Raw genomic sequence first — 243793 nt, 5'->3', positions numbered from 1 at the left:
CTCACCACTATGGAATTCTGGGATTCACCCTTTTGTCAGATATCTGGCCTTCTCAGTCAGAGAACTCTGGGAGCCATTCATGAGGTGGCGGCTGTTTTTCTAAGCAGCTCATGGCATCCACAGAATTCTTCCAGCACCAGATTCGCAAATGAAATGATTTTTGTTCTCCCAACTTTCGTCATTCTCCAGCCCTGATATCTGTCCATTGTGGCATCAGAGACTGTGGCTTGGACATTCTGGCTCAGGAGGCCAAAAGTCCCACAAGGATCCTTCTGCATCCTTGGCAGGAAATTGAATAAGGCAACCGGCGTTTTACTGATATGACCCAGTCCAACAATGAAGCCACAGTATGTTTTGTGTTCGGTGCTTCCTTTGGCTTGCGCCGCAATGCATTGTGGGAAACAGCATCACTAATAGCGCTAGCGATGGTGACAGCAGCCCCTCCCTCCCTCCTCCCTTCCCCGCGGGTCCATTGGAGCCTCCGTTGTCACGTGACAAAACACGGCCACGCGCTTCGCCGTTCCTTCCTCCCTGGACCCTTTTTGGTTTTGGCTCAACTGCCTTTCAAAAACACTCCGTCCAATAGCTGTCGGCGTCTCCAGTCCCGCCTTCCTTTCACTTCCAATCGCTATTGGCTTCTTAAAGCATTAGCTCTGCCTCCCCTTACTATCCTATTCACTCTGCAGCCCAATCGCTAACGGTGTCAACCAATGAGGCGCGTGCTCCGCCTTGACTGACAAGCCGGGCTTCTCAACAGAGTCGGCAAAATCTAACAGAGAGAGGAGGAGGGAGAAGAGAGAAGGGGCGGGGACTTTGCTTGAGCGACGTGCCGATTGACGAGTGAGGAACGCGGCCGCCTTACAGCGAAGCCCCGCCCTCGGCCTCGCGAGGGCCAATGGGCGAGCGGCGTGCCCTCCTCTCTTTCTCTCTCAGAAGCAACATGGCTCCTTGAGAGAACGCTAGAGCGGCCTGGGCTCCTCACAGCAACAGCGACGGAGCTTGGGGTGACGTCATCGCTCGGTGCCCGGCGGCGGCGGCGGCGGCGGCTGAGGGAAGGGTCTCAATGCGCACGCGCCACGGCCGCTCCGACGCCGCCGCCCCCGCCACCGTCGCCCGTTTCCCTCCGGCATGAGCCAAGCAGCCGCCGCCGCCGCCGCTGCCTCCTCTTCCTCGCCCCTGCCTCCGCCGGGCGCCACCTCCCGCGCCCTCCATGTGGAGCTCCCCTCGCAGCAGGTGAGGCGGCCATGGTCTGGCGGACCCTGCTGTCAGGCTTAGCGCGCGGGGCATTGTGGGAAAGGAAGGGCAGCGCTCCCAGAATGCCCCGCGGCTGGTGGCCTTTGGACTTTGGGTTGGGATGCTATTATCCATCATGCTATGTATAATCTCATTCTACAGTATATTCATATCTATCATTATGTAGCACGTGATATATGTATAATATTATGTATATTGTTATTATTATATGTTATATACATGTATCATATCATATATAGTCTATATATGTGTGTGTAGCATTATATATCGTATGTTATATATAATGTTATATAAATTTTATATATTATGTTACATATATATAACATATAATACAAATATAATATCTTGTTTTATATATATACCAGTAACTATAGTTGTATAGATTATTGTATATAATATTACATAGATTATTATATCTTTTAACGAAAGTAAATTCATTATAAAGTGACAACATGTGTAACTATATAAAAATATGTGTAAAAATATGTAGAAAACAATGTAAAGTACGGAATTAACATAATGGACAATGAATCAAATAATGTGATTGTATATAGTTATTATTATTATTATTATCTTTTATTTACACAGCGCTGTACATACAGTCTTTTAGTCAGACAGTTCCCTGCTCTAAAAGATTGTATGTACAGTGCTTTGTAAATTTACAGCGCTTTATAAATAAAAGATAATAATAATAATAATAATAATAATAATAACTATATACAATCACATTATTTGATTCATTGTCCATTATGTTAATTCCGTACTTTACATTGTTTTCTACATATTTTTATAAATCTATTAAACCCTCCCTTCCCTGAAATCAAAACACTTAATGCAGTATACTACTTTCATGGAGCATGGTGCGCCTGAAGAAGTGTGAGGGCCCGCGTCGTGTCTGGTGTGAACCTTGGAGCAGGACTCTGGGAGCCAGGGTTTATTCCCAGTTCGGCCATGGGAACCGGCTGGGCCATCTTGGGTGAGCCATACTCTCTCAGCCTCAGGATAGCAGGGGCAAACCCCCTCTGAAGAAATGTGCCAAGAAAGCTCTGATAGGTTTAGGGGTTGCCACAAGCTGGAAACTACTTGAAGGCATGCCAGCAAGAATAATAAAGAGGTACAGGGCTGTTGTAAAGATTGTCACAGGATGAATACTTTAATATGGGGGTACTAGAATCATAGAGTTAGAAGATATCACAAGGGCCATCCAGTCCAACCCCATTCTGCCATGCAGGAACTCTCCATCAAAGCAGCCTCAACTGAAAGACCTCCAAGGAAGGAGACTCCACCGAAATCTGAGAGGGAGTGTGTTCCACTGTCGAACAGCCCTTGCTCTCAGGAAGTTCCTCCTAATGTTTAGGTGGAATTTCTTTTCCTGTAGCTTGCATCCATTGCCCAAGATCCTAGTCTCTGGAGCAGCAGAAAACAAGCTTGCTCCCTCCTCAATATGATATCCCTTCAAGTATTTAAACAGGGCTATCATATCACCTCTTAACGTAAGGGGAACCCTGTTTGCTCAGACCAGGTGGCCAGTCTCCTTCCCTCAGTGTCCAGTTCCCAGAATGGCCACCCAAATGCCCTAATAGAAAGTCCAAAGAGCATAAGTCAAGGAGCCATCTCCCCTATATTACCCCACATCACTTTTGCAAAGGTATTTCCCGCTGATCCTGGAAGCTGTAACTAGTAGCTAATCAGAGATCTCCTCTGTCTAGTCTCCTCTTAAATCTACCTGGATTAGATCTTTATCTTTTGGTAATGAATTCTGCAAATGGTTATTCCCTTTTTATGCATCCGCTGCCCTGCTTCATGCTATGGCACTGAGTTCTGTTATGAGAGAGGGAGAATGAGCTTCATTCCACTTTTTCTGCACTGCATATAATATTGTAAATACAGTCGTCCCTCCGTTTGTGCGGACTTTGAATCCACATCCCTTGGGATGTGCACCCATTTCTGTTTTCACAGGAGGGTCCGAAACAGATCCCCTGCTAAAACGGAGGGGCGATCGTACCTACAAAACACCTTCATAGCAGTTTTTCAAACTAAAAACTGCAGATGTAGCCCATTTTGGAGGCAGTTGCTTCAGCCTCTTGATTATATTGGTTGCCCATTTCTGTACCTCTTCCACCTCTACAGTACGCTTTTTACTATTGGTGACTGCAACTGTATAGTGTTCTAGGCGTGGTTGGATTACATATCTGTGTGGAGACAGTACAAAAGTAGCTGTTTTCTCATGATCGCTAAAATGGAATCCATCTTTTCCAGGATCCCAAGAGTGTATTTATTTATTAAACTTATATCTGACTTTCCTCCAGAATAGAACAGCTGTTGTATATTTGAGTTTATAGCTATATATATATATATATATATATATATATATATATTTGAGGATTTGGAATGTTTTAAACCAAAGTGCATCACATATATGGAGTACATAAGCATACAGTGGAGCCTCCCATGGTTCCTCTGTTCAGTGCTGTGCCTCCAGCTGTAGGAGTACCTACAGCAAGGCACTACTCGGCTACTTCCCCACTCTCCAGGTGCATGAAATTAGCACTGGGGGTGGGATTGGAGGGAGATTTGCTGTTGTCCGGCCTCCACAATGACTAAGAAAGAAAGGAAATAAAAAGGAAATCCTTTTGCAGATGTATGTTGGATTCATGCCTGGGTAAGTTCCTAAGAGGGTGCCAGCCACTGTCTTGTGCCACTGCCTCCAGGCAGCTTCTGTAATAAGCAAAAATACCACTTCCTTGAGCAATGGAGGGACTGACGAATAAAGACGGTATTTAGAAAATACCTGTTATTTCAGTTTCCTCAACTTGTTTGCTGCATGATGAACATGTGGACAAAATAAGATAGTCAGATAATCTGTCTTTGAATGGGGGAAAAGACAGGCTGCCATTATTTTTCTTAGTAAGAAATGAGAAGTTTCCTTGCTCCTTGTTAGGACTCTTCTCCCCTCCTCCTCCTTTTCTGCTGGTTCTCTGGATAATGAATTTATTGGAGGGATTCTTAGTCTTGTGACTGATTGTTTGGAAAGGGACACAGAAGATTAAGCAAAACGATAAATTCTTCTGTTGGTGGGTTATCTAAATATAGTTCCGTGTGTAACTTCACAGACCAGCATCTTTCAACAAAACTCTTTGATGTGATATTCAGCTTGAATCTATGCTGAAGGAACTCCGTGATCAGTGCCAAGTGATTCTCTCAGCACAATCCTCTGACATTCATTAATTGACAGACTAAAGATACTTTTCTTCCCATTCCTCTTTCAAAACATGCTTTGTAAAACAGCAGCTCTTACTGTATGCTGGTGCTTGGCACCAGTAGCCGTGAGACATTGGGAATCCAGAAAAGTACTTAATGTTTGATCCCTTCATCTGCTGAAAAGTCTGAGTTAGATCGAGGTTTTAAAAGGTCTTACAGCCTCAACAGAGGACGCAGTGCCCTGACAGGTATCAGCCATCCTAAATTTGCACATGGTTTTGCCTGCCTCAGTAGTTGTTGTTAACTAATGTATATACTCCTGTATAAGTCTAGAAGTTTTAGTCAGAAAATTGGCCCAAAAAACTGGGTTGACTTATATACAGGTCCATCTGTCCTGGAAGCACTGACCATTGATGCATCCATCCTTCAGGATGAGGATGAACAGTTAAGCCTGTTGGAATTCTGTAGGTTCTTTGGCATTGTTTTCCTTTGCTTCATCATTTAGATCCTTTATTGCACGCCCCTAACTTTATTTATTTATTTGTTTGTTTGTTTATTTATATTTTATTTCTATCCTACCTTTCTCCCAAAAAGGGACCCAAGCCGGCTCACAATATAACTTATATTGACATCCACGGGTCATATCAAAATCCATAATTTTGGCCCCCAAACCTGCCCTCAACTTACACTCATAGTCAAGTATATATGGTACCTTCAACTTGACTTTGACCCTATGAATGAGAGACCTCCAAGTCACCCCCTCTGCTCAGGTCTTATAGGTGCTTTCATAGACGGGCCCTATTGGGTGCCGTCGTTATGCGTGAGGGGTGGCGCTTCCTGATGCACCTTGCCCCTTGCATGTAACAAGGGTGTCAAAATGGCGGCGCACTATACAGATGGGTACCGCCATTTTGACGTGGCGGACGCTTAGCTTCTGCACGTCACAACACAGTTGTGACGCCGCAGGGATGCCATTGGCACCTTGTGGCATCATAACTGCGCCACAAGAAGAACCAGCTTTTTGTGGGTTCTTTTTGCTGCACGGAGGAGCTGTGCAGTTTGTCCGCTGCGGCTCCCTCACACAGCAAACAAGGGTGGCGGCAGACCGCCCTTTTGGGCGGCCTGTAAAATGCCATAGACTCAGGGCCAAGGCTTCCTTGACTGAGTCCATCTGTCTGGAATATGGTCTTCCTCTTTTCTTCCTGCAATCTACCTTGCCAAGCAGGATTGTCTCTTCTAGGGAGTCCTGACTTCCTCTCATATGTCCAAAGTGCAACAGTGTCAGTTTTGTTATCTTGGCTTCTAGGGAGACATCAGGTTTGAATTGCTCTAGGTTCCATTTTGGTCTTCAGCAGCTCATGTTATACATAGAACTCATCTCCAGCACCACACTTCAAATGAGTTGATTTTCTTCCTATCATCTTTCACACTCATTCATTAGAAATGGAAAATACAGTGGCATGGATGCTCCTAACTTTAGTGTTCATTGATATATCTTTACACTTCAGGATCTTGTCCCTTTGTAGCTGAACTTCCAAGTCCTAGTCTTCTGATTTCTTCATTATAGTCCCATTCTGATTAATGACCGAAACAAGGCATGGGAAATCTTAAACTATTTCAGTGGAGGTCTTTAAACAGAGGCTGGCTGGCCATGGTATGCTTTGATTAAGAGTTCCTTCATAGAATCATAGAATTGTAGAGTTGGAAGAGACCACAAGGGCCATCCAGTCCAACCCCCTGCCATGCAGGAAATCCAAATCAAAGCATCCCTGACAGATGGCCATCCAGCCTCTGTTTAAAGACCTCCAAGGAAGGAGACTCTATCACCCTCCGAGGGAGTGCATTCCATTGTCGAACAGCCCTTACTGTCAGGAAGTTCCTCCTAATGTTCAGGTGGAATCTCTTTTCCTGGCAGGGGGTTGGACTGGATGGCCCTTGTGGTATCTTCCATCTCTATGGTTTTATGATTCAGTGTCATCATTTAAAGTTGTGTAAATCATCTTGCTATTTTTGTTTTTTTAATGTTCAGCTGTAGATCTGCCTTTGTGTCTTTGGTCATTTTTGTTTTCTATTGAGGTATAGGGCTTGGATGTTGGACTTGGCCTCTGCAATATCAGTGTCTGAGTCCCTTATTGGGACCATGGAAACCCATTGGGTGACCTTGGGCAAGTTGCACTCTCTCAGTCTTGGAGAAAGGGTAAACCCCCTCTGATCAAATCTTGCCAAGAAAACCCCATGATAGGTTCGGTTCCCCTTAAGGCAGTGGTTCCCAACCTTTAGTCTTCCCGATGATTTCATCTTCAGCTCCCAAATTGTTAGCCAAATTGGCTGAAGCTTCTGGGAGCTGAAGTCCAAAACAAATGGAAGACCAAAGGTTGGAAACCATTGCCTTAGGGTCACCATAAATTGGAATGAACTTGAAGGTGTATACCAAACCTCTGTGATCGAGACCTTCTGTGCTAGATGACACTCTGTAAACAGCAGCGATCACCAGGTCATTCACATGAGGCTTCTGCTTTTGGCCTAGCTTAGCTAGGGCTGTTCATAGGGGTCTAATGCCTGTTCTTATACTGTAAAAGATCATCCTTGTGCAAAGGCTGATAGGTTCAAGCTGCAGGTTAGGAGACAAGAGACAGATGATGGGACAGTGCAAGTGGGGTGACAGAGGGACAATAACTAATAGAAGCTGCTGCCACGAGAGGCTAGAAAGTATTAATGAAAATGTGGTGTATTTCTAAGAGCTAACAATGGACATGTATCTTTTCTTAATGTGCAGATTCTTCCTTATGTCTATAAAGCCACCAGGAAATTTCAGCTAGAATGTTAAAAGCACGGAAACAACTATAATTTTTTTAAAAGGAACGTGTCGTCTACCAGTCTTGTCTAGCCATTTGTCCGAATTCCAGGAAATAAGTTTCTCAATTGTGCAAGATTAAGTGGCAGAACTGGGTGGTATAATCTTGCTGCTTTTACAAAGTTATTGCCAAAGAGTTTGGTATTATTTAAAGGCATGAGAAGGAGCTAGAATCATGAAGTAGAATTGTCTGATTACGGTTATAAATACATGAGACCTCTGGTGACCCTAAGAAGCAGCGTGGAGGAGGGCTTGGAGATATGGATCAGAGCGTGCTACTGAGAGAAGAGGGACCTGTTTTTGCTGGTTCCCGTTTTGTTTCCTCAACACTGCCCTTTTTTAAAGGGAGCGCTGAAACAGGTGGTGCTGGTGGTCAAGCTTACTTGCAAGTTGTAACTTCAAAAGCTGGATGTCAAACACCAGATCTGTGTTTTAAGCTATTTTTGTGTTTAAAGACTCTACAGTTGAAAAACCCAGCAGTGTACTGAAAGGCTGTGCATCTTACAGACGCCAAAACATTGTGTTTTATTGAGGCCGCATGCAAAGCGCTTTGTCCGAATTCTTTGGGCCGTTGTAGCTTGCCAGAGGGTGACTTTGTTATATTTTGTATAATATAGAGGAAATGCTTGGGGGAAACAATTGACCTTTTAAGGCACATATCTCTACAAGAAGAGGATAGTTGACAAGCTTCTGTAAAAGTGCTGCTTTTTGTAAGCTTGCGTTGTTCCTGGAAGCCTATTCATGGAATTACAAGGTTTTTTAATTGAATCTCTAGGAATCAAGCAGTGATTTAGCACCACTGCTGCTACTCTTGAAAACTTATTTGACATAAGAAGGTTCAAAGATAGGCCAGGATTATTCAGGAAGTGGCTTGAGGAAGTATGGTCTCTTGAGGAGAGGCTAGAAGTATTTGGGCATGAAGGGTGGGAAGAAAGCAGGAAAGGAGACTAGCCTTTCAGTGTCAGCACTGTAATAGATAAGAAATGGGGTTCCCATCATTTGTAGGTCACCAGTTGAGTGCATCCAGGTTTGGGCCAATGAGTGCCAGGCAAATAAGCAAGAGGGACATCACAGTTCCTCTCCATGTTTTGCTCCTCAGTTTATATGGCAGCTTTCAGGTGATAGCTCTGACTTCAGGTATGTATGTGGTCCATTAGTACTTTTCCTCCCTCTGGAAAAGAACAAAATAATTGAGGGCAAGGAAGGACTTTAGAAAGTACTGGTGATAAAAGGGATTAACGGCTCCTTCTTGCTCTGTAATACCCCAGGCAGCAGAGGTCTTGTATCCAAAGAGAATGGATATATTGGCTCTATCAGTGATTCTACTCCTGAGTTTGCTCCATTTTTACTGCTGACATATAAGATGTGCCAGTGGCCATGTATTCGGTGAGTGACGCAGGTTGAGTGCCTTGGGTCTGAGAGTACCACCCCAATAATTGGCATGTTGTTGTTTTGGTACTAACATGGCAAGTAATAATGATTTGTGTGCAGCGTGTGTATATATGCATGAGCATCAGTCCCAATGAAGTGTGTGACTGCAAAATAAGAGCAGGATGTCACAGCATGATGTCACTGTTTAGTGTGTGTTTGCCATGAACAATCTTGATTCACATTCTCAGGTTCAGCAGTTTCTGATTAATTGCCTTGTGTTGCAGTGCTAGATGCATATCTTACAGGATTGGTAACTGTCCAGTGGTAGAACTCCTTTTTCTATATTGATTGTAGATTCTCTGGGAGTACTGCCCTTATTAAAAACCATTACATGAGGCCTGATGCTTAATGCTTGGCCTTCCTTGCAATTCTGTTAATTAAATGATTCCTGCCTATTTTTGTAAATTGCTATTTTAACTAGGAATCTTGCTAATCAGTGTTAGACTATGGCACTTCTGTATTCACAGATACAGAGGATTTAGGGCAATCCCCCCCCCCCCACCCAAGTTAATATCTTCTAGGAATTTAGTGTCTGTTAAACTGGATGAACCACTCTCTGAACTTATTTAAGAGTTCATATTCCTATTACAGAGCCAGTGTGGTTTAGTGGTTTGAGTGCTGGGCTGTGATTTGAGAGGCCGTGGGTTGAATCCCTGCTCAGCTGTGGAAAGGCAATATCACACACTCTCAGCCTCAGAGGAAGGCAAAGGGACTTCTCTCTCTCCTCCCCAACAAATCTTGCCCCCAAAAATCCCTGTGATAGGTTCACTTTAGGATGGCATAAGTCAGAAACATCTTGAAATCACACAACAACAACAAATCAATCATAAAAGTACCCAGTTCTTATTTGTTTTTATTGAATCGGGAAAGCACTGAAGAAAATATACAGTTGTCCCTCCATATTCGCTAGAGTTAGGGGAACAAGACCCCCGTGAATATGGAAAAACTGCAAATAACAAAAACACTGTTTTTACCTGAGAGGACACCTCTCTAGGAATCTCTAGGTCCTCCAGTGCAGCTCTGTGGTCAATGTCCAACATACACTGACCATAGAATGGCACTAGAGTAGCTACAAATGGTCTTTCAGTGCAACTTTTAGTTAAAGTTGACCACAGAGTTGCACTGGAGAACATATTAATGAAATCTGTGAATAATCAAATCCGCAAATATCAAAGCCGCAAATATGGAGGGATGACTGTATACTCTTTCCTATGGAAGTTATATCAGTAAAGGCGTATAGTCTATGAGTTTGGAATGGATGTAGAAACAAACTGGTAGACCAGAAATTAATGTGATAAAGATAGGTCAAATGTCAGCTAGAGACTGGCAGAAAAAAAATAACAAGTATTTCCCCAGAGTATCTGTACTGATGAGAAGAAAGTTAATTTATATGGTTGTTTGAAGAATACTTAGTAGATTACCATCTTATGGGAAAAGAAAGAAATTGGTAAATATCAAGAAACATATTTACATCATTAAACATGTATGGTATGTGAACTAGTAGAAGAGAAAAGCGTAGGTAAGGTAGCCTCCTTATTTCCAAATCGGTTTTATTTTTACAAAGAGAAAAGTACGACAAGTTGGAAAATGAACAAAACAGGCAAATGGGGTGAGAAATACTGGATATGTACCCTGAAAGCACCAGATCCAGTCTGATCTTGGAAGCTAAGCAGTGTCAGGGGTGGTTAATGTTTGAAAGAGGGACCACTAAGGAATAATAAAGTGCTATATTTCATAGGAAGTTAATGGCAAACCACCTCTGAGTATTCCTTGCCTGAGAATGTCCTGTGATTTGTTGGCTCAGCATAAGTCAAAAGGTGATTTGAAGGTACGCATACGTGCACACACACACGCAGGAACAGGAGATGATGATTCTTCACTTGTGGATATGTAAAAAGTGAATTAAGTATTACAGGATGATGGTTCAGCTAATAAATTAAATTTTTCAGCGTAACCTATTGGAGCAGCCTGCACAACATATGTCCCGGGGGTTGCATTTGGTCCACCAAAGGATTTCAGGTGGCCCATGAGGATGTAGAACAACTTCAAGGGTCCTCCACTGCCTGGATTTCTCCCTAGGAGAAGGACAGGCAGGGGAGTAGGAGGACAGGCAAATGCTTGCCTTGCAAGGCTCCTCCACTGCCCAACTTTTTCTTGAGGAGAAAGCTGGGCGGTGGAGGAGAATGGGTGAACGCTGCCCTGCAAAGCTCCTCTGCTGCTCGGCTTTCTCCCAAGGAGAAGGATGGATGGAGGAGGAGGACAGGCAAACACTTGCCCCACCAAGCTCCTCCTCCCCCTGGCTTTCTCCTGAGAAGTCCAGATGGTGGAGGAGGAAGAGGGGCAAGCATTTGCCCCTCAAGGCTTGGCCTTCTCCCAAGGAGAGGTCTGGGCTGAGGAGGACAACAAGGATCTTTCACTGCTTGGCTTTCTCCTGAGGAGAGGGCTGGGCAGAGGAGGAGGATGGAATTAATATTAATTAATTCTCATTAATATTATTAATTAATAAATATTTAATTTAAATCTATCTGTGGCACATAGAATGATAAATTTGGAAGAGACCCCAAGGGCCATTGAGTCCAAACCCACTAAGAGTTTAGCCTATTTTAATTTTGGTCCCTACCTATGGCCAAGTTGTGCAGGCCTGTATTAGAGTCTTTAGTTCCTTTATTCTGTTTTGTCACATAATATTGGAGTACTCTAAGCAAACAGGAATAAGTTTCATAGACTTATAATAGTTAGAATAAGATTAGTTTGGCTGGATTTGTTCTTGAGAAATCCATCTTGGCTCCTCCTGAGCACCGACTGCATTTTCATCAAGATAGAGATTCCTGTATAAACCATTCTAGTATTTTTCAGGGCTAGCCTGAAGGAAGAGGCTCCTCCCTCCTTAACTGTCATCTTCCGGCCTGAGGGAGTGATCAAGCAGGCCCAGCTCCACCAGGAATAGCCTGAAGGAAGAGACTCCTCCTTCCTTAACTGTCATCTTCTGGCCTGAGAGGGAGTGATCAGGCAGGCCCAGCTCCACCAGGAATAGCTTGAAGAAAGAGGCTCCTCCCTCCTTAACTGTCATCTTCCGACCTCCTATTCCCCTCCAGCTATGCTCTGACTGTGTGGGGGAGAGGCTTGCGTACCCTAATGATGTCGTGAGCTATGCTGGCGGTGGTATAATAGCCACCGGCAGGGCCTCCCATGCCAGACAGTTCACAACCGAAGGGTCTGACCAAGAGCGCCAAAGGGCAGGATGGGCTCTCTAGCCTTATGGCAACTATCCTAGGAGAAGGAAAACTCTAATCGCAACCCCGGGCAGATGGTGCTCGTCTAACCCTGTAAGGTCAACCATCTAAGAGAAGGAAACTAATCAAACCTACGACCCGAGGACCTCGCTGCCACCATCCATGCTTGTCAAGGCCTCAGCAGACAAACCTCTGATTTAAAGGGTGAGGCCAGTTCTGTGCATGCTGCGCTGCACCAGAAAAATCCATTGCACAAGCTCAAAGGATACATCCAACATCATCAACGCTCTTGTAGAAAGCATGGATGGGTCCTTCCTGAATCTTCATTCACGAAGTAAAGCCAAGAAGAAGAAGAATTTTTCCAAGTATTGAGGTCAGGCTGACTTGGTCTGTAGTTTCTTGGATGATCTTTGTTGTTTTTTTCTCAAGAGAAAACACTGTTTGACCTTCTCCAGTCCTTTGGCACCTCACCTGTTCTCCAAGATTTCTCAGAAATGATGGCAAAGGGTTCAGAAAGTACATAAGCAAGTTCCCTCAATACTCTAGAATCCATTTCATCTGGCCCTGCAGATCTGAACTCTTTTAGATTAGCTAGTTGATTCTTGATAAAGTCCCTATCAATTAAGAGAATGCTATGTACTGTACTAAGGGAATACTAGCTTTTAAAAGGTAAGTAATGATGAAATGAGTTTGTGAATGAATCATGTCAAGGCTGAAGCTTGGATGATGAAAGTATGGTTTGATGAAAATACAGTTTTCAACATATTGTAGTAATTATGTAAGAAAGTCCTGTTACGTAGTTCTGCAAAGTTGTCATTATCACAGAAAGAGGTTACTGTGGTTAGTTCTGTCCTTTTAAAATTCTTTGACTTTTGGTTTTCTTTGCAGCGGCGTCTTCGTCACCTGCGGAACATTGCAGCACGGAACATTGTCAATAGGAATGGTTTTTGTCTCTTGGATACCTACTTCACCCTTCATTTATGTGATGATGCAAAGATATGTAAAGGTACACAGAGCCTTATTGCCACTTTTCCCCCTCCCCCCCTTTCTGATCCCTTAAGGTTCATCTTGGCTGCATCCACACTACAGAAATAATCCAGGTTGACACCATGGCTCAATGCTATGGAATTCTGGGAACTGTAGTGTTGTGAGACATTTAACCGTCTCTGTCAGAGAGTTTTGGTGCCACAACAAACTACAATTCCCAGAATTCCATCGTATTGAGCCATGGCCTTTAAAGCAGTGTCAACTTGGATTATTTCTGCAGTGCGGATGCAGCCCTTGTCTTAACAGGATTTACATGTAATTTTCTGTTCTGCTGTATGATACTTCGTGAGATAATAGCTTTATCTCTCCAATACAGGTGGTGACAAAATTTTAACTTGAAAGCAGATATTACTGGTTTTATTATTTGTGGCAGCTGTAGTGTCCAATTCTGATGGAATAATTTCTGGCCGTTGGATACTTTGTGGCAGAAGTGATGTATAAATTTACATCTTAAACAGTCTAGTCTGGGGCAGGAGGAGGAAGACTATTCTGCCCATATGTAGTATTGCTTTTCTTACATGCGTATAGTTTGGGATGCTTGACTGTGCATTATAAGAAGAAATACACTATTTTTAATGTTGCTTGGAAGAGAGCCATTGAATCAATTGGAATCAGCTGAATGTGTTTGTCTCGCCATTCAGCTATTGATTGAATGGGTCTACTATAGTTGGGACTAACCAACAAGATTCCAGCCATATGTTTTTAAAATAAGGTCTACTACTACCACAAAACCACATTTAAATTGTGCCAGTAAATCAGATTTCTGAAAGGATCTTCATTTGTGTTATTTGAAAGAGCTACAATCTGAGCTTGGCATTTTTGGTGTAAATTAGGTACTGCTACCTGAGAGTAGGCAGGCTTACTGTTGAACATAAAGAAAAAAAATGACCATGGAGGTTCTTCACAAGTTCAACCCAGACAATGAAGATATAGAAATAGTAAAGGAGTTCCTATACCTTGGATCAAACATTGATCAGAACAGGGACTACAGTCCAGAAATGGGAAGAAGACTGAGAATGGGGAGGGCAACTATGGAAGAACTAGAAAAGCTCCTAAAGAGCAAAGATATATAACTAAGGCCCGTTACAGACGGGCCTTTGCTCCGCCCCCAGTATGTACTAGGGGTCAGCCGAGGACACAGGGTCCAATCAGGCCTCACCCCCAGTACGTACTGGGGACGTCAAAATGGCGGCACCCTATACACATGGGCACCACCATTTTGACGTGATGGATGCTTAGTGTCCGTATGTTGTGGCACGGTTGTGATGCCACACGTGCGCCATTGGCGCCTTGCAGCATTACAACTGCACTGCACGAAGAACCCCCTTTTTGCGGGTTCTTTTTGCTGCGCGGGGGAGCCATGCGGTTTGTCTGCTGCGGCTCCCTCTCACAGCAAACACGGGCGCCGGCAGAGTGCCCTTTTTGGGCGCTCTGTAAAGTGCCTAAGCATGAAAGTTAGAATCCTAGAAGCAATTTTATTCCCCATTACCATGTATGGATGCGAGAGCTGGACAGTTATGAAAATGGACAAAAAGAGAATAAATTCATTTGAGATGTAGTGCCAAAGGATACCGTGAACAGCAAAAAGAACAAATAAATGGGTCTTAGAACAGGTCAAGCCTAAATTTTCTCTGGAGGCAAAGGTGACTAAACTGAGACTGTCATACTTGGTCCACATCATGAGAAGGCGTGAATCATTAGAAAAGACAATAATGCTAGGAAAGGTGGAGGGAAGTAGAAAGAAAAGAAGACCACATGCGAGATGGATAGATTCAGTTAAGGAGGTCACAAGTATGAATCTGCAAGAACTTAGAAGGATAATGGGGATAGGGAGTCTTGAAGGTGTCTCATCCACAGGCTCGCCATGAGTCGAGATCTGCTCGAGGGTAGTTAACAACAACAAACCTGATCCTGCAAATGTGAAAGCATGAGTAGCAGTTAAGATTGTAGTTGGGGATTGGCAAAACATGTCCCTCCTCAAAGCTGTTTGTGTGGCCCTTGACCTCTTCAGACTCCCTGGACTGCCCTTCTTCTGACAAACAAAAAAGGTGACTTATTCCTCCTGCAAATCTCCAACAGCACCCTTCCATTCACTTCTGGATTTATTTGTTTTCTGTTGTTGTGGAGGATTTTCTTGACAGTCTGTGTGGCCTCTAGAAAATCTCGGGGCAGTAAATTGGCCTCAGAGTCACCTTTGTTGCTGTTCCAGCTGTAGGAGGAGATAATTCTTGTAGTTCTACAGAATGAAGAAGAGTGGCACCAGATAATATCAATGTCTTCACCATACCATAAGGATCCTTTTTTGGTTTTACTCTTATTAGTGAATTTTAATAGGTTTACTATGCTTTAAATTCTTTTTTTAGATAAAATTTGGAACAGTTTTAAATTACAGTTGGCCCTCCATTTTCATGGGGGATCCGTTCTGGACCCCCCCCCCCAGTGAAAACAGAGGCTCGTGCTTATTCAAGCCCCATAGGCTTGAATGGAGCACGCCCCTCTGCGCGTGGCATGGGCACGTGCGCCATTGCAAATAGTGAAGGTTGCCCCTCTGTGTATTTTCAAGGGTGCGGATCTCAGATCCGTGCATTAGGAGGGGTGAATGTACTTAAATTGTTTAAGAATATATATCCTGACTTTCTTCTGAGATGGGAAGATTGTATACTGCCTTGAAATTTCATGATAGCATGTGGGATTGTTTTGTTGTTGTGTACCTTCAAACTGTTTCTGACTTACGACAGGGTTTTCCTGGGAAGATTTGTTCAAAGGGAGTTTCCTTTAGCCTTCCCCTGAGGCTGAGAGAGTGTGACTCGCCCAAGGTCACCCAGTGGGTTTCTATGGCTGAGTTGGAACCATGACACCATGCCATGTTGTAATAATTTTTTATATGTTCCTCTATAACCAAAGCTCAGAAACCTCCATTTTTCAATCTAACATTTCAAAGATTTTGCTCTGATTACTGAATTCTGTAATCTGCAATGCATTTTACTGATCCAGAGCACTCTTACGCCTTGATCTTCCTTGAACTCTCACAGTGTCACCTTCTGTCTGGTTTTGTATTCTCTTAAGTGGATGAAAGTTCATCCCTTTTTTGTAGACTCCAGTAACAGGCTTTTCCTGATGTTGCAAATGCCAGGAATTTATGCCTTACCGCCCCTCTGCCCTCGACCTATCGCCAGACTCTGCACAAAAGACTCTGCACAATCTATCTTAATATTTTTCTAAGATGCTTATCTCCATAGTAATTAAGCTTTGGACAACAGTTAAGGACATGGAATATGACCCCAGTGCCTGCATTCTTGGCCATTCCTAGATATGTTCAGAATTGTGGACACTAGATGTTGTTTTTCCACCAGGTCTCAAACTGAATAATCAAAAGATCAGAGTTTAAAACTGTATGCATAGGTAATGTAGGTATCCAAGCTGTTTGTCTGGATGTGCAGCGAGTACTTCTTGGACAATCTTTGTTTAGGATGAGAGAAATGGCTTTTTTCCCACAGCACCTCAGAAATGCAGCTTTATCAAAGTTAGTTGATCCTTGTTGGAGGTTTGTGCTGCACTGGCATCCACTCCTCTTGAAAGGGTCACATAACCATGTTGTTGACTGAATGAGTTACAACACCTTCTTCTGTTGCCGTCATTCGGATCATTTATCCTTTGTCTCCTTGGCAAAGTGTGTCATGCCCTCATTTGGTACTGAGCATGACACACTTTTATATCAACACAAAAACAGTATTTTTGCAGCCCCTAAGGGTCCCATGCCTTCCCAAACCCTGATATTAGGTGTCGGGGGGGGGGTGGATGATCCCAAAAGTGGCCCCAAAAATGGTCTCGAAATGGTTCCATGGTTATAAGCTATTCTGCCTTTTATTCTTGCATTTGACTTCCCTCATCATTCAGCGTGGTGTAGTGGTTTTGAGTCTTGGACCATGATTCTGGAGACCAGGGTTCAATTCCCAGCTCAGCCAGGAAACCCACTGGGTGACCTTGGGCAAGTCACATGCTCTCAGGAAACCCTCTAGGAAGGCCATGGCAAACCACCTCTGAAGTGGTTTGGATTGCCTGAAGGCACACAACACACACTCGCACACACAATTTTTAGGCTTCTGGGCTCATATAGATCTTTATTTAAAACAGGAAGCGACTAGAACAGGAAGGTAAATTGATTGCTGGTTTGAAAAAAGTTCAGTATAAACTGATGGAGACCTTTATAGAAGTGAAAGAGTTGAAGAGGTCCCAAACATTTTAAAATATGGCAAAATAGACAGTAGTGTCCCGTCCCCCCCCCAAAAGGCTTAGGAAATACTCTTGGCCATATAGGACAGTGGGATCAAATTAATCTATAGCAATAGCAATAGCAAGTACATTTCTATACTGCTTATCAGTGCACTTAAGCACTCCATAAACGGTTTACAAAGTGTAAGCTAATTGCCCCCAACAATCTGGGTACTCGTTTTAGCAACCTCAGAAGGATGCAAGCCTGATTCAGACTTGAGCCCTTCGTTGGTATTGAAATCGCAACCTTATGGTTTGTGAATGAGTGGCTGCAGTACAGGCATTTAACCACTGTTCCATCAGGGCTCTTAATTGTTTTGCTTCTGGGCCTGTGCATATAACATTTTTGGATTTAATCATCAGGATACCAATATTACTCAAATCTATCTCTCTTCTGAAACTAATGTCAGTTTTGAAATCGTGAATTGTTCCTCGGATGCAGTGTAGAATTGCATCTGGGTGAGGAAAGTTGAGGCCTAACGCAGACAAGACAGAAGTTCTGTTATTTGCTGTGAAATCTGACCAGGCATTGGATTTACAACTTGTTCTGCGTGGAATTCTGTACCCTGTAAAAAATCAGGTTCACAACTTGGATGTGGGTGTCTGGCTGGACCTGACATAGTGCTATAAGACCAGGTGAATGTGGCGGCAAGAATGTCTTCCCTGTTTCAGTTGGTTTGCCAACTGCACACTTTCTTGGGGAGGACAGGTCTGGCCACCATCGTTCACATCTTCATTACATTCCAGACAGACTTCTGCCATGCACTCTGTGGACTCTCAGGGGCAAATGTTTGGAAATTACAGCTAGTGCAAAATTTGGTAACCAGACAGTTGTTGTATCAATGCTTTATAGACCTTGCATCTTGCACCAACTGCATCAGCTTTCAGTTTGCTCACAAACTCGATACAAGGCATTGCTTCTGACTTTCAGAGCCCTGAATGGCTTGGTGGTGAGATATCTGATAGACTGTCTCTTACCCTTTGACCCTGGCCCAAATCTTGAAATCTCTAGATTTTACCACCCCGCAAGGCTAGGTTGGTAGTACGTGTGACATGGCTTTCTTTGTAGTGGCACCGATGCTGTGGAACACAATCCCAACGGAAGTCAGGTTAGCTTCATCCCTCTTGAATTTCTGATAACTAAGACTGTAATAATAATAATAATAATAATAATAATAGGATTTATTTATATACTGCCCAATCACTGGGAATCTGAGCGGTTTACAACAGAGGGGATAATAGACGGTTCCCTGCCCTCAGGCTTACAATCTGAAAGACACGACACAAAAGGAGAAGGGAATGGTGAGGGCGGGAAGAGATCAGGTCCAGCAGTTCTTCTCTCCCTCTGAGGCCTGGACCAAGGCAGATGGACCGGAGGGAGGGCTTGTCTTCTTCCAGGCAGGCCTGGTGGAGCTAGCCTGCCTCTCTCTCCCTCAAGATAGAGGATGAAGGGAGGCCTTGTCTTCTTCCAGGCAGGCCTGGTGGAGCTAGCCTGCTTCTCTCTCCCTCAAGATGGTGGATGAAGGGAGGGCTTACAGTATTTTGTATGCCTTTGGGCCTTAAACTAGGGGTGGTTCGTTTGGATGGTCCAATAGTGGAGTTTAAATTTTTTTAAAATAGTTTTAATTCATGTTCTAGCCAGTATTTAAATGATGTTTTTATCTGTTGGGCATTGTGGTCCCTGGTAGGCTGAAGCTTGATACATGAAATAATTATTACATTCCAAGAGATGTGAGTTGACATTCACCAGATCGAAAACTTAGTGAAATCCCATGCATGTCTAATCAAAAGTATGTCCTGTGGATTTCCTTGGGGCTTACTTCCAGGTAAATGGTCTTTGTCTCCTTAACTTCCTTTTTTGTAATTGGAGAAACAAGAAATGTTAAGGCTTAAATTCAGGAGCAGTACACCTGAGGTGTGTTTGTGGGGCCTCTTTCCATTCCTGTAATCTTCCAGTTTCTGCATAGATGGCCAAAAATTGGGAGAAGAGGTGTAGATAAAATAAAATAAAATAATACAGTATAAAAATAAAATTGTAATTTATATCCCGCTTTTTGTTACCACAATCAAAGCGGCATACAACCTTTAAAAAATACAATACAGTCCGCCCTTGCCTTACGCGGGGAATCCGTTCTGGACCCCGCCGCGTAAAGCAATTTCTGCCTATGCTCGAGCCCCATTGGAAACGGGCGCCCCTTGCATACACATATGCTCAAGACCACGTAAAGCACGCCCGCGTATAATGCGGGCACGCTGTATATACAATTTCCACATACACCCCTTAAAAAAGGATTAGACAATTCTATCCATTAAAATTACAGACAGTAAAATCTAAAAACAATAATACAATAATAGAATAACGGTGGGCAGAGTCTTCACTTATATATGTCTGTGGGGGGATCTTTACATGGCTGGGTTCTCTTCCGGGAAGGCCTGCTGGAAGAGATCCGTCTTGATAGCTTTCTTGAAGCTCTCTAGGTTGGTAATTTGACGGATCTCGTCCAGCAGGCCATTCCATAAAGTGGGAGCGATCGCGGAAAAAGTCCTCTGGGAGGTCACTGTCAAACTGTTCCCAGGGGATCTGAGGGTACGGGGCAGATTATATGGAAAGAGGCGATCCTTTAAGTAGGTTGGGCACAAGCCATGGAGGGCTTTAAAGGTAATGACAAGCACCTTGTACTGTGCCCGGAAACTAATAGGCAGCCAGTGGACTGATTTCAATATTGGTGTAATATGGTCATTCCTAGTTGTTCCTGTTATCAGTCTGGCTGCCATGTTCTGTACCAGTTGAAGTTTCCGGACTAGGCACAAGGGTAGCCCCATGTAGAGCGCATTGCGAAAATCAAGTCTTGAGGTTACCAGTGCATGTACTACCATTTCAAGGTCACCCCGTTCCAGGACCTTGATAACAGGCACTCTTGACCGTTGCATTCACCTGATTTCTCCTGTAGACTGGAACTGGCCAGAACCCCACTTTTGTTTTTGAAAAACAGGACTTTTCTGTTTCTTTTCTTAAATAAGTGCAGGGTTTATCTTATTTTAAAGGCGAACTGCTATTCCTGCAGGAATACAGGACAAGCAATTCATTCTTTTTGGGCCTCCCATGAAGGGACAGTTCAAGGAGTCTGAAAGGGTAGAGAGCCACAAAAAAGCCTCGAGTCAGATGTGGCCCCAGCACCTCACTTTTCCCACCTTTGCTTTTGGTTCCTTGTGGCTGAGGAAGTTTAGTTGTTAACTGAAAGCCAGCTGAACTGGTTCAACTTTGTTTGGAGCACCACCCTCCTTTTCGATCTAAAGCCAAGCAATTGTTCAGTAGTGGCTTTAAAGCTTGCAATTCAGTAGATTTAAAATAAACATAATACTGCTGTTTTAATACACACTGTGTGTCTGTGTGTGTGTGTGTGTGTGTGAGAGAGAGAGAGAGAGAGAGAGAGAGAGAGAGAGAGAGAGAGAATGAGAATGTGTGTTTTGTGTATAAGCCTTGCCTTTATTGCCCTGTCATATCACAGAACTGAGTAGATAGGTAGATAGGTCTTGATGTCTTAAGAAGAACACTAAATATTTTACTAGATTAATAAACAAAAAGACTCTAAATCGTTTTGAGTCCACATAGTAAGTTGTGAAAACCTTATTTTCTTCTCCAGCACCACACAATTTCTTTCACGCATACCGTGTTCCTAAAATTTTAATCTATTCTTGCAAAAGTGAGCTTCAATTTATGGATGAGAAAGGATGTGTGAGATACTTATTAAAAGCAGTGAGGCTATGGCTGATTGTGGGAACTTGGAAGCATGCACTTGGATATTGTAGTATAGCCTTCCTCAGTCTGGTATGCTCCAGATGTGCTTAATTACAGTTCCCATCATCCTCATGGAAATTGGCATATGGAGGACACAAAATTGGGGGATGCTGTGGTAGGGTATAATCATTGCTTGCTTTAAAGGCATACTACTTTCCATAGAGGTTATTTGTAATTGTCTTGAGCTGAGCTTTATTCAGTTTCTGCTGTCATGAAATGAACATTTTTGTATCAAATTGATCTTCAGTTAAAAATGCAGCAATCTTTTTTCTGTAGCAAAAAACACTAGTTTATGGTACTAACTTTATATGTCAGATGTGTGTTTTGAAGCCCCCAATATTTCTTTAAATTTATTTCTTTTCCTAGAATTCTATAAAAGTGAAGTGATCAAGAATTCTCTGGTAAGTTGTCTCCTTTTTTCTTCATCTTTCCCCTATTTTATCTAGATAATTTACTGGAACGTTGTTCTCTCTAAATTCTAAGAGATTTTACGGTTTCCATTTGTACTCATATAGAAGTTGGCAAGCTGTTAAATGGGAGATGGACAGTAGGTTTTTTAAAGGGAATTTGCTTCCCCTTATTATACCATTGGCCTAAAGACTGAAACAGACCGCTACACACTCCGACGATGCCCCAAAGCTGGCGTCACACAACACGCCTGGCCACATGGGGGATGGCTTTGTGGTACTTCAACAGCACGGTGGCGTTTATATGCCACAGGAGAGCTACAAAGCTGGTGTGGCACTGGAAAAACCAGCTTTTTACTAACTCAAAAAGCAGCTGCAATTTACCACTTCTTTTTGTGCCGGCAGAAAGTTGGGTTGGGGCTGCAGCATGCACTTTCATGGCCTCAACCTAGCATTCAAAGGGGTGGCATCAAGCCGCCCCTTCAGAGCCATCTGTTTCAGCCCTAAATCTGCTGTAATATCAGCAGAGGAAAACTGAAATAGTTGGCATACCATAGGATGTGGAAGCGTTGTACAAACAATAGTGCACAGTTGCATTCTTGCTGTCCCTAGGCATGCAACCAGTTGCACATTTGGAAACTGCCACGGATTTCTCTCCTGTGCATAGTTCAGAACTAGGTGCCCACAAATGCAATATTATTTGCAGTAGGGGAATTGCACCTTTGGATTCTGACCATTATCTTCCTCTGACCAAACAGATTCTGAAACACTGTTCCAATCTTCTGATAAAAGGTAGCAGTTAAGATAGAGAGAGGGCTTTTCATCTGCCTCTGGGGCTAGGCATGGTGGAGGTGTGCCTACTCTCATTCTCTCCCTCCGAGGCCAGAGTGGCGGCGGTTAAGATGGAAGGAAGGCCTTTCATCAGCCTCTGGGAGTAGGCAGGGGTAGAGCCTTCTATCTTCACATCTACACATCTTAGATAGATATACATAATTGCGCTCTGTACTGACTACTGACATAACTTAGGCTGCCTATGCACTGCAGAAATAATCCAGTTTAATACCACTTTGACTGCCATGACTCAGTGCTATGGAAGCCTGAGAATTGTAGTTTTTTGAGACATTTAGCCTTCTCTGTTTCCACAACAAACTACAATTCCTAGAATTCAGTAGCATTGAGTCATGGCAGTTAAAATGGTGTCAGCCTGGGTTATTTCTGCAGTGCGGATGCAGCCTTAGAAGTACTTAATTATAAATTGACTATAGGAATCCACCCACCCATCCATTTCTTTGTTTACACCTCCACCTTTTCTTCAAACCTGGGGCTCAAGGAAGCATCGGTAAATCTACGGCGCTATATAAATAAAGCATAATAATAATATTAATAATAGTTAAATTTGGGTCAACACAGTGCACAGCTAGGTAAAATATTCCTGAACATTTTCACGCTACTGGAACTGTCCCTCTTATTTCATATCCACAGAATCCAACATGGCGAAGTCTGGACTTTGGCCTAATGCCTGATCGTCTTGATACGTCAGTGTCCTGTTTTGTGGTGAGGATATGGGGTGGCAAGAATGACACCTATCAGCTACTGATCGAGTGGAAGGTTAATCTAGATGGACTGAAATATGTGGGCCAGCAGGTAAATTTTTTTTAAAAAAAAGTTGTTTCAGCTAGGTAACAGAAATTTTGAACAGCTGACTCTTTTGAACTATTTAAGCAGAATTCCTCATAAGGAATCGAAGATTGTGAGTCAGCAAATCTTGTGTAGAATTTGATGGTATGGTTAGAATTAGCTACTGATTTTGACAATTGAACTTTTTACTTGCTTACCAGTGAATAGTTGTCCTAGTTGTTTAGTAGCTTTGTAGCATCTTGAAAGAGTAACACATTTATTATGACATCAGTTTTATGGGATGATTTGGTTAGTTTTGCACATTGTGAAATTTGCCCTGAAAGTGATTCTGCCTGGGATCACCATACAAATGGTGATGGACTTTGAATAATCAAGGGCTTTTAGTAAATGCACTACTGCTATGATGACTGCTACCTTAAGTGGTAGAAGAACTAAATAACTGAAGGACTGGAAGAAGTAAATAACTGAGTTAGAAACAAATAGACTGAATGTGTGACACTGTTTTTAATCGACAGATACATGCTCGCAGTCCAAATGAAATTATTTTTGGGCTAAATGATGGTTATTATGGAGCATCCTATGAACAGAAGGTAAGAATATGCATCGTATATGCCTCTGTTTTGTATAGAGTAGAATTCCTAGACTTGGAACAGATTGCACGCTTTTGCTTGTATGTTCTGGGGAAAACCACTGCAGTCATTGTTACGCCAATTAGGTACAGGTCCATAGTGGTTTTGCATAGATAATGTGTCTTGTTCTCTTTGGAGTCTGTTTTATAGTACAAAGTGACTTTTAGTTATGAATACACATAGCTTTGCAGTAATTTGGGGTGATTGCTTTATGAAAGCTAAATATTTGTTCTAGTTGAACACTTGAAGCACTTTAAAATGTACACTACAGCACCATAAAATGTGCATAAAAATTCTCTCCTTTTTCCTCCAAGGTAGAAATCTTGTCATAGTTGCCACATCTAGTGATTACGAGGTCAGAGTCTAATAATGTACTGTAATCACAGCTTCCTGAGCAATGAAATCAACAGCTTTTGGTTTATGTGCTTAAACAGTTCAGCACTGAGCTTTCCTCAGTCCAAAAGGGAATTTTGAGGCCCTTTAATGCTAGTAACAAATTAAGTGAATAGCTGCTCTGTATGTCCATTTGCTCATTGGAATTGGGGCCAAAAAGATAACAGGAGGACATGTGTTTGTGTTAAGATCTTTGAAAGATGTACAGATAAATATAGCAAGCCTATTAATCACATTCATGCAAATCTATTTGGCTTGTGGAGCATCCAGTTTCAGGTTAATGGAAAATTAGATCCATCTGGGGCAGGTTGCTCTCCCCTCATTTCTTTCCGTCCGTCCGTCCGTCCTTCCTTCTTTTCTTTTTTCTTTTTTTTCTTAGTTGTGGGAACAAAAAAAACAAAAAAAAGAGAGAGAGAAGTATTATTGCCATGAGATTCACTTGTAGGAGTGCATTATGAATACTACTGATAAATAGTTGTACAATAAAGCTTGGTGTTGTCTTATTTTGTTCTTAAATGTGTGTTATTCCTTAGTGATCCCTAGCTTGCATTCTGTATGAAGCATCATGTCTCCCCTCTGCCAAGCTGTCACCATAAGGTTTTTGAGTTGTTGGGGCCATTATACATGCAAGGAACTGCTCAACCCTCTTCAGTTATGTTTCGGGCACCTGCTTCAAAACTAAGGAAATGTTTTTGGGCTGCCGGAGACCATTGTATTTATTGACTAGTTAAGTAGATTAGAAAGGAACATTCATTCCATGCATTCCTGCATGGGGCAGCAGGGAGCTTATTTTCAAAAGTGTAGATTGTTGCATCCTCCCTCAGCACCCTCAGAGTGCCTTGATAATTGTAAAGTATTAATAAAACCTTGTTTGCCTTCTAAGGGCCACTCAGGAACCCAGAAGAATAACCTCCTCCAGGTGGATCAGAACAGTGTTCGTAATTCATATGATGTCTTCTCTTTGCTTAGGTAATCCTTTTTTTTCTAAATCCTGAATCAGAATCTTTGACACAGATAATGTTATAAAAAGTAACACTTGTCATTAGGTAGAACATACACACTGCTCCAAGAGGTTTTCACATCATGTCTGATATTCTGCCTGTAGCACTGTTGTAAATAAGCTTGTTCCATCTTTGATGCCTGACTTCAAGACCTCCTTAAGATTATGTTAGGCCTTTCCTGAGAGCCAGTATTGGACTAGACTCTCAGTGAGCCAGTGCTGGACTAGGACTCCAGAGCTGAAATCCCCATTTAGCCATCGAAACCTTTTGGGTGATCTTGGGCAAGTTGCTTGCCTTAGGGTTGCCATCAGAGTCAATGTGAAGACACATAACAAAAATGCATTAAATTTACTAGGGAGTTTAGCTTACCACATAGGGCACTAACTGGTGATGAGTTTCCTAGCATTAGTGAGTACACATGTAAAGGCACCCTTATTAGTATGAACAGTAGCGAGCGTGGATGCTCTTATAGCTGTACTGCTGCAGATGAATGGTAGCTTTATCCTTAATACAAGACTGGCTGCATTGTGGCTCCTCACATGGCTTTGAACAAAAATTCTCATCGGCTCTAGCTACAGCCGGTGGCCAGGGATGGCAGAACTTGCAGCCTAGCACCACAATTACCTCAGATTACCTACTGCTGTTCTAGTGGTTGCAGTATGTTTTAATGTCACTGATTAGGAGCAGAATATTTCATTCTTTGTTGCCCTTTCTTTCTTCTGCTATCTTAATGTTCACTGATACTAAGTTCTATCTGATTTCTTGAAACAGGAATAAATTGTAGAGAATATGACAGTATTATTGGCCATAACCAGTGTTAATGCAAATTAGTTGTGCTGTCTGTGGAGATAAAATCTTCTCTGAAATCTAAACAGCACCCCAAAACTTGAGAGCACACATATGAGTTTTCTAAACGTGTTAAGAACAAGCCTCACAGGATCAAATAATTAGCCTGTGTAACCAGCAGTTATCTGCTATATGCCAACTGTAACAGAAGTTCACCAAGGCCTTGGTTCTTTCTCAGCCTTGCTTGTTTCACTTTGAAACGGAAATTAAAAAGGAGCAAATGCCAAGTTCTGCATTGAGGCAACAATAATAATAACCAAATGTACAGGTATGGAATGGAGCAATAGGTGGCTTCACAATAATACATGAACAAAGGTTCTCATGGTTTTATTAAGTTGAACATGCATCAGCACCATGATGCAACTACAATAGGAAAAGGTCTGTTGGAGTTCTAATTTGCATAAACTGCACTATTGCTTACAAGTCATGGGATGCCATTGTTTCACTGTATTCTGCACTAGTCCCACCTCTAGAGTATGGCATCTAGTACTGAATGCCTCTTCATAATTGGTGCCCTGTCAAGGTGCTCTTATCATTGCTAGTGAAATCAGTTATCCTAGATGAGTGATGCTGGGCTTTTGGAACTCCTATAAAAGAAGGAGAACAGTTATCTGATATTAATGCTAATGGTGTAGCTTTCAATTTTCTTCCCTGATCACAGGCTTATGGGCCCTGTTCTAACTGGTCCTATCCAAGTTCTTTAAATGGTAATAGTAACAATGAGATGTCAGTCCATTTGCCTGCAGATCTTGTACTATAAGTATTTCAGTATTATTCACTGAGCCCTGGCTATCTAAAGTTTAAATAGCTATTTTATCCAGTTAATTTGCAGTTCTAAGGCGTGTCGTATGTACATCCACTTGTATATTCCTTTGCTTAAACTAAAGGACTCAGTCCTCAGGTTGTCTGCTTATGAAATTTTAGTGTTTTTCGAGCTTACTTATTTATTTTATTTATTTTAAGTATTTATACCCTACTCTTCAGCCACAAAGGCTCTCAGAGCGTCTTATAATTTTTTTTTAATTAGACAGTTACATTAAATTAAAGGGCTTAATCATGGATCTGCAATTAGTTTGGTTTTCTGATAGTATATCCTTTGTCATCCTTATGTCATGGATAAATTGCTTTTCTCATGGGATGTTTATAGTAGTGGGTTTTTGTAAGACCCAGACTAAACCTACCTCTTTGCAGATTATCTATATGTGAATGAGACAAAACAATATATCCCTGTACTTTAGAGGCTGCCAGGTTTAGCTTGTTGTTGTTCTGTGCCTTCAGATTGTTTTCAACTTATGGCAACTCTAAGGTGAACCTGTCACAGGGTTTTCTTGGCAAGATCTTGGCTGCACAGCTGCATCATACTCTGCACTAACACTCCAGAGACAAATCTACCTGGTTGCCTCTCCACTCAGTATCCTTCCCCAATCCAGATGCCTCTCTTGATCTGACATAGGCTCAATAAAAACGGGCAAAAAGTGCCGCCTGGGGCCGATTTTAGGACTCGGGAGAGCAGAGCAACCGCATTCTCCCGAGCCCCATCGTGCCATAATGGCTCGTCCCCATCTACACGGGACCGCCATGATGATGTAAGCATGGTGCAGTGCCACGTGGATGTCATCAATGCATGCGAAGGTGTCAATGGTGCCACAAGCGTGCCCTAAGGAGAACCCACCAGGAGCGGGTTCTTTTTAGGTCTTCCAAAGGCCACAGTGTTTGGTTGCTGTGGCTTCTGTATGGGGCAGAAAGAGGTGGTGTCTCAGCGCTCCTTTCTGCCCATCTGTATCAGGCCATCGTTACGAGGGGCATTGTTGTCCTTACCATTCAATTGTATAGATTCGTTTTTCTTGTCATGTTTATCATATTCTGGTCCATCTTTCATCCTGTTTCTGGATTAACTAACTACTGCTAATTTATAGAGTCATTGTACCAATTAGATTGGGGGAGACTCAAATCCCAGCTGAGCCATGAGACTCACTAGCTGACCTCAGGCCTATCAGATATATATTCACAGCCTAACCTCTGCGCTGTGGAGTCGTAAGCATAAAATTGGCAGGAGGAGTTGTATATACTACTCTTTGCTCTTATGGAGGAAGAGCAGAATAATATATTTATGTATGTAATAATAATAAACAAAAATAATGGATTGAGGCAGGGAACATCAACAAATAAAAACTGCACAATGTCAATTAAAACACATTAATCAAAACATGCAACAGTTTCAAAGGACAAATAAGATCATTTAAAAATCATCTGGATAAGCTTGCTGGAAGAGACTGGTCTTCAATGCTGATTTAAATTCAGGCGGTGTATTCAGCTGTTGAATCTCTTCTAGCAGGTCATTTCATAGTCTAGGAGCGGCTGAAGAAAAAGTCCTCTGCCTGACAGTTGCCAGTGTAGTCCTAGCTGATTGGAGTAAATGTCTGCCAGAGGACCTGAATGTACAGGGCAGTTTATATGGGAAGAGGCAATCTCGTAGGTAATCTGGACCTAAACCATGTAGGGCTTTAAAGGTAATAACTAACATGTATGTATGTTGTATGTATGTATTGAGAGTGCAGGCAGCAGTATAGTTGTATCATATTTAACATGTATCCAGTTTTCAATATTTAGGATAGTTATTTTAAAATAAGATAGACTTGCTATCTCTGAGATGCTGAGAGAGGAAGAACAGTTATGAAAACAGCAGAGAATAACCACTAAATTTACAAATAGCCTTTTACAGACAGATGTATACTTACTTGCCTTGTAGCCACTCCTGAGTGAAAATTATTGTAGACTTGAGTCATGGTAGGATGGCCTTCAGATGGTTTGTGAGCACCAAATGAACACAGCTTTGATGACCATAAAGCCAACGAACACTCAGTTGATTCTGCTCTCCATCCCATCTGGAAGATATTTTGGCTTGCAGCTTGGGAAGAAAATTTAAGACCTATGGATTGATTATCAGTCGCTTTTCTTTAGGTTTCTACTGATTTGTAGATTGAACAGATATGACATACATATGAGAGAATTTTATACAAAACCAAAGACAGCTTTACAGGTGGATGCTCCTCATGCATTTCAAAAACATATCTTTTTCAGGGGAAAAATAAATAGTATTTTAAGCAGAAAACAATATACCATGAAAATTCTTTCCAGCAGTCTCAAGTGGAGCATAAACATCCCTTTCATAAAGTTGAATTTTCAAAGCATGTTTGGAACACAGATTTGTGCAGTTCATTGTTTGGTTCTCTATACAGCTACAGTGGACTCCATGTTTTTAATAACTTGATTTCTTGGTGATCTGATGCATATATCTCCAGCATTCCTAGCAAACAGTTCCCCTCATTTTTTTATTGTTCTGTGATTCCATTCTCTTATCCTTTTAACCCAGAGAACTTACAAAATTAAGTTTAGAATTGGCACATAAGCAGTTTGTTGCATTAGGATTTCTTTTTGCAGTGTGAATTAATCCATGCACATACGTTCTTATCAGTAACCTGTAAAGAGAGAGAAAGATGCAGTTGAACACACTGTGTGTGTATGTAAAGAGGTGTGAGCCAAGACCAGGAACAGAAAGAAAGGGGTCTCAGTTGAATGCTCTAGAACAAGGATGGGCAACTGTGGGAGGCTAGGGGCTACATTGGTCCTTCAGGAGACCTTGAATGGCCACACAAACTCCCTGCACTGTGGTGATTGTGTGTCTTCAAGTCATTTCTGACTTATGGTGGCACTATCAGAGGGTTTTCTTGGTAAAATTTGTTCAGAATGGGTATGCTCTTGCCTTCCTCTGAGGCAGGGAGAGTGTGCCTTGCCCAAGGTGCCTTACGCAGTGGGTGTCTATAGCCGATCAAAAATTTGAACCGTGGCCTCAGGCTGCATCTGCACTGCAGAAATAATCTGGTTTGACACCACTTTAACTGCCATAGCTCAATGATATGGAATTCCTGGAATTATAGTTTTATGAGACATTTAGCCTTCTTTGTCAGAGAGCTCTGGTGCCACAACAAACTACAATTCCCAGGATTCTATAGCATTGAGCCATGACAGTTAAAAGTGGTGTCAAACTGGATTTTCTGCAGCCCCAGTGTCCTGGCCCAACACTTAAACCATGGCATGATGTTGGTTCTCCCCCTGCACTGACCACTGAAAAATTAAAAAATAAATCAAGAATTATTTTTTTGTCCCCCAAACAGCCTCCAGGATGCATAGAGGGCATTTTCACCATGTTTTGGGGCCTTCCTGGGTCATTTTAGGCCTGGGAAAGGCACTTTTTCACAGCGGGGGGGGGGGGGGAGTTACTTCTTGTTTCAAAAAGACTTATTGAGACCTTACTGGTCCAACTCTCCTTCCCCCATTTGGCAGAAATGTCTCCCACCCACATGAGGGCATTTGGGGGCAAAAACAATTTAAAAACCTAAACAAAAATCTTTTTTAAAAAAAAACAACACCTGACAGGCCCAGGGGACCTCCAGACGGGGTGGAAATGCCTTCCCGATCATCTAGAGAGAATTTGGGAGAAAACAAAAATGCCTGGTGGGTGACATGTGGCCCCCAGACTGCACTTTGCCCACCCCTACAGTAAAAACAAGGTCAGGTAATTTTAGCCCTGGGATAGAGAGAATGTCTTAATCGTTGATTGTAAGGCTCTCTTGTTGCTGTTGCTGTTGTTGTTGTGTGTGCCTTCAAGTCGTTTCAGACTTACAGTGACCCTAAGGCAACCCTATCACAGGACTTTCTTGGCACGTCTCTTTGGAGGGGCTTTCCATTGCCATCCTCTGAGGCTGAGAGAGTGTGACCTGCCCAGGGTCACCCAATGGGTTTACATGGCCAAGCAGGGATTTGAACCCTGGTCTCCAGAGTCATAGTCCAGCGCTGAAACTACTATGCTACACTGGCACACAAAGCTCTCTACCAATGTTACTATTAGCTGACAAAGAGCAGTCAGAAGCCCATGAGAGAAGATGCTAATACGAGGCCAAAGTCACCATCCTGCTGTCTTGCTTGTTTCACTTATTGAAGTCATTTTTATCATGCTGTTCATCTGAAAGGGCTCCCAGAGAAGCCTACAAAGAATCAATACAAACATGATCATTCTTCCTTCCCAGAACTGTTACCTGAAATCTGTTTGGAAGGAGAAGTTTCCTGACGGGTTTATAACTGAGCATTACTACTAGAATGGGCACTACTTCCCATCTCCTCCTGCTTTGTGAAGTCAAAGGCTTTCATGGTCGGCATCCATAGTTTTTTTTGTGGGTTTTTCAGGCTATGTGGCCATGTTCTAGGAGAAACAAACTCTTCTAGAACATGACCGCATCCTCCTGCTTTGTTGCTTGGGAGGCCCAATTGGTGAGCCAAGGGAATTACAGTTACTGTAAGCGGACCAATATCAAGTTCAGCGCTGGGAATTTTGGATCTATGAATGGACTGGCTTCACTAAATCTCTGTGTTGGGGGACCAAGTGAAGACTCCTAATGGATGTTCAACCTAGCTATAAAAATGCTTTGGACTCTAAACTATCTTTGCTGAGCTTGCTTCTGTCTCCCACCAACACCTTCAATCTTGTTGGATTAGTTGCTTGGAGTTAGAAAACTAAAATTCAGTGTAGCTGGTCTACCAGGAGGTGACACTGTTGCCTTGCAAGAAAAAGAATAGTGATAGTGGGATGGCTATTTTAATGAAAATACATGTGGTGAGGCTGAGCTACACACACTTGGACTGTCTTATTTTTGAACTTGATTCAGCAAGTACAGTTTTGTTCCATGTTCCTGCAAAAACATTAAAAAATAAATTCTCAAATGTCTGAGTTCTCTAATTGCGCTTACAAGAAGGTGGAATGCTGAGACTACCACCTGTGTGTGAAACCAACTTGGTTTCCGCTTACTTCTCCGACAGGCTAACCCTAACAAAGTGGGATAGCTTTTATTAATGTAATGTCCTCATAAACCAAACAAAGGGAATGTCTGGTATAGCATTCTCATTTTAACTGTGGCAAGCTAGAGGACTGCCTTTGGGAAGCCCACAAAGGAGGTTCAGAGGCAGCAACCTTCCCCCAACATTTGCTTTCTGTATACTTCAGCATTAATATTCAGATATGTTTCTGGTGAGCATGAAGTTATGTTTAACTTGCAGTTTTTTTATTTATTTTTAAATAAAATAAAGTATTTATGGATGCTGTATTAATGGATGCTGATAGAACTGACCCCCACCAATTTTCTGAATCCCCTTTTAAAGCCATTATAGCTAGTGACTAGCTTCACATCTTGTTACATAAAGAAAAACATCTTCTTGCCTCTGTCATTCTATGACTGAAAAAAAAAAAGAATTTTTGGACAAGAAAAGTGTACATCAGTGAGTGCATAATCATGTTAACAAAACTGTATTACACACATTTAGTTATATTTTGCATAGAATAGCTATTTAGCTTTTGATCATTGAACAAAGGAAAATCTTTTTCTGGCCACTTGAAGTCTATGACTACTGTCAACTTTGCTTAGCGCCCTCTTGGCTTTGGAAACCTTGTTTTGCATTACACACAATTTAGACTCATCTTTTCAAGCTAAAAGGATGAGAAACGCTATCATTACAAGCTGAGATTCTTTAGATGCTGGCGTCTGTTTCCATTATAGAACAACCCCTGAGGTACTGTTTCTCCTTATTAGCCTTGACTTCTCTTTGAATGCACAGCAAGTAGAAACAGTATCTTATGTCTGTAAGATTTGTCTGCCTAAATAAGAGGAGCGCACATACAGAATGGATCGCTAATGGTGGCATTGCAGAAAAGCCCGCACCCTGGTCATCAGCACAAGTTGAGCCACACATCTGCATGTTCTCCTCTTTGCTGGTTCAGGAAGTTAACAGCAGATAGAAATGCACAGGTGGAGGCCCTCAGGGACCTGTGGACTGGAAATTGGGACGAAGGCAAGCAAGACCTTAAAGAGGAGGTGGGAAATGAGCTCTGTCAGTGGGTCTAAGATTATGTGTTCCCTGAGATCAGTTTCACTCTCTGCCCAACCCAGCCCCTTATAATCTTTTAACACATGAATGGGGAGTGCCTCTATCCAACTCTTGGGGCCTCTAGAGTTCAAATGAATGCAAATGTTTTTCAAAAATTAAAAGGAATCTGCTCTTCTTGTTCAGTGACCACTGAGCATGCTGGGAATCCTAAATTCTACATGCTCAGTCTCGAGAGAAATAGCCTTGCCTATGTTATAGTGACCAGCTTTGTAATGGGCCTGAAGAGAGCAGACTCCAAGCTGTTTCCGTCATTCTCCTTCGTTCTCACTAATAACTCCTGACAGTGCAGCTTTCTGTGGAGCTTGTTGAAGGGTGACCAGGCCCTGGACATTTTGTTCAGGATTAAATCAGGAATTTTAACAGCTGGCAAGTGAGTGTTGAATTCTAGCCTGGGGCCATAGGAAAACCTATATAGAAAAAACAGGCGGCTTATGAAGGGAGGGAGGATTGAAAACTTCAGGAAGATGGCTTAATTTTCCATAGAGTCGTAATGAGAACAATATTTACAAGTAATACATAGAATACTGAACTCTGACATTTAAAAATAAGCCCCCTTTTCAACCTGTTCAATTTCTGAACATGTCTTTAATTTTCTCATTCATCTTGAATGCTGTAGAATTTATCATGTAGTATTTGTTTGAACGAGCCTTAAGCTGAAAAGTAACGTGCCGTGTAACTGGCGTGATCTCAATTTGAGCATGGTAGATTGGTGTAGTGGTTATCTAGACTCCTAAAAACTATCTGCATAGTTTTCTTTTAAGGGCATATTTGCACATGATAAAAATGGAATAACAAGCAACAGTGGCAATCTTGTGTTCATCTGCTTCCCCTCTGTGCTACCTGTAACCTGAAGTGCAATTTGTCCATGCCCTGATACTATTGCATAGTCAGTGTCATTCTTAACCACACCCATGACATTTTGCTTCCATTCTGGTTTGGGTACCATATTTTGAATGGAATCAGAGATCATGTGGTTATCTTTAAATTTGTTATCAACAAAGTCATAGGCACACTGGTCAACAGAGGCGGGCCAATTGCTTGTGTGATTGATCTTTGCCCTTCTCAATTTTTGAGGTGTTTTCCTCAGGGTCATGGAACTGGTCAGTTCCACGTTGAGATAGTTTGTGATTCCAACATTTCTGTATGATGTTGTGATCAGATTCCTTCTAAAAATATCTGAGTAACTATTTACCCATATCAAATTAGCCAGATATTTGAATACATTATGGTAACTCAGATAGATGAAGCATTCTTTAGATCTGTTCCATTGTGGTCTCAAGCCAGGGTTTGTACAGAAAGTTGCCTATATTTATTTGTTTATTTATTTAGAGTATTTAGACCCCAGTCTTCAGCCAGAAAGCAGCTTACACATTGTTAATTAGACAGTTCCTTGCTCTTACAAGAAGGAAATGGCAGTGGGGAAGTCCAGCGGTTCTTCTCTCCCTCTGAGGCCAAGGCAGTGGCAGATGGAGAGGAAGGAGGGCTCTTCTTCTGTCTCATTTCTTTTTTCTTTTTTGTAACACTGAATCAGTTTCTTAAACTGGTTGCTTGTCTTGGTAGGTAACCAGCAGTAGACAATGAATGGGGTGATGGTGCTGCCACTGATTCTCTTATGCTTTTTGGTTGCTTTTGGCTTTTTGTTTTTTAATTGCCATCAATGGATGGGGTGACCTGTGGCTTTGACCTATGGCAACCCTATGAATGAGAGACTTTTAAGACATCTGGTTATTACCAGCCCTACTAAGGTCTTTCATATTCTGGGCTATTGACATGTTTGAGTTGATCCACCGGTACTGTGTACTGTGCTACCAAGCATTATTATCTTTTCATTTTATCCCATTAGATGTCCAAACAGTTTCACTTTGGTCATTTTGGCTTCTATTGAGAGTTCAGGCTTGATTTGCTCTTAGAAGCCATATATTTGTGTTTTTGGCTGTCCGTGGGATCTGTAGAACCAAGTTGATGAGGTTCATGGGGATTTAAAGCCATAAGTGCTCTGGGTCCAGATAGCTTAATGAATTGGGACCAGATTATCTACTCTGATATAGCATGCCTGACTAACGAAGAACATGTTGGGAAGTTTTGCTCTTTGTTCCATACAAATGTGAAAGAACAGTGGATACATCAAAAGGGCATTTGTGCTAGTTGTGTCGGTGGCGATGACATAGTTGTGGAATAAATACATAAATATATAAACATTTAGACGTTGTCCATGAATGATGTTTGCTTGCATTTCAGTTGTGGTAAAGTTACAATGCTTTTCACACAGCTCTAAAAAGAAAAGGGTTGTGACAGAGTACTTTTTTGTGGGCATTAAGTCATGTTACTGCTGTTTGACTTTTCCGAATGCATACTGGCCAGTTCTGTGCTGGGCCTTACTATTGAAAACTTTGGATCAACATTTCATCCTTTTACATTTCTGTGCCTTGGGAGTGCAGTTCATCCAAGGGTCTCTGTGCTTGGACCTTTTTCTGTTTGTCCTCTTTCCTTTCCACATCCTGAGCTATAAAGGCGATTGCCTCTTGTCACACAGGAAGCTAGTGGTGAGTTGAGAAAACACTCGGCCCCTCCATTTCTGTGTTTCTCCTTCATGTCTGACCATGGTATTGGCAATTAGTTACAATATTTGAAGAATAGACTGAGGGTGAGGTTGCATATCACATATATGAAGAAGAAGAAAGGTCTGTTGGAGGTATTGGTGAGAAAGAAAACTCCAAAAACAAAAAGTCAGATTACATGTACTTGTGAAGAGATGGGGATGGGAGGCATTTTTTCATGGCTAATGTAGCAGCACCTCTTCAGAATCTAGTCTCTAGGCAAGCATAAAGACTTGTTTGTTCAGGTTTCATATTCTTATTTTAAAATCTGTTTAATAGAAGTCCTTTTAATAACAGTACTGGGTGTTTGCAGTTGGGGTATCCCATATCTCTCGCATTGCCAAAAAGCTCTTGTTTTATTTTCTAAATCCCCAATGGCCATTACTTTGTTTAAATAAATCTAGTGTAAACTAAGGTTGTTTTAGCAAATCTGACCTTCCCTGTATTTATTTCTCTTGTGAGAAATTGCTATAGGATGTGTGACTGTTGTATTTAGTCTGTACATTCATGGCTTATGACCAAGAATGAAACAAATGCTGTTACCAAGGGGGGGAAAGACGAAAAAGGGAGAGGGCAAGCCTCATTCAGCCATTCACTTCAGGCAATTGACCATGGCACATAGCAAAAAGACATGGACCTGTACATTTTTTAAAAAGTCACCTAAAATACTACATGGTTTTCTAACTGATGTGGGCTTGCTTTGTTGAGGTTAGGGAGTTCTCATTGAGGTGTCTAAATTTGCCTGCACTAGATATCAAGCTAAACAGCAGCTCTGTTGATATATTTTCTGGTCCCTGGTTTTTAGTAATGGAAATGTGATTTTGTGTTATATCTGAATGTACTTACTCTCCATTGTTGTACATTAAAAACTCCCTGGGGAGATTGGACTCCAAGAATGTCATTTTCTAATTGAAAATATTTCTGGACTTCATGGCTTTTGAGCTATACATGGTCTTTGTAGAAGGTGCTAATACCCAAGTGATTTCCAGTCGTGGTTTGCATCCATATTTCTCTTCTGTAGTTCCACTGCTTCCATGCATGTGTGTAAAAAAAAATGATATATTTGGGTCCAGGTGTTGTTTGAACTGAAGCATGAAGAAGAATTTACAATTGCAATTTAAATATCAAGTAGTGTGGCAGTGGGAGCTACCTTGCCCCCTTGGGACCTCAGAGGGTCACTGCCATGCCCCCCTCCCCTGTTTTTAATTTAATTTAATTTAATTTAATTTAATGTTTTTATTTCTCAGGAAACCTTGATTTTACTAAAATGTCCCACCCTCACCCCTTTGGAAGCATTGAGAGCAATTCCACCTTATTTTTATCCCCTTTGAAACAAAAGAGGCTTTTTTTTCAACCAGGAAGAAAATCAAAATTTTATTTGATTGGGAAAAAAGGCATCCCCTTTTGACATTCTCACTTCCAACTTTCCAGGATACTTTTTGTTCTTGAAAAAAGAATATTTTCCCTGTAAAGGCCATTGAGGGCCTCAAAATCAGTCTTGGGGAGTTGCACTTTGCCTATTCTTGCAATAAGGGTACCATGTTGTTCCCTACGGCTACTACAACACCTCACACATTTTCTTTGTGTGCTCCCCTAGTTTTCTACTTGCATAGTTAAAAAAGAAACATATGAGAGCATTACAAAATTTGATTCCTTATTGGTAGCCTCAATTGTTTTAGTTTATTTTACAAGTTTATTTTACAGTTATTTCATTTGATTTCATTTCCACCCTGTTTTGCCATACATATGGACAAACTTTTGATAGGCTTTAGTGTAATGTGTCTATTTTTCCACATGGTGGATGTTATTTACTGGTTGTTTGTGCCAACACAACAGCCCTTCCTGGTATGTTTAGGCTCATGTGCAATATCTACACAAGACTGGGATGTATTAATAGAAGTGCCTAGGGAAACAGGTGTAATTCCCCACCCATATCTCTTTAGACTGGGGGACTGAGTGTCTTTTGTCATTTTTCAGCTAATACTTATTCTGTCTCATGTCCCTTTATCACCTTCTGGCCACCTGGGCATCCAGTTTGTGATGGCTAATGAAATCCAAAGAGGCAGAATTAACATCAACTCTCCACTTGTGTACCCTTAAGTATTATAATCACAGTATATTTACAATATATAGGAGCATGAGCAGGCTCTTTGGTAATCAAAAGTCAAAGAGGCATCTACAAGTGTAGATACCTTTAAACATTCGTCTTGTTTGCATATTGTCATAAACTCTGGCTTAGTGTTAACTGAATAGTTTTTGGAATTGTGTAATCTCTATCCCTTCCAGTGTTTGTGTGAGATTCAAAGTTTTTGCTTCTGTACTTGACTAATAGCAATTGAGCACTGTATGCAAATTCAGACAGATTTTCATCTTTACTATGACTTCTTGAATGAAACATTCATTCCATTCTCAGTTTATAAAGCTAGCTTGTTTCAGTAAGCCACAGTGAAAGCTGCCCACAGTTTAAGGCTTGGATGTCCAGCCCTCCCCTGTCTGATATCCTCCCTATATTTTGGACTACAATTCCCAACTTCCCTCATGATTGACCATGATGGCTTGGGCTTGTTGGAAGAGTAATCCAAAACTTTGGAGGGGACCCAGGGTTGGGGAGGTTACGGCTAATTTGTGGCTCATCAGAAACAAGGCTTCGACTCTGTTTGCCAGGAGAGGGAATGGGGATGAGCCTGAGGATTGTGCATGCTAACAGTCTGATCCAAGCCAACTGGCAGAGCAAACCGTAGCTGTTGAAAACGCATCAGCTACTTTTGAGAATGTGGAAGTCACACATGATTTCAGGAGAGATCACTGATATGGCAATGTTTGTTAAATCAGAGTTACACTCTTGAAAATGTCTCTCTAGCAGCAAACTAGTTGCTTCTTGGTCTTGGTTGTTTTAGGAGAAAATGTTGCCAATAGTGCCAACGCAAATGCCTGCACAAATACACAAAAAAGTTTCAGTTTTCTTTACATTTTAAAAAGAGGCTTACCCATTTCTCTGTTATATTTAATAAAAGTCCTCTTTTTCTTGCTACACCTCAGAATCTAAAACAAAGAATATAGTCTTGACCTAAATGTAGTAACTGGCAAATGAAATAAGATAGCACTTTGTAGTTAATTCATAACGTTTGTCTGGGCAGCTGTCTTTTGCAGTATATATTCCAATTATGAACATAAACTACTTATTGTAAGACCTCAATAGATGTGTCTCACTTAGTTCCCATACTTTTTTATCAGACCTTTTTGATAGCTTCGTTTTGGAAAAACCATCTTGACATTTTGCCAACAGATGTGAACTTACTAGACCTTTTTACGTGAAAACAAAGACAGCTCATGACAACCTTTCATATACTTAATCCATGCAATTAGTATTAAATCTTGCTGTGATATCTTCCTTAAATTGAGTTGGGTCACAGTTGGGCTGGGATCCAAGCCATCATTGTTTATCAGGGAAATTATTTTTTGTCAGGAAAGGGCTGGTGGAGTCTGACTGTGATTGGTGTTTTGTTAAGAGTAGAACCTATTTCTTTAACATAAGCAGAATTGATTGTGGAACAAAATCATATGTAATTATTCTGTGAAATAATCTGGACTGGATTGAAAAGGCTGCTTACTTAAGAGTGTAATCATCTTGGGTTGAGGGCTGGGTGGGGACTCTTCTCCAAAAATGCTGTATATATTCATTATTCATCAATCTGTTTCTCAGATTACTTTTAGTTAAACTTATCTGATGATGATTGGAACAAGTAATGCTAGAATTATAGGTACTCCAGTTTGAGTAAAACACCCTATAGCAGATGTCTACTCTATTTGAGAAACAGCCTCAGCACAAGATTGCAGTTTGGGGGGATATATACCTAATGAAAGGCTGCTATATTTGCTCCCTTGGACAGTCCTGAGTTAGAAGCAGCTTTGTGCAAAATGCAGCCCTTTCCACAATATCACACCTGTAGTCCACATCCATACAGATGAACAGAGGACACAGTGTGTCTTGAGCTTCCTCTCTACTCTTGCACGTGTGGACAGAACATTGAATGAGTAAATCTAAAACACAGAAACAAGGCCTAAGTAAAAATCTGGAGTATCACAATAATTAATAATAATAATAATAATAATAATAATAATCTTTATTTTTACCCTGCCTCTCTATCAGAATGACAATCGAGGCAATTTTAGTCTTCCACTGGTGATATTCCCTAGTACAGTGGACCCTTCCACATTTGCTGGGTTGGGGTGAAGGACACAAATTAAAAAAAGTATTCATTTTACCTGCGAAAACACTTCTCTAGGAATCGCCAGGTCTTACAGTGCAACTCTGTGGTCAACATCTGCCAAAGGTTGATCATACAATCATGCTGGAGGACCCACAAATTCCTAGTGAAGTGTTTTCTCTCGGAATTTCTAGGTTCTCCAACACAACTCTGGTCAATTTCTAACAGAGTTGCACTGGCGGACCTAGAGATTACTAGAGAGGACATATTAATCAAAACCACAAATAATCAAATCTGCAAAAGTCAAAGCTGCAAATGTGGAGGGACTACTGTATTGTGACATTTCTTGTTATTGTTGTGTTGCCTTCAAGTCGGTTCTAACTTATGACAACCCTATGACGAACCTATCATGGGGTTTTCTTGGCAAGTTTTTTCAGAGGGGATTTGCTATTGCCATCCTCTGAGGCTGAGACAGTGTGGTTTGCCCAATATCACTCAGTGGCTTTACATAGCAGAGGTGGTATTTGAATCCTGGTCTCCTACCACTCAGTTATTCTACCTTGAGGCCCAGGTGATATTCAGTATGTTTCTATCTCTCAAAAGCAATGCTTGTTTCTTTTTACAGGTCTAGTAAGAGCCAGAAAATTACAAATGGTTTGCTTTACATCTATTTTATGAATAGGAAAGCACTATTATGAAACATATAGAAGAAGTCTTGCTGAGGAACAATGTGGTTGTTCATAAAAACTATAAATGATGGGAAGAAAGTGGATAGGGAGAAAAGTTTCTTCCTCCTCCTAATACTAAAACATAGGAACAGGGAGGGCTTTTCAAAGAAATTGTTCTGGCCTTAATACTGCCAGAGAAATGACCACTCCATGCATTTAATTTATGGGATTGCATACTGTTTGGTTGCCACTAGCTTAGAAACCTTTTTTGAAAAGGATCAGAAAATTTTATGGAGTGTACTTCTGTGAAGTGCTATTAAGCCATAATGGCTATATTTGGATTTATTTATTAGGAAATTTATGTCCCTCTCCTCCACAAGCTGAGCAGCTAACAGAGCAAAGCACGCACACACACCCCAACAGTACAAATGAATAAAAATGAATCATCAGACACAGAAAAGTGGCAATAGATGCATCTATACAACACAGTTATAGCAGTTTGATACTGCTTTCACTATCATAGCTCCTTCCTGTGGAATCCTGGGGTTTATACTTTGGTGAGGGACTTAAAGCTGGCTATCAGAGAGTTTTCTTACTACAACATGAGAGTAATCTAGAAGTCCCTCACCAAACTAGAAATCCTTGGATTCTGTAGGATGGAGCAGTTAAAGTCGTGCCAAAATTGTGCAGCATGGATACACCCAATATAGCATTACATGTAACCAGAAAGAGTCAGGGAAAAAATCATATAAAAGAGCAAAGGTATTAGAGTTTTCACCGGAAATGAGCTATCTTCCTTTGACAGTAAGGAACTGGTAGAATGGGAGACTACTAAACGTCCTGCGCATGGACTTTCACAGCCTGCATGCCACAGTGAGAAGCCCATCTGTGTTCCTCAGCTTGGAGGGATGCTTCTTCACATCTCCACAAACTGAATTTTGTGTATATTCATCCCATGCATCACCTCCAAATTTGGTGGAAATCCAGTTGTTTAAGTATGTTGCAGGTGTGTTGTGGTGACTTAATTTTATTTATATAATGATGGCAAAATTCTTTCTTTCAAGGTTTTTAAACCTTCAAAATTCCAAAAAAAGTTTTTACTCATTGAAATCTTTTAAATGATGTGCTGCATTGCTCTGTATGAATGGAGAAAATAACTAGCCCCCCCCCCCCCAAATGAATTTTGTGCATGCCACATAACCTGTGTTTTACGTCAGACCGTCCCAAACATTCTCTCCAAATTTGGTGAAAATCCATTGTGTCCGTTCTGTGTGATGCAGTAACAAGCAGGCAAAGCCTTAATTTTATTTAGTTTTATTTGTTTATTAGATTTACAGTCCGCCCTTCAAATTCACAGATTCTTTATCCATGCATTTCAAGCATCCGCGGCTTGAAAATATTCAAAAAATTAAATTCCAAAAAGCAAACCTTGATTTTGCCATTTTACATGAGAGTCACCATTTTACAATTCATTGTATTTAATGGGACTTGAACATCCATGGATTTTGGTATTCATGGGGTTGGTGTCCTGGAATGAAACCCCAGCGGATACCAAGGGTCCACTGTATATCCCACCTTTCTTCCACAAATAGGATTCAAGGTGGCTTCCAACATAATTAAAAACAAAAACAAAGTAGCAATAAAACACAATACACATTAAAATATAGTTAAGCTAGTTACTGTAGTAACACAAAATAAATTCAAAACTGTCTCAGTAGTAATAAAGTTTAAAAGTTTAAAATATCCAGTTGAACATACCAGGCTGTTAGTTGTTGAAAGACTGTTGACAGACGCAACAGAGTGTCATAGAGTGGGAGCAGCCACCAAGAAGGCCCACTCTCACATACTCACCAGACAGGCCTGTGCAAATGGCAGAACCGACAGAAAGCCCTCTCCTGCAGATTTCTCACCCTTTGCAGGCTTGTTTGGGAGAACTCAGTCTTTCCGATAACCTCATCTGAAACCTTTCCCAAACTCTGGTTCTATAGGTGTTTTGGACTTCAGCTCCCAGAAGCCTCAGCCATCTTGGCCAAAATCCAAAACACCTGGAAGGCAAGATTTTGGGAATCAGCTCGAATTCATAAACATTGGGTGAGTCAGTCTCAGAAAACCTGTGATATGTTTGCTTTAAGGTCGCAGTAAGTTGGAAACAATGTGAAGGCATGCAACAACAACAGCCACAATGAATCACAGCATACCAAAACTATATCTGTCCCATAACCAAACATGAATCCAGATTGAAATGAATCCATATCACCCATCCCTTCCTAAACAGTGGAGGTGACAAGCCACCACATCTTCCAGGACCTCACAAACAGTTAGCCCTGTGTATCCACGGATTCAGTCATTCACAGCTTGCAAATATTCAAAAAAAGCAAACTTTGATTTTGCTGTTTTATACAAGTGCGCCCTTTTTTTACGCAGGGGATCCTTTCTGCCCCCCCACGCATAAAAAAACCGCGTATGCTTAGCCCCATTGAAAATAATGGGGCTCATGCATGGTGCAGCGTTGTGGTATGTGCGCGCCATGGGTGCGCGCCCTATTATTCTTAATGGGACGCGCTGCCCCTTGCGCCCTGCAACTTTAAGTGTATGATGTGTCTGCGTATGACGTGGGTGCACTGTACTATGCCACTGTATTTAATGGGACTTGAGTATCCACAGATTTTGGTATCTAAGCAGGATCCTGGAACTAAACCCCAGGGGATACTAAGGGTCTACTGTACATTTGTTTCTTGCTCATTGGAAGAAGGGCAGTATATACATTATGAATAAAAATAAGATTCAGTGTCCAGTTTGTGTCATTTAACTAACCATGTCGATGAGATGATAAAGGATTACAGAAATGAAGTTGTTAGATATGTGGAAGTTAAAGAAAGAAAATGTGCTGGGCCACTCCTTGGAGTATGGATTTAGCCACTCAGAAGTGATGAGTATATCATGACAGAAGTCTTACAGATGGTGAATTCCTTGAGCATACTAAAAGAACCGGAACTCTTGATAAACAAAATTGATACTGGCATTGAGAGAGCGCATGATACTTCTGGTTGCAAACTGTAACATTATGATATAACTTCTTAATGGGCCTCTTAGCTGCATCTGGAACAGGGCTTTTTATTTTTAGCCTTCCTGTTGGAAACATTCTGGCAAGTCACATGGAAACTTTGCCAAACACGACAGGATGTGAGTGTTTTACTAAAAGTTGGGTAAATGCATTGAACTCTGAAATGGCCAGCTGACCACCAGTGGGCCTCAAAGTCGCATCTACCGTAGGAAACCCAAAGATTTTGAAGCAAGCTGAACCTGCTTTCTACATCTTAACAAGTGTTCATCCTGTTTTTGGAGCTTGAAATGCGAAAGAGTTTCTGGAAAAGCACTTTAGAAGCTAAAAATTAAATTTGAGGGAGTGTCCTCAAATCCTTTAACACCAAAATCTTAAATGGTTGAAATTAAATACAGAGCGGAATGCAAGAAAACAATTGTTCAGGTTTCTAGCAATGTGTGATGAGGGGATCCGTTATGCAATTCTCCAGTGAAATAACCATAGTAAAAGGCCAGCACACAACAGTCTCCTCTCGATGCCAGCAAGGATCAGTTTCACAGCTTTCAGCCATGCAACATGTTGGGAGTGTCCATCACACAGGAAATCTGCTTTTTGGAAGACTTGTTGAGTTTTATTTTGAGCAAGGTGATGGTATAGTGCCAGAATGAGTTGAGGTTGTTGTGTCTCTTAACACATTTTTTTCTGCTTCCATGGGGAAATCTGTGTGATCTGCCTGGATGTCTGTTGGTTTGTGGAAGCAATTTGTGAAGTTTAGCTTGTGATCAGGCTTCATCCATTTTTCAGACACATCCAGCAGTAGTTGGGCAGTCCACAGAATGCCTTTGTTCAAACACTTTGCCCTGCTCTAGGGATATCTTTATGGCATACCTGTACAGTCAATAATATCTGCGTTTTTGTGGAATTGTACCAAAACAGTCACACTTCTTTGATGTAGAAGCAGCTGTTCAGACTATTTTAGGACTCCCCTATTCCTGTCGTCTTTCTGTCTTATACTTGTATGCTTGAGTACTCTCACAGCAAAGGTATTTCCCAAATTTCCCCATATTTCTAGCACTTCAGAAAGTAAGACACTGAAAGCCATTCACTCGTAGAATTTTTATATTCAGTGTTTGCATTCCCTTGGTAACTTTACCTGCTCCCTTTTGTGAATGCCTACATTATTTTTCTAAATGCAAACAAAAATCCATTAATGATATCTTTATTGGCCAACTGAAATGCACGGTATACTTGTTGCAAGCTTTTGAAGCTCCATGGGCCTCTTCATCAGGCAGGATGGAAGGGGGGGGGGGGAACAATTGGAGATGTTAGTCAGATGCCTGCATGATGTTTCAGTCCTTAATAAAAATGGTATACTGAGAAGGATATATTTTGTGCAGGCAGGCTCCTCTTCCTCTTAGCCATGCAGCAATAGGGAGATTTTCAAAGTCCAGGAAATTTAAAGTCCATTTGCATCTCAACAGCAATTTTCTAAATGCTGAAATTAACCTTTAAGTTACTGCAGCGCTAGAGGCTTGGGGACGAAAGGAAAATTTCATGGGGCAGCAGAATTCCAATGGGGGGGGGGGATGGCCTCATCTCATCCCTTGTAATTACACTCTTGTCCCAGGGGATTTTAAATTCTGTTCTGCAGAACACACTTGAGACATAATATAACTTGTCGATTTCTCCAGAGACATTCATTTTGGCATGAGAACAAGTTGAGACAAGGCTCTCACTAATATTTTTCTTATTTTTAGCCCACTTCAGCTTGGTGTTCATTCTTGGTTGGAAATCTGCTACCTGAGCAAAATAAGTTTAGTTTCAGTGCTTTGTAGAACAAAGGTGTTGGATTATGGACTTTGTTTGCAAAGATAGTCCTTCTAACATGCAAGGACATCTTGGGTGAGTTGCAAGTGGCATCACTAGGTTGGAACTGGCAGCCTAGCTTCAAACTGCACACAGATACCTTTCAGGGAAAATGGGCGTCAAAAATGCTAGGTGAATTCAACGTGTATAGGGAAGTGGAGAATAATATTGCAGTGACTGACAGCTAAATGTAAGGAAGACTGATTGAAAAATGCAACTGCAGACCTGTAGGGACTTCTAAAAAATCTCATTGAAAGCAAAGCCTTTCAGTTGAGTACCTTGACCTGGGAGAATGATCTGCAGATAATTTTCAGGCAATCTGCAGAAAATATGTTCTACAGGCTTTAAGTATACTAATGTAGCACATTTGCCCACTCTCATCTCTTATGTTTCATGACAACACTGTTAGGGAACTTGCAGGAGAAGGAGGGAGACAAGAGGAAAAGAAGCATCGTCCACAGAGTTCTTATAGTGAGAAGAAAATGCTTCTCCTTGTGGATCGCTGATTTTCCGTGCTAACAGTAGCCCTTCATGCTGCCCCAAAGCTTCTCTTGTGGTCACCCTCCAAGCTCCACAAGCAGCTTTTTGGAAGATAGCTGGTGGTGTAGCAGCAAAGAAGGCACTAGGCCACAAAACTTCTTGGATTCCAGGCTTTTGTCTTTAAAAAAAGACCAGGCAGAATGAATCTAATGACAGTTGGTCTCACGGATGCAGGGAGAAGATTTAGCTGTTTGTCACTTACCTTCTGAAAACTGTCAAGTAAAATGGCTACTAATTGACTACAGTAATTGCTTTTAGCTTTCCTAAGAAAAACATGGACAATATCTCATTTGAATAGAGAGCCAATGTGGTGTCATGTTTTGAATTTTGGATTAGGACTTTGGGAGACCAGAATTCAATGACCTGTTCAGCCATGGAAACTCAATGTGTGATCTTGGGCTAGTCACACTCAGCTGTGAGGGAAGGCAATGGCAAATCCCCTCTAAACAAGGCTTGCCAAGAAAAATACAATACAACCATACGTTGGTGTCAGCTTGAAGGCACATAACATTATTTTGTTAGACCTGCCTCTTAACTATAAAGCAACATCACTACAGCTGTCAGGGTCTCCTGTTCTACAGCTGTTGGGTCTGGAAGTCTACTGAGCAATTAAAATAGTAGGGCTGCTGGAATACTGTGGTTCAAGGGACCTCATCCCACTATGCATTTGAAAAGATATACAGTGGACCCTTGTTATACGCTGGGGTTTGGTTCCAAGATCCCCCGTGTATAACAAAATCCGTGTATGCTCAAGTCCTATTAAATGTAATGACATAAAAAAATGGTGTCCCTTATGAAAATGGAAAATCAAGGTTTGATATTTGAAATTTATACATTTTGGATCATTTTCAAACCATGTATGCTTGAATTCGTGTATAAAAAATCCGTGTATAAGAAGGGCCGACTGTACTCTGCAAGGAGTTGTTCAGTGTGTCTTGAATGAGATCTTACAGAATCTCAGGCAGCAAATGGAGTGGCTCCTTACCATGATGGCTTGCAATCTAAGACAACTATAAGACAATCAGTCTATCTCCTCTTATTATAGATTTTAAGTCACTACATAAAAGGGAAGATGATTAGGAGAGGGGAGGGGGGAAACTCAATCGTATGTAGCTGCAACCACTCCTTTTTAGATAATATAATAATAATTAAAAAAATATTTGTGTTTCCCCGCCTCTCCCAAAGGATCGAAGCGGGGTTACAGACTACTAAAATCAATACATACAGTGCAATACAATACACTATAAAAACACAAAATTGTACATCTATACAAACATCAGTAAAATACAACAATCCAGCAGCATCCAACATCCAGGGGTAAGACAGAATATCATTGTTGGCAGGAATATCAGTCATGTAGACATCACTCCTCGGCGGGGGGGGGGGGGGGGGACACTTGGCAAAGGAGTACGGTTTTCAATCTCTTTTTAAATGTTTCCAAAGAGGTCATGAGACGGAGCTCCTCCGGAAGGCTGTTCCAGATCCGCCGGGCTGTTATTGTAAAGGCCCTTTGGGAAGAGGAGACATATTTGGACGATGGAGTTTCCAATAAGTTCTTCCCGGATGTTCTGAGTGTGTGGGGCGGCTGATAGGGGGAGATGCGGTCCCTCAAGTAACTTGGGCCCAAGCCATGTAGGGCTTTATAGGTGATAACCAACACCTTGTATTGTGCCCGGAAGCGAATAGGCAGCCAGTGCAGAGCTTTCAGCTTAGGTGTTATATGATCAAACCTAGATGCACCGGTGACCAGTCTGGCTGCCATATTTTGTACTAACTGAAGCTTCCAGACTTGGTACAAGGGTAGCCCCATGTAGAGCTCATTACAGAAATCTAGGCGAGAGGTTACCAGAGTGTGTACCACAGTTTCAAGGTCCCTTTGGCCCAGGTATGGTTGCAGTTGGCGTATCAACTGAAGCTGATAGCAAGCCCTTCTGGATGGAAGGGGCAGTCATGATATCCCCCATACCATCTAAATGAATGCAGGAACAGCCTCCCAGTGGGCATTGGTCCTCTGTTTGATGCTCTTTTGCTCTGCAATCCCAGGGTTTCTTGGTGTGAGGTTGATAGATTCTACAGTGGAGCCCTGGTGGCGCAGTGGGTAAATGCCTGTACTGCAGCCATTCACTCAAAACCACAAGGTTGCGAGTTCAAGACCAGCAAAAGGGCCCAAGCTCGACTCAGGCTTGCATCCTTCCGAGGTCGCTAAAATGAGTACCCAGACTGTTGGGGGCAAATTAGCTTACTTGCTAATTAGCTTACTTGCTGTTCACCGCTATGATCTTTGGAATAGCGGTATATAAATAAAACAAATTATTAAATTAATTATTACAGTGGTGAGCTAGAAAGAATTGGTTCCTAGATCTTACTCTAGTTGATCCATGCAAGAAGTACCATGATCAGCTCCATTTCCAGAACAGTTCACATCTGGATTTCCCTAGACTGACAAGGAAAGAGCAGGAGGGGAAGTTTAACCATGCCACGGCTGTATGTTAGTATTGATGGAAATACCAAGGTTGTCCAGTGCTTTAGAGCTTTGGGACCTGGCCAAGGAGGCTTGGGTTCAGATTTCAGCTCTGTTCTGAAGTCTCAGTTACCTCAGGGTAAATCTCAGCCTCTTGTCAGTTTCCCATATGTAAAATGGGAACGATGTTGACTTGCCTCCCAGGTTGCTGAGGATTAATGAAATGAGGTTTCTAAAGCATTTTGAATAATTAAAGCCCTATTGTATATGACAAATAGTAACATGCCTCAATAGATCATACAAATGAACTGTGCTACAGAGGAAAGCCAAAAAGCGCCCTGCAGGGTCACCTGTCAGACTGACCTCAGGGGTGGGGAAATGCCTTTCCAACCTCAAATCTGTCAGTCAGCCATGTACTCCTAATGCTTTAAAAATGCTACTTTTTTGGATTGATTTGATAAAATCCCATTTCCTTAAAGGACCAAAATGTCTTCAGGAAACAGTGAGAAGATGTATGTCCTACGCAGACATTGTAAATAATCCTGTGTTAATTTACACCTGGTTCTGTGCTAACTGCAGGGAACAATTCCTTGGTGTGGTGGAAAGAACAGGGGTTGAATTACTGCCACAAGATTATGCATCCCAGATTTGGCACCTATATGTGTTCTCACCCATGGGGGATATCTGTCCAGCCGATGGATTGAGATTTGAGGTTCAGGCTTGGGCAAAACTTCCTGTAGTGCTTTCTCTTGTGAAAATAGATTGCATGTTAAACAACTTAGTAGCCATTGCTATGCCCATGATAGGGAGGACATGGTCATGAGAGGAGAGTTTAGCTTAGCTTACCTATCTGCTAAAGAAATTATTTGTGCCATCAAGCCTGTGGTCCATCTAACTGTACTCTTAGCAACCTTGTGGCTTTGTGGATAGCGTGCTCTGATTTTGGTACCTGAGAAATCACAATGGTTTGCCATATACCACTGAATTGTCCTGCTGTCAAGTGATTATAATTATATCATATTTATACCTCTGGAATTTGGGGATAGGTGTTGTTGTTGTGTGCCTTCAAGTTGTTTCCAACTTATGACGACCCTAAGACAGTTTTCATGGCAAGATTTGTTCAGAGGGGTGAACGTGTGTGTAGTGGCCACATATCATTCTACTGATGGTGCAGAAATATTCATTTATTTATTTTACTATGCACCAACGTTCTCTGGGTGGCTCTGCTAAATACACCATGAGAACTTCCTGTTTGATAACTTCTTAGTGTCTATTTAAAATTGAGCTTGAAACCCTGTTGGGAGATTATGTCAGTTTTGGAGAAACAGACTGCTTTAGAATAGCAGCCTTCTATTCCTGGTTTGCCTGCCTGCCTTTGCTTCTGCTTTGCCTTTGGCCTTTTTCCTTCTGCCTGCTGTCCACATAGCACTGATGTTGTTATTGCCCAACTCGATCTGTTTTCCTTCCTTAATGATTCAACTAAGTAAACTTCATGTTACTGATATGAATTAACTTCACATAATAATGCTTTAAGTAAATTACGATGTACAACACAGTCTGTGTCAAAAACATCAAATCCAAAATCTGTTTGTTTCTATTCATTGTAGAGGTGGTTGTCCTGCTTTCCAAGGTGCAATGTTGTCCGACTTTAAGCAGCTGCACCTTCACGCTATGAAAAGTAAAAACCCTCAAAACTCCATAGAGGCCTTTATTCCTTGGGAGATGGCATGCCATAAGCTTAGAGCCTCAACAGAGAAAATCTCCCCATCCCTCCTGCTCCACTGACCACAGATGTGATGGTGGAAGGACAGTGAGTGGGGCCATCAGAGTTGACTTCATTGTGCAGATACCTTCACATGGGAGAAGATGTTTGGTACCAGGTTGCACAAACTAAGTTTCTATGAATGCTTCTGGAGAAAGCTAACAGTGGAGAAAGCTAACAGGAAGAAATCAAGTCATTTGAAATGTGGTACAGGAGGAGCGATCTGTAGATATTGGAGAAGCAAAATTACTACAGCGAGGCTTTCCTGTTTGGACATATCAAGAGACAGTGAGACTCACTGAGAAAGATGCTAATGCTCGGTAAAGTGGAAGACGCAGTTCTGAGTTTGCAAGACCTGAGCAAGGCAACTGATGACCAGGAGCCTTGAGCATCTCTCATTAATAAGGTCGCCATAAGTTAATAGTAACTTTAAAACGACAAGTTGTTGTGTGCCTTCAAGTTGTTTCCAGCATATGACAACCCTAAGGTTTGCTTGGTAGGATGTGTCCATGGGGTTTTCTGGGCAAGGTTTGCCCAGAGTAGGTTTGTCATTGCCTTCGCTTGAGGCTGAGAAGCATATACCACAGTTTTTAAGGGTCAATGCCAGAACCTTTGAATTGGATCTGGAATCAAATTGATAATCAGCAAAATAACATAACAATAGAGCTGCATGTTCTGGCTTGAAAGTCCTCAGCGAGAAAACTCTTAATGCATTTTATAATTGGCACAATTATGCCAGTGTAGGTGGCATTGGCAGGAAGAAAAAAGTTGTGGGTGTAGCAGCTGTGCAGAAAGCAAAGCATTGAAAGAATGGGCTACATGGAACTAGTAGATTTTGGTGTGCCTTTCCTCAGCATTACTGCAGGACAGTAGGGAAAAATGCAAATACTACTGTAGTGTGCAAACAGAATTTCGGACTAAGAGATCGATCACCCAGAGAACAGCATTATTTCAGTTTCTGGACTTTTTTGAACTGAGTTTTCTGAGCTCAACCTGCATGTGAGATGGATGCTGACTGAACTAGTCTAGTCCAGGATCCTGTGACATTAAGCTTTTTAAAGAAAGCATATTTGCTTTTCTTGAATTAAAGCCTTTGAAGATGAGCATGGTTTAGGAGTCACAACTACCAAATGGTTCAAAATGAATATTTTTAAATTTAGTCATGAATCATCTTTTTGTTGAAGCTTTCTTCCTGACCAGATTGTTTACACTCCAAGAATGCAAATGGTGACTTTTTTCTCTTCCCCCCCTCTTTTTTTTTAAAAAAAATCTTTTTAAGAGTCTCAAAGTATTTACTGCTGGAGAATCCTGCCTGAAATGTAATTAAATCCTCTCTCTGAAATTTTCTTATTTGGGAAGTATGTCTTTTAGGCATGTCATGTCATGTCCAGTCACAAAGGAATAATTTCATGTTATTCTTTGTGTAGTCACTTTAGCTGTTCTTGGTTCTGAAGAAAATGGTGCACCGTTTTTCAGAAGTGTCTTTGTTTAGCCTATAAATTTAAATGGTTACATCTGTGTTTGTACCAGAGAACTGGGTATAGTGGTGGTTGCTTTTTAGTTAGTTGTGCCTTTTGTCAGAATGCAGAATCTGGCATGTTTTGTGGTTCGTTTTAATAGAATTTGAGAGTAAACCTAATTATGGATCATGGGAGCAAGTCAGAAGAAAAGCTATGAAGGAAAATTGAGCTCAGAAATGAGATATTTGAGATGTTCAGTTTGATTCTGAGAGTAACTGGATGCCATTGTCTGCAGATGGCACCTTTTATCATGAGGTTCGTAGAGTCTGGGAATTGTCTCAGTAATATACAGACTTAACTGATTTATGATACATAGGTCTGAGTAGTTTACTGTAAAATGCACATCTATCTCAAACAGATACGTAATTTGGAAACTGTATAATAGCATTATTCTATAATTCTATACATTTGGAATTTTTTAGGGATAGTTTTCTATTCCTATATCAGCTTTTAGTTTGTCTTCATGTAACAGAGAAGGGACTTGTTTAATGAGCAACAGTGTGGCGGGATAATCCTGCTCTTTCCAAGTTCCTAACACTTACACAGCACTGGTGCAGACAGATCCATGGCAAGGCTCATGTACATTGAAGATGCATTATCAGTATGTTATGTGATTTCTCACTTGGACCTGTTCACATCTGATAGTGCCAAGATAGCCCTAGCCAAAGAAGGTAGGAGTAGAGTCATACTCAGGCTTTCTGTTATTAGATCTGGTAATCCCCTTAGTAATTAGACACCCAGTAGAGTAAGCATGGGGAGCAATGTTTTCTCAAACATAGTCCAACTAACTTACATTATTGATAATAGACTGCAGATGAACAAGAGTATGAAAAATACAACATTTGTTTAATCTAAAGAACGCTTTGCTACAGCATGTTGCTATTGTGTCCCCAAAGATAAATAGCTTTAAACAAGAAGTGGGCATTTACAGATTGAGGGCCACCTTTATGCTCTAGGACCATCTGGGGCTACATAGACAACTGAAGAATCATAAAAATAAAAAACCCCAAAGTGCCTTGGAATCCACTTCTGGCCCTCAAAAATGAGTATTTTTTGATGTTAAAGAGTACAGAGAGGCAATCTGTTTAAAAATTAACTTGTTGAACCTGGAGTCCTTCAGGAGTAGCAAGTCCCCTTCTATTTTGGCTAGGAAAGGGTGGCTCTGAGGATTCTGGCAATGTCAAGGGCCATAAAACATCCTGGGGGGAAGTTGCTTGAAGCCCCAAGGTTGCATTTTTAATGTTTTTAATTGTACTGTTTTCAATGCTGAGAAGCTACTCTGTGAGTCCCAGACCTGGGAAAAGAGCGGGCTATAAATAATGATGATGATGATGATGATGATGATGATGATGATGATGATGATGATGTCCAGCCTTGCTTGAATAGATAGAACTGTCACTCTCACTCGCTAAGAGTTGTGATAGTTAGGTATGGAAGGCTCTCCCCAAAATGTCTCAATAGAAGTAGTAATACTAGGCATTATTACAGCACTGTTGAAAGCGCTTTCATCTATTACATTCAGTTCTCATATTAAGAATCACATGCTGTGGGAGTTTAGTATTAATATCCTAGCACTGCAGGTTGGGTGGGTTGGAGTTACTGAGAGTAAATGGCTCCCTGAAGGCTACATTATGAGTTAATAGTGGAAGTGAGATACAAACCTGGGCTTTTTTGATTCATAGCTCATTCTGATGTCCACTCTGCTTCATCAGTTCTTGGTGAAACATAGCTGTTCAGTGCTGTGGAATTATTTGTGAAGGATGTTTAATTTATCATCTGTGCATTTGTTTGCAGGCTCCATCGGGCCCAGTGTGCAATCAAACAGACTCAGGTAACTGTTCAGAAAATAGGAAGAGAGATTGAAGAGAAACTGAGGCTTACATCTACAAGCAAGGAGCTGGTAGGTTTGAGGGTTCTTGTGCTTTAGTCTCACTTTGGCAAATATCAGAAGTAAAGTTATGGGTTGTGTAAAGGCTCCTTCAGAAAACAAGCTCATACAAATGGGAAACTTTCAAAGCATGAATTGGATCTCATTTTAGAAATATGAGAAGATGTGAGGCTGCAAATTCAGTGCAGGCTCTACTTTCTACATGCCTTACTCCAGTACTGGTGAGAGAGACTTATTCAATGTTGTGATCTTTCAGCCATATGTCCTCTGTTAAACATCTGCTGTCAATCCAGGGTTTCTATATTTCTTTTTGTGGTCTCAATTAATACTTGAGGATGAAGTTCCTCTCTTGAATAATGTCCAAAGTTACAAACTGGTAACCAGTAACAGTTCAGGAATATCTATCGGAGTTTGGAAATATGAACAGGGAAAGAGATGGACTATGTTATGTTTGTAAAACAAAGATACTGAAACAACAGGTTTCCAAAAACTGGTCCCAGACACATTTTTTTTTTAAAAAAATAATAACACCTGATTTTTTTGAGGGGATAGACTTTGTTTTCTTCAGTGGTCCCCTCACTGCTGGGAATGATTGATCTGTAACGACACATTTCACAAGCAGAAGAAATCATTGGGCATCTTTATGCAATAATTGTGGTTATGTGGGCTTCCTCAAAATGTATCATTTTTGCATGTAACTCAAGCTCCTTTTCATTATTAAATGGAAATATTTATCTGGAAAGCCCAACATCTTGATGTATTCAATTAAATCTAAATTGCTGAGAAGGAGGAAAAGGGGCAAATTAATAGGCCTCCTAATGCTCCTGCCGTTATAAAGCATCAGCATTGGCTCTGTGGCAAAGGAGCAAAAAGTGGCTGCCAGGAAAAACAAACTCTAACAGATTGGGATTAATGAGCTACCAGTGGAAAGTGTAGTGAACCTTGTAATTGTTTGGGCTGAGTGTAATAGCTGAGCTCGCTGACACTCCAAGCTTTTGAGGATGAGCAAAATGCATGTAATGACTTCTTGGGCATAGAGACAAACATTTTAATTGTCAGTTTAGGCTTAGATTTTTATAGGTTTGGAATGAAGTAATGTATTGGCACCAAGTAGTGCTAAAAGCCAGACTTGGATTGCTTTAAAATGGGGACCAGTGTAACTGACTTAACTTGGAAACTTACACAGTATTGGCACATCCTGGCAGGTACCTAGAGCCTCGTATCGATCATTTAAAAAGTCAATCTTGATGGGTCATATTCTCTTTGTGCAATTGTTAGTGGCCCAGAGTGAGGATTCCTACATTTTATTTTGATGAGGTTCTCCAAGTTTTGAAAGGCTTGACATAAAGTGGAAAATTCAGGTCCTCCATAAAGTTGGCTGTAAATTGTGAGAAGCACCAGGAGTTGTTCTGCTGTCTCTGTGGCCAGCAGATTATTATATCATTGTGTGCCTGTTTCAGCACAGAACTAATTTTCTGCCTTTAGCATCAATATCTTGTGTTGAGGCAATAGCCAAGTTTTCTGTCTGGGGTTTGCATACAAGTTAGGAAAAGAGCGGAGATACTCAAATTCTCCCTTAAGTTCATTAATCACATATACAGTTTTTTAAACAAAACCTATATTATATTTTTATTTTAAAAAAACTCTTTCACAATGTTCACTTGAAGCAGAGTCTGTCATCTTAGTTGAGCTTATGAAGAACTTGGAATGGGAATATGACAAGCACTTACTTCTTAAAGATAGAAAATTTCGAAGCTGTGGGGAAAATGTCTTTCTTTGTGGGTTTTGAGGAGGAAAAAGGGGAAAATAAAAAAAATGGAGGGGGGAATTGATTGATTGATTGTTTGGATTTATATCCTGCCTTTCTCTCAAAATGCGATTTGTGGAAATGCAATCAGTACCCTTTACTAATTGAAAGGCCCCTTTTAAACTTTAGGAACATTGGTTTGACATAAAATGATCATGTTTAGTGTATTAAATATATAATTTATTCTGACAGTAATTTCAAATTGATTTAACTTTTTAAAGTAGTAATGTTTTGTTATACATGGAGTTACTAGGACCTGAATGGTACAAAACACTTGGAACTATGAGGAACCTCTTTTGGTTTTACCAGCTTATGAGGAACAGACAAAAATGCTATAAAAAGAGAAGATATCATCAACATTATTAAAACAAAGGACATTATTTTGTGTTATCTAGTCCTCCATAGGACTAGACATAAACAGATATAAAGGTCTCAGTCCCATAAGAACTGTGAAAAGGAAGGCAAGGCGAGGAATCACTATGATTTGATTTGCTGTATAGTCTTACAAAAATTCTTCCTGTTATGTAGTTTTTAGAGATAATTATAGGGAGGAAATATAAATATACATATAAATTATATAATAAATTATTTTATTTATTCTGAAAGAAATTTTTCCCTAACCCAATTGTTTTTTCAGTTTTTCCCAGGGGGAAAAGTGGGCTTCAGGAAAAAAAAGAAGGGAAACTGTTATTTTTATATGTATGTCTATTGGTTCTACAAGCAGAGAGAAAATCAACAGCTTTATTTCGAAAGAGATTGATGTACTGAAAAAGCCCTGCATGAGTTTAGAATGTAGGTGCAGTTGAAAACAAAACACCAGTGAAGCAAGGGATCTCATCTTGCTCTTGAATGCCTTGCCATTTGAAGTATGGATTGAGTAGCATTTTTTGCTTTTGGTGCTTCGAGTGCTGTTTGGTAGATGTCCTGGGATCTGCTGTATCCCATGGAGGGTTCTCGGCACAACCCTTTCAGTGACTTCATTACTATTTAAACACACACACACACACAGACTCCATTTAAAATATTTTATTATTATTATTTTAAGTACTTCTGTATCATCTCTCAGACCACAAGGATTCCCAAGGAGATGAACAGATACAAATATATTTTAAAAACTCATTTAAATACTCTTTAAAAACTCCTAAAAGCAATTTAAAAACAATCCTAGGACTAGCAGTTTCAAACACTGAATGCTATGTTTTGGCAGGCCACTGGAAGCATAAAAGAGATGGGTCCAGCCATCTTCTCTGGGGATCTCAAATTTCTGCCTAGTACATATGAGAGGGGGCAGTTTTCAGATATCTTGCCATTCCATCTCCTCGCCCGTCATATCTTACCTGCTATTGCACCCAGAAACCTGGTGGACATAACTGAGTCAGTGAATGAACATACTAAACCTCTGAAACAAGAGCAATATAACAGTATGAACTACAAGTTAGAATACTAGTAAGATACATATTAAAATATAGTTTAAAATGTAGAGCAACAGAACCTGTTAGAATAAAAAAAAATTTTAACTGCTGGAGAAAAATGTGGGCAACATATGGTCCTCCTTATGCTGTTCGGACTGCAGATCCCCTCACCTTACCTTTGACCATGCTAGCTAAGCTTGATGGAAATTGTAATCCAACAGTATCTGGAGTGCCTACGCTTCAACTACCCTTGAATTTGGGGCTAGACAAGCCTCAGTTATTGCCTCTGGGTACAGCCACCAACAGGGTATGCTCTTGAATTCCTGCCAAAGACACATCACATTGACAGGACAGACAGGAGAATTAAGCTGAGAACTTCCCAGGATGTTTCAGTAATGTGATTATTGAAAATACCCCTGATAGCTGCTCTGCTGCAGGAGTCTACAGTTCCCAGGCCATGATTTATTGCAGTTTAAATATGTTGGGGTTTTTTTCCATGGTACCATTGCATGAGAGGTTGTCTGCTTATAATGGATTGGCTATGATCTTTCAGTGAATCATGTTTTCTGAGGCTATCTGATTGTGCTCAGGCCTTTACGTGAATCAGAAGCATCAACATATTTACTGAACAGTTCTTTTTACACTTTTTGTATAGAAAAAGGAGAGTGAGTGTTTACAGTTGAAGATCTTGGTGCTACGAAATGAGCTAGAGAGGCAGAAAAAAGCCCTGGGCCGAGAGGTGGCCTTATTACATAAGGAACAAAGTACACTATTTGACAGAGGTAAGTGTCAATGACAGCAGTCTACCCATAACAGACAAGCAGGCGGTCATTGAGGGTTGAGAGATACAAGAGTAGCCCAGTCTGTTCTTGAGTGGTGAGATACTCCCACTCTGACCTTAGATCAGTAGATCCCTTACATCGGTCCTTTAAAGCATCCAGATCCTCTCTTCTAAGGTCTTCTAGTGTTTTATGAGCTCTGAAGAGGGAAGAGGTCCAGAAGCACAAGAACTTCGTAATTCAAATTACAAGAAAAGAGTTTCCACCCAAACATTAGGAAAAACTGTTTTACTATAACAGTTGTTCAAGAGTGGAATAGATTGCCCTGGTAGGTGGCATATGCTTTATTTTTGGAGGTCTTTGAACTGAGGCTGGATGGGCATCTTTCAGGAGTGCTATAGAGGGTGAGCAGATGGGCCAGGATAGCACGGGCTGAGCCTGTGCTATCCTGGCCCCAGTGCTCACCTGGGTTGTTCCCTGGGACCCCTGTTTACACACCGACACAGGACCAGGGCAGGCACACACTCCTTACCTTACTATGTATCACTCTGCCTAAGAAGACCCCACCCCCATCATCATGTCTGATGCTGAAATGTAGTACCTGACTGCACCCACATGGCCAGGCACCCCATTTCTGCATCAGATGCAGCAATGAGGAGTCTTCTCAGTCATAGTGATGCATGGGAAAGTAAGGAGCGCAGTGTGTGTGTGTGTGTGTGTGTGTGAGAGAGAGAGAGAGAGAGAACAGTCAGAGTTTGTCACAGTTTGCAGGAAACTGTGGCAAACCAAGGGCAAATTACCCTGGGGTATCAGCTGTTTATTCTGGGATCAGGCTGGATCCTCTAGATCTGTGTCTGGTCAGACAGGATCATGCCCAATTCTGCTCCCTGGATTTTGGCCTGCATCATCTTAATTAGATGATATGAAGCTGGGGGAACCTAGGCCTTTTGTCCTATGCAGACAACCCCTTAGTTGTGTATTCCTGCATGGTAGGAGGTTGGGTTAGAAGCCTTTGAGGTCTCTTCCAGATCTGTGATTTTAACGTTTGCAATGGTAGTGCAGTGATGAAAGATGCTCCATTGTGGAATATACCTTGGAGTCCTAAGTCCTTCCTTGATCGTGTTTCACAATATCCCATGTTGGTTTCCTATTTGAAACCCTCTATTGCTTGTAGAATAGAAACTGGCTTTCTAAAGACTGGTGTAAAAGTATCCTGTAGTGCCACATCTTTAGTGGTTACACCAACAGTAGTGTTGTGATGGCTGCCAGTATTTATAACCCAAGAAGAAAGGACAAGCACAAAATACATTCTCCTAAAATGTCTTTGATAGGAAATGTGTTTGAAGAGGAATATCAGCAGCTTGTGCTGGACAAAGAACCCCTGCAAGAGTTGAGGAAAGAATGCACTGCTAAGAGGTAAAAGAAGTCTCAGTCTTTCATTGATCTATTTGTAGCCACTGTCAGCTTGATTGGAATGACAAGTAACTTCTTCTCCCTTCAAATATACCAGAGCTATTTTGGGGGGAGGGATTTAAGACTGGTGGCATCCTTGGGCATCTGCCAGCACCCTTTGGTGATGCCAGTGCCAAGCAGTTTGATCTAGCTCACTTTTTAAATTTTCCACAATAGTAAGACCTGGTGCACTGTGGAAGAGTTAAGTTTGCTAGATACCCCTGTCACCCAGTTTCAACAGAACCCATTTACAAAGAAGGGAGCCAAACAGAGTATATTCTTCCAAGATTTCCAGAAAGCCAGTCCTAGAGGGTTCTGATTGCAACTCAGAACTGAGTATTATTATACAAAGGAAAAATGATATAGATTAAGAAGATGAAATCCATGATTAATGGTAATTTGGGGAGTGGGGCTGGTGAGTCTGCAGAGTCATAATTTCTTTTTCTGTTAGTTTTTTTCTTACACCCGAGCTATATATTGCTGGAAGGCTCCCATGTGAGTGACTGACAGGACTCCCATCAGTTGCTGCTACCTGTGACCTACACTGTCTTGTCAGGGATCTTCTCTAGCTTACTTGGTTCATGTTTGTTGTTCCTTATGCTGAGTCATCTCCCTGAAGACAATTTGTGGAGGGATTCAGAGATGTCTATTCCCCCTGGTCAGTCAAAAATCCCCCCAGGGATTGACACATTGGTTATGGTGTGAGCCACCACTATAAGCAGGTTCATCCTCCTGGATCAGTGTATTTTAAGCTAGCCTATGTGGAGGACCAACAGGGTTTTCTCCTCTAATGTGCCAGGGACCAGCACCATCTTTGTGCTTATTGGCTATAACTATTCCTTTCATGGAAATTCACCCCAGGCCAACAGCCAATAACTCACAGATCTGCACTGGTCCTCAGATCATCACTGAGCAGCACTGTCTTAATCGACTTCCAACAAGCATTGTATCTTGGATCTTCTAGGGTAACAGCTGTCATGAAGTTTTCATGTTACTTTTTTTCTATTCATCATGCCCAGTGTATTATATGGAGGAGGTGTGCTTCTTTTATTGAAGTTGGCTATCATTTTTCTCATGTTTTTAGTGCATTATATTCTACCACTATTGCTCTTAACTGCTACTTTCATAGGGAAGGAGTAATTTCTGGGAATAATAGGCAGTAAGGGTTCTTCATGAAGCCATCATTGAGTAATTAACTGTTTCAGTTTGTCTTTCTTTTCCAGAGAGCAGTTCTTGAAGACAAATGCACAGCTGACCATCAGATGTAGGCAATTACTTTCAGAGCTTTCCTATATTTACCCTATTGATATGGTAAGTTTCCAGTTTTTTAGCCACACCAGTTCCAGGAGCATTACTCAGGATGCTGCTGTCGTTTAAGGCAACATATTAAATGTTTGTTCTGAATGTCAAGTTAACCATTAAAAAGCAAAAAGGCAGGTGTCCATAGTTTAGTGTTAGGGTATACATTTTTGCATGTGTGATACTCCAGGTTCAGCTCCTGGCATTTCCACTTAAAAGATCTTGGATAACAGGGCTGGGAAGGTGCACTGCTTGAGGTGATGAGAAGCTGCTGCCAGTCCAAGTAGGCAGGAGTTCATTTTGATGATCATAGATTGAAACATGGGTCTATCTAGCCCATCACATTGTCAGGGACAAGGCACACTGGAATCACCCTTTGTTTAGTTCTATCATACATCAGTCGGTTTATAGTGGTAGTGTCCTTTTAAAGATTGGACTCTATACTTTTTATTTTGTTGAAACAATAGAGGTTGGCCAGGCATTCCTTCACTGCTGTTGATCCTCAAGAGCAGAGGTATTAACCCTTTAGGCAAGGGAAAAGTTTGCAGCTCGATCTCTAAAGCAGTGAACAGAGCAGGCGAATTGCAGAGCAGCAATTTGCTGTCAAAATGGAACATGACTTTTGATTTCTTCTGGCTAACTTTGCCATTAAACATTTAGGACATATGCTCAAAGACCTGTCTGCTTCCATTATATGTTAATTTTTGATCCTGTTGTTTATGACTTTATTTTTTATTCTGAAATGGGCTGTGATCCAACCTCCCTTTCTGCTTTTAAATCCACAGAATGATCAAAAGGATTATTTTATTTGTGGAGTCAAGTTGCCCAATTCTGAAGACTTTCAAGGTAATTGGGCCTTTAACCTGCTCATTTTTAGTATCTAATTGCAGCATGTAGACATCCTAACATAGTAACCCAAACACCAGAATCAGTTGAAAGAGTGCTGATGTTTTTCATGAAGAATTTTTTCATGAAGAATTTGAAAGAGAAAGCAAACAACTTTACAATGAAATACTTTATGTTTCATTGCTATAATTGGTTTATTTTTTGCACATCTACTGGTGCTACTAGGTTGCAGTATTTCCTACAGATCCATGTGTACATATGTGAAGTCGAAGATGCCAGCCACAGATGCTGGTGAAACGTCAGGAAGAAAATTTTCTAGAACATGGCCACATAGGCCGAAAAATCCACAAAAAACCATGTGTACATACCTTGTTAATAATGACCTCAAAGGAAAAGATAAAGCACTATTCAGAAACTTCCTGGTCACCAACAAATCATTTTTGTTCCACATGTAATAGAGATTGTTTCTGTCTGGTTAAATTCTTAGTTGGCAATGGGCCTTGCCATATCCACATTATCATTTTGGAACTAAATATTGCTTCAAGTAGGCAAAGAATTTATATGTCTTTAATTTCTAATTACTAATTACCCCATGTATACGTCGAGGACGTGTTTTGGGGCCAGCATTATAGATTTTAATATGGACCGTGGATAGGTTGAGGGTAAAACCTAGGGGCATATTACAAAGGATGTGAAAGATAAAGCAAAGGAAAACAATGCCAAATAATTTACAAAATTCCCACAGGAATAACTATTTATGTTTATGCTAAAAGCTAGATGGATGAGAGAATAGAGGGGATTGGTGCTTTCACGACAGATTATACTCTTGCTTTTCACCAGGGGATGGTTTCTTTTTTCTTTATAAGAGTTCAAATACAGGACTTACATTGATACATGGATAAGTCGACTCAGTTTTTTTGGGTCAGTTTTTTCAATAAAATGTCTAGACTTATACATGAGTATATAAATTATTATTTTTTTATATGTGGGCACAGGGTGTGGGGGATGGTTTGTTCCTTCACTCTTCCTAGAATGACCAGTCTTGGTAGGTATCAGCCTCTCAGTTTCAAGACGACTGAAGGAGCAATCCACAACTACTGGGACATACCCAAGCTGCACACCATAAGAATGAGAGTGGCTACTTGTGTTATGAAATACTGTTTGTAAGATAGTGCAGCCAAAAGCCGCTTTCCCTGACTTAAACTTATCTGCTGAACATTGCTTCAAGTAGGCAAAGAATGTATATGTCTTTAAGTCTTCTTTACACCTTTGCAACTGTGAGAGAGAACAGGATTACAGTTTCATTAAACAAAGACCTGAGAGTCAGGAAAATGTAGTCCATAGGTTAGAGAATAGAAAAGTTTCCTTTCTGTATTACTGCTCCCAGAATCATCCATTGCTATGGCCATTGTCTAGATGGCGGATTCTTAGAATTCTAGTCCAAAAATATTCGTTCCAGTCTCTGCCTCAGATATTCAAAATCCCATTTCTTTTTTTATTAACAATTCAATAAAACATGTATCATACAAACACAAACACAAAACAATTATACAAACCACATCTAAACTTCCTGAGCTACAAAATGATTCTCAGAAAACCCTATTTTCTAATCATAAACTCTCAACATTGTCTAACTCTTTTCTCATTTCTATCAACCACTGGAGCACCCTTGAACCCTTTGCAGTCCTTTTTGCAGGCATAACTAACTGCTTTCTCTTGGGCCAGTCCCAGTGCCAGATGTATGTTTGTTTTTGAGGGGAAGTCCTTGGCAGTCCACACCATTTGCCCATTCTGTGCTCCACTAGTCAAAACCAGCCACCAAACTACCATGTGATGTTCCTTTTTTCAGATAGCTGGCTTTTTAAAATGTTCTGACTGCTAAGAGAGTGAGATGCTAAAATACAAGAAGGTGTACTGTAGCTATTTAAATAGGCTTCTTAGGTATAAATCATAGAATCATAGAGTTGGAAGAGACCCCAAGGGCCATCCAGTCCAACCCCCTGTCATGCAGGAACTCACAATCAAAGCATACCTGACAGATGGCCATCCAGCCACCTTTTAAAGACCTCCAAAGAAGGAGACTCCACCACACTCGGAGGGAGTGTGTTCTACTGTCGAACAGCCCTTACTGTCAAGAAGTTCCTCCTAATGTTGAGGTGGAATCTTTTTTCCTGCACTTTGCATCCATTGTTCTGTGCCCTGTTCTCTGGAGCAGCGGAAAGCAAGCTTGTTCCCTCCTCAATATGACATCCCTTTAAATATTTGAACAGGGCTATCATCTTTGTGAATAAGGGCCCAAACAGACAGGCCAAAATAAAGCTGTTTCAGGTCACGCTTTTAAATGATACACACCTTAAGAGGTCTGAAGCTGCAGCAAAGCTGTGCTCCAGGCCTTAGGACTGGAGCATGGCTTTGACATGGCTTCCGGACTCTTAGGGTGCATGCATCGTTTAAAAGCATACCTCCAAAGTGACCTGAAGCAGCTTTATTTTAGCCTGTCTGTTTGGGCCGTTAGTTACTATTCTTTGTCTAAAAGTCCTGACACACCACTCCCTTTGTGTCAGCTAGATCTGACCTACTTCAGCAACCTGCTGTTGCTGTTCTGAGAATGCCAATAAAGTGAAGGCTGTTTTTGGTAGACGTCTCCCAGAATTAGCTAGCTGCTCCTCAGTACACCTGAAAACCAAATGAAGAAAACACCAGATTGGGCTCCAAGAGTGGCTTTCATCTTATTTTCTTAGAAGTTAAAGCAGACAAGTTGTGGAAAATTAGATTTGAGCAGGGGAAGATGGAGTTAATTCATAACAGCAGAATACTTTGCTGTAATGAAATACATATTTTTGCTTCCCGACCCACCTCCGCCCTGCCCCCCTTCTTACAGCAAGATATTTTTTTAAAAAAAAATAGTTTTCCAGTTACAGTGTCTTGTCTCCTGTTACCAAAAACTTGGCACAAATTCATGGAAGTCGGGTGTGACGGGCTCTGCTTTTCCATGATTGAAAGCTTTCTCCAGAATCGTACTTATTTTTTTCCTTACACAAAATCCCAAATATATCAAAGATGAGAACATCTGTTAGTCAAACTCGTTAGCTCATGTGCCCTAATGGGAAAGAGCAGGAGAAAAGAGTGATAGCAGGAGAGATATGATCAAAGGGAGATGGACCGGGAAAAGTGTGTGTTAAAGGAAGCAGTTCCCCCAGAGGAATTCAGATGCATAAGATCGGGCAAGAGTGAAGGGCTGTTAGAACCCATTGGTTAGGCTGAGATATCAGTGAATTTTCCACTTGGCCAGAGATGTGTTGCAAAGCATGGTATAGGACTGTGATGGCAAACCTATGGCAAGCGTGCTGGAGATGGCATGCCATGCCATTTCTCCCAGCACACGATGGGGAGAAGAGGAGGAAGAGGGCCTGGAGTGCCTGTTCCTCCTCTTTCCCAACCTTCCCCGGCCTCCAGTTGCCTCTCCAGAGGCAGCTGGAGCCAGGGAATGACACGGAAGGAGGAAGAGGCATGCACCTTTTCCTCCTCTTTTCCAACCCTTTCCAGTCTCCAGTTCCCTCTCCAGAGGCAGCTGGAGCCCAGGGATGGCACGGGGGGGGGGGGGGGGAGGAGAAAAAAATGTGCACCTGTTCCTCATCTTCCTCCCCCCCCATCCCCAGGCAGGCAGGGAAGAAGTCCCACTCAGGAAGTCCCACCCATGGAGAGCAGAGGTCCCACCGCCAGGTAACACCTGGTGCCAGAACACATTTTAATTTGGACACTTTACCCCTAAATTCGCCATACCTGATATAGAAAAAGGCTAGATTTTGTGGTCCCTGATGTAGAATCAATAGAAAAAATCAAAGGCTCAGATATAGGATGGGGACACCTGGCATGATAACAGGACATGCAAAAGCGATCTGGGAATCTTAGTAGACCACAAGCTGAACATGAATCAACAATATGATGCATCAGTTTAAAAAGCCAATATAATCCAAGGCTGCATAAATAAGACTGTAGTGTCTAGACTGAGGAAAGTAATAGTGCCGCTCTATTCTGCATGGTCAGACCACACCTGGAATACCGTGTACAGTTCAGGGCACCATAATTCAAGACGGATATTGAGAAGCTGGAATGGCTCCAAAGGAAGGTGACCAAAATGGTGAAAGGTTTGGAAACAATAAAGCTCTAAGAGGAATGGTTTAGGGAGCTGGGTATGTTAAGCCCTGAGAAGAGAAGGTTAAGAGGTGATATGATATCCCTGTTTAAATATTTGGAGGGATGTCACATTGGGGATGGAGCAGGCTTGTTTTGTGCTGCTCCAGAGAACAGGACCCAGAACAATGGCTGCAAGCTGCAGGAAAAGATATTCCATCTCAATATTAGGAAGAACTTCTTGACAGTAAGAGCTGTTCAACAGTGGAAGGCACTCCCTTGGAGAATGCTAGTGTCTCCTTCTTTGGAGGTTTGTAAGCAGAGGCTGGATGGCCATCTGTTGTGTTTTGATTGTATATTCATGCATGACTGAAAGAAGTTGGATGGCCTTTGAGTTCTCTTCCAACCCTATGATTAAGTATGGAAAGGGACACCATCCCAAATCTTTCAGCTTAGTTTTATCCTGCAGGTGAATTCTTCTGTGCTGTTAATTGATGCAATCCATGTTGTTGTTGTTGTTGTTGTTGTTGTTGTTTTTAAAAAAGTCAAATGAAGTGAAGAATATTAAAACTAGCTGATCCAGGGCACAGTAGTGAACTCCTTTTAGGACTTTAATTGGGTGATGTAACTCTGAATGGTGTCTTTGTTCTTCCTTGTAGCAAAAGATGATGGCAGCACTGCAGTCGCTCTGGGTTATACTGCTCACTTGGTCTCCATGATTTCCTTCTTCCTGCAAGTGCCACTCAGGTATCCCATTAATCACAAGGGCTCCAGGTCTGCAATCAAAGATAACATTAATGACAAACTGACAGAGAAAGAGAGAGAGTAAGTGTGTGTTTCTATCTCTTAGGTGTGGGGAGACTGTAAATTCTCCACTAAAGACTGAGAAATTTCTTTTTTACATGTCATCCAATGTATACTTCATAATTTCTGTCAGAGGTTCCTGCTAGAGTATCACTTTTGCTCTTGTCTCCTTTGAGGTATGGAGATTAAATATTTGCATTAATGTTTGGTGCAGCTGGATGCATCATGCTGAAAACATATTTGAAGTAGATTTTTGAAAATTGTAAAATTGATGTTTACAAAATATGTTCAGTTTGGATGTCTGAATTATTTTGGTTGCATTCAAGCAATGTCTGACTTGCCCTAGGATCCCTAAATTTAAAAAACAAAACTGTAATCCTCTGGGTTCCAGTCCCAGAATTCGAGTAGAGAGAAAATACTTCAGTGTAGTTATTTAATGGAAGAAGGGCAGGGTGCAAATTAGATGTTAACCATAACCCATGCTGACTTTTTAGTCAATCCAGTGCAAAATACTATCATATGAAACTGACTAATATATAGCCTTAAAAGTGAGGATGGTTGCAAATTGCATAATGCTTCTAATCCTGTTTCCAAAATTGCCTGACTATCTGAAATTAAGGTACTTTATCTGAAGCTATAGAATATTAAGCATTCAGTCGGTGGCAGATCATACATACCCAGAGCAAGGAGAGAAACTTAAATGAAAAATTCTTGAGATAAGATTATGGGGTAAAACAGACCGACACAATACGCTGGCTTGGGGGTTGTGTGGAGGCGGGCCTCTAATAATAATAATAAATAAAATTTTTATTTCTATCCCGCTTTTTGCCAGGCAATCAAAGCGGCGTACAACAGGTTAAAATACATCCATATATACATAATACCCCCCCTTAAAACTAGATTAAACAATGTAAGATTAAACATTTTAGACGATGCACACCCCGACACCATCCCAGCAGGCCACATTTTGGTGCTCCTGCGGCGTAGCGTTCATATGCAGCACGCAGGAAGAGCACTTAAGAGCTGCTGCCATAGCCGAAAAATCGCCCTTTTGCCACTTCTTGGTTGTGCCGAAAAAATGCTGTCTTGGGGCTGCAGCGTGCAGCTGCTGCAGCCCCCATCTAGTGCTCAAAGGGATGGGAGCAAGCCACCCCTATACGACCATCTGTTTCAGCCCTAAATATCTTTACAAATCATCCAAATGTCTTTCCAAATCATCTAACTTGGGATCTTAACCGGACACTATACTGTTATGACTAGCTATTGTTCATATCAAACCCAGTCTGTTAAAAGTGCCACAAGACTACTTTTTCTTCACTGTTTTTGTATTGAATGGTGAAGAGGCAGCTATAATTGGGTTCTGAATAATCATTCTAAGTGGCATGGTGTGCCATTTCCTAAAGATAAAATACCTACAGTTTGACAGATATCTTGGGCAGTTTAGCAAGCTTGGTTATTAAAGTAGCATAGAGTCTGCAGTGTAGGTCTTTCACTTACAAAGCTCCCTAACTTTATTGACAGAATATGGTATAAATTACTGTGTGCTACTGGTCTCCATGCAACTCACTTGGATCTTAAGCAGAAGTTTAAGATTCCTTAATGGGTAATTCATGATAAAGTTAACCGCAAGCCTAACTTCATTTTTATATTGTATTAAAAATATATTGTTGATGTAATATTACAAGGCTAATTTATTTCATAAATTTCTAAACCTCTTTTTGTTCTTGGGAATGTTTGTCTCAAGGGGAAAAATAGTTTTCAGCAAATGTGTGTGCGGATGTATTTCTGCCATATTTTCTTCTAATAGCTCCTATAAAATATATAAAGTTTAGGGACATGCCTTGGCTATGAATTGATTGTGGCCAACCAGAACGCACAAAAAACATCATGCAAACCTTTATTGGCTAAAACTTCACTGGCTTCTTCATCAGGCAAAATATGTTTAAAAATCTTACAAAAGAAAATTGATAATGTATTTTGTGCATTTTGGTTGGCCAATAAAAATATCGCCCTTTTGTGGATTGTGGGTTTTATTTTTTATTTTTTTCTGCATAGCCAACACGGCTCCCCTGAATATGTTTTCTGGATTTGAAGATACCAAATTTTGCTGCAACAGGGAAATCCCAAATAAGTGGGAGCTAAGGTCTGAGACTTGACTCTTGGAGGTTTCTGCCTCCAACAAACGTAAAAAAAATTATTTGGACTATGATTAGCAGGGTTTACCTATACAGCATCCAAAAGTTTCCCTGGATGTAATAGTTCAGAGACTTATTGGGAAATGTAGTGTTCTCTGCCTAAGAAAGGGGCTGTGGCTGAAACACTCTGGAGCCCACAAAGGGCTAATTTACTGCTATTAATGGAGTTTAAATTCTCCTGGCAAAGAGGGGAGTGCCCCCTGCCTGCATTGAGATCTCTCCAAACTATCTGAATACAACGGGGGGGGGGGGGATCTGATACAAAATGTTAGCCTGTGACAGTTACCAAGTTTTCTTTTCCTGTATGATTTTTAAACATCTTTTCCCTGATGAAGAATCCAGTGGAGCTTTGAAAGCTTACATAATATATTTTGTGCATTTTGGTTGGCCAATAAAGATATAGTTCTTTTGTGAGGCATTAGTGACATCTTTCTTTATCACTTAAAAGTACAATAGGCCAGGATGACACAGGAAGGAAATTCCAACACATCCCTTGCCCAGGAACAAGACATGTTTCACTGAAGATAATGGTAATTCATTCCCTTGCAAATCATGGAATTAAGGCTTTTTTTTAGCAGTAGGGGAAGTCTAAATTTCTAAAAATGATTTCCAGAGCCCTTTCTTTGCAGCAGTGATTTTGGGAATTGGTCGTTACTTTTCAATGTGTCAAGGACTGGCACCATATTTGTACCCGTTGGCTACAGTTGTTGCTTTCTTTTCTGGAAATGCTAAAGGAAACAGTGGCCAATGGCACCAAGCCAGGGACCATCACTTCAAATACCATTGCTTTAGAGCAGTGATTCCCAAAGTGGGTAGTACACTCTCCCTGGGGGCGGTGGAAAGATCCAGGGGCCAGTGAAGGAAAAGGTGGCAACAGGTGGGACTTTTCAGTCAAAGCATTCGTGAGCAAGAAAAACTGAATCAGTGGCTTTTAGGACTATGGTGGGCATGAGGGCTGCATGAAACATCTTTTCAGGGTCCCTTAAAACCACCACGAAGCCTTGCTGATTGCTTCGTGTGTTGATGTTGCCTGTTCATTGCCTGCCCATACCAGCTCGTTCCCTTAGCCACATATTTTGCTAGTAGTGGTGGTGGTAGTTGAGAAACTCTTGCAAGGCTTGGGCACAGGATATCACTTCTGTGGTCCAGAGCAGCTCTATTTGGGGACTGACAGACTGAAGCAATGAGTTAGAGCACGTGGTGGCAGCGGAGAAGCAGCGGCAAAAAATGCGCTTTCGGATTTGGGACCATGCCTAAGCTTTGTGAGGTTTGCAGGGACTTTGCTAGCAGGGTGGATCTGTGCTGCTGCTCCTGCTTTCTTTCATTGGACAGGCTGAGAGAGAAGGTAGCAGAAAAAACAATTTTTGTCTTGGGGCTGGGACACTTGATGCTGTGTGGAAGGCATGTCTCTGGAGAAGGAGGGTAAGAGTATTTGGGGTCAATTTTTGGAAAGTGTCCTTTGACTTGGAGCAACTCTTGTAGTTAAAATATCTCCCTTTCCTCATCCATACCAGTCTCCAGTCCAGAGGATGTGACCTCTGTAAACCCACTCTGTAACCATCTGCAGCTCGATGAGGAAGGATTGAGAGTCCTTCCTTATTGGGAAGAAGCTTTTCCCTTCTGCACCTGGTCACTTTGGGAGCAGCAGCTGGGTAGCTGGCTGAGCAGTGACTGAGAGGCCTCTTGGTTGAAAGGCCAGCATAAGTGTGAGGCTTCTCAATCACTGCTCAGCCAGCTCCTGAGTTGCTGCTCCCAACGTGACTGGATGCAAAGGAAGCAGCGACAGAGATGGGTTGTTTTGAATTTTCAGTAGAATAATAGAGCTAACATCAAGAAGTATGCATTGCCAGGGGGGATTACTACTTTAGAGAATATGCCTAGCACCCAAACTGCCATCTGAGGTGCTGATGAGTTGAATGATCAAGGCTACTAACTTTGGAGGTTTTTGGGACACCTGTATATCCTAGCCTACATAAAAAGATCTCAGGTTACTGACATACATGTCAAATCTATACAAAAAATTAAAACAATTTCAAACAGTAAAATACTTTAAATATACAGTTGGCCCTCTGATTTGTGGGGGATCCGTTCCTCCACCCTCTGTGAAATGGAGATATTCAAGCCCCATAGTCTTGAATGGGGCATGTGCCTGCAAGCATGTGCAGGGCGTGCGCCGCAGGGGCGCACCCCATTGAAATTAACGGATGTCAACTCTCTGTTGTTGTTGTTATTATTATTATTTATTCAAGACCTTGGATCTCAAGTCAGCGAGAACATAGGGTCAACTGTACTCAAGCTTGTAAAGTATGATTAACATATTAAACTAGGTTTAAAATACAGTGTGTCTGTGCCATACGTGACCTTCAGTTTACACTGAAGCCATGCAACAAAAGGATGAATGGCGCGTGCACTCTGCTGCACTGCAAGCACAAGCCCCATTATATTGAATGGGGCTTGAGCATACGTGCTTTTCGCCTTATGTGGGGAGGAGGTCTGGAATGGATCCCCCACATAAAGTACTGTAAGGGACCACTGTACTAAAACAGTTGTTAACACTGTATACATTACCATTTTGAGATAAATCAATGAGGCCCAATATTTTGATGATCTGCCATGTTTTTACTTGGCACCCAAATGAAACCAGCATTGGTGTCAATCGGACTTCCAAGGCCTCCTTTTCACTTTGAGACAAAGTGGTGTCTCCCCACCACTTGTATCTTTTGGGAATTTTTGAAATAAAATAGCACATTTTAAATGCTGGGAAAGGCAGTGCTTAAATTAACAGGAGCATAATGCTGTTTCCCCTCCCTTGTTCAGTTGGGATTCAATCCACAAAGCTTTCATAAGTCACACAGTCTTCCATTCAATAATGTTATTACTCTGGATTTGAAATCAATAGCAGATAACATCCAAGAGCCATACTTCTTCCTACATGTTCTCTGTTTTTATGTGTCACACATTTTCCTCTTTTTACAGCACTACTAGAACTAGACTTTGTCTGAAATTCTTCTTCCACTCACTGTCCATACTGTCTAAATAGCTCATAATTACCACAATTCTTCCTTTGTGGGATGGAGGAAAGATCCCTTGGGTTCTTAGCAGATTCCAGTTGCTACTACCGGTATATAGCTTACTGTGGCTGGTTTGCCAGTGTGGGTGATACATGCAGTACTAATGACTAGCCGTGCCAACCCCAGATTAGACACTGCAGTGCTAATGTTAGTTAGAGGACATGAACCTATCTTTGAATATTAAGCCTGGTTGCTGCTTCCACCTGTTCCCTCCCAGAGTCATTGGCCAGGGGCAGTGGGAAATGAAAAATGAATACTGACAGCCATAGAGTAGAAGTAATTTGGGTTTTAGAATAGTGACTGTTCTGTTCTCCATGTTCAGTGCTGTCTAGTGGACATCTGAATTATTTTCATACCTGAAACTGAGAAAGTTTGTCCGTCCATAGATTGGATGTAAATTTGATCTCTTTGAAGCTGCCTGGAATAACCAGCTGCTAAGTAAAAAGGGAATATTGTCTGTGCAGGAGTTGTTTTATAATGGATTAAGGCATGTGAAATAACTAACATTTCAGCAACTGAGATTATGCTCTATTGTGTTTCTAGAGCTATTCAAAGTTTCATGGTTTTAAGAAGTGAAGCTTTATATAGCAAATAATCTTTGTCGTGTTACCTTTTATGCAGTATTTCTCAATCTGGGATGTATTTTGTCAGCTTTGAGGATCTCAGCTAGGCTTGCCATATCCCGCCTGGGGGCGGGACTTTCCCGGTTTGGGGCGGGTCCGCACGGTCCCGCCCCGGTTTGCCCCCGCCCCCGGGCAGGATGTGGCAAGCTGAGGGAGGTTTTCAGTCGCCGCTTGGGCCTCCGCTCCCCGCCGCAATCGCGGCGAGGCCGGAGGCCCAGGCGGCGACTGAAAGCCTCCTTAAGGCGGAGGCTTTCCCGCGCCGCTTGGGCCTCCGCTCCCCGCCGCGATCGCGGCGAGGCCGGGGGCCCAGGCGGCGACTGAAAGCCTCCTTAAGGCGGAGGCTTTCCCACGCTGCTTGGGCCTCCACTCCCCGCCGCGATCGCGGCGAGGCCGGGGGCCCAGGCGGCGACTGAAAGCCTCCTTAAGGCGGAGGCTTTCCCACGCCGCTTGGGCCTCCGCTCCCCGCCGCGATTGCGGCGAGGCCGGGGCCCAGGCCCTGAGGGAATCCTTCACTCAGGGAGGCTTTGCCTCCCTGCCTGGGCCCTGGGCCTTGCTGCGATCGCGGCGGGGGCGGAGCCCACGCGGCGAGGGAAAATGTAGGACAAAAATTTCAAATGTAGGACACATGTTTGTGTGTCCTACATTTGAAATTTTTGTCCTACATTTTTCCCGGTTTCGAGGTCCGGAGGTATGGCAACCCTAATCTCAGCTGCACTTCCAAGTCATACGTTGCATCATCTCTTCAATGCATCTGAATATTTTAACATGGCTGTTCTGTATCACATGCTGTCTCTATTTCTGTGATCCTCATAACACCTTTTTCTTCATATACCACTCAGGTCTTAGCATTTTTTAACAACAAATACTCAATCTGTAGGGAGAGGCGGTATACACACACGCACATACATATATCATTATTATTATTATTATTGTTATTATATTTTGAGAAAATGGGGAGGCTAAACTTTGTAAAACGTGTGTGGTGGCATTTATATAATCTAAAAGCAGTGGCCAAGCGGTTCTTTTTTATCTGTGAGCTGCCTTTGGCTCCTCTGGGAGAAAGGCCGTCTACAAATGGAATAAATAAATAAACTAAATAAATAATGAACAGGGCTCTGACTATCTTTCTTTCTTACCAGGTGATTTGATGTAGCATAAAAGTATCACGGAGCACAACTTTGTAGAAAAGGGGTTTTGAAACTGTGGAGTTTCCTGTCAGTACAAGCTGCTTCAAGTTACTCTGAGTTCATTCTGGGAGAAGTTTTGGAAACCCAACTCTTCTATTTAATTAAGGAAACTGTAAAATAACAATACACTTGGCGATGGTAATGGAAGTGTTCTTTCAGTAGTTCTGAAATCCCTTGAGAGCAAAATACTATACCTCAGCAAAACCACGCTGAAGGGCACATATAATATATCAAACCAAAAATAATGTGTCTGTGGCCTACTTAACCCCAGTTTGTAAAATTCTTCTGTAATCTAAGCAATCACTCACAGTATCAGTACTACTAATCAGGAATTATAGCCATTTTCAAGTGAGTCCAAATTTGGTACTTAAGTAGTTTTAACCCTCATGACCTTCCAAGGATTAGGTATTTCAGTTATATCCGGTCTCTTGTAGACTTGAAATGAGCCCCAGCTTTCCCAGGCTTCGTGGGTAATTAGGTCAATTGGCTGAGGCCCCAGAATTGGACCACTCTGTAATTGGTATAATTCAAGTGTGTGCAAGTGTATATTCTTTTTAAATATTGGCTTTTCATTTATTGCTGAAGTGTTGGCTCCCCTTATTAGAAGAGTCTAACTAGTGCTGCACTTAAGAATCATAAAAATAACTTGTGAAAAATAGTTTTAAGTTATATATGCAGCCCAATTTCTCTTCATTCAAGAGCAGATGAAAAGGTCTACTTTGTTGGTGGCAGTGACTCACCTCCAAGGTTTGATTGTGGACCACATCTTCGTACAACACACTGGTTTTGTTTGCGGGGGGGGGGGGTGAGGCACAATTAAGGTCCAAAACACACAGCAGAAATAATCCAGTTTGAGACTGCTTTAACTGCCTTGGTTCAGTTCTAGGAAATCTTGGGATTTGTAGTTTATTGTGACATGGGGGCTCTCTGACAGAGAAGGCTAAATTTCTTACAAAACTACAGTTCCCAGATCCCTAGGTTTGGGCCAAGGCAGTTAAAGCGGTCTCAAACTGGTTTATTTCTGCAGTGTGTTTTGGACCTAAGTTGCCTTTCCATACCAGCAGCAACATCACCAAGGAGGCCCTATTAGGACTTTTGGCAGTGCAGGCCCTATTAGATGATGGTATAACTTAAACATTTCCCTTGAAAGATTTGAAGTCACAGACGCGATGATACAAGAGAGATGCTTCTTTACATCACACGGCCGTATGCTGTTTAAAGACTTCATATGACAAACCCACTGTTCTGAACTGTGCTTCATTACAAATAGACAAATCTTGTCCAATAGTACAAATTGGGGTTCTTTTCTCCTACAAGGCAGGACTGTTATCGCTTGCCCAGTTTGAATGTGCCCAAGCTGTAATTTGTGGACTGTTTCTCCAGGGCAGCTCCATATAGAGTGCTTTAGCCCACCTAGGTCCATTTGAATGCTTTTGTCTTCAGCTTTTTCACCTCTCACCTGTTAGGAAGAGGAATTGAACGATATTAGGAAGGGAAAGGAATATAAAGTCAGCCTGACCTGGGGCACTGAGAGCCAGTTGGACACCAATAAGCAAAATACTTCTTTTCTCAACAGGATAGGTAATAAGGAACTATTGAGGCTGCGGATGTGGCAGGAGTGTGCTGTCAACTAGCACCTTTGAATTACTGGCAGTTATTTACTGGCCAAGAAACAGCCCAGTCTTTGCACTAGAACAAATGCTTCAGGTGGAGAAAGCATCCTAGAAAAACTGTGACATTTTCACCTGGCATCTCTTGCTGTGAATTGGAATTTTATCCTTTCATTGAATGCACCACCGTTTCAGCTGGTGAGAAAATTTCTTTTCAGAACGCGACTGGAAGCATTCCATTTTCAGTGATCTTTTATCCAACATTATTTTTGTGTGTATGTTGTTGGGGCAAGGGGATTTGCAACTCCTTACTTGGGTTTCTTCAATTCAGTTTGAAATGTAAGCAAAAAGAAAGAAAGAAAGAAAATCAGGATCTAAACCACATGCTTTTAATGTTAGATTAGAACCAGGTGAGGGGAGGGCACTTAAAAATCAATCAATTGCTTAAACTTCAAGAATAGTTTGGATTAAAGGCAGGTGGCCATACATGGACATATGAAAAACCAATTGCCAGCATATTGGTACATATGAGATTGATCTCTTGGAATGCAAAAAGAAGCCCATAAATTACAGAACTTAGCAATAAAAGATGCTTAGACCTGAGCACCCGGAAGAGCAAATTTTTGTATCTGTGGGGGAAATATTTATTTTTTTAAAAAGCATCTAGATCCTTTTAGCTTGCTTTAACAGTTAACATGTGACTGACCTTAAGAGGCCTGCGGAGACTCATTACAGCCTTTTCAAATATTGTAGCTGTCCCGTGATGCTGAACAGGTCGAGATTAGCCCAATAACAGCATGAGGCTGTGAAATGAAATGAGAGTGTGATTGGGAAGTACTTATCTAAGGTCAGGGAGAAAAAAGACTAGGAATGAGCTTAGTAGTTTTATGGGAGATGGATTGTTCCAAAAGGTATTCTATTAGTGTTGTGATAATGGTGGCCCTCAAGAATTCGAAGGCTTTCATGGCCGGCTTCCATAGTTTTTTGTGGGTTTTTCGGGCTGTATGGCCTTGTTCTAGAAGAGTTTCTTCTCTGAAGATGCCAGCCACAGATGCTGGCAAAACGTCAGGAAGAAACTCTTCTAGAACATGGCCACACAGCCCGAAAAACCAACAAAAAACTACAAAAGCTCTCAAGAATGATTGCACGATGGCCTTAGTTCATCATAGCAGCAAACATTAAGGGAAATTCTTTGTACTTTTGTTAACTCTCAGCTAAGAAATACTGAGCTATAATAATAAACTGCAGCTTTGCTAGGACAGTGATACTATCTGTAAAGTAATAATCCAGCACAAAAAAATAAATATGTAGGCAGACTAGTCTTCTTGACTTCTATACATGTTTCTCAGGTGAAGTAAGCTTTTAGTTCTTCTGTTTTTAATATTTGAGCCTTTGTCCTCCTGGAGAAAAAATGCTTCACTTCTAAGGGGAGGCAGAATGCTAAGAACCAGGCTCAACACTTTTGCTTTACATGTAATTCCAGTTATGCCCCTTAGCAGAGATGTTGCTAAAGACTTGAAAACATGTCAAGAGTTTTATGTAATGCTAATAATAATATATTTGGTATTATCATTATAGAATAGGGTTGGGAGAATGAGATGGATGCCTATAGAGGTTGATTTGAAGACATTATGCTAGAGGAAAAATCAGTAATACTGTGGATTTATGTATTTATATATTTTTGAGCTTCCTTTACAAAATTCACTTCTAACTACTATGTAATAGTACAAATTAATGTAGCTTGAGGGTGGTCTATAAAAAAATTAAAATTTAAACTATTCAATTAAATTATTGCCAATAAATAACAGCCTTTTTGACTAAGAGGTTACCCCAGTAGTTTGCGGTAAGTGCAAATAAAAAGTCAAAAATAACTCATAATTAAAACCATTAATTCTATAACAGCAAAAATAATTTAAAAGGCTAAGTTAAAGAAATGCATTATAACTTTTTTTTCCAGAATGACATTTTACTGAGGAACAGTCACAAGTCTGATCAGAGAATATTCCCCAGTTCAGCAATGATACAGCAGAAAGCTCTCACCCATCAAACAAATAGTCTTCTGGTGTTAGTGGTGTCCATGTGTTGGGGGGTCTCCTGCAGATCTTATTAACCTGATAGTACTGATGACCTGTGTCAGGGATGATATGAACCTCTGCACCTACCCCTCAGGCTCAGATTGCGTGTCACTTTCAGTCACATTGATTGGATACCTCACTGTCAACTTCATAGTACTGTACAGTGGACCCTTGGTATCTGCTGCGGTTTGGTTCCAGGACCCCCTGTGGATAGCAAAATGCATGGATGCTCAAGTACCATTATATACAGTGGTGTATTAAAATGGCATCCCTTATAAAAAATGGCAAACGCAAGGCTTACTTTTTGGAATTCATTTTTGGGGAAATATTTTCAAGCTTTAATTGGAGCTTACCAATTAAAATAAGGCCTTGCAGGGGGAAGATTTTAAAGAACACTTTGCAAATATCTTTAGGGCGGAGGCACACATAATGAGCATATGTTTGCTTGGGATCAAATGTTAGGTGTAATCCAACTGGAATCCCTCTATCACCACCCAATGGAATAGGTAGGATGTGATTTCTCAAACTACTACAAAAGGTCACCAGACTTTCAGAGTAGATTTGAGAGAGTTTTGGAGCTTAAGGAAGCATCCCGTTTTAAAAGAACTCTAATCAGATTTTACACATTTTCTATCATTACATTTCACAGTCTACCAGGTGTTACCAACTAGAGTTTTGGGCCATCAGTGATACAGATTCTGTCCAAGAAGCTAGAAATCAGTGAGGTGTTGTTGGATAATGTCGCATATTCCAAGCAGTGTCACTTTTTGTTTTGTGCTGTGTTGATCCTAAACATAATTGTTTCATTCAGATGAGACTGTTTGAAATTGTTCCAAGAGCACCTCTCACTGTTGGTATCACTGTTGTTTTCTTTTCCCAAAAGAACTAATTTCTTTGTAGGTTTTGAATCTTGATATTCCATAATTTCCCCTCTCTTTATTTCTGCCATCTCCTGGGAGCTATAATCCAAGCTTTCTTTTTCTCAACTACAGTTATGTTTGGCATATTATAATTGTCAGTTTGAATCTTACTCAAAGGGTTTTTATATTACCGTTTTGACAACTTTTTCGTGCTTATATTCTCAATTCTTTGTAGATGACAAATCATATTTTTTTGTATAGATTTCAATGTAGTCACTTTATCATGGCGTTTATTATGTTCAGCTTGTGCGATCTTGCTGTGTGAACTGATAAGATGGTCAACAGTTTCATCTTTTTCTTTACATAAACAACATTTACTGTCATAGATCATAGAATCGGAGAGTTGGAAGAGACCACAAGGGCCATCCAGTCCAATCCCGTTCTGCCATGCAAGAACCCACAAAGCATCCTCAACAGATGGCCATCCAGCCTCTGCTTAAAGACCTCCAAGGAAGGAGACTTCACTACACTCCTAGGGCCCTTAGTTACTGTTTTAATATTTGGCTTGATGATGCTGTTTGTTTGATGCCTGTTCTTGAGCCACAGATATAAGTCCTTCAGCAATGGTTCCCAAACTTTGGTCTTCCAGATGTTTTGAACTTTTCACCTCCCAGATTCCCTGACTCTTGGCTAATCTGGCTAGATTTTTTGGGAGTGCAAGTCCAAAACACCTGGAAGACCGAAGTTTGGGTACCATTGTCCTTCAGTTTCTTTTTTCAGTCCCCCGTTCTGGTAGGGTCTCCCAAGCCAGATAGCTTTCATCTAAGGGGCCAAGCTTGTTCTTGTTATTAACTGCCCTTAAATCAGCTTTGACTCATGGCAACCCTGTGAATAAGACACCTCCAAGCCCCCCTGTCCTTAGATATCCTTCAGGCTCATTACTGTGACCTCTTGATTGTATCTATCCATCTGGTATGTGGTCTTCCCCTCTTTCTACTTCCTTCCACCTTTCCTAGCATTATTGTCTTTCTAGTGAGTCATGGTTTCTCCTGTTGTTGTCAAAGTACAACAGCCTCAGTTTTGTCATTTTGTAAAGTCAAAGGCTTTCATGGCCAGCATCCATAGTTTTTTGTGGGTTTTTCAGGCTATGTGGCCATGTTCTAGCAGAGTTTCTTTCTGACGTTTCACCAGCATCTGTGTCTGGCATCTTCATGAAGATGCCAGCCACAGATGCTGACGAAACGTCAGAAAGAAACTCTGCTAGAACATGGCCACATAGCCTGAAAAACCCACAAAAACTTTGTCATTTTGACTTCCAGGGAGATTTCAGGGTCCATTTGTTTGTCTTTTTGGTAGTCCGCAGTACCCTTAGCACTCTTCTCCAACACCACATCTTAAATGAATTGCAGTGTCCAGCTCTCATAGCCATACATAATGATAGGAAATATGATGACTTGGACAATCCTAACTTTGGTATTCAGCTTGATAGCTTTGCACTTAAAGGTGCCAAAATCCATTAAATATGGTGCAGGAACAAACAGAAAAACAAATCTCATACCAGATCAGTCATCCAGGTCAACAAGGACCATGTTAGGTACTGGAGTCCCTAGGCATCAGATGAAAAACTGGCTAGGCAAATGGGCCTGCTATCTTTTGCTAAGCAACCAGAGAAGGTACTGTAAAGTTACTGGAAGACCATCCCTAGCCAAAAAAATATGAAAATATCATCAGTGGGTAAGACCTTTCCCCCTAATGGCACTGCATCATGTTCGAAGGCTGGATAAATGCAGTTCTTTAAGTATGCTTTTTAGTTTACATTCCCAGTGAGCTGTCCACTTCAATTTCAGCTCAGGATATACAACAGGTTGCACTCAGTAGAAACGCTGTTCCACCACTGTGTTCCACCACTATGCTGTTAAAAAATTACATGAATGCAGGCGCATGCGTAACAGTCTTTATTATTTTAAACAGCACCATGTACAATCATACTCTTCTCCCTCTCTTATATTACTTAAGCCTGAGGACACCCAATGTACTTTTCTCACACAGTACATACTTAAACTGTAGGACTCAATGCTACAAAATGTAGCTATGGTTCCCAACTTGGATGGCCTTAAAAGTGGATTGGTTAAATTCAAGGAGGGTGGGACCATCCATGGCTAATACCCAAGATACCTGTTATGTGCCTTATAGAGTAGAAAGCAGTGTGCCTTATAGAGTAGAAAGCAGTATTAGCCATGGAGGGTGGGACCATCCATGGCTAATACCTAAGATACCTGTTATGTGCCTTATAGAGTAGAACGCAGTGTGTACTGGTTATTAGGGAGCATCCAGAGGACAGTACAGTTGCATTGATATCCTGTTTATGGACTTTATAGAGGCATCTGATTGAACAGCATGCCAACAGTATGTTGAACAAACTAGCCCACTGGACTGATCCTTTATGGCTTTTCTTATATTCTTATTGTCTTATAACAAGCTGACCTGCTTACTTTCAGAACACACTCCCTCTGTAATCCCTTACACCCCAAGATATGAAAGGAAGAAGTGGGAAAAGAGAAGAAGATGTAACGATGGAGTAATAATGGTCAGGGTTGAATGAACTAAATCCTAAATTTGGAGGTTTGATAAGGAAACAAAAATATTTAAATATCAAAGCCAAACCTATTAGGATCTAGCTTTATATCAGCAGAGTAGCAGAAATGTGTCCTTGTCTAACTGCTTCTCTAAGAACTGAGAGTAACTCAAAAGCAACAACACAAGTAGCTTGCAGTTTAAACAAAAGTTTACTAATGGCTTTGATCTACATATACAGTGGGCCCTTCCTTTATATGTTCCGGAACCCCCCATGTAAGGGAAATACCATGTATGGTGGCACCCCATTAAAAACAATGGGGCTTGTGCTTGTGGTGTGATGTGCATGCCATTGCTTCTTCTGGCACAGCATATGCTGAAAGCCGCGTATGATGTGGGCACACTGTACATATATCATAATCTAGCTAATGAATAGTACAGGTAAAGAAGAAATCTTTATCTTACATCTTTCCAAAGAAATTTGAGAGAGGAGGAAGATGGAAAACCCAACAGTTCAGGAAAAAAATCTTTGCATGTGAGATAGAGAACTTAAAAGGGGCAGTGACCTGAATCACATGGTTTATTTACCCATTTGCAAAGTTATTGCCCTGAGATTCAGTAGGAGCAAATGGGATGTTTCCAAGAGGGCAGACAGACGGATTTGCATGCAGGAAAATTTATCTATTTAAGAGAATGCAAAAACAAACAAACAAAAAATCTTCCAACAAAAACTAGATTTTTATTTTCTGGAAAATGTTTGCTGTAAATGATTTTCTACAATTATAGCATGTGATTAAAGCTGGGATATTCACATTTATGGTGCAAGTTTCCGCCCCCCCCCCCCCCATTAGAATTGAGTTAGGAGGAAGCGGACTGTTACTAAAAACTGAATCTGTATTTTCTGGCGTATAAGACTACTTTTTAACCCAGGAAAATCTTCTCAAAAGTCAGGGGTCGTCTTATATGCTGGGGGTCGTCTTATAGGGTGGGTGCTGAAACTTCCGAGCTGGACTGGAGAATCTGCAGTTGCCACATATGGTGGGGGGAACTCAAAATGGCCACGGCCGCATCCCCTCTGTATGTGGCGACCATATGAAAGCAGGAAGGGAGAATAAAATCTTGGAGACAGGGAGGGCTGGGCAGGCAGGGAGAGCTGACCAATCCAAGCAGGCTTTGCATACAACAAGTTTTCCTGTATGTCATAAGCATTTGAATTAAAATTACCATATTGAAATCAAATCTGATTTTTTAAATTTTTAATTGGTGTGTGTTGGAAGAGGGGTAGTCTTATACGGTGGGTATATCCCAAACTCTGTATTTTAACTGGAAAAGTTGGGGGTCGTCTTATACGCCCAGTCGTCTTATACGCCGGAAAATACGGTAAATGGAACTAAAAAGGAACACTACTTTCTTATAAATTTCTATTATATTTGATAATATAAAAAAACCTTTAAAACAAACTATGAAGAAGCCATGAACTCTGTTTAGCCCTATTTTTATAGCCTTTCTTTCTAATTGTAGCAAATCCCACTCTTTTTCTAACAACATAATGAAATACTATATTGTAACAAATTTGTACTTTTTGGTTTTAAAGAGCATATTTATTGTCCAACCTGAATGAGTTTTGTGTTATTAATTGTAATTTTATCCTTTTATAATCTAAATCCTGCTACAATGGGATAAAATAACTCAGTAGATACTGAAATTGATTCCCTGTGATTCATAGAACAGCAGTGAGCAGTGGAGTTTTGCTCCTCATGCATACATTCATTTTAGAGCGTGTTTTATTTTCCTGTACTGCAGTTAGAATTTATAGATCTATTAAGCAGAGTGATCTTAGATATATAGTGGTTAGAGTGATTTTATATTTCTCAACTTGAAGTCACCCATTGTAAAACTGACAGCCTGACAATTTGGGATGCTGCAATGACATTTTGTTAAACCTTTCATTTTAATGACTCTTGTTAGAAATAATACAGTTTTTGTCTTGGTTGCTTTAAAGAAACCATTTTAATAACACAGAATATCTGTCATCTGCATTATGATCTCATTGCAGAACTAAATTTCTGTTCAAATGTTAATCTTTCCCTGTCCTGAGGATTTGGAGGTGAATTACGGGTTTAGAGCCATCCAAGTATATGATCCTACAGATATTACAGAATATTGGAATGAAACAAAACCAAAACAATAGCTTAGCAAGATTAAAATACCCAAACTGAGCCAACCCAGTCAGTTTCAGGAAACTTAACTGTACCATATCACAATCAACCTGAATAGGATGATGCATATCTTTTCTACATACACACTGATAAAAAAAGACTTCTGAACTGTTGAAAAGGGTCTCTCCTTCCTATGTCCTCACAACAGCATTGTAAGGTTGATATTTCATTATTATCAGAATACATTTTTGATTAAATTCTTAGGCCAGTTCATGGGATGTGATTTAGGAAGTACCTCTTACATTTATTTATTTATTTGCCACTTAGTAACCAAAACCTAGAATGTACGCCATGTTAATTTTCCGTCCTCTAGAAATGCCACAAACATTCCCCCATTAACCCACAGTCTTCCATCTGAAATATTTGTAGGTACTGAGAGATCAATATTTATTAAAACAAAGCACATTCAGACTGCAGTTCCATCTACATTTACTTGGGAGTAGGTGCCTTTGAGTTTAGTGAATTTATCTTGGAAGAAAAAGTGAATGATAACAACTTGAAATTGTCTAGTTTGATTGGGTTCACATCCATTAATTTTGGTATCAATTACTGTATATACTCATATATAAGTATAGGTGTGTGTGTGTTAGTCAAAAAATTGACCCAAGAAACCTGGGTGGTCTTAACCAAGGGTCAACTATCCCCTTTCTCTGAACAGAGTGCTAAACGGTGAATGCTTACTCCATCCTAAGAGCACCCAAAAGAAGCATGGATCCCCTCTACTCTCATCTATTCAGCCTTTAGGATGAGCACAAACAGTTATACCTGCCAGAATTTTCTTCAGCATTATTTTCCTTTGCATCATCCTTTACATCCATTGTTACATGCCCCTGTGTCTTGCCCTCAACCTATAGATGAAGTCGACTTATAGTCGAGTGTATACAGTGATCTTGTGAAACAATACAATTTTAGATTTTTTTTTTCAACAGGAAAACTATAGCAGTAGAAAACTTTCAACTCTTCATCACAGGCTATTGCTAATAGAGGGATAAAGGCAAAGTATGGCTTATCTCAGACTGTGTTCAGCTCAGGACTGAAGTGACATTCAAACTCAGGATGTAAAGTTTTGCAGATCCTTTTTATCAAATAGAAGAATGGTATAAAGACGTTTGGGATATTGCTATTAATGATAAATTAACATGTAGACTTAAATTTTAAAAAGGATTATGGAAAAGTAAAGACTTTGAAGATGTATGAAAGAAATCTATAGAGCATGTTTTTTTTAAAGGGGATATATACCTCCAGGAATGTCATTGCAATTTTGGAAAATAGATTAATTAAATGGTATATGGGTGTAGGGTACACTTTGTAGTGGTGTTGAAAAGATTTATATATGTACATAGTTTGATTTTTAAGCTTACTTATTTATATTTTTTTAATTTGCAGCTCCATTTCTTCGCTGCTACATTACACTATCTGTAGGTTGTCTTGAGCAAATATATGTAGATTAAGTACCAGTTGGGTCACCTATACCTCTGGGGTCAGTAATATAATCCCTTATTATTGAAATTCCAGTAATCTAATTTATCTGCTGTATTGAAAGATCTTTTTGAGAACAGTTTAATAGTGACACTGGGGAATCACATAAAGCTCCTAAATGGTTGCTGGAGAATAAAGCTGTAACCATTTGGTAGATTTCTATATCCTCTAGGTTAGTGAGAGACCTAATCATACCATTACAGATTTTTTTAGAATTTGACACTTTTTAATTATTATTACTAAAACAAGGCATGTATTCTAAAGTTCTTTGTTTTAATGGTTATCTTTGTCATATTTAATTTTTCTTAATTTAATTACTTTTCCAACATTTAATTTACCTAGTTTTACAGAAAAACTCCCAAATATGATGGGAAATTGATCACTCCTTTGCTACCTACTTTTCTTCCTAGCTCATCCCCTCTGTAATGGCCCCTTGTTTTATCAGCTTTACAGTGCAGACCTTTACATCTCTACACACAAGTAAATCCTACTGAACTCAGTAGGTTTTCTCACAAGTACTTGGGTTTAGCTTTATTCAGTTGATGTTCCTTGACTGATAGAAAGCTCTTCAAGTCCATGGAGTTTTTGTCAGTGATAAGGAGAGAGATGATTTTCGGTGATGCCTCTTCGTAATTTTGCTCTGCAGAGAAGTAGGAGTTAGTGAAAATCACCTCTCTCCTCTTTTGTTGACATCCTACAATGAATGAATGAGCCCTCTGTCAGCTGAAGGATCCCAGCCAATTGTAATAGTCGTCCAACTCCCTTGACACTGACATCCACCTTGTTTAACATTAAACAGTTTTCTGTCTTCATCAGGATTTGAAAGCAGTGGCTTGACTGGTTCAGAAATATTGATTAAGAGAAAACCTAGGTTTGCATTAACTATACAATAATACTGTTGGGGGTGGGGCACACATTAAACTGCAGTGCTGGGCTGTGTTGGCTAAACCTTTTCCCCTTTCTAAATTTGCAAAAACAGTTTGTTATGTAATGGTTTCTTTGTTGGAGAAGCAAGGCTCTGTGTCTTGTATCACAAAAAACTTGTGACAGGAGAAATGGCTGTCAGGAATTGCTTGCGTAAACAAGTGAATTCACATTTTCCCCTTTCTCTTTTAGATTCCCATTATATCCAAAAGGAGGAGAGAAACTACAGTTTGATTATGGCGTCTATCTTCTCAACAAAAACATTGCACAGGTATGTTAGCTGTGAGAAAGTTACTTTTCCACAACTGAACAATATAGATTCTTCTTTGGGGAGAAAGTAAGCAGTTGTTTTCATTTCATACACACTGAATTTCTATGTAAGAGACAGGCAGAGAGAATCTCTGTTCACACACACACAGATTCTTCCACATCTTGGATACTTTGCATACCAGGTCAACTGAATTAGAATCACCTACATTGCCATTGGAGTGAGGACAAACTGTAGCTAGTGGTAGAGCACATGTTTTACATGCAAAGGGTCCTATGTTTTGTTCCCCAACATTTTCCAGTATGGTTAGGAGGGAATCTAGTCTGGTGCCCCTAGAGAACTGTAGCCATTCAGGACTGACAACAGAAACATAAGAAGCTTCCTTTGATTGAGCCAGACCATTGGCCCATCTAGCCCAGTATTATCAACTCTTGAATGGCAGGCTTTCAGGCAGGACTCCTTCTTAACCTTACTTGGAGACTCAGCCTGGAACCTTCTGCATGCAAAGCATATTCTCTAGTGCTAAGCTGTGGTCCCTCCCCAATACGGCTACTGGTATTCTCTGGTGTCACCCAATGCAGGGTGGGAAGGTGGAAGCAGCCAAATGGGCATGCTTTCTCTTCTCCTTTGCCACCGCTGCAGCCTTCTCAGGAGGAAGCCGCCACCTCAGCGAAGGTGTATTGAAATATTTGTTATTAAATTAAAAACATACATGTTAAGCATACATACAAAATAACATATATTTATACATACATCCATACAAAGTAACAAATCAGACATATAGTGATCAAACATTCCCCAAAGAATCTTTCAACCTTCAATGCTAATAATAATAATAATAATAATAATAATAATATAATAATAAAATTTATTTATATCCCGCCTCTCTACAAAATGCAATCGGGGACGGCTTACAAGGTTAAAATATACAATCCGAAGCCTCAACCCACCCACCCAACCCCCTTTGCCTTTGTTTCTGTCTATTACTCTTTTCTAACCTTCTCTAACTCCAACAACTTCTTTCCTCTTCCTTCTCCTACTTAATTCCTCTTATTCTCCCCCCTCTCCCCCTCTTCGAACATTTACGAACCCTTTTTTCTTCTAACACTTACCCTTAACCTTCTCTTCTCTAACCTTCATTCCAACACTCAAACTATCTTCCTCATCCTTAACCTTCCATCACTTACTCTAATTTTCTACCACATACTTTAGCTTTCTAACAGCCATTCTATCTTCTTCCAGTTCATCTAGGTTTGACCATATAACACTTATTTTAAAATCTCTTCACTGGCTCCCAATCAGCTTCCGGGCGCAGTACAAGGTGTTGGTTATTACCTTTAAAGCCCTACATGGCTTGGGCCCGGGTTACCTGCGGGAATGCCTCTCCCTACACAGTCCGCCCCGCACACTTAGAATAACAGGGAAGAACGAATTAGAGCATATTCCTACTTACAGAAAAAGAAAAAAAAAGCCAATTTAACTTCTATATACAGTGCGCCCACGTTATATGCAATTTGAGCGTATGTGCTCAAACCGCGTGCGGGGCGGCGCATCCCATTCAGATGAATGGGTGCACGCCCATGGCGCCCCCCACACTCCTGCTCCGCCGCTTGCATGAGCCCCATTCAAATGATTGGGGTTCCAGCATAGGCGGAATTCGCCTTACGCGGGGGGGGGTCTTTAATTGATCCCCCGCGTAAGGTGAGATTCCACTGTACCTACAAATTCAACCATATCTTCCTATCTATCTTCCTAGCCATAAACATCCTACAAACATATAATACTGCTCTTCTGAGGTGTCACCCAGCATGGTCTGCACTCCCTGCATTCCCCTAGTGATGCCACTGTCTGGTGGTCTCTCATATAAATAGTAACCAGGCCCAGCTGTTCTTAGCTTCTTAAATCAGATGAGAATTGGCACATTCAGTGTAGTGTGGAATATGTGAGCTAGAAGGGCCAGCGGTCTGACTTTGTATCAGAGAGCTTCCTAGGTTCCTGCAGCTTAAACTTAAGTCCTCTGACAATTTCAGTTGTTAGACTGCCATTGATCTTTTAAGGTAAGTTTACAAGGAGCAATAGTGTTGTGCGATAGGCTCAGATTATCTGTGGAGAGTCAGGCTGGCAGTGCAAATTATTCTTACAATCAAGTGGGAAATTCTTTAAGTTGGATCTTTGTGATATGTGTCTTACCCAGATTCCTCTGTGGGAGGCAGAGGACTGGGGCATACAAAGCAAACAAAAACAAAAATCATTGGAAAATCAAAACGTATCCCAAGAGGGAGGATGGAATCTCTGTGAAATTGTAAAGGAAGAACAATGAAAACCATGCCTAACTCCTTCGAGATTGTAAGGTGGAATTATAAGCAGGTCAATACAATTTTCTGCAGATCATTATGGGCATTGTTTTGAACTGGAAATGGTATATCAGTGTGTTCTATTTCAGCTAGTTGATAATGGCTTCCATCTGTTTCATCTGGGTTTTTAAACCCCCCTTTTCCCTCATCTTTTTTTTAAAGTCATCACTAATCACACATGCACAGATTCTTTTCCTATTTGGAACTGAAGACTTGGCATATTTTTGTAGATTCAGACAGGCTCATGAGAGAAGTGCAAGGAATGACTTTAGGAATTGAAAATTGATTGAGATTAAAACCAAGGACCATAAAACAGGAATCTTCCCGCACACAGAAAACATCCTTGAAACATACATGATACTGTGCACATTGTATACCTTAATCTTTTTTCAAGCCCAGAAACTACTACTAATCCCTCACTGCCACCCTTGGAACAGAATAAGGGGATCAGTCTCTCTTATTGGTGGGTGAGATAAACAGAAGGGACAAAGCAATGTAGATTCGTGTTGCCAATGTCAGGCTAAGTTTGCTTTTTACTGCAGCATAGGTGAAAGTTGTTTGGTAGCAAAGCCTTTTGTCTCGGGTGTCCACCTAACACCATTTTCTAGTAGCTGTATTTGGTCTGCTCTCACATGCCTGTGGGCTTAATTCTATATACTCATGTATAAAAAACCAGGAACAGATGATATTCCGATTGAACTACTAAAATGCACGCAGACAGAAACACCTATAGTGCTAACTGACATATGTCAACAAATATGGAAAACAAAACGATGTCCAACAGACTGGAAATGATCAATATGCATACATCCAAATCCACAAAAATGAGACACAAAAGGATTACAGCAGCTATAGGACCAAAGCATTAATCTCTCACGCAAGCAAAATTATGCCCAAAATTCTGCAATACAGACTCCAACCATACATGGAGAAAGAAATCCCAGAGATGCAAGCAGAGTTCAGGAAAGGAAGAAGTACTAGGGATCACTTCACAGACATACAGTGGTTAATGGAGTGTACAAAGGAATTCCAGGGTGGGGGGGGGGGGGGGAATCAGCATGTGCTTTATACTTTTGGAACGGGTCGTGTGATTGCCACAGTCCTGGCATGATTGCAGCCAGAACAGCCAGAGGCTGCTCTTTATCTGCCATCTGCTTCGCCCCTACATTAGTTATGCAAAGGCTTCTTTTTCTACAGTGCATTACTGTAATAGTAACATGTTAATTTGGGAACTATGGAACAGTGTATGTAATTCATTTATGATCCTGAAAAACTGATTCTCTTGTACAGCAGTAAGGGTGACAAGAGTGTATTGTCCACATGGAAAGACATACAGATACTGCATGCAGCTCCAGTTGGTCTGAAACAGAGGACAGGTGAATAAAAAAGCAGTCTTTCCATGATGTACTAGAAAATTATAGATTATAACTTGAAGTTTTCCTGGCTGAAACTGTGGGAAATTAAGAGGGATCTACACTTTTGTTGGAAAGGAGTGGCTGGCTGGCTATCTGTCTTAGTTCCACCTAGATGACTTTGATTTTGCCAGCTGGAAAGATCTCAGCCTTCTATATCAGAACTTGTATTAAAATGGCAAGTGACTTTAAACTCCACAATGCTAAGAACAAACAAGTACCTGACTGTTTTCTCTGGCTGCCGGGTAAACATTTTAGTGAAGGGCTGTATTATGGAATGTGGAAAGAACGCTCGAGCCCTTCAGGCCTAAACACTTGGATTGCATTTTGACATTACAACAATCCTTGTGTCTGTGAGCCAGCCTGCTATTGCACACTCATTAACCATTCCTGCTTGCAGTGTGAGTGGCTAATGAAACCACAGACCTTAGAGGGTTATTTATCTATACACTCAGCAGGGATCCAGTTCTTTCTTTTTGGGGAAGAAAACTCAGAGGGCCAGCTCTTTGGAGAGTTTGCACATCCTATTAAACAGAAAATCAACCCAAAATCTGTGGTGTGTTCATTCACTCCTGTTCCAAGCAGGAGTGATTGGACAGCATATACCAGTAAGCTGCCAATGTTCAAGAAAGTCAGATTTCCCTGGTTTTATCATGAAGGTGTCCATTGTCTGTTCTGCTGCTCAGCTGGTCCACAATTCTGTTACTCAATAGTTGCAAAAATACAGTTCAGCCTTACAAGGGTCATTCCCAGAATGCCATCCCCAGGAGCCCAAGTGGCGCAGTGGTTAAATGCAGCCACTCACTCACAAACAATCCCAGCCAGGGGCTCTGGGTCAACTCAGCCTGACATCCTTCTGAGGTTGCTAAAATGAGTACCCAGCTTGTTGGGGGCAGTTGCCTTACAGTTCTAAACTGCTTAGAGACAGGCTAGGCAGTATGAAGCAGTATATAAAAGAAGCTGCTATTGCTATGGCTAATACCAGAGCTTGAAAAGGTAACTTTTCCAAGCTTTGAACATCTGTTAGCTTTTTTAAAAAACCACTATCATTTTGTATAACCCATCTGGTATGAGCTACAGATAAAACCTTCCATATTTTTGTAGAAACCCAGAGGTACCTGTGTAATTGGTCTCATCAGTCCATAGGAGTCCTTTGTGTTTAGCTTTGCTTCATGAAGTAAGAAATTACACCCTAGCAATGGTATTTTGAAACTCTGGAGCATGTCACTTTTTCGTTCTTAACACTCTCTTGATGCGAATTTCTGTGCCTGAAAATTAATAATATGTTGAGTGAACCTCAGATTTTGACTAGCACATTGTTTTCATGCTTTAACATTTGTGCCCATTTTTATTTTCAGTAATCAGGGAATACTGTAACAACTTCAGTTACACCACATCAGTCTTATGCTTTAATGCTGTCTGTATAAAACTTCTGTTTCCCTTTACTACCACAGATACATCAAAGCAATTTGCAGGGACAGGCACAGAAAGGAGTGCCATTGTGGTTTCTGGTGCTTGAGAAACTTGTAAAACAAAACCAGGCTGTCTTGTTGTGTATCCTCTGTTCTTCAGCACTAAGAACTCAAACAAATTGTAATGACTTAAGACCCTCCCTTCCCAGATGAGTTGCTCACTGTAAGGAAAGCAGTTCTGCTGATTTTATTTGTTTGTTTCTTCTGGCTTTTCTTCAAATTAAATTGTTTTGCAGATGGAAGCCAAACTTATAAACACACTGTATAAGTGAATTAAGATACTAAATAACCAGCTGAAAGGTTATCCAGAAAGGCTTATCAGAATATTTTGTATTATTGTGAGAAACCAAGTGATGCCCACTTGTAGGCGGAGGTGATAAGCGAAGGCCCTGCTGACCCATGGAGATGGTTGGCAGAGAATAGGAATCCTGAGTAGCCCCTCTTTTTCACCTCTTCCTCATGTGGAAAACTGGTCAGATACTTACCAGGAGATTCCCTCCCTGAGTATTGAAGTTTAGACCATTTAAAGTTTTGTGAGGCTTTTAACATCATATTATCTCAGACAAACATCCCGACTATCTAGAACCCTCTTGAAAACAAAACAGTGAGACACTGGTATGTATTTTAACATAGATAATATTTGTGCTGTAGTCCCAAGGGTACAAAGCTTAAAGAAAAAGTTATGGTATATTGCAATGACCAGTTTTGCCCTATTGTGTTGTAATATCTGATACTTCTAGGCAGAGATGCACAGGATAGTTGGCCATGTGTGAATTCAGTACATTCAGTTTTGCAGCCATTTCATTAGAAAGCCTTTGGATCAAACACAAGTTTGGCAGTGGATCCACTTCCCGAACACTAGAAAGCTTGTCAAAATCAGTAGTCTGAATTGTTTTTGCTGTATGTTGACTCATAGTGGCCCTGAGCTAGCTGAATTGGTCTCAATTAACTCAGTGTTTATCAGTAAATTAATTACATCACCAGATACCCCAAGCTTGGGCGAGGGGATAGTTGGTGCTGGATGATCCTGCAAAACTTGACTGGAGGCAGGAATGAATAAATCTCATGGAATCGTAGAGTTGGAAGGGACCCCAAGGGTCATCCACTCCATCCTCATTCTGCCATGCAGGAATACACAATCAAAGCACTCCTGACGGATGGCCATCCAGTCTCTGTTTAAAAACTTCCAAAGAAGGAGACTTCACCATTCTCTGAGGCAATGTCTTCCACTGTGAACAGCTCTTACCGTCATGAGGTTTTTCCTAATAATAATAATAATAATAATAATAATAATAATACCTCCCCCCTTAGCCAAAAGACTATCAGAGCAGCTTACAGATTGTTAATTAGACATTTCCCTGCCCTCAGGCTTACAATCTAAAGAGACAAGACACAAAAGGAGAAGGGAATGGCTGTGGGGAAGGGGAAAAGTCCAGCAGATCTTCTCTCCCTCTGATGCCTGGACCAGGGCAGATGGACTGGAGGGAGGGCCCTTCTTCTTACCTAAAGTTTAGGTGGAATCTCTTTTCCTGGAGTTTGAACCCATTGCTCCGTTTTCTAGTCTCTGGAGCAGCAGAAAAAAAGCTTGCTCCATCCTCAGTATGACACCCCTTTAACTATTTAAACATGGTTATCATGTCCCCTCTTAACCTTGTCTTCTCCAGGCTAAACATACCTAATTGCCTAATCTGAAGGTCATTACTGGTGTTGCCTTGTTTGCCTGTGTTTGAAGTCTGAATCAGTTAATGAATGACATCAAGAACCATCAAGATATGCCTATCCTGTCCCACCAAGATCCACTGGCTCACTGAATTCATTAGCTCATTGGAGCACCTCAGGAATAACACTGTATCATGGTTTGGCATTGCCTCTCAGCCACCTGGTTCTTGTTTGAGTTCTGTAAGCATTTTGAATTATAGTGCTAAATCTGAATTTTAAACTGAAAGATTTTTGGAAATTTTATTTGGTTTTGGATTGAATATTAAAATCTTCTGCCCTTTGTGGAAACAAATGTCCTTTTGCTTCAAAGCTGCTTACTGGGTTTGTGAACTTGTAACCCTTGAAAGAAAGAAAAAACCCTCAATGTAAAAGTCAGATTAATGTGTAAGTTCCCTCCGAGTGAGGTCATACAAAGGGAATACACCCATGTCTTGAAATCTGATCAACATCGCTTCATGGTACTGAAGAGTTTAAATAAATACGAAAGCATAAACTTTGCAAAGTTTCAGGTTATAATGCAAGACTGTGGTCTGGCTGTAAAAAGAGTTAAACATTGATAATGTGCCTTGGTGTGTTTGGGTTTGAAGTCTTTAATGACTGCACTGTCATCTAAATTGCTCTCTTCCAAAAGAATATTGTATAAAATGATATATTGTGCAGAATGAGGCAACTTTTTATGAGTCTCCCAGCAGCTCTTTTTAAAATCAGAATTCAGTCTAGAAAGTATTCTAAGTATTAAGTTTGCTTGGGGAAATAGTTCCCACATCTTCATTATAATTCCAAATAAAATCAAAGTGTGACAGACCTTGTTCAAGAAGGGAGTTATTTTATGAACACACTAAATTTGCCATATGCTGATACCTTTGGTTCACCTAAACCCAGGAATGTACAAATGCCAGCTTTTGGGGGAAGCAACATCACACTGGGGATGAAGCCCACCCCTTTCTCAAACACTCAAATCATGAAGGTCCAAAAATATTTTTGCCCTAAAATGTCTTGTCATGGCATTTGGTTCTTAAAACTAGGACTGGCTACTCTGGCTGTTTTCAGAGCTGTATTAAAGAGGAGTTTTTAGCTTTTAAAGCTAAAAGGTGCATTCACCATTTTAAATGTTTTAATCCATTGTACATTTTACCCATTGTACAATGGTGGGCCTAAAAGTGATAAATGAATGCCTTAAATGAATTAAATGTTTAGGCATATCCCCACCACTGTGTTTTTAGGCATAAAAATGCCTTTTAAAAAAGGATAATAATAATTTGACTTGCTAGTTCTATCACTTCCAGTTTTGAGAAGAGCTCTGTATAGGTGAGCAAAAAAAATGACTAGAAAAGGCAACAGGAGGAGAGCTTGAAAATGTGGTGAAGTGGCCAACAGTAGCGAACCTACCCTTGGCTCCAGGTTAGTATTCCATTCTCTGACAGCAGTTCTCTGCTCTCTTTGAAAGGAGACTTTTCCAGCTAGATCCACTTTATTTCTCCTCCACAAAATGGATGTATTCAGTGGTGTACCAAGGGTAGGGTAGTGGGAGCAGTCCACCACTTGGTGCAGGATATAAGAGGGTGCTCTACAGCTAGTCCTTGGGCACCATTGATAAGTACCTTGTCCAGTGGAAATTCCCAATGTGGGGTCTTTCACAAGCAATACACTCGCAACCCTTCCATCCCAGGAGAATCAGGAAGTGGCCAAAGCCCCCAGCCTGCTATCACTCAGGTCAGCAGCTGGATTGAAAACCAACAGCAGCGCAGCCAAGCCACAGAGTCAAAGGAGGGGATGGCTTTTACCACCATGGATTTACAGGTGAAATCCTGTGTATCATGGGGCTTAGAAAAGTTATTTTGTTTTGGACAACTCCCAGAATCTCTGATAGAAAAGTAACTTGGGGGGGGGGGGGGGGGAGAGGTTCCATGGAAGTTCCCTGAACTTTGTGAGACTTTTCAGTAAACTGCCATAGGGCTGTGCACTATGGTCTTCCCTATTATATAGGACTGTAATTGTTTACACTTGTCACTAACCAATTAACATGGGGCAAGGAATCCAGCAATAGGCTTTACTTCTCCAGTTTTCCTTTGGAGAGTAAATGTTTGCTGTGCTATTACTTCCTCCTTCCCCCCCCCCCCCAAACTCGGGATATTAAAAATGATCTGCTCCAGCTTTCAAGTAACTGCGTGACAGTCATACAAACATAGAGTTGGAATAATCTATTCCAACCCTTGCTCAATGTAGTATCTCCAGCTAAAGCTGAATTCTGCATTTGTCTCTACTGAATTTTATTTCACTAATTTCTAGTTTATCTAGATGCTTTTGAATTCTGTTCCTGTCTCCCAATATGTTACCCATCTGCAAAACTGTTCAAACCATAGCTTGTCTAGACTGAAAGAGGCATCCCTCTTGAAGGCAAAAGCCAAAGCCTTCAGTGCTGCAAATATGGCAGGTTGCTAGCAGCTTGAACACTAAATCAGGTCTGCCTTAGCAAAGTCACAGATTTGATTCTTTTCTTTTAAGGATCTCCTCCACCTTCCACTCTTTAATATGATTCCAAAGGCACTTTAAAACTGTAGCAAGGCAAATGAAAACAAAAAGGTTACACCACATTATATAAGGGTAATATAAGAGTATCCAAAATAAAACTGCCAAATTCTAATGCCAAGTCATAGCTTGAGGTGCAGTTCTGCCATTTGAAGAGGTGATTTAACAAGACGTGATTTTGCAACTCCAGCACTCTATATTTTTAGCCTGACTTGGCAAGTTGAATAAAACATCTTTATACTGTTCAAGAATCTTAAGCTGTTACCCCAAGATGCCACCCTTTGTGTTCTTCTATGATTTCAAGTTTTATGTGTGTGTATTAGAGACAGCATCACAAAACATCATATGTTTGGGGAGTTCCTTTTTCTGAGTCTCCCCTCATACTCATATTTTTGTTGAGCCATGTATTTCTCCTGATCATTTACTCTGAAATGCTCCTGGAATGCTTCTTCTGTCAGGACACAGACATTAGCAAGCAAACTGGTTTTAAATTATGCATATTGTGACCTGCCATGGGTAAACATACACTAGCCATATGCAAACAGTTGTTGATCATCTTTGCATACCAAAGCATTTTTGAAAGCTTAGAAACATAGAATCATAGAGTTGGAAGGGGCAATTGGTTCCTCTGCTAAACCACTCTTGCTTTCCAGAAATTTCTTCTAATGCTCAATCAAAGTCTTCTTTCTTGTCATTTAAAACCACTGGATGTGGTCATATCCTCCAGGGTAGCATGTGTAAGATATCTGTATCTTCCCACATTGGACCTGGAAAACCAGTTGTGAGCTGCATTTTTATGAAGAGACAGAGCCAGCATGGTGTAGTGGTTTCACTGTTGGACTATGACTCTGGAAACCAAGGTTCAGTTCCTTGGCCATGAAACCCACTGGGTGACCTTGGGCAAGTTGCATGCTCTCAGCTCCAGGGGAAGGCAATGGCAAGCCTCCTTTGAACATACATTGCCAAGAAATGTTGCCATGATAGGGTCGCTGTAAATCGGAAGTTATTTTCAGGCACACCATAACAACAGCTACCACAACGCCCTTATTAACAGACTAGTTTTATTTCAGATGCTGAGCATTGTTGGATCTGGTTATTTTTTAGGTGGGATACTACCAAAGAGAGCTGTTTCAAAACTGGGCTAGATGAACTAGTGTTCTTAATCCTGTCATCTTCGTCTTGTGACTACTGCAAGTCACTGCCTTCCAATTATGTTTATTACATTAGCTTTGCTAGCTTCACTGATTGCAATGAAGAGGTTGTGCTGGTCTGAAGTCACCCTCCCACAATTCTAAAGTCAACATAGTCAATCTGGCTGGCTTTATGCTTCATGCTTCCCTCGCTCTCCAGTATATTTTTCCATTGCTTTCTTGGATACTCAGAGAGACTTTAGCAGTTCTTCAGCATTGACTACTAACACTGAGTCCCTTCTGATGAGGCACTTGATGAGGCATTTGGAGATCTGTTTCACAGCATTGACCCATTCCACCTTAATGGCCAGCATGCAGTTGGCCAACACAGTCATGACCCTTTTGGAACCATACATGCTGTACCTTCACAAGCACCTGAAGTATGCATATGATGAGCTAACCACTCCTTACTGTTATCCTTTAAAAGGTTGCTGCTTCTATTCTATGCCTGTTAAGGAACTACACTTAAAAGAAGAAATTTAAATCTTAAGTACAGTCACTGATTACATGGTGATACCTCAGAGAAAGCTAAATCGATAGCAGATAGGGAGCCAATAATAATAATAATAATAATAATAATAATAATAATAATAATATAGTTTATTTGTAACCCGCTTTTCCAAAATTTTGATCAAAGCGGCGAACAATTATTTATAAAAACATTCCAATAAAATCAATTAAAAACAGCATTAAAAGCAACATAGTAATACTAACGACAAAAGGGCCAAATGGAAGGAGAAATCGATATATACAGTCCGGGGTCATCAATGAAAAGGGGTAAGAGAAGATTTTTCACGGTGGGAAGGCTTGGGAAAAGAAATACGTCTTCAGGTTCTTTTTAAAAAGAGCTAAAGATGTGGTGGAGCGAAGCTCATCTGGGAGACTATTCCAAGATCTTTGGGCCACGATAGAGAATGCCCTCTGTGAGGTCCTCACATAGCGTGTCGCTGGGACCTCCAACAATTTCATCTCTGTTGATTTGAGTGTGCGGGGCGGATTATGTGGGGAGAGGCGGTCCTCCAAGTACTCTGGGCCCAAGCCATTTAGGGCTTTATAGGTCATTACCAACACCTTGTATTGAGCCCGGAAGCGAATAGGCAGCCAATGAAGATCTTTCAAGATGGGCATTATATGGCCAGACCTGGAACAACCAGCGACCAGTCTCGCTGCCATATTCTGCACTAACTGTAGCTTCCGGGTTTGGTACAAGGGTTGCCCCATGTAGAGCGCATTACAGAAATCCAATCGAGAGGTTACCAGAGCATGTACTACAGTTTCAAGGTTCCTCCGGTCCAGGTAGGGATGCAGCTGGCGTATCAGCCGAAGCTGATAACAAGCGCTCCTGACCGTCGTATCCACCTGAGATGTCAGCTGGAGCAACGAGTCCAGGAGCACTCCCAAGCTGCGGACCGAGTCCTTCAAGGGGAGCGTGACCCTGTTCAGGACTGGATGGCAGATCTCACCACCCAGACCCGGGGAACCTATCGCCAGTACTTCCGTTTTCTCTGGATTCAGACTGAGTTTGTTTTCCCTCATCCAGCCCATTACCAACTCCAAGCAGGCATTTAGAGGAGAGATGCCATCCCTAGTTACTGCATCAGTTGGGGACACAGAGAAACATATTTGGGTGTCATCAGCGTACTGATAACACCGCGCCCCGTGTCTCCAGATGATCTCTCCCAGCAATTTCATGTAAATGTTAAATAGCATGGGGGACAGAATCGCTCCTTGAGGGACGCCAGATGTAAGCGCCCTCTTATCGGAGCAAACGTCCCCCAGCTGCACCATCTGGAATCTACCCAAGAGGTAGGAACGGAACCACTGGAGCTCAGTGCCCCCAATACCTAACTCCCTCAGGCGTTCCAGAAGGATACCATGGTCAATGGTATCGAAAGCTGCTGAGATGTCCAAAAGCACTAACAGGGACACGCTTCCCCTGTCCATGCCCAGACGGAGATTATCAACTAAGGTGACCATGGCAGTATCAACTCCATAGCCCGCCCGGAAGCCGGTTTGAAATGGGTCCAGTAAAGAAAGCTTTTATCTGACTTGAAATGCTGTTGAATTCCCTTGACAACTTCAGAATTAAAATGATTAAGTGAAAATAGTGTGTAGTTGTTACTTTTACATGAAGAACCACCTCTTTCTTGTTTCATTGTTTCCCAGCCTGACCATATTTGGAATTGATGCATGTCTTCCTTAAGTCCTTTAATCCTATATACAATGTGTGTACATACACACACACACTAACAAATCTCTAGAAATTGAAGATGGGCTTTTAAAAAAGATGTATGCATTAGTAATTCCCATATGTAATGGCCGTTCTATTAACAGGAAAGTCAAAAACCATAAAGGCATCATATGAAAAGCATTTTGAAAAAGTCATTTATGAAATTTTCAGACGTCATAAGGAACGGTAAAGAAATAGCTAAGGTTTTTTGTTAAGTTTGCTTGACTCTATCAGATTTTGCTCTGCAATGAGTGATGGTCTGACTCAGAAAATGAGTTTTATCCATCTTTAAGGATTTGGGTGAGGCTATGGGAGATAATGTACTAATTCTGTACTTTGCAATGAGCTCAGTATGTCCCCCAAGGGGGTGGGGTGGATACATTCTTAAGCAGGTGTGCAATATATTTGCTTGTAACACATATTCCCCTCCCAATTCCACCCTCGATGTTAACTCTGAAGTCGAAGGCTTTCATGGCTGGCATCCATAGTTTTTTGTGGGTTTTTCGGGCTATGTGGCCATGTTCTAGAAGATGCTGGTGAAACATCAGGAAGAAAATCTTCTAGAACATGGCCACGTAGCCCGAAAAACCCACAAAAAACGATGTTAATTGTGTTAGCACCTCATGACTGTCCAGACAGCAAGGCCAAAGAAGTTTTGTCATTTCTTACCATGGGTGCTCCTGATGAGGCAGTAGTTTAGGGTCTCTTTTTGAATTTCCCTGCATGGACATTAGTTCAGGATTTATTCTGTTCCTGTTGAAAGTTCATGCATTTGCTGCACATTTTCCTATCTATGGCATGGCCAAGAATACAAGAAGGGTGGACAGATTGATGGAGGCTAAGCAGTAAATCACTAGTAGTTGTCCTGTCTGTAGGCAAACTCCCATATCAGAAACAACATGCTGTGCGTATTAAATTGTAATTTAAAGGTATAGTTTTAATTTTGTTAGTTGTTTACGCCACAATTATTGCCATTGCATTCAGTGGTATATGGGAATTATGATCAGAAACATTAGTACAGAAAATATTACTAAGGATTCTGTATGGGAGAGATCCACACACAGGGTGGCACCAGCCCTAGTGATGCCACTGCGTATAGGTGGTAGGCTAAAACATGGAAGCATGAAATAAATATAGTGGGCTGAGAGAGAGAGAGCTTGATGTAGAAGTGGAAGAGAGGAGGCCTGGGACTAAAAAAGTTGATAAGGAAGGGTCTAGATTAAAATTTCATAGAATCATAGAGTTAGAAGAGACCACAAGAGCCATCCAGTCCAACCCCCTGCCATGCAAGAAATCTCAGTCAAAGCATCCCTGACAGATGGCCATCCAATCTCTGCTTAAAGATCTCCAAGGAAGGAGATTCCACTACACTCTGGGGAAGAGTGCCCCACTGTTGAACAGCCCTTACTGTCAGGAAGTTCCTCCTAGTGTTGAGATGGAATCTTTTCTCCTGTAGCTTGCATCCATTGCTCTGGGTCCTAGGCTCTGGAGCAGCAGGAAAAAAAGCTTGCTCCCTCCTCAATATGACATCCCTTCAAATATTTAAACAGGACTATCATATCACCTCTTATCCTTCTCTTCTCCAGGCTAAATATCCCCACCTCCCTGAGTCTTTCCTCATAGGGCATGGTTTCCAGACCCTTCACCATTTTAGTCGCCCTCCTTTGGACACACTCTAGTTTCTCAATGTCCTTTTTTGAATTGTGATGCCCAGAACTAGACACAGTATTCCAGGTGGGATCTGACCAAAGCAGAATAGAATGGCACTATTATTTCTAAAATATATAAGGATCCCTGATTAGACAAGAGCTATGCTGTTTGCAGGAAGGAATGGAAAGGCAGGTAGAGAGCTGAGGGGCTGTGGGCCAGGCACATGTTTAGCTGCAGACTGCTAGTCTGTACCAAATCTTAAAAAGCTTTTCCTGATGGAGACCATGTGTAGATAGCAATTTAATAAAGATACATTTCCATCTTGCCTCTCACTATATTTCTCTTCATATGTTTCCTTCCCGGCTCCTTATGGTGCAAGAGGCCACTCACCTCCAAATGTTCAAGTCTGGAAAACAGCCCCACGTGAAATCCGTGCTATATTATTTTAATCTCCATCAACGCCTAGAACAGGATTATATATTCATTTGTGTACTGCTTTTTCTTTTTTTTAAAGGAAAAGGAAATACAAACCATTTTACAATCAACCCTGTATAAAACTGCAAACATAAAGATTTCTTTAATAAAAAAATACCATCCTAAGTTAAAATTTAACTCCAGTTTACTATGATTGCTTCTCATTGTATTTTTATTATGTCAAAGCTTAGTTCACTGCATTCTGAAAGTTGGTGTTAAGTCATAAAAATTGAAAACATGCAGTGGCACCTTAAAATTTGATTAAAATGAATTTAAGTAGCTTAAATTTTCATGGTAACAAATTTGTTTTCACAAATCCAAGCAGAAAGGTGGTGCTTCTTATAATGCAGAATTAATTTAATTTCTAGAGCTGTCTGCCAGAACACACATGATGCCCACAGGTATTTAAGGTTTTAAATTTTAATTAGAGGATTGTGTAAAAGACATCTCTGCCAACCGATATTAGCTCTTATAGAAGAATGTGGCCTCCAAATGCATGTTGCTTAGCCAGGAGAAAACAGCAGGGAAGAGCTGTTGCTTTTGTATCTGGCTTTTCTTGTTTCTTGAAGTCACCTGATTAGCCACTATGATCAGGAGTGGGTAATTTCTCTGCTGGCAAGGAGCCACATATGAAGGACCTTCTGTCCAACTGATTTTGGGTGGGGGCTATACCATGCTTACCAAAAGATGAAGTGACTTTTGAAAACAATATGCAGGAGCATGCCCCCTGTTTTAAATCAGAATTGTATTTGTGTCAGGATCCTGGCATCTCCTGCCATAAAATAGTGTTGCTGGTTTCCTTTTCTGTAATTGCCATTGCATAAAGTTATATTCTTACTCATAGTTATGGTATGGATTATGGATAAATTCAAATAGCATCCTAATGACAGTCTTATAATATATTGATGGGATATGTATTACTGTATGATGGGACATGTTGTATTCATACATGGTGGGGAGAGAAATAGAATGCTGGCTGGTTAATGAACAGATGTGTGACATTGATACTAGCAAGCACCAAGGTCGGTCTTAGGGGAAGGAATGCCATGGGTCTGAGAGCTGAAGGGTGTGGGTAAATCAGAGCAGATATGTGGATGTTTGGAAAAACAGGGGGAAAGCCCACAGAATCCTGGGGAATGTAATGCTTTCTATATGCTTTGCAACTGAGGTCTATAGTAGCTCTGTCTGCAGAAGTCAAGCTGTTAACTTTAGTTGCTGCAATAAAGTTTTGCTGTTGTCTGACAGAAGACAGATTCCACTAAACGTTAGGAGGAACTTACTGATGGTGATAGCTGTTCAACTGTGAAATATGATGCCTTGGAGTGTGGTGAAGTAACCTTTCGAGATTTTTAAACAGAGGTTGGACAGAATGGGTTGGACTGCAGACCACAAGTTGAACATGAGTCAACAGTGCGATGCGGTAGTAACAGCAGTTTGAGAGTGGGAAAGGTTACCTTTGAAAATGGTAGACTCCCTTTCTTTGGAGTTTTTGAAACAAGTTGGAAGGACAGGGATGCTTCAACTCAAGGTTCCTGCACTGGCAATGGCTTGGCCTAGTTCATGGGTTCCATTCAAGCTTCATGAGTCTCTGACCTTGTCTTAGAATCATCCATATGTCACAGTCTTTTTAATCCATGAGAATTTCTGAGATCCAGCTTGAAATTTTTACAGGAGATTCCTGCAGATCCGCACAAGAGAGGACTAGCTTGTAAGAATCAATGTCTGTGAAATGTAAGCAAACAGCAGTGCTTGATTAGTCATGTTGAAAGGTAATCACTCTGCAGGCACAGTTGTTTAAATCATACTAAATCTTCCTTGATCTAAACTCCCTAAAAGCATTGACTTCTGGGTTGTGGGCCCAACAGAAAGTTTGCTAGCATGGATTTATTTGCACTTTTGGAAGTCCCCTTTCAGATCTCTCTCTCCACTGAGTTAGCCTTGTTATTGCTTTTTCACCTGGCTGGCAAAGATGTATGTTCTTCTTCTGACTATCTTTCATCTGTAGAGTGTGGGTAGGTGTGTCATGGTTGGTGGTAGGGAAACGTTTTGGAAATGTGAGAGGCAGCACAGACCCTAAGGAATAGTTTGTTTAATGGCTCCATAATATATTGTGTATTTATTAGAAGACTCAGTCCTGTACCCTGCCAAAATGTAGCTTTTGCTCATAGCCCAAATACCCAGGTGTGAAGAACAATCTCTCATGCTTTTCCTCTGCTGCTGGTAGGAATGAGGCTTCTAAAGGTGTCAAGTTCAGGAGGCTTTGTTCTTTCTAAAAACAGAGGAGAGTGGGCAGAGGTCATCCGGTGAAGGGGATAGGAAAGAGGAATCATAGAGTTGGAAGGGACCCCATTGAATCTATTCCCATACTCAGTGCAAGAACTCCAGCTAGAGTATCCCCAGCAGGTAGATGTCCAGCATCTTTCTGAAGACATCCAGAGAAAGAGTCTCTGCCAGTTCTCTAGAGAATTGGCACCATCGCCAAGCTACTCTTACCATCAAAAGGGTCTTTCTAATGCTCAGCCAAAACTTGCCTCCTGTAACTTAAAACCATGAGTCTGTTAAAATAAGTGAGCGGTTGATTGTCAGATGTGTTGGATTGCTCTAAAATATAAAAATATTACTAGATCAAGTCACATACATTATGCAAAAAAGGGCATTCTTCTTTTTTTCTGCTGCATTTGTTGTTGTTGTGTGCCTTCAAGTTGTGACTTACGATGACCCTAAAGCAGTGGTTCCCAACCTGTGGGTCGGGACCCCTTTGGGGGTCGAATGACCTTTTCGTGGGGGTCGCCTAAGACCATTGGAAAACACCTATTTAATTACAGTTATGAAGTAGCAACAAAAATAATTTCATGGGTTTGGGTCACCACAACATGAGGAACTGTATTAAAGGGTTGCGGCATTAGGAAGGTTGGGAACCACTGCCCTAAAGCAAGCCTATCACAGGGTTTTCTTGGCAAGTTTCTTCAGAGGGGGTTGCCATTGCCTCTCTCTGAGGCTGAGAGAGTGTGACTTGCTCAAGGTCACCCAGTGGGTTTAGATGGCCGAGACAGAATTTGAACTCTGACCTCCAGAGTCCTAGTCCAGCGCTCAAACTTCTATACCACATTGGCTCACATTTGTGATGTAGCTGGCACTATCTTAGAGGCAGAAGAAGACCTGCCTTTTAAGATGGTACCTGTGTTCTTTTACTTTTTGAAAAAAAAAACTCTTGTACTGGAATTTTATTTTAATTTTTTTAAAAAAAATAGGTAAAGCCCAGTTAATTATGGCACACTTTAAATCAATAACAAAGTATTGATCAGTTAATCAAGGGGTGGGAATTGTGCATTTCAGGGCCACATGCTGCAAGAGGTTCTTTCGTGTTCCTGAATACAAATTCAGGAAAAAAAAGTTTGGGGATTAGAAATAGACTCTAGAAGGGCTGCTTTAGTCTGAACACTCCCCCCCCACACACACACACACCTTGTCTTGAAACAGCAAAAAGACAGCACAGAGACTCACACCAAAAAGTGACTGGAAGTGAATGCTTGTTGCTGCAAACATCATTTCTGGTCCCTGCCAGGACCACCAACAAGTATAGCCAACTGAGAGATTAGAGGAATAAAAAATTACACTCTAACCCTCAAAGCATGCCCTTCCCTGACTTAGGTGCGAAACAGACTAGCATAAAATGCTGGTTTCCAGGCATGGCACACAGACACTTCCAAGACACTCAGAAGCTGGCTTCAAGCTGCCCGGCTGCCAAGACGTGAACCAGCTACTGGGCATTCTGGCAACATAGCATTTATCCGCCGCAGGCCGCCAGAGCACCTTAAAGCTGGCTTCCTGCCATGGCAGGGTGGAAAAGCCAGCTTTTTGCCAGCACAAAAAGGAGTGGATGTTTGCTGCTCCTTTTTTGGCCAGCCAAAAGGCAGATTGGGGCTGTGACATGTGGTTCCTGCGGCCCCAATCCGGATTTGTCAGGGGTGGCTTGAAGCTGCCCCTTGGGGCAGTCTATTTCACCCCTCAGTCTAATCAATATCATTCATATCTATTGTCAGAGGTCAGCATGGAGTGACAGTATTGGTAGCAAAAGGAAGTGGCTTTGGAGGACCATGAAGACAATAAGTGAGGGAGATGTACATACCCAGAATTTATGGATTCACTGGGAAATTGTCCTGCATATGTCCAATGAAAGTCAAAGCCAGTTTGTTTTGCACAGTGAGGTTCTAGGTAGCTCTTGCTCACTTCTGTAGCAGTAGTACAGGAGAACATCTTGTTAGCTAGTGGCCACAGGCTATCTATATTGGTGAAACATCAAGGCCAGGTGGCATATTTGGAGTCTTGCATTTGCTTTGTTTTGTTTTTAGGGTTTGGGTGTTTTGTTTTGTCAGTTACCCAAATATTTGAGGCTAGTTGACATTGTTGTGGCAGCAAAATTGGAAATAAAGATTGTCTTAATTCATATATTTCTTGACAGAAGCTACCCTGATCTGATACGTTTTGTCAGAAGCTGAATGAGTTGTCAAAAGAAATAATAAGAAAACAGGGACCAGAGAGGATGTGAAAACCCTTTTTGGGTGGGGAAGACCCACATGCTAGGTACAGGGACTGTGAGTTGTGTATATTGTTAAATGTTGTGTTCTGTGCCTTCAGCTTGTTTCCAACTTAAGGCATTCCTCAGGCAAACCTATTGAAGGGTGCTCTCAGCAAGATGTCTTCAAAAGAGGTTTGCTATTTCAAGCTTGCCTACCTTTGAGGCTGAGAAAGTGGAATGGCCAAGTGGGGTTTTGAACATGAGTCTTCAGGGATCCTAGTCCAGTGCTGAAACCACTACACCACACTGTGTCCTACTGTGAAACAGAGAAGTTTAATTAAATTAGCAGAGTAAAAGGAACATCCAGCGGTAAAGAAAGATGAGGGATAGGGAGTCTGGAGGCTTGTTATTTTCAAGCATTTATCTGTTTTACAACTTTAGCCAGTTTCCAGAGAAATAGCTTTTTAAAAATGAATAACAGCCTTCAGTCTCTGGATATTATTGAGACAACCCCACTTCCGACAATACAGCCATAAAAACTAAACTGTGAAAGATCACCCAAAGGCCATCACAACAATTAGCAGTTTGTTTTTTACACTAAATAACAATTGAGTCTTCTGAGTGCTATGCCTAGAGTTGGAATGAGAGCAGGACTTGAGAAAACAAAAGTCTGAAGTCGGTGTAAATGTCTGAGGAGTGTGATTATTCTCAGAATAAAATTCTTGTGCAATGCAGAACTCTCAACCTGGTATGAAGGAGCTTGGCTTCAGGAGAATTGTTTTGGCTTTTCTTCTCCCAAGTGCTTCAGTTTCAACACAGCTCAGGCACAGTTGCTCAGGAGCTTCTTTGGGTCTGCTTTCTATCCATTTTCTTTTTCAGTCTCAGGCTGCACTCCAATGCATAATGGAACTTGCTCCTGAATAAACATTGCAGGATATCAAGGAGTATTTCTGTTGTTGCTCAGTGAAACAAGTGTCTGAAGCAGAACAGTTCGATACATTTTGATTTTCCATGTATGTAGGAGAGACGTGGTTGAGCATCCTTTTTCAAAAATCTGTTCCCCTAATGCCATAATTTGTATCATATCTGTCCCTTTAGGTGGCTTTACTCTAGACAGATGAGCCAAGGAGTAGACTCAGTGTAAAGAGGCAAGCAAACATTTTGGGCTTCTTATGTGCAGGGCCACTTCTGTGAGAGCCCATCTAGATGTGCCACAGACTATTGCTTTCCTCAGGTTGGTCACCTATTATATAAGAGTAACCCTACAAGATTTCAGTTTAGACCATGTATCTATCTGATAGTCTACAAAATAATAGTTGCTGTAGCAGTATAGGTACCCTAACAGTCTTTATTAGTGTCCTGCTATTAAATCCAATTTCAAAACTTAGAGCTTAGTTCACTTCATGTACCTGAGGAAGTAGACCAAGTCTGTGAAAGCTTTTGCTACAACTTCTTTCTCTCGGTTAATTAATTAGTCTCAAAGGTGCTAAAAGATTCCCTTGCTTACAGCACAGTAGTGTACATATTTACTCAGAAAATAGTCTTGCAATATCCAGTCCCTTCCAAGTGTATTTAGAACTTTGAAGAATAAAGCTCTTCTCTATCAGGAACTTTGTTGTTCTTGAGTATGGCAGAATTACTCAACACCTTCTTTGCCTGAGTGTTCTCAGAAAAGGAAAAGGGTGCTCAACCTGAGGATAATGGAGCAGAAGACAGAATAGGGGAATTTCAGCACAGAATAAGTAAAGAGATAGTAGAAGAATACCTTGTTAATCTAAATGAATTTAAGTCTCCAGGACCAGATGAACTACATCCAAGGGTACTAAAAGAACTGGCAAATGTAACATCGGAGCCATTGGCAATAATCTTTGAAAACTCCTGGAAAACAGGAGAGATCCCAGCAGACTGGAGGAGGGCAAACATTGTCCCCATCTTCAAAAAGGGAAAAAAAGGATCCCAACAATTATCGTCCAGTTAGTCTGACATCAATACCAGGAAAGATTCTAGAGCAGATCATTAAAAAGAGAGTCTGTGAACATCTAGAAAGCAATGCCATAATCACAAAAATTCAACATGGGTTTCAGAGAAAGAAGTCATGCCAGACAAATCTAATCTCTTTCTTTGATAAAATTACTAGCTTGGTAGATGAAGGGAATGCTGTGGATATAGTATATCTTGATTTCAGTAAGACAAGGTTTCCCATGACATTCTTGCAAACAAGCTTGTAAAATGTGGGCTAGACATAGTAACTGTTACACGGATTTGTAATTGGTTCACCAGCTCAACCCAAAAGGTGCTCAACAATGGCTCTTTTTCAGCCTGGAGAGAAGTGACCAGTGGGGTCCCACAGGGCTCTGTCCTGGGCGCAGTGTTATTCAACATCTTTATTAATGACTTGGAGGACAAAATTGGGGGCATATTTATCAAACTTGCAGATGACACCAAATTAGGAGGAGTAGCTAATACTCCAGAGGACAGGATAAAAATTCAAGATGACCCAAATAGACTAGAAAGCTGGCCCAAAGCTAACAAACTGAAATTTAACACAGAGAAATGTAAGGTACTGCACTTAGGGCAGAAAAACGAAATGCACAGATATAAGATGGGGGACACCTGGCTGAATGAAACTACATGTGAAAGGGATCTGGGAGTCCAAGTAGACCACAAATCGAACATGAGTCAACAGTGTGATGCGGCAGCTAAAAAGGCCAATGCCATTTTAGCTGCATCAATAAAAGTATAGTGTCTAGATCAAGGGAAGTAATAGTGCCATTATATTCTGCTCTGGTCAGGCCCCACCTGGAATATTGTGTCCAGTTCTGGGCACCACAATTTAAAAAGGATGTGGAGAAACGAGCGTGTCCAAAGGAGAGCGACTAAAATGGTGAAGGGTCTGGAAGCCATGTCCTATGAGTAACGACTCAGGGAGCTGGGGATGTTTAGCCTGGAGAAGAGAAGGTTAAGAGGTGATATGATGTTTAAATATTTGAAGGGATGTCATATTGAGGAGGGAGCAAGCTTGTTTTCTGCTGCTCCAGAGACTAGGATCTTGAGCAATGGATGCAAACTACAGGAAAAGAGATTGCACCTCAACATTAGGAAGAACTTCCTGACAGTAAGGGCTGTTCGACAGTGGAGTGTAGTGGAATCTCCCTCCTTGGAGGTCTTTAAGCAGAGGCTGGATGTCCCCTTCCCCTTCCTTTTTTGACCCCGGACCATTGTAAATTGATTTTTCCCTTTCTTGCCTTGATATATGTAATTTATTGATTCCTGTTCTTATCTCTTGTAGCTATGTTTTTAACTTCATATTATCTTGTTTTATTTTGTATTGTAATGTTTTTAACTTTTGTAAGCCGCCTTGATCATTTTTTATGGAAAGGCGGGGTAGAAATAAAATTATTATTATTATTATTATTATTATTATTATTATTATTATTATTATTATTATGGCCATCTCTTGGGGATGCTTTGATTTGGATTTCCTGCATGGCAGAATGGAGTTGGACTGGTTGGCCTTTGCGATCTCTTCCAACTCTATGATTCTATGCAAAGGAGCTGTCCATCTTAAAAAGCTTTGAGACATGTCTAGATGCTCAGAAGGACACCTTGCTAATTTTCATACCTTTCTCTCCTTAGCTTAGATACCAACATGGGCTGGGAACTCCAGATCTAAGGCAAACATTGCCCAACCTGAAAAACTTCCTCGAGCATGGTCTCATGGTCAGATGGTAAGTAATACTGATTTCATCCAAGGTGAATAGAAATAAAATTGTTTTAAAAGAAAAATTAAAAATGGTCAATTTTTTATTTATTTAAATCTTTTTTGTAAAAAAAAGTCATGATCTCTGCACTCTTAAAAATCACAGTTAAAACTAAGTTTCGTTACAGACATTGGCCAGAATCTTTTGTATGGTCTATGTTATGTAACTTTACGTCTACTTAACTACATAGCAGAGGCACTAAGAAGGCCTGTTAGTAAATTGCAAAAATGTGTAATGGAACACCAGCAAGAGTGTCCCAATGCGCATTGGGCTCTACCAATGTGCATCAACACTGCCTAGCTGGTATCCCAATGCATATTGGGACCAATACACATTGGTCACATTGTGTTTTAATCCTGTTGTGGTTAGTCTCAGTGCATATGGGTCACATTACTAGCTCCCCTACGTAGCAAAATCACAACAGTCCCTTGCCAAATACAGATGTTACAGAACTGCTCAGTTCTAATTCTCGCAGATTTAAGTCCACTTATGAAGATGTAAGTCCCCTACAGAATTCCAGCCATCTTTGCTATACTTACAGTCTCATACAAACAAGCTAATGGTTTTGTCACACTCACACACACTGAGTTGTCAAAAATCAAACATGATAAAACTGGTAAACCTGTATTTGTGTTTCAGCCGGTCAAAAAAAAATGACAGAGGGAGTGTATAAGATGATATATAGGTATAGATGTTGTAAGGATTATATATCCATCTGTATTTATATCCATCTGCACTTAAACTTGATCTTGAAATTATTATACTCATACTCACATTGTCTGTATGATTTCTTAACTGGGTCTGTGGTCTGTTTAATTCCTGTTTCGACAGAGTGAGTGGGCTATGTTTGGAATGATTTATTTATTTATTTGGGCTGAAATATTCTTTAACCTTTGCAAAAAAAAAAAAAGCAAGCATGTTGCTTAGAAGGAGGTGGGGAGGCTTTGAAGTTGGGTATATCTGCAATTATAATTTTATTAATATACAAATCTCTATATTCTGAACCAAAATATAATTGATTAAAAACCCCTCCCACCTCATCTGCAGTATAAATAATATTTTATTACACTACCTGTTTCTGGCCCCAAATACACTACTGGGCTTTTCCACTACTTTCTCCTGCCTTTCCCTTCTCTTACTGCTCACCTCTTTCAAAGTTTTCCTCTTCTCACATATTTTTGCCACATCTGTTTTACCATTCTTACTGTCTATCTCTGAAGTCCTCTTCTGTCCATCTGTCTCCTCTATATTCCTACTGGTATGAAGCCCTACCAGCTCTGTGACTGCATGTCATGGTTATGCAAACCTCTTCTTTCCTATATTATTCTGGAACTTCTTTCCAAATTTCATTGCAAGAAACTTAGCTTCAACTTCCCCTTGTCCTGAGCCATATCTCAGCCCTATCCATCAGCCAGAGGGCTAGGGATACTGGGATGTGTTAGCAGATGGTGTAGGCTGTTTGTCCCAAGGAGGTAGAGTTACCTGTAGCTTGTAAGTAGATTTGAGAATCATTTGATTGAAAGGCAAAATAACATAAATACACAGGGCATGGCTGTCCATATTGTAGAATTCTGGTCTCTGACTTGTGGTAGACCGTTGTCCCTGGGTGCTTCCTTAGAATGGCATGTTCTCATTATCAAGACAAAACACATTCTTTGCCTGGTTAATATTTCAAAACATGTGTGGATATTAGCCCTTCTTCTCAGGGACTATCACATTCTCCCCCCAGTGCATATCTATGCCTCATTTCTTTCTCACCTCCAAGCCTCAGATAGGTCTGATGATTCTGAACAGTACCTCTTGGTACTTCCTTACAGTATAAATGGTAATGAGGCTTTTCATAGATCCATCCTCAAGGGAAAAATTAGGAGGCCGTATTTCCAGCTAGGGCAGCCGGGTGCAAGCATGCCTGACTGAAAGAGCCCCGTTCAGATGTGCATGTGTGGAATGTGCGCATGTAAGCCTCTGTGCACAGATGGTTAAATTGATATCCATAGGGCCCCAGCGATTACAATTAAGATTTATGGCAGTATATATGCAGCAGGTAGGCCATGCTTTTGACTGACCAAACTCTCTTGATCCACATGAGTGACAAAGCATTGCCAGATGTACCCAGCCCCAGGGTAAGGTTGGGGAAGATTTTGTCCCTCTATGAGCGTTCTCATTCACAATTCTTCTGTGACTTGATTTCTTCTACTTGACAGTATCTCTGTTTTTGTGTTAAATCGGTGTCTTTAGGAACCACTAGAATGAAGTGGGCAAATGGTAAGAAGACTTCACTTACGCATTCCTACCTTATCCCAAAATTTCAGGGCAGGTTACAATGAGCCATCTTACTTTATTGGCCTCCCACACACATGCACACACATACATACACACACACACACACAAAAGAGAACATCCTGGCCCACAAAAACTCACACCAAAATAGGGCTGAAGGGCGGGATATAAATACCTAAATAATAAATAAATAAATAAATAAATAAATAAATAAATAAATAACTGCTGTTTCTATCTTTTTTTCCTTAACTCTCTCTTCCCTCGCCCCAGATGTTTAGGTGTGAAAGACGCAGTAGGCCGCATCTACACGGCAGCAATAATCCAGTTTGACACCACTTTAACCGCCATGGCTCAGTCCTATGGAATTCTGGGAACTGTAGTTTGTAGTGGTACCAGAGCTCTCTGACAGAGAAGGCTAAAGGTCTCACAAAACTATAATTCCCAGAATTCCCTAGCAGTGAGCCATGGCAGTTAAAGTGGTATTGAACTGGATTATTGCTGCAGTGTGGATGCAGCTGTAGTTACATGTTTCTTTAGCACTAATGGGGAGCCCTCTGTGTGAGAATGAGTATTCTCATTCCTCATGGTGATCTAAGACTTTTAAGTTTAGGTGGGCCCAGTCATTCACCTTCTTTTATATACATAAAAATCTATGTTTGCATGGTTTTAAGCTGTAAGGAATGCATGCAGGCATTCGAAGAAATACAGTCGATGCTTTATATTCGCGGGGGATTTGTTCTAAACTCCTCCTCCCCACGGATAAGAAAAAATGTGGGACCCCAAGTCCCATTGTCTCCGATGGTGGTGTGATGTGCATGCGGCCCCTAGTACGGCCGCATGCACATAGCCCCATTGAGAGCAACAGGGTTTGTTGTCCGTGGATGCTCAGTTCTTCAGTTGGGGAGAAACCACTGTATTCTTCTAGGAAAGCAATGCAGTTGTCTTTTGTAATAAAGCGCTGAGAAGGAATCAGTTTGAGAAGGGAAACAGATGAAACCACAGTTTCCTCACTTTCTTTTGCACTGTGAGGTATGCATGTCCCTTTAAATCACTCCTGCACAGAGCAGAACCAAAGGTTTAATCTATTTAGCTCAAAGTGTGGCAACTATTTTCACACATACACAGTTTGCCCTTTTTGAAATGTCTTTAGAGCACATCCATCCATCCCTTTATTTATATCCCACCTTCCTGCCAGACTGAGCCTCAGGATGACTCACAAAAGGCTATGTTATGTCCATGGCAGTATGGACAGCAGTTCTTGCTTCCACTTGACATCACCTTTCTTCCAGAAGACACTAGAATGACAAAAAGAAGCATTGCCCCAGTCATCTCTGTCACCTTTTCATGAATCGGAGTGAAGGCAGTGCTTATGTTCTCACTTTCTTACCTTCCAGATGCCATGTTGTATCCGAACAGCAACTGCAAGCATGGTTTATTTGCCAGGTACCTGGCCCACAGGGCAGAATGAATTTTGGAGTGTTCTGCTAATATTCTGTAGCTTTTGGTCTCTGGCTTGAAATTATTTGGAGAACGAGCTGGTGCTTCCTTGAGAATCTTATTTATACAAGAGCTTGATTTATGCAGTACATAACCATCAAGATGGTCCGTATCAACCCATTGCTCATAGGGGCTTCAGCATGACTTTCTGAATCACCTGGTACATTATGGGTAAGGGTATGCCCTACCACACCAACCAAGTAACTGAGCATTTGTGATTTCTCATTGTATCAGTGACTTCTGAATTGTCTCTAAGGTGCCTTCGTGGAAAGCCAACTTTTCCTGCTCAGGGAGGGGAGAGAGTAAAACTGGCATTTTGAGCTTGGCGAACAGCTTGATGGTTTCTCTCTTTTAAATAGAAAATATACATCTTTTCCCCCCCAGCTTGCCACAACACACAGTTTCCACTTGCTTTCTTTACTAGCCATCTCCTCCTGGCACCTTTTGATGGCCCACCACTATTTTGCATTATTTAAGCTATAATCTTTAAAGAGGTGTGAGAGGGTTTTTCACCACCCTTCCTTTCATTAGAGGTGACATGATATCGGCAGGCCAAAGGTTTGCTCGGAAGTGTCAAAAGTTTCAAATGGCTATAAACCAACTTAAACACCTTCATTTCTTGCTGCCATGAGGTCATATTTACAACCAAAAAAAGATTGGTGGTGGTGTGGGTGAGCAAATCAAAGGTTTCAGTTACACACACCCCCTTTTTTTAAAAACATTTACATACTTTTGGTCTATAACTGCATTTTGGCTGATAGCCAGGCAATCCCAATTTAGTATTTTAACCAGGTGCTATCAAGTAATGTGCCTTGGAGGAAATACATTGTACGGAATCTATATTTGAGACTGTGAATTGTGTTCTATCTTTTCGAAGGTTTTTGTAGGCCTTTCACAAACACATTAATAACAGGGCAATCTATTTGGATATTATAAAACTTTTTTTTAAAAAAATGAGGAGTGGTTCTTTTGACCAGCAATGACATCTGGGAAATAACAACTCTTAAAATATCATGACAAAAATACTGTAGGAAAAAGCAGTCTGCCGTTTTTGTGCAATTCATTTTTAATACATCTTAAAATAGATTCTGCTTACAGATAGCATTTACTTCAAATAAATGTTCATTATGTTGGCTTCTCGGTGTAGACATTGCTTCATTTCTTGTTGCACGGGACCAACCCCTTTGTGACACACATAGGGCTGCCCTTTTTGCTGTCAAAGGTAGCTGCCCTGAAGAAGCAAGAAGTAGAAAAAGGATTAGCCTAGGTTTTTTTCCTTGCACAGAGGAGTCAAATGACCTTTTATGATTATTTGTTTTAATTGTATATAATTCCTGGTATTTTATTATTTTAACGTGTTGCTTTTGCCATTTTGAAATTGTTGGAGATTTATTCAATAAAGAATACTTCGACATTGCTTCATGTAGGCTATAGAAATCATATGGTCATTTTAAGAAGAATGCAGTCATTTCCCAAATTTGGAACCTCTCAGACATTGTCCAGATTGAAGTATTCAGTAGAAATACAATGGGCCTCTTTTCTGCCAAGGTTGTATCTCAGAAGAAATTGGGAACAGACTGTGGGCTTGAAAACTCTCTACGCCTGCTCTGTGGCAGCATGTCAGAAGCTTTATTCAGTCATTCGTAGTGGGAGTGTAGGTGGTACAAGCCTCCTCCCCACATTTCCAGACACTTGGATATAACTCAGAACTTTGCATGTCCAGTGCAGAGGTCTGAAAGGGGCACTGTAATGTGCTGAGCTACATATAGCTACTAATCAATTTCTGGCACAGTTCAAAGTGCTGGTTATGACCTATAAAGCCATGTGCAACTCAGGCCCAGGCTGTCTGAGAGATCATTGTCATGGAACCATAGAGTTGGAAGAGGCCTCATGGACCATCGACCTCAAGCCCATGGCAGAACCACTCTTGCCATGAATAAGTTCCTTCTTGTGTTCAATCGAAATCTCTTTCTCTCTCTCTCTGGCTTTGCTTCACGAACGAAGATTTAGGAAGGATTCATCCCGCACTTTATACAAGCGCGTTGGTGACTAAAAAGGCCAATCTGGGACAAACAGGTTCGGTTGCAGAAAGCACAGCGGAAAGTCTCCTTGTTTACGGGTTGTGATTCTTTCTGCGTTGTTGTTTCTCTTCGAGATTCGTTCGCCGTGAGCTTTCGAAAAAGGCTGCAGCATCGTGGATAGTGCATCTCCATGCCTCCCGATGTGAGGCCAGGGCGGACCATTGTTGGTGATCAATTTGGCCAAGCCTGAGATATTGTTTCAGGGAGTCCTTGTATCTCTTCTTTGGGGCACCCCTCTTGCGCTGACCCATGGCTAGTTCACCATAGAATACTATTTTTGGGAGGTGATGGTCCTTCATCCTAGAAACGTGTCCTGCCCAGCGCAGCTGCGTCCTCAATGCTGGTGATCCCTGCTTGCTCAAGGACAGCAATATTTGTCACATAGTCAGTCCAGCGTATATTTAGAATCGAAATCTACTTGCCTGTAATTTCAAACCATTAGACTTGGTCCTACCTTCTGGGGCTGCAGAGAACAAGTCTGTACCTTCCTCTCTGTGACAGTCCTTGACATATTTAAAGAATGCAGTCATGTCACCACTTGTTCTTCTCTTTCATGGTTGAACAGGCCAACTGCCTCAACCCTTCCTCATATGTTATGTTCTCCATTTTGTTCCCCAGAAGATCCTGCGTGAATTTTACAACCTTTGGGGATTTACTTTTTCTCAGTCCCTCCACCACCATAGGAAAGGGAGCCTTCTTGGTGGCTGCTCCCAGTCTTTGGCCCTCAGCTTATAACTGCTTGGAGCAGAAGGATTTTTTAAAAAGTGTGCTGCATGTTGTTGTTGTTATGCCCTTAATGTGTTTTAGCTCTTTTAAATTAATGTTTTCATTGGATTGTTCATCAAATTGTTTGTTTTAATTTTGAATATATTTTTTTCAGCAATTATAGTGTGTAGGGAGTTTGAGGAGTAAGTTTTAGGATGTGTTGTTGTTGTTGTTTGTAAGCCCCCTTGGCTCCATATTGGGAGAAAGGCAAAATATAAATTAAATAAATAATAAGCAAGGTTACAAAGCCCCACCACTGAGTTCTTGCTCATGGGAGATCTGAATCCATATACAACCCAGTGTGGTTAAAAAGCCTCCTTACAACCTTTGCAGTCAATTTGTGTAGGGCGATTGGAGGGTAGGTCTCACATGCTGTGTCCTGTCCCTTCCTCTTGTTTTAGGCCAATAAGCAGGTTGTTTCCTAGGGTCAAGGGAGAGACAAATTCTTGCATTAGACTTTTCAGATATATGAAATAAAAGTGTCAAAGCCTGAGAATCACTGCCCACCTCTCCATTAGTGCAGTTTGGCATGGCCATGCAGGTTTTTTGTGCCTTCAATGGCAACCCTATTCCAGGGCTTTCTTGGCAAGGTTTGTTCAGAGGGGGTTTGCCATTGTCTCTTTCTGGGGCTGAGAGAGCATGGCTTGCCCAAAATCACCCAGTAGGGGGTTGTTCCCACTAGGTGAAACCCCGCGTTCTGAATCGAATCCAAGGAGTGGCGTTCCTATTAGGATCCGATTTAAACCTAGAACGGTTCTAGAGCAACCCGCAATCGTCCCCACTACAAATCAAATCGTAGAGCGGGATAAAAATTTAAATCGAGTTTTCCTCATTTAACGCGTGTTAAAAAAACACTAGGGTCCGACCTACGTTTTCCCCTTGATTCGAGTTAGGAACCGGAGCATTTAAATAGGAACGACAACCTTTGAAATCGGGTTAGATGGATGGGAGGAGCCGAGTGCGATGGGGCTGGCCTTGGGGGAGTTGCCCTTTCTGTCCCCATCCGTCATGGCTGTGGCCATTTTTGCTTCCCTCACCCCTTTGTCCGCTGTGGTCTTTCAATAAGAGATAAGGATTATTTTTATTTTTTATTTTAATGGTTTACAGGCGCTTAATCTCTTCAGCGCTTTAAGCGCCTGAAGTCCCGGCTGCTCAAGCGCCTGCATCTGCCGGTGGATTGCAACCTCCCCTCTGTGTGGGGAGAGCCCATTTCTAACGGAGGAGAGGCAGGAAGGGAAGGCTCCTCTCGAAGAGGCATTCCCTGCCCGCTTGGGCTCTGATCTCGCCCAGACAGGGAAGGGAAGGCTCCTCGCGTGGAGGCATCTGATCTCGCCCAGGCAAGGAAGGGCTCTGATCAATGGGGGGGGGGGGGGATAGAGCCTTTCTCCCTCCATTTCTCAAATGGAATCTGCCTTCTCCTCCAACCCAGGAAAGAGAATCTTTGGGAAGAGTGCTCCCTCCCTGCTTTTCCAGCAGCCTCCTTCATTGATCTCTGGGCTCTCTGAAGGGATTCTCCCTGGCTGTCTTGGGAGACAGGATGCTGCCCTCCAAAACCTATCCCATAGTTCCTCTGGAAAGAGCTTGGGTTTCCTAAATTCGCTTTTCCAGCAGCCTCCCCCATTGATCTCTGGGCTCTCTGAAGGGATTCTCCCTGGTTGTCTTGGGAGACATGAAGAGGGGATGCTGTCATGCAAAACCTATCCCATAGTTCCTCTGGAAAGAGCTTGGGTTTCCTAAATTCGCTTTCCTAAATTCGCTAAATTCACAAACAGTCAATGAAATGGAAACGATGCCAAAAGATAAATCGCTTCCAAATATTCCGGATTAACGTTACGTCATTCTGATGTACTATTGATTGACAGCTCCAAATAAGGTATGGAGGAGAAGAATCGCTTTATTTAAACACCGATTTCATGCCAAGTAGGAACGCTTGCAGGTAAAAACTTCGATTTAAATAACCAGATGGGAACGATGAACAAAGCGATTCGGATAGCGGGATAAGAACAGTGTTATTTTGAATCGATTTTATTAAAAACATATTTTAAATCGTTTCAAATCTTAAGTGGGAACAACTCTAGAGTGTCTATAGCTGAGCTGGGATTCAAACTGATCTCCAGTCGTAGGCCAGTGCTCAAAACACTGCACCACACTGGCTCTTAGAGTGGACTGGGAGGTAGTCTAAACAGGACTTTAGAGCCAACACTGGAATTTTTCTGGAAGTGAGAACGCAGAAATGACTGACAGACATATTCACACTTATTTCTGCTAATGTTGGAATGTGTGAATACCTGGAACTTGGATGAAGTGCTTGGCTGTGGTGCAGAATTTTAAAATATGGCAGGCATGGCATGAAGCTTTGGACCAGAGGAATTGCAAAAGACTGTGATTTTTCCTCTCTCCTTGTGCGATATCATTTTGTGGGGGGCTGTATGGTTTGTGAGAGTAAATTATGGAGACGCTTCTGTGAATCAGAGGCCATCTCATCAAAAACATGGAGTGGGTTGTTCAGATACATCAGCACGTGGGCATAACAGAACAGGGTATGAAGGTTGGAGTGAAATGGTGGTGTTTGACAAAAAGCACAATCTCTGGAAATTCAGTTAGACTTGAAATGTATGCAAAATGACCCTACACAGCAGCAGCAATAGGTGTTAATTCAGTCACCTCAGTTTTGCTGAGTACATTAATACCTGTAGTGAGTGGGTAGGTGGGGAAGCTTATAGACTAACAGATTTATTGTGGCACAAACTTAAACGGTTTCCAGCTCACCTCATCAAACCCAAATGAATAGAACTGAGTTTTCTGATGTATTTCCTCTTCTCTTCTCTAGCAAACTGACATGTAATCAGGGGCAGTTTATTCTTCCATAGCCATAAATCCTATTGTGGTGGAGGGCAGCAGCACAGAAGTGAATTTGGCACCCTGGAAGGCTTGGGAGATGCACAGGCTTTAGATGTATTCAGTTCATGAGGCATATCGAGTACATACGTCCAAGCTGGAGCATAATTTTTTGTTGTTGTTAATCCTGACCCTTTAAACATGCAAAATACTGTAATAATTTTAAAGAAAGGGTCAGATACAGTGGGTAGACAAATAAACCCTTTGTTTATAGGAAACCTGAATTCAGACCTCACCGAATCACAAAGCTCAGCAACTGCCACAGTAGCCACCGTTTCTCTATGGATACCTTTTTTTTCATGGTGTTGTAGAAAACACAAGGAGCAAATATAAAGTACATATGACTTCAGACAAGGATATTGGGCCATAGTATTAACTACAGCAATCTGTTTTTTTAAAAAAGAATGATCACAAATGGAAGAGAGCTGAAGCTATGTTGGAAGTCGTCAGGTTTGTTAACTTTATTTGGGCATATTATGCTATGACCTTAAAAAAAAATCCCCAAATTGATGTACAGATGGTACTTGGCACCACCTAAAATAGCTTAAATGTTTAAACAGGCAAAGAAAAAAAATCTTACTTCAAAATGTGGGGTGCATATTGGAGCCTTTTATCACTCATGGTGGACCTGTGATTAAAAAAAAAACTAAGAAATTCTGGAAGCAAAGACAAAATTTGTTGCAGAATATATCTAAAATATTTAAAAGAGAACTAGCATGGTATAGTGATTTGATTTTTAGACTGTGACTCTGGAGTTCAGGATTTGAATCCCTACTAAGCCATGTAAACACACTGGGTGACCTTGGGCAATTCACACTCTCTCAGCCTCAGACGATGGCCAATGGGAAAGCCCCTCTGAGGAAACTTGCCAAGAAAACCCCATGATAGGGTTGTCTTAGGATCACAAGTCAGAAACAACGTGATGTGACACAAGAACATCAACAGATGTTTAAAATGAATGCAGATGTGCATCCAGGGCTTTTTTTATTTAGGAATGTCTAATGACCAGATTAGAGCTGTATGGTGATACATTATATGATACTGGCACCTCAATTACTATATGCAAGTAAATAGAAGAGCTCAGAAATTCCATCTAAAGAATTATGGCCATTAAAAAATGCTAGAGCTGGTAGAAATGGATAAATTATCCACTATTATTAAAGAAAAATCACCTGATAGTTTTGTTAATGATTGGAAACCATTTTATACTCATAAACATATGGAAAGTGTGGGTGTTAATGTACAAATATTAATAAAGAAGTACATAAAAGATATATAATTATGTCTCAGGAGTATGGGAAGTCATATATACCCTGCTCTTTAGAAATGCTCTCAGAGCAGTTTATTGGGGGGAGGAAGCTGTGGTTTTGTGTTGTGGGTTTTTTGTTGTTTTGTTTCGTGTGTGTGTGTGTGAAAAAAATAAAATGGGGGAGTTTGATAATTGTTCTGATTTTACTGATTATCATGTATTCTGCTAAAGCCATCTGTTTTAACCATTCTTCATCTTTTCTAGTGATCGACACCACATTTCCAGCGCCATTCCAGTTCCAAAGAGACAAAGTTCTACATTTGGGGGGCTGGATGTGGGCTTCTCCAGCAGCCATCCTTCTCCGGACAAAGGGCTCCGAAAACGGGCCAACTCAGAGAACGAAAGATTGCAATACAAGACTCCCCCACCAAGTTACAACTCTGCTTTAACCCAGCCTATTGCCATCGCAGGAGAGCGTGAGAAAAAGGCTGAGTCCTTATCCTCTTCGTTGGATACCTCCATTGACTTCTCGAAGGAAAACAAAAAAGGAGATGATTTGTGCAACAGTTTAAATGGTGGAAATAGGAGCCCAAACCTTTCTCGAGTTCAGCAGGAGTCTCTCCTGAGAGCCTCTCTTGCAATAAACGGAGCAACGCTGCCTAGCGAGGATCATCACAGTGCAGCCAGTGAGCAGCAGTGCACCTTCCGCGGTCCCCTTGGGGCTGATCTCCTCTGCACAGTTGAGCAAGCAGAAGAGATCATGGGCATGGAAGCCACAGGGTTTGGCACCGGAGACCAGCTGGAAGCCTTTAACTATATCCCAGTGGACCACGCTGTGGCCGTGGAGTGTGATGACCAAGTCCTGGGGGAATTTGAGGAGTTCTCCCGAAGGATCTGTGCACTGAACAAGGATGCCCCCACTTTCCGCAGGCCACGGAAGGGTTCGGACAAATGAGCTTTGGACACCATGGTGGTGGTGGCACATTGCAAAGGTGAAACTATGTATCTGGAAGGAAGATTAAAACTTGCACTCATAAGCCCTGGTCAGTTTTGGGGTGGAATTGGGAGTGGATGGTGAAGGAGAGAACTGTTGGTATAATTTTGGGGTGTCAATTTTGATTAAATGCAATCATGATATATCCACACTGCAGGTAAACAGTTACTGCTTTCTACCCTGGTTTTATTTACCAATTGCTCTGGCAGTTGGATCAGGCCATTTTGTGTATTGTCTGCTTCAGTTTTATTATTTAGATTTCTTTCAGCCTTTTCAAGGGGTGAGAGGGAGTTATCTAGTCCAACATTTGCCCTAAGACAAGCAGGTGAGTGTGTGTCTTTGCGTGCAGGCATGCCTCCCATGCACATTATCTTAACCTTCTCAACAGCCTGTTGCATTTGGCCGGGTCTTTCAGCTCTTCCTGGCTCAGGAGCATGTGCAAGCAGTTTTCTTCACTTAGGAAACAGGTGGTAAACTTAGCAATGAGATTTGTTGTTCAGAAAGGTCTGGCAAAACCTTGAAAGAACTCCTCTCTCTCCATAGTTATTTTTTCTTCATCCATACGCCACTGTTGTTGCCAGCAGTTACCCCAATGGAATGAATGGGGCTTCCAGGAAAGAATTCTTGAAGAAATATCCCATGCATTTCAAACGGTTGTGTAGACAGATGTCCCTTTTGGTTTGTTCCCATTGCTTCCAGTTATAAAATTTCTGTCAGGGGAGGGAGGGTTAATTGGGGAAAGGATCATCCGATTCTTACCAATGAGTAACTGACTCCTCTCCAGTCCAGACATGCTACGCACACTTCAGACCAGACCTATAAATGGAGGATTCTGCTTTTCAGATTATGGTAGCTTTCTCTCACCATTGGGACATGCCCCAAGTATACAAGAGGTGTGTCACCTGGGAACTTAATACCCTAAAAAATAGCCCCTAGGCACATTGTGATTATGTTGACTCTTATTACTATTTTATACCCTATCAAGCTATGACACGGTTTACAGACATGCAAGCTAGACTTCATGAATATGGTGCAATAGACTTGAGTCCAATTGAGTTCTTGACCATGCTCGACCTGACACTTGTTTTGGTTATCTCTTTTTTTTTAATCAGCCAAACCATCCATATTTTTAAACTGCAGTTGTCTTCAACCATTGATCCATGGGGCAAGTTTGGCTCTAGATAAGGTAGTTTACCACTGGAGCACGAGTTTCCAACTGCACTAACAAGTGGATTTTGTGGTCTGCTTGAGGTTCCTGACGATATGCATTTTGGAGTTCAGATCTGTCTGGCTCTGGCTCTTGCTTTCTACATTGTATACCGAAGTCTGGGCTCAATGGTGAGCTCATAATTATAAATATAAATATATATATATAAAAATATATAAATATGTATTACAGAATAAAACATTGAATTTACTTCATGGTGTCTGATAGCTTCTTTCCCTCCTGTTTGGCTCCTTTTTTCAACCTTTGTTGAAAACTGAACAAACTTTATAATAAATTGGAAAGATAAGAAATAAAATGGTTAAAGAAACTATATGTTCAATGAAAGCCTGGAGCATGGAGAAGAAGGCAGGAATCCTGTGTCACAGTCTATGTTCTGTAACTTCACACATAGAGTATTTTGTTCCTGGATCCCCCCGTGGCTACCAATATCTGTGAATCTGTGGATGCTCGAGTCCCATTGTATATAATGGAGTAGTAAAATGGTGTCCCTTATAAAATAGTAAAATCAGGGTTTGCTTTCTGGAATTTATATCTTTTTTGAATATTTGCAAGCCGTGGATGGTTAAATCCTTGGATAAAGAACCTGTGATATGAAGGGCCAACTGTTCTTAACTACGTAGAGGATGTGCTAAGAAACTCCATTAATGAATTGCAAAGATGCATAAGAAGACACTGAAGAGCCAGCATGGTGTAGTAGTTTGGATGTTGGACTGGGACACTGGGAGACCAGGATTCAAATCCCTGCTCAGCCATGGAAGCCCACTGGGTGACTTTGGGCAAGTATCATTCTCTCAGCTTCAGAGGAAGGCAAAAGCAAACCTCCTCTGAACAAATCTTACTAAGAAAACCCCATGACAGGGTCATCTTAGAGTCATGTAAGTCAGAAACAACTTGAAAAAACACAAGAACTGCCGAGGATACCAGCAAGAGCATTTCCATATGCATTGGTGCTCCTTAGTCAGTGTCCCCGATGCACAGTCTTCTCCAAGCTAAACATACCCAGCCCCCTAAGTCTTTCCTCAGAAGGGATAGTTTCCAGACCCTTCACCATTTTGGTGGCCCTCCTTTGGACACACTCCAACTTGTCAACATCCTTTTTCAATTTTGATTCCCAGAACTGGACACAGTATTCCAGGTGAGGCCTGACCAAAGCAGAATAGAATGGCACTATTAGTTCCCTTGATCTAGACACTATACAGTGGTCCCTCCACATTTACTGGGGTTAGAGGGTGTAGGACCCCGTGAATGTTAAACAAAAGCAAACAAACAAACCCACCTCTCTAGGAATCTCCACATTCTCCAGTGCAACTCTGTGGTCAACAACTGCCAGATGTTGATTATAGAATCCTGCTGGAGGACCTACAAATGTCTAGAGAAGTGGTTTTTTTTTTTTAGAAACTTCTAGCTTCTCCAGCACAGCTCTGTGGTCAACTTCTGGCAGAGTTGCACTGAAAGACCAAGATATTCCTAGAGAGAACATATTAATCAAAACTGCAAATAATCAAAGCCGCAAAGGTGGAGGGCCAACTGTACTTCTATTGATGCAGCCAAGAATTGCATTGGCTTTTTTAGCTGCCGCATCACACTGTTGACTCATGTACAACTTGTGGTCCACTAGGACTCCCAGATTTCTTTTGCATGTACTGTTGTCAAGACAGGTGTCCCCCATTAGCCTTTCATTTTTTCTGCCCAAGTGTAGTACCTTAAGCTTCTGTTGATCTTGCTTTTATTAGTTTTTGCTCAATTCCCTTAGTCTGTTACAGTCATGCCATCTATTCCTTCATCCAAGTCGTTGATAAAGATGTTGAATAGCAATCTGGGCCCAGGACAGAACCCAGTGGGACCCCACTGGACACTTCTCTCCAGGAAGAAGAAGAGGAGCCATTGCTGAGCACCCTCATCCTGAAATTTTAGCCATTTGGGGACTATTTTTTTTGCCAGGAATTCAATCAGTTTGTACAGCAGAAGAAAAACTACCATGAAGGCCATATATCAATATCCCAAGGGCCATATATCAATATCCCATTTCGCCCTTTACTGCCCTAAGGAGAGGTCTTGCAGAAGGTGTGCTAGAGCTAGGTTCAGGTCCTGCCAATGTAGGTCCAGTCTCATGAATCTTTGATGCAATTGAGTTCATTCCTGGTTAATACTAGACTCCCCAAGTCCTGATAACTCTTGGTTTTTCTGCCATTGTCATTAAGCGACAGTGGGGCCATGCTGAAACTCTCCCAAGATTTCTGGATGTACAGTGCACCCGCGTCATACGTGGGCACACCATACGCGGCTTTCAGCTTACACTGAAAGCTGCACACTGGAAGAAGTAATGGTTCAAGCGTCCATGGCACACTCACAGCACCGTGCCACAGTCATGAGTGGTATCCACCATAAGCAGTATTTCCTTTACACGGAGGGGGTGGGAGGTCTAGAACGCATCCCCTGCATAAGGGAAGGGCGCACTGTGTATCAAACACCTAGGCACTGTCAAATGTATCTGTTTCTTTTTCTTCCTACAGAGTAGTTAGCCTGCAACTGAGATTATACAGTATGGGATGCATAGTGTCAGTCTAAACTCACATCACTGTTGTGCTGTCCTTCTGCTGAATATTGACATTGTGCAACCGAAGGCCAATATTGCTAGTTATTGTCTCACCATGTAGCGCGGAGTGCGCAGTGGCTGTTTCTGCAATGCAAGGGAAATCAGATGGTTCATTGAAGGCACTGATGAACAACTGAAGCATAACTACACACCATCCAAGAATGCACAACAACTGCATGGCTGGAATCTTGTAAATTAGCCCTAAGTACTGTTAGACCCATGATATAATTTAGGCCCATGAGAAAGGGTTATATCTGGGGAATTCCAGTTATGTAATCATGATCTGAACGTATTTGTTGCACAGAGGGCGAAGAAATACTACCAAACTCATGTGTGAGGTTATACATTGGTTTGACACCAATAAGATTCCATCTGGCCTCTCTTCTAAAACCTGCTTTTGTGAGAATCCAGATAACAGAAAATGGAGATGAAATTGAACTTAACCACAACACCAGAAACAAGGTCCCTCTTGATCTCTGCATTGCTGGGCAAGGTCTTTATTTTCACTAGAAGGAAGATTCTGCATTTGTTGGGACAAAATAAAGGAAGGCCAGAGCCACGTGTACCCCTTGGATTCAATGGAGAGAAGCCATAAAATAGCAAAATGTCTTTAATGATTATATTTATAACAATTTCACCTGTGGAAGATGGCAGGGAAATTCACAAGAGCACCATGGAGATTTATACTGGAAGATTCCTCAATACTATTCCAAATGAGACATGTGCTGGTATTTTTATCACCGGCTTAAAGATACTGGCTTCTCCCGGTCTAGCCTGGTAATGGAAAAATGCATCTGCTTTTAGATTCAAATGCCTAAAAATCAGGAAAGAGACAGATGCTTGAATTTCTTAAGGAAACCACTGGTATTTATCTTGACTTTTCAAAAGGAAGATAGGAATGTTGACAGTTGACTCTTCATGGCAAGCTGGCAGCTTTTTTTTTTTAACATAGCAAATTGTTATAACAGTATGCATCAAAACCTATGGAGTTAAGTTATTAAAACCAAAACTTGTAAATAATATTGGTCAAGACATTTTGTTATTATTGGTCTTTTTTTAAACCTCCCCCTATGCCTTTGTTACAAGATCAACACATTTATGTAACTTGTTCTACTACATATGTAACATAAGAATAAGTACAGTGGAACCTCGCCATACGCGGGGGATCCGTTACGGATCCCGCCACGTATGGCGATTTCCGCCTATGCTCGAGCCCCATTGTAAACAATGGGGCTCGTGCACGGCAGCGCGGAGGTGCGCGGGGCGCAACGGGCGCACGCAGGGCGCAACGGGCGCACGCAGGGCGCAATCGGCGCATGCGCCCATTCAACTGAATGGGACATGCCACCCCTTCCGCCCCGCGCGCGCCCAGCAGCTTGAGCGTGTACGCTCAAAGCCGCTTATAAAAAGTCCGCGTATGCGGAGGCCCCACTGTACAGGTTGAGTCTCCCTTATCCAGAATTCTGAAATCTAAAATACTCCAAAACCCAAAGTTGTCCACATGGGTGGCTGAAATAGTGTTATCTTTGCTTTCAGATGGCTCAGTGTGCACAAACTTTGTTTCATGCACACATTTATTGTGAAGAGCAAAGTCATTAAGGAGCCCTGTGGTGCAGTGGTTAAATGCTGGTACTGCAGCCGTTCATTCACACTTGTGAGTTGTGAGTTCGATTCCAGACAAGGACTCCAGGGTCGACTCAGCCTGGCATCCTTCCGAGGCCACTAAAATGAGCTTGTTGGGGCAAATTAGCTTACAGTTGTAAACTGCTTAGAGACTGCTTTGTGCAGTATGAAGTGCTATAGAAATGTAGTTGCTATTGCTATTGCTATTAAAAATATTGTATGAAATTACCTTCAAGATGTGTTTATATAATTCAAATTAGAGAGGAAGATATTCCACCTAAATGCTAGGAAGAATTTATCGATGGTGAGGGCTGTTTGACAGTGGAATATGCTGCCTTTAAAAGTGGCGGAGTCACCCTTTGAGGTTTTTAAACAGAGGCTGGACAGAATGGGTTGCACTGGATGGACCTTTGGGTCTCTTCCAATTCTAGGATTCTATGTTTCTATGAAGAGGAAAAGGAGATGTATCTCAAGATGCTGAAATGATGGTCTTTGGGGGCTTTTTAGCTCATCAAAGACCATCATTTCAGCATCTTGAGATGAATCTTCTTTTTCTCTTGAGACTTAACTTGGATGCCCACCAATCTTGTCTCTTCATTCATGTTCTGTATCACCGGCTGGGCTGGTGACCAAGTCTCTCAGAGGTTGTACATTTCCTCTCGGAATTCAGTCTATGCATGGTTTCTGGATGTTCATGTGCCAGAGGTGCTGCACAGCTGGAATAACAAGACAGGCAAAGCATTTCGGCACTGATTGAGGTTTATGGAGTGTGCAAATGGCTTGTTCACACATGGAAGCAGGATTAGCTAATCTTGCAGTACTTCCCGTGATGAACTGTATGTCTCCTTTCATTTCCCCCAAGAAGTTTGCGGTTCAGTTTGAGATGGTGAAAATACTATAGCAACTCTGTTTCTGGGAAGAGTTTCCCTATTTTGTCCTTCTTTTAAAGTACTCAGAATAGCACTCCTAAGACATTTATCAGAATCACAGAACTGGGCAGAAGGGTCATTTAGTCTCTCCCCTGCCTCTTCTGAAAGACACAGCAAAAGCACCCTTCAAAGGTGCCATCCAACTTCTGTTTAAAAACCTCCTATGAAAAAGAGTCCACCAGCTTTAGAAGAAGTCTATCCCAATGTCAAATAACTGTTACTAACAGTATGTTCTTCCTAATATTTAATCAGGTTCACCTTTTACTTGGTTGCAATTCTATAACTGGACACAGTTTTGAAATGATGCAGCTCTTTAAAAATCTCCTGCATTACACATCTCCAGATTCTACTGTAATAGTCAAATCTGTACTGTGTATTCTATTTATTGGCTACAGGTATTTGTGAAGTTCTGTATGTGTATCCCACTTAAAAATTGATGGCTGACATAATTGAAGATTTCCTATATCTTGGCTCAGTCATTAAAACAGAGTCTGTAGACAAGACACCAGAAAACCCAGACTTGTAAGTGCAGCTATGAAGGAACTAGATAAGATTCTCAAGTGTAAAGACAAATGATTAAACACAAATGTCAGAATCATCCATGCCACAGTGTTTCTGATTTCTGTGTATGGTTGTGAAAGCTGAAGAAAGTGGATAGGAAGAAAATCAAATCCAGTTCTGGGCACTGCAATTCTGAAAGAATGTGGAGAAGCTGGAGTGTGTCCAGAGGATGGTGACCAAATGGTGAAAGGTCTGGATTGGAAACCATGCCCTATGAGGAGCAGCTTAGGGAGCTGGGTATGTTTAACCCTGGGAAGAGAAGGTTGAGAAGTGATATGATAGCCATGTTTAAATACCTTAAAGGGATGTCATATTGAGGATGGAGACATCTTGCTTTCTGTTGCTCCAGAGAACAGGACCTGGAACAATGGATGCAAACTATAGGAAAAGAGATCCTACCTCAACATTAGGAAGAACTTCCTGATGGTAAGAACTGTTTAACAGTAGAATATGTTGCCTCAGAGGGTGGTGGAGTCTCCATATTTGGAGGTTTTCAAGCAAAGGCTGGATGACAACCTGTCGGGTATGCTTTGATTGTGAGTTCCTGCATGGCAGGGGGTTGGACTGGATGGCCCTTGTGGTCTCTCCCAACTTCCTAGATTCTATCCTAGGATATGCAGTGTTACTCAAAGTGGTGGTCACTGAACTGATGCTGGTCTCAGAGCCGTTGGCTGCCTTTGTCTGGAGAAGTTCCAGGAAGGAAAGAAACAACTGTAGACAATGAGCACAAATATGGTCCTGGTCCCTGGCACATTGGAAAACAATAATTACTGGTCCCCCATATCAGATAGCCTGAGAAGCACTGTCCTAGGGGATCATAGAGTGGCCATTCAGAATGAAACCATCCTTGCAATCTCTTCCAACCGCATGATTCTATGTATTACTGTGCAATATCCCATCAAGCTGTGAGTTTTATGCTTCCCAAGTGCAGATGTGTGGGTGAGTTAAGCAAAGCAAGTTCAGAGTAGCCCCTGAAATCATTGAAGGCCTCTGCTAGAGTTGGAACGCAACAAAATAAATATAGACCTTGGAATGAAAGCTTTCCCCGTGCCTCTGTAAATAATCAAGGAGTCCTTTTTGGCTCGCCCTCCCTGCTTGGTGCCGCTGAGCCATAATTATGGCAGTTTGAGATGTACCATCAGCGCAAGTTGCAACATGGGGACACAGCCAGCCAAGACACTGGAGGTCTCAGCGGAGATGGCAGAGAGTGAGGAATTATAATCACTCCAGCCGTAGCATTTATTATTGTGGCGTAAATTGCTTTCAAACCAGGAGGAAAATGGAAGGCCATCAAGAAGGCTTTTCCCCCCAAAACTGCAGTCTATTATTCTCCGGCTGGGCACTGAGCCCCTGAAATAGAATCCATATATTCTCCTTTCTGGATGGGAGATCTGGTGTGGTGGAATGATTTGAGTATTGGACAAGAAATCTGGGGAACCAGGCTTTGAATCCTTGTTTGGCCACGGAAACACACTGAGGTGACTTTGGACAAGTCCCACTCTCAGCATCACAAGAAGGCAATGGTAAACCACCATTGAATTCAATTGTGCAAGAAACCCCTGAGATAGTATAGTCATAAATCAGGAAAGCACATAAGGGGGGGGGGGGGCATTATGTATATATGGATGCATTTTAACTTGTTGTACGCCGCTTTGATTGCCTGGCAAAAAGAGGGATAGAAATTTTAAATTTATTTATTTATTTTTACATAGCAACAACAACAATCCACCCTGAGTTTTTGGGACAGGATAGAACATACTAGCAGAAAAGAACAAAGACTTGGAAAGGTGGCTAAAGAAAGTCAAAGAAGAAAGTGTTAAGCCAGGCTTACTGATGATCAAACATTGATCAGAATGGAGATTATAATCAAGAAATCAGAAGATTGGGAACAGGAAGGGTAGCTATGAAAGAACTAGACAAGATCCTTAAGTGCAAAGATATACAACTAAACCCTAAAGTTAGGATCATATTTCCCTTCACCATGTACAGATAGAGCTGGACAGTGAAGAAAGGTGATAGAAAGAAAATCAACTCATTTGAGATGTGGTGCTGGAGAAGAGTGCTGAGGATACCTTTGATGGCCAAAAAGACAAACAGGTGGGAAGCCATGATGACCGAATGGAGGCTGTCATACTTTGGGCCCATCATCCAAGGGGCATGACTCACTAAAAAAATACAATAATGCTAGGAAAGGTAGAAGGCAGTAGAAAGAGAGGATGATCACATATTAGAGGGATACACTCATTCAAAGAGGCCACAGCCCTGAGCCTTGCAGGATCTGAGAAGAGTGGTTCAGGACAGGGGCTCTTGGAGATGTCTTATTCATGGGGTTGCCATGAGTCGAGGTTGGCTCAAGGGCAGTTAATAATAATAGAACATACCAAGGACCAACGTAGTGGATCAGGCCTCTGGGAGACCAGGTTCTGAATCCTGCTCAGCCATGGAAAATCACTGGGTGACTTTGGGCAAGTTGCATTCTCTCAGCCTTAGAGGAAGGCAGTACAAACATTGAAGAAATCTTGAGAAGAAAGCTCTGTGTTATGGTTGCCATGAGGTCATTGAAAGGAAGATAACCAGACCCAATGTGCTGCAGTGATTTGCGCTTTAATAATAATAATAATATGTTTTATTTATAGACCGCTATTCCGCGATGATCATAGCGGTGTACAGTAAAATCGTTAATACAATAAAAATACAGTTAAAGGAGGGAGAAGTCTCATCCTTCAGGCAGTCCAAGATGTTGCTGGTCTGCCTGATGGCTCCCTCTGAGGCCGAGATGACAGTTGAGGAGGGAGGGGCCTCTTCCTTCAGGCAGTCCAAGATGTTGCTGGGTCTGCCTGATGGCTCCCTCTGAGGCCGAGATGACAGTTGAGGAGGGAGGGGCCTCTTCCTTCAGGCAGTCCCTGATGTTGCTGGTCTGCCTGATGGCTCCCTCTGAGGCCGAGATGACAGTTGAGGAGGGAGGGGCCTCTTCCTTCAGGCAGTCCAAGATGTTGCTGGGTCTGCCTGATGGCTCCCTCTGAGGCCGAGATGACAGTTGAGGAGGGAGGGGCCTCTTCCTTCAGGCAGTCCCTGATGTTGCTGGGTCTGCCTGATGGCTCCCTCTGAGGCCAAGATGACAGTTGAGGAGGGAGGGGCCTCTTCCTTCAGGCAGTCCCTGATGTTGCTGGTCTGCCTGATGGTTCCCTCTGAGGCCGAGATGACAGTTGAGGAGGGAGGGGCCTCTTCCTTCAGGCAGTCCAAGATGTTGTAGGGCAGATTACTACCACCTCAAGAGCACCTTGGTGAGATGGGATACCAGACTTTCCAACATGGAATCCGGAAATGCTGTACTCATGATATCAAATGCGACAGAAGGGAGTACATGTGTCTGTCCCTTATATGAAGACTCTGTGACACTGTGGTACTTTTTTTTGGCGTGTCTCTATGCCACAGCAATTGCTTGGCTATTCAGCAGACACAGAAAAGCATCTGAAAAGCCAGCAACGCCCAGAGCTTACCAGGACGCCCTGCAGCAGGCAATGCTATGATTCCCAGAGAGACGAGACCTGAGCCTCGCCAGACGGAGACCATCCCTGCCGTCCATGTGACTCCCTATGGCAGTTGAGGAGGGAGGGGCCTCTTCCTTCAGGCAGTCCCTGATGTTGCTGGGTCTGCCTGATGGCTCCCTCTAAGGCCGAGATGACAGTTGAGGAGGGAGGGGCCTCTTCCTTCAGGCAGTCCCTGATGTTGCTGGGTCTGCCTGATGGCTCCCTCTGAGGCCGAGATGACAGTTGAGGAGGGAGGGGCCTCTTCCTTCAGGCAGTCCAAGATGTTGCTGGGTCTGCCTGATGGCTCCCTCTGAGGCCGAGATGACAGTTGAGGAGGGAGGGGCCTCTTCCTTCAGGCAGTCCCTGATGTTGCTGGGTCTGCCTGATGGCTCCCTCTGAGGCCGAGATGACAGTTGAGGAGGGAGGGGCCTCTTCCTTCAGGCAGTCCAAGATGTTGCTGGGTCTGCCTGATGGCTCCCTCTGAGGCCGAGATGACAGTTGAGGAGGGAGGGGCCTCTTCCTTCAGGCAGTCCCTGATGTTGCTGGGTCTGCCTGATGGCTCCCTCTAAGGCCGAGATGACAGTTGAGGAGGGAGGGGCCTCTTCCTTCAGGCAGTCCCTGATGTTGCTGGGTCTGCCTGATGGCTCCCTCTAAGGCCGAGATGACAGTTGAGGAGGGAGGGGCCTCTTCCTTCAGGCAGTCCCTGATGTTGCTGGGTCTGCCTGATGGCTCCCTCTGAGGCCGAGATGACAGTTGAGGAGGGAGGGGCCTCTTCCTTCAGGCAGTCCAAGATGTTGCTGGGTCTGCCTGATGGCTCCCTCTGAGGCCGAGATGACAGTTGAGGAGGGAGGGGCCTCTTCCTTCAGGCAGTCCCTGATGTTGCTGGGTCTGCCTGATGGCTCCCTCTGAGGCCGAGATGACAGTTGAGGAGGGAGGGGCCTCTTCCTTCAGGCAGTCCAAGATGTTGCTGGGTCTGCCTGATGGCTCCCTCTGAGGCCGAGATGACAGTTGAGGAGGGAGGGGCCTCTTCCTTCAGGCATTCCAAGATGTTGCTGGGTCTGCCTGATGGCTCCCTCTGAGGCCGAGATGACAGTTGAGGAGGGAGGGGCCTCTTCCTTCAGGCAGTCCTCGATGTTGCTGGTCTGCCTGATGGCTCCCTCTGAGGCCGAGATGACAGTTGAGGAGGGAGGGGCCTCTTCCTTCAGGCAGTCCAAGATGTTGCTGGGTCTGCCTGATGGCTCCCTCTGAGGCCGAGATGACAGTTGAGGAGGGAGGGGCCTCTTCCTTCAGGCAGTCCCTGATGTTGCTGGGTCTGCCTGATGGCTCCCTCTGAGGCCGAGATGACAGTTGAGGAGGGAGGGGCCTCTTCCTTCAGGCAGTCCCTGATGTTGCTGGTCTGCCTGATGGCTCCCTCTGAGGCCGAGATGACAGTTGAGGAGGGAGGGGCCTCTTCCTTCAGGCAGTCCCTGATGTTGCTGGGTCTGCCTGATGGCTCCCTCTGAGGCCAAGATGACAGTTGAGGAGGGAGGGGCCTCTTCCTTCAGGCAGTGCCTGATGTTGCTGTGTCTGCCTGATGGCTCCCTCTGAGGCCGAGATGACAGTTGAGGAGGGAGGGGCCTCTTCCTTCAGGCAGTCCTCGATGTTGCTGGGTCTGCCTGATGGCTCCCTCTGAGGCCGAGATGACAGTTGAGGAGGGAGGGGCCTCTTCCTTCAGGCAGTCCAAGATGTTGCTGGGTCTGCCTGATGGCTCCCTCTGAGGCCGAGATGACAGTTGAGGAGGGAGGGGCCTCTTCCTTCAGGCAGTCCCTGATGTTGCTGGGTCTGCCTGATGGCTCCCTCTGAGGCCAAGATGACAGTTGAGGAGGGAGGGGCCTCTTCCTTCAGGCAGTCCTCGATGTTGCTGGGTCTGCCTGATGGCTCCCTCTGAGGCCAAGATGACAGTTGAGGAGGGAGGGGCCTCTTCCTTCAGGCAGTCCAAGATGTTGCTGGGTCTGCCTGATGGCTCCCTCTGAGGCCGAGATGACAGTTGAGGAGGGAGGGGCCTCTTCCTTCAGGCAGTCCCCGATGTTGCTGGGACTGCCTGATGGCTCCCTCTGAGGCCGAGATGACAGTTGAGGAGGGAGGGGCCTCTTCCTTCAGGCAGTCCAAGATGTTGCTGGGTCTGCCTGATGGCTCCCTCTGAGGCCGAGATGACAGTTGAGGAGGGAGGGGCCTCTTCCTTCAGGCAGTCCAAGATGTTGCTGGGTCTGCCTGATGGCTCCCTCTGAGGCCGAGATGACAGTTGAGGAGGGAGGGGCCTCTTCCTTCAGGCAGTCCCTGATGTTGCTGGGTCTGCCTGATGGCTCCCTCTGAGGCCGAGTACTAGCTTTGGGCTAGTACTGTGGAAGACCAGGGTTCAAATCCCCACTTGGCCATGGAAACCCACTGGTCATTCTCCCTCAGTCTTAGAAGATGGCCAATGGCAAACTTCTTCTGAATAAATATTACCAGGAAAACCCTATGATTTGAAATCTTGCCAAGAATATGATTTTATTCTGTGGTAAATTATGAGTGTTTTAATATAATAGCTAATTTAATTGTGTGTTTTTAATTTTATTGAATATCACTTTTGTTGCCCTTCTGGGAGAAACATGGGCTATAAATTCAATCAATCAATCAATCAATCAATCAATCAAGTATTCATAAGTCAGAGTTGACTTGAAGGCACATAACGACAAAGGGAATTAAGCCTTGCACATTTTGCAGCAAGCTGCTGCTTTAATAGCTGAGATGGTCATTTGCACCCATCCTTTTCTCTTGCCTGGAGCTGAATCCTCCAAACTGAAAGAAATTGTCCCTTGTCTGCTCCCTGGAGATGATATACAAAACCTGAAGACAGCAACCCTCCTCCAGGTGATGTTGGAGTGCAACGTCCACCATCCCTAGGTAGTGTAGCCAATGGTGATTGAAGATAGTAGTTACAGCCCTAAAACATGTGACGTGACACATATTGCCTATCTGTAACAATGGCACAAGAGTGGAAAACTGGACAGTGGCATCACTAGGGTTGGTGTCACCCCAGTTCAACAACTCATGCTCTCACATACAGGCTTGGAGCTGCAGGGCCAATGGGTTTTCTGGGTTTTCTGAAAGCATGTTGAAACCCTGCTATCTGCATGGCTGCTCCCAAGGCAGGCCGAACACTCACGGTCTGTCCTCACCACATGGCATCAAGCAGCGCTGTGCAATTATTTATTTATTTTTGTTGCCTCCCCACCATGCATGTACACCATCACACAAACATACTGCCTGTGACCCAATTACCTCTCTCTCCCTGTCCAGAGACCATTCCACTGGACACCCATCCATATGACCAGACACACAGTCGTACGTGTTATGCACCACCTGTACATGACTTCATTTCACTTTCCACCCACCTTTGCCTCATGCATTGTCTAAACATCCCACATTCAAAGTGGTTAGAAGCTACTTTATTTGGCCAGTGTGGACTAACCCTCTGTCTATATTTCACCTGACTCCTCGGCAACCACTGGCCACCCCAAATCCAGAGGCAACTTGCTGAGCCACTTCCATCTCACAGAAATCCCCAACTCGAACCTCTGCATCTGGAACAGGTACAGCATTACTCTCTGCAGCATCTAAAGTTGCTATCTGCTATCACTTTTTATATCATTAGTTCTTGTGAGTGTGTGTGAGCATTCTTTTGTGTGCATGGTGATTCCCCACTATTTACAAATAAAACTACATTTGGCCCTTGCACTCTGGAGTTCTGTTTCTCAGAACCAATATGAGTAGGCTTGATCCCAGCTTTTAGTTGCCAAGGCCGTCTCAGCATTGAGCTAATAAAATTCCCCTATTAAATGTTGCTTGTGGGTGCCCTCCTGGGACCCTTGCAATTTGGGTAACAAGGCATGGGAATACACACCAGAAGGTAGTCCTTTCTCACAAGCACACCAAGTGACAGCCCCCTCTGAGGTGTCACCCAGTGCAGTCCACACCCCTTGCACCCCCAAGAAACATTCAAACTGGGAGAGGGATGGAAAAAGAGGAGTGAATGGCCGAAGCGAAGGTGTAGGTGCTAGTTCTTAACACTACAGAAATCTTAGAACAAACCATCTGGAATGGAAAACAGTTCAAGAAGGAAAGTCACCATACGTTCCTGGCCTCTGCTACAGCCTGATGGAAACGATTGAGTGCATTATAACATAGCAATGTGTGTTTGTGTGTCAGCATTACAGGTTTTACAGTTGGCGATGTGTGTTGTCCTCTTATTGTCTGGAGCTGAGCCATGACCAAAAAAAGAAAGGGGGGAAGGAGAAGGAGAAGGAAAAGGAAAAGAATTCAGAAATGTAGAGTCTGGGACAATAGGCTAACAGCCAGGACATGAGAGTGCAAAGTGCAATTAAACATATGGAAAAAATCACCAGGCAAACATCTGAAGCAGTGAGGATGAATGGCTTGATGAGTCTCCCTTTCTTGCTTTCAAGGCTGATTTTAGAAGGAGGAGAAGGGATTAAGGAGCGTGGAAAGCCTACAGGAAGACTGGATTAAAATAAACCCTGGATGGCCATTTTCCTGCTCTGAAAATTAATGGCCTTTTCCTTCCAGACATTGAAACTTCTGAACAAATTCTCCAGCTCTCTTGTCCGGCCTTTTCATGTACCGGTGCTGAGATTTTTAGCATTTCAAGGGCATTTAAGGGCTGTTCTTGTCCAGTGTGTGTCTGTGTTAACATTTGGGGTCTTTGTGATTGTTGTTGTTAACTGCCCTCGAGTCGATCTCAACCCATGGGACCCTGCTGATGAGACATCTCCAAGGTCCTCTGTCCTCCACTGCTCTGCCAACTCCTGCAAACCCATACTCATGATCTCTCTAATAAGAATCCATCCATCTTGCATGCGGCCATCTTCTCTTTCTACTTCCCTCTACCTTTCCCAGCATTACTGTTTTTTCCAATGATTCACGCCTTGTCATGATGTGTCCAATGCATGACAACCTGAGTTTTGTCATCTCGGCTTCTAAGGAGATTTGTTGGTCTTTTTGGCTGTCCATGGAATCCTTATCACTCTTCTCCAGCACTGCATTTTGAACGAGCTGATTTTCCTCCCATCCTCCTTCTTAACTGTCTCACATCCATACACAGCAAGAAGGAATACAATGGCTTGTATGATTCTAACTTTTGTGCTGAGTTGTATATCCTTGCATTTTAGAATCTTCTCTAGTTCTTTCATACCTGTCCTTCTCATTCTTAATCTTGTTCTGGCTTCCTGGCTGCAGTCTTCATTTCTACCAGTGTTTGATACCAGCAGGTTTGAGAATTCTTTTACTATTTCAATTTCTTCATTGTCTAATTCAAATTTGTATAGGTTCTCTGTGGTTATTATTTTTGTTTTCTTTATGTTCAACAATGGGCTGCCTTTGCACTTTCTTCCTTGAACTTTCTTAGTAGTTGTTCCAGGTCTTTGCTATTATTGCTAAGCTTCTTGTAGCACCAGAAGGAGGTGGAGTCTCATTCATTGAAGGTTCTTAAAGAGAGGTTGGATAGTCACTTCTCAAGGATGCTTCAGCTGTGAATTCCTGCACTGACAGGGGACTGGATTAGATGACTCTCAGGGATCCCTTCTGCCTCTAAAAGTGCTATGATTCTAAGATGTCCAACAAGATGCTCATTCCTGTTAAAACAGGTGTATGCAGCTTTAGCACTTCAGTTGCTATTGGCCTACAACGAGGCTGGTTTAACTGGTAAGAGTGTGCAATGTTCAGGCGTATCTCAGTTAACACTGCCTCTGATAAAGATGCGCTTTTTTACAAAGTCTTTTTATGGAAGCCCAGTCCAGTTTTCCATTTCTTGTCTTCTGTCTAGTTGGAACTTTTATGCAGCATCAGGACTGAAAAGATGCTGGAGGAGAGCTGGAGAAAGACAGACTTTCAGCGTTCGGCTGTAGCAACATGTCAGCAGTAAATACTGCAATACAACTAGACTTGGGAAAGAATGGGAGCGTAAGGCTGCCTCTGCACTGCAGAAATAATCCAGTTTGACACCACTTTAACTGCCATGGGTCAATGCTATGGCATTCTGGGAATTGTAATTTATTGTGGCACCAGAACCTTCCAACAGAGAAGGCTAAATGTCTAATAAAACCACAGTTCCTAGAATTCTTTAGCATTGAACCAGAGCAGTTAAAGTGGTGTCAAACTGGATTATTTCTGCAGTGTAGATGCAGCCTCCATCTTCCTCTTTTTCTGCTGCCTTGCACTTTTCCTGGCATTATCATCTTTTCTTTCATGACATACAGTACCCAGATTACAACAATCTCCATTTGGTCATCCTACCTTAGTGAAAGTTCAGGATTTATTTCTCCTGGATCCAGAATACCGGCCTATCATCCCCTCCAACACTTCACAGATGAGAAATGTGAGATGTGTGACCAAACAACATCAAAATGTGGTCAAAGTGGCAAAAGTTATTAAAAAGGAAGAATGCACAAGTGAAGAGTGGCTACAGAAGCTTGCTTTTTCCTAAAGCTCCTGGGAAGGGCAAGATTCCTCTCCTCTCTCTGCTGTGGATTTTATGGAGTTCAAACTACTTTTGCACTTTGAACTCAGTTTGCAATAATTGAAGTAAGTAGAGAAAAGAGAGGAATGTGAGAGGAGGAAAGAGACACCAGGACATTTTAAAAGCAGCTGGAAAAGTGGGATGACAGAGGATGAATTCACTCTGTTCCCACCAAATTGGGACAGTTGGAGACTTTGTGAGTACCGTGGCAATAGTTACAAAATAATATATGAAATATTGTGGAGGTGGAGAAACAGATGCATCTGATAAGAGGGAAATAAATGGTTTGTTGAAAGAATGGCAATGATTTGTAGTGATCGTAGGCTTTAATAGTTTTTGTTAACATAGTTAAAGGTAAGAATTGTGGGTTGGTTGAAAACTAAGATCACATTTTGTGGATTAGAAAAGTTAAGAGCATGGTGAATGCCATGGTTTGGATGATCCCCACTTTAGTGTTCAGTGTTATATCTTTGCACTTAAGAATCGTGTCCAGTTTCATAGCTGCCCTTCCCAGTCCTAGTATTCTTCTGATTTCTTGACTGCAGTCTCTGTCTGTATGGGAAATCTATTTCAATGTCTATAGTGAATTGTATGTTAGTACATGTTAGTGGTTTGAGCATTGGACTGTGACTCTGGAGAGCAGGGTTTGAATTCCCACTTTGTCATGAAAATGTACTGGATGTCTTTGGGCAAGTCACACTCTCTCAGCCTCAGAGGATGGCAATGGCAAACCTCTGTGAAGAAACATGCCAAGAAAATCCTATGATATGTTCCCCTTAGGGTTGCCGTAAGTCGGAAACAATACACACAAATGTAGGTACAAGTAGTAATTGGATGGATCCCCCCTCCTTTTTGTGTTGGTTTTAATAATAAAGTTTCATTAAAAATAATAAATGAAAATATTATAAATGCTTTAAGTATAAAATTAATATCTCAAGGATACACACATACATATGAATGAATGAAAAGGCAGTTGGAGGGATAATAAAAGTTGCAGGAGCCCTCTCTATTTTGCATTCTGGCAATCTGATGCACATCTGCATGTTCAAAGTCACCGTATGCGCAACTCTGCCTCCACAACCTTGAACTGAATGCTGACATTCTGCACCTGGCCAAAAAGACAACAGCTGTATTTTATTCGTTTAATGAGTGATCCGTTTTGATATAGCAATAGCGTTGATCTGAGAGCCACCTTGAGTCCCTCCTAGGAGAAAGGCAGCATACGAATGAAATGAAATACAGAAAGAAAGAAAGCGTTCAATTCAGTTTTAATGCTCATTTTCTATGTTTTTAATTGTACTGTTCTTTTAAATTGTCAGCTGCTCTGAGTCCCAATGGTGGGGGGAAAGTGGGATATAATAATAATAATAATAATAATGACAACGACAACGACAACGACAATGCAGCATCAATGGGAATCCAGCCTCAGAGCTTTGTCATTGACTCTTTTGAACTTCAACTCCCAGAATCCTGTCTGAGGGACACTGGGAGTTGGAGTCCCCCAAAACATCTTTTCCAAACTCTCCTATGCAAACAGTCATTCCAAAGCCCAGCTTTCACAAGTCCCGAGAGATCTGGAGCTCGAATTGTGGGCCTAAATGGGCCATCTCATCTTTGCAGAGCCATCTGTTTGCCTCTTTGTGCATGTCTCCCAGTGGTTCAAATAGCCCTGCTCTTCACCCAGCTCCGATGCTGAGACTTGGCAATGGTTTGCATACCTGTCCATGCTCCTCATGCCAAGCCGGCTGAGAAACGGTTGTGACGCACTGGATATGACCTGATTGCTCAAATATCCATCCCTGGTATTAATCAGCCTGGCAGAAGAGAAAGAGTGGAAATTCCTCATGGGAAAGCGGTAATCGTTCCTGGCTGTAGTTGCACCATGGAAAGAAAACCGGGCAAGGAGTGCTGATGCCAAAGCCCTGTCCATGGACTCTCGTCTCAGGAGCATTTAAATGAAAAAAGAAAAGAAAAGAAATTGTGTTGTCTAAAGCCCAGCCAGAGATGATGAGGGAATGTCATGTGCATCTAATTCCCTTCCCATTTTGCTCATAGGCCAAGGCTCCCGCAACACAAATGGGATCGGCGATAGACGTAGCTTTCCAGACAATTTGAGGAGCCGATATCTGATGTTTTCCATGTCAATGAGGCAATGAATCAGCTCCAGATTGTAGTCTGAACCTTGTGTCCCTCGTGGCAGGCCGAGCACTGGACTCTTCTGAAGGAAAACAGGCTGCAAAACATTCATACATATTATATAATTAAATGTAATTACTGACTCTGGGCTATCTGTTACACTCAACCAAAATCTTGGGATCCTTTCTGTCCCTTTCTTGCAATGATATATAGGGTTTCCAGATGTCAGAATCATAGAGTTGGAAGAGAGCCATCCAGTAAAACCCCATTCTGCCATGCAGGAACTCTCAATCAAAGCATTCCTGACAGATAGCCATCCAGCATCTGCTTAAAGACCTCCAAAGAAGAAGACCCCACCGCTTTCCAAGGGAGTGTCTTCCACTGTCGAACAGCCCTTACTGTGCAGAAATTCCTCCTAATGTTGAGCTGGAATCTCTTTTGCTGTAGTTTGCATCTATTGCTCCGGGTCCTGTTCTCTGGAGCAGCAGAAAACAAGGTTGCTCCATTCTCAATATGACACCCCTTCAAATACTTAAAGAGGGCTATCATATCACCTCTTAAAATTCTCTTCCCCAGGCTCAGCATACCCACCTCCCTAAGCTGCTCCTCATAGGAGTTCATAGTTTCCTTGCATCCTTCCAAGGTTGCTAAAATGAGTACCCAGGTTAGCTTACAGTTGTAAACTGCTTAGAGACTGCTTAGTGCAGTATGAAGCAGTATATAAATGAAGCTGCTATTGCTATGGCAGTTAAAGCGGTGTCAAACTGCATTATTTTGGCAGTGCAGATGCATCCTATGTTATTCACTAAGCTTAGAGACAATATAGACTAGGCATGGGAATCATCTGGCCCTCCAGATATTACTGTGCCACAGCTCCCAGCATTCTTCACCACTGGCAATGTCTGGCTGAGACTGCTGGGATCTGCAGTCCAACATCATCTACAAGGATGCATGTAACCCATCCCAGGATGTGGGTACATTTTCACTTTTAAGTTTTTTGCCTAAGATATTTTTCAGCGGAACCCAGAAAACAGACTAAGGGGCTGTGCAGAACACTAAGGGAAAGGCTGGCATAGGGGCAGAGTTGGGGAGTAGTGTCCTCATGATGCATGCCTGACTTTACCCCCTCCAGGGTTCCCTGACACTGCACGCCGCACCACATGCTGTGATGGAGTGCCTCTGGCACTGCGTCCATACAACGCAGCACCGAAGGAGCTCCAAGGAGCCGCTTTTTGCATCTCATTTTTGCGCCCTTGAAAGGCCAGATCAGGGCCGTGGTGTGAGACTAGGGAAGGGGTGGCTGGAGGCTGCCACTTATGGGCCATATGTACAGCTCCTAAGAGCCTCTACAGACTGGTAGTATTCATCAGCATGGGGGTGGCGTGGGGGAATGGTGTACACATGCCAGTTGCCCCCACATTGCCCCTGCACCACCTCCACACAGGGCATCACGCTGCGTGCCCAACCACACGATGAGGGTCATCACAGCACTTCATTGGTGCAGTGTTTAAACGCACTGAGCCAAAGGAGCTCTGAAAAGCAGCTGCTACATGGCCATGGAAAGGCTAGATCAGGGCCACAGCGTGCGGTTGCTGAGGTCCCGATCTGGCAGGGAAAGGGGTTGCACGGAGCTGCCTCTTAGGGGCAGTCTGTTGAGACCCTTAGTCCCTATTTAAATTCCAAGTCAAATAGATCCCTTGAGTTACTGAGATTTACTTAAGTGTTCGTTCACCATTGAATAATTGATTAAATAGGTCTACTTGAATTGGGAGAACCAAGAGCATTTAGGCCTGCCTGTGAAAAATAGGAACTAATGATTGAGTCCCAGCCCTGGGATGCTACAAGAAAGATAGGATACAAATAAAACAAAAACAGATTACTGTACAAACAATGGCCTACTTGTGATTAATTCTCTCCTTCTTGTTTAGGTGCATTGGCTCTGGCGCTACAACAAACTACAATCCCCAAATTTCCATAGCACTGAGCCATGGCCGTTAAAGCGGTATTCCTGAACTGAGCCACCTCCCTGGCTCAGTTCAGGAAAGAGTTAAAAACCTTCCCGTTCCGGCGAGCGTTCCCTGAATAAAGTTCCAGTTAGTCTTCCCCCCAACCTTCGACAGCGATGGTAGCTGGTTGATGGGGTTTTAATATTGGTTTTAATATTGTTGTTGTTATTTGTATATGTATTATGTTATATTGTAATATGTTGTTCACCGCCCTGATCACTGGAAGGGTGGTATACAAATAAAATTTTTATTTTATTATTTATTATTATTTCTGCAGTGTGGGTGCAACCCTGGAGGCTTAATTCAGGACGGTGGGTTTACAAGCCCTGAGCTAAAATATCCTGGAGCCTGTTGAGAATGGAGGGAGGTTTTCTCTGAAAACTGAGTAAACAGAGACTTTTTTGCGGGGAGATTATTCTTGGCAGGAAAATGAGATATGTCACATTTGCGACAGGGAGAGATTCAAGCTGCACCCTCCTCACTGGAGAGAGTGACAACCTAGGAAGGCCGTGGGGTGGGTGGGTGGGTGGTGGATGATGGGCAGCATAAGGGAGGATTTTGTGGAGGGTGTTTGTACTGTGCATCATAACTCAAGCTGAGAGGGGCTCCCCACTAAATCTCTGTCTGTGTCTCGGCTGTGAACTTTTGCCCTATCTTGGCTGGCTTCAGGCTTGACTTGGTTGATTTTTAGGCTACCTGCCTTATTCCGCTTTAGCTGTTAAACATAGTGGGGCAGGATTGTCCCTGTAGAAGAATCTGCCTTGGACCCCAAGCTCAGTAAAGGTCAAGCAAAAAAATGAAGTTTTTGCATGACATTTCCCAGAATCCCCCAGACAGCCTGGGTTGTTCATAAAAAATGTCATCCGTGCATAAAAGGAACTTTCCCAAGCATTGCCTACAATGGATCAGATTTTGTCTGGTTTGGTATTGTATTGTTGTCGTGGTGTGTATTAAAGTTGTTTCTGACTTATGATGACCCCCAAAAAGGAACTTTCCCAAGCTTTGGGGTCTGATTTTCTGCAGGGACAATCCTACCCTACTATGTCAGACACTTTGTCTACCTTTATATTGTTTTGTTGTTGTTGTGTGCATTAAAGTTGTTTCTCATTTATGGCAGCCCAAAAAAGGAACATTAATGGTTTGGGCATTGGACCAGGACACTGGGAGACCAGAGTTTGAATCCTGGCTCAGCCATGGAGACCCACTGGGTGACCTTGGGCATGTCACACACTCTCAGCCTCAGAGGATGGCAACATGGCAAACCTTTCCTGAACAAATCTTGCCAAGAAAATGCCTTGATAGGTTTGCCTTAGGGTCTCCATAAGTCCAAGACAACTTGCAGGCACACAACATAAATCATGGATCCAAATGCCAAGTAGCCGATTGAGGTCTCTTCACTGCAAAATAATCCAGGTTGATACCGCTTTAACTGCCACAACTCAAGGCTATGGGATTCTGGGATCTCCAGTTTCATGGGAAGTTTAGCCCCAATGCTGCACCAAACTACATATTGCAGGATTCCATAGGATGGAGCCATGACAGTTAAAATGGTACCAAATTGGTTTATTGCTGCAGTGCAGATGCCATCCTCATGATGTGGGTTTGGAGAAATTGCTTTCTTAGAACAAATTTTTGTCTTTCTCCATCCTCTTTTCCCTCCCATCCTGGAAAAAACCAGGCTGACAATGATCCATTATTGTAAAATATATAGGCAAGCAGGGGATCTTTAATAATTGCTACCATTTGCCTTGAGGAGGAAGGCAAGGTAGAAATAAATACAACAATAAAATAAGAATAAGAATACTATTTGAGCCTCATTTCTTCCCTTGAGCTGGGAGGCTCTTCCGACCTGCATTTAGAGATCCTTTCCCACTGGGATTGTTGTGCTACACCATTAAATTGTCCTCAACACTTTTCCTGGTCTTGCTAAGGGCATCTCTGGAACAAAAAAAGAAAGTCAGGTCAGGGTCAATAGCAAGTTCGGGGCAGCCTGCGACATCTCTGGAGATGTTTCGACAACATGGCTGCCCAAGGTGACGTGTCAAATAAATCAGCAAACAAGAGTTTCTCTCCTGGGGACAATAGCCTGCAAAATATTTCATCACAAGGCCCAGACGCTGTTGTGATTGTAATTAATCTTCCCACTAATAGTGCTGATGGTATGTCTTTTTTTTGGTCCAGGAAAAAGAGTTGGGAGAGTACCCAAAGTGGCCACTAGATGGCACAGGTAGTGCTTCCCAAATTATCTGGTTTTGGGGTGGATTTTTACATTTCCTCTCTCAACTTGCCAGGGACTGGTACCATGTTTGTGCTGTGGGATATGTATCCAGGGGTAGCCATAATATATAACCAACATCCAAAAAAACACACTGTAGTGATACTTTTATTTGTTTGCAAAGGGATCTTTTAACACCTTTGAGACTAAGTGTCTTAAATCATAGGAGTTTATCACACGGGGGAAATCCCGTGCAAAAATAGGTTGATTTTCATACAACGTCATTGTTAAACTCGTGTTAACCCAAATTGAAAGTGGAGGGAAAGTAAAGAAAATTCCAAAAGTAAAAAGGAGTGCCTTTTTTTTTGGCTTTTGTTTATTTTCTGTTTGGGTTAACACAAGTTTAACAAAAACATATGTGACAATCAACCTGCTTTGAGGTTTTTTTCTACCTTTTAAATCCCGTTTTTGCACAGGATTTCCCCCATGTGATAAACTCCATAGAATCCTAGACTTGGAAGAGACCTCAAGGGCCATAAGGTCCAACCTTCTGCAGTGTAGGATTACACAATCAAAGCACTCCTGACAGATGGCCATCCAGACTCTCCCTTTTTCCCAGACTACACCCCTCTCCGAGGGAACATATTCCACTGTCAAACAGATCTTACTATCAGGAAGTTCCTCCTAATGTTGAGCTGGAATCCCTTTTCATGTAGTTTGCCTCCATTGCTCCCTGTCCTAGGAGACTCTCAGATGGGAGGGATTCAGGGAAGAAAAAGGCATACTCCCAGCAAAGTCGTGCGATTGCGTTGAAGATTTTTAGACGATATTGCGCTTATCCAGGACTTAACCTATGAAGATCCAGGAATGTTCCAGCAACAAACCATTCCCAGGACTTCCTGTATCTACATGGGTTAAGTCCTGGATAAGCATGACATTGTCTGAAAATCTTCAGCATGATCATTCAGCTCTGCTGAGAGTATGTCTTTTATTCCAAGCTCCCCCCCCCCCCCGCTCCATCTGATAATCTTTCTCGTCTGTGGAGCAGCAGAAAACAAGCTGGCTCCCTCCTCAATATGACATCCTTTCAAATATTTAAATAGGGCTATCATATCACCTCTTAACTTCTCTTCTCCAGGCTAAACATCCCCAGCTCCATAAGCCTTAGGGCTTGGTGATATCCAGACCCTTCACTATTTTGGTCACCCTCTTTGGACAGGCTCCAGCTTTTCAAATCCTTTTTGAACTGTGGTGCCAGAACTTGACACAATATTACTCCAGGACCTATTATGTACACTTGGTCTGTTTCCTTAAATGCCAAGTCTATTAGAGCTTATGTTACAACTTCTTTTGCACAGTTAGTCTCTAAGGTGCTACAAGATTGCTTTACATCCTGATATTCTAAATTCACATGGTTATATCTCTGATTTCTCCCTTTATCTGTTGTTGTGTGCTTTCAAGTCATTTCTGAGTTATGGCAACCCTAAGGTGAACATTATCACAGTGTTTTCATGGAGAAATTGTTTAGAAGGAGCTTGTCCTTGCCTTCTTCTGAGGCTGAGGGAGTGTGACCCAAGGTAACCCAGAGGGTTTCTATGGCCAAACGCAGGATTCAAACCCTGGCCTCCAGAGTCGTAGTCCAATGCTCAAACCAGCACACCATGCTGGCTCTCTTGATATATTTATCAGACCAAACAAAAGGCTCAAAATACATAATGGAAGCTTTCGAAGTGCACAGGCTTCTTCATCAGGCAGGGATATTAAAAGGCATCTTAGGAGATGATGATGGAGGGTCACCAAGCTGCATCTTTCTTGTGATGTTAAATCCATTTGGTTTCCTTGGTTTAGCAGGGATTCAAATCCTGGTTTGAATTCATATCCTGCTTTCTTTCCAGTGTGGGATCCAGTGTTCTGTATTGAGCATCGGACTATGATTCTGGAGACTAGGGTTTCTTGAGAGGTTGACCATAGAGTTGTGCTGGAGGACCTAAAAATTCCTAAAGAGGTGTTCTTTCAGGTTAAAAAAAATAGTGTTTTTGTTATTTGCAGTTTTTCTACTTTCACGGGGGTCCTGTGCCACTAAGCCCAGTGAATGTGGAGGGCCCACCGTACTTTTGTAATATGAACTCAGTTTGCAGCAATAGAAATAAGCTGAGGACAAAGTGGAGGAAATGGGAGGAGAAGAGAGTGAAACTGGGATATTTTAAAGCAGCAGAAAGATTGGAATGTTCCTGGCCAAATTGGGAACATTGGACAAACACATCCTTCACGCTTGACGTAAAGCAAGGGGAGAATAATGTAGTTTGCAGAGATTGTTGGCCTGCAAGTCCCATCAACCCCAGCCAACATAGCCAATGGTGAAGAATGATGGGAGGTGTAGTCCAACAAGATTTGGAGGGCTGTATGATTCCAACCTCTGGAAGAAAAGGAGCCAGAGAAAAGAAAACAGTTAAGCAGACATTAGATCTCTCTCTTTCTTCCATATGCGAAGGTGAAGCTGGTTGGGGTTGACAGAGATTGTAGTCCAGCACATCTGGAAGGCACTGGGTTTGGGAAAGCTTGACTAGGTGGATAAAAATGCACCTGCCCTTTTCTAAGATAATCAGTTTTGTCACATGGGAAACATAAAGGGAAACAGCCATGGATATGGAACTTATTACGTTGTGAAGTGATTGTGGAGAAAATGTTATTTGCATAATATAAAACAGTCTTCCTCCTCAACCCATCCCTTCAGATGTTTTATACCCTAACTCCCACCATTGCTAACCATTGGCAATGGTGGCTGGAGATGATAGAAGCTGTAGTGACAACATCTGAAAGGACCCAAGGCTGGGAAGGCTGACATGTATTGTATTAATCCAATTTATTAAGACTTTGACAGGTTTTTAAAGCAGCAATCCTCCATCCACTTACCTGGGAGTAAGCCTTGCTGGCCTCAAACGGGATTTACATCTAACTAGCATCTATAAGAGAGCATTGTTATCACTTTGTCCTACATGAAAGCAAGATGTTACCCCAGGATCCAACCTTCAGTCACCCCTCTTTATTTATTTCAAAGACTTATATTGCACCTTCCTCCCACAATGAGATTCAAGGTGGGTTACAATAATTTAAAAAGATAAAGCTAAAACATTGATTACAAAAGTTAAAAATAGTTAAATATTACTAATATTAAATATTAAAACGTAAGTTAAAACTTGTGATATCAAATTCATATTAAGAGGATGTTTAGGCAGGTGGTCAAAGGGGGGCAGCCCAGCTGAGAAAACCAGCCATACCTTGTTAGGAAATCCGGATGGCTCAGCATGGGAGAAGCCCAAGGCACTTAGCCGAAATGAGATCGCTTAAGATTGGAATCAGCATAATCCCTTCACTAAAAAGTGTGGCAATGGGTGCTGGACCTGGTGACTGCCTATATACTACAGACAAATGAATCCCATTGTGGGAGAAAGGCAGGATATAAATCCTGGCAATAAAATAAAGGGAGTTTCATTCAGGGAACAAAACTCTTTTTCTTTGAGGACATTCATACCAATTGTCCTGTCATTGTCACATATCTCGTTCCTTTCTTCCCTCCTGGGAAAGTCATTTAACTCTTGAAACACTGCCCCAGGACCCATTTCTTGCTATAGATGCACATGCCTGAATAACAGCAATTCTAAAACCAGACAGAACCTCTGTTCGATTTCAACTGGAAACATCAGGAGCCAGCCTCCCCATGTATTGCAGGTGGCCATTGATTCACCCTCAATGCGGTGCTGCTATGCAACAATGAGAGGCAGCTCCTGGCCGCCTCTTCCTGGCTCTCTGTACAGCGCCTTAGTTTATGTGTGTGCATGAGAGAATGTGCTTAGCATGTGTGTTGATTCCCCTTTTATAAATAAAGTAAACTAATTTAGAACTTGCTTCTGGAATTCTCTGGGTTTGGAACTGGTATAGAAAGGCTTAAAATCTCAGCTTTACATTACTGCAGCCCACTTGCTGCTTCCCATCAAGCTAAATAATTTCCCCATTGAATACAATTTGTGGGTGCCCTCTTGGGACTCTCTGCAATTTAGATAACAAAGGGACTGATTTAAATGCTTTCTCCATTTAAAATGTGATGTCCCAACCAATTTAAAGGAGTTCCTAATCGCACTCACACATTAGATGTGCATAGTATGGATGCAGAGAGCCAGAATGCTGCTGTGGTTTGCCTAATGTTGGATTAGGATTCCAGAAGACCAGAGTTTAAATCATTGCTCGGCCATGGAAAGAAATTGGGGGGCCTTGGACAAGTCACGCTCTCACAGCCTCAGAAGAAGCGTCTAGAGGAGGGTGACTGAAATGGTGAAAGATCTGGAAGCCATGCCCTATGAGGAGCGATTTAGGGAGCTGGGTATGTTTAGCCTGGAGAAGAGAAGGTTAGGTGATATGATCATACTGTTATTAAATAGTGGGATAGAAATGGGATTTTCTCTACAATGGTGGGATCCTACTGCACAGCCTCATGGCAGAGCAGTAGCCATTCTGCAGCCAATTCATGCTTCTCCCGCATCTTTTAATGAATGGGAAAATTGCATTAATAGCTGTCATTCCCACATTTAAGGCATTTAGTGTGATAAGGTCCTGAGTCTCAGTTCTAAGAAAAGAGCGGGATACAAATAAATATCATCATCATCATCATCATCATCATCATCATCATCATCATCGTCATCATCATCCCACTGGTTGAAGCACCACTAAATTGGGAAAGGAGAGAGAGAAAGAGAGAGAGAATGGTTTTATTTTTGTAAAGAGCAAGGTTCAAACGCTCTGGCTATCTGGGCAGATTTAATACAAATCATTTGATAAAACCAAACTCTTCCTTGTGTTATTGTTCAGTTTGTTCTCATGGCTGTGATTTAGCAGCTGCCCGCTAAATGCCTATTAATCAGCCGACAAGAACAGCCCAGAGCTATTGTCCTGTTCCAGTTTCTACAAGAGTCGCAGCTGGAAAAGGGAACTTTGGAAAAGTTGACATTAAAAAAAGAAAAGCCATTTCATTCAACACAGCTTTTCTCTGACATAGATTAATCAAGATGTGTTGGACTAAAGCTCCCACAATTACTAGGGGGGTGCGGGGGGTGCAGGGAGTGTGGACCGCACCAAGTGCCACCCAGTGCACTGGTGGAACTGGGCTATTTTCTATGTTTGGTGGCTTTGCTGGCCTTATGGGAAAGAAAGTCACATCCCACTCCCACTCGGTCACCAACTCCAACAGACCTGGGAAAGGCTGTTTAAGTGGGGATGGGTGTTAAAACAATGATCCACACCAAGTGTCAAATATACTAGGTACAACACCGCAAGCCAAGATACCACAGGGCTAAGCTGTTTTTATTTCTTCATAAGATTTCTACAGAAGAGGCTTGGTGTCTTCCCAGGCTGAGCGGATGATGACATCTTTCCATTCTGTGGCTCTGTCAAAAATGCAGACTGTAGTCAAGAAATGGAGAGCCACCATGATGTAGTGGTTTGAATGTTGGACTAGGACATTGGGAGACCAAGGTTCAAATCCCTGCTTAACCATGGAAACTGGGTGATCTTGGGCAAGTCACATTCTCTCAGCCTCAGAGGAAGGCAATACAAACCCCTTCTGAACAAATTTTGCCAAGAAAACCTCATCATAGGGTCACCTTAGGCTTGCCATAAGTCAGAAATGATGTGAAGGCACACAACAAGAAGTCAAGAAATGAGAAGAAGACCAGGGCCCTGTACAGACCAACACTTTGTGCCGGCCTTTGTACAAAGTCAGGGTGGAGCATCCACACGCTTGACACTGTGATTCCGCCCACAGGGCACCATTTTGGGGTGCACCCATTTACACAGTGTGTGCCATCATGGCACAACTCTGGTGCTGCATCTAGATGATGCAGCACCAAAGGGCATCGTAATGCCATGCCGTGGCACTTACGATGCCCCTTCTAGGGCGCAAAAAGAAGCTGCTAATGGCCATTGTCATGCTGCAGTGAATAAGCATATAGTTGATTCTAAACCTTCTGAGCTCAGCATATCCTTAAAATAATCTTTAAAAAATACAATTTGGGGAGTTGGACTGACTCCATCTTTTAGAATCTTTTAGAATCCCCCAGACTTTGCTTCCCCAAATTATGTACTTTAGAAAACAAGCAAAGAAATCACCTGCATGCAAATCTTTTCTAAATGTGCAGCTGTCAAGGACTGTCTGTCTGTTACGTCAGTGAGATGAATGAATAAATGAATGAAAATCAATTCAATTACAAATTAAGCTGGAAATGTGCCAAGGAACAGGAGTGGCTAAATTGTATTCACGGAAAGTATCTGACTTAAGTTGGAATGCTGGTATTCACCTTTTCCAAGAAGTAGGTTATTAATTACCTTATTGATTCATGAAATGAACCATGGTGCTAAAGAGCCAATGGTTTTTGCATGTTGTTGTTGAGGTCCATGAGTTCCAAAGGGTTTTGTTCATTCCTCCCCAGGAATAATTTTCTCTGCTGCTATTATTCATTGTCATCAAGTCAACTTTTAGTTAAGGCACGATCCTATGAATGAAAGGCCTCCAAGAGCCCAAGCCCTCAACTACCCGACTCAGATCTTGTAAACCCAAGACCGTGGCTTCCTTGATGGATTCAATTCATCTGCAGTATGGCCTTTCACTTTTCCTATTGCTTTCCACTTTATCGATCACTATTGTATTTTCTGTTGAGTCATATCATCCCCAGATCTGTCCAAAGTACACGGCAAGGTCTGATTTCCTTCAGATATATATATATATATATATATATATATAGAGAGAGAGAGAGAGAGAGAGAGAGAGTTAATAACTAGAAAGATGTCTACTCCCAGCTCAGCCATCGAAACCCACTGGGTGATCTTGGACAAGTCACACTCTCTCAGCCTCAGAGGATGGAAATGGCAAATCCCCTCCAAAGAAACCTGCCCAGAACACTGCATGATAGATTCACTTTAGGGTTGCCATAAGCTGGAAACGACTGACTTGAAGGCACACAGCAACAACAAGAATCCAAAACACACTGCAGAAATAATCCAGTTTGAGACCACTTTAACTGCCCTGGCTCAATGCTAGGGGATTCTGGGAACTGTAGCTTTGTGAGCCTTTTAAACAAACTACAGTTCCCAATATTCCCTAGCACTGAGCCAGGGCACTTAAAGCAGTCTCAAACTGGATTATTTCTGCAGTGTGTTTTGGATCCAAGTCAATTTTAACTGTCTTTCACATATTTGACTTTTCATCAAAATGTATTTGATAAGCAGTTCATCTATGTGTTCTCTCGCAATTATGGATGGTTAATGCTTGTTAAGGTAATGAGGAACATTTGTACTTTTTCCATTTGCAGTTTCCCTCACCACAATAATTACATCCTTCCACCCAAAACATGAGAATCAATATATGTCAACTGAAGAACACTGTGTGCAGCTGATACTTATGTAAAATAAATCTTGTTAGTCTGTAAGGATAGATACTGATGGGTAGATAAGAGTAGATACTAGATCTTGTTGTTCTTGCTGCAAACAACTAACACAATTACTTCCATGAGAACTTTGAAAGATATTCCTTGGAATAATAAGCTATATTTCAAAGCCAATGCCAATCCAAAGTGGCGGATGTGTTGCCCTCCACTTAATACCATTCTTATACTTTTCCTTAACAGAAGTCCTTTCAACATCCTCGCCTTTGGAGTTTCTGTTTCCTTTCCTTGATAACATTTGCATTGTACAGTTAAATGATATTCTTCTCTTATCCACATTTAATTTGGTAGGAAAGCTATGTGAGTAAACAGTTGAAATGCCCATGCCACAATCCCAAAACAAATCAATGTGAAGTTAATCCAGGCATTGATTCTAAATCAATTGCTTAGTTAACTAAATCTGGACAATTCAAAGGTATAGCTGTGTTAGAATCAGAGATGTAGAGAGATGTTGTAGCACCTTTGAGACTAACTGAAAGAAAGAAGTTGGCAGTATGAGCTTTCGTAGACTTCAGTCCACTTCCTCGAATGCATTTAGTGAATGAATCTAGACGCATCTGTGGAAGTTGACTGAAGTTTAGCAAAGCTCATGCTGCCAACTTCTTTCTTTCAGTTAGTCTCAAAAGTGCTCCAAGATCTCTCTATGTACTAAATCTGGGCAAGTCACACACTCTCAGCCTCAGATAACCCCATGATAGGTTCACCTTAGGGTTGCCATAAATTGAAAATGACTTGAAGGCACACAATAAGAACAACATGTAGAGAGATCTTAAGAACATATGCATCTGAGGAAGTAGACTTAAGTCCACGAAAACTCATGCTGCCAACTTCTTTATTTCAGTTGGTCTCAAAGGTGCTACAAGATCTTTCTACCCACTGATTCTACAGACTAACATGGCTATATCTTTGAACAAGAACAACAGCACAAGATAGTAGATGCTTGCTGACCTCTGACATAGGAGTTTATGACACGGGGACTGATTTCGACATTAAAGAGAGAAAGTGCATTTAAAGCATCCTATAAATGAAGCGGAAATGGCAAGTAATTGCATGAATGAGTATCACACACAATTGCACAAATAAAGTGAGATCGGAAATGCATTGTCACTGAGATCCCAAAAGTAAAAAGATGTGCATTAATTCTTCTTTGTGACCATTTTAATGGTGGGTTTAGTGCAATGTCGTGGGAAATCATTATGCGTTTATTCATGGGATAAACTCCCAATCTCCTTCGTGTGATAAACGCCTTAAAAGACTTCTCCCCTTTTTTGGTTGAAGTAACATCTTTGACTTGAGAAAGAAGCATTAAAGAAAGGGATTTCCTTATATCCCAGAGGATATAGCACACACCAAATATCCCCCAAAGGGAAATATACCTTTGCCTCAAAACAAAAAGCACATCACTTTTCAAGATGTGAAAGGCTCTTCCACTGAAATTTCTTTTCTTGGTGGTAGAGTTTAAAGCATCTCTGCTGGACGTTGGCTCCTCCATGGGATTTCTGGATCCAGATAAATCTCTCTCAGTGCTGGTTATCCTTCCTGCCACCTCACTCCCTTCGCTCCCACGGTGCGAAATTGATTCACCCGCCTGCAAGAGATCAGAGGGCTGCATTGAGAACTGCTGGGGTTCATTGTAAGGAACAGATGTTGCCGTGCATCTGTTGACCAGGAGCACAGAGAGATGTCACGGAGCGCAACCATCCATCCACTGAATTAATTAACAAGGGGCCTGCAAAGAATGGACTTGCATCCTTTTTAAAAACCATTTTGGTGACATTCAATCCAACATCACCAGCACTGGCCCAGCAAGATAATCTTAGGGCCTGGATTTTAAACAGTTTTACAGGGACTCCCACTTCAGTTACAAAGTGCGCAACTAACGTTTTTCTTCTCCAGCAGCCCACCCTGGTCAAAAAATCCTTCCCAATGTGTTGCGATGATTTTACACTGTTTTAAAGTACTATTATGTTTTAATATAGCAATTTATTTAACTGCATCGCCTCCAACTGTCCCAGTTAATCATCTATCCTTCGGTTTAAGTCTAGACTATAAATCTTGCCAAGAAAACCCCATGATAGTTCTGTTTTAGGGCCACCATAAATCAGAAATGACTTGAAGTCACACAACAACAACAACAACAACAACAACACAGTTTTAATCCAGACTATTTGAAGATTATTTGAAAGACTGCATCTCATAACCTTTAACTGTCTCTGTTAGGGACAGTCCTGGTTAGTCCTCTGCCATCCCACTTTTCCAGATACTTTTAAAATGTCCTACACTGCATCTGTACTGACACTGTTTAAACTTATGGAATCCTGGGATTTGTAGTTTGTTGTGGCACCAGAGCTCTGTGACAGAGAAGGTTACATACATATCTCACAAATCTACAGATCCCAGAATTCCATACCTTTGAGCCATGACAATTAAAGCAGTGTCAAACTGTATTAATTCTGCAAATCAGATGCAGCCTAGGATGTTGTCAGTCTGGTGAGTCAACAAATAGATACAACCAATGGATTCAGCGTCTCTACTGTAATTGATACTAATAATAGGGTTTAGGCCTATGTGAAAAGGGTTACACTTGTGTAACTCTCCCTATACAACCAGAAACCAAAGGCATCACTTGGGGTGTGCAGGATGTTTAGGCCACACCAGGTGACACCCCAAGTGGAGGGTTGTGTGTGACATGACTGCTCCCCAAACTTTAGTCTGCTTTTTGGCAGAAACAGGCTGTAGCATTCATTTGCCCACATTCCTTTAAGATGCTTGAGCTCATGGTCAAGCTGTGCATATGATACTGTAAAGTTAATCCTTTATATCCATGGATTCTTTATCCATGGATTCAACCATCCACAGTTTGAAAATATTCCCCCCCAAACAATATAAATTCCAAAAAGCAAAAAGTGAGCTTATCATTTTATGTAAAGGACACAATTTTACTACCCCGTGGTATAAAATGGGATGTAAACATCCACAGATTATGGTATGCACCGGGATTCTGGAACCAAACTCCAGCAAATACCAAGGGCCCACTGTACTTCTGTTTCATAATTGCCAAAAAAAAATACAATTGCATGTCTAAGGGATCTTGCACAAGTATGGGACACTAACTGGATTCTGCACACTGAATCATAGACTTGGAGGGACACCAAAGGCTATATAGTCCAACTTCCTGCCAGTGCTGGAATCCATAGCAAAAATAACCCTGAGATTTTTTGTGGGTCTTTCAGGCTATGTGGCCATGTTCTAGAAGAGTTTATTCCTGACGTTTCGCCAGCATCTGTGGATGGCATCTTCAGAGAATGCTTGCCTGGAAAGGAGTTGGGTATGAAGATGCCAGCCACAGATGCTGGCAAAACGTCAGGAATAAACTCTTCATAGCCCAAAAAAACCCACAAAAAACTATGGATGCTGGCCATGAAAGCCTTCGACTTCACATAACCCTGAGAGTCGGCATCCAAGCTGTGTTTGCAAACCTCTCATGAAGGAGACTGAACCTGTTGCTGTTCTAAATTTGCCAAGGGAGGAAAAGACCTAACAGGTTCAGATGAGGTCCAGATGCATTCCATTTTTTTAAAAAAGAAACAACCCTGATTTTATGTGAGGCATAATGGGCCATTGCATACCTCAGGATGAAACCTGTTTGTGGTTCATGCCCAGCCATGCCTTCATCATCTCAAAAGGCCTCCTGATACCCTGGGAATGCTCTGGCATGTGCAGAATCGATCGTCTGAGGCTGCGGAGAGGGAAAGCGGCAGAGATGTCTTGCAGCACTGGGGGGTTGGCAAGTGAGTTTGATGGCCGCTCCATATATCACTCCACATGGGCTACGACATGACAGGCCCATCATAATATTTGTGAGGGATCGCTTCCTTGTCAACTGAAACGTGGGCCAAAATCAACGTTTTACGGTTGCAATGGGAGCGTCGGGGCTGTGCCGTGCGAACTCGAGGTCACAAAACATAACAATCTGATTTTTCTTTTTTCCATTAAAAATAACAACTTGGGGCTAACAGACTGTTTCATTGCAGTTGGAGGAGCAAGAGGGGAAAGGGAGAGGGTTCAAGGGAAGGAGACGGCCGAAAGAGATGGAGTGGGATTCAGAGGGCTACGCCAATGTGGCTCCCACAACCGCAAAGGATTATCACTCAAAGAAGGGCCCTCATGAAGAGTAAGCCAATTTGAGGCTTTGAAGTGCTGATAGAACATATCCGAGGACCCATTTTTCATCTCCACAAACAGTGTGGCATCTGAAAGCATCGCTCATGCGTACGTGGGCATGTGAGGATTCCAAAATGTGCCACAGCTCCAGGAATGTGAAAAATTTCTTTTACTTATGTATATCCAACATTGGGGGAATGTGGAAGATTGAAGGAGACTGGCTAGACATAAAGCATATCCCTTTCAACACGGCTTAATATCCATCTCTTTATCTTGTTTACCAAGTCTTGTCAACCTTGACTTGCACACTGGTTTCCCTTCCCAGTGTGTAAGACATCTCAGTGTTGATTCAGAATGTCTGGTCAATCCTTTTTTCCTCCCTGTTGGCTTTCTACGCTCTTGTCCCCTTTAGTTACACTATGTTTCTGCACAGGCTCTGCTCTGCTCTCTGTACTGTATTATTTAGAGCTGTATCCTTGAAATGGTTTCATAGGTAAGCCAAGGGATAAAAACATTGTTTGACAACCCATAGATGCCATAGTGGTTTGGGTCTTGGACTAGGGAGGCCAGGGTTCGATTTCCTACTTGGCCATGAAACCAATTTGGGTAAGTCACTGTCTCTCAGCCTCAAGGGAAGGCAATGGCAAACCTCTGAACAAATCTTGCAAAGAAACCAGCATGATCGGGTTGGCTTAGTGTTGCCATAACTCAGTAGAAAGTTGTTTTATATTTGAAGACAGTGACTGTCATTCTGCCAGTGTCTTCTGCAGAATGTGGTTTTGTGTGTATGTGTGTGTGAATTGGCTAGTGCCTAACATCTGTATTCATTGGAAGGATGCAAAAATAGATACATATGTAGTGCCATTGTACACCATTCCATATTGCATGTTGTGCATTGAACATTGCACATCATTGTGTATTCATGATATGGTTGCATAGGATGGTGAACTGCACATGGTGCATCCTGGCATGATGTGCATATGTGCAACATCAGAGTTGTGCAATGGGGTGGCATAGCACTACCAAGGTATAACATATCGTATAAAGTTATGCCGGATCTCTTCAGTGCAGGGTCTTGGCCAATACTTCAGTCTGAGGATGGGCATACTCTTCCATCAGAAGGTTCCAGGGTGTTCATTCCTTGGCATCCCCAGCAAAGGACAAAAAAGACATCTGTCTGACAGCTGCTCATTTATGGACCAATCATCTGACTTGATTTAAAATAGTTGTGGCCCAGGATGGTGTGGGTAGATGGATGTGGTTGTATTTCCAAAGTTGTTTTAAAAAGTTTCAAAGGTTGAAAAATCTCACTGCATTTGACCAATTTCTCAAAGACAAGCAATGTTGAGAGTGTGCTTCACCTCCCTGCTCTGCGTTGCCTCCCTCCTTCAGCCACACACCTCTCCTCTCTTACAAAATGACAACAACCAACAACACACAAACCACCCCTGCTCACATTCTTGTGTAAAGCTTCGCTGTTATATTCTCACCCTGAAGTATGGCATCCTTCCCTCTCTGCCACTTTGACAGCACCTGGAACGTGTTTTTATTGCATTAATCTCAACTTTGAAGCTTCAATGTTCCCCCGAAGGACTACAAATCACTTGCCGAGGGCGGCTGAAGTGGCAGAGCATTAGGCCTCCCTTTTGAAAGACAACCACCTGCCTCTTCCTTCTTTCCCCGTCTTCCTTCCTCTTCCATTCCTCCCCATTTGCTTGAGGGATGGGAGGGCAAGGAGGTCACCATCCATGGAATGAGCTGTTCATATGACAAGTAACATGTCCATTCTGACTTATTGCCTCATCAGCCATCGGAAGGGTAGGGATGGAAATAATATTAGAAAATATTTGCAATATGGGTTTAAAACACATGTTTTTGGGTTGCCAGGAAGCCCAAAACAGAATTGTCTCGACATTTTTCTCTATAAAAAATAATGCTTCCGTGCAGAAATACTATTTTCTCTGCAAAAACTACTGTTTCCTGCAGACAATGCTGCACAAATATCACATGTGAAATTTTACTGATTATTATTTCCTATCTCTCTTTAAGGTTTGAGGTGGGATACAACATGTTAAAATACAAGACACAATTTAAAAGGAAATTTAAATTTAAAATTTAAAAAGAAAATGCATAAAATCCCAACAGTTAAAGTACAATACTATTAAACAGTTAAAATACACTTATTCTTTAAAATATACAGTTAAAAATCATAATTTCAAATTGACTGGATAAGGCTGCTGGAAGAGATGTGTCTCGGGCTGCATCCATACTGCAGAAATAATCCAGTTTGACACCACTTTAACTGCCATGGCTCAGTGCTATGGAATTCTGAGATGTGTAGTTTGGAGATAGCATGTATTTGAGAGATTGATGACCTTTAGGGAACACTACATTAAGTTCCCAGGGGGGAAAGAGTAATTTCCCCAAGGCATACATATATCCAAGTAAATAAAACCATCAAATCTAACATGCTTCATCCTTCTCACAAGTAAATCTGCATTTTCTCTCAAAACCTGAGTCAAGATCTCTTTGTACCCAAAGCAGTAAGTCAAACCCTCTCTGCCTATCCTGTGTTGACTTTCCCAGCCAAACGTTTCCATTCACCCATTTCAGGGATATCCCAATCCAGTCACTACTTTTGTTAAACACCATTAACCAGTCTGGAATCCCATTGTTGATTCCTAGGACAAGTCACTCAGTTACTTGGCCAATAGCCCATCGCCTAGGATAGTTTTAAGGTATAAATATAGTTTTGAAACCTAACCTATGCGTACATAGCCCAGCTCACATATATTCCTACTCTCTGTGTATGTTCTGTGTCACCCTCACACCTCCCAGTCTAAACCTCTCCAACTTTCCATAGTTTTTTCTTCAGACAGGTAATGATAAACCCACTCCAACCTCTAAAAACTCCACAATCCCCTTTCCATTATTTGATTCCCACTACCTTATAAACAGAATCGCAAATCAGTTTGAACCTGTTCAAATGACCCTGGTTCCCACTTAAACTGAATTGCTGAAGCAATTCGGAGAGGGGTGCCATGCGCTAGACCCATTTAACCCACGTCTTTTGGATGCTCATATTTTCTGCATCTTTTTCGATAAATCGATTCCACACAAATGTGAACCAGATACGGATCAGAATCGATTTCAAATTGCCGTTTGGCCGGCTGGAGTGAGTCCATTTTGAATCAATTCATGCATGAATGTGAATCACAAGTGGATTATTTTAGAGAGAAAAAATGTGATTGGGACAAATGTAGTAGAAACCATGCTCCACTGTCAAATCGATCCATCGATTTGGATTGCACACTGATTTATCTGTCAGTGGGAATGAGGCCCTTATTTCCATTTTGGTTAGCTCGGTATGCTGTGTTTCTTTGCAGTCTGTGATTGAACTCTGCATATTTTTCTAAATAAAAACTTCTAGAACCTGGAGTCCTCCCAGTAGTACTGGTATATATTGGTGCCCAAGGTTACCCAAACCTCTTGCAAAGCTAATTTCCCCAACATGTGAAGCATCACTGACAACTGGCAAGGACCTCCATTCCCCTCACCTGTTTTTTGAGCAATGCTTTGCCTGACACATTTCTTTGGGTGCTTAAACTGTATTTCTAAATGCTCAACTGATGTTTTAAGTTACTGTGAGGCTAGAAAATTGGAGATTGAAGGCAAAATACATTTGGCAAGGAAGAGTTGTTATAGGTGGGGCAATGCCCCCCATTTTGTTGTCTTTTTAGTTACACTCTGGACAACAGAACAGTCACAATTTTCTGAAAGATCTTTCTGAAAGCTGACAAAGAAAGGGCCCCAGGATTCTCCTAAGAAAAGGAATTCAGGGGTTCTGGTGCCACCACAGAGAAGGCTCTGTCCTACTTTCCCATCAAAGGGTGACATCAGAAGATGTTTCAGAGCAAAGCAGTAATGCCTCCCCCAAAAGATCTCCAGCAGAATCATGTGGGATCTGCTTCACCATCACATATGGGATCAGCTACTTTCTTCTCCCTTGACCGTGAACTTTGTTCCTACCAGGGGCAGAAGGAAGCATCAACAAAATTAGTTTCTGCGGGTTTTCTGGGTTTTTAAGCTGAAATTGTATGGCAATTATTCACTGAAAAAACACACAGCCTGTATTACTGAATCATGCACCACAAAGGATGTTTATCTGTGACAGGGTTAGCAAGGCTTCAGTAGGCTTTGAATCAATCTCTGTTCCAGTAAAAGTTATGAAGTTGCTCTTAATCAGAATGCTACCCGCGTTTGCCCACATCTGTCACTCCGAAGCCTCCTGCCAAGAAAGTCGGCTTGATTCCCGGATTCACTTAGATCATAGCCTTTCTTTTTTGGGTCATGGCAGGGGATCCTTGTCTCTGCCCCCAACTGTGCTAAGGAATAAAACTTCAAACGATGTCACAGAAAAGGTTCCCAGAGCTTGGACGAGTTCATAAAAGCATAGAATTTTAGAGTTGGAAGGGACCACAAGAGTCATTTGGAGAAGAGACATGAGGTGATATGATAGCCCTGTTTAAGTATTTGAAGGGGTGTCATATTGAGGATGGAGCAAGCTTGTTTTCTGCTGCTCCAGAGAGTAAGACACAGAACAATGGATGCAAGCTCCAGGAAAAGATATTCCACCTCAACGTTAGGAAGAACCTCCTGAGAGTAAGGGCTCAGTAGAAGTAGAACACACTCCCTTGGAGTGTGTTGATGGAGTCTCCTTCCTTGGAGGTCTTTAAGCAGAGGCTAGATGGCCATTAGTCAGGGATGTTTTGATTATGAGTTCCTGCATGGCAAAATGGGGTTGGACTTGATGGCCCTTGTGGTCTCTTCCAACTCTATGATCCTATTATTGTAACCCCCTGCCATGCAGGCATACACAGCTATAGCACTCCTGAGAGATGCTCAGCCAACAGATTAAGAATCCACTGCCCTCTGAATCAGTCTGTTCCGCTGTGGAACAGCTCTTTCTAATGTATAGATGGAACCCCTTTTCTTGTAATTGGACCCCATTGCTTCGTGTTCCAGTCTCTGGATCAGCAGAAACCAAGCTGGCTCCATCTTCTACACAATATCCCTTCAGATATTTAAAAATGGCTGTCATGTCACCTCTCTGTCTTCTTTTCTCCAGTCAAGTTCAAACAACAACAAAAGATTATATGACTGCTTGAACAAGTTGCTGTTTTAGACTGCATCTGAGATCCTCGACTGTGCTTGTGTAGTGTCAATCCACACTCATGGAGTTACACAGTGGTTGCACGACACAACCATCCTGTTGAATACCAATGGCATGTAAGTAATGGTGTATCTGCAAATGTGCCTGCTTAGGCAATGTGGAATGCACAGTGGCTGCTTCTGCAATCCCAGTGGACAGAGGAGAATGTTGAAGGCATTAACAAATACTTACGTACTATTTAGAAATGCACAGCTTCATGGCTGGATCCTTTGTGCGACTCCCAACTAGACTAGACTCACTGAATCAACTGCTGAATAGAGAGTCAACATGAAGATTGTAGAACTCTGTTTACATAATCACAAACTGAATTGGGCTGTTGTACAATGGCCAAAAAAACACAACTTTATATGTAGGGGAACTTATAGAGGGTTGTAGTGGTTTGAGTGTTGGACTATAACTCTGGGGATTAGAGTTTGAATCCCTACTTGGCCATGGAAATCCATTGGGTGACCTTGTGCAAGCCACACTCTCTCAGCCTCAGAGGATGGAAATCACAAAAGCCCCTCTGAAGAGATTTGCCGAGAAAACCCTTAGGGTCACCTTAAGTCGGAAACTACTTGAAGGCACCCAGCAACAGCAAATGTCACCAATAGGATTCCAGCCTAGAATTCTCACCTGTCCCTAGTCAGGCAATTTTGGGATTTGTAGTCTAATAAAAAGTAGCATGTCCAAACGCAGACATAAGTGTTGTCCTTCACCCTGCACATTTTTGGCATATTTGAAGTTCCCAGAGGAAGGCCACATTAACTATTTGGAACTACACTTGTCCATCCACATTTACAACTTTGACTTTTGCGTATTTGATCATTCATGGATTTTTATTAATAGGCTCTTTCTAGGAATATCTAGGTCCTCTAGCGCAACTCTATGGTCAACTTGAAACAAAAGTTGCACTGAAGGACCTAGATATTCCTAGAGAGAACACTGAACTAGGCATTTGTAGTTCCTCCAGTGCAGTTCTGTGGTTAATGTCTGGCAGATGTTGACCATGGCGTTGCCCTGGAGGACCTAGAGATTCCTAGAGAGGTGTTCTCTCAGGTAAAAACGTAGTGTTTTTGTCATTTGCGGTTTTGTCACATTCCTGGGGGTCCCGTGCCCCTAACCCCAGCCAATGTGGAGGGACAAATGTACTGCTCCCAGAATCCAGCAGCAATCTATAAAAACATCTTACTCCAGCTTGGACAGTTTGTTCTTTCGGTGGCATCCTTTGCCCTCTACTGACATCATACATATTGTTATTTTTCATTTTTTGGCGTCTATCCCACTTTTGGCAGACCACTTCTGGGAAGGCTGGAAACTTCTTTTAATTTATATCTGTATAAGTTAAACAACACAAAGCTTGCCAGCCTTCCTGGCCGTGTGACACAGTGGCTTGTGGGTTGTTAATATCATCTTATTACACACAAATGTTTACACGGTTACTGGGAGCATATTATATTACTCCCAAGCTTTATAGATTTTAATTCTTTTCTTTCTCCCTTATGAGTCTCATGCCTTCGGAGGCACTTGGGGGGTCGATTTCTGTGTCAACCCACAGGAGGCACGGAGCGGAGAATGTGGTCCGGGTAGAAGCAGGAAGGGGCATATTTCCCTAGCCCTTTCACCAAATTTTGGGAATCTTAGGTGAATTACATCAGAGCTTCTTGGGAGACTGTCCATATGCCACCTTGCCCTTCCTTCTGTAAAGCTCTTGGCAGAGACATTGATTTCTCCTTCTGGGGGGAAAACTGGGGCTGACTTGACTGCCTCTATGCTGTTTCTGCTTTCAGACAAAGGCATATCCTTCAACATTTCATAGATAAAAACCAGGAACATCAGAATGTAGTCAAAGGGGCAAAAGGTATTAAAGAGGACAAACACCCAAGCTAGGGGAGACTGCAGCATGTTGCTTTTTCCTGAGCTGACCGGGAAGTCAAGACTCTGCCATCCCTTTGTCTCTTCTCCCCACTACTAAAGTAATTGATTTATTCCATGGCCATTGCCTTCCTCTGAGGCCGAGAGAATGGGCCCTGCCCAGAGTCCAAGTCTAACACTCAAACCACTGCATCATGCTGTTAAATTTACACTCAGATAATTACACAATGTTGTCAAATTTAGCAGGATACTAAGTTCAGAAACTCAGGTTCAGCAGTAAAACTCAGAAAACTTTATTAAGAAATGATAGATCCAGGCCAGTGACCTTCATTGTCAGAAGTGACCAATAACCATTTACATTGCGTAGTGGTTTGAGTGTTGAACTACATGTCTGGAAACCAGGGTTCAATTCCCAGCTCGGCTATGAAACCCATTGGGTAACCTTGGGCAAGTCAGATGCTCTCAGCCTCAAGGGAAGGCAAACCTCCTCTAAAATCTTGTCAAAAAAACCCCACGGCAGCCTTAGCGTTGCTATAAGTTGGAAACAAATTGAAGGCACACGACAATAAAAATAACAATGAAACATTACACAATTTCAAACTCACAATGGGACTACTTCTTTTCATTCTAATTAATAAACAGTTTTGTTCCTTTCATTCCAACACTGCCCCTTGTATTCTTGTAACAATTTCATCCTCTCAGCAGAACAACACTGAGTCTTCTTGCCTCCTTTCCGTTGTTATCTCAACCTCTGCATATGAGCTCACCATTGTACTACAATGCTCTACTATTGTATAATTCATCACCCCAATTTCCCAACCCATATTATGGTAGGTAAGTTGTATTGCTGCCACTATTCTACACCACCTTTCTGCTGAACACTGGCAGCAGACAACAGGTTGTATATCTCCAAATCTGCCTCCTTGTTAACCACACGAGGCCTGTTTCTGCAATCCTGGTGAATCAAAGGGTACACCAAAGCACTGATAAATAGTTACACACTATGCAAGAATGAGCAAATGCATGGCTGGAATCCTGTTGGTTACTTCCATTTAGATGAGAGCCATTGAATCAATTGTTGAACATGAGTCAACATGTAGATAAATCCAATTGATTTACAGACTACTTTATTTGGGACTAACAAAAGGACCAAGGCCAATGTGAAATGGTTAAACTTGAAGAATTATTATTATTATTATTATTAAACTTTATTTCTAAAGTGCTGTAATTATACACAGCGCTGTACAAAGTCTGGTTATGCAACCATGAACTTAATATAGCCATTATTTGTTGCTGTTGTGTGCCTTCAAGTCATTTCCAGTTTATGAAGACCCTAAAATAAACCTATCATGGGGTTCTCTTGGCAAGTTTTGTTCAGAGGGGACCTGCCTTTACTTTTCTCCAAAATGATATCTGTTATACAAAGGCCAGAAATACACAACCGCATGTGTAAGGGAATTTTCATATGTGTATGACACCAACAGGATTCCAATTGTAGTCTTAAAAGCAATTTTTCTAAGTTGTGCTTTTTCAGTTGGCCCTCTATATTTGCAGCCTTCACTTTTCTGGATTTGATTGAACTCTATTATTCTATTCTATAGAATTGAATTCTATTATTTGTAGTTTTGTCAGATATTTCGCCTTCCCTATCAGAGAGCTCAGGGGTCACAACAAATCACAAATTCCATGGGATTGAGCCACGGCATTTAAAGCAGTGTCCAACTGCATTAATTCTGCAGTGAAGTCTTGGACAGTTAAAGTTTGGATTAAAACCCAGAATTGATAGAGAAGCCAGCAGCTGCTGCTTTTCCCCAGCAGTGATGCTCAGTCAGTGACAAAGAATCAAAGGTTTTCTCTGCTTTGTGATTCTAAGAAAACATTGGAACAAGGCAGGTTCTTGCTCTCAAATCTCAGTATGGCTTCATGCGAAGGTCAGAGGGTCAGCTGCCGGATCATGCAGCGCATCAGGACATTGGCTCCTTCTTCTGGAATAAATGTCAGCCGTACGCAATGTACACCACAGAAAACTTCTTGAAAGGACAGGGGGGCATGGACGGATGTTGCACACAGGAACCCTGCATGACCAGGACACATCAGATGGTGACATTTATTGCCTCCCTGACCTTGTGTCCTCTTTGGAAGGTGGGTTGTTTAACAGCAGGCGAGGAGGATGGCTTGGAACAGGAGGCAAATTCAAAGTGTTTGGTTATGAATCATAATATCCCTGTCCAGGCTGTGTGCGTGTTTGTGTTGTGTGCGTTGTGTAAAATTGCAAATCCCAGGATTCCATAGGATGGAGCCGCAGCACTTAACATGGTGTCATTATTTCTACACTGTAGATGCACCTTGAGAATCACAATGAAACATGTAATATCAACATTAGGTTTTGCTTTCCATATCTAAAGTTGCCTATCTAAACTGTAATTGCTGACTGCTAAAATGTGTTTGACCTGTGGCCATTTTATCAGAAGTTGTATCAAGTTTTTTCTGAGATTAAACTAATTTCCAAATACTCTTGCATCCTCCCCTCCAGAAAATAAACTGCCAGAGGCAAATTCAAACAACAGGTCTTGTGGTCCTTTAAAGACTGAACAGTTTTATTGTTTGTAAGTGTTTATGGGCCACAGTCATCTGATACAGTCTGCAAAAATTATTGCCATCATAAATCTGCTAGGCCTCAGGATTCTGCTGCAACAGGCTAAAATGTTTAACTCTTCGGCACTTAGAAGGCTTCCTTTTGGGGGCTACAACTCCCAGAATCCCCTGTTCATGATGGCCAGCAGGCCACTGAGGATTCTGGGAACCCTGGTCTGGTTACCATGGTCATGCATCATGTTCATCAGTGAAATGTTGGAGGATATCATGTGGTGGCTTCTATGGCAGTGGGGTGGTGGTGGTGATGGTAAATCTGGTTTTCAGTATGAACTTCCTGACAGTAAGGGCTGTTCGACAGTGGAACAAACTCATTCCTCGGAGTGTAGTGGAGTCTCCTTCCTTAGAGATCTTTAAACAGACGCTAGATGGCCATCTGCCAGGGATGATTTGATTGAGATTTTCTGCATGGCAGGGGGTTGGACTGGATGGCCCTTGTGGTCTCTTCCAACTCTATGACTGTATTATTCTATTAGCACACCTTGTATATCCCATGCTGTATTTTGTGGTCCCAATATTTCATATTTCATATTTGGAGATAACATGTTTTTGAGAGATCAGTGACCTTTCAGGATCGCTAGTTCAGGGTCCCAGGAGAAAAGGACTCCCAAGACATGTACACATCTAGGTAAACAAGACCATCAAATCCAGATGGGTGTTATCAATTGCTCCTTCCTTCTGCCAAATCATCTGCATTTCCTCTTGTAACTTGAGACAAAGGACCTTGATGCAAAGCAGTAATCCAAAGGAGTAATCCAATCTCTCTGCCTACCCCTTGTTGTGTTCCATCCCAGTCAAACTTCCCTGTCCATCCATCTCGGGAATATCCTGATCCAATCACTGTTTTCTGTCATATTAAAATTAAAAACATCAACCAGTCTGGAATCCCATTGTCAATTCCTGGGAAAAGATATCCAGCCTTTGTTACTTGGTGAGATAGGAGATTATCGCACTGTCAAAAATGCCAACTGATCCCTAACAGGATACAGTCAGGTTGCTGGTTGCTGGCAGGTTCTATAATACTTAATTTGCCACTGACGCCACCGGGTGATTGCAACCTGGCTGCATCCTGAGTCACAGGGCACGCTTCAAAGGCCATTTTTCGAAGCTCCCATCTTGGAAAAGCAGCCTCCGAAGCACGCCTGGGACCCAGGATGCAGCTGGGTTGCAATCGCTTGGTGGCATTGGCAGCAAATTAAGTATGATAGTACCTGCCAGCAACCTGCAACCCAACTGTATCCCATTGGGGAGCAGCCGAGTTTTTTGTCAGTGCAATAATCCCCATAGTCTACCATTTGAGGCTATATTTAAGATACAAATATGGTTCCAAAACCTAACCTATACACACTCATCCAACATACACCCTTGTGCTCTGTGTATGTTCTGTGTCACCATCAGATCTCCCAGTCTGAGCCACTCCTGCTTTCCATGGTCTACTCATCATACAGGTAATTGTCACTCTCCTGCAAAGCCCTCAGACTCCAATATCTCGTTTCCATATTTCCATACAGTCAGCTCTGTATGCTGTGTCTTTGTGAGTTGCTATTGTGTGTGTATGACTGCACTCTGCATTTTTCTAAATAAAAACCTTCTTAATTCACCCAAAACCTGAAGTCTTCCTTAGCTAGTTGTAGTGAGGCCATAGCTACTGGGAGGGATGAAGGGGCTAAGGAGGACCAGGTGGGGAGAGGAGACAGCAGGAGAATGGAGAAGGTGGAGCTTGAGTCGGGAGGGGAGGCAGAGTTAGCCCTTGGGGAAATAAAAGAGGCAGGGCCAGAATGGGCGGGGAAGCTGGGACGCGGAAGAACTGGACGGGAAGTTGCGGCCGAGAGAGGGAAAGGGCAGATACGACGGAGCCCGGGAAGAAGCGGGACCCCAGGTTTCCCTGAGGCGACGAGGGAGCCGCCAGCGTCAGGGCCCATACGAAGAGGTACAGCTGCGGGACCCAAGGGAAGAGGGAGACTTCCCTTTCCCTGACGACAAGGCTTGGGCTACTCGCAAGTTACCGGACTTAGAGGACAAGTGGTGGGACCCTAGAGGTGAACGTTGGGAGGCTGGGCCCTTGCCTCCTTGTAAGGAAAAGGCAGAGACGGAACCCCTCGAGAAGCATCACAGGGGTCTTGTTCCTCCAGGGGAGGGTTCTTCCCTGTGAGTTGGCCAAAACAGTGGACTTGTGAAAAAGGGCTTAGGCCTTAGTTGCTTTTGGTTGGGGTTTTTTACGTTGACTGTTATTGGGAAAAGGAAGAGTTGGTTCAATTAAAGTTAAGTTTGTTGCATTGCAAACCTGTGTCCTCCTTTTTGAGCTCACGTGTTCCTGATTTAAGGGAAAGACGCTCTGCACTGATGCAGCCAGGAACGCCAGCCCCGCCCACACTAGTACTGGTGTAAACAGGTGCAAATGGTCCAAAGGTTACCCAAGGCTCTTGCAAAGCTATTTTCCCTGACATTTGAAATAATACTGATAGTTGATAGTGGGGACCCCCTAACTCCCTCCCATTTGGGTAAGTAATGTGATGCATCCTGTCCTCAAACTAGGTTCAGCACCATGGCTAGCTTGTTTAAAGCTCAGTTTTGTACTGAGTTTTTAAATGCATTTTAATTTTTAATGCGTAATGTTTTTAACTTTTTAAAATTCTTTAATTTTTTAAAATTGTGTCTGCATTTTAATGTTTTTGCATGGTTTTAAACTTGTACTGTTTTAAATTTGTTGATAGTCAGCTTGAGTCCCTATATCAAGGGGAAGGTGGGATCAATAAATAATAATAATCACCATCATCATCATAATCAACAACAACAGCATCTTGGAATGGATTCACTCACAGCCAGCCTGGTGTAGTGCTTTGAGTGTTGGACTATGACTCTGGGAGACCAGTGTTCAATTTCCTGCTCAGCCATGAAACGCACTGGGTGATCTTGGACAAGTCACATGGGCTACCATTATATCATCATCAGCATCAAATATACTTCACTTCATCCTCATTACTAGTAATTTTGTCTCCTTCTGTCTATATATATCCTATATCAATGGTCGTAAACCAGAGTTCGCTACTAGAAATCCAGAGGGACATGACAGTTTGCAATAAATAAGTTGGTTTAGGCGCTCAGTTTAGGCACTCAGAGGCAGCATCCAGCCACCCCTTTTACAACTAGATCGGGGCTGTGGCAACTGTATGCCATGGCCCTGATCTGGCTTTTCCAGGGTGTGATAGCCATGGTGGCAGGGCCTTTGGCGCTGCGTTGTGCGGATGCAGCACCAGAGGAGCACTGGGACGCTGCGCGCTGTGCGATGTGGAACGTGGCATCATGCTGCCCTGGGGGTGGAACTGGGATATGTGTCATATGGACACTACAGCTCGACTCTGCCACCAACCCGGCCTTTAAGGCCGGTCTACACAGGGCCCCAGTCTCTAAAAGGTTTGCCATCACTGCTATCTCTTTTGAACTTTCCCACCATGTTTAGACCAATACTCTTGATCAAAACCAGGCAACATATCAAGGGAACAAAATCGAAAACAAACCTCTGATTTGTATTGTAAAACAGAGGTGTGCTCTTCAGCAACAATGGGAGGAAAACTGAAACTAAATATATTATTTTGGCTAAGCTGTAAAGGTAAGGAAGAATCCATCTTAAAACACAGACCTTGGCCTAACATCCCTTTCCTCTATGCAGTTGTTTAAAAAAGTGTAATATTAAGACACCTGATTAAACAAGGTCAGGATTCCCATAATCCAAGCCATTCCCCAAACAGTCCTTATGGTGTGTAAAATGAGTGGGCTGGGCCAAGGATGATGAAGGGGTCAAGGGTAGCAATGCGGCTTTGCCTTATACATTCCCTGGACATCTTCCAAGGTATCATAAGCATATTTTCTCGGTGTGCCTGATCTGACAGCAGGAATTTTTAATCTACAATTGGCTTTAGTAAATTAGAATATAGACATTTGGCATTTGTCTTCAGATTCTGCCAAGGTGGTTTTTGCAAAGAGGATGTACAAAGGGATCTTGTAGCACCTTTGAGACTAACTGTGCAAAAGACGTTGTAGCATAAGCTTTCGTAGACTTGACCTATTTATTTCAATGCATGGAGTGAACTGGTGTCCAGGAAGGACCTTTATCATCAGACTGTATGGATAGCCATGGAAATGCAAAACGTGGGGTGGTAATAAGATGACAATTTCAGTTTTATCAATGGTCACTTGGGGACAAAGGAAAGAGAGAAGATGTTAGCCAAGGCCAGGATGGGTGGATCATATGAATGGTAAAGGGATGTGGTGGGTGCAGACTGGGAACCAGAAAGAGGATATGATAAACTGGCCAAGAGCATCCTCATGAGACTGTGGTGTTAACCACCGTTATAGTATGCATAGTGTGCCAGGCAGTCATCGTCTCTGCTTAACCCACTGTCAATAGAATGGAATTTGTGGATATACAGTATTCTAATTCAGCTGTTTCTCTTTCCAATCTTCCTTTGTAATTTTTTCTTTGTTCAAGAACTGCTGTCCTGAGGTCTGAGATGGAATGCCCAGGATGACTGGAGGGTTCTACAACAGATTTTCATGTATTCCCCATTCCTAATATCTGACTTATGTCCATTTATCCTCTGGCCCAGAGCCTGGCCTGTTTGCCCAGTGTAGAGTGCCGAAGGGCACTGTTGACATCTAAGCAAGTAAGTCTATGAATGTTTATGCTACAACTTCTTTTGCACGGTTAGTCTCAAAGGTACTAGAAGATCCCTTTGCACAGTGATATTCTAGACTAACCTGGCTATAACTCTGCACTGATAATATATGTATTAGTGGCTGTGTGTATCATGGCCTCAATCTTTCAAATATTTGTGCTATAGTTTGTCTCTTAATTACTCAGAAGCATTTTAGGACACACTTCTTGAGATCTGTTGCTGTTGTGTGCCATCAAATCATTTCTAACTTTGGGCAACTCTAATGTAAACCTGTCAAGGAGTTTTCTTGGCAAGACCTGTTCAGAGGGGTTTTTGCTACTGCCTTCCTTTGTGGCTGAGAAAGTGGAACCTGCCCAAGGTTACCCAATGGGTGTTAAGACCTGAATGGGGATTCAAACCCTGGTTTCCCTGATGCCTAGTCCAACACACCAGCAACTACACCATGCAAACTCTCCTCTTCAAGTTGACTCTGACTTATAGTGACCCTATCATTTTTGGCTAGACCTCTTCAGAGATTCTTTGGCATTGCCTTCATCTGAGGCTGAGAGTGTGTGGTTTACCTAAGGTGAACCAGGGGTTTCCATTTGAAACCTGGTCTCTTGGAGCCCTAGCCCAATATTTAAACCACTACATCATGCTGGCTCTCCCTGTTTCAACTACTTTGGAGAGAGTGTGAGACCCAAAATATTTGTGAGCAGGGACAGATTATTGGAGACCATTCATTTCCCCCACATATGAAGTTATTTATTTCTTGTTTAGTTATTAAAGCTCTTCTATCCCACCCTTTATCATGGGATTTCAGGGTGGTGTGCAAGATGAACAATTCGATACACTTCCAAAGTCAAATCATAAATAATTTAAGGAAGATAAAAACATGATGCCTGGAATTCTATATCAGTTCCCAACCTTCCAAATGTGATGGAAATGTCATTCATCTATGCTCCAGTCACTGGCGTAACGCAAGTGATGCCAAGTTATGTAGGTTGTGGGAAGGAGACGAGGAGTTAAAATGATAGCAATAGTGTCAAAATCATGACTAAGATGGTGTTCGCGTGGAGTAAAAGAAACATTCTCATCCTATTTCTACACTGACCTGTTCAGATGATGCACAGGGCCAAACCAAGAGGAACATGGGACTAATCCATGCTCCAGGGAATTATCTGGAGTAAAAAGAGTCCCCCTTTCCAAAAGATCAGGTTTGGAGGGTTGGAGAATCCCTTGGGCATGCAGAGAAGGTGCACTGGTGGAGGACAGAGGGACATATTGGTGGGCGGGTGAGCCGCTGACTTCTTCCCACCTGGAATTTCCAAGCAATAGCACATTTTCTTTTGAGTTTGTGGTGGTTCTTCCAGTACCATTCCTTTTGCAGACATACTCACACAAATTCACATCAGCACAACATCAATACAATGCAACAATGGTCAATAATAATAATAATAATAATAATAATAATAATAATAGTTTTATTTTTATACCGCCCTTCTTGTAATCAAGGCGGTGTACAGCATAATAAACAGATACACAATACAATACAATATGCAATAAGAAAAAATACATTAAAATTTACATTAAAAGTACATTCTGGCCAGCTCGCCATTGCCGTCAGAGGGGGGGAGACTAACTGGAGCTTATATCGGGGAATGCTAACTTGAACAGGAAGGTTTTTAGTTCCTTCCTGAACTGTGCCAGGGAGGTGGCCGAGCGGAGCTCTATGGGCAGCGTATTCCAGAGGGTCGGGGCCGAGATGGTAAATGTCCTCCTCGCTGTAGAGGCTAATCTTGCCCCGGGGACCCTCAGTAGCTGCTGCCCAGATGTTCTGAGTGTGCGGGGTGGATTGTATGGGATGGCCCTTGAGTGTGCAGACAGTGCTGCTGGTGTCGGCCCGTTATGGGTGCTGATTGTGCAGACAGCTTGTCTCCCCTGCCGATCTGGAAGCCTCGATAATAAGCTGGGTTTTCCTGTCCATGCAGACACAGCCTTCATAGCAATTGTGAATATGAAACAGTTATAGATGAGTCAGTCTAGGTAACCATTTTGTAGTTGTGAACTTTAAACTTCATTTGTTGCAATTGAAATAAGCTGAGGACAAAGGAGGAAAATGTGTGGAGGAAGAGAGGAACTGGGACATTTTGAAAGCAGCTGAAAAAGTGGGACAGCAGATGATTAATTGGAACTTGTCCCTGCCAGATCAGGACAGTTGGAAGGCATGCAGCTTCCTTCTGCTATAATGTCCTTGTTCCCTTTTCTGCTTCTAGCAATAGAAGATGCAGAAGAGCAAAATAAAGAGTAGCAGAAAGGACTTTTAAGGCTGATGTCAGCTCTCTGTATGGCGAAGGCTGCTACAAGAATTGAGAGGCTTCTGGACGCATTGCGGCTAGTTCACAGTCCACCATGTGTGCGAACCAGGCCTATAATTTTGCACATTGTCCCAAGTTTACAAGGTGATGCTGGGTTTCAGGCCAAGGCTTCTACCAATGCTACTCTTTGTCCAACAGACATGCCAGGTGGTGAGGAGTAGCCATAAAATGTCTGTAGTCCATAAAAATTCCAGGAGTATTACTTTAATAATAAGCCTGGTCATCAAACCTTAGTCCATAACAGACTCCCTGCTAGGTGCTGGTTCTCTCTCTTTCAATATCCTTAGTTCATTTGTTCTGTTTTTTGGAAATAAAAAAGCAATGTTCAGATCTGAGGGAGATGGCTGCAAGGTCTCCAGCCCACAGACCTGGTTTCTTTGGGAGAAAGGAAAATTAATAAGACAATCCAGAGAGGATGGGATAGAATCCAACAGGCGAGGCAAAGGGATGGGGAAGAAATTACAGCAAAAATGCTGGAAAGCGGCCAGAAAGTGAGGGAGGGGGAAGAGGAGGGGGCTGGGAATTTGGTGGGGAGGTCTGTTGAAAAAGCACATTTTTTGGTGCTAGTTCTGTTTACTGTCTTGTGGTACCACAGCATGTAGCATTAAAAGTCTTCAACACCTTATAAACCTAGCAAAACTAATTTTGTAACACACTTAGAAGTACTTTCCCAGAAGGTTTTTCTGCTTTCCCTCCCGCCTTCGCAGACATGCACACGGTTTCTTACGTATGACAAATGGGTTTGGGGGGGTGAATGTGGGCACTGCCCCCATAATAATGCTTCCCCCTCCCATGAAATTTTCCTTTGTGAGGGTTGCAGTAACTTAAACCTTCATGTAAGCCTTTAGAAATACAGGTTGGGCAAAGCTAAGGGGGCAGGCAAGGTAACCTAAGGAATGCAAAGACAGCAAAGAGAAGAGTTCAAAGTGGGAACTGTTTTCACTGGGTGCATTTACACTGTAAAAATATTGCAGTTTGACACCACTTTAAGTGCTGCAGCTCCATCCTACGGAATCCTGGGATTTGCAGTTTCATAAGGTCTTTAGACTTCTCTGCCAAAGAGGGCTCACCAAACTACAGGATTGTGCCATAGCACTTAAAGTGGTATCAAATTGCATTATTTCTACAGAGTAGATGCACCCAGGCTATATCTGCATTACAGAAATACAGTCCTTCCTCTGTTCTTGTGGACTTGGGATCCACATCCCTTGACTATCTGTGGGAGGCAAACAGAGGGGGTTAAAATGGGATGTGTGTCCATGCCACGTGTCCACATGCCTCCATGAGGGCGCACCTCCATTCAAGCCAATAGGGCTTGAATATTGCGATTTTCCATTTTGTGTGTTTGGGGGGGGGGGGGTCCAGAATGGATCCCTGCAAAAACAGAGGAAGGACTGTAATCCATTTTGACAGCACTTTGACTGCCATGACTGAATGCTATGGAATTCTAGGAATTGTACTTTTGTGAGACAATTAGCCTTCTCTGCCAGAAAGATCTGGTGCCATGACAAACTGCAGTTCCCAACCTGCTGTCCCACTGCAATCTCACTAGAATCAAAGCACACTCATTTAGCATCATTTCTTATTACACTCTTCCCCACAATAGTGCATTGATGATCCATGGTTGCGTGATCTGTTTTCCACACTGCCAAATGCCATGCTTCCCCCTGATGTGCTACTGTGTGAATGCACTTGGGGAGTGGGGTACAAGCAGTAGTAGCAGAAAACCACCTCCCAAAGCCAGCCAGGGCCACTCCTTCTCTCTCTCGAAGCTTATTCACACATCAACCCCACACTTCTGGAAGAAGAGGGGGGCAAATGATCCAGGTTGCCAAGTGCGGGTGCACACAGCAGCCTGTGTCGGGATTTGTGTGGCAGCTGCAATTACTATGAGAAGGAGGGATGAGAGGGAAAGAGAAGCAGAATTCCAGCCACTCACACCATGCGACTGCATGAGAAGTGGAACTGCAGCAGGAGGAACCTATCACACAAAGGCAGTAATGGATTAGCAGAGAGATTTGAGAGCCTATTGATGGGTTTTCCCTGTCAATGAAAAGGTGCACTACAGTCACAAATGGAACGCAAGGTAGCATCAGGACAAACATGACCTCATATGATATGTACCATCCCAAAACACTTTTATCTGTTAAAATTCCAGTTTTTAGCATCATGTGAGCTTTTTCTTACAAAGGAAATAGTATAGTTGGTGGTGAAAGCTTTCTTGTTGTTTTTGTTGTGTGCTTTCAAGCCATTTCCAGTTTATGGCGACCCTATCATGGGGTTTTCTTGACAAGATTTGTTCAGAGGGGGGTTGACATTGCCATCCTCTGAGGCTGAGAGAGTGTGACTTGCAAAAGGCCAGCCAATGGGTTTCCATGGCCAAGCCAAGATTTGATTCCTGTTCTCCAGAGTCATAGTCCATTGCTCAAACCACTACACTATACTTGCTTTTGGAAAAAGCTTTACTAAGGGAATTTTGACCTTGCAGGTGTACATGTGTCATGCCAGCCAGAAGGTTGCAGCTGTGAATCAGCACTGGACAAAATGTGGGCCTCCAGATGTTGTTGGACTGCAGCACCTGGTCTTCTTCATTGGTTGTGCTTATGAAAGCTGTTAGGGGTTGCACTGCAATGACACCTGCAATCCAATGACATCTGCAAGGCTATGCTTTGTCCTCTCTCTGCTCTAGATAAAAACATCTAAACCTTAATTTTGCGAAGGAGCCTGTCTGATGAGGCTTTTTGCCCCCCCCCCCCTATAATGCTTAAGTTCAGAGGTGGGAATTGTATATGTTGTTAGATTGAAGCTTCCATCACCCCTAACCAATGGCAAGGAATGCTGGGAGCTGCAGTTCAAAAACAGGTGGAGGATTCCACAACTCCTAATCCTGGTTTAGCTGTTGTTGCCCTCAAGTCAGCCTTGACTCATGGCAACCCTATGAATGAGACACATTCAAGCCCCCCTATCCCCAACAGCTCTGTTCAGGTTCTGCAAGGCTCAGGTCTCCTGACTGAGTCTATTGATCAGGCATGTGTCATCTCCTGCTACCAGGACATGGGCATGGACAAAAAGATGGTGGGAGGGCAGGAGGGAGGGAGGAAGAAAAGATAAATGGAAAAAGTAAGAGGGAAGGGAAGGGGATTGTGGTGTAGTGGTTAGGGTCGAGGCAGGAGAGAACCAGATTCTAGGCTCTTCTGAGCCTGGGAACTCCTGGGTCACCTTAAGCCATCACTTTCTCTCCTGGCCTACCTCACAGGGTTGTTGTAAGTATAAAGAAGGAAGTAGGAGCGTCATATTGTAGATTGCCGTATGACCATTAGAGAAAGGCAAGGATATACAGTTCCAACTATAACTGAGCAAGTAAAGTTTCTAATCTCTAAAGCTAGAAATAAGAGAGTGGTGTCCCTCCCTGCAACCCAAGACCTAGTGATGTGAAGGAGGCACCCCACATTGCCCTTTGGTTTATAGCTTGCTTCCAAAACCTTCAAAAACTAATTATCCCAAGACAGTGAAGTTAAAGAAGCCAAGGGGTACACCCTAAAAAAAGAGAGGGAGGGAGGGAGGGAGGGAACAGTTAACCCCCCCCCCCAACTATTTTCAGCTCTCTTTACAAATGCCTGTCGCCAGCCTTTGATGGAGCCATTGATCGATGGCTATCATATTCCAAGGCAAGCCTCTGGGATCAGGGGAAAACAAAACACACGTCGCCCTTGCAGAAGATGAAATCACTTAAGGAGACACATTTTTGTGCAGACTCCTCCATGGATAATCAGCAACAGCTGAGAGCATCCCAGGGCCCACAGACTGAAATCCAGCCTCATGCGTGATTCATCCATGTCTCCTGTCGCCTCTTGCATCTGTATGATGCATGTTTTGCTCTGTCGCAGGCACATATTTCTTCCTTGACTGTGAGGTTCCAGCTTCCAGTCTGAGAAGGAGGCCAGAGAAAGTGAGGAAGAGCTGACTTTGAAGGCTTTCCCTTGGATTGCACAACTCCACCGCAAAGCATATTTTTTTAAGGAAAAGGCAGAGAGACGTGTCCCTTCTTGTCTCTTTCTTGATGGAATATATGGCTTGGTAGCATGCCGAGATAACTGAAAGTGACAAGACAGAGCTGCAAAGCACTATTTCAGGCCTTCCGAAGATCAGGGCCTCTGTGAGAGCAACCACGCATAATGTATAAGATGGCTGTGGAGAGATATGACTATCAGCCAAAGCCAACTTGACAGCCTGGATCTTTTGCCTAAGCCCATCGGGTGGGAAAAAGGAGTTGAGATGTTTTCGTGTGTCTGGAAAAATCCATGTCCCATATTTTCTCAAGATAACCAGCAATTGCACCGCAGTCCTTTCAAATGAGTAAAAAAGCCTTCATTGGAGAAAGAACGAATATGGGGAGGGAGAGGAAACCAATGGGGATAAAAATGCATTTCCCCCCATTTCATGGAATACAAGATCAGAGAGTTCAAAGGGACCACAAAGGGCATCTTGTCCAACTATGCAGGAATACTCAACTATAGAACTCCTGAAAGAGGCGCATGCAACTTCTGGTTGTTGTTGTTGCTGTGTTCCTTGAAGTCATTTCCAACCTACGGAGATCCTAAGGAGATCCAGTCACAGAGTTTTCTTGGCAAGATTTGGTCAGAGGAGGTTTGCCATTGCCTTCTCCTGAGGCTGAGAGTATGTGACTTGCACAAGGTCACCCAGTGGGCTTCATGGCAAAGCTAGGAATCAGTTAAAGACCTCCAAAGACGGAGAGCCCATCACCCTCCGAGGCAGTTTATTCCACTGTCAAAAAAGAAGTTTTTCCTAATGTTTACTTGGAATCTCTTTCCTTCTTCATGGTTCATGTTCTAGTCTCTGGAGCAGCAGAAAACAAGCTTGCTCCATGTCTACATGACATCCCTTCAAAAATTTTGAGAGGGCTGTTGTGTCTCCTCTCAGTCTTCTCCAAGCTAAACACAGCGAGCTCCCTAAGTCAACACACAATTAAGTTTAATTGTGTGTTACAGTCCAAGATGTGTGTGTTTTTTTCCCTGGGGAAGCATCATTAAAAACCGCTAAATAAGCAATTCTATTAAAAACACTGAATCAAAAAGAGATTCAAAACACATGCAAACATAATACAAAGGATTAAAAAATAACATATCCCATTAAGTGTATTCTTGGTAGACATCAGGCAAAGTTCTTAAAAACCATATAGGAGGGGAGGAAAAAATAATGGCTATGTTAGTCACAGGGCTGCATTTTCTCAAAGTGTTATTGTGTTGTTCTGCATTGAGATAGTATGGAGGGATATCTATGCAAGAAAGCCTTCCGAAGTCCAGGAGATAAAATTCCACTAGCAATACAAAAAGGCACTTCCTCTGAGATCCAATATGTCTCCATCCCTTGTAAGGTCACAGTCCCTTTTGTTAGACAGAGAATATTGAATCTCTCAAGAGAAGCCTCCATGCTTTTGCATTAGCAAAATTTTAGTTGCTGTTTTGGTAAAACATACCAAATGTAGTCCCAATTTGTTTTAAAAAGAAAATGCTTTACACACACACACACACACACACACACACACATATATATATGTTGTACACTGTCACTACTACCATTTTACTGTGCCATTGTATTTAATGGGACTTGAGCATCCATGGATTTTGGTATTCATGGGGAGTCCTGGAACCAATACCTGGCAGATAATGAAGACTCACTGAGTATATTGTATTTTAATCTATGTTTTCCCCACCACAAGCCTTGTTTTTTAATATATGTATATAAATTCCAAAAAGCAAACCTTGATTTTGCCATTTTATATAAGGGACATACTGTATAAATACTTTGCCACTGCATTTAATGGGACTTGAATATCCATGGAATTTTGTATCCACAGGGAGTCTTGGATCCAAACCCCGGAGGATACCAAGGGCCCACTGTATAAGGAGCATTATGAACAGATAGCGATATGAATTATACTGCTCCAGAATGTGAGCATTCTTTGAGACTCAACTAACTTTGGAAAGGCCTTGAGTATTTTAAGCAGGTGTAAACCCCTCTTCATTTTTATGCCCCTGATAGCCAGTTCTTTGATCAAGAAACTACCTCTTATCTGAGGCTGTAGTGTTTTGGCTGGAGACCCTGGATCTTATGGGGGTGAACAGTGATCGATTAGGTCTAAACAAGATGTCCCACTGAAACGACACATGTTTTCTCAGTTCCAGTTCTCCTCATCCTTCACCATGATCTGGAAATCTGTAATCATATCCGAGTCTTTCTCTTTTCTTGGTCACACTAGGGCTTTGTGTCTTATGGAGCGTCTGTTATTATATCACCCAATGGGGTCTCTTTCAAATCGGAGGATGTGGCATGTGAGTTTGCTGGTTGGGATTAGATCTCGTCCCCGCTCAGCCACAGAAACCCACTGGGTGACCTTGGGTAGGTCACACTCTCTCAGCCTCAGAGGAAGGCAATGGCAAACACCTGAATCAATCTGCCAAGAAAACCCCATGATGGGATCACCTTAGGATCTCCATAAGTTTGGAAATGACTTGCCATCACACAACAACCAACAGCTATCAACCAGGCAGCCTAAATGGATCCTCCATATCAAGAAACAAGTGGGCTACATTAAATGTTTGTTATTTATGATAAGTAATATGATAAATAATTATTTAATAAACCATAAATAAATATGATAAATATATAAATATGTATATAAATATGATATATAATTATTTATGATAAATAAATGTTCATTATGCATTTAAAAAGTGGGTGAGAAGGAGTATTTCTGTCAATTTAATCTACTTTTATCTTAATTTCCAAACAGGAAAAAATAAATCCTCAGTCTCTCTCTCTTTCTGTTTGAATGTGCAAATGTGGTTGGTACTTCATGCACAGACAACAACAACAACAACAACAACGAATTTTATTTCATACTCACCTTTCCCCAAGGCTAGAGGCAGTGAAAACAGAGATTAAAATACAACTGACCACAGTGAGCCAGCATGAAGTAGTGGTTTGGCTAAATCCACACTGCTGAAATAATCCAGTTTGACACTACTTTAGTTGTCATGGCTCTATGCTATGGACCTCTGGGGATTGCAGTTTTGGAGACATTTAGAATTATCTGTCAGAGAGCTCAGGTGCCACTGCAAACTACAGTTTCCAGAATTTCATAGCATTGAGCCATGGCAGTCAAAGTGGTATCAACCTGGTTTATTTCTGCAGTGGGGATGCAGCCATTTGAGTGTTGGACTATGATTCCAGAGACCAGAGTTTGAATCCTGGCTCAGCCATGGATAGCCACTGGGTGACCTTGGGCAAGTCACAGCCTCAGGAGAAGGCAATGGCAAACCTCCTCTGAATGACTCTTGCCAAGAAAAACCCATGATAGGTTTACCTTTGGGTTGTCATAAACAGGAAACAACTTCAAGGCACACAACCACAGCAACTACAACAATAAAAACAATAACAAATAATTGATGGTTAAATACATAAATTAAAACGCATAAACATGGGATTAAAAATGACCATTGTATTCCATATTATAATCACACAGATTATGACCACATCATAATCATACAGTTCAAAATATATCAATTTAAAATTAATAGTTTAAAATTAACTGGGGCTATCCCCAGGTCTCAGGTTTTGGTCCTGGAAACCTGAAGGTCCTGGGATGATCCTGAACTAGTAATCCTATGCACAATACTGCTTCCATGACCTTAAACTAAATGCGGATGTTGCGCAGCAGACAAAAATGTCCAATTGCTTTCGCAGGGGCGCTTCTGTATGTGTAAATCAACCACAGGGTCCTGGCCACCTTTGCCCTGACTCACTACAATGCAGCTTTCATATGTTCATAATCTATGAGCGATTAGGAGAATTGAGAGCATGTGCTCCCTGCTCATTTCCCAGTCCCAAATATCTCCTTCACCCATGTACATATGCATCTATGAGCCTGCCAGGATGTGCACCCAACCCATTAGCAAGCCAAGCCAAAGTGAAATTGACAAGCTGCAGCATTCTTGCGCGCCCATGCGCATTGTTGCAAAGTGTGCTCATAAAAGCTTTAAGCCAAAGGCTCCATCTCTCCACTTTCTCTCTGGAATGTTTTCCGGATTGGGCGGCAGCAATTCCCCCCCCCCTTTTCTTTAACGCATCTGGTGAACAGAGCTTTCAAGCATGAGATCTGACTTCGGAGGGAAATTGAAAACAGGCCTTCCCACACAAATCTGTATACATGTGGCATATGATTTATGTATTATCTTGTGCTGTGCTGGGCAGAGATAAAAACCAGTTAAGCAGGAGGAGGGATCTAGCTAAGGTTTGGCACGATTTTGAGCCCCTGAGGAATTAAAAAAAAAAAAGGGGGGGGGCAAAAACATTCAAGTTTTTACATTTCAGGCTTTGCTGTTGTCATGTGCCTTCAAGTCATTTTCAACCGATGGGGTACATCTGTTGTTGTTGTTGTTGTTGTGTGTCTTCAAGTCATTTCTGACTTATGGCAACCCTAAAGCTAGCCTATCCTGGGGTTTTCCTGGCAAGTTTCTTCAGAAGGGGTTTGCCCTTGCTTTCCTCTGACACTGAGAGAGTGTGACTTGCCCAAGGTCACAACGTGGGTTTACATGGCCGAACCAGGATTCAAATCCTGGTCTCCAGAGTCTAGTCCAATGCTTAAACCACTATACCATGCTCACTTTAGGTTGCCTCTGTACTGTAGAAATAATGCAGTTTGATACTACTTTAACTGCCATGGCGCCATCCAATAGAATCCTGGTATCTGTAGTTCTTAGTCATCAACGCACTTATAGAAAGCGTGGGATGAGTCCTTCCTGAATCTTCGTTTGCGAAGAAAAGCCAGAGAGAGACAGAGAGAGATTAAAATTAGTTATAAAATAATCAATGGTTGTGTGCGTTTGTGTCATTTCCAACTGATAGTATACATCTGTTGTTGTTGTTGTTGTGTGTCTTCAAGTCATTTCCAACTTATGGCAACCTTAAGGTGAATCTATCATGGGATTTTATGGGCAAGATTTCTTCAGAGAAGGTTTGCCATTGCCTTCCCTTGATGCTGAGCGACTGTGACTTGCCCAAGGACACTCAGTGGGTTTCATGGCCATGCTGGGAATCAAACCCTGGTCTCCAGTGTCATAGTCCAAGGCTCAAAGCACTTTGCTGCACCGGATCTCTAGTAGCCACCAACAAATATGGACCATGGAAGAAATAACTTAGAGCCATTAGTGCCCCTTGGAGAGCCACCACTTGATCTTCACTGACCATTAATAAGCAAGCAAAAATATTAAAGCCCTGTCTCTGCAACATCTATCACAATAATCTTTTAATGTTCTTTTTTTAAAAAAAGAAAATAGCCGTCAGAGAAGTGTTTTCGACATGATTCGGTTGTCATCACTTTACTTCCTCTCTGTGCGATGTTGGAAGCCCGGAATGCTAATGTAAAGCTCCGCTCGTCTAATGATTTAGGAAAAAATGTAAACCGGCATTAACAATAAAAAGAAACCAGAATTGTTGTAAATTCCCAAGCAAACAAGCTCGGGGCTTAGGGAATATAAACAGACTTTAGATGATGATTTACATATGCAGTTTTAGAAATAGATCCCTTCATCCTCTCTGTAAGCCATATTTAGAATGCAGAATTAGAGATGGAGAAAGAAACCAAATCAGTGTAATATGAGTGGCTTTAATTTCGTGATCTCTCCCTGTTTTGGAGGATCTATGTTGTCTGTCAGCTCCAATGCATCATGGCATATATTTATTCCTAGGACCACTTTTATATGACCCTGTCCCCACAGATGTTTGCTCAGATAGGTTGGCCCTGGAGACTATTCACTTGACCATGGCCTCACATCTTGGTCAAAATATCTGCTTCTGAGGCAGGGGAATAATGAATATGAGAGTTAATCTTGAATCTCACAAACAGAGTCAAGGATTGTTAAGGCAGAAGCTGAACAACCAGTCCCATACTCATCCAACCATGGCTTCCATGGCAGTGGAGCAATAAATAGGATCCAGTTGTTAATCTGGTATTTAAAGGAGAATAAATTATTTTGGAGGCAGGTATTGTTGAGATGTGTGAGAGTTAAACTCGAATCTCACAAGCATAGTCATGAATTGTCAAGGCAGAAGCTGAACAGTAACCAGCTCCACATTCACTCACCTTGGGATCTAGCATTTGGGGCCATTCATGGATCAAGAGAGGTGAAAATGAAATGACCTTGAACAGTAATTCCCAAACTTTGATCTTCCAGATGTTTTGGACTTCAGCTCCTAGAATTCCTGGCTGTTGGCTGAGTCGGCTGGGGCTTTTGGGAGCTGAAATCCAAAACACTCAGAGGGATAAAATTTGGGTATCACTGACCTAGAAGATTTGAAAGGCTGATGGAATTTCCCTGCTGTTTTCAGGGATTATCCTAAGACATCGGGCAAGTCTACGTATGAACACATACGACCCCAACAGTATTCCAGCAAATATCTGTTCTTTAACTAGTGTTATGTGTCCAATTGGTTATTGTTGTTCCCCACCTCAATGCATAGAGAGAGACAGGGTAAGAATCAATAGTAATAGTAATAATAATAATAACAACAACAACAATATGGACTTCACTTGTGAACTTACATCTTCATAAGTGAACTTATGTGGGAAATAGAACTGAATAGTTTTGCAATGTTCATATTCAGTAAGGAGCTGCTGTTATGTTACTATATAGAGGATCCAGCAAAGTGACTGTTGTGCATTGGGACTGATGCACAATTTTTTGTGTGCCTTGAAGTTGTTTCCAACTTATGGTGACCCTAAGCCAGGGGTAGGCAACCTTTTTGAGCCAGGGGGCGGGTTGCTGTCCCTCAAACAACTGGGGAGGCCAAAGCCGGGGGGGTAGAGCTTCCACCCTCTGGGGGCGGGGCCGTGTGCCGGGGGTGGAACTTCCACTCTCTGGGGGCGGAGCCGAATGCCAGGGGCGGAGCTTCCACCCTCCGGGGGCCAGGCCTCCACCTCTTTGCCAGCCCATGACGGGCCCCCAGGCCCTGTCAGAGGCCGGCAAAAAAGCCGGCGGGGGCCGCCAGTGCTGGAGGCCTCCTCTGGCAAAAGAGCCGGTGGGGGCCGCCAGCGCTGGAGGCCTCCCCCTCTTTGCCAGCCCCTGACGGGGCCCCAGGCCCCATCACAGGCCGGCAAAAAAGCTGGCGGGGGCCGCCAGCGCTGGAGGCCTCCTCCTCTTTGCCGGCCCCTAACGGGGCCCCAGGCCCTGTCAGAGGCTGGCAAAAAAGTCCTAGAGGCCCACTGCCGCTGGCGGAGCCCTCTTGGAGAGCCCCGGCGACGTCAACGGGCCTCCCAGAGGCCCGCTGCTGCTGTTGGAGCCCTGTAGCAGGGCCCCGGCGACTGCAATGGGCCTCCTAGAGGCCCGCTGCGGCCGCCGGAGCCCTGTTCGAGGGCTCCGGCGGCCGCAGCAGGCCTGCTAGAGGCTGCCGCCAATGGCAGCGAAGTCTCGCATGACCTTTCCTGTGGTCGCGCGAGACTTCGCCTCTAGGCCGCCGCCATTTTTTATCAAAATGGCGGCAAAGTCTCTCGTGATCACGGAAAAGGTCGCGCGAGACTTCGCCGCCATTTTGAGAAATAAAATGGTGGTGCCCGGAGCAGCAAAAAGCTGCAATTGGCGGCGGCGGCGGCAGGAGTTAGCAGGGGCCAGCCGAAAGGCCTCTGCGGGCCGCATCCGGTCCGCGGGCCGGAGGTTGCCGACCCCTGCCCTAAGCCAAACCTATTATGGGGTTTTCTTGGCATGTTTCTTCAGAAGGGGTTTACCATTGTTGCCCTCTGAGCCTGAGAGAGTGTGACCTGCCCAGGGTCACCCAGTGGGTTTCATGGCTGAAACAGGGATTTGGGGCCTGTTTCCAGAGTCATAGTACAACGGTCAAACCAGACCTTATTATTGTTGTTGTGGTGGTTGTTGTCAATATTACACCAATTCTTTATCCATAGATTCAATCATAGATAGCTTGAAAATAGTTTTTTTTAAAAAAATATAAGTTCCAAAAAACTTTATTTTACCATTTTATATAAAAGACACTATTTTACTGTGCCATTGTATTTAATGGGACTTGAGCATCCAAGGATTTTGAATAGTTTTGCAATGTTGGTATCCATGGGAGATTCTGGAACCCCAGCCAATACTAAGGGCCCACTGTATCATCATCATCATCATCATCATCATCATCATCATCATCATCACCACCACCACCACCAGATGAACCCTCTGCCCAAATGACCTCCATGATAAAGATAAGTAAGGAGAAAACTCAATAAGATGCTTTATTTCCACCACGCGGATACCTTTGAAATCCTAACATACATCCAAGTGCTGTTCCTCATACACTGTTATGTTCAGATACCTGACTACCCAATAGTGAGGTTGCTAGGTTTGGAAGAAAAGCTGGTTTTCTCTGTCCTTCTTTCTAGGCCAGCTGTAGAATTCCCAGATTTTGCTCTCAGATCTGGAATCGCTTGCCATTTCAGGCTCCGGAAAAAGAGCACAGATGGGCCAACATTTTGCCGAGTGTTTCCCTCCAATGTGTATTTTGACTAGTCATCTGAACGTACAACGGTACAGCTGTTTTTTATTAGCAGCATTTCTTCATGGTCTTATAAACACAAAGAGATTTTTTCCATTCATTTTTTTTTCCATTTTGGAAAACAAATACAAAACTAGAGAGACAAGGAGGGGCTGGTGAATTCCTTGTGAGCACCATGGGGAATTCACGCCAGGTTCTAGTGTGAGTTTTCAAGGCACTATTCAACATGGTGAATTTATTTCAGGACAGGGTTCGGTACCTTGGACAGTTCCTTTAGAACCCAAACTAATTCCCAAGGCAGATTCAGCACCAACACACTGGCATGGAACCATTAGCTATCACTGAAGGGAAGTTGCTTGTGATATTCTGGACTCATGTCAAAAATACTGTTGTCTTTATTAGATAAATTTAACCATCTTGGCTTCCAGGGAGAGTTCAAGCTTGATTTGTTTAAGGACCCATTTGTTTGTCTTTTTGGCCATCCACAGTATCCTCAGCACTCTTCTCCAGCACCACATCCCAAATGAGTTAATTTTCTTTTTATCTGCTTTTTTTCACTGTCCTGCTCTCACAGCCATACATAGTGATTGGGAATACCATATCTTGGGTGATTCTAACTTTAATGCTCTGTTGTATATCTTTACTCTTTAGGATCCTATCTAGTTCTTTCATGGCTGCCTTTCCCATTCTTAATCTTCTTACGTATTTCCTGAATGCAGTCTCCCTTCAGTGTTTGATCCAAGGTATGGAAAACCTTTAACTGTTTTGATTTCATCGTTGTCTAGGTTGAATTTATGTAGTTCCTCAATGGTCATTATTTTTGGTTTCTTTATGCTCAGCCTTAAGCCTGCCTTTTCACTTTCTTCTTTCACTTTCCTTAGTAATTGTTCCAAGCCTATGATATCTTCCACTAGTAATATGGTGTCATCCACATATCTTAGAGCAGTGGTCCCCAAACTGTGCCCTTTAAGAGATTTTGGACTTCATCTCCTGGACTCCCAGACTATTGACCAACATGGCTGAAGCTTCTGGGAGATGAAGTCCAAAATCTCTTAAAGGGCACAGTTTGGGGACCACTGTCTTAGACAGTTGATGTTCCTTCTTCCTATCTTCACTTCTCCTTCTGAGTCAAAACCTCATATAATATTTTCTGCACACAAGTTGAACAAGTAAGGTGATAATATGCAGCCTTGGCTGACCCCTTGCCAATTGGGAACCATTCTATTTCTCCATGTTCTGTTCTAACAGTTGCCTCTTATCCTAAGTCCAGATTTCTAATGAAAACTATGAGATGTATTGGTACTCCTCTATCTTTAAGAGTGTTCAATAGCTTTTCGTGATCTTTGCAGTCTGAACTCTCCCTGGAAGCCAAGATGATCTAACTGAGGCTGCTGTAGGCGGGATACAGACCGCCCAAAAGGGCGGTCTCCCGCTGCCCTAGTTTGCTGTGCGAGGGAGCCGCAGTGGGCAAACTGTGCAGCTCCCTCATGCAGCAAAAAGAAGCCACAAAAAGTGGCTTCTTTTTCCGGTGCGGTTGTGACGCCGCAAGGCTCCAATGGCGCCCTTGCAGCGTCACAAGGGCGCCGAGACATGCGGACGCTAGGCATCCATCACGTCAAAATGGCGGCACCCATATGCACTGGGCACTGCCATTTTGACGCCCTCGTTACGTGTGAGGGGCAAGGGGTGTCTGAAAGCACCGCCCCTCACACGTGACACCGCCGCCCCATAGGGCCCATCTAGAGAGCGCCATACTTTGGCCACTTCATGAGAAGGCATGAATCACTGGAAAAGCCAATGATGCTAGGAAAGGTTGAGGGTACTAGAAAGAGAGGAAGACCAGATGGCTGGACTCAACCAGGAAGGTCATGGTTCTGAGTTTGTAGGACCTAAGCAGAACAGTGGAGGATAGTAGAGCTTGAGGATGTCTGATCTATAGAGTTGCCATGAGTCAAGATCCAGACTCTGTTTAAAATGTCCCAGAGACTCTGCACTCTCCAAGGCACTCCACTCTCCACCACTGAACAGCTCTTACCACCAGAAAGTTCTTCCTAATATTTAGGTGGAATCTCTTTTCTTGTAATTTGAATCCATTGCTCTGTGTCCTAGTCTGGAGCAGCAGAAAATAAGTTTGCTCCATCCTCTTCAAATATTTAAACAGGGCTATCATATCACCTCTAAACCTTCTCTTCTCCAGGCTAAACATACACAGTTCCCTAAGCCACTCCTAGGGCTTCAGGGTTTCCAGACCTTTCAACATCTTGGTTGCCTTCCTCTGGACACACTCCAGTTTCTCAATATCCTTCTTGATTCCGGGTCCAGTCTGGCTCAAGGAACAAAGATAAGATAGAAAATATTTGTTCAGGTACCATCTTTCTCTTTTTCTCTCCCAAAAAAGTTAACTATTGACATTGTCTTTTAAAGTGAATAATAGCTTATCCAAACAAGAAACCTTATTCAAAAGACATGAAGGGAGGTTATGGCACAGAAGGTTTAGTTGAGGGTAAAAACAAACAAATCGGAGTAAGTTGCAATTTGACATCCCTCGTGAAATGGTCTTATTTTAGAAAGAAAGTCCAAGGGATTGTAAACACCCCCAAAGGAAGATGGAATGAGTCACCCTTGAGGTTTGGCAAAATGGCAAAAGGGTCATGGAATCTGGAAAAGATCCAGTACCTGGTTTCATTCCAATAGTGCACAACAAGGGCTGCTGCTACACTGCAGAAATAAAGCAGTTTGAAACCACTTTAACTTCCATAGCGCAATGCTATGTACATCTGGGATTTGTAGAGAGAAACTACAGATAGAGGCTGGATCTGCACTGAAGAAATAATGCAGGTTGACAGTACTTTAACAGTAATGGCTCCATCCTATGGAATCCTGGGATTTGTAGCTTGGTGGGGCACCTGAGCTCTCTGAAAGGGAAGGCTAATATCTCACAAAACTACACATCCCAGGATTCCATAGCACTGAGCCATGGCAGTTGAAGCAGTGTGAAATTGCATTGCTTCTGTAGTGTGGCAACATCCCCAGAGTCTTATTCCAACACTCAAATACAATAGATAGCATAGCTTTGCTCTAACTGGAACCAACTGTAGGATTTGGGCCCTTGTGAAATAAACACACTTATTAAACTCACCTTCAGCAACTATGCATTTAATATGTCTGTTGCACAAGAGTAAAAAAATAAAATAAAATACACCTGCCTGTAGAAGGGAACTTAGACTGGAATAGGACTCCATCAGAAAGCCAGGCTGCATTTGTGTCTAATGGTTTCTAGTCTCTGCCCTTGCTCTTGAAAAGCTTCTCCTCAAGGTACCCATTTATGAAAAGAAACCGGAGAAGGTACATCTTTGGACTACAACTCTGGGATGTTATGATGCAAAAACATTACTTCCCCCATGTTTTCTTTACTAAACATTTCACTTCCTACTTTCACATCTCCTTACTACAAAAAAAATAATATCGATCCATCTCTGCATCTCATCCATTTGCCTCTTGGTGTCATCCGAGGCAGATCTACATCCAGATCCTTCTGTGAAGTCTCCTAGTACTTTGAACAGTGTAATGTTTTCTGACCTGGGACTTTGCCACATCAGTGTCTGATGGAGGTATATTTCCTCATGCAGTTGTTCCATCCATCAGTTTGGGACATTTATTGCTCTGCAGATCACTTCTGCTTTTTCTTCTAGACAGCTGCCTGGTGTCCAGAAGATTTAGTGGTTTTAAATGCCTTTTGAGTTAAGAGAAATAGCCTGGGTATTTTATTTCTGCCATGCCAAACGTGCTGTCCTTTTATTTGGTTTCAGTTTCTTGTTTTCAACACCTGTCTGAAGTATCCTTCAACCTACAACAAGGTCCTTCTCCAGCCTTTCTCATGTGACACCATTAAGACTGTCAAATGTGTTTGGTGCAATCTTACAAAGCTTGCAGGAGGGACCTTTTCCTTTCCTTTTTAAACAGGTGACCTTGTTAAAATATCTTCCAGGGATCAAGGTCTGTAAACCATTTATTGGTAATCCCTTCTACAGTAATTTAACTTGGTGACAGCTGGTGACTCCAGTATTAGAAGAGGAGCAAATCTAGCCCAGGATCCCTACCATAGCTGCCACTAGAATCAAAGAGTTGGAAGAGACAAAAGGGGCTATCCAGTCCGACCTCTGCCATGCAGGAATACACCATCAAAGCATTCCCAACAGATGGCCAGTTCAATTGAAAATATTATTGTAGAATTGTTTTGTTCCTATCTCCTTTTCCTCTATATGGCTGGGTCCAGAATATTTGAAGGACAGTACAGTGTCTTCCTTCAGGGGAAGGCAATGACAAAGCTCCTCTGAACAAATCTTGCCAAGAAAACCACATGATAAGTTTGCCTTAGGGTTGCCATAAGTCAGAAATGACTTGAAGGTGCACAACAACAAAACAACAGCGATAGCAAAAACAACATCAACAGAATCTCCCTTTATGTGCCCACTGGAGTTTTAAGATCATCCACAGAAGCCAACCTCTCTGTCCCACCACCTTCTCAGGCTTGTTTGGTGGAACCAAGGAAGAGGGTCTTCTTGGTGGCTGCTCCCAGGCACTGGAACTCCCTTCCTAAAGAGGACAAGATGGCCCCATCCTTGCCCTCCTTTCATAGAACCATAGAAGCATAGAGTTGGAAGAGACCACAAGGGCCATGCAGTCCAACCCCATGCCATGCAGGGACTCTCAATCAAAGCATCCTCCTGACAGGTAAAACCTTTTTGTGCCATCAGACTTTTTAAACTAACAAAAGTTGTCTTTCAAATGCTTTCCAATATCAGCTTTGTGTGTGTGCATCATGTTTAAGGTTTTTTAATTTTATAAACTGCTTACTTGTTTTTTTTCAAACTTCATTTTTATACTTTTAAAAATGCCTTTGTATTGTATTTAATTTGTTGCCATATTGGAGATATACTGGGCTGCATCACTAGATCAAGGGAAGTAATAGTACCACTCTGTTCTGCTTTTGTCAGACATCACCTGGAATATTCAGCATCCAGTTCTGGCCACCACAATTTAAAAAGAATGTGGACAAGTTGGACTGAGTCCTGAGGAGAATGACCTAAATGATGAAAGGTCTAGAAACCACCAAGCTCTATGAGGAAAAACTTAGAGAGCTGGGTATGTTTAGCCTGGGGAAGAGAAGGTTAAGAGGTGACATGATAGCCATGTTTAAACATTTGAAGGGGTGTCATATTGAGGGGGAAGCAAGCTTGTTTTCTGCTGCTCCAGAGAACAAGATCCAGAACAATGGATTCAAGCTCCATGAAAAGAGATTCCACCTAAACATTAGGAAGAAATTCCTGATGGTAAGAGCTGTTTAACAGAGGAAGATGCCGCTTCGGAGGGTGGTAGAGTCTCTTTATTTGGAGGTTTTTAAATGGAGGCTAGATGACCGTCTGCCAGGGGTGCTTTGATGGTGTCTTCCCACATGGCAGCAGGTTGGAATGGGTGACCCTGGTGGTCTCTTCCAACTCTGTGATTCTATGAAGCCACAGAATGGTGCTGGAGGACCTAGAAAATGCCTAGAGGGGACACTTTTTCATTCATTTCAGATAAGAGAAATAGCATGCCAGATCATGTGCAGAATTCATTATACATGAAGGGTCCTGGAACAGATTGGAATAGATTGTGGTTTTTATCTATGCATTTTAATATAGTGTATCCTGTTTGAAAAGACTGATTACTGTTTGTTTATCAATAATAACATCATTTCTTTACAATAAAAATACACCTTTGGAAGTGTAGTGATAAATTTTGAAGTGCAGAAAGCCTTTCTAATGGTTCCTATAGCAACATCCCAGGAAGACCCCCAAATGCAGATGAATGTGTTGATCTACAACAATATTTGATCTAATACACACACACACACACACAAATTATATATCTGAGTTATAGCAATAAATTTATTACTGTTTATGTACAAGTAGTGAAACAAACTTTTGGGGTGGTGTGGTCTTGCATGAACAAGATCCAGTAGCCATACAAAATACTTTTAGCCCTCCATGTTCAAACTCCATTATCAACAATGAATTATGCTTCTTTAAAATTGTAAGCTGCTTTGCATATCACCTTTTTTGGAGGAAACATGTTACAAATAACAACAAGGCTCACATGAGAGTTTCCCTGATCTCATAAGGAGAGGATGGGTATATGGATGAATGGTCACCATTAAGGACTTTTCCTTTAAAGAGCTGTTCAACAGTCCTGTTTGGTTCCTCAGACTGCTATGTCTTCACCCCTGTTAATGTAATATTCAGCACTTTCCACGCCAAAGTAAAGTCATATTTTGGCTTGCTAGTAATATGTTTCTCTGGTCAAAACAGTGTGTGAGAAAGCAACTTTCCATAACACTGCCCTGCTCCTCTTTCACACTGCATATATTTGCCTTGGATGCTCTCTGTTGATACAGTAAGCTAGAAGTGAGATTCTGCTGGATTATTAGGAAAGGATGTTAAGTAACTGTGGGACTTTCAAACAATCCAGAACTTCAGGGTGGCTTAAAACCAACCTTTTCCAAATGGTGGAGTGGATTTCCTTGGAGACCTCCAGGTAAAAGATACCGAGAAGGGAAGTATGGCCTTCCAAGGAGGTTTGTCACTCTTCCTGAAGTAAGCAACAGAAATATAGCAATAGCAAGTACGTTTCTATTCTATTCAGTGCACTTAATCACTCCTTAAGCAGTTTACAGTGTGTAAGCTAATTGCCCCCAACAAGCTGGTACTCATTTTAGCAACTTCAGAAGGATGCCAGGCTGAGTTGATCCTGGAGCCCTGCAGGATCGAACTCACATCCTTGTGGCTGTGAAAGGCTGCAGTACTGGCATTTAACCACAGCGCTACCAGGTCTCCTAGTAAGGGGACCTTTCTCCTCCTTTGACCCATAGCAGGGGCATCAGTAGGGGCTGCAGGGGCGCGAAATGCATGGGGTGACACCTTGGTGGGATGTCACCCAGTGTGCTCATGAAAAGGGCCTGGAGGCTCTGGTGGCTGGGTCCCTCCCTTCAGCCACCATCTGGGAGAGAGAGGCAGGTAAACTCCAACTGCCTTCCTCGAAGAGGACCAGCCCTCCCTTCAGCCACCATCTGGGAGAGAGAGGCAGGCGAGCTCCAGCAGGCCTGCCTGGAAGAAGCAGAGCCCTCCCTCTGGTCCATCTGCCTTGGTCCAGGCCTCAGAGGGAGAGAAGAATGCTGGACCTGATCCCCTCCCCCCTCACCATTCCCTTCTCCTTTTGTGTCATGTCTTTTAGATTGTAAGCCTGCGGGCAGGGAACTGTCTAGTTAAAAATAATAATAAATGTAAGCCGCCCTGATAGCCATTAGGGCTGAAGGGCGGGATATAAATAACTAAATAAATAAAATAAATAAATAAATAAAGAGAGTCTGTCACCCAACCAGCAGCTCCACCAGATCTGGAAAGGCTATGGAGTGACAGGAGCAATACACCTCCACCAGCAGGGAGGACTGGGCTGTCTTCTGGGTTTGGGGATCTGTTAACCAGGCACTAAAGAGAGTCACCTCCTCTCTGTTACCCAAAAAGGTGGGATGCATTTGTGATTCCCACCAACAATGATGGCATCTCTTTATTATTTAGGAGGCACATGAGAGGTTGGGTAACTTTGAGGATCTTTTTGCCTATGTATATCAGTACTCATGGCAGAGAGACTCTGGTTTTAATGAATAAAAGACTTTTATTTAGAAATGTGCAAACATGCAGACAAACATACAAAAACCAATGCAACTTTATGAACTTTATAAGTCTAAGAAAAGTGTGAAAGGTTGGATAGCAAGTAGTGGGGAATAGAGAGAGTGATAGTCAGCAGTCCTGATGATGGGGGTTCTTTGGAAAGTGGACACTGGCTCAGATGGAGCATGAGGGTGGCACAGTGAGTGAAAGGGACCTTGGGTTCACACAGGGTCCAGGGGGAAACTGTGAACATACAGTGGGCAGCTCTGCACAGACTTTGTGCAAAGTGGCTATGTTAGGGGCTGAGATTTATATCCTCTTTGCAACCTCAAGGGATACTGACATATAATTCTGACATATACTTCATTCCTCCCTTCTGATTATTCCTATGCCTCTTGGCTCATCTCTTGCCTGTGGCCCAGTGCTGGCACACAGAGTGAGTAACATTTCCAAAAAAATACAACCAGCACATTGTTAAGATCAGAGAAGGTGTGGGCCAAAGCTGGAAAACAGCAGTTACCTTTCTTTGGAGTACATCCCCCAGAATCCTCCAAACAGGACAGCAATTTTCTTCCCAAGCTCTGAGCACAGTCTCCTCGGCAGACATGTGTCTACTAATATTGGTCTTTTTAAGTAACCCCCAAAAAAGTATCCAAAGTGCTCTAGGTTTTTCCTGGAATACTGTTTGAACACTGCTTTTTTCAAGCCACTGTTTCCAGTCTGCTTCAAACCTCTGGCTGTTTTCTGTCCAGAATCACAACACCATTCCTTCCAGGAAGGTGGAAGAGGATACATATCCCAGTGGCTTGGAACACCCATCAGTTACCTAAGGCATCTAATGGTGCCACCTCCAACGGGAATTAGTGAAGGATAAATTGTCCCCTCTCAGCATCAGTTTTGGACTACAGCTTCAAGAAGTTAAACCCACCACCCCAGCTAGGAAAACGAGGATGGTGAGAAAACTCTTTTGGAAAATGACCAAATGCTAAGGCTGTTTCTGACCCAATCATAACCCTGTGATGACAATGGGAATACAATCCCTTTTTCGCCTGCCAAGGAAAGTCCTACATCCCACTCACTAACCAACCTTCCTTAAAGCCTTTCTCTGAGCCAGAGAACAACTGGCAGAGAATGCAATGCTTGCCTTGCACCGAGGTGAGCATTATTGGCATGTCAGGTTTTATTTCTGAGCTGTGCCTGCATGATGCTAAGCAGCATTGTTAATAAGAACTGCATTGTCAAGTGCCAGACTGTAAGGAGAGAAGGTACAGGGATTGTACTTGGTGATGGAGAAGAATTAGGAGCTGTGGAAATTCATAACACAAAGGCTCCTTTTGGATTTCCTAGAGCCCTTTCACACTATGGAATTATAGCACTGAGATTTCACGTTCACTGCCAACATCCTATGGAATCCTGAGGTTTTGTAGTTTAGGGAAGCATTATAACTCTCCCGCTGAGATTACTATATGTTGTTGTTGTTGTTGTTGTTGTTGTTGTGTGCCTTCAAGTTGTTTCCAATTTATGGTGATCCCAAGGCAATCCATGGTCTCCTGGACTGTAGTCCAGTGCTCAAACCCATACTGGCCTAAAGGTCACTATAAGTTGAAGTCAACTTGGAGGCCAATGCTCCTCAGGCCCACAACTCACTTGTAATGGTTTTCTCCAAGTAGAATAGGAAGTTTTGAAGAGCTTTCATTGCCCAAATCATGTAGGGATAAAGATAGTTAAGGTGAGAAGAGTAAGGCTGCATCTGCACTGCAGAATACTCCCGTTTGACACCATTTTAATTGCCATGGCTCAATGTTATGGAATTCTGGGAACTGTTTTGTTGTGGCACCAGAGCTCTTTGACAGAGAAGGCGCAATGTCTCACAAAACATTGCTGGAGAAAAGTGCTGCGGATACTGTGGACTGCTAAATCATTGCCACAATGATTAATGCCCCCAAAGCCCACCTTATAATCCAGCCAGTTACACCAAGGGGTGGATTTGTGTGTTGCTGGCAAGCAGGTTGCTGCAGGATAACACATCCAGCCCACTTCCACATCCAACTGCAGGGTGAGGAGGAAAAGTAGGGAACCCTGTGGGGTCCTTGGCACATCACAGATTACTGGTGAGAGAGGACTGGAAGTATTCTTCAGTACCCCATTTGTCACTGTCACAGCATGTCATCCCTTGGTGTGGCTGGCTGAATTTCAGGTGGGTTTAGGGAGTCAGATTGGGAGATGAAGTATAACCATAACATTGTATGCCAAAAATTGTGTTCTTTTTTCTGTGCAGCAAAATTGTCTTATGCATAGGAAAGCCCTGTACCGTTTCCACAGAATAGTTTCCAAATAGTCAACAGTCTTTAAATCATAGAATCCCAGAGTTGGAAGAGACCCCAAGGGCCACCCAATCCAGCCCCCTGCCATGCAGGAATACACAACCAAAGGGTCCCAAACAGATGGACACTGTTCCAAAGAAGGAGACTCCATCATACTCCAAGGGAGTGTGTTCCACTGTCGAAGAGCTCTTACTATTGAGAAGTTCTTCCTAATGTTGACCTGGAATCTCTTTTCCTGTAGTTTGAATCCATTGCTCATGTCCTGTTCTCTGGAGCAGCAGAAAACAAGCTCGCTTCATCCTCAATATGACACCCCTTCAAATATTTAAACATGGCTATCATATCACTTCTTAACCTTCTCTTCTCCAGTCTAAACATCCCCAGCTTCCTAAGTCTCTCCTCATAGGGCTTGGTGGTTTCCAGACGTCACCATTTTGGTTGCCCTCCCAACACACTCCAGCTTCTCAACATCCTTTTTTAAAACTGCTCAATGTTCAATCTCTTTCAGAAAGTGTGAATAAAAATGATGAAGATTTGCACCCCTACCACTGAATGGAGAAAGAACAGGCCCATCTCTGCCTTTAACACAATTTCTTTTCCAGACTGATTTCCTGGTCTGCTGTGACAATTGTGGACTCTTTGTCAACTTGTTAGGAGTAAAAGGAATCTTGTACATGAAGCACAGTCTGGATCGGAAGATATGGGGGGGGGGGGGGAGATGAAAATGAGATGGGGAAAATAACATTTGCCAGAACAGTTTCTATGGTAATGTTGTCCCTGGAAATGTTTACACTGAAGACTGTTTGGGGATGTTAGTTCTGTGGGAATGAAGAAACACAGCAAACCTCAAAGCCAACGCCAGCTCCAAAGGAAAAAACGCACAGTGTAAACATGAGCCCAGATTCTGCAAGGCTTTATTTTGTTGTCATTGGCTCAGCCAGTCTACGATAGCAAACTATCAACCAGTTCTTCTGTACAGTTAGCCCTCTACATTTGCGGCTTTGACTTTTGCGGATTTGATTATTTGCGGAATTGGTTAATAATGTTCTCTCTAGGTCCTCTAGCACAGGTCTGCCAGAAGCTGACCATAGAGTTGTGCTGGAAAACCTAGAAGGGAAAACACTTCTCCATGCATTTGTAGGTCCTCAAGCATGATTCTATGATCAACATCTGGCAGATGTCACCCATAGAGTTGCACTGGAGGACCAGGAGATTCCTAGAGAGGTGTTCCCTTACGTAAAAAGAATAACATTTTTTTATTTGCGGTTTTCCCACATTCATGGGGTCCTTCACCCCTAGCCCCAGTGAATGTAGAGGAACCACTATACTGTGTACCAAGTATCCCAGTCCAGCAGGGACAGTCCCAATTAATCGTCTGTCCTCAGTCACACCATGTGCAAACAAGCTTGTAAAATGTGGGTTAGACAAAGTAACTGTAACATGGATGTGTAATTGGTTGACCGGCCGAACCCAAAGGGTGCTCAACAATGGCTCTTTTTCAGCCTGGAGAGAAGTGACCAGTGGGGTCCCACAGGGCTCTGTCCTGGGCCCAGTGCTGTTCAACATCTTTATCAATGACTTGGAGGACAAAATTGGGGGCATACTTATCAAATTTGCAGATGACACCAAATTAGGAGGAATAGCTAATACCCCAGAGGACAGGATCAAGATTCAAAATGACCTGAACAGACTAGAAAACTGGGCCAAAGATTACAAAATGAAATTCAACATGGAGAAATGTAAGGTACTGCACTTAGGGAGGAAAAATGAAATGCACAGATATAGGATGGGGGACACCTGGCTGAATGAAACTACGTGTGAAAGGGATCTAGGAGTCCAAGTAGACCATAAGTTGAATATGAGTCAACAGTGCGATGCGGCAGCTAACAAGGCCAATGCGATTTTAGGCTGCATCAATAGAAGTATAGTGTCTAGATCAAGAGAAGTAATAGTGCCACTGTATTCTGTTCTGGTCAGGCCCCACCTGGAATAATGTGTCCAGTTCTGGGCACCACAATTCAAAAAGGACATTGAGAAACTGGAGCGTGTCCAAAGGAGGGCTACTAAAATGGTGAAAGGTCTGGAAACCATGCCCTATGAGGAACGACTTAGGGAGCTGGGGATGTTTAGCCTGGAGAAGAGAAGGCTAAGAGATGATATGGTAGCCCTGTTTAAATACTTTAAGGGATGTCATACTGAGGAGGGAGCAAGCTTGTTTTCTGCTGCTCCAGAGACTAGAACTCGGAATAATGGATGCAAGCTCCAGGAAAAGAGATTCCACCTAAACATTAGGAGGAACATCCTGACAGTAAGGGCTGTTCGACAGTGGAACACACTCCCTCGGAGTGTAGTGGAGTCTCTTTCCTTGGAGGTCTTTAAACAGAGGCTGGATGGCCATCTGTTGGGGATGCTTTGATTGTGATTTCCTGCATGGCAGGAGGTTGGACTGGATGGCCCTTGCGGTCTCTTCCAACTCTATGATTCTATGATTCTATGTTTTCCATTGCTTTAAAAATGTCCCAGTTTCTCCCTGTTTTCTCCTCTCCTCTTGCTTCAGTTGCTGCAAACTAAGTTTAAAGGGCAAAAGTAGTTTGCAATCACTGTGAAGCTAAAGGCTTTCATAGCCGGCACACACACACACACACACACACACACACACACACACACACATTTGTGTGGCCTCACACATCTCCATGCCATCACCGTTTGAAGATGCCAGCCACAAATGCTGGTGAAACTTCAGGAATAAATTTTTCGAGAATGGTGGTCGCATAGCCCAACAGACAATGGATCATTAATTAAATAGATATCCTGAGACTTTGCCATTCAACAACAGAACAATACACAGATTAACATGTAAATCTCTTCTTCTCAATCAACAGTACATATAGTCACCCCTCCATTTTTGAGGAGGATCTGTTCCGGACCCCCCTCCGTGAAAAAAAAAATCACTAATATTTAATCTCCATTGGCTTGAATGGTGGCGTGTGCCTGGGGGCACCAACCATTTTGTCCCCCTATGTTTGCCATCTGCAAATGGCTGAGGGACGCAGATTCCAAGTCTGCAAAAATGGAGGGGCAACTGTATACACCACTCTCTTCCATGCCAGCATTTTCTGAAGATGCCAGCCACAGCTGCTGGTGAAACGTCATGAATAAATTCTTCTAGAACACAGTCTCATAGCCCCCAAAAAACCCCACCAAAAACTATTTGAGAGATACTTTTCTTTTTTAAAAACAAAGTGTTGAGAAACCCTGACAAGAAAAATCCTTTGCCATTCAGGGCTTAGTCTGTGCAAAATTTGCTCGTAGTTGTTTCGCATTTTCTGTGCAGGAAACAGTATTTTCTGTCTGGAAAATAATATTTCAACACAGGAATACTAATTCTTGTGCAGAAAAATGCTGGAATAGGGGATTTATTCTCTGTAAAATTTGCACACATATTTAAAGCCGTACATGGCCTGGGTCCTGACTTCTTGTGGGAGTGCCTTCTCCCATATCATCCTCCCTGCACTCTCTGGCACTATACAGACCGCCCAAAAAGGGTGGTCTGCCGGTGTCTTGCTTTACTGCGCAAGGAAACTGCAGCGGACAAACCGCGTGGCTTCCACGTGTGGCAAAAAGAACCCTCAAAAAGCAGGTTCTTTCTGCAGCACCCTTGTGACATCACAGTGCGTCAATGGCACACTCGCAACATCACAAGGGCAGCACGACGTGTGGACGCTATGTGTCCGTCATGTCATAATGGCGGCGCCCATGTAGACAGGGCACTGCCATTTTGCTGCCACCAGTATGTACTAGGCTAACCCTAGCACGTACTAGGGTTAAGGAGCATCTGGATGGTACACACTCCCTAACCCTACTGCTGCCGCCGCCATGCTACATTTTGCCGGTATGTATCCTGCTTCTGTTCTACTGGGAAGAATCTGCTCCAACCAAAGAGGACTAGACTCTCGGCAGTGACCCAGCGTATTTTTTCAGCACCTGCTCCTAGACTCTGGAACGACCTGCTGGATGAGATTTGTCAAATTACTACCTTGGAGTCCTTTAAGAAGGCCATTAAGATGGATCTCTTCCGGCAGGCCTTTCCAGATTAGAACATCTTTCTGCCTCTCCCCCCGCCCCCTTTTCGTGGAACTCTCATTGATATCTCATTGTATTTTAATTCTGATTGTATATTAATGGTTTTATACTCTTTCTAGGTTTAATTTCTTTTTAGTGTTAACTGCTTTTAAGATTGGGATGAGGAATGGGGTTTTGCATTTTTAAGCATCTTTCTTTTAACTGTATTTTGCTATTTTTTACTGTAATAATCTGCTTGGATTCTTTGAGATTAAGTACAATATAAATAAATTATTATTATTATTATTACATGGTTGATTTGCAGAGAAAACAGCATTTTCTGCACAGGAATTAATATTTCTACCTTGAAATATTATTTTCTACACAGAAAACACTGTTTCCTGTGTAGAAAATGCTGCTTTCTTCACAAAGCAACCATATGTAAATTTTGTGCAGAATAAGTCCCAAATTACGAATAGCCTTTGTTAACTGCACTTCTCAAAGACTTTCTTCCAGCAGGAAGAAAATTGCTGAAATTGCTCATTGCTACCTTTGAGAAGAAACATAGGCCTTTTACAGACTGGCCTGAAAGGCCAGCCTGGGGGTGGAGTCGGGGCATCATGCCCAGAAGACACATGCCCTGACTCTGCCCCCAGGGCGCCATGATGGTGCACTGTGTCATGGCACTCCTTCGGTACAGCCTCCTTATGCTGCTGTGGCTATGGCGCCCTTTCAAGGGCGCAAAAAGAAGCCACCTTTTGCGACTCCTATTTGCACCCTTGAAAGGCCGGATCAGGGCCGTGGTGTGAGGTTGCCGTGGCCCCGATCCGTCATGAAAGGGGGCACTCTGTAGAGCCCCATAGGGAAGAATTACATCCCTAGGCCCTACCATTAGTCAGAGTGAGGCAGCCACCTCAGCAGATTTTGAGAGGCTCAAGAGAGCAGTAGATTATGAACTATTTATTATATTCTGCTTATATTTTTATTGCCATAGAGAGAGAGAGAGAGAAGTGCTGGAGACATCATTATCATCATTATTTTGTTTCCTGTGCCAAAATAATTTGGTGGTCTTCAGGTACTATGCCCCTTAACCCAGATGGGCGGGCGATGGCCCTGGGCAGGAATTCTCTTGGGGCTTTATGGTAATGTAACTGAGGTTGTTCAGTATGAGTTGGCTGGAGTTCCAGAAAGCTCAGTACCACTGGGAGCCTGAATAGAAGGCTGGAGGATGCTAGGATCTCTAGCTTACTGATGTGGCCAATGAGGGATGTGACAAAACTAATTGCTGTTCATTAAATATATGGGATTTTCAGCTTTCTTGATGGACAGCTCAAGTATTTATGAGGTCTGAAATTTGGCATCTGCTCGACAAAAGTGTGAGAATTTCATAGAATCATAGAATCGTAGAATCATAGAGTTGGAAGAGACCGCAAGGGCCATCCAGTCCAACCTCCTGCCATGCAGGAAATCCAAATCAAAGCATCCCCGACAGTTGGCCATCCAGCCTCTGTTTAAAGACCTCCAAGGAAAGAGACTCCACTACACTCCAAGGGAGTGTGTTCCACTGTCGAACAGTCCTTACTGTCAGGAGGTTCTTCCTAATGTTGAGGTGGAATCTCTTTTCCTGTAGCTTGCATCCATTGTTCCGGGTCCTGTTCTCTGGAGCAGCAGAAAACAAGCTTGCTCCCTCCTCAATATGACATCCTTTCAAATATTTTAGCAGGGATATCATATCACTCCTTAACCTTCTCTTCTCCAGGCTAAACATCCCCAGCTCCCTAAGTCATTCCTCATAGGGCATGGTTTCCAGACCCTTCACCATTTTAGGTGCCCTCCTTTGGACATGCTCCAGTTTCTCCACATCCTTTTAAAATTGTGGTGCCCAGAACTGGACACAATATTCTAGGTGGGGCCTGACCAGAGCAGAATAGAGTGGCACTATTACTTCTCTTGATCTAGACACTATACTTTTATTGATGCAGCTAAAATTGCATTGGCCTTTTTAGCTGCCGCATCTCATTGTTGACTCATGTTCAACTTATGGTCTACTTGGACTCCTAGATCCCTTTCACGTGTACTTTCATTCAGCCAGGTGTCCCCCATCCTATATTTGTGCATTTTATTTTTCCGCCTTAAGTGCAGTACCTTACATTTCTCTGTGTTGAATTTCATTTTGTTAGCTTTGGCCCAGTTTTCTAATCTGTTCAGGTCATTTTGAATTTTGATCCTGTCCTCTGGAGTATTAGCTATTCCTCCTAATTTGGTGTCATCTGCAAATTTGATAAATATACCCCCAATTTTGTCCTCCAAGTCATTAATAAAGATGTTGAATAACACTGGGCCCAGGACAGAGCCCTGTGGGACCCCACTGGTCACTTCCCTCCAGCATGAAAAGGAGCCATTGTTGAGCACCCTTTGGGTTCGGCTGGTCAACCAATTACAGATCTATTTAACAGTTCCTTTGTCTAGCCCACATTTTACAAGCTTGTTTGCAAGAATGTCATGGGAAACCTTGTCAAAGGCCTTACTGAAATCAAGATATACTATATCCACAGCATTCCCTTCCTCTAACAAGCTGGTAATTTTATCAAAGAGAGAGATTAGATTTGTCTGGCATGACTTGTTTCTCTGAAAACCATGTTGACTCTTTGTGATTATGACATTGCCTTCTAGATGTTCACAGACTCTCTGTTTAATGATCTGCTCTAGTACATCTTTCAGGGAAGGGCAATTTCCATCGAAATTAAAATTGGCCATTGTAAGACCTTTACTAAAAAAGCCCTCCCTGGACCCCCTGATGCACAATAATTATCGGCCTGTATCGCTGTTGCCATTTTTGGGTAAGGTGATCGAGAGGGCGGTTGCGATCCAGCTCCAATCGATCCTGGATGATACGGATTATCTAGACCCATTTCAAACCGGCTTTCGGGCGGGTTACGGGGTTGAGACTGCCATGGTCGCCTTGGTCGATTACCTCTGTCTGAGCATCGACAGGGGAAGCATGTCCCTGTTGGTGCTCTTGGACATCTCAGCGGCTTTCAATACCATAGACCATGGTATCCTTCTGGAGCGCCTGGAGGAGGTGGGGATCGGGGGCACTGTGCTTCAGTGGTTCCGGTCCTACCTCACTGGGAGGTTCCAGATGGTGCAGCTGGGAGATGTGTGCTCCGACAAGAGACCCCTAACATCTGGGGTCCCTCAAGGGGCCATTCTGTCTCCCATGCTTTTCAACATCTACATGAAACCGCTGGGAGAGATCATCCGGAGACATGGGGCGCGGGGTTATCAGTACGCTGATGACACCCAAATAATTTTCTCTATGTCTCCGACTGATGCAGTGACCGGGGATGGCATCTCTCCTCTCGTGGCCTGTCTGGAGTCGGTAATGGGCTGGATGAGGGAAAACAGGCTCAGCTTGAATCCAGAGAAAACGGAAGTACTTGCGATAGGTTCTCCTGGCCCAGGGATGGCGGTGGTTCCACCTGTCCTGAACGGGATCACGCTCCCCGTGAAGGACTCTGTACGCAGTCTGGGGGTGCTCCTTGACTCGTCGCTCCACCTTACATCTCAGGTGGATGCGGCGGTCAGGAGCACCTGTTATCAGCTTCGGCTGATACGCCAGCTGCGTCCCTACCTGAGCCGGGGGGACCTAGAAACAGTAGTACACGCTCTGGTAACCTCTCGGTTGGATTTCTGCAATGCGCTCTACATGGGGCAACCCTTGTACCATACCCGGAAGCTGCAATTAGTGCAGAATATGGCAGCGAGACTGGTCACTAATACACCTAGGACCAGTCATATAACACCGGTCTTAAAGGACCTACATTGGCTGCCTATTCGCTTCCGGGCGCAATACAAGGTGTTGATTATAACCTATAAAGCCCTAAATGGCTTGGGCCCAGAGTACTTGAAGGACCGCCTCTCTCCGTACAATCCGCCCCGCATGCTCAGATCCAGCAGGCAGCAGTTACTAAAAGTTCCAGAGGCTAGATTGAACAACACCACCAGAAAGGCCTTTTCGACCTCGGCCCCCATCCTCTGGAACGCGCTGCCTACCGAGCTCCGTTCAGCAACCTCCCTGGCCCAATTCAAGAAGGAGCTAAAGACGCTTCTCTTTAGGCAGGCTTATCCCTAAGCCTCTGCCTTGTGAGCCCTTCCCCCCTCTGTTAAGTCCCTGTTAAGTCCCTTTGTTAGTTCCCCTGTTAGCCATTGGTGAGTCATCTGTGATTTGGCACAGACTATTTTTACTGTATTGATGGTTTTAATATGTTGTTTTAATAATTGTATGGATGTCTGCTGTGAACCGCCCTGATGTTTTGAAGGGCGGTATACAAATAAAGTTTATTTATTTATTTTATTTATCTTTCCTGGTATTGATGTCAGATTAACTGGACGATAATTGTTGGGATCCTCTTTTTTCCCCTTTTTGAAGATGGGGACAACGTTTGCCCTCCTCCAGTCTGCAGGGATTTCTCCTGTTTTCCAGGAGTTTTCAAAGATTATTGCCAATGGCTCCGATATTACATTTCCCAGTTCTTATAATACCCTTGGATGTAGCTCATCTGGTCCTGGAGACTTATAGTCATTTAGATTAACAAGGTATTCCTCTACTATCTCTTTACTTATGCTGTGCTGAAATTCCCCTGTTCTGTCCTCTGCTCCATTATCTTCAGGTTGAGCACCCTTTGCCTTTTCTGAGAAGACTGAGCCAAAGAAGGTGTTGAGTAATTCTGCCTTTTCTCTGTCTTCTGTTAGCATTTTGCCATCTTCTCCATGCAGTGGCCCTGCCGTTTCCTTCTTCTTCCTTTTGCTGTGGACATATCCAAAAAGCCCCTTTTATTGTTTTTAATCTCTCTAGCAAGCCTGATTTCTTTCTGCAAATTCATTTGCAAAAGAAGTAACTGGGCAGGCATTTCAGTGGAAAGTTCAATTTTCAAGTTTTTGGTTATTTGTTTGCTTGGTTAATTAATAAAAGTAACATCAGGCTCAGCCATTCATTTTAATTGTGTGAGTCTCAGTCAAGGTAATCTGAATTACTCTGTTCAACTGTAGGAGGGGAAGGGAAGGGAAGGGAAGAGGGAGGATTTCAGTTCTAAAGATAAACATAGGCCATGCTTCCTACGTAAACACTGTGAAAGGGAAAGATAGCTGAGTGTTTTATGGTACTCTTCAGTCACCAACAAAAGATCCATTATAGCATCAAATCATAAAAGTATATGTTATGCATGTGTGTCTCACATGCATTGAAATTGTACACAAGTATACACCGCTACACTTAGATAACTTGATATAATTGTGCTAGTCTCAGTCAAGACAATTTTGAATCACTCCATTGGGCTGCAGGAAGGAAGGAGGAGAGATAATTCAATTGTACAGATAAACACAGACCATCCTCCCTTGTTAGACACTGCAAATGGAGTTTTGTGGTTTTTTGCCATTGTTGGACATTTTGGAAGAGGGGGTTCAGGAGCTCTTTGAAGAAAGTGATTGAATAAAACTAGTTACTTGGAGCTGGGGCCATTTGGGGGTGAAAAATGGTCCCCAAATTGCTCTGGACTACTTTTTAGTGGTGTTAGTGAAGCTTTTGAGGATCTCGAGAGAAAACTCAAAGACCACAAAAGTGAGGTTTGGAGCCACAGGAGGTTCACAGGCTGCATTGCCACCACTCCTATTGCATAATCACAGCAGTTGTTATAGGAGGTGTAGACCAGAAAACCTACTTTTCCATGCTCTGGCTGTTGGAAAACAGTGGTGAGCAAGGACTTCCAAGCAACTTACCCTCCAATGGTTCCTAGCTGGCATTGGAAGCCCAGATTAATTGTCTTCCCTCCTACTTTTTCAGCTGCTTGTTAAATGTCCCATTTTTTTAAATCCACCTCCCACTTTCCCCCTTTATCCTCAGCTTACTTCACTTGTTGCAAAATGAGTTGCTCCAATCCCTGCACTTAACTCAGCTAGGGAAAGAAAGGAGTAAGCGGAGTCTTGCTCTTCCCAGTGAGGCAAAAGCAATGTTCTGCAGCCTTTCCTACCTTAAGTGTTCTTCCTCATTAATAACTTTTGCCATTTTGATCACATTCCAGTGTCGCTCAGCCACATGTGTCCCAGTTTTCACCAGTGAAATGCTGAAGGGCATGCAATAAGGGTGATCAAGGAGGAGCCGGTCCTAATAGATGATATCATCATTGTGAGGCAAACACTGTGGCACACAAATGATGTGTGCAGCAAGGATTTACAACATTTGAATGAATTTCTGTCCTAGCTTTCCCTGCCATTTTCTGTGGAATTTATCTGGAAAAGCAAAAATAGCAAAGAAATTCCAGTCGTCAATCCAATTTTTAAAGAAAGCTAAGATCGGAGGGTAGAGGCCACGGAACGCCTGGATCTGGGCAGGACAGGAAGGAATATAACACTTAGTTTTAGGTAAGTGATGTGATGTGTGGGCAGAGAGACAAAAGGAAACAGATGAAGATAGTTTCTAAAAATACTCTGAGTGAAAGAGGCTCCAGAGGGATGCATGATGGACATTTTATTGCTAAGAACAACATATGCCTTGGCATGTGTGCTCCACATGGCCAGCCACCTTGGATCCCGTACTTTGTTTTGATGTTTTTAAAGGAGGAGGAGAATAAGTATCAGTTATAATGTTTGGGACAAGAGGGAGAAATGAAATGTACACACTGATGGGGTATGTGCATGTAAGCATGACAGCTGGCTGCAGAGGTCCAGAAAGTCTAGTTGCTGTCTTAACACTCAGTACCTTAAATCATGATTTTTAATCTGTATACGAACTCTTATGAGTGTATTTTAATGATTTGATAGTTTTGCAGTTTAACTGTGGGTTTATGTGTTTTTAATTGTGGTTGTTGTATGTTAACATGCTTGTACCATTCCCAAGCCTTGGGGAGAAGAGGGAAATAAATAAAATTAATTATTAATATTATTATTATTCCTCTTTAGAATGTGCTGCTGTTAACGGGTGTCAACTTAGCTTTGTCTTAGGGCAATCCTAAGAATGAGTGATCTCAAGAAATCTTGTCATTCCCACCCCTGTTAAAGTCTTGCAGACTCAGGGCTGTGGTTTCTTTGACTACGGCTGCATCCGCACTGCAGAAATAATCCAGTTTGACCCCACTTCAACTGCCATGGCTCAGTGCTATAGAATTCTGGGAACTGTAGTTTGTTATGGCACCAGAGCTCTCTGACAGAGAAGGCTCAAAAGTACAATTACCAGGATTCCATAGAATTGGCCCATGGTAGTTAAAGTGGTGTCAAACTGGATTATAATAATAATAATAATATGTTTTATTTATAGACCGCTATTCCGCAATGATCATAGCGGTGTACAGTAAAAATCTTAATGCAATACAATTATTTCTGCCGTGTGGATGCAGCCTTTGTTGTTGTTTGTTGTGTGCCTTCAAGTTGTTTCCAGTTTATGGCACTCCTAAGGCGAATCTATCATAGGGCTTTCTTGGCAAGTTTCTTTGGAAAAGGGTGCCACTGCCATCCTCTGAGGCTGGGAAAGTGACTTGCCAAGGTCATCCAGAGGGTTTTTACATGGCTGAGCCAGGATTCGAACCCTGGTCTCTAGAGTCGTAGTCCACTCTATCCATTTATAATGCAGTGTTCCTGCTGCCCCCCACTTTACCAAGCATTATTGTCTTTTGTAATGAGTCTTGTCATCCCATGATAGAGTCAAAAAGATGACTGCAGTGCGGATGCAGTCATCTTGGATGCTAGGGACAGTTCAGGCTTGATTTCCTCTAGGATCCATTTGTTTGTCTTTTTAGCAGTCCACAGTATCCACAGAATTTTTCTCCAGAACCACACTGAGTTAATTTTCTTCCTATCTTCACCACAAGCTTTTACAACCATACATAGAAACTGGAAATATGATTTCTTGACAGCAGTCTCCATTCTGATTAATGATTGTGCCAAGGAAAGGAAAATCTTGAGCTGTTTCAATGTCCTCATTGTCTACTTTAAAGTTATTTAAATCATCGGTGGTTATTATATTTGTCATCTAATGTTCCACTGTAAACCTGCCTTTGCACTTTCTTCTTTGACTTTCTCCAGTAATCCTTCCAAGTCTTTGCTGTTTTCTGCTAGTAGTACGGTGTCACCTACATATTTTAAATTGATGTACTGTACCTTTTTCTTTTAGCACCGTGGCCTCTAATCTCTGAGGGGCCCTGGAGCAATTGCTGCAATTGATCCATTGATAATCTGGCCCTGATATCATTGTCACAGAGGCAAACTTTAGTTTTCTATATAGTTCTTCTCAGAACATACTGCTTCATCCAAGTATGTATTATGATGTAAGTGTGCTGTAGTGGTTTGAGTGCTGGACTATGACTCTGGGGAGCAGGGTTTGAATCCCTGCTCAACCACATAAACCCACTGGGTAACCTTGGGCAAGTTACACTCTCTCAGCCTCATAGGATAGTAATGGCAAACCCACTCTGAAGAAATCTGCCAAGAAGACTCCATATGTTCACCTTGGTTCACCATAAGTAGGAAGCAACTTGAAGGTATACAACAACAAACCTCCTCTGAAGAAACCTGCCAAGAAACCCCAGGATAGGGTTGCCTTAGGGTCACCAGAAGTTGGAAATGACTGGAAGGCACACAACAACAAGGACTAATGTTGATCTGTCCCTGCATTTTTCAAAAGGTTCCCTCTCTCATCCTGGCTGTAATCCAGCATCCTTTCAGCACAGCTGTGTGCAAAGATATGGTACGCAAGCACTACGCAAGCCCCATGGACAATAGTAACATCAGCCTGTCTGCGCAAAGCGGAAAGCACGAGGGAGTGAGGGAGGGAAGGGGGCCTCCCTCATGCTTTTCCCTTTGTGTGGCTGGGCTGAGTGAAGCAGCAGCCATGGAGCCTACATAACTCTTGGTGGTGGCAGCGGCAACATACTAAGCAGTTCTTTGCTTGTCTGCAAGATAAAATCACATTTGATTAAACAAATCACAGCTTAACTTTAACGTGATAAGAATTTAGCCATACTCACCATGGAGGGTGGGAGCAACCTAACCTAACCATTGTCAGCCTCACCTTGCAGGCCGGAATAAAGAGAAAGTAGAATCATAGAATCATAGAATCATAGAATCATAGAATCATAGAATCATAGAATCGTAGAGTTGGAAGAGACCACTAGGGCCATCCAGTCCAACCCCCTGCAATGCAGGAAATCCAATTCAAAGCATCCCTGACAGATGGCCATCCAGCCTCTGTTTAAAGACCTCCAAGGAAGGAGACTCTATCACCTTCCGAGGGAGTGCATTCCACTGTCGAACAGCCCTTACTGTCAGGAAGTTCCTCCTAATGTTGAGGTGGAATCTCTTTTCCTGTAGCTTGCATCCATTGTTCCGGGTCCTGTTCTCTGGAGCAGCAGAAAACAAGCTTGCTCCCTCTTCAATATGACATCCTTTCAAATATTTAAACAGGGCTATCATATCACCTCTTAACCTTCTTTTCTCCAGGCTAAACATCCCCAGCTCCCTAAGTCGTTCCTCATAGGGCATGGTTTCCAGACCCTTCACCATTTTTGTCGCCCTCCTTTGGACACGCTCCAGTTTCTCAATGTCCTTTCTGAATTGTGGTGCCCAGAACTGGACACAATATTCTAGGTGGGGCCTGACCAGAGCAGAATACAGTGGCACTATTACTTCTCTTGATCTAGACACTATACTTCTATTGATGCAGCCTAAAATTGCATTGGCCTTTTTAGCTGCCGCATCACACTGTTCACTCATATTCAACTTGTGGTCTACTTGGACTCCTAGATCCCTTTCACACGTAGTTTCATTCAGCCAGGTGTCACCCATCCTATATCTGTGCATTTTATTTTTCCGCCCTAAGTGCAATACCTTACATTTCTCTGTGTTGAATTTCATTTTGTTAGCTTTGGCCCAGCTTTCTAGTCTATTCAGGTCATTTTGAATCTTGATCCTGTCCTCTGGGGTATTAGCTATTCCCCCTAATTTGGTGTCATCTGCAAATTTGATAAGTATGCTCCCAATTCTGTCATCCAGGTCATTGATAAAGATGTTGAATAGCACTGGGCCCAGGACAGAGCCCTGTGGGACCCCACTGGTCACTTCTCTCCAGGATGAAAAGGAGCCATTGTTGAGCACCCTTTGGGTTCGGCCGGTTAACCAATTACAGATCCATTTAACAGTTTCTTTGTCTAGCCCACATTTTACAAGCTTGTTTGCAAGAATGTCATGGGAAACCTTGTCAAAGGCCTTACTGAAATCAAGATATACTATATCCACAGCATTCCCTTCATCTACCAAGCTGGTAATTTTATCAAAGAAAGAGATTAGGTTTGTCTGGCATGACTTGTTTCTCTGAAACCCATGTTGACTTTTTGTGATTATGGCATTGCCTTCTAGATGTTCACAGACTCTCTGTTTAATGATCTGCTCCAGAATCTTTCCTGGTATTGATGTCAGACTAACTGGACGATAATTGTTGGGATCCTCTTTTTTCCCCTTTTTGAAGATGGGGACAACGTTTGCCCTTCGCCAGTCTGCTGGGATCTCCCCTGTTCTCCAGGAGTTTTCAAATATGATTGCCAATGGCTCCGATATTACATTTGCCAGTTCTTTTAATACCCTTGGATGGAGTTCATCTGGTCCCGGAGACTTAAATTCATTTAGATTAATAAGGTGTTCCTCTACTATCTCTTTACTTATTCTGTGCTGAAATTCCCCTATTCTGTCCTCTGCTCCATTATCCTCAAGTTGAGCACCCTTTGCCTTTTCTGAGAAGACTGAGGCAAAGAAGGTGTTGAGTAATTCTGCCTTTTCTCTGTCTCCTGTTAGCATTTTGCCATCTTCTCCACGCAGTGACCCTACCGTTTCCTTCTTCTTCCTTTTGCTGCGGACATATCCAAAAAAGCCCTTTTTATTGTTCTTAACCTCTCTAGCAAGCCTGAGTTCATTCTGCGCTTTAGCTTTTCTGACTTTACCCCTACACATGCCTGCTATTTCTTTGAATTCCTTTTTCGTGATTTCCCCCTTTTTCCATTTCTTATACATGTTCCGTTTCAAACTTAGCTCAGTTGAAAGTTCCTTAGTCATCCATCCTGGTTTCTTGAGACACCTCCCGTTTTTCTTTCTCACTGGAACTGTTCGAAATTGTGCCTTCAGTATCTCTCTTTTGAGAATCTCCCATCCATCCTGAACTCCTTTATCTTTTAGTATTTCTGACCATGGAATCACCCTCAATACTTCTCTAAGTTTACTGAAATTCGCTCTCCTAAAGTCTAGGATGCGTGTCTGACTATGCCTGGCTTCTCCTTTCCACTGTATTACAAACTCCAGGAGAACATGGTCACTTCCACCTAATGATCCCACCACTTGCACCCCATTAACCAAGTCATCCTTGTTGGTTAGGATCAGATCTAAAATAGCTGACCCCCTTGTTGCCTCTTCCACCTTTTGGACCATGAAATTGTCTTCCAGGCAAGTGAGGAATTTGCTAGGCCTTGAGGAATTTGCTGAGTTTGACTTCCAGCAAATATCAGGATAGTTGAAGTCGCCCATCACTACTACATCTCTCTTTTCTGACTGTGTGGTCATCTGTTCTAGAAAGATATCATCCAGTTCCTCAGTCTGACTTGGGGGTCTGTAGTAGACTCCCACCGTAACATCCTTGTTGTTTCCCTCCCCTTTGATTTTTATCCAGATGCTCTCCACCTGGCTTCCATGATTGATGTCCAGGATCTCTTCACTGGTGTAAATATCTCTGACATATAGTGCTATTCCTCCTCCTTTCCTGTTTGGCCTATTTCTCTTAATAAGGTTATACCCCTCTATTTCCACATTCCAATCATGAGACTCATCCCACCAGGTTTCAGTGATGCCTATTATATCATATTTGCTTTGTTGTACTAGGAGTTCGAGTTCATCTTGCTTATTTCCCATGCTCTGTGCATTAGTGTAGAGACATCGCAGACCATGGTTCCCTTTTACTTGCTGCCTGTGCAAGTTTTTTTGCCTCCCACTGCTGGGTCCTTGCACTGTTTGCCTTATTTCCTCTATGTCAGTTTGACTATTTTCGCCATCCCTTTCGCCTTCCTTAATATTGTCTCCCTTCCCCTCGGAACTCAGTTTAAAGCTCTCCTGATCAAGTTCTTGAGACTGTTGGCAAAAACATTTCTTCCAACTGGCGTGAGATGCAACCCGTCTGTTGCAAGAAGTCCCTCCTCATGGAACCGCAGCCCATGATCGAAGAATCCAAATCCTTCTCGGCGGCACCATCTGCGAAGCCAGTTGTTCACATCTGCTATTTTCCTCTCCCTTCCTGGACCATGCCCTTCAACTGGCAGAAGAGACGAGATGACAACCTGTACATCCATTCCTTTCAGCTTCCTACCAAGCGCCTCGTAATCCCTTTTGATGTTCTGAATGCTGTGTCTTGCAGTATCATTAGTTCCCACGTGGACCAAAAGGAAGGGGTATTGGTCAGTAGGCTTGACCAGTCTTGTCAGCCTCTCTGTCACATCACGGATCTTTGCACCTGGAAGACAACACACCTCTCGAGACATCTTGTCAGGCCTACAAATCACTGCTTCTGTACCCCTCAGCAAGGAGTCCCCCACTACGACCACACGCCTCCTCCGAGGCTTAGCAGCGACTGTTCCCTCGGGTGGGACTCTCAGGCTCCCCTGCTCTGTCCCTGAAGTCTGTCCATGCTGCTTTTCTTCATCCTCCTTGATAAGGGAAAGAGCTTGGAATCGATTCTCTAGCTGCAAGCTCCCCGAACAATTCCTTCTTGGCTTACTTCTCTTTGTGACATTCCTCCAGCTGTCTGCCTCCTCTGTTTGGCAAGTGACCTCTTCCACCGTAGCATCTTCCTCTGCGTGGTACTCATCCAAGATGGTTAGTTCTATTGTGTCCAGGAAATCCTCTTGTTCCCTAATATGCTGAAGTGTAGCTACTCTGGACTCCAGCTGCTGCACTTTCTCCTCCAAGAGTGCTACCAACTTGCACTTGGTGCATGTGAAGTTCTCCACTTCTGTAGGCAAGAAGAGAAACATCCCACAAGAGTTGCAGGTGACTGCAGCAGATCCCTCGTTGTCCATACTGCAAAGTCTTTAGTAATGAGTATAACAGTCAATCTACTGGGAATACTTCTTTAAAGGAATTTACTGGCTGCTATCTTACACTTAAAGGGAAGGTTCTGTTTCAATATCTGATTCAAAGCTGATGCCACTTGAGCAGAGTTGTTGAATTAAAGAAAACTAAAATTGGAAGTTGGTATATAAAGCTAGTCTGCTAGCTCCGCCCCCTTGTGACTCACAGATGTGACTCACAGAAGCTCCTCCCCTTCAGCAACGAGCACACGGTCTCAAGCACACGGTCTCAAAATGGCTGCCAAGCAGCTCCTCTCCTTCTCCTCTCTCTGGCCGGACTGCTCTGGAAGGCTCTGGAAGTTGGTATATAAAGCTAGTCTGCTAGCTCCGCCCCCTTGTGACTCACAGATGTGACTCACAGAAGCTCCTCCCCTTCAGCAACGAGCACACGGTCTCAAGCACACGGTCTCAAAATGGCTGCCAAGCAGCTCCTCTCCTTCTCCTCTCTCTGGCCGGACTGCTCTGGAAGGCTCTGGAAGTTGGTATATAAAGCTAGTCTGCTAGCTCCGCCCCCTTGTGACTCACAGATGTGACTCACAGAAGCTCCTCCCCTTCAGCAACGAGCACACAGTCTCAAGCACACGGTCTCAAAATGGCTGCCAAGCAGCTCCTCTCCTTCTCCTCTCTCTGGCCGGACTGCTCTGGAAGGCTCTGGAAGTTGGTATATAAAGCTAGTCTGCTAGCTCCGCCCCCTTGTGACTCACAGATGTGACTCACAGAAGCTCCTCCCCTTCAGCAACGAGCACACGGTCTCAAGCACACGGTCTCAAAATGGCTGCCAAGCAGCTCCTCTCCTTCTCCTCTCTTTGGCCGGACTGCTCTGGAAGGCTCTGGAAGTTGGTATATAAAGCTAGTCTGCTAGCTCCGCCCCCTTGTGACTCACAGATGTGACTCACAGAAGCTCCTCCCCTTCAGCAACGAGCACACGGTCTCAAGCACACGGTCTCAAAATGGCTGCCAAGCAGCTCCTCTCCTTCTCCTCCCTCTGGCCGGACTGTTCTGGAAGGCTCTGGAAGTTGGTATATAAAGCTAGTCTGCTAGCTCCGCCCCCTTGTGACTCACAGATGTGACTCACAGAAGCTCCTCCCCTTCAGCAACGAGCACACGGTCTCAAGCACACGGTCTCAAAATGGCTGCCAAGCAGCTCCTCTCCTTCTCCTCCCTCTGGCCGGACTGTTCTGGAAGGCTCTGGAAGTTGGTATATAAAGCTAGTCTGCTAGCTCCGCCCCCTTGTGACTCACAGATGTGACTCACAGAAGCTCCTCCCCTTCAGCAACGAGCACACGGTCTCAAGCACACGGTCTCAAAATGGCTGCCAAGCAGCTCCTCTCCTTCTCCTCCCTCTGGCCGGACTGTTCTGGAAGGCTCTGGAAGTTGGTATATAAAGCTAGTCTGCTAGCTCCGCCCCCTTGTGACTCACAGATGTGACTCACAGAAGCTCCTCCCCTTCCGCAACGAGCACACGGTCTCAAGCACACGGTCTCAAAATGGCTGCCAAGCAGCTCCTCTCCTTCTCCTCCCTCTGGCCTTTACCTTGTCACACATGTGGCAGAGACCCACCAAAATGGTGCTGGTCCTTCTTTCTCCCAGAGAGGCTGGGCAGGCACAAGTCTGAATACACTGATTTCCATTTCCATTTGAATACACTGATTTCGATCCGTTCATCTGGTTTCCATTTGCATGGGAAGCAAATCATTTACAACCAAATTATGAAACCGATTCTGATTGGGTTATGATTCCCACTTATGATCATTCAGTTTTGAGGAAAAGGAGCGAAAAATATCAGCGTCTTTTTGACGCGTGTTAAACGAGCAAAAGTCAGGAAAAATTCCTGCCCTCCCTTTCTGAATTCGGATCCAGTGGGAACCATGTCTGTTTAACCTGAATTGCAATCCAGTTTAAACGGTAGTTTGAATTAGGCCATGGTATGACTAGGGGCACAATACATGATACATGACTACAATGCTCAATATAGGTTGCACAACCACAAAGCACAATGGGCAATTGCGATGCAAACTACAGGATGTACAACTTGCGAAGCCAAGACAAAAATGGACATGCTGTCTCCACAGCTCTGCTTCTGTTCCATCAGCAGAATACATCCATTGTGCTAGGTGACTTTTTGGCTTTTTATGGTGGCTACAAGCATAGGCAGCATGGTGTTGTGGTTTGAGAGTTGGACTATGATCCTGAAGAACAGGGTTTGGATCCCTCCTCAGCCATGAAACCCACTGGGTGACCTTGGGCAAGTCACTCTTACTCTCAGCCTCAGAGGATGGCAATGACAACCCCCCTCTGAAGAAACTTGCCAAGAAAACCCTATGGGCCCAAACAGACAAGCCAAAATAAAGCTGCTTTGGGTCACTTTGGAGGTATGCTGTTTAAATGATGCATGAGTCCAAAGCCATGCTTCCAGCCACTTTGGAGGCAAAACCACCTCTGAGTATTCCTTGCCTAAGAAAACTCTAGGAAATTCATGGGGTTCCTATAAGTCAACAGGTGACTTGAAGGCACATACACATGCATTTGCATGCATGCCATGACTTACACATGTGTATGTGCCTATAGGATGCCAGCCCCTGAGTATTTTATGGAATTATCCCTATTTCTTCTTTTTCAGAATATTTTGAACAGTATGGCCTCAGTCTTTGCTTGCCTCCCCCAGTCCACCCACCAACATCTCTTCAAGGAAAGCTTGAGGCCAAAGCCCTGAAAACCCCTGGAAGGGATCCCAATTATTCTCCCTCTCCACAAATGGAAACCACATGTCAAATATTTGTAGAAAGGGAAGCATTCTCGGGTGTAACAAAAGACTCAATCGATCCGCTCCTTATCTCCTAGCCAGTAAAAGACTAACTGTTTCTATCATTTGGGGAAGCCAGTCGCATCTCTGAGAAAAGAGAGATGGCTACAGAATGAGTTGTGAAACAGATGAGTCATGACCAAGAAAAATCCCTGCCCCTCTATAGTAAACAGCTTTCTTAATTAACTTTATTTAAAAGTCAATTTTCAGCAGGATTAAAGGGCCTCTCCCGTTGTGGTAGCTGGGAATATTGGGTGAGTTATAGCGCGGTCATGGAGCCCGCATGATGTCAACTTGCTACCTTTTAATGGATCCACTGAGCCTCGTTGGTTCACGCTTGGCGTTATTATAGAAATGGGGAAATGGGAAAGACAGTCTTTATGGCTACTCGGGGGAGAAAGAAAGGGGTGAAAAAAACACCATATATATATCCAAATAATTTCCTTTTTTCACTGAGAGAAGAAGTGGGATTTCCCATCTGCTTGTCGCTCTCATAATCCTTTGGTGATGAGGAAAGAGAAAGAAAGAGGTTCATGAAATATGGGCATGTTGGAAACAGGACGTGAAACAAAAATTATTGAAAAACTATTATTAGTATTATTAGTATCCTGCCTTTCCCCCAAAATTGGAACTCAAGGCAGCTTACAATTTACAACAAAGCTAAAAACATACAAAAAAAGTGAGTATTAAGATAGGATCAAAATGTTAACAATATTAAAATGATTTAAAATTACACTTTAAAAGAGAAGCAGTTGGCCCTCCTTATCCATAGATTCTTTATCCACAGATTCAGGAATTCTAGGCTTGAAAATATTCACAAGAAAAAAGAAAAGAAAGAAAGAAAATTACAAACAGCAAACCCTGATTTTGCTATTTTACGTAAGGGACACAATTTGTATTGTATTGAATGGGACATGAACATCCACAGATTTTGTCATCCGTGGGGGGTCCTGGAACTAAACCCCAGCAGATACCTGGAGTCCACTGTAAAATACTTCAGTCTAAAACAATAGTGCCCTCAGCCCACTCTTTAAAAAATGTTATGTTCTAAAACCCTGCCTGAATAAAGAGGTTTTAGCATGTCACTGGAAAGACAACAAGACAACATAACATTTTGAAGACCTTTCTGAGGGTAAGAGTTGTTGGGCAATGGAAGATGCTGCTTCGGAGGGTGATAGACTCTTCCTTGGAGGCCTTTAAACAGAGGCTGAATAGCCATCTTTTGGGGTGCTTTGATTATGTATTCCTGCATGACAGAATGGGGTTGGACTGGATGGCCCTTGGGATCTCTTCCAACTCTTCTATGATGCTACAATTCTATGACAGTGGCACAATTGGGAGCTTAGAGACAGGTTTTCCCTGTCAATGAAAAGAGATAATCTAACAATTCACGAAAGTCAAAGCAGCAGTGAGAAAGAGACAATGTTGTGTGATAAATATTGTAAAAGGTGCTATTCTCTAGTTTTAAATATTGGTTTTAAAGCCTCCTGTGATAATCTCCCCAGTCTAAATGGGCCTAAAGTTTGGATTTAAAGACTGCATACAAAAATGCATCCGCAGAAGAAACTACATGGTTTACAAAAGTGAGGTGGTACAGTGGACATTAGAGGGAAGGCTTGCAAAATGCACATAGGTGTGGAAACAATGTATAAAAAAGCTTACGGAAATGCATATAAAAGACATCTTGTGTGCAAACTACGGTGCAAATGGGATGCCATGTCTCTTCCAGCTCTATGATTCTACGACCTTCGGCTTGACTCTAATTCCTCCAATAGCCAAAACTTCCGTCTTGGCTCAGAACTGTTTCATTTGTTTGATTTTGGATTATTTGGATTAAGCTTTTGCCTCTATGGACATTAATATTACATTGGGACTGATGTGGCATTTCCCTGGGCAACCTATGTGGACCGGAGGTGCTTGCTCCAGGTGCCTGCCCACTTTAAAACAGCACAGAGTACTGCACTGGGAATCTCATATTTGCCACTGAGTGTTTTATTCTCTCCCAAGTGAATAGTGTGTGGTGTAAGATAGTCTTGTTTGTTCTGTTGCCTTTTGCTTTGCTGTGCCTCTCGTTGCAGTTGTGCTTTGCATAACTTTCCTTTCAGGTTTTCCCATCACATCTTTAGAGTTCAGCACAGGTGAAGAGGCCTGGTATAAATGCATAGAAGAAAAGAAACTTGTTTGAGGGATCTGTTTTTGCATAAATATCTGGAGAGAAAAGCCTCTGTGTGGGAACCACACAGTTAGAGGCTGTTAGCCAAACTGAACAGCTGCAATGAGCTCCATGTATATGTTGTTCTCATTAACAGCTATCAAGTCAGCTTCAACCTATGGCAACCCTATGATATGAACTCTTGCAAACCCAGGGCAGCCATGGCTTCCTTAATGGAGTTGATCCTTTGCCATTGTGACCTTCCTCCGGCCTTCCAAAATGAATCCCATTTTGGGAGAAAGGCGAGATATAGATTCCTTAAATAAAATAAAATAAATAAATCCCACCTCCTGGCTTCCATTTTACCAAACATCAGCACCTTTTTCGATGGAAATAGACGTGGTTCCCCACACCTATCTCTTATATTGAAAAATTAAGGGTCCTTGCCACTTGCCAACTAATCCTGCATTTTTTCTGGGTTTACCTTTAACAATATGTCACCCAACAGATGATGTTAGTTAAACCTGGCTTGCCACCAACTCTCCACTTAATTTTTTCTTAAATTCTAAGACAGAAAACCTGCAGACTCTGTCACTTGATCTTATGTTCTATATTCTACAGTCCATAGGTTTTACCAGGTTATCTATGCCCCTGCTTTTGATGTTATAAAAACTGGCCAAGGAGTTGCCAGCTGACATTTGTCCAGCCTATGACACAATGTTCCATGTTGTCTGATAATATGGCCAAAGTATGATAGCGTCAGTTTAGTCCTTTTGGCTCCTATTGAGAGATCAGACTTGATTTGTTGTACTCATTCCGTTGTCTTTTTCTTGTAGCCCATGCTATCTGCAGAATTCTTTTAGTCTGTAAAGTACCAGCTTTCTACAAATTATAGTCCTGTTTCCAAATGCATGTTCACCCCTTGCTGTGTTCATGAACATGGGAAGAGATTGTAAAACTGGAGAATCTATTCAGCTTCCCAGCTCTTCCTGGTTAAAATGAAAAGCCCATCTTTTCTAGCATCCTGTTTCCCATACCTGCTCTCCAGATGTTTTCTAAAAGTCCATGCAGAAGGCACTAAAGCAACAGCCTTCCTTCTTACTTCTTAACTCTTGCAATGGTGCTCCAAAGTAAAGTGACAGTGATGAGCTCTTAATGGTGTCCTGTGCCGATTTTTACATGGTCTTTTGATGCATTTTAAATAGTTTTAACTCTACAGACTGTTTAATTGGGGTTTGGTTCCAGGACTTTTCATGGATACCCGAATCCATGGATGCTCCATAGATGCTAAAGTCCCATTAAATACAATTGGATAGTAAAATGATGTCTGTTACATCAAATGGCAAAATCAAGGTTTGCTTCTTGGAATGTATATATTTATAAAATATTTTCAAGACGTGTCTGGTTGAATCCGTGGATAAAGAATCCGTGGATATGGAGGGCCAACTGTAACACACACACACACACACACACACACACACACACATGAGATTTTGTATGGTTTTCAATCTACATCATTTTTGATATGTTGTAAGCTGCATCACAAGTTGAGACCAAGCTGGGATATAAATGAATAAAATTGTAATGATCATAACCATAAACACACTTAATGTTTTCTTTTGAGGTTTGATGGGTCCTGCACCTCATTTTCATTCAAAAGTCCTCTTCTCAGAGGCTTGTTGGAAAAGGACACCACATTCTGGGGCTGACGTTTTTTGGAGGGTGCATTATGCTAGTTGTAGAAATGGCCTATGGACACTTCATCTGATGATGTGGACTGTGGGAAGTTGCAATCCAGCACTATCTGAAAAGCCACAACATTCCCACACTTGTCTATGCAGACCACAGCTTGGATATGGCTCTGTTTATCAGGGGATTTGGGTTTTATAGTCCAAACAAAGTTGGAATTCCTAGCTGGGGTATAAATCGGTCAGAATCCTTTTGGTGTCTTATACCTTCCTTCATGTAAGAGCTGTTTGACAGTGGAAGATCTGCCTTGGAGAGTGGTGGAGTCTCCAACTTTGGAGGTTTTTAAACAGAGGCAGGATGGCAATCTGCCATAGGGAGTGCTTAGATTGTGCTTTCCTGCATGGCAGGATGGGGTTGGATTGGATGGCCCTTGAGGTCTCTTCCAACTCTATGAGTCTATAATATAATATAATTGCTGTTGATGTCAGTGGGTGGGTTTGTGTTACAGACAGACTGCCCCCCCCCCCCGGGCCATATTCATATGCAATCCCTTCAGCTCCAAATAGGAATCACATCTGTGTAATGGGAGAAACATATGGGACTTCCTGTAATGTTTAATGCACACCATCTCCCTCCACTTTGCATCAGCCTTGTATATTTTCTTTCTTTCTTTGATTCTTCTTTCCCCTTTCCATCCCATCATCTCTGGTTTGGGTTTATGTTCTCTCTCTCTCTCTCTCTCAAATATTCATTTTTTAAAATAAATGTTTCATCTTGGGGGAGGCGGGAAAGGTAATGGTGTCAAGGGCTCTGCGTAGGTTCCAATTGCTCTAATACTAAACAGATTTCCCTCCCTAATAATCATCTTTTTAAAAAATACATGTATTCTATTTGAGTTCATTGGGCTCATATTCACACACTGCTATAAAAAGTTGGATTTATTTTTAAAAAATGTATTTTTGGGGAAAATGCTGCAATGGCTCTACCTGGTAAAAAATTAACTGCAGTCAATTAAGTCTATAAGGCACTCCTGGGTGTGGGTGCGTAATGTGATAAGTGTCCACATAGGAGTCCTTGTGTGAGCGAAAGCATGGAGAGGGCCGCAGAGGCTGGAGCTGACTGGTTATTGCATTATGATAAAAGGCCATAATATATTTCCTTAACACGAAAACAAATCATTTTTCCCCTTGAATTTATGGGGCTGCTTATTAGCGGTGCGATAAGTAGCCAAAGTGCAACTCAGCAGCTGTAGACGGAATACGGGGTCACATCTATTCTGTTTTCTGCCTCATGTTGTGAAAGCTTCCTGTTCCTGTAGCAACAACGGCCATTTTGCTGCCAACTTTTGAACTTGAACATCAAATCCTGACTTGACTATGGACCATTTTCATGAATATTGCGCCTTATTTGGAATAGTCTGTACAACTACAGTATATTTCTAATAAGACACAATATTCATGGTAATGTTCATTCGTGCAGAATTGGAGATAATTGTCCCCCTTTTACCAAAAAGGAGGGGGAAAGGAAACCAAATAGGGTTGCCAGATTGAAAACTGGAGATGGCTCCTATACCTTTAAGCATTGTGTAGATAAGGAGGAATTTATTAAGGTATTTCATGTTACCTGGCTTCATGCGAAAGAACACCTGCTGAAATTCTTTCTTTTGCACAACCACTAAAGGCACAGGAGCTTCTCCGGTTTTCTCTCTGGCAACCCTAGAAAATGTTCACTTCTTTGAGAGATCCAGCTCCTTCCCAAGAGAGGCCCCATTGGCTCCGTCTCTGCTCTCATTTTTAAAGCAAGCAAAGGCCTTTTTATTTGAACAGGCCTTCAGCCTTGAGTTGGTTAGGATAGAAAAATTTGCGACGAGTGTGCTTTTTTAAAAATGACAACAGCAATATTTTAAATGTGTTTTAATTGTTGTTAAATGAAGGTTTTAATTTGATTGTTTAATGCTTTAAAAAACCCTTTTATACAGTGGGCTGTTGGTATCCATTGAGGTTTCGTTCGAAGTTTCTCCATGGATTCCAAAATCCGTGGATGTTGAAGTCCCATTAAATATAATGGCATGGCAAAATGCTGTCCTTTATATAAAATGGCAAAATAAAACTTTGCTTTTGGGGATTCTAAAAATACTTTCAAGACGTTGATAAGGAATCTGTGAATAAGGAGGGCTGACTGTTCTATGTACTGTTTTAGCTATTTTGTTTTAACCTACACCAGAAGCCACTTTGGTTCCCATATTGGGGGTCAAATAGGGTATCAATCAATCAATCAAAAAATAAATATTATCATTATTTAACTAGGCTTTCCCATAGACAATTGTGCAGTGTAGTGTTTCTCCAGCTTTGATCCTCCAGATATTTTGGACCTTAGCTCCCAAAAGTCACAGTCAGCACAATCAATGGTCAGGAATCATGGGACTTGAAGTCCAAAAGACAATAGAGCACATCCACACTGCAGAATTATAGTGCTATGATTCCACCTTAACTACTCTGGTACCATCCTATAGAATCCTAGCATTGGCAGTTTAAGGAAGGGAATGTAGATTTCTCATCCAAAGAGTTCTTGTGCCTCCCCAAACTACAAATCCCAGGATTCCATGGGATGGAACCGTGACAATTAAAATAGAATAATATTATTCTGCTGCTCACAAATCATTTTAATGCTCTTCATTTGCTTTCAGTAATATCTGCCTAAAAATACATTATCTGTGGGCTGCAATTGTCAGATGCCAAGGAAATTATTAAATTAAATTCTGGTCTAACTTCTCAGGTTGAACATGTTGAGTGAACACCTAATTTCTTTTAGACTGTGTTCCCCACAATGTCTTAAGAAGTTACTTTTTTTGGATTGCAACTTCCAGTGGCCATGTTGGCTGGAGAATTCAGAGAGCTGTAGTCCAAAAGTAACTTTTTCAAGCCCTGTCCCACATATTCATTTACTTGCTTCACTCCAAACCAATTCTATCCCATGCTCACACAAATGAGCATTATCTATCTTCGTGTCATATCGATCCTTGCATTATGTCAATCTTTTCCTAAAATAACATTAGAATTAGTCAGGTGGGGCATGTTTTTGCCATATTTTATTATATCTTATTGCACTATGCCATCTGTTTTGTCCTTATATCTTAACCCTTTTACTCCAGATCAGCTTCATTCCTCCAAGCAAAGCAATGCATTGGCCAGATTCAAACCATCTGTATTCCTGTCGTATTTGATTTTTGAGCCAAAACATCTGTGCTCTTGTGATCACTTCTTAACCCATCCATACCAAACTATTTTCATTTCCGTGGGTGATTTTTTTATATATATAAAAAGAAACTTGAGTGAAAATGCCAAGCTGCCTATGAATCCCAAACATTACAAAACCTATAATGTGGTATGTATACAGCTGAATCACGCACTTGGTCAGGCCATTGTGGGGCGAGAAGGGGCAAGTGTACCCTTCTTGGCTTTGCCATGGTGTTACCCCAGGGTCAGGCCCCCAATCACCCCTCTCATATTTGATATCAGTTTAATATTAAAAGGGATGCTGGGGTGGGTGACCTGAAAAGACAACTCCAATCTGGAGATAGGGCCATTCTGTATTTGGAAATCTGGTTGGCTCTAACAAGGGAGAAAACAAGGACACCCCCTCCCTCCCATAAGGAGATCACCCAAAGACATCAGCATAACCCCTTTGTCTATGGAGGGCAATGATGGGATCCCGGCCAAAGAAATGGCTGTGCATACATGAACAAAGGGCACTTCTCTAGAAATAGACATTTCCCTTTGTTTGAGATATTCATGCAAATTGTCTGAACATTTCGTCAATCTCTCAATTATTCTCTCCCAGGGAAAACAAAAAGTAGCAGTGAGTTAATTCATTCATTCCGAGATTATTGACCTGGGATTTGATTTTGAGTCTATATACCACACCCTAGAAAATAGCAATCTGGTCTAGTTTAGGACTGGGCAGACACTCTGTTCATTCTACTAGACTCCTCAATAAGTTGGCCACCCCGCTTGCCAAGGCAGCTATTGAGCCATCTCCATTCCAGACGCCCATTGATTGGAACCACACAACAGGATCGGTACTGTATTACCATTAGTAAAGCCTCTGCTTTCCCATTCTCCCATTTTTTGCTTCTTTAGTTCTTCCGAGTGTGCTTGTGTGCGTGTCACTTATTTTCTTAATAAAACTACTACATCTATTTGGAATTGCCTCTGGGGTTCTGTGTGATTTGGAACTGGTATAAAAGGGGTTAAGATCCCAAAGCTGAATGCTGCCCCAGGACAGTTATTTTATTTGAGCTATTAATATTTCCCTAAAACATATTAATTTGTGGGTGCCCTCCCAGGACCCCCAGCTTTTGGGGTAACAATGGCAGTGTCTTCCACCTCAAAAGGAGGCTACCACAACAAAGGAGAAGGGCGAATACACCCCTTTTGGCTTTGCAGCAATGGTGGCTTCCTCCTGAGGAGTAAAGGCGAGCATAGTAGCCCTCCCTTGCACTAGCTGACACCAGGGGTGGGGATGCCACTGATGGGCAATCCTAATTTTAGTATTCTATACTATATCTTTATACTACAGGATCTTGTCTAGTTTCTTCATAGCTGCACTTCCAAATCCTAGACTTCTGATTTCTTGAGTTCCGTCTCCATTCTGATTAATGACTACGCCAAGGTAAGGAAAGTCTTGAACTATTTCAATGTCTTGATTTTCTGCTTGAAAATTACGTACCACATAAATAATTTCTGGTCATTATTTTTGTTTTCTTTATGTTCAGCACTAAGCCTGCCTTTGCACATTCTTCTTTGACTTTGTTCAGTAACTGTTCCAAGGGTGTCATCTGCATATCTTAAATTGCTGGTTTTTCTTACTCCAGTTTTCACACCTCCACCCTCCAAGTCTCATCAAGCGTGATTTATGATATGTTCTGTGTATAAGTTAAACAGATAGGGTAATAAAATGCAGCCTTGCCTGGCCTCCTTGTCAATTGGAAACCTTGTCGTTTCTCCCTATTCTGTCCTCTTTACTGAGGTACAGGTTACACAACAGGACAATAAAATGTTGTGGCACATTCATTTCTTTTAGAGCAAAGTATGGTTTTCATTATCTACATAATCAAAGGTTTTGCTATAATTTATAAAGCACAGTTTGATTTTCTTCTATTGTAAACTCATGATGTCTCTACATTATAATAGCCTCCTGTTCATCATTTTGGCTTCCAGGGAGAGTTCAGGTTTTATTTTTAATAGGATACATTGATTTGTCTTTACATCTCCAAGACCCACCATCCTCAGCTGCTCTGCTCATGGTACGGAAACTCTTTAACTATTTCCACTTCCTCATTATCTAGTGGTAGAATTCAAAGATATAGCCATGTGAGTCTGTAAAACCAGCATGTAGAGAGATCTTGTAGCACCTTTGAGACTAACTGAAAGAAAGAAGTTGGCAGGATGAGCTTTTGTAGAAAGTAGACTAAAGTCTAAGAAAGCTCATGCAGCCAACTTTCTTTCAGTTAGTCACAAAGGTGCTACAAGATCTCTCTACATACTCATTGTCAAGGTTGAAGTTATGTAGATCCTCCGTGGTCATAACAGCATTCACATTTCAAATGAGTTTTTTCTTCCCTTTAGCTTCAACAAATATACAGAGAAATCAGAAATACAATGACATGGATCATCCTGGCTTTGGGGTTTCATTAGGTATGTCCAGAGTCTCAAGACGTTTTCCTCTCTCTTTTTAAAATGTAAGACAATAGGTGGAGATTCCTGTTACCTCTTTTCTGATGCCATGGCTCAATGCTCTGGAATTCTGTAATTTGTAGTTTGTTGTAGCACCAGAACATACTGACAGTGAAGGTAAAATATCTCAGTAAACTACAAATCCCAGAATTTGAGACTACTGAGCCATGGTGTTACAGTGATGTCAAACAGTTTTATTTCTGCAGTGCAGATGCAACCTCAGTCTCTCTTTAACAAAATGTACAGTGGGCCCTTGGTATCTACGGGAGCCCCTATAGATAACAAAATCTTTCGATGCTCAACTCCCATTAAATACAATGACATAGTAAAATGGTGTCCCTTATATAAACCGGAAAATCAAGGTTTGCTATTTGGAATTTATACTTTTAAAAAAATATTTTCAAACCATGGATGCTTGAATCAGTGGATAAAAAAATCCATGGATAAGAAGGGCCAACTGTAAAAGCATTAACACTTAACATTTGAAACAAAATGCCTTTAGAAACAGGTGCTTGGGAAGAAAAATGCTTTGAGAATATATAGGTGGAATCTTGGTGTTTTGTGCAAAACTAACTTTCTAGTGGTTTAACCTCTAGCCTAAGAAGCCGGAAGACTAGACTAGACAAAGAAATATCGTAGATGGTACAGAATAGATGTCTATCTCAGACTGGACTGAACTGGACTGGGAGCAAAATAGTTTGTCCTCATCCTCCAACACATTACTCTTGTTTTGTAGGTTGGGAATTTGCTTTAGGGGACTTTCTGCTGGCCTCCTGGAAAGCGAAACGCTTCCAACTGACCTTCAGATGACACCCCAGCTTGGCTGGGACCACACATCTCACTTACAAAGGCAGTACATTTATGCCAGCTGCAATCAGGAAAGATGCTTGTGAGCTGATTTAGAAATATATATCACGTCTATGGACTGCTGACAGTTATGATTATATTTTTCATTCCTGGCTATCACGGACCTGCGGAGTTTATAAATTTCTCCCAGCTCCAAGGTCATTAAGACTGAGAGATGGACCTTTGGGAAATACTACAAGCAGAACATGAGGGCAATTGCACCCTCAGCCTCACATCCTCCAGCAACTAAGATAGAGGGGAGGTGACCTATAGTCATCTGGACTAGTAGCCGCAGTGGCCCTAGCCTCAATTAATGTTCTCTAATTCACTTTCAAATGTGTCAAAGTGAACACAGTGGTGTCACTGGAATTGGTGTTACCTGGTTTAGTAACTGCGAGCAAGTGTCCCCTTTTGCCACCATTTTGCTATGCCATTATATTTAATGGGACTTGAGCATCCACAGATTTTGTTATCCACGGGTGATCCTGGAACCAAACTCCAGCGGATAGCAAGGTCCCTCTGTATGTTATTTATGTACTTCTCTATATGCTTCCCACATACTTCCCTGCTTATTGTTGTTGTGTGCCTTCAAGTTGTTTCCAGCTTAAGGCAACTCTAAGGTGACCCTATCTTAGGGCTTTCATGGCAAGATTTGTTCAAAGGAGGTTTGCCACTGCCTTTCCCTGAGGCTGAGAGCATGTAATTCACCTGAAGTCACCCAGTGGCTCCATGTCCAAACTGGGACTCAAACTCTGGTCTCCAGAGTCCTAGTCCAATGCTCAGACCACTACACCACACTTTCCCTCTATACCTGCCTCATCATTAGGAGCCCTGGTGGCGCAGTGGTTAAATGCCTGTCCTGCAGCCACCATAAGGTTGTGAGTGCAATTCCAGCGAAAGGGCTAAAGCTCAGGCTTGCATCCTTCCCAGGAGGTTGCTAAAATGAATACTCAGATTGTTGGAGGCAATTAGCTTACACTTTGTAAACCACTTAGAGAGTGCTTAAGTGCACTGATAAGCGGTATCGAAACGTACTTGCTATTGCTATCGCTATTGCTATCATTAAGCCTTGTAAGGTTGTAAGGAGCATAACACCATGTTGGAACTGGCTATAGTATTTCATCCTCCAAATCATGGGATTTTGAATTTGCCGAAGTATCTTAAATTCACCTTACAGATTGCACCCCAACCCGGGATCTTCAGAGATCAGTCAGGATAGCAAAATCTCAATAAATCAACAGAAATGAGCAAGTCAGTGAGTAAAGAAAGAAAGAATTATTAGGCAGTAGGTCTGGGAAAGATCACACAGCCGCTCTGACTTGACAGTATTCGATCCATGAACTTACTCAGTTTGGGGACTTCATATGTAACCTATAATAGGATGTAGTAAAGCTGTATGTTTTGGTTATCAGCGCTGGGATGCCTGTTTTGTTAAATAACATTCTGTTGTTCTAGTTTTTCATTTTAATGAGCACTTTCTGCACCAAGCTTTCTGGCCTTCTGCTCTTATCCCCTGGTTGCATTAACCTCAGTTTTGTTTTGTTTTTTCTCAGGGCCAATGTGTTTTCCAAGCGGTGAGCTAATACCTTCCTTGGTGCAACCTCTCCAGTTTCAGGAGACTTATTTGGAGAATAAATGTTGTTTTTCAAAAAAGTAATCAGAGCAAGAGGCCGAATACATCTCACCATGCTGCTTTCTTGACCTCTTGCTTCTCTTCCAACCTCAGTGCATTTATCCCCGTGGCAGATAGGGTCATTACTTTGCAAAATCTCTAAGCAGTCAAAGATAGGTCAATTTCCTCTATGACATAACATGTGTTCAGTTTCAGCTTAGTTGTGCTGAGGACAAATGAGTCCATTCAGTTTCCTCAGGCACAAATCTACAACTGGCTCCAGCCAAACAATTTGGTTACCTTAAGAATCCAGCAATCAGGCTGAATGGCCATCTGTCACAGGGAATGCTTGGATTGTGGATTCCTGCATGGCAGAATTGGGTTGGACTGGATGACCTCTGGGGTCCCATCCAACTCTAGGATTCTATGTATTCCTGCAAGGCAGAAAGGGGTTGGACTGGGTGGCCCTTGAGGTCTCTTCCAACTCTATGATTTTGTGTTTCTGTGACATGTTTATCTTTATAGCCCTATTCAGGGGTTCATTCAACACTTGAGCAGGGCAGCATGCCAGTTCTGCCCTCTGTTTTCTATTGCTAGAGTTGCCAGATTGAAAACTGAAGGGGGTTCCTGTATCTTTAATGGTTTGTGTAGAAGAGAGAGGAATCTTGCCCTTCCCTGGGAGCCCAAGCAAAAGAAAACTGCTGCGGCATCTCCCAGATTGTCTGTTCTTTCTCATTAATCACTTTGGCCACCTTGACCACATTCTCATTTTGCTTGACCATACTTGTCTGGGTTTTCATCTTTGAAATGTTGGAAAGTATGGTATAATGTGCTGGATTTTCTATTTCCCCCTGATCCTGTTTTGGAGGCAAGTCACTCTCTCTCAGCCTCAGAGGATGGCAATGGCAAACCCCATCTGGAGAAACTTGTCAAGAAAACCCCATGATAGCTTTGCTTTAGGGTTGCTATAAGTTGGAAATTAGGGTTGCTATCAGCCTGAAGTTATTTGAAGGCACACAAAACATGTACTGTACCATTTGCAAGAACGTTTGTAATTTTCAAGAAAATTTACAAGAAAATCTGTAAATTTAAGATAGTTCAGCAAAATCAAAACCCCATTCTAATAAATTTGATTTTTTATAAGAACATTTGTATTTTTTACACAAAAAAATGTAAATTTATTGTAAATGGTACATGTTTTTGTTGTTGTGTGTCTTCAAGTCATTTACAGAATTAGGGATACCATACGGTGAACCTCTTATGGGGTTTTCAGGATGTTTTCCATTACCTTCCTGTCAGGCTGAGAGAGTGTGACTTGTCCAAGGTACCCCAGTGGGTTTCATGGCCGAGCAGGGAATCGAACCCTGGTCTCCAAAGTTGTAGTCCAAAATTCAAACCACTAGGCCATGTTGGTAATGCTATTCACTGGTTTTAATTTTTTTATTGTTTAATTTGGAGGATGATGGAGTCTCATTCTTTGGAGGTTTTTAAACAGAGGCTGGATGTTCCTCTGTTGGGAGTGCTTTGACTGTGAGTTCTTGCGTGGCAGAAAGGGGTTGGATTGGATGACCCTTGGATTCTCTTCCAGCTCTATGCTTCTGTGATGCTAGTAAATTTGCAAATTTTTAAAAACCATGTTTGTTTTAGATGTTGTGTGATGATAATGATATAACGATAATACAATTCCGCCCGCTCTTTCTTCCTTCTTTCCACCTCTGGGTCTCTCTGGAGTTTGGTGCCAAGCCAAGAGAGAAACGCCTGATGGAGCTGGTGAAAAATGCCTGGGGAAAAAAAGAAAAGAACTCAAAATGGTTGAGAAACAAGATGGAGGTGAGCTGTCTTCATCAGCGCTGTCCCGGGAAATAAAGATAAATCCCCCCACTTCATATTTTAACATAGCTTATCATAATCACCGGTAATGGCAACCAAATGTTTCTCTAAGCACCTCCACCCAACTCTTTCCCAGCCGTTCCTTTTTTTCCAGAAAAAAATATAATATAATAAAAAGCCAAAGGGGTTGTTGCTCAGGTTGTGTGAGCATTTCCTTCCAGAGACTCCTAGGAGCTCATTTTTAAGCCGGGGTCAACGGTCACTTCCTCTCCATATTGCCGATTTGAAGGATGGTTTCTCTGTCAAGAGTTTTATACGTTCAGAAGAAAAGCCTGGAGGTGCTTCGAAGAAGAAGGGGGGCAATGAGCAGAAGATGCTGGGATGGCACTGTGCCCTCAGGGCTTGATCCATAGGCGAGGAGATGGGAGCGTACATGGGGTGGAAATAGTTATCAGTTGACTCAGTTTGGAGATGGGCCGAGATATTTGGGGATGGTTCAGGGTGAAAGGTACATGACAGGCATCATTGGAAGTTAATGCGAAACAGGAAAGGCTGCAATTCAAGCCTCATAGGCTGTAGGCATTGCTTGGAAAAAAACATTTTGGATTGCAGTTCCCATCATCCACTAGCCATGATGGCTGGGGAATTGGGGGAGCTGAAGCCCAAAGTGGCTAACTTTTCCCAGCTCTGGTTTAAAGCACTGTTCCTTTATTTAATTCCCATAATGGAAAAACAAAACAATGTTGGGAGGAGAAAAACTGGTCGCCTAATATTGCGGATTATTTCTTATTCGATTGTTTAAGGGAGAGAAAAGGAAAATAGAATGGTCAAAGAAGGGAAATGATCTGGCAGGACAAGTGGAGTATTTGGATCAAGAAAATCTGTAATGGGGCACAATGAAGTGAGGGATTAATTAAATATTAATTAAATATTCCACATTATAAGTAGTTGATACTAAATAACTTGATTACAGCCATTAGAGGGGGAGGAGGGAGGTGAGAGAGGAGGTTAAAAAGTAGGTGGTGTAATAATGGTAATATTTAGTAACAATGTTAAAAGAAAAAAGAAAATAATAATTTTCATGGTGACGGACAAGAAACAAAGTAGAAAAGCAGGGCTACTGCTGAATATTAAGGGAAAAAATGACCAGAAATGATTTACATAACTTTAAAACCAATGATGAATCCATCAAAATAGTTAGAGATGTTCTATACTTTAGTTCAGTCATATATCAAAGTAGAGACTGCAGTCATGAAATCAGAAGGAGGCTAAGAATTGGAAAGGCTGCTATGAAAGAATGAGATAAGATCCTTAAGTGCCAAGATATATAATTGAATACCAAAGTCAGAATCATCCATGCTATAGTATTTCACATCATTGTGTATGGCTGTGAAAGCTGGAGAGTGAACATAGATGATGAGAAGAAAACGCCTTCGAAATGTCATGTTGGAGAAGAGTTCTGCAGATCTTGTGGACTGCTAAATAGCCAAATAAATGGGTCCTAAAGCAAATCAAGCCTGAACTCTCCATAGAAGCCAAGATGACTAAACTGAGACTGACATATTTAGAATAATAGAATAATAGATCTGTAAGAGACCCCAAGGGTCATCCAATCCAAACATATTTTGCCATGCAGGAATACACAATCAAAGCACCCCCAGAAGATGGCCATCTAGACTCCGTTTGAAAGCCTCCAAAGAAGGAAACTCCGCCACTCTCTGAAGCAGTGTCTTCCACGGTTGATCAGCTCTTACAGTCAGGAGGTTCTCCCTAATATTTTGGTGGAATCGCTTCAGAAAACAAGGAAACATGGGCATAGCTTCCAGACCTTTCACCATTTTGGTTACCCTCCTCTGGACAAGCTCCAGCTTGTCGCTGTGCTTCTTGAACTGTGGTGACCAAAATGGACACAGTGGGTGAGGCCTGACCAAAGCAGAATAGAGGGGTACTCTTTACTTTGGACATATCATGAGAAGTCATGACTTACTAGAAAAAATGATACTGCTTGGTAAATTGGATAGCAGCAGCGAAAGAAGAAGCATTACAGATGGATAGAATCAATCAAGGAAATCACAACTCTAGATTTTTTTGTGGGTTTTTCAGGCTATGTGGCCATGTTCTAGAAGAGTTTATTCCTGACGTTTTGCCAGCATCTGTGGCTGGAATCCTCAGAGAATGCTGGCATGGAAGTGGGTGGTTATACATACACTGTGTGACCCTGGGTTGGGAGGAGTAATTTCCATGTTAATCTGTGTTAATTTGTGTATTGAGGAAATGGACACTCGGCAATTTTATTTAAACAGTGTATTGCACTCAAATGCAATGAATGTATTTAAAAAAAATATTAAAATACAAAGCACGTGATCTATAAAAGGTAATTCAAGCCTGTGGGCCACGCCCTAACAGACATAAACGTAAAATGAACAATCAGTACTGGGCCAGAAAACTGCAAATCCCATGGGAACATATACAGTACATGAAATATCAATTCATTTGTGCCTCACAGAATGAGATTAAAGGGTATACAACAGGTTAGAGAGTGCACAATGACTAACAAATTAAAAGGGATAATACAGTATGCCCATTACAAAATAATAAATGTTGACCAAACGCGTTTCGACATATGTGTCTTCCTCAGTGGTCATGTACAACTAATGAAACAATCTTGGAAAGGTAGTCATAAGATGTATGGGGACATCCCGTCTCTATGGGTAAGTTGTAGCTCCTAATGGACCAAATATCCTGCCTGAAAGAATATACATGCAGGCAACTAGGACCGGGATGTCCCACACACAGTAGCAAGCTCTACACAGATTAACATGTAAATCTCTTCTTCTCAATCAACAGTGCATACAGTCACCCCTCCATTTTCGAGGAGGATCTGTTCCGGACCCCCCTCTGTGAAAAAAAAATCACTAATATTTAATCTCCATTGGCTTGAATGGTGGCGTGTGCCTGGGGGCACCAACCATTTTGTCCCCCTATGTTTGCCATCTGCAAATGGCTGAGGGACGCAGATTCCAAGTCTGCAAAAATGGAGGGGCAACTGTATACACCACTCTCTTCCATTGCAGCATTCTCTGAAGATGCCAGCCACAGATGCTGGCGAAACGTCAGGAATAAACTATTCTAGAACATAGCCACACAGCCCGAAAAACCCACGAAGAAACCAAGGATGCCAGCCATGAAAGCCTTTGAATTCCCACAACTCTTGAGTTTGCAAGACCTGAGCAGGACTGTTGATAACTGGGTAATTTGGAGGTTTCTCATTCACAGTGTGGCCTTATGCTGAAGCCGACCTGATGGCAGTTAACAACAACAAGACCTGGGAGGACAGAACCTGAGGTTTAAAAGTTTCAGATAGGGAAGAAGTGAACCTTATATATTTCTTGTCATTAGTATCAGACACATTCTTTGGTTCATGACCACAAATCATAAGAGATAAGATATTTGGTGTGTTTATTAAATTATAACCAAAATTATTAGTTGGATGATGGGGATTTAAAAAAAAACTTCCACAGACAAACATACGGGGGCATTTTGATTCTGTTTTTCCATGGGGCTGCAGCACTGATCATAATTTAAAGTTATCTCCAGGCTGGGAAGTGTGTTTAATCTAGACACTGATATATTGTTTCTGCTTCCATCCAAAGCAGTGAAGTATTTCCTCTTGACTTGAAGGAAGTAGGCAAAGACTTACAATATTAACTTGTGTTATCCTCCAGAGAACCTACTGCTGATCTTTTTTTTAAAAGAGGCACACAACCCCAGCCTCATAGGAGGAGGGAATGAAGGGATATAGCAAACCAGAACTTGACCATAAATTTCAGGAGTTCATAAAGGAAGGTGGAATGTAATAAAAGAGAGTAGGAGCCTCTTTGAAGGAGAAGGGCTCATCTCTCACGTCGCCATCTGGTTAGCTGTTTTGTCCTGGTTCGTGGCTTGGCAGCAGTATTCCACCCGGGATGAGGAAGGCCACGACCGGACAAGAAGGAAATATAACTTTTGCTTCCCAGAAGGCCAAAGTGGGGGGACAGTTGAAAGGTAAACTCATCCACAGAAGAGCTACTGGTGTTTCTCCACCGTATTCGGGCATGCAATGAATTGCCAAGGGGATTTCCTGTCTTTATGACTTCAACAGAAGACAGTTCTCCTCCTAGAAGAAAAGTGATCCAGCCTCAGTCAAGTATTATTCTGCAAAAGCCTAGAAGAAGTCATGCTCTCTGGAGAATCCTGGGAGGTACAGCCCCAAAGAGTATTATGTAGTCTGCCAAGTATTCTGAGAAAGCAAGGAGGAAATCAAGCAAGAACCAAGGAAGCCAAGCTGTCCGCCACCATCCACTCAAACCATCCTTAGTAGTATTTTGTTCACTTGTCATCTCTGATGGATTGAGCACAACCAATTTACAACAATAGCCTCACCATCCCACAGACCTCAAGATCTGGCAGTTTAAGCTCCTGCCTCAGGAGATGCTTGCATCCCCCTTCAAACATTGCCCAGTTCATAGGCCTGGCTGTGCCTGGCCAATGCTCAGATTTATTAGTCAATCAATTTTTGGAAGGAGAAGCGGAGGAAAGGAATGATGAGGAAGAGGGAGGAGTGGGGAAGAGGCGGGAGGTGAGAATGACAGTGAGTTATTTGGAAATATATCATGAAGACAAGTTGGCCCAGAAACCAACAGATGGAGAGCTAGATTTTTGCACTGTTTTGGCAGCTAGAGTCCCTGGCGGTTGTATACCCAGTTGTGGAATGAATAAATAGGTAAACCATCCAACTATGAGTCAAGAGTTTGCCCATGAGAGCTCAAGATGGATCCTTGGAACAAAGATGTTTCAGTGCAAAAGGCCAAGGTATGTTTTCTCAAGCATGGCTTGAGGGAGTCTGATTGTAACCACGCCAATTGGACGGAATCAAAGAGAACCATAGATCTGGCAGGGTCTTGAAGGACCATCTAGATCAACTCCCTACTATGCAAAAATATGCAGCTACAGCACTCTGGAAAGGTGTCCATCCAACCGCTGTTTCAAGACCCCCAAAGAAGGTGATTCCGCCACCCTCCAAGGCAATCTGTTTCACTGTTGAATAGTTTTTCCAGTAAAGAAGGTCTTCTTAAGGTTTGGGTGGAATCTCTCTTCTTATCATTTGTAATTAGAGTCCAGTTTCTCATTGAATAGCCTGACATTTCTTGTTAAGAAAATTAGGAGTATAAATCTGAAAATTTCATCCTCGCAAGCAATCACAAATGATTTTACTGTTTTGATCCCTGCAGCGAGAAAGTCCTTAAATACTGTGCAATATTTCGGAGGACTATTATTATCCGTTCAGGGTTTAATCTCTGCAAAATACACAAGGGACTTTTTACACAGGAAAAAATTTCTGCACAGAACTGTCCTTTTCCATGCAATAATATTCTTCTCTGCATAGAGAATTGTGGGTTTTGCACAGAAAACACACCTTCTGTCCAGAAAACGCCATTGTCTGAACAGAAATCCTCCCATGTCCTTTTCATGCAGAATAAATCTCGAACTGTGAAGACATTCACATCCAGGCTTCTGAAACAGACATGGTTCCCACTCATATTTCTTTTAGACTAAAGGACTGAGGGTTCCTTGATGCTTGTCAGATAATCTGTATGTTTGAAGGTCCCTTTTATCCCCTTCCAAGTCAAAACAGGCAGTTAGCACTTCACTTCAGCACTTTTAAATACGGGAATCTCAGGTTATTCGTCTGGGAGAATAAGCAGACTCTGTGTTTGTCTTTTAGGCTACTTATTATATATGGAATAACGAATGTAAAAATTAGGGCTGTATTTCTTCATTGAGTTTCTTCTAGAAGAAAGCAGCAAGTAATTTCAGCCATTTTCTTCCCACCGAAAGAAGGTCTGAAAGCCACACCATTTTCAAAGGTTATTCGTGATTCATTACTCATTCTGTGCAAAATTTTCATGTAGTTGTTTGGCATGGAAAATAAGATTTTCTATGTGGAAAACAGCATTTTCTGTGCAGAAAATAATATTTTAGTGCAAAACTATTAATTCTTGTGCAGAAAAGGCTTTCTGCACAGAAGAAATGCTGTTTTCTGTGCAAAACCGCCATTTGCGAATTTTGCACAGAAAACATTCCAAACAGCAAAGATTCTTATTAGCCCAGGACTCTTGTCATCAGGATTTCCCAGTACTTAAAAAACAAACATCTTTCTGTGAATAGTAGAAATATATATACACCCTTCAGGGAGAAGCATAGACTTCCAGTGTCTAGGCACATTTACATCTATTACATTGGAAGACATTATACTTTCATAAGGATGGAACACTTATATCTTCTGCTTTTCCTGAGCAGGCATCTCTATGCAGGTTCAGTCTCCCTTATTCAAAATGCTTGGAACCAGAAGTGTTTTGAATTTTGGAGGTTTATTAATTATTATTATTGCATATACATAATCTAGGAGATGTAACCCACATTTAAACATTCACTTATGTTTCATATGCATTTTATGCACATAACCTTAAGGTACTTTTTAAACAATAATTTTGTGTATGAAACAAAGTTTGTGTATGTTGAACCATGGGAATGCAAAGGTATTACTATCTCAGCCATGCTTCTGGACAATCTGGGGTCTTAGAATATTTTGGATGTCAGAATTCAGGATAAGGGAGACTCAACCAATTAACATGTGGATGAAATATCCCCTGCTTCAGCTTCAGCTTCTCCAAGGAGGCATTTCTTTTTTTAGTAGGCATGTTAAGAAGCTCAGCCAGCAATATTTATCTTCATCACGGTTTCCAAACACTTAAGAAACCCATTTTTTCATCTGTCACTTAAATACTTTAGAGTAGTCCTCCCATCCCTACTAAGAACCCAGCCTTTTCACACCTCTGCAATATGGTACTTGGAATGCATGGAGACTGTGGCTGGAATTTTATCACTCCCAAACTGCAAACTTCGTCCTTTTCCTAGACTTGAGCTACCTATCGCAAGTACCTCTGTTTTCTCTGGATTCAGCCTGAGTTTGTTTTCCCTCATCCAGCCCATTACCAACCTGAGGCAGGAATTCAGAGGAGAGATACCATCCTTAGCCATTGAAGTAGAGAAACAGATTTGGGTGAGGAGCCCTGGTGGCGCAGTGGCTAAATGCCTGTACTGCAGCCACTCACTCAAAACCATAAGGTTGTGAGTTCAAGACCAGGAAAAGGGCTCAAACTTGACTCAGGCTTGCATCCTTCCGAGGTCGCTAAAATGAGTACCCAAATTGTTGGGGGCAAATTAGCTTACAGTTGTAAACCGCTTAGACACTGCTTAGGCAGTATGAAACGGTATATAAATGAAGCTGGTTTGTTTGTTTGTGTCATCAGCTTATGTTTGTTTGTGTCATCAGTGACAGTCAGGAGTACCTGTTATCAGCTTCGGCTAATACGCCAGCTGTGCCCTTTCCTGGAAGTCAGGGACCTTGAGACTGTAGTATGTGGGCTGGTAACCTCATGCCTTGATTTCTGCAATGCACTCTACATGGGGTTACCCTTGTGATTGGTCCGGAAATTTCAATTAGTTCAGAACATGGCAACCAGACTGGTCTCTGGTACATCCAGAAGAGACCATATAACACCAATCCTAAGATCACTCCACTGGCTGCCCATCAGTTTCTGAGCCCAGTACAAGATGTTGGTTATCACCTTTAAAGCCCTCAATGGCTTGGGTCCAACCTATCTTCAGGACCACCTCCTTCCATATAATCCTCCCCGCACACTTAGATCCTCAGGGGAAAACTTGTTACAGTTTTTACAAGGCTGTCCATGACCTCCTAGAGGACCTTCTCAGCTATTGCCCCCAGATTGTGGAATGGCCTGCCGGACGAGATCCATCATATTACCACTCTAAACAGCTTTAAAAAAGCTATAAAGACGGATCTCTTTCGGCAGGCCTTTCCTGAATAGTCCCCTGGCCATCAGAAGGAAAATCAAATGCTGACCTCTGACTTCACCACAGTTTATTGAATTGTTTTTAAAGTATGTTTTATGTTTTAATTGTATTTTAAGGGGTGGGTGGGTTGGTGCTTTGGACTGTATATTTTAACCTTGTAAGCCACCCCGATTTGTGGAGAGGTGGGATATAAATAAAATTTATTATTATTTTTATTATATTGTAACACTGCGCCCCATGTCTCCAGGTGATCTCACCCAGCGGCTTCATGTAAGTGTTAAAAAGCATGGGGGACAAAATGGTGCCCTGAGGGATGCCAGCTGTCAGTTCTCTTTTGGAAGAGCAGCTGTCCCTCAGCAGCCATCTGGAATCTGCCTGAGAGGTAGGAACGGAGCCACTGGAACGCAATGCCTCCAATTCCCAACTCCCTCAGGGGTTGCAGAAGGATACCATGGTTGATGGTATCAAAAGCCACTGAAATGTTCAAGAGCACCACCAGGGTCACACTTCCACCGTCGATGTCCACCAATGAAAAGGGACACAGCAGCTACAGGTTGGGGACACAGCTGTTATGGATCAGAGGAGTCGTAGTGCAATAACTATCAGCAAAGTCACTTTTTTTCTGGTTCTAATCACAATTTAAAAGCCATGTAGAGTAATCTCCCACGTTCTGATGTTACTTGGCCACACATGTCCCAGTTTCCATGTGTGAAATGTTGGAAGTAATGCTACACAAACACGGCATAAGATGTTGGCCACAATTTTCCCAGGATATGACAGGCCTTTCTTTTTCCTGGCCAGGGGTTGCTGAGAGCCTTTCACCAGCCTCATCCCCTTACTTATTCCATAAGAGCATAAACAAATCAAGGGCTTATGGGAGTTCAGGAGGGCTGTTATCCTAGGATAACTGATGGTGTAAAGAAGCACTTTCTCAGTGGCTTAATCCCCTGTAGCACCAGCTATGTTAATCCACTCAGAGATTGATAAATGGCTTTTCTGCTAAATGTAACACAAGTCATGCAAAACCTGAGGTCTGATTCCTTTGTACCCTCCTGCTCTCCATTCTCCTTGCTGCAGAAATGTGATTCCTGAAAAAGTGCCAAGGCTGGGCAGCGAGAGGAGATCATCCTAGCCCCTAATTTTCCTGATTTTCTCAGGGCAGTCCCTATTTTGTGGTGGCTGGTTTACCTAATACTTTTATCTGAACCAGCCAAAGTATCACAAAAGAGTAGTTAGGCTTCTGAATTCACCAGGATTCTTCATCAAGATGAATGTTGAGCAAAACCGGGAGAGTGAAAAACCAATTTCATGTTGAAACCACCAAAAGGAAGAGTGAGAATCTTGCAGCTCTTCACGTATGGTTGGACTTCAGCTCCCAACACTCCTCACCATTGGCTATATTGGTTAGGATTGATGGAAGTTACTATCTAACATTATTCCTGCATGATTCCCACCCCAACTCTAAAGCCTGGGTTCAATTGCTAGTCCCTACTAAAGTAAGCTTTAGTTTACTTTAATCAAAAGGTCAGCCCTGAACCACTGGGATTTACACATGTGTTGGCTTACCATTCAGCAATTTATTCAATGGGCCAATGCTAGTACAGACTAGCTGGATTTGGGCCCATGTTTGCATCCAATCGTAGTCTAAAATAGAGTGTGGAAGCCAGGGTGGTGTAGTGGTTTTAACACTGGACTATGACTCTGGAGACCAGGGTTCGAATCCCCACTTGGCCATGAAAACCCACCCACCTTGGGCAAGTCACACTCTCTCAGCCTCAGAAAAAAACAAGGGTAAACCTCTTCTGAACAAATGCTGCCAAGAAAATCCCATGATGGGTTTGCTTTAGGCGTGCTATACATGTGAGGCAAAGCATTAATCACTGAACAATGTGTCAGGGATGATGGGAGTTGTAGCTCTTCACCTCTGGCTCGAACTCACCACCTTGTTGCGCACCGACGCTGACCAGTTTTGGCCAGTGGATAAAGCTTTGCTCAAAAGCAGCAGAGTTACAGAGAATAGGCTGAAGACCCTGACAAACTCTCCAAGCCTTCTCACTCTTGCTTCAACAGAAGTCTTCCCACTTCTTCAGGATCCAGCTGGCTCTTGTCTCTTGACTCAAGACACCAGACAACTCAGTAGTCTTATATAAAAGATCTACTTTATTCTACTATATACAGCTCCAAACTATCCAACACAACAATACTCCTCACTACTCCAATACTACCCAACTACTACCCACAAAATACATTGGGATTCATAGTCATTATTATAGTCCTTGGATCATACCACCCACTCTTGTCAGTATCCACCCAGTGGGCGTGTATAACCATTCTCATTGGTTCTCTTGTTTCTATCCAGAATTGATGATTTCATCATCTCAGCCTTGACCACTTAACAATTCTCAGGTGTGTTCAATTATCCACTTTGCTTTTCTGTCCTTGGCATTCAGGACTTGCTAATTCCATTACCTTCTACACCTGTGTGGTTGCTACTTGCTTCTGCTGAGTCATCCTGACTCTCACATACATGTTTTATTTCAATCACTGTATGTCCCATGTTGCTTTTTCCTTAACAATCCCCTCCGAAATAAAATATTGTATGTGGCTTACAATGTCATTCCAACCATTTGTGTCAACCTTTCATGTTTTTCTACTGTTAAAGCTTTTGTGAACAAATCTGCTATGTTATTTTGTGTTTCTATGTACCTCAACTCTATTTCTCCTTTTTGAACCATGTCTCTCACATTTTGGTACCTTACACCCACATATTTGGTCCTGTTTTTCAAACTTTCTGTTTCAGCCATTGCTATGCATGATTGCGAATCTTCTTGAATTTCAACAGGTACTCTGAAATTTTCGTTTAGGTCATTTAACAATTGTTCAACCCATTGTACCTCATTCACTATTTCATTCAAAGCTGCAAATTCTGCTTCAGATGTGCTTAACGCTACGTTAGTCTGTTTTCTGCTTCTCCATACAATTGGACTTTCACTGTATTTGATTATCATTCCTGTGATTGACTTCTTGTCTCCTAATTCTGAAGCAAATGAACTGTCTACAAAACAATCTAAATCTGCATTACTGCTTCTGATGATCAACTTCTTGTCTAGGGTCCCTTTCAAGTATCTTAATAAATGTTTCACAGCTGTCCAATCCTCAACCTTAGGATCACAAACTCTTCTAGATAAAACGTTAACAGCAAACGCAATGTCTGGTCTAGTGTGGCAAGAAATGAATTGTAAAGATCCTATGATGCTCCTGAAAAATGTCTTGTCCTCAAAATCTCTGGATGTTGGCTCAGAAACGAAACCAGTTGTCATTGGAGCTCTAACTATCTTAGCATTCTGTAGTCCACACTTTTCTATCAAATTTTCAATCTTCTTTCTCTGACTTAACAAACAATGTCCCTCTTCTGTCCATTCAACATTGATGCCTAAATAAGACTTCAACAAACCTAAATCCTTTAAAACAAACTTTTCTGACAATTCTTTCTTAACTGTTTCTATTTCCTGTTTAGACTTTGCTGCCACGCACAAGTCATCTACATAAATCACTAGCACTATGTCTCCTTTTGTATAAACACAAGCATCTGCCATGCTTCTTTTGTATCCTAGCTTAACTAGCTCATCATTGATGCACAAATTCCAAGCTCTGGCACTCTGTTTTAAACCATACAATGCCTTCTTCAACCTATAAACTTTCTGACTTCCATTCTCCTCAAAACCTTGTGGCTGTTCCATAAAAATTTCTTCATCCAAATTTGCATTTAAATAAGCTGTTTCAAAATCAAAATGTTCCACAACTAGATTCCTTCTTGCTGCTACAGCTAACACCATTCTCAAACTTTCTGGCTTTGCTGTTGGAGAATAAGTCTTGTCAAAGTTCTCATACTGCTGTTGTGCAAAACCCTTAGCTACTAATCTTGCTTTGTACTTAATGCTTCCATCAGGCATTTCCTTTCTCTTATACACCCATTTACAACCAATCACTTTCTTATCCTTGGGTCTATCCACAACTTCAAACACATTTTTGTTCACCAAGCAACTAAATTCATTATCCATTGCTTCACACCATCTTTCTTGTTCTTCCCTAGAAAAGGTTTCTAACTCTTCAAAACTTTCAGGCTCTTCTACAACTGTACAAGCTCTTGCCTGTGTCACAACAAACCTATCTGGTGACTTTCTAGCTCTGTGACTATGCCTGGGTATGAATTCTGTCGTTCTGCCTCTTTCCTCATCACTGTCTGCACTAGAAGATGTTGTCTTTTTGCTAAACCTTTTGTCTTCAGTCATCCTAGTGGTTACTGGTCTTGTTTGTGTCTCCCCATCTGAGGTACTACCACTACTGCTAGTAGAGGCTTCTGGCTTGACTGAAACCCCTCCGTTTCCTGAAGTTGGTTCAGTCTGGGCTTCCTGCTCACTTGAGCTGCCTAACCTCAAGAACACTTCTTTATTGGCACGCAGCTTGTCCCAGCCAGCATGTCTCTCAAAATTTGCAGACCTGGAGTACTGTACTTCTCTTCCTCCCAAATGAAATTTGTAGCTGTTCCCTGAATAACCTAGAAATCTGAGCCTTTTACTTTTTGGTTCTCCTTTCCTCCTAAAACAGGCAGGTATGTATACATTTGCATATTGACCAAACACTCTTAGATATTTGAAATTTGGCACTCTCCCATACAAGACCCTGTAGGGAATGTCTTCAATCTCTGAATGAAACAGTCTATTGCTTATATGTATTGCAGTCAGCATAGCTTCACCCCAAAAGCTTTCACCTACTCCTGCATCTGCCATCAAACAAGCAGAAATCCTTTTAATGTCCTGGATTTTTCTTTCTGCTAAACCATCCTCACTTGGACAAGCAGGATTGGTGGTTTCATGTCTTATCCCCACTTTCTGAAACCAATTGTATAGCTGGTTATTTAAAAATTCGCCACCTCTATCTGTAATAATAGTCCCAACTTGGCTATCAAATTGTCTTTCCACCATTCTTACCCATGCTTTTAAACTTTGCCCAGCGTCAGACTTATTCTTCAATATTCTTACAAAAGCAAATCTTGAAAATCTATCCACAATTACTAGGAAATATTTGCTTCCTCCTAGAGATAAACAATTTGCTTGGGCTACATCAGCATGTACAAACTGAAATGGTCTTTGAGCAATTCTCTTGGATCTCTTTGCTACTGGAAAAGCTCTGACCTTCACTTGATTACAAACAGTACAGTCTAAATGATTTTTACATTCTGCTACTTTCAGATCTGGACACATGCTTATTAAATTCTTTAAACACTTAAAACTTGCATGGCCAAATTTTCTATGCAGCTCATGTATGCAGTCTTTGTGCAATGGCACATTATCAATACTGTTAGCATTCTCTACTTTGTAATTATCAACATTTTCTTCCAGGAAATAAAGCTTATCCTTTTTCAAGCCTATACCACGCAGTTCCCCATTCAATGTTATTTTACACAAGTTCTTTTCAAAAGTGACTATGTAGTCTCTGTCTGTTAATCTGCTCACTGATAACAAATTGTTTTCTAATTCCTTAACATGCAAAACATCATTAAAGTTTTCTTTCAGCCCTGGAATGTAAACTGTCCCCATTTGATTTACAGTACTAAGCTCATTCCCATCTGCCAAAACTACAGCATTTACATTGGCTGGCTTCTTATCACTAATTAAGTTAATGTTATTACACATAGAGGACGAAGCTCCAGAATCTACAAGCCATTTAGAGTTTGCTTTTTGTCTTTCTTTTATCATGGTGGCAAACACCTTATTATTATTTCTATTGTCCTTCAAAAATGGCGGCTTGGACTGCTTCTGCCTCTGGTAGTGCCGTGGTTTCCATCTGCTCTGTTGCTTGCTTCTATCAGCAGCCAAAAGATTACAGTGCTTCTGCAGGTGTCCTATCTTTTTACAGTAAAAGCATCTCCGTTGCTCCCTCGAAGAAGCTGCCTGGTCCAGCCCACGCACATCAGGCTTGGCTTGCTCACTTGGCACAGACTTTGAAGTTGCTGCGTCATTTTTTTCAGACTGTCTCCTCTGGTTCTCTTCCAGAATTCTGGCCACAACTAAGTCTCTCGTTAATTCTTCAGTTGGTAAGTTTTGCAGAGCATTGGTAATGTTGCCCCAAGTAGGGTCTAGGGATTCAATCAATATGTAGCACTGTTGTTCTTTACTTATTTCCACACCTCTTAGCTCAGCCTGCACAAATAAATCTTGCATCATTCTCAAATGCTCTTTTACACACTGCCCATTTTGCATCTTCTGTGTAGTCTGTGTGTAGAGTGTGTAGTCTCTGCAGAGTGTCCCATACATCTTTGGCGGTTTCCTTATCTCTGACATCATTAATCAAGTCTTCTTCCAGCATTAGGAAAAGACAAGCCTTGGCTTTACAATCTTTCTCTTGCGTGGCTGCAGTTGCTGCGGCTGGCAACCCTGCTTCAACAGTTGCCCACAAACTTTCTTTTACTAGCAGAGACTGGGCATAAATCTTCCAGGTGGAGTAGTTGCTTCTGTTCAATTTACTAAACTTCAAAGTCTCCATTTTAATTTGTGCAGTGACTCAATTGACACAGTCCTTCTGAGTATGCACAGCTGACCCCTTTCGGGCTTAATCAAAACACAGGAGGAGTTACTCACGGAGCTTATCAGTGCAGCGTAAACAGCTTGCTCTGATCTGTCTTCCACTCTCTGGAACTTTCAGCTTCTGTGGATGCTGGGTGCTGCAGTAACTGGGCCCGTAACCCTTGTCAGGGATGATGGGAGTTGTAGCTCTTCACCTCTGGCTCAAACTCACCACCTTGTTGCGCACCGATGCTGACCAATTTTGGCCAGTGGATAAAGCTTTGCTCAAAAGCAGCAGAGTTACAGAGAATAGGCTGAAGACCCTGACAAACTCTCCAAGCCTTCTCACTCTTGCTTCAACAGAAGTCTTCCCACTTTTTCAGGATCCAGCTGGCTCTTGTCTCTTGACTCAAGACACCAGACAACTCAGTAGTCTTATATCAAAGATCTACTTTATTCTACTATATACAGCTCCAAACTATCCAACACAACAATACTCCTCACTACTCCAATACTACCCAACTACTACCCACAAAATACATTGGGATTCATAGTCATTATTATAGTCCTTGGATCATACCACCCACTCTTGTCAGTATCCACCCAGTGGGCGTGTATAACCATTCTCATTGGTTCTCTTGTTTCTATCCAGAATTGATGATTTCATCATCTCAGCCTTGACCACTTAACAATTCTCAGGTGTTTTCAATTATCCACTTTGCTTTTCTGTCCTTGGCATTCAGGACTTGCTAATTCCATTACCTTCTACACCTGT

At 42.4% G+C, this 243793-nt stretch overlaps 1 protein-coding gene across 1 annotated transcript; it reads left to right on the top strand.

Moving 5' to 3' along the window:
- Positions 1–1128: 1128 nt before the first annotated feature.
- Positions 1129–121652, top strand: UVRAG (UV radiation resistance associated). Its single transcript, XM_089513015.1, has 15 exons — positions 1129–1233; positions 12862–12979; positions 21458–21492; positions 22981–23142; positions 23652–23726; positions 25042–25127; positions 53461–53566; positions 57429–57555; positions 58884–58968; positions 60228–60315; positions 61089–61149; positions 65943–66108; positions 85097–85175; positions 108358–108449; positions 119517–121652. Exons 1-15 carry the CDS (start codon positions 1129–1131, stop codon positions 120205–120207), a joined length of 2076 nt encoding a protein of 691 aa, XP_089369141.1. The 3' UTR covers positions 120208–121652.
- Positions 121653–243793: the final 122141 nt, after the last annotated feature.

The sequence above is a fragment of the Sceloporus occidentalis genome, unplaced genomic scaffold, assembly GCF_023333645.1.
Source record: "Sceloporus occidentalis isolate IW3139 unplaced genomic scaffold, rSceOcc1.0.p SCAF_2, whole genome shotgun sequence".
NCBI classification, from domain to species: Eukaryota; Metazoa; Chordata; class Lepidosauria; order Squamata; family Phrynosomatidae; genus Sceloporus; species Sceloporus occidentalis.
Note: the sequence above shows the minus strand (reverse complement) of the source record. Positions and strands in the feature narration are given on the sequence as shown.

Coding starts and splice junctions, on each gene's coding strand:
- UVRAG (XM_089513015.1), top strand. CDS start 1,129: ATGAGCCAAGCAGCCGCCGCCGCCGCCGCTGCCTCCTCTTCCTCGCCC. Junction 25,128..53,460: donor GATGTCTTCTCTTTGCTTAG/GTAATCCTTTTT, acceptor ATTTGTTTGCAG/GCTCCATCGGGCCCAGTGTG. Junction 58,969..60,227: donor AAAGAATGCACTGCTAAGAG/GTAAAAGAAGTC, acceptor TTTCTTTTCCAG/AGAGCAGTTCTTGAAGACAA.